The following is a 288358-nucleotide window of genomic DNA, read 5'->3' as shown; positions in this document are numbered from 1 at the left end:
ATGTTCGAGTTGTCCACCAGGACCCAAGTCGTCTTCTGTGGTTGCTTCTCATCCAATCAGCACCTAGGCTGTACTGCTGCATGGTGTTACTCCATCCCAGGTGCAGGACATCACATTTGAACTTCATGAGGTTTCACCTGACTAATGTCATAGGCCTGCTGAGGTCCCCCTGAACAGCACCCCTGCTCTACAGAGCATCAGCCATTTCTCCCAGCTTGCTACTACCCACAAACTTGCCCAGAGTACACTTCTGTTCCATCATCCAGGTTGTTAATAGAAATGTTAAACTGAATTGGTACCAATATCAGTCCCCAAGGGACACCACTAGTATCAGGATGCCAGCTGGACTTTGAGCTCAACAGCCCAGGCAATTGCAGACCCCCCCTAACAGGCTCATTATCAAGTCCACATCTCGCAGCTTTGGCTATACTGTAGGACATCACACCAAAGGTTTACTAAAACCAAGATAAACAACAATTGTTGCACGTCACTTGGCCACACAGACAGGCATCTTTTAGAAAGCAATCAGGTCAGCTGGGTGTGATATTGCCTTGGAAAATTCAGGTCTTGTTCCCAGACTTGAATTGTTTTTCATGTGCTTGGAAGTTTTGGAAGAGGATTTGTTCACTCACATTGTCACAGACAGATAAACCAAATGGCCTGTATTTCCCCAGATCCACTTTCTTGCCCGTCTTATGAAAGCACAAAGGAAGGGCACCCAAAGTCACAGATGAGTTAAAATTTATTGAGGAAAATTCAGTCAGGGACAGGAGTAGACAGTGAAACTTAGGATACCCAAACAGTATCTCTGTTTCCTATAATTCACTATCTAAACAAAGGGGTTTAGTGAGCCTTTCTTTCTGTCCCTTTTCTAGCTCTTGCAGAATTGCAGCAACAAGGTATTTTCCAGTCTCACAGGATCGAGCTCTCACTGCAAAAGCTTCTGCAGACAAACCAGTTTGTTTTCAGGAAAAATGCCACTCAGTAATACCTAGCATCTCTTCCTCAGACCATATGTTTTTCACAGGCAAAAACAGAGTGAGCTCCACAGTGTTTTAAAATTCTCTTGTGTGTACCCCTTTGATGGGGCTCCAACTCCACCCATTTGGACAGGATCATGCAACTTAACCATTCTGGAACTGTGTTTCTGGCCAATAGCCGTTGTTCCCTAAGTTGAGAAGGGGCCCAGTTTAATTTGACACCCATAAATCCATTCACTGGAGGGACCCTTGAAGGGCAAGCTAATTGAAATAACTCAAACATCACCTACAAAGTGATTTATTCTTCCATCTACAGTTTCAAAACAAACATAAAAAAGGATTTTAAAAAATCAATAAAGAATAATAAATATATTGTTGACCTAATCTTTAAATCCTCTTCATGCAGCTGCCCAGTTAGCTGCCTATTTACATTGGAGGAAGCAAGCTGATCTATTGCTATTTATACGAGTCTTGAATTTCTGACAATGCATAGGCAGTCACTTACCAATGAACTACTTCTTGTTTCAAGTTTTGGAAACTAATATTCTTTGGTTTCCCCAAGAATAAGCTTGGGATGAATAAATCATTCTAGTCCAGACTGAACAAAATAGCTCCATTTCAAACAGTAGGCCTTTAGAACCATTTTTTCTCAAAAGCATTAATTATGCCATTATTTAGCTTCTTTCTTCATTTTCTCTGATTTAATGCTATCCATTCATGCAGGATACTATCACAAAGTATTTGAACTCTATCTACAGGAACAAATACCTCCTGCTTTCTGCAAAAAAAACCCACAATTTGACCGGGTTTCACAGTTTAGTTACAGAGCCTTGACATCTACATGGAAATTTATTCCAACTACTTAATCAGTATTAAAACAAAACAACAAAAAAAGAAGAAAGAAGTTACCTTTCAGATAAAGGCTACCTATTGTCATTATATGTAACTAAAAGAGACATTCCACTGTTAGACAAAAGCTTCTAAATCCTAACTTGTTAATTTGTGATTATCATATACTTTTAGCCCCTGCGTCCCCCTGTTTGTCACATACTGATAGAACATTGCTTCTGAATAGCTCACAAGTTGCAGCAATCTGATCTGTGAATCTTCCATGAAAGAAAGCAAGCAAGCCAGCAGCAAAAATCCATTTATTAAATGCCTAAGGTGTTCCCATAGTGCTGTACTTGAGATGGTGTTTCAGAAAATTCTGCTGTTTCCTTTCATGCCCTGAAGGACTGTTCTGATGACCCTGTAAAGGATATTAATCATGTATGGTTGATACTACACAGAGGAAGAATCTACTTTACTGGTAGTAAATAATTGCTCTCCTACCTTTATTTTGAGTGTTTTGCTCAAAATGTACCCCATCAGCTCATTGTTCTGCAGTTACACAGCAAGCCTTAATGAAGTACTGTATTATTAAATGCAATATATTTCTTGTAAACCTGCAATCTTTCATTCATAAGTGAGTTACCCTGTGTCTTAACTAGCCACTTCTAAGACACTGATAAGCATTTCAAAGAGGACTCTCATAGTCAATGAATTTTAGGCACAAAATGTTTCCTTGGGTATATGTTCAAGAATCCATTGTAAACTGCACCTTGAGAGTGTCTCAAATTTGTTGCTGTCCCCAGCATTTAGAAATGCAGTATAGCTTCTCTGTCTGGGAGATGATACAATACATTTGTGGAACAGGATGGTCATTTATATGTATTGGGTATCTTGTATTAAACTACAGGTGTGTGGAGATTCTCTTTAATAAAATAAATCCAGTTTGTTCCAGCAAGGAAGAAAAAAGAAAACAAACAACCAACAAAAAAAAATAAATTGTTTAATGTTCTGTTATTTAAAAGAAGAACCTAAAGTTTCCTAAACCTTTCAGAACCATCCCAGCTCACCATCTGTAATGCTTTGGGACTTGCCTATATCCTTCCAAATGTGATATCTTTAAGTCTGAATTTTCCTGAGTAAGCCTTATTTCTAATGAAAAGTCAGTTCCTGTTCAGGTAAATATTACCTCCTTTTTTCTCCTTAAATGAGGAAAAGATTGCAGAAAATGTAAGATATAGGGTTTTAATCATGTTTTTCTGCTTTAGTCATCTGTATGACACTCTCAAAAAAGCTAATAAAGTCTCAAATCAGTAAAATGTTATGCTCTTATACCTGCTTTTTCGAAAAGGTTAGAACTTCTTTTTTAGAGCAGGTTTCAGTAACATTTCAGCTCAATATTAACTGTCTAGAAGTTATATGAGCATTATTTCTTCACTAGTGTGAGCCAATGTTTGGCATGTGCCTTACTTTCGGATATTAAAAATCTTGCTTAAAAATATCTTTCTTCTTATCTTAAATTACAGCTGCTCATTTCCTGAAACTTGCTCCTTGGTCCTGCAGGAGGCAGGTGCTGCAATAAACAGAGTCCCTCTTCCTGGAAAGTTTGCAGGCCATGGTAAGATACCAGCCAGATGTCTCATCTATTTCTAGCTCTCTTTACAAGCCAAACTCCACTCACAACTGATAGAAAAATTGGAGTCCAATCATACTGCAGTGATAGATCTTAACACTAGGAACAACTGTTTTTCTTGGATGTGCTAATCAATTGCAAGATCATTCAGCATTCACTTTAATGTCATCCTTCTGAAAGGAACAGGAGAAGTCTCAGGCAAAAAGGATTTCACAGTTTGCACTGGAGTCACATTTTGAAAAAAGCAATGATTTCATCTTTTTAGATAAAAGCTTTGACTTGAGAGTTCAAAGGTAGAAAACACTACGAAAGTACGAGTTAACAAGACAGTGCAAACCAGACCAATCTGACTAAGACTGGACATGCTGAGCAAGTAAAAAGACATTATCTAGAAATGAAGTCTCGCGTATTTCATTTACGGAGAGAGTTATGCTGACCCCCAACTGTAACATCCAAGCAACAGTCACACATTTCACCTGCATCTTGCCTCAGGTCTAATAGCTCTTTTCATACATATGTGGCTTGCAAAGCCAGCTAGCTCCTCAGACCCGCATTGACCAAACATCAAAGCATGTGTCTACCAGGATCACTAAGAAAGAGGAATTTACATTCTATATAGGTTTTAAAGTAACATTTATAATCCCTTTTGACTTGGTGTTTCACGGTAAAGGAAATATCACACATTTTCTGGTGCTCTTGCTACGAAAGAGAGCATCCCTGTTTTCCATAAGCCCTTCAGAATGTGGTAGGAAGCATGTATATTTAATCTATAGTGAACCTTAGTTGATGTTCTGCATAGTTGTGCTGTACCGTGCTGTGACACTAGGCAATTACACCGTGAAGTGCTTATTAAATTAACAGCCTGTCTGTTGCAGATAAGCATGTATGTAATCATGGTGCAAAAGAAACAAACAAAAACCAACCCTGGAAGTTATAAAAAGAAGTGCAGTTAAGAGCCACAATTAAGACTAAACTTCATTTTAAATGTTATACTTTTTCTGTAGGACATTTCTGATCAGGTTTAAGAGGCATTAGACGTGCTGTCTCTTTCCCTGCAGAAATGCCACAAAGGAGGGTAGAGAATCATGAATAAACCCCAAATTATGTCACTTCATTGTATTTAGATTAATCAAGTTCTCAGTCCACTAGGATGTCTGGCACAGTACGACATAAAAGCCTCAGTTCTACAAGGTGACTTCAGGGGCCGCCATTCAGACTTTGGCACAGGTAAATCTTACAGCTTCAGGAAAAGAGGAACAGAAAAAGTCTGAAAGCTACTGGGGGGAAAATGGAGCTTGAGACTGTCATGAACTAGCCATGAAATAGGTTGTAAATGATCCATGACACATTGACAAGAAGATTTAGAGAGATAAGGTGAACTTTTCCATATAGTGGACATGGCTATGCAGCCTTTTCAAAGTCTTTAACCCATTACTAAAGTGGTTGTACTGTTTTTTGAACAGAACTTGTCACGGCAGTGGTGGAATTTCCTGAACTGTCTTGCTTTTCACTCAGGAAATACAATGACTTGAATAAGGATCAAGATGGGAAAACTGAAAGTATTGCTCATCTTTCCTTCTCTCCTTCCTTTCCAACGTAAAGATCTTCTCCACAATGCATAAAATAACAGAAACATGTGGTACATATCAACAACAACTGCTGGCTTCATAGCACAGATATTTTTAAGAATGGTAGTCAGAGACATCTGCTGTGCCATGCTCTCCATTCAAATTATCTGCCAGCCTCAGGTGTTCTTTCATTTCTAAAGTATGTGGACCTCTGCTTCATGCAGTGTTGCACGTCTGCTATAGCAAACAAAAGAAGGGTTATGTAGAAGCAGTGAATTAAATACTTGTACTTCAGAAAAATAGAAGAAAAGGGCACAAGCAGGTTTCCAAAATGAAGTCCTCACAGGCCTCTTAGGGAGGCTGAAGTGGCGAGGTGTGTGTGTGGGTTTTATATTACTTGGCATCGATTAACCCTTACAAATACATATTCATGTTATGATCTCACAATTTATTCTTAAAGACCTTGGAGGATATTTTTATAAGTGTGATTTCTCCACTTGGCAACCTTTCTTCTTTAGAAGAGAAACTATAACATTCTTTTTCTCTTCCACCTTCATCTCCTCTTATATGACAAGCATCTTCTATAAGAGGAGTGGCACCACTGCAGCAGTGGGAAACTGGTGTTAGCAAGAAGAGAATTAGCCATTGAAGAGAGCAGATGTGATAACTTCCTAGGCACGTGAACTTCTGAAACTGTTATCATTATGTGCTTCTAAATTCTATCAAAAATTCTGTATAGTGGTGTTGAGACAAATGACTCAAATGTATTAAACTCAGTTCCCTTCAGGAAAACTTTTTTTAAAAAACAGTATTTATTTTTTTTTAATCATTACATAGATTTCCAGATACAAACCATGTTAAGTCCTAATTGTACCTACAATACAATTACTCCTAAAAAGGTGTGGTGGGTTGACTTTGGCCAGCCGCTGGACCCTCACACAGCCAGTTTCATTCCCTCTGCTCAACAGGATTGGGTGAGGGTGGGGAATAAGACAAAAAGGCTCAAGAGTTGAAATAAAGATGGAGAGATCAGTTACAAATTACCTTCGAGGGCAAAAAAACCTCGAGGTAAATTAATTTAATTGATCACCAATGAAACTACATTTTGGGTAGTGAGAAACAAAGGCAAACAAAACTACGTTTCTCCTAAGCCTTTTCATCTCAGGCTCAACTTTATTCCCAGCTCCTCTTTCTCCTCCCCAACCCCAAGCAGGGCAAGAGAATGGGGAATGGAGGTTGTGGTTAGTCCATAACAGACCCTCTTTGCTGCTCCTTTCTCTTCACACTTTGCTCCAGTGAGGGTCCTTCCCATGGGCTACAGCTTCCTGCAGGATAAACACTCCAGTACAGGTCCTCTGTGTGCTGCAGTGAGGGCACGGTGTCTCCATGGACTGCAGTGCAACCCCTCGTCCTTCTCTCACCTTGGTGCTGCAGGGCTGTTTCACACACATTTTTTCCTCTCTCCTCACTGCCTAGACAGCACTTTGCCCTTTCTTAAATGCATCTGCAAGATGATGCCACCAACATCACTGAGGGGTCAGCTGTGGCTGCAGTGGGGCTGCTTCAGAGCTGCCTGGGACTGGCATGGGGCAGCCCTCAGTCTCCTCTCAGAGGTCTTTGCATCCCCCCTGATGCCAACAACCCTCCAAATGCACCCAGTGCAAAATATTTAATTTCAGTTTTGTATTACTGTACTTAAGAAAGTAAAACCATTTTAAGTTGTGGAAGTCACTCCAAAGGAACTATTTTCCCACTTTACATGGGCTATATGAGTCACCCATGCAATTGCCTTTGTTCAAATTGCTTCGTAGTTTAGACTAAATGGATTTTCAAGTCTGTTTTCCCTAATCCCTTCCATCCCACATCCATGATAATCAGTGTAAGATTATTAAATGATTATGACAGTCACACCTCTCTCAAATATGAAATATTGGTGGTATATGGTCTTCAATTAAACTGGATGTTTCTCTGGAAAAGTATTTAGTTTCTTGCATGGAAGTGTTCAGACACAAGCAGAAAAAGAATCCCAGAGAGAATACTACTGCAAGGCTTTCTCAAGCTGTTAGGAATAAACTAACATTAGCTAATTTTAGCTTTCAGGGTCAGATTCATTTGTGCTGTCTGGTTTCTTTCTTTGTTTTGTTGTATTGTGCCAGATGGGCAGCGAGCAGACTGAATGTACTGGATTTACAACTGCTGTGTATCATCAGGGTAGCTCCAAGCAGTAGGAGCTTGCGATTCACTGCTGCCTGAAACAATCCCTGGCTCACATTTTCCCCTCCTTCATGCTGTTGCCCAGTATGAGTTCACACACATCCCCAGCTCTCCCCTTCAGTTAACAAACTCAGCTGAAGTGTATTCAACTGCAGCCAGGAGATAAGAATAAGAAAAAAAAAAAACAAACAAAAAAAAAAACAAAAAAAAAAACAGTAGGCACTTGAAGGATGAGATACGATGGGAAAAAGCTCAAACAGAAAATATTTTATATTTCCACTCCAATTTTTCAGTATTTCCCACAGGGAGAAATATACATCTTGCCACATCTGTTCCATTGTCATGGAAAGACCAAAGACTTTGAATGCTTTGCTTGCCACTAAAGTCATCAGGATAAATTTTGATGTGTTTCTAAGAATGTAATGGAAAACATCTCCAGCCTGCTGTTAAACTTAGGCACTTGTCCTTGGCCTCACCTTAGCCATGTTGCAGGTATTTTTGTGCCCAGCCATCTGCTTTGTTGATCCTGACCCGCGGATTTGAACTCCCATCTCTGCCTCAGTCCTGTCTCATCACCATGGGCTTCTTTAATGACCATCAGGTAGTGGCTGGCCCCGGTCACTGCCAGGAGACCTGTTTGCTCACCTCACTCCGGTGCTCCAGAACCATGTCCCTTACTGAGCAGGGCATTGCCAACCTGGCTGTTGTCCTTGGCTCCTTTAGCCTGACGGAGCAGCCAGCTCTTGCTGCTCCCTGGCACTGCATTTCTCAAAATCAAGTGGCTGGATCCTCACATTATCTTCACTTTAAAAGTGGGGAACAGGTACTAAGAGACAGAGAGAGCTTATTCCCTATTGAAGTTCCCAATATTAGCTATGCTGGTAAAGTTTTCTATCAGAAGTATCTCTAAAATTTATGTTCCAATTCTGCGTAAGCCATTTCTCAGCAAATTGGCCTAGAAAAAGAAAATTCCAATTCTGTGGTAAATAATGCCTATATGGGAACATTTATTGACATGCTAACATCACTGTAACAGTATAGCCCTGTCAAAATACTTTTCTCCATGTAAATTAACACTATGGTAACATCATGACATGTGTGACATTACTATGTATATCACAGGCTGATGTGGATTTTGCAGATATTTTTATTAAAAAAAATACACAATCTTTGCGGCAAATATACTCATTAGAAGCAATTGATAAAGGCATGGAAAGAAAGCAAAACCAGAAAATCCCCCAAAGTGACATTTAACAAGAATCCTGCTATGGCTAAAAAGAAGAACAAGGGATTAGAGAGCAAAGTGGTTTTATGTGAGCTAAGTAAACATGGATGTGAGACATCTAGTAAGGACTAGAAGAGGACGCTCATAAGCTTAGAGTCTTTACAAAATATTTTTATTTCACAGTTACTGGATTTCTCTCTCATATCTTCTGATTTTAGGGTCACAATTAAAAGAAGTAGATAAGATAGTAAGAAGAAAACCACCTGAGGAGTACATCTTTCCTTTCTCTGTACTCAAAATGTGTTCACAAGCTCCCTGCAACTGTCATGGCCCCAGACAAGCAAATGCTGTCTCCCACTTTCTACACACCCTGACCATGCACTTCCCAGCTATGTTCTTGTCTCCATTATTTTTGTCCTGTCACATGCTGGAGTTTGGCAACTAAGTACCACTCTGGATACAACACAAAATTTGTTTAGGAATACATATTGACTGCATGATTTCAACACTCAAAAATCTGCTTGCTGGCATGTTCAATAATATATGCCTATGATGGCAAGCCAAGCTTTGTTTTAGCTTAGGTGCCTTTGCCTGGCCAGTGCTGCAATAAATGTCCCTCAGCAAGTCAGTGTGGCAGGCACATAAATTATCACTGAAAGCATTTAAAAACAAAGGAAAAATATTTTGGCATTATATACAATTTTTGTTCATTTCCCATAATGGCTGTTTGTCAATTCAGCATATTCCAGAAACAATTCTCCATTGTTTGCCTGCATTGTCAAAGTAGCTGCTGTAGCACATACAGACATGTTCCAACTTACTTCCGACTGCCTAAGGCAGCAAGAGAGCAGTGCCACCACAGCTGCCAGCAGCTCAATACACTCTAGTGACTTTTTCATTTATTCAGCTTCTTTAACGTGCTTTGCAACCAGCCCTGGGCTGCATAGGTATGTGGAGCAGCACAGCAGCAGATCAAGCTCTAGCTCAGGAAGTACATGAGCTTCTGTCAGCAAGCTAAACTTGAAGAAGAAAGATTAACAATATTTCCCCCCCAAAAAAGTTTAATAATTTGCCAGTCTTCCTTTCACATAAGCCTTGTTCCAAGATGTCTTGAAGACGACAGTGTTTTACTACAGGTTATAGCTGTTTAAGTTGCCCATGCAACAGCAAATAACAAAGTTACATCTGCTTGCTTTTGTTGCCACTTTTCTACGTATTTAAAAACATACGAATCTCTACATAAGCCTCAAATCCACTAGGATTGCTTGTATCCACTACAAGCAAAGCTCTTTATCCCAATAAAAACATTGTTATTAAATATATACTTTGCTGACAGTTGCCAGATACTCGATTAATATAAATTGTCTTACTAGCCCTAAAGCCGTATACTGAAGGATTGACATCTGCTATATAAATGTGAGCACAAACACACACACACATATATATATATATATATGGGTAAGAAGGTTGGTTTAATAGTGCCCCGGCTGTATGTAAGAATTTCACAAACAGAGCAAACACTTCACTAAAACATAAAGTCAATATACATTGCTTTTTCCAAGGCAGGTGCTTAAATGAAGAAGCTCTACCCCATTCGTCAGAGTGGTCCGTCTTGCTTACAGTTTAACTTGCTAGGAAGCAGATGGCAAACACGCACAGATTTCCCAAAAACTTAAGAAGTTTGTAACTAACTTCACTTGAGGATACCAACACACAAGATTTCATAAACATTTGGAAAAAAAACACCAAAACAACCACACACAAAACTGTGCTGCTTCACCTCTTGGAACTCCCATATGAGTCCACCTGTGTCGATAGGTAATACTGCCTTCAGCAGCCCTGTGGCACAAGTAGGTGAACCTTAGCTGGGGAAGGTAGCAAATGCGAAGCTCTTCTCTTCATAGCCTGCCAGTGTCTGCCAGGGAGTTGATTAGGCATTTGCAGGCAGCTGGGATTTACTTGCTGAAGGAAATGCACCACACTAAATTCTCTTTAATATACACTGGACTGTTATCTATGGTAAGAAAGCTTCAGGAATGGGTATAATTTGGGGGTTGCATCAATCACCCACATAAAACACAGAAGTGCAGGATGGGTGCTTATAAGAGAAAGGGAAGGCAAAAGCTACTGAAGAGTTAAAATGGGTGGATGTGGACACACAGAGACCTTTTTATCTCAAACAGGAGCTGTAACTCCAAACCACCAGAGTTCTTGGTCTTTCCTGCTCAGTTATAGGCAAATGGAACTGTCTAAGATGTATTGTCACATGCATTGCCTGAACTCCTGTGCTGCAGCAATATCACAGGAAGAAGTTGTATCTGGGGCTCTATTAAACCCACAGTTCTTAAAGGGACATCTTTTTCTGTGAAAGAGATTGAGTCAATTATATTAATTACCAGCCATTGCAATTAGAAGACTTCAGAAGCTAGTGAGAGTCCAAAACATAGCTGTGAATTATGTCCTTTGCATTGACACATTAAGGACGCCAGCCCCTTCTGAGGGCTGTGTGTTAGATATCATGAATTAATTGCTACACAAAAATGACAGAAGGACAAGGCCCATAAACTTCAGTATACATACCACACACACAAAAAAAAACAAAAAAAAACAAACAAAAAAAAAAACAAAAACAAAAAAAACCCACCCACAACTAAAAGAATGCATAAAAACCCAAAGCAACTAATTATTTCTCCACTCACAAACAAAAAAGAACAAAATAAACAGGAATATAGGAAGGATGTTTTATTCCATGAAGATTTAACTGCACCATTACTTTGACCCTTTATGGGCCAAGATAATAATCTTTTTAGGTGCCTATGTCAGGTAGAATCAATCATTAATTTATAATATGTTCTTTGTAACCTGGTTCTTTTCCTAACTATCAAGTTACCTAAATTACTTCACAACGTTAAATCTATAAATATTATATGCCATCTCTTCAGGGTTCCAGCAATGTTTTTAGCTATTAATCAAGCTGCCTCATTTCTTGATTTTAGTTGTCTGGCTCCACTCTGACTATTAATTGTTTGTTTGGCATTAGGGCGTAGGTATTACAAATCAGCAAGTGACATTGATGTCAGCAGTAATGCCCGGCTAATACTAAACATGCATATTGAAGCACAGTAGCCTTTTATTTTTGATATGAGAGAAAGAACCTACTGGTATAATTTTGGAAAGTAAGCAAATACAATTAATTGTAGAGATGGCGATTACAAAAAAAAAAAAAAAAAAAAGAGAGAATCACAGCTCAGTAATATTTCAGAAGTCTGCAGGAGTATCTATCCCCAACAAACTGGGATAGGACCTTCCTTCAGGGCTTTAAACTACAGAGACAGCAAAATATTTGCACATAACTGCATGTACACAATGTGAGTCCTCATACTGCAGGTGGAAACCTGTGAGATCTCAAGTGGCTCTGGGTTTTTCCTGCATACAGCACATCTTGACTGCTCGACACTGACAAGTCAGTCCAGGAGAAGATTGCGATGACATTTCTGGCAAGATGCATGTGACCTTATCTGGTAAGAATTTGGCTGCCATTATATCAAGAGATCTGCAAGGATCTGCTTTTCCAGTGTTCTGACAGCAGCATCCCAAATCTGTAGGAACTCAGAACACTATTCTGTTACCATTCATCACATCTTGAGTCATAAGAATGACTGTATTAGGTCAACTCAAAATTCGGTCCAGATCTCTATGCTCTTTTTGATGGCAAATGTTTAGGTTTAGCAAGCATCCTTTCCTAACCTCCAGCAATTCCTCTCTCAAATGCTTCATGAGCAAAGCTATGTATTCAGCTGCCTTTTCTGCCTCTTTCTTCAGTTAATTTGCCAAATTAGATTTTAAACACAAATTTTTGGCCACCCTAAACACCTTGTTTTCAGTACTTTTACTGTTTAAACATATTTTGTAGAAAAATACAGTTTTCGGGGGATGGGGCGTTTGTTGCTTTTCTTTGGACCTGAGACATTTCCATTAATACTTACAGTTCTTGTATAGGAGGAAACAGAAAATAAAACCCAGCACCATATTAGTTTCTTGTAACACCCAACACGGATGTCTGAGGGAGGCTGTTGATGATCTTTCTCCACTTAAAAAGCTGTCCATAGAAAGAAATTCTTTCTTTCCTACTTTTTAACCAACTGGTGGTAACCCGTGACCGTGAGCCAGCAGCGTGCCCTTGTGGCCAAGGGGCCAGTGGGATCCTGGGGGGCATTAGGAGGAGCGTGGCCAGCAGGTTGAGGGCAGTTACCCTCCCCCTCTGCTCCACCCTGGTGAGGCCACATCTGGAGTGATGTGTCCAGTGCTGGGCTCCCCAGTTCCAGAGAGACAGGGAACTGCTGGGGAAGGTCCAGCGAAGGGCTACAAAGATGAGGAGGGGGCTGGAGCATCTCCCTGATGAGGAAAGGCTGAGAGAGCTGGGGCTGTTCAGCCTGGAGAAGAGCAGACTGAGGGGATCTTATCAATGCATACAAATATCTAAGGGCAAGTGTCAAAAGGATGGGACCGGCCTCTTTTCAGTGGTGCCTAGAGACAGGACAAGGGGCAACGGGCGCAAACCTCAACACAGGCAGTTCCATCTGAATAGGAAGAAGAACTTCTTTACCTTGATGGTGACAGCCTTGGCACAGGCTGCCCGGAGAGGTTGTGCAGTCTCCTTCTCTGGAAACATTTCAAAACCTGCAAACCTGCCTGGATGCGATTCTGTGCAACCTGAACCAGGCGAACCTGCTTTAGCAGGGGGTTGGACCCAATGATCTCTAGAGGTCCCGTCTAACTGTAACCATTCTGTGATTCTGTGATGTCAGGAGCTTTTGGCTCTTACAACCAGGAGCTTTGTTTGTTGCAGAGATTTTGAGGAGGAACCCAGACAGATGAAAAGATCAGACAGTGGTACTGGATTAGATCCATCAATAATCTACCTGGTAAGGTGGCCTGTCATCAGCAATGGCCAGCAGCACATGCACAAAAGGCAAATGTGCAGCAATGCTTTCCCAGAATATTTACCTCCAGTCTCCAGCAGTCTGTAGATCAATAACTTCTTTAGTTGTTAAATCAGTCAGGTTGCATTGTCCATGCATTCAGTGAGTCCTTCACAGAAGTGCAACACGTCTCTCTAGTACAACATAGCTCTATAAAAGTCATTTAGACTATACTTTAATATTTTAGATTTACCCATGACATCAGTAATTTTTTTCTTTATTGTATAGAGGCAGAAACTTGAATTCTAGGAGACAGTCATGGCCTCACATAGTTAAAAATTAATTTCCATCCTCACTGGAGCTCCCACTTTTATTTCAACATAACAAAAAATACAGAAAAAGTCTTTAAAGTACAAACTGAAAAAAAAATCCAAAAAGAAACTCTTAGCGTTAATATGATGCCTGTTAAACTATCTCCAACAAGAAGTATTCACAGTTACCTAAGATCGCTGTTCATAAATCACTATTAAAGACCTTTAAAAAGATTATAGTAAATAACACAAAACACTCTTTCTTCCCAAACACCTGATCTTCTGTACTGTATAACATCTGTATATTTCCCCAGATACTTCCCTTTCTATTATGACATTAAAAATACCTTTTAAATGGGCATGAAATAGTGAATTGCTGAATTTTTATTTTACTTAATTTCAACAGAGCTTTGAAAGTAAAGTACCAATCATGTTTGCATGAACAACTGAAAGGCTGTGGAAATAACAAAGGTATCTTGAGAACCAATTAAACCTTCCATAAGGATATTATGCTGAAAGGAAGCATTGTTATGCACATTTTCTGCAAATTTACAAAAACTGAGGAGTGATATTGGAATGGCTTAATACCACCTGCTGAGTAACATCAATCGCAAAGCAGAATGTTGAAATGAATGTCCTAGCCATTTTCAGTAACTGTTTGATATTTCTAAAAGGGATATATTTACTTTTTTTCTAACAGAATATATGTAACAAAGTTGATAAAGTTAGAACTGAGTTGCTATTTTTACAGGAATGAAAAAACTACAAACAAAAAACTTTATGAGGCAGACACAAGTCTGGTATCTAAAACTTTCCACTTTCTATTCTCTTCTCTCTTCATGTTTGAGGCTCTCAGGAGGCACCTTTCTATTGGTCAGTAGCTTATACGCTTGTCTTGGGGGGTGAGAAGAGATTCCTGCCCACAAAGTGCATCACTTCATCTCACCTGCAACCAAGGGCCTGAATCTGGGACACCTATTGGGATTTCCTGCACTGAGGATGCTCTACTGCTACCAGTTCATCCCTGGCAGAGGTAAGGGAAGGCAGGATCCCATGCAACAGAAGTTCCTTCAGAAAACATTCCATGTTACCAGTTACTAATAGCTATTATTAATCTACTATTAATATCCTTATTAATGGTGTTTTTTCACCTCCTGCCACAAACAACATATGTAAAAGTGTGGGAAATGGGAAAATGCCTTTCTGAAGATTTCTCTCATCATCTAAATGATGGGTCCAGGTTCTTGATGGTTATTCAGAGGTATGTGTTACCGGGGGCAAAGATAGCTGACCAAAGATACTAGCATGATCCATCAGCTCTAGCTTCCAGATGCTTTTGTTCTTGGCTGGCCTCAGGGACCAGAACGGTTACTATAGACTGCAGGGAACCAGCAAGCCTCAGCAATATCCCTTTTTCCTTTTCCACCCTGAATATAATTATCATCAGCTGCTGAAGAAAGTACTGCAGTATTTCAGAGCTCTGTCCTCTCAGCTGCTGCCTTTGCACTGGCATCATTTTATTATTGCATGTCGATACCAGCCTTATAGTCTCTATCAGTGGTACCACAAAAAAATATCATAAAATATGATTCATATGCCTCCAGGGTTATCCTGGGGTTTTGTTGTTGTTTTTTTTTCATTTCTCACAGTAACTAAGTGAAAAACAGGAATCTCATGGAACTGCAGCAGAAAAGAAGCATAACACACTGGTATAGACTTTAATGGGAGTATTCTTTACTTTACTGCAGGGACAAGTGTTAATGCCAAAATGGGAATGCCTATGACTTTTGAGTCTTAGGATCCAGCTGGCATGAAGAGATAGAATGTGAATTATGAGAAAGCACCACAGCTCTAAAGGAAACTTTACAGATCAGATTAAAAATGCTCACTTGCTTACTTGTGATAATAACCCCCAGGGCAGACCTCTGCCACCTTGCTCCTTGGCAGGATAAATTGGGTCATACTAGATTCTGGGCTGCAGCACTGAGACTAATATCATGGTAGTGCCAAGCGGCTAATGAAAAGCTACCTCAGGTACCGGTACCTAGCACTGCAGTAGTACCAGCTAATCTCTCATACCTACTGGTATGACAAGTGCTTTGAAGCACCGTGCTTTAAGACATTGGCTCATCAAGGCAAGCAGCTCCGGTGCCAGCACAATCAGCAGCAGAGCACTCTCGTGCAGTGCACAGGGGTGTTTCCTGAACTGGGGAATCTCAGGGGGAGTCGAGACAACCGCCAGGAACCCACAGCTCATGCAACAGTGTCTGACAAGACCTAGACAGGGCCAGAAGCAATGACAGCCAAACCCCCCACCTACAAAAGAAGCTCTTAGAGAGTGGGAGTGACTGGAAGTTAGGCAATATGATGCCCATGTACAAGAAGGGCCAGAAAGAGGATCTGGGGAACTACAGGCCTGTCAGTCTGACCTTGGTGCTGGGGAAGGTCATGGAACAGCTCATCCTGAGTGCCATTACAGGGCATGTACAGGACACCCAGATGATCAGGCCCAGTCACCATGAGTTTACGAAAGGCAGGTCCTGCTTGACTAACCTGATCTCCCTCTATGACACAGTTACCCACCTAGCGTATGAAGGAAAGTCTGTGGATGTTGTCTACCTAAACTTCAGTAAACCATTTGATACCATTTCCCACAGCATTCTCCTGGAGAAACTGGCTGTTCATGCTTGAACAGGTGTACTGTTCACTGGGTAAAAAACTGGCTGGACAGCTGAGCCCAAAGAGTGGTGGTGAATGGGGTTACATCCAGCCGGGGGGCACCAGTCACAAGGGGTGTTCCCCAGGGCTCAGTACTGGGGCCAGTTCTGTTTAATATCTTTGTCAATGATGTGGAGAAGGGAATTGAGTGCACCCTCAGTAAGTCTGGAGACGACTCCAAGCTGGGTGGGAATGTTGATCTGCTTGAAGGTCAGAAGGCTCTGCAGAGGGATCTGGACAGGCTGGATCAATGGATCGTGGCCAATTGTATGAGGTTCCACAAGACTCAGTGCTGGATCCTGCACTTGGGTCACAACAATCCCATGCAATGCTGCAGGCTTGGGGAAGAGTGGCTGGAAAGCTGCTTGGAGGAAAAGGGCCTGGGGGTGTTGATCGACAGACAGCTGAATATAAGCCAGCAGTGTGCCCAGGTGGCCAAGAAGGCCAACAGCATCCTGGTTTGTATCAGAAATAGTGTGGCCAGCAGGACTAGGGAAGTGATTGTCTCCCTGTACTCAGGGAGTGCTCAGTTTTGTGCTCCTCACTACAAGAAAGACACTGAGGTGCTGGAGCGTGTCCAGAGAAAGGCAATGAAGCTGGTGAAGGTTCTAGAGAACAAGTCTTGTGAGGAGACGCTGAGGAAACTGGGGTTGTTTAGCCTGGAGAAAAGGAGGGTCAGGGGAGACTTCATCACTCTCTACAACTACCTGAAAGGAAGATATAGTGAGATGGGTCTCCATCTCTTTTCCCAAGTATCAAGTGATAGGATGAGAGGAAATGTCCCCAAGTTGCACCAGGGGAGGTTTAGATTGGATATTAGGAAAAGTTTCTTCACCAGAAGGCTTGTCAAGCATTGGAACAGGCTGCCCAGGGAAGTGGTGGAGTCTCCATCCCTGGAGGTATTTAAAAGGTGTGTAAACGTGGCACTTAGGGACATGGTTTACTGGTGGACTTGGCAGTGCTAGTTTAACAGTTTAACTCAATGATCGTAAAGGTCTTTTCCAATGTAAATGTTTCTATGTTTGTTGATTCATACTGAATATCACTTGAATATCACTTTTTTAAGGTATGGTCTTAGGTGTAAAAATATTCATAATATAAACCTGAAAAGTACCTTTGTTTTCTCATAAGGTCTTTGAGGAAGGGGGGCACAACCAGTAAACAAAATGCAACACCACCCACCCCAACCCCAATACCCTCAGATTACTGCTGCTTCCCGTTTTGATAGGAAAGTTCATCATCCCTGTAGAAGTTAGGATGTTAAGAACAGCTGCACATAGGACCCCTTTGACCTGAGGAGGCAACTAATGGTCTCATCCTAATCAGCAGAGAAAATGAATAATCGGATCACAACATAAGGGAATAAGTAATGCCAAGAAAGTAACATTTTAAATCTCTTTTCCATATACTAGTCAGACATACTCCATACACTAGGGTAACCATAGCAGAGGCAAAGTATGTCTCGTATAAAATACATGTGGCAAATGTTGTAGATAAATGGCTTTGTCAGCTTGCAAAATTCTGTACGATTATCTAAATTAAAATGTTAAGACAAGGTAAATTGCTGTATTAGCCTTTCATAAATACAATTTAATTATTCTCTACATGGTTTGCATTATTGCAAGCTTTTGGTCATAAATAATATGTCATTCCTCTTACCTGCTTTAAATGACACTAGGAGGTCTGATGTCTGCATGCTCATCAACACATCAGTTTATTTTTTAGAATATACTGATTTTTTAAAGTTTTTTCCATCACTGTCAATATTGTAAAAAAAGTGTAGCTGGAGTTTGCAAAGCATCACCCCTTGTAGTTACTATTGGGCACCGAATGCTTGCCAGAGCTATGTTGGGTTTGTTTTTTTTTTTATGTTTGTTTATTTGTGTTTGTTTCTTTATCAATTCAGTTGCTCTAATCTTGCTCCCATTTCAGTAAAGAGTGACTTGCATGCCAGAAAGGAACACACCTGCACTTTGATAGGTACGACAGCAGGTACGTGACATGAGGCAATCTCTCAATTACTTGTAAAATGCCTCCAGTTCTGTCTGCTACCAGTATATAGACTATATTTTCCTCTAAATCACATACTTTCTGAAGTCTGCTCATATTTTTTTATTTTTTTGGCAACACGTTTTTTTCTGTTTATATAGACAGCTTCTAGAGAATACACAAAACCACATCAAATAACATGTATGAGCAGTTAGTGAATAGAGTAAGTACAGGACTCAGAGGAGGTGTCCTTTTTTGTTGTTGGCATTTTTAGATAAGGGTATTTTCTATAATGGAGCTACAGCTACAAAAATATAGTGACCATAAAGACACAGAAAGGATAGGTCAAAAACATGTTTCCTCATTTTCATCACCTATCTATTAACAGGGCAACACTTTTCCTCTCCATTCCCTGTCCTCAAGAATTTTAATTTTACTGAGTGAAGAATCCCCAAAGACCACCTAAAATATCTATCTTACAGTTAGGTCAGTTGTACCGATATGTTATGACTTACCGTAAATGAGAAAGGTATCCCTTCGAGGATGTGATATATTGAAGTGTTGCCTTTCAGGCTTATTGTAGCCAAATACAATTCAGTAGTTTTCTCTGACTGACTGGTCTTAATCCAGCAGAATTAAAAAGCATCTTATTATAAACGTGTTAGCCCTCTGTTGAGCACATGATGCACTGTTTGGGGATATTGTCTGAGTAAAAAACTGCTGAACAAAACCCTTACATAGCTTTTACCTGTTACAGTAACTGTAATGTCAAAAGTAGCAGTCAAAGTCTGAGAAATAACCATTCAAGCTCCAAGCAAGTCAAGGTCCGAGAAAGAGCCTGCATTGGGAAGCAGCTTTAGGATGATGAGGCATTGAGACGAAGAGGTTTTCTTGTTATTCAGTGATTTACATCTGTCTATTCTAGTGAGTAAACCTAGCAACAGGTATATCTCCCCCTGCAGAAATTGTGTAGCTTTTAAATCTACTACATTGTGATTCTCCTGTCAATTGAGAACTGGTAGCAAGCCCATATATTTCTACATTTGGTCTGCCTTCAGGCAGACCTACAACTGGTCCATCATACATCAGAAAGGTGAAGGCCCTGTACACATAACTGTTTCTTCTGGCACGCAGCTGAAGGCATCAGCAGAGCAGGCTGAGCCCTATCATGCAAGCTGACAGGGAGGACAGGGGTGCCTGGGTGATAAGGATCAGACAGGGATCAGCCTGACTAGCTTCCTGTGTTTAGCAAGCTTCTCCTGTGCAGAATATTCTTCCCTTAGAGAAGCAGCAGAGAAGTCTAAACCTCTATTCCCACCACTGGAAACAACCAAAGCAAAAAGGCATTTTGTTAAGGATTGCTGCTGACCCAGCTCTGTCTGCTCCCATGAGCTCAAATTGCCCTTTCCCTTGCTCCTTCTCTCTCCAAAAGACAGCAAAAAGATAAAAGGGGGCTGTTGAGCAGGATCGTGCAGTGGTGAGCCCAAGAGCTGAATAAGTGGTAATAAGATTCAGGATGGGGAACAGATCATATCCTCTTCCCTCAGCAGATCACATTGTCCGCTCTGTAAACTCTTCTGCCTCTCTCAGTGGAAGCTGCATAGTCCTCTCCCCCGCCACCAGCTCATTCTGCCACTTCTCCTGCATTGACTTTTCTCTACTCAGGTTGCACTAGGATGAGAGATAGCTCAAGTTACTGTCTTCAAAGAATATGATTATTTAATCATGGAGTCCCCACATGTGATCTTCCTGATTAAGTCCTAACATAACAGCTTTTGAAAAGTGTTATTTCTGCAACATATGGATAGACACAAAGACTTCTATTGTTTCTGGTTCTCTGTCTTACCCCTTTCTGGTATTTGCAGTGTTTACTCATTTTCAAGAATCCATATCAAATGCATCCTCTACTGGTGCTGGGGATGTTCCCTTTTTAACAAATTTTAGAGTCCCATCTGTATTTATATTGGACATCCCCTTCCCCAACTATGTTACATATTTTTCTTGTATAAGTGTTCTGCTAAGACCCGACAATATCTGGTTATTAAATAAATTCCCATCAGACCTTTGCAGTGTGCTCCAGGAATGGTTAGTCTGACTCCAGCCCCAGAAATGGCTGGGATTAAGACCAGGAGGAAGAGTACAATTCTTTCATGGCTGACAATGACACTTGTTTTGGGGCTTCCCAGATCCTAAGTTTTCCTCTGTTCAGCATGCCAGGCTGCCTGGGGAGGTGGCACATCGCTGAGATGCCCACTGGAGGGCCAAACAATCAGGTTGAATTATACTAGCATTTCAAGATGAAAGGAAGTGCTAGGTTTAGGTGGCTCTAGCAATAATTCATAGGGTACACTGCAAAACTGCAAAACCAGTAAGGTAGGAAATGCCTTCCCCAGTATGGAGAGCACAGTGTTTTCAGGCTGGATTGCTGCAATTATTTCAGATATCAGGTATCTAAATCTGCTGTGACAAACAGCCTTGACCTGCTAACCACACTCACAAGGGGTAGCCAAAACATGCAATAACCAGAGACAGCTGACTATAACAATTATTTCTGAACTGCTGGGCATGTATGTATTGCAGTATAATTTTCAAATCTCCACACAGTAATAATATATCAGGTTAAAAATAAAAATGCTTAGCAACCCTTGCGCATTGTTGCCCTACAGTTTCAGACAAATACACAATTAAAATAAAGCCAATGTCTTTTATTTAGGTTATTTGTGAAGCAGGAAAGACTTGTCATAGCAGTCTCCCATGGTCTGACTTATTTTACCTAATGACTAGCTAGATTTGCATGTACTGTGGGTAGGCTGGTGGGTAGGTTCTGAGAGAGCTCTTTGTTTGTATTTGGGCTAATTCAGCAGACAAAGAGTTGCTGATATCTGCTAAATCTCTGAATTTGTTAAAAGACCAGATAATGCGATATTAATGAAAATTTGCAGGATTTATAAGCAGATGGTTAATATCAAACATTCAAGATACCAATAAGCAGAGTAAAAGAATATAAAGAAAAAATCCTATACCAATGCTAAGGTGAAGATAATTGGTCTTGGATACACATCTCAAAACCTAAAAAATTGTTAAAAATATTAACAGATTTTCTTTTTAACCATATGTAATAAAAATAAACCTGTACCAAACATAAAGAAAGGAAAAGGGAAAAGGAAAGGGAAAGGGAAAGGAAAAAGAAAAGGAAAAGGAAAAGGAAAAGGAAAAAAAGGAAAAGGAAAAGGAAAAAGGAAAAGGAAAAGAAAAAAGGGAAAGGAAAAAAAGGAAAAGGAAAAGGGAAAGGGAAAGGAGAAGGAAAAGGAAAAAAGAAAAGGAGCCCTTGGAATTCTGTTAGTCATAGAAAAACAGAGACTATGATGAAATGGATGGTCACTATTCTGCCATTTGGGGTAAAAGTCTTTCTATATCCTGAGATCAGAATCATCAGGTCATCAGATGTCCTGCTGCTACAATTGATTAGCTATCTTCTTTAGAAAGCAATGAAGTTGCACTTAGAACTTTTCTCAAAATTCCTTCTAGACAACTATAGAAAAAGTGTAACACACTTTTCAAACCCCTTACTTGACACATTTTAAAGTACAGTACTGTCATGAAGGAACACTTTTTCATTTCTAACATGATTTAAAATGGGTGACCAGTAATGAAAGAACACACACACGCACATATGCACATCTTTCAAATTGACAAATCTGTGTTAAAACAACCACTATTAGCAACCATTGATCAACGGAGTATTTCTTTTGTGGAAGGGCACAGCAGGCTTGACAAGGTGTCCTTAGGCTGGCACATTTTGTCATGCTTCGTATTAAACTGCAATGAGACATAATGATACCTTATGTGTAAAGTAATGTTTGTGTGGTACCTTCCTAAGCTCAAGGGATGTCCTTGAAAAAATTGATTTAACTATTTAAAGAAACCTCAATAGCTCACAGGTCTGTCCTGCTGAGATAAGACATCATCACTGAATGGAGTCTAACCTATACATTATATAGTGCTATGACACATGCCTGAACGCAAATGTAGGACTAATTCTGTCCTTCTGTGCAATTCCCAGGCTAAATGCAGTTTAAGTCTCCAGCTTGTAAAGGACAGTAATAACCTCAATATATCAACCCACTACTCAGAGGACTAAACAGACAGACATTCCTGGACTTTATAAATATAGCAGGTTCTGAGAGGCACATCAGTTTATGGTAAAAAGCTACCAAGTTTTGCATTTGATTTATTATTTGTGTGTGCGCCAGAATTTTAAGATTGTTGAAAGCCCTATTTTCAAGAACTCAGCAGCTTCCCTGATCAGTGCAACTGTCCTGTAAAAAATTCCCGGTATGCAGCAGTTCCTATGGTGACCTAAAAGGGCTAGATTCAACTTAAATAATTTGCAGAGCTGTTTTGTTATCTTACAACACAGAGTACGAACACCTAATGAGGCTGCTTCAATAGCTAGGGCTGCACAACTGCCTGTGGATTTTCTGCTGTCTAATAAGGGCTGAGGTCACATACTGCCTTTTGCTCACAAAGGTCTCTCACTTCTAGCTGTCACTGACTTTCCTGAGACTTACAGAAATTCAGTATTTTGGGGTCTGTACCCTGCTATTAGGTTTGGTTGCACTGTACCTTTGGGTCTGAAGTTAAGTCACCCCCAGTAAAGTACAGGGATCTGTGTGCTCTTGTGGCCATGCACAGCATGATCTCGCTTTCCTGGGTAGGAAGAAACCTTCTTACTGATGCTGTAAAGAACGTTCCTTTACAAACATCCTCCATGTGGGCACCCCCAGAAGTGTGCAGAGTCCTTTCAAAACACTCTTGGAGTAACCAACCTTTCCTACTGATACCAGTCCTTTAAAAATAAATCAATACATGACACTTCTTGAAATGGGAAGTCTCAGTTCTTTCTAGTCAAGCAAGAAAGTGGTGATTTCAAATTACTTAACAACAGTACTTTCCGACTCTTATTTCTCTTGTTCAAGATGAGCAAACACAGATTTACAATAACTTGTCATAACACCTCAGTCTAATGAGAAAAGAGCAATATCAGCTGAATATAAAATAGATAGCCTTATGACCCAGCTCACCTGAGTGTGGCGTGGAATAGAATTCTTTACCAATTCTTTCAAGGAAGATAAAAACATTGAACAAGAAAATATGCTTTTTATTTTCTGGAATAGCACTTTCTTTTAAACTTTTTAAACTTTGTAATATAATGAAAGTGTATTTCACTGGAGTGGAAAGTCCCCCTGCAGCAGAAGCAGCAAAGTAGATATGTGACTCAAACCTATATTTAAATATCATTGCAACTGTAATTAAACAAAGGAGTATCCAGGGAAAGAGGAAACATCTGCCCTGTAGAGAGCATTTTGCACTCTTGAGTACCTTCACTGGAAATTTACTTTTTCATCATGACGCAGGAGTAACCAGAGCTATAAAAGCATAATTTAACACTATAGTAAAAATAAATTGTAACACACTTATTCTATATCATATTTATTATGAATGTTTCTGCTCAGCAGGATAGTTAAAAATTAACATACTGTAAGTCACTGAGTGGAAGTTTAGAAGGCAAGAGGTGGATCTGTCATTTGCCAATAGATCTAATTTTTAACGGAAACCAGGCATGTTACTGTGATACATCTTTTATCTACCAGAAGCAGAAAAAAATGGAAGTGCCAAATAGCTCCAACTCCTACTGTTGAAGGCAGTGCAAAATGTTTTTCAATGCATATGTTATAGTTTTAGCTGATAGTAATAAATAAAGTTATCCTAGGAACTAACCCATCCAAATGACTTACTGGCATAGCCTTTGTTGTCTAGACTGAAGAGGACTGAGGATGTTGGATACATTCCCAAAGCCCCTAGGGTCAGTGGTGTCAGGATTTCATCCATAAGCCATACGGAGATGGAAAGAAATACAAAAACATCAAGGTCTATAACTATAGCTGGTAATGATGCAGATGGAGAGGAAGCGCAAATGGGAAATTTATTGTTTCCTCATCTCTGTATCCTAGTGTGTAGTTACTCATGTCTCAGGAATCAGCTTCTTTTGGAGGGGATTATGTATATCTTTTTCAGTCAGAACAACTGTCAACCCAACTGCTGGCTTTCCTCCTAGTTTACCAATTTCTCAGTTCTCTTCTTTGGTCAATGTGGGCCTTCATAGAAAGATTTTCACTCTCTCACATCCATGTCTAAGCTGACAACTTCTTTTGTCTTTTCACTGTAGGTCATTTCTGTACAGAAAAGAGTCGAGTCTAATTTTCTTTTGTTTCTTGCTGCTCTTTCATCTTCTGGAAAATGTAAAACGTGAATACTCTCAGTAATACTGCAGCTGCTGAAGAATCTGCATATTCCTTGGCTATCTTAAAGAAGCCTCAAGAATTAAGGTCAGTTGAGTTCATAAAGATTTCTTATACACTTTAGATGATGCTCCTGCAAAGCAATGTTTTCCCATAGTGATGCGGTACTTGTTAATGCTTCGGTGCTACAGAGAGAAATCCCTGTGAAATGAAGACTCAGGACTGTAACCAAGGGCAATGGCCCAGCATCCCACACTCTACAATAAGCTTTGTTGCTTATCTTATAACGTGTTCAGTCCGGATGGGTGAAGGCGGTCATTCTCAGAGGGCAGAGGAGCAGATGCTCACATGCACCATGGCCCCAGCAGCTGGTGCAAGCAGGGGCAGCTGGAGATAACTCCAACCCCGATTCCCAGCCCCAGCACTAGCAAGAACTGCTGGGCAGAAGCTCCAGGGAGGCAGGAGTGTTTGGCTGGGGAGGCAGTGTTTTTAGCCAAGAGCTGGCTGAATAGCCTGAAGCAGTCCCAGCTGCCATCCGCAGGTGTGCCAGGTGAAGTCCCTGATAACTAATGGCATTCAGACCATGGCTCCTTGATGCTTGCTGAGGCCAATGTGGAAGAGTTCTGTCCCAGAATCGCTTTAAATGCCATAATCATTACTGTACTATCTTTGATCCTCATGCCTAGGGTAAATAAATAAATAAAAATAATAAAAAGACTATTTCCAACTCATTGTTAGCACCAAGTTCCATTCATTTCACTCGAAATGCAAGCTTATGCCAGTTAAATGTTTGCTTAGAGCAGAACGCCAAAGGAAGTGGGGTAGTATTTTTATGAAAAAAGATTTTGATTTCCCATGAGAAAGAACAAAGTTATCTTAAATCACCATCTACAACTGTCTTTTCAGGAGGATGCCGGAGAAAATATCAATCATTTAAAAGCTAGATTGCTCAGAGCATTTAGTTTCTCCTACTTTCTTTTGACTTTTGGGAAGAAAAAATACCTTAAATTGCCTTCTATCTTTCTGTAGTTCCAGGCAGATCTTTTGTGCTTTTTCCATCTCTGCTTTTATTCATGAGTTGTCACTAAAGTAAAAAAGCAAGTAGAAAACAAAACAAAACAAAACGAAACAAAACAACGTATAGCTCAGAGAACTTGACAGTAAGTTTTGCCCCAAGGCCACCAGGTCAAACCCATCATAAATCAGCAGTAGTTCAAGTATCTGGTATCTAACAGTTGTCTGACGACCTCAGAAAAGTGTTGAGCATGTTGGTTTCATACTGCAGATCTAGGCTGTCACAGCAAGGAATTCTATGCAGAGAATGTGGAATATGCTCTCGCTGGGTAGGTGAACCTTTGGGTCAGTAATGAGGAATGTGTTACAAGGTGCAGGTTAGAAATCTTTCTATTCCTCAGCACATACACAAAAAACACTGCCTAGTGTTAGTACCAAAATGCTTTGATCAGAGCTAGACTCACCCCAAAAGAGAATAAATATATAGAAAGTGAAGTCAGAAATAAAAATATAAAAAGAACCCAAAGCACACAATTTAGTTTTCTAATTTTTTTTTTAATTACACTGAAGTACTATTGCTATAAATACCGGTTGAAATATGCTATGAGTGGGAAAGAATTAAACTCTTAATGGATACTGGATAAAAAGTTTTAAATTAATTCTTCTAACTACTCTTACAAAATAACACAAGACAGAACAGGCTAAGTAACATTCAGCAAAACATGAGGAATTAAAAAACAGATAGCCCATTTCTTCCCTTCCTTACTGCAGTTTCCTCCTCCATTACGTAAAGAAAAAAAAATATTTTTTTACTGAAACAGCCTCTATGCTTCAATCAAATCATCTTGAAAATCAGGTTTATCCTTCTTTTAAAAAATCCCACACAGAAATCATTAAACTTACTGCTATTGGCAGAGCCATTATTTCTATGGGAGTAAAGTCCAGTTTCCATGCATGTGCTCAGAGATGGGACAGGGCCACCACTTCCCTCTGCACAGGCACACACAGCCCTTGCACAACACATGTCCTGTGCTCAGTCTGTCTGGGATATTTTCTAGCTCTGGTGGAAAATGCCTCTAATCCTTGCACTGGATTGCTACAGCTCAGCAGAACTTCCCAGGCTTCTAAAGGAGATACTCCACCTCGAACAAAATTAGATGCTTGACAGAAGACTTATTCGATGGACTTTTCTGGCTGAGGTTACCTGCAGTGCAGATTAGACTGTCATAAAGGTGCTTTCTGGTCTTGAATTGCATAACAATATACAGAGCACAATTAAGGTGCTTTATTGCTGTTTTACTAGTAAGTTGATTAGCAGGGCAACATTTGTTGGTGGTGCTGTTACAAAGAGGGGATTTTTATTATAGGTTTTGCTTTAAATAAACTTATCATTTACAGTCATTAAAGAAAAACTATGTCCCCTCATTAAATCAATAGTTTTAAATGTATTTTGCTGTCAAACTCTGTTGTGGTGTACCAATAAAAGTGTATCTGATTATTAATTAACCACAGATGAACCCAGGGAGACCTGCAGATCATTTCTAATGGCTTCTTCAGAGGGCAATAGTAATCAAAGACACAAGTTAGTTATAAATCAATTAAATAACATTATCACCATCATAAGCAGAGTAGTCCTGTGGCATCACTGACACGTGAACACCTCCACATCTCTAAGGTTAGGTGTGGACATAGCATCCTTTCTCCTGGCTGTGGCAATTTATGCATCTCCTTCTAGGAACTCGGCATGAATCACACCATGGCATTTTCCATACTCCTCTCAAAGAAGGAATTTTTTAGCATATATGTCCTTTGCGTTATGAAGGGCTAATCTTTCAGTCTTCAATGCATAGAACATGCTCACAGGAACACTGCCACTGCACTAAAATAGTGTAACTGACCCCCTTTTTTCCCAGTAGTCTATTTTCCCAGTAGTTGTGTTATTAAAGCTTCAGTGTAAATTCAAACCTTATCAACTGCCAGCAAACTCACCAGGCTGCATGATTGCTTACTTTTTTGAAGTGTGGCTGGCATCTAATATGAGCTTAGGAGCCACTGAAAAAAATCATTCCTGGCAAAAAAAAAACCCAAAAACAACAAAAAAAAAAAAACCAAAAAAAAAACCCAAAACCAAAAAAAACAACACCCAAAAAACAGACATCAAGTTCATTTCCTAGTTCCTCTTCCCATACATTTCAAAATAACCACTTCGTGATGCAGTCTTTAATCATGTCAACTAGTCTAAATGACATTTAGCTTTTCTTCATATACTTGTCTTGAGAAGACATGCTCTTTACCATACTCATCTGTGAAAAGGTCCTGGGAAAGGCTGGTAGTATTCACCTTCTAACAAAATAAGACCAGTAAGCTGGGACCAAGAAGGAAAATTGGCAGTAAGTTTGCCACCTCCACATTCAGGAACATTACTACACATGATGAACAGTAGCTCTAGATAAATAAGCATGCACTCCTTTTTCCAGAATAATTGGCTTTATCTTTTGCCTACCAGCTATAAGCCCTACTTTTAATTTACTCTTTTTCTTATTCACTTTTTGATGTAACAGTTCAATGAGGGTTTAAATTCCTTTCCCCATGCAGCCCTTTTATTGTGCTTCTAATTACCTAGCCTAATTGCTCTGAACTGGTATAAGCCTGTGCATTTTTAAATTATTTCCTTTAATTACAATTCTTTACTGAAGAAAATGTCACCGAAATACTTCTTACTAAAACCACCACTGAAATACATCTTCCAGTCTCTTGAAAAGTTTAACATACTTTACCATCACTCTGAGCTTGTCCACAAAATCGTGCAGCATCACATATAAAAAAAGGGCAAAAATACACAAAACATTAAAGTAAGAAAGAAAATGAGAAAGTAAATTATAATGCAAGTATTTTAGTTGAGCATGAAGAGGGCTAAAAGGAAGGAGTGAGGTTCTCCAAATCTCAATGTCAGTGTTTTTACACCTTGAACTACAAATGCTGTCATCTCTGGAGGAACAATATCTTCATTGTGCTGAAGCATGTCTTTGAGTATGGCTAGAATCAATGGATGTTAGTTGGTTGTGAACAAAACACTTGACATTTGCAAAATCTGTCCTGTGGGTGAAAAGCAACAACTCCTTATTTTATGTATCTTACATGAGTTTAAGATATGTTTGGGGTTTCTTATCTAAGAGGTATTTTCATATTTCTGCCACTTAACTTCAGCAGTGAGAAATTCACAAATGGGGATAAGAGACCTGCAATTATAATTTACAGTGACATTATAGAAACTTTCCCATAAGACGTAGGTAACTGAGAAAAAAGAAAGTTGTTTTTTTTTTAAATGAATCTTCAAATTGAGTTTATCACATTCAATACATTGTTACAAAGAGATAACTTGTTCAAGATTTCCATAGCCATTAAACTTTTATTCTGGAAATTTGATAATGCAAAGGTGTTCATCTTTACATTTTAAAATAGAAACACTTCTAACCAAACAAAGATATTGTTTATTTAAATTTGAGGAAAACTGAGGTATTGTCTTTTTCAATACTTCAGCATACTGTCTGAGATTATTCCAATAGAAATCCCCAAAAGGGAATAACAATTTATTTGTTTAATGGTATGAGAAACAGAAACTCTGAAGACCAGTGCGCCTTTATGTACATGTATTGGCTCATTGATTGCCTTGCAAGGCTTATCTTCAACTTCTCCATTAGCCACAAGCACAACAGATAAAATAATTTCTATTGTCAAGGATATTTTTTCTGTCAGTGATCTGTATCACAGCTGCTATATGGAATATGAATGTTACCCCTCATTGATACTCCTTACAATTTAATTAATTTCTTAGTGGTATATTAATTAGGCAACAAAAGTAGCCTAGAACTCTGATACTTATAAATGAGATCAGAAATCGGTACAGCTTCCCTAACTCAGCAAAACAAAGTCATGTATGAGGGTGTTGCCTGTTTGTTATAAGAAGCATCTATTGTTTATCAGGACTGCAAAAGATAGCTCAGCAAATGACCAGCACTTGCAAAGTAGGCATGCAAGGAACATTGGCTTCTGTTTTCTCTAATGACCAGCTCACATACTATGCATTAGTGGATCTACAAACTGTTGCTAAATGAGAATAGCCACAGACGTGTTGAGAAGGAAGAGTCTAGTGACTTCAGCACCGTCATCCCTGGGAAAGAACAAAATTCAAAAGGAGAGAAATATTCCATGAAATACAAATTCAACCCAGTCCAAGCCCCTCTGTTGAGCAGAAAGACTAAAAGCTTTCACTGTCATTATCAGGGGCAATTCTTTCAAACAAATCAGTCCAGTTTTATTTTTAGAGGAGAGGCACAAAAAACAACAGGCTGAAAGAGGATTGCCATGGCCATACACCATCTGGCAACGCCTACTGCATCAGGAAGAGAGCTGCTGCAAGTAGGACCTTGAAAATCAGAATACAGCTCAGAAAGGGGCTTGAACTTGCCTTGGGCAGGGAGCAATGGTGAAAGTGAGGTGTGTTAATGTGGTCACATAAAGCCAAAAAACTTTCTAGGATTAAAGTTTTTCATTACATGGAATAGACTGTTGTCACAACAGTATGGGGTTCTGTAAAGGGCGAATGCTTACATATGCTTCTTGCTTACATAGCTGGATTAATAGAGTCTGCAGTGATAAAGGAACACAGCTCCTCTCTTTGCTCGAGACAGTCACCCCTTCAGGAAAAAATAAAAATAAAAAATCCTTCCTTCATGGAAGGGCTCATTTGGTACATCTATTCAGGAGCTGTTTCCTTGAATTTGGCTATCAGGGCTTAATGTGAGTGTCCCAATTCTTTTCTTTACTGAAGAATCTCATAGCACAAAGCTAATGTGGCTTTGTGTCTGATGTTGCAATGGTTCTTTTTAGTGTTGCATGGTAGACCAACTACAAAGCTAACAGAGAAAGATTTTAAGAGTTGTTTTCATTGCTTTAAAAAGGCTGTAAATATACATGAAGTGGTTAAACAATGGCTTCTTAAGGTCTAAGGGAAATAAGAAAGGTTACCCTCAAGTCAGGGTTTCCTCTCATCAAAGACTCTTACATGCTCCTAGTGTGTCCTGCTAAAACAATAAACAGCCCAGGGAGAAGTGGCTGAAGAGGTACCTGTTGTTCAGCTATTATCACAGAGCTGCAGAATGGCTTAGGTTGGAAGGGACCAGTGACAGAGCTTGCAGGACCTGGAAAGCAAAGCTAGTCAAACAGGAAAGCGCAATAATCACAGCTGCAAGATGAAACAGGAATAATTAGGAAATCATTCTGGTGTAGAATGATTTCCTAATTACTCCTGCTGGTTTTGTCAGATTCCCTGGAGTGCTGGAAGTCTCAAGACTGTAAAAAAAGTGAAGGAAAAGGTAGCAGTGCTCTTTCTGTTGGCGTATGTACAGTTGATGCACAGGTTATTGCCACCTGTTTTCAGCTAACAAGAAACTACTTCGGGGCTCTACTTGCCTTTAAAAGAAGCCAATGAGAATATCTGAGAATGATACATGAAGCCAAATTTTGATATCTGGGAACTACCTGAATTAGCAGAATTAGCAGAACTAGGACTAGTGATGTTAAGTGCTTTAAATGTACTAATAATGCATCAGCACTTCAGTCAGGACTTTGTTTGGCTAAGTGATATATTTTTTCAAAAAATAACAGACAAGTCAGTCCCTGTGCCCAAAATCTTGCCATTTAAGAAAAAGCATAGGTTACCATAAGGGCAAAACCATGTGGAAGAATTAGAATCCTCTATTCTCTTAGGATTTTTTGAGAATAGCAAGAAATAATGGATAAAATTAGTCAAAGTAATTTATTTGGATTTTCAAAAACCTTTGGTCAATTTCTCTAGAGAACATTAGGCTCAGCAGTCTTGCAAGAAGAGGTAAAATAGCAGAAATGAGTGATTTACTTTAATCACTGAAAAAAACAACGCTTGGGAGCTGCAAGATTTCCATACTCAGACAGAAATATATAGACTTTTTTTTTTTTTTTTTTTTTTTTTTTTACTAGGGGAGGAGCAGTAAAATAGCAAAGTTTGCCAATTATTTGGGTAAGTTTAGATGAAAGGCAACACATTAAAGCAATTCAAAGGAATCCAACAAAGCCAGGAGGTGAATGGGAGGGATACTGGCTCATTGGCAGGTACCAATATCAGAATATAGAGTCTGAGCTATTCAGACACATTCCTGATCTCTCTTCTACAAACACCACACAAAAAGAACCATGGTTTGGGTGAAGGAAGGTTAAGGTTTGTGGTTTTTTTTCTTAAAAAAGCTGAATATTGAGACAGAAAAGAAGAATCAACAGAAAAAAATCTTAACAGAATTAGAATTATCACTTAAACTGAGCTGCCTCACAAACCTAGCCACATTTCAGAGTTTTGCTTTCAAAACATTTATAAATGCGGGGTAGTGGTCAGAACCCTTACAAAAGGAGAAGTTCATATGCAAAATTCAGGTCTGAATCTAGGAGACCTACATGGCTAATTCTCAGCACCGAGTCACACTTGCCCTTGGTATTAAAAAGCGCCTTTTTACCCTGCCAGGGGGGGTTATATCTGCATTTCCTTCAGGGATGACAAACCGCTGTGGTTTTCACTGTGGTGGAAGGCTGCTCTCAGTGGGTTATCCAGGTGTCTTTTTTGTTCATCTTGCTTGCTTGTCCATTTAACTGAGGTGTCATGCTACACACTATACATTAATGGTCAATATTTTAAAACATAATTGCAGCTATTGCCTGCCTTTAAATATATCATGATAACCTTTCCACTGAAGACTCTTAATGAATAATTTGTCACATCTTCAATACTCTTGGATCTATCCCAGGGATGCATCTGTTACTAATCATATCCTTTCAAGGTTAGTGAAAGAGCAATATAAAAAGTGTCTTTTCTGCAGTGAGGGGTCAGTAATTTATCTGCACTGACCGTTGAAGGGTGTAGCCTGAGCTCATAGCAGCACAAAATCGATGGCTGCATTAGGGGGAGCACAAAAATGATCACAGTCATGTTTACAACTGGATTGATACTACACTTTGTTAAATAAAATACATTGCACCAATTACCTTAAGTTAGCAAAGCCGAGACTGATAGACAGTATCCAAACACATAGCACATATAGCACTATTAAGCCACAGCCTCCTAATATTTCTGAACAATCAAATTCCAGTACTTATCAAGGTTCAGATCTTTGTACTTTTCCATCAAAGTAGCCAGCCTTTGGCAGATGGAGATGTTTCTACATCAGAAACTCGAAAAAAATGTGTTTGCCATTCCTCTGCTGCCATCTGCCCTCAAAAATGTATATGTGCAGCAAGATTTGTCCAACCTTTAGAAAGTTTGAAAGGCATTAAGATTAAGCCAAAGACTAAAACCAATAAACAAAAGGTCCTACCAACAGCTAGCTGTTTTCACTCCCATTTTCTTAGTCATTTTTGAAAAAAAGATACAATAATAATGAACTAGAAAATAAAAGGATTACTTGAATCATTACACATTACACAAGCAAACTCCCTATATAAAAAATTATGGCAGACATTTAACTTGTATAATGGTATCTTTTTAAAAGCAGACACAGCATGTTTGATTCGGTGGGTATGCAGAGAAATTTTCATCTGATGAGTGTTGGCAGTAACAAACAGGAGATAAAAGATATGTTAATTTTCTCTATTAATTCATTGCCTTCTTCAGTTTGTAGCCTGTTTGGGTTGTGCTGAGGCTCCATGAGAAGCATTTATAAAAAATCCCGTCTCTTTTTATTTTTTGTCAAAAGAAGCATGTTGAGTTGGATCCTCTCTTGCAATGTATTTGTTTCTGTGTTTTCTACCAGGAACAAAAACTCTAGAAACTCACCACCTGCCCCCAGCATGGAAGCATGCTCTGCTCAAGCATGGAACATCTTCATTTCTGTACAGGTCTGCATCCCTACACTGCAGCTGATGGTGGGGAAGGAAAGGCAACTGTTACTCTGATACAATGGTTCTGACCAGGACTTTAGTATACCTCACTCATTCTCATTTAAGGCATAAAATCTTTCTCTTTCCTTCCCCGACACCCCCCAGCAAAAAAAAAAAGAGGGTGCAGGGATGAAAAGGAGGTATCTTTTCTTCCTATTTCTGCTTTCAGATTTTTTCAAAGTATCAATATACTTTTTCAGTGAGATGTGACCTTTGGCTTTTCATTTGTCCAAGTAGCAGCCATCTGATGGGGGCAAATAAACTGTTACGGTCTTGAGATAACTCCTAGATGTGCTCCACTCTACTCCTTTCATAGATAACCACAAAGAGGCAAGAGCAAGGTTTGCCGCTTACCCTGTCTAAGAAGCTCTTTTCTTCAACTGGAAAGACAGCACTAGGATCTTAAAATCAGACATTGCTGATTTACGTTTTCCGGTGGCAGGTGGCACTTTGTGCGATGGGGTTGGTTTATGTTCAGTTATCAGTTTTAATCCTCTCCTTATCATGAGACTTTTTGGAGCCATGTTCTAAGCCAAGATCAATGATAGAAATAAAATCAATAAAAATTCCAAAGCATTGAAAACCCAATATATGGTTAATCTTAACAGATAACTTTGTTTAGGAACAGAAAGCATCCAAGCCTTTTGAAGGGCTGTGGCACTGCCTGATGTAAAGCACAAGGTGCCACATCTGTCTTTAACATCACAAAAAAAACAGACCAAATGTTTTCTTTGGGATAGTTTTTCTTCTTTCTTGCATTCAGTTGCACTGAAATTGAAAAGGAATAATTAACAATATGTGTTTAATGCCACTTTCCTAAAGCACACAAAACCCTGAAGCAGGAAGAAGGTGTTGAGGGAAGTCAGGACTAAAGCCAAAAACCAAACATTTTTATTGCACATTTTTAACATTCCTCCTTGGTATAATTCAGTGCCAATTTTATTTAAGTATTTGTGGCCCACACTGTTTCAATTTCTTAAATGGAGGAGTCCATCCATTGCAGATGACAAGCCTTCCAGAAAGCCTTGAACATACTTGAGATGTGCGTACTCTGCAGGACACCCAGGACATGTGGGACTGAAGAGGTCCATGCAGCTCCACCTCCCCAGGCAGGATACCCACAGGCAGCGCGGGCTGAACGCCGAGCATTTGGAGGGAGGACAAACAAATGCTTACAGATGCTCCTTCCCCCAGACAGAGCAGACCCAGCTACTGTTGAGGTAGGTTAGAAGTGAACGTACTTCCTATACCAATGACAACATTTCTTTGCCCTTTGTGTGAGTGCAAGGTGCTGTTCACCGGTGTCTCTTAGTCCATACTGTTTCCTCAGTCTGACTTCAAGAAAACACCTTACAATTTTAGAAGACAAACAGATCCTACTAGTCAATGTCCAGTGGAAAAAACACTGGTCTACAGATGACCTCATCGGTTTATTTCTTTAATGTTTATTTCCTTTTTTCCATATTCCACAGAATAAGAAACACACAATATTGTTATATTGGATTAACTGAGACATCAGAAAGCAAATGTACCTTTTTTCTGGTTATATCTCTCCTCAATGAGCTCCTAACATTGCAGCATGTTGCCAAAGAAATAAGAAAGAAGATTAGATATAATTCAGTTCAAAGCTACTCTGATAAAAATCCAACAAAGGAATCTAACTTATTTCAGATATTCTGTCACTCCTTATCCACCTATTACTGCCAAGAGCTACATTGCCAAAAGATTGATGGAAGATTTAAAAAAAAAAAAAAAAAAAAAAAAAGAACAAAAAAAACCCCACCTTCTGATCCAGAAAATCCATGTCAGTGTGTTTGCACCATCTGTCATGCCGATTCAGAGATGCCCAACTGAAGACGGGCTGCTGTTGATCCATCTGTAAAACATAACCCAGACCAATTGCCTAACTTATGGTAAATTTGGAAGGCTGTTCAACAGAAGATATCTGAAACACAGCTTGGCATTTTCCACATCCCATCCAGTGTTTTCCTTTTTCTCCATTTTTTCAGAGATCCTCCATACAAATGTATTAATTTGTGACATGCTCCCATTCAGTGCATCCTAGTGTCTTGCTTACCCTTGATGGAGAAATGGGTGAAATAACTAACTGGACCAGTTTGTTTCAACTAGTCTTTCATATTTTCCTCCTGCAATTTATTTTCCACAGAAATTTGTTTTGACTTCCTTCTGATTAGGCAATTTTGTCTAATGTAATTTTACTTTATCTCGGTGGTGGGAGTGGGGAAGGAAACAGGAAGAAAGAATTTAAAATCTTCGGTGTTTAGGCTTATTAGAGAGACTTTTCAAACACCCCACTAATGAATTGCTTGAAATCACATAAGTTAAAAAATCAATTACATGTAATGATAAATTACTTTTTCAGATGGGTTGCAGGTGTCACATCTGATGCATAGTAGGGATGTACAGTGTGTATCAGCTGTTTCACTTATATTTGGATTACTTTCAGACAAAGCAATCAGAAATATCTTTGCTTTCCTTGCTCTCCTCTCTACAGTGCTAGTTAAAGGATATAATATGTGAACATTTCCATTAATAGCAAGAATACATTGATTAAACAACAAAAAAAACCCCAAACCCTTACATTTTTAGATGTCATTAAGTCACACATTTTCACAGACATCCACAAGCCTCAAGGGATTCCATTAGGAGGAAACACGAGGGGCTCAAGTAGTAGTCTAAGAACAAATTAAACTAAAAATACAAGCTGTGATCCTATTAGAAGGCTGCTCCATCAGCCGACTGACCTTACTGACTAATAACAACTTCCTTTTTTTTCTTTTTTTTTCTTTTTTTTTTTTTTTTAATCAGAATAACATACCAGATGGGGAACCCAACCAATATTCATCATCATGTGCAAACCCAGAAATGGTGTATCTATAATATGAAAAGATAACGTACCATATGTGCTCCAAAAATTAACCAAAATAAAATGCAGCTAATTCACTTCATTTTCATTTAACTGGTCTCATCCTCTGAGCTTTAATTTGCAGTCACTGAAGGTGAAACTCAAACTGCTAATCTTAATCATTGTTATGTACAAAGATTTATGATTATACAAGTTTTCATGGAAGCAAAGATGATAATTTACAAAAATATAATGAACATAGCATTAAGTATTATGCATAGGGAAATATTTCAGTTAGAACAAGGAACTGGATAGCTGAAGTCCTTGCTTCTGCCATTCATAACCTATCTGAAATGGGGTTTGGGGACAAGTACAACACATCTTTTGAAGATCTGACAGGTGTTTAATCCTGTAGCAAAGTTGTGGTTTGCAAAGGTGTAGATACCAGAGTGAAAGTAATTAATAGGGAAGTAGCCATGACTACAGTTAGAGTGAAAATTACAGCAACGGGAAGTATTAGGTTTCTGAAGACTGTTATTGTAAAGTACAGGAGTGCAACCAGAGCTGAGCTGGGGGAGTGAAGGCATGCTGGCACCCCCGCTTGCCCGAGCACCACCATAATTGACAATTTAAGGTAGGAGACCTTGGTTTTGCACTGAGACTTGTTCACATGCTCTCGTCTTCCTACTCTGGCCCAGCAGAAGAGCAATGGTGATTAAACATCCCAGCCGTTCGCTAGTGAACAGATTTCCCCTATGGTAGTTGCTTTAGATCAGACACTGAACCCACAACTGCCTCGGAGACAGAGTGGGTTTGTTAGAGGAACTTAATGGGAGAAACCTGGCCCTCCTCTACTTGCCAGCTATTTCATAAAGGTTTTCAATCATGCCTGCATGTTAGCAGGCTTCTTGGGGATTATATAAAGAGGCTATCAAGCTGACCATCTCAGACAGGCAGGGCGAGGGACTAACTGTTCTCCAATTCCAATGAGCTGTGGTTAATGCAGCATCTGCCTTGTCTGTCTTCTGCCTGCCCATGTATTAACGCACAGCTTTCTGCCATTTCGTGAGTCTCTCAAGCATATAATAAATAGAGTTCCAACTCGCTGGAACCTCCTGCAGCAGCTGATATTATAAGTTGTTTTTCTGTGACTGCTCATTTGGAAGTTCCTGGTTTTGGCAGGACAGCAGAAATAACTATGGTTGAAAACACACACTTGGAAAGTCAGTGGCGTTCGAACAAGCTCCCACTAAAGCTGATAGCAAAGCAAACTGGCTCAGGAGCAGTGTGGCATGAGCTGCACATGCATGAGTGCCTGCACACTCCTGGGGCAGGGAGGGATGCTGGGAAAGAATCTCCAGCCTGAGTAAAAAGGATGGAGGATATACACGCATGCAAAGGTTGAGGGTTATTTTTCTAGTGTTCTGTAATTTTCTGCCACTTGATAAAGTAAGACAACAAGGGAAAGCTCTTTTCTCCTCTCTTCACTGTAATCAGAGGTTGGCTTTCATTTGTCTCACGTGAAGTCATAAAGCTTATGGTGGTAATTTTTCCTTGAAATAAGAAAGTTTGTGCTGTTCTTTATCTGTAATCTTGAAATAAACTGCTCTCATCTGAGCCAGGTGGAAGCTGTAAATGACACCTTTCTGACAGCCAGGCCATTTCTAAAGCTACTCCCGCAAGTTTCTTGCTCCATTATCCAAAAAAGACTGATCTTATTCCGCATCTTCTGCTTGGCAGACAGACTAATGCATCTCATGGCTTTATTTAGCCATGTATTTCAATGAGACCTATAGGAAGGTGACTGTTTTAGTGAACTCTTATACACAGTTTATTGTGGTTGAAATTGGCCATTGGATTCAAAAAATATAGGGGGAGGAGGAGGAGAGGGAGGCAGAAGGTCTGGCAGACACACAGAGCATTCTCCCATCAGCTGTTTTGCTTAGGGCAACCAAAGCTACAAAACCAAGAAACATATCCACTGTTACGGGGGGGGGGGGGGGGGGGGGGGGAAGTGCTAGACTGTTTTTTTTAAAACTCGTTTAAAATTAGAGTACAGACATCACAATGTATGGATGTGAGATGAAACCTACAGTGTCTACCAAGTGCAAAATCAGACAAAAGTGCAAATGTGTCAGCTCCTGGATAAGAACGGGTAGTGTCACCACCTCCTCCCTGACTCTATCTTTTAAGATAAAAAGAGCAAGCCTCACCAAGTTCTTGTGGGGAAACAACATGCATGAACCCTATGCCCCATGGCCACTTCAGGGGTTTCTTCCCAGTGCACTGGTGTCTGCTGTGAGGCTGCTTCAGACTCCTGCTGTTAATTCTATGGAAAGCTCAGTCCTAGCAATCAGGACCCTAAAACCAGCTCCTGCCACTCCTGACTTTTTAGTATCAAATCCTATATGGGCTTCAGAGCCCAGAGTTCCAGCTAAAAAGGCTGCCCCATCCAATAAGCTGTCACCATGTAGCTTAGAGGGAAAAGAGATGGATATCTTCTCATATTGCTCCCAAAGCTATTAAATACAGGGAAGATCAGTTTAGCACATATCCATTTTGGAAAGTCGTCACGGACCTGCTTGTGGGGTTATTACTCTCTGTAAAACTAACTCCTGCAATCACTGCTGGTGCTGCTTCTCTTCCTCTATAGTAAGTTAAACAAATCTGCTCCCTGGGCAGTTAAACAAATACAAATGGCAATACTATTCCCCCCACACTATAATCTACCATGTTGTTTCCAGCAGCCTATGAGAGTTAAAGTAAAAATCCATAAGAGTAAATTCAGCGCAAATAAACCAAAGCTAAAAATCCATAAAAGTAAGTGTGACACCCAGAAGCCAAATGCAGTTGGCAGGCAGGAGCAGCCCTACTCTGTCATCTTAACAACCCAAGTCATTCACTCCAAATCCCTGCTCTGACAGGTAATCGCCTCTTCCACTTGCTCCTCCTCTCCTCCAGAAACAGCTACCGAGCAAAGCAGCAGAGAGTTGCTGGCAATCTTCAACATTTTTCATAATGCAATTAATGGAAATGTTCCTTCTGCAGAGTAATGCTGTCAAAAATATACTGTTCTGATTTAAAATGACATATAGGACTATGTGTTTATTCAAGTGTTTCCTGCTGACTTTACCTCTGGCTCAGTACTGGGTGACTGAGGAACGGTTTCCAGAGCCATTTATTTGGCGACCTAGCACCCACAATAAACTTGTGCATGGGAAGAGCTGCCGCTTCCCTGAGGAGTGAGCAAACCTCCCTGTGGCTGTGGATTCTTGCCTGTGGCCATATCAAAATTCACCTGGGATCCAACGTTAACATTTGACAAATATCCTCATATCAACAATCTTTGCATTGCAAATACAATATACATATAGGCATATCAAAGATCAAAGCTTCTAAAGCAGCTGTATGAATTTGAGAGCTGCTGTATTTCCTTACTTCAGGCCTTCTACAGAGGGCTTCTTGTTAAAGAATATGGTTGGGGGCTTCTTGTGCTGTTTAAAGGAAGGTGAACATCACTGAAGCCATTGCACAGTCTGTTATCTCCTCCCCAACCAGCACTATCATCACCTAAAAGCTTTTCAAGCTGAAATAAAAGTGGCTTGGAAGGAGTTGTGAGATTGCTGTGAAAAGGCAGCTTGAAAATAGATTCTAGCTGAAAGGAAAATCTGTCCTGGGAAACTTTCATCTACTGATCTCAAACAAATCCAGAGGGTTTGCTTTCAATGCCTGCTGAGATCTTAAAGGCATTGTAGTTGTTAATGATCCCTGTATCACATGAGCACGCTGACATTGCAAAATGAGCCTGGACCAGTCTCTGACTACCATCTTTTCAACAGGAAAAAAGATGACAGGTGGGGTCAGTTCCTCACTACAAATAAACCCCAGTTGCAGCTACCCAAGTGGCAAGGTGTCTTTTAATACCCTTCCCTCCTCCTCCCACCAGTCCCACAGCACAGCCAAATTTTCTGGACTTCCCAGCCCAGAATTCTTATTTACTACCCCAAAACTCCACCAAGTCCAATGTTCTTCCCTAATCTTTCCACCTTGGAGCTCCTTTTTGGGAGCTGCATTTCTTCCTTCTCACTCATTCACTCAGTACTTCATTTGTTCTTTCAGTATTGTTCTTCCCATCCCAGTCCGCTTTTCCCTTTGCTCACGTCCCTTCCCACCTAAGTCAACTACATCATCCTCCAAACTTCATCTTAAAAGCTCATTTGCTTGCTGCAATCTCAGCTGCCCTAAATCAGGTGCTGCTCCATAATGTCCCCAGTGCTGCTGCTGGCCACCAGCTGCCATCACCACTGGCCAATGCAGAGATCAGACCTGCACTGTGTCAACTGCCCGGATCTCTTCTTAAAAGCTTCAGGTGTGTCTGGAAGGCTGAAAAAGAGGTGCCATCTGCATTTTTAAAAGCTTGCAATAGCACTGATATGAGCTGCACTGACAGACAGCAGGAGCTTTTTGGGGCGCTCATGTCAGGGCAAAAGCCACCAAACTCTGGAATAGCACAGAAGTTTGAGAAAACTACTTGCTTCTCAAGAAATTTATTTCCCAATCCCTTCAAAATTATCTTGTTTCCTGTGTATTTGGCACCTCCTTTTCCTCTGCAGAAGGTGCAAAGGGTGTCAGGGGAGATAAAAGAAAAGAAACTATTTGTTCTAACTTCAGCCCTTTAAGTGTCACTTACTGCATGGAATATAATTGAAAAAGGACTGTGCCAGAAACGTAGGCATGTGATTCACTGCTCGGCTGCAGGTTTACATGTCATTGCTGCCATGTGTACAGTGCTCTTCTGCTGCTTCAGGTCATTTTGCACACTGATTCGTGCTGTGAGATTTTTTAGCACTCTCTACAAACAAGGCTCTGGGAAATACGAATGCAAAACAAGTGGCATTCAGGGCTTGCTACTCATATATTTTTTGCTAGGGAAAAAAAAAATTGTGCGTGGCTTAATTACTATTCAAGCACACAAAAAAATCTGCTTACCCACACAGGTGATTGTTTTATATCATTAGTAGTTGATCTGTGGAAATACATTGATATTTTGGTTTCCTATACAAATCCACATGGAAAAGTTAATGATTCTCTATTGGTCCAAAAGGGATGTTTTGCATTTTTCCACTCTGTGGAAAGGCTGCAATAAAACTCAATCACAGTCTGGTTTGGGCTGAACAAAACCTTTTATTCCCACCATTTTTAAACTTGTGACGGCCTGTGAGAATAAACCCAACAGCATTATAGTTTCTGTTCAATACATATGAAATCGATAACACAACTATACAGCTTCACCAGGCACAATACCATCAGCTTTACAAGAGACATGCCAAGTTCAGCCTCCAAATAAGCTGAGATTCATTAGTTAGCCCCACACTCAATGTAAGGTCATATCCAGAAATTACAGAATGAAGAGAAAAATCCCTTGAGAAAGGGTCAAGCATAACAACTGTAGCAGCTGTTGCCTGGGCAGAAAGCTGCAGGCATATGAACGAGAAGAAAAAAAAAAAAAAAAAAAGTTATAAAGAGCAGTATAGGGCTGGCACAGGTGGTTTGGGAGGACTAATGTGTCCAGCAGAAATTTATCCAGCACGATGTCAGTTGCAATATGCAGCCTTCCATTAGGCAGGGTCTCTGGTGTGATCAGCGTTCCTGTCTAGAAAGGCTTAACTAGGAAAGCTATTTAGAAAATGTTTTCCATTTAACTCCCCAAATTCTTAACTTTTTAACATGAAAAGGACAAGTTGTATCTTAACTAAAGTCAAAATTTCTTGCAGGAAAGAGATTGTTCCCATAGGACATACCTGTTAATTAAAAACCATTTTTCCCTCTAAGAAAAACCAACTGATTGGACCTTAAATTTCTTATCAGCCTTTAAAGATCTCTGCCTGTCAAGTAGCTGCTGTGAGATGCCTGCAAAAGGAGAGGGATGGGAATTTGAAATTAGATAGAAGGGAAGAATTGATAGCAGGAATTATTGTATTGTCCCTTTTCTTCCCCTCATCAGTTTGCTTTCCTTGCATGTACATGTAAACCGAACTCTGATGAAAGGGCCTCACAAGTCTTTGGATAGCAAGTGAAGATCATAGCTGCCCACAAGCTTTTTAATGAGCTCAGGAGGTCAAAACTCGCTGTGCCAGCACCTCATTGCCCATCTGTCCCTGACGGCAATGGGCAGAAGATCAGTATTGGTGTGTGGGGAGCAGCACGGCCCCAAGTTGCAGGAGCCCTGGTTGTGCAGCGCGGCCAGCCAAGGCGCTGGGTCCGCTCCCAAAGCCACCATGACCCTCTGTGGCCTGTGAGGTCTTCAGTGGAGCAGGAGGAACCATCATGCAGGCTTTTCTCCCTTTCATTTCTCTTTTTTTTTCTTTATTGTTTGTTTTAGTTTATAAAGAAAACATATCTTTCTGTAGTGATTTTAAAGTATTTATAATAACCTCACAAAGTTGGGGACCACATTTCATTTAGCTTTGAGATATAAAAAAAGGTTGTTTACTCTTTTTCATTTGAATCAAATATGCACTGTTTCTATAGCAACTCCAACACTTCATAGCTCTAACTGTTGCACAGGCAGAAAGTGTTTAACCCTTTGAAGTGTAGGGATCTGAATCCTTCAGAATCAATACCAAAATAATTACCCTTCTTCATACTGTCAGACTACATCTGACAAAGGATGGTGCAGGCTTTTTGTTTTATTTTGTGAAAAATATCCTGCCCAAGTATGTGGCTTATTAACTCATGTGAACAAGAGAAGCAAGGAGTCATTACTACACTTGAATTTATGACCAAGGTGATGCCTCAGTGGAAAAAAGTGTTTCAGCATTGAGAGCTTGCAGTGCTAAATCCCCAAATCTAAGAATTTAACTTAAAATGTGTGGAATCCTTAACAATAGGTACAAAGCCGATCAGGACAACTTTATTTTTAGAATAACTTGATATAACAGAAATCCCAGGTTGGAAGCTGCAATACATGGCAGTCCTGACATCACACTTCATTCATCGCTCTGCCAAGCATTCGTATTCTGGTAACATCTTCACAAAACAACTTTCTTTTCTTATTTCTCCTACCTCTAACCACACAGCCCCTTTTTTTCAAAGCTGAACCTCAAACAGCTTATGGCACGTTACACTTCCCTCTAGTTAAACCTCTTATATCCCCAGCTGGGTAATACAAGTGTAGATAGCATTGAAAAAGATACCTAAATGTTCTTAGCTTTTAGAGTGGTTGTGTTCTGGATTTAAATGGTGTGACTAAACAAATGACTCAAATATGCAATATCATAACATATCTGGTGATGAAAAATTCAAGGACAATCAATCTGAGACTTATGATGCTGTCTTCACCACCAGAATTACCTGCTAGAAATAAGCCTCATTACTATCCTTGATTTAAAACTGAGGGTCTGATGAGGTGGGAAATTTATAATGTTTCTGTATTTATTGCTTTATGACTTCAAGAGCAAGGGCTCCCATCTTTTCAGACTTCATTACATTGAATGAATTGTGTAATGCTTTTATGAAGCATCTCTAGAAAAATGTTTTAGTAAGAAGAACACAAAGCGGAAATAGAATGAAGAAAATAATTTTAAAATAACAAAAGCAATTAATAAGTTAAACCATGCTATTTTTAAATATAGTAGCAAAAGTGAGTCATGAAGAACCCTTTTCTTTTTGAGCTAAGATAAACGTGTGTGTGGACAGATTTGCAAATATTTTTTTCCCATAAGAGGTGTGTTTTGCAGGATACTTTTTACAAATTAGATTTTTTTTAAATCTATATGATTTAATAGATTGATAGATGATTTAATAGAATAGATGCTGTCCACGTCTATTGTATCCAAATCTAGAACTCAGAAGAGCTGATGTTACCAACAATCTAATTCAATGCATGACTACAATGTCAGACACCAGAAAAGAAAATGTCAGTTAAAACTTATGTGGATTACAAACACTGTGTCTGCATTTTCTGCTGTGTTCATAATACAGCTAGCACTGCAAGTTGCAGACCTACGTAGTTGGCATCTAGGTAGGTCCTTAGCAGTACAAACTCCTCATCATCTTCAGCACAGATTTACCAGGGACTGTTGTCACAGGCTAAAGCCCATGTTATATTGTCAACCCTGTTGATGATGCTGTCCTCTTGACAATAAAATCCTGTTGACCAGTCCCCAGGATTTGTTGGTTTAAAGCTAAACTGCATTTGGTCCATCCGGGATGCCCCAATTATCTGTTTGTCCCTGACATGCCCGTACCCCTTACGACTGCTGTACTCAGGTCTGGAAGATCATGTTGCTGCCTTCACCCATCAACAGATAATTTCAGGAGACTGGTCAAATCACAACCTGAATACAAAGAACAGGACAATGTATTTTCCTTGAAGAAAACAACACTGTGACTAAGGAGTGTCAATTTTGCTTTAGCCTCTCCCATCTTTTTACTCCCTACTTGCAGCTTCTAGGGTAAGCTGTTGTGTGTGAGAAAAAGGTTCAGAAACCAGAAAGGAAACTGTCCTTCTATACTGCCTTATAACAGGTTATGAAGGGACTAAAGCAGATTATGGATCTTTTCTATGAGGTTTGCAGAGGTTTCCATGAGACTATTTTTTTTCTATATGTCTACCAGAAGCCATAATAAAGTTTTTCCTTGTATGAGACAAACCATATGCTATTCCTAAATAATTTCAGACAAATTTCAGTGACACACTACTAAGGAAAATATCTTTCTCAAAGCAGGATAGTTTTGAACACTGGTTTGGTGAAATTATTTGCCTTCTTCAAAATCACTGTAAAAACTTCATTGCTGGGTCCAAGGAAGAAAAAAATCTGACAGTATGCACAATGGGAGCTTTGTAGTCTATCCTTTCAGCTAAATTGCTCCATTTCTTGCTCTTCAAGCTCCAAATTGGACAACTTGCAGTGTATATATTCTATATGGCAGCTGTGTGTTTTTAAATACCTTATATTTCAGATCTAAAGGAATAAAAAGGATAAGAACTGACATGCAATATTACCAAAAGGAAAAGAAAACCCTCCATGTCATAACAGCTTGAATACCTATACACCACAAATATACCAGCAGAGCATACTTTGGCTGATTAATTGGTGGACAAATCTCTCACTGGGAATCACAGCACCAGTTGCCAGATTTGCCTGAGACTTTGTTTTCTAGCGTTCAGGCTGAGAAAGTGTTGAAACATATAAATTACTCTTAGCGGTCCTAGCAGAAGGACTCAGCACATCAGTGACTGACCCTGCAGATTGTGATGCCAAGTTCGTGGCCAGGCACTGCCGCAAATGTGAGGATTCAATCAAAGTGCAGAACAGAATGATTCTGGAGTTTGATTGCAGCAGGCAGGGGTCATGATGAGAAACAGTGGTTGTTCACCCAGGAGAAATTTGAGAAGAGCATCCTGTCCATGCAATGTACCTGAAGCCATTGTATTAGCATTCACAGGAAAAGCTTGCAAGAAAAAGGGAAGAAAATGAAAGTAAAATGAATGCATAAATGGCTGCAAGGCCAAGCAATGTATGCATTTTTATGGAGAAAAGATGAAGCTACATGTGGATGTGCATATGCAGAGGTATTTGTGAAGCATTCTTCACTTTCGTTGCCAGTAAAAAATCAGTGCAAGACAAATAAAGTGTCAGAGCTATAAATAAAGAGGATATTACTACAAGGGATCCTTAAAAAAAAAAAAAAGAGCAACACCCATACAGGCAATAAAGTCACAAATTTAACACAACTGACAAGGTAAAATTAGTTGCTTCACTCAAAATATTCTTTACCGTTGTGATCCATAAGGATGATAACAGAAATATAAAAAGAAGCTGGCAAGTTGTAGTCATATTAAAGGCAAAGTGGCTTAATAGGGAACCTGTCCTTAAGTGTTTTTCTGGAGTGGAAGTTTGACTGAATCAAAGTATATGCAAAACATTAGGCATGGTGGCTCTCTAATGTGATTCTTTTAAAGTAGACTTGATTGTAAGATTTATTTCCATAAATTTTAAAGTTTAGATGGTCCTGAACAATAAACAAAGGTTTTACATTCTACCTGTGAGTCCATAAGAAAATGACATTACATCTTTTAAAAGTTGATTTTAAGAGTCAAGCCATACCGAATTTTAGCGAGGTTTTTTTTTAAAAAAAAAAAAAGTAGACAATTTAAATGAGCATTACTGCACTACAGCAACCTTTTCATTGAAACCAGACTTACTGAGCTTAACTGCCTATACACTAATTAAAGCATCTGTCATCCTGTTAGTCCTATTCAGCTTTACACTGGAAGCGTTGAATGGGGTTCACAAAGCTAAAGCAGTGATAAGTGTTAATAGTATTTTATTAGTTCTCAGGTGTAATGAAGATATTTCTTTGGCTGCAGCCAAGAGCCTCCAGGGAGAAAAAGAAATTATTAAGAATGGTGGAAACACAACATCATAGCATTGCTGCTTCACCATTTACGCTCTGAAGTGTGACCATAAAGCTTTTGACTACTCCTCATGCAATGGAAGGATGTCCACACATTCATCTAGAAGCTGCCTTTATGCATTGTGTTATCTAGAGTGGTGTACTTTGAGGGAGATGCAAGCAGCTCAGTGAATTATTGGAAGGCCACGTAAAAGAATGGGCAATGAAGTTGATTCAGTGACTGGCACTGGGGAAAAAAATGTCAGGATCACTTGGGGCAAGAATAGCATTTATGGAATGCTGTTTTCTGTAAATAAAGAGCCTTCAAAAAGAGGTGATGGTGACTTACAAGTTCTATATGAATGGCTCTGCCACTGTCAATGGAAAGGTGGCTGCCGGTGGAAACCTTCGTAACAAGGATACTCAAAGGCAGGACAGAGAAACTCAGAAGTGCAGAGCTTGGAAACGTTCCTTCTACCACCTGTGAGTTTGTACTTTCAGCAGATCTGCAATGAGACAATCGCCTCTACCCTGCGCAGGATCTGAGCTGCTGGAGGAGCCAAATGCCAGAGGACGTCACTCCCTGCTCAGCTGCTGACCTGCTGCCATCTGCGGAGAGGTTGCTTCATTTTCTCCATCTCTACTCCTCCTCTCTGTACAATGGGGCAACAAGATTCAGTCTCTATGATCTGCTGACAACAGCATTATGTAAACACTAGACATTGACTATTAATTAGGGAACTATGAATAAGAGTTACTTTTTAAAAAAAAAATGCCATCTCTTAGCAACTCAGCTTCTCCAGCTCCAAGAACTAGAATATGACAATGTCATATCATTTTCCACAATAAATTTGAAATTTGGCTTAATTAAAGCTTATGCTCTAGCTGGGTTACCAAATCAGTAACTGGCAGTTACAGTGATAAATAATTTCTGTCCATCTATGTAACTGGGTTAAAAGTCCTGCATTAATATTTCAGTAGTGCTGTGTATGAGACACAATTGGGCTCAGGCAATTGTTACCAGGTTCTGAGCACTTTCACTGCCAGGCCATTAGTGTAGTCCAGATCAGCTCCCCAGTGACTGCAAGTGAGCTGCCTGGAAGGACAGCCATTCAGAGACCAGAGCTTTATGCTGTAGAGAGATTCAAAACTGGATGCATCTTAAGAAACAACTCTTAAACGCTGCAAACCCAAACTCCTTTCAGGGCCTAACGGCATTCCTGGGATCCCCCTGGTTTTTCACTCTTCACAGTTGCCATGTTAAAATAACTTCTTGCTTGCAAACGTACACAAAGACGTATGTACACGATACACATGGAGCTGCCGCATATTCTGCAAAATCCATCAGAAGCAGTGCTCCAATATAGTTACCCAACCACAACCCAGCTCAGTGCCTTCAAAATAAAATAGCTCAGTTCAGCTGCATGAAGACCACCCTCAGGTCCCACTGCCATCATTTTTACATAAGGTGTCCATCGAGTTGCAATAGCTGGGCTTTGAAGAGGAATGAGCCAAGGCGGCTGGCAAAAATGTTCTCTGAAACTCCCCAAAATTGGACTGTCAATAGAATCCTCATCTTGGTGATATAAACAGGGGTAACTTCAAAGCCAGCACATTTCTACCCATTCACACCAGCAAAGCTGGGTACAGTTCAGTGATGCTCAGCTTCAGCGGATCCCTGAGCCTGTCGCGCTCCAGTCACACAGTTTGTTTGCTGACACGAGCCATGAATCAGAGGACTTTGCCTACCCCAGCAGTGTTACCAGCAGTTTGATGAAACCAAAAAGCCCACCATGAGCCCTCCGAGCATGCACCTGTGGTGCACAGCTACGGTCTACACCCACCCATGTTCTACCAGCCTTCAGTGCCACCGTGCACCACAGTGATTCACGTGAGATCCACAGCTGCTAGCACAGGCTCAGTACAGGCTCAATGTATACACAGGTATATGTTAGAAGTCTGGTGCAATGTAAAACCCACAGCTTTGTAACATAGCCAGAAACAGACCATGGCTTTTCCAAGCCCCAGTTGAGCACTTTACCTACCTAGTCACTATCCCACCACATCATGGGAATAAAATCCCGGTATTCCTCTCCAGATAAATATATGGTTTTATTCCCATAAAAGAAAATGAGGCAAAGGAATAACCACAGTTCTGTTGCCTATAGCATATGAAATACATTTTTAAATCCTCCCAGTTCATGGTAAAGGCTCATCATCTTTTTAAATGGTAGAAGTTATAGTTTTTGAAACCTTAAAATATTTAATTTGCATCTTTTTAAATTCAAGGCAAAGTTTGGATTGCAAGGTGCAATGAGGAAGGGGAATATTTTTGTTCTGGTAAACACTAGTGTAGCCTGTTTCTAATGAGTAGCAATCAAGAGACACTGCAGGGACACAGAACATAAAATAAAATAGCGAGAGAAACCAATATGCTGCTATTCCTGGCAGTTCTAAAAATTAATTCAAAACTGCATCCATTACAGGAGTAATGGAAAAGTAGAGTTCCATGTCTGTAAATATTAGGACCGTGGCTGATAGCTTCATTTCCTCCCCTACCTCAATTAAATATGGCAGCTTACAGCTAAATTACACAATGTGGCCACAGTTTGTAAACAAAACAATCAATGTTACAAATGTTTGTGCCTAATAGATATACTGCTGTATCAAAATTATGCCTTATGCAATAGCTGTACACTTCCAAATAGGTATATCTCTTATTAAGCATTTGATTATTAATTTCTCCATTCCCAGTGCAAAATGATACAACAGAAAGAAGCCTTCTACTGTAACATCTTTTGCAAATGACACCCAAATTCTTAATAAAGTAGCTCCCAATCTGTTTCAGATCTAATTATCCCAGACAGTTGTATGTTGTCAGCCTGACCCAGATGCTTAAAATGCATTAATGTTTATGCTTTAAACTGGAAAAAACAATCATTGAGTATGATAATCCAAGAATCAGCCTGTGCCCCATTGCACCTCGGTGGATTTGACTGCCTGATCTTTTCTCATCCTTGTGTAACCCCAGCATCCCTGGTTCATTTAATTCCTTAAGCTTTAATTAAAAAACAGCAAAGAAAGCCAGGAAGACAAAGCAGCTGAAAATTCCTTTATAGCTAGCAGAACCGCTAATATCACTTTGAGAAGAGACAACAAACACCACGTTCGAATACAAAGGTGGCCCACTGAAACTTAATCTCTCTTCTGTTGTATCCTTCTGAGGAATTCTCTACAGAGCTGGTCTTTTATTTATGTCCTTGTGTCAGGGGAAGAGGAAGCCCTAAAACTTGTGCAGGAGTTTGTGCATCACAGTCACTACTCTTTTATCTGGTTTCCTCCTCCTGTCTTCAAATGGTGAGACTGGAGCCTGCTTAACTTATGCCAGGAGAATAACAGGATATTATTAAGGATGCACATTTTTTAAAACACAAAGTCCTCACCTCAGCGGGGGGCTACAGGGGGACTTTGCCTTAAACCAGGAGTCGCTAGTTTGGTTAGGTGCTGCAAGAGGTGGAAATGGAAGAACGATATCAGAACCAAGTTTTAATGGCCGAGTGTGGTCAGTGCCAGGAGAGCCCAGCTGGCTATCACCATATGGGTGAACAAAAAATAATGTGGCTTCTGACCCAGTCTCAAAATGCTCTCCCACCACAGGATAAACAGGGGAGTCCCCAGGGGCCCAGACTGTCTCAAGAATAAGTTTTCCTGCCACCACATCAGCTTTCCAAAGTGATGTAGACTTGATGCACACATAAGCTCTGTCAGCACCAGAGACCACGCGTAGGTCACTATGTTGTCTGGAGCACATAGGATCAGCCAACATACACCACCAGCAAACCCACTGATACAGACTAAGACACGGCAGTCTGGACAATCTAGGCTGCTGAGGGCCTCAGTGCAGTGGGCTGCTTTGTCAAGCCACCGCCTGACTTGCTGTGTGACCACGAGCTATCACCAACACAAGCTGGCCACAGAGCTACAATGCTGAAAGGGAGGTTTTCATGAGAAAGAACCAACTCTCCTGTCCCTCGGCAGCTTATTGTGCTCATACTTCCCTGCCTGGACAAAGCCTTCAGCACCTGGTGGGACCAAAGCACAGCACTGGCTCTTTCAGTAACTGTCAGACTAAGGAATTTCACATGCCCATCACAAAACATCTGCCTGTTCAGTGCCAGCAACCCTGCCTGGTACAAAGAGGAGCGTCAGCACTCAGCACTGTACGCTCCAGCTCATGCACAGCTTTAGCTACAGCTCCAGGAGCTGGAGGAGAAGCTTTGCTCATGTTCTGGGTGGTTTTCACTGTTTCAGATGAAGCTATGGTCTCTGAAGGTGGCCAAGGAATGCTTTTCCCCATTTCAGGATTCTTTAGATTATTTTAGATTTTGTCTTTTCACCTAATCAGACAAATTTTTTATCATCTATAAAGTCATTTCCTGACTAACTTTAGGCCAAGGGAAAGGTTTTGTCTGAGTATGAACCTCCTTTCCTTTATTTTTTGCACATGTACTACAATTAGCTTGCATTTCAGAATGAAGTCATAAGTAAATCAATAAAATCTACAGGAATCTTTTCAGGTGTTTTCAGGTAATCCTGAAATAGAAATGAAAAAATCTATTAAGATGCTCAACAAAAACAGACTTTCTCACAAAATTTTTATTTTAACAAACTGGCATATTTAGATAATGGAAAATAAAAATAATCCTAACCAAGTTCAGTAATTTTTATAAAACAGTATTTAACATTACTCAGTGTGATTCTGCATTTCCAAAAGAAAGCTGTACTTGCTAAATCCTTTTGGCAGCCACAATCTCCTTACCCACTAGGACTGTTAGAACCAGTCCTGTCTAATACATATATTTTGCACAATTGCGTTAAAGGCCTCTGAAGGCAGAAACAAACAGGTGCAGCCATTACTGAACAGCGAATGATATTTTATGTCGCAATAACAGCCAAACAGAGCAGAAGGGCCCAATGTTTTAAACAGTCTAATGCAAGCAAAATTATGGAGCACATCAGTGAGACCCCGCTTGGAGCACTGCATCCAGCACTGGGGTCTCCAGTACAAGGAAGACACGGACTTGTTAGAGCAGGACCAGAGGAGGGCCATGAAAATGAACCAGGGGCTGGAGCACCTCTCTTATGGAGAGGGGCTGAGGAACTTGGGGTTGTTCAGCCGGGAGAAGAAAAGTCTGCAGGGAGATCTTATTGCAGCCTTTCAATATATAAAAAGAGCTTATAAGAAAAACAAAGACAGACTTTTTAGTAAGCCCTGTAGTGCCAGAATAAGGGGCAACAGTTTTAAATGGAAAGAGGTTAGGTTTAAATTAGATATAAGGAAGAAATTGTTTCCAAATAGGGTGGTGAGACACTGGAGCAGGTTGCCCAGAGAAGTTGTGGATGCCCCATCCCTGGAAGTGTCAAAGCTCAGTTTGGACAGGACTTGGAGCCACCTGATCTAGTTGGTTGTTTAGGAAGCTGATCTAGGAAGATGTCCCTTCCCATGGCACAGGAGTGGATGGGATATCTTTGAAGGTTCCTTTCAAGCCAAAACAGTCCTTGAGTCTGTGATTCTGACCTTTGACCTTCATTCAATGTAAATGTTAGTCTTTCCCAAGAATTGGCGACTATGCCTTAAATTCTCTATTTTCTGACTGGATTTTAGCTGTAATGTGCTGACATTGACGTAAAGTATACTTTTGCACTTCATTTTTATATAGTTGACTTCTTTAGTTCAGTAGTTTTATGGCTTTCAATTTGACTTTTTAAATACGAGTTTATAGCGTTTCACCTTTCTCTCAAATGGATAAGCCTGTAAGAACTTTGCTGTTTGATTAAGTTATCATGCATGAAGAACCAGAAAAATTTAAGACAATTGTTCATTTAAATGGCTGTTAATTACATCCTCCTGACATAGTTATTGTACTATAAGCACACTTTGGATAAAACTGCTGTATTATCTAATTGAACTCAAAAATATTTCTGACATTTTAATGAACACACCAATTAGTTTTATTTTACAAGACTTTCAAATGAACCACAGAGGATTAGAAAATGACATTCAAGGACTGCATATAATTAAATTGCGTATCACAGAAGGGGGGAAACTTAGTATCATGTTGTAAAAAAAAAAAAATTAGGGACACATTAGCATTCAAGATGTGTTAGAGTAAATAAGGTCTTTGTAAAACTGAAGTCATTCTTTTTTTACCACCAAGGTTCACAGCAGTCAATGGAATGACACAGCATCATTGTCACCAGCCACAGACTGTAAGCCTGGGGATTCCAGAGCAGTTACACTATTCCTTGTTAAAGAACCCATTTTGATTTCACTTTTATGGAAATTTTGCATATTTATTTGTAGAAGTCAAGTGGAACTTCACAGAGCTGGTGGAGCTACACTGCAACGAACTAAATGTGAGAAGATAAATAGTTGTCTGGACTTCAAAACAATCACAGTACATATGAGGTTTTCTACGTGAGAGATCAACCAGGTAGGAACAGAACTAAAGGCTTTTAATTCAGTTAAGTTAAACTTACAGATTTCACAGTTATCCAGTCATCTGGATGCGTTTGAATAAGACACTGAAGCAGAGGGCCAGATCACATGTATTTTCCAAGGAAATAAAGGGTTCGATGTCATTGACCTCTCTACAGCAGTAAAGTCATGTCAGAGGAAGGAGTAGATGGTCAGAGCAGCCCATTTTTCCATGATCAATATCTCTGTAAAACAATCCTAAGAGTGAAGAAAGTATAAATAAAATAGGCATACTGAAGTCTATGTACACACCTTAGTATGCAACAAATTGTGCACTCGTTAAGCTTTGGTCTCTTTAGTCATCGGTTCTTCAAACTCTTTAAGCTTTCTGATAAGCTTCCCATCTCTCTAGGTACTTTCCGTGCTCCAGACACTAACGGCAAACGCAGCATCCCAGCTGCACTGAGTATCGCGGTTTAACCCCGGCCAACAGCTACGCCCCACACAAGCTGCTGGCTCACTCCCCCCAGGTGGAATGGGGGAGAGAATCAGAAGGGTAAAAGTGAGAAAACTCGTGGGTTGAGAGTTTAATATGTAAAGGAAAAGCCACACACGTGAGCAAATCAAAACAAGGAATTCATTCACCGCTTCCCATCGGCAGGCAGGTGTTCAGCCACCTCTGGGAAAGCAGGGCTCCATCACAGCTAATGGCTACTTGGAAAGACAAATGCCATCGCTCTGAACATCCCTCCTTCCTCCTCCTTACCCAGCTTGATGTGCTGGGCGTGATGCCATGTGGTAAGGGGTATCCCGTGGGGCAGCTGGGGGCGGCTGTCCTGGCTGTTTCCCCTCACAGCTCCTTGTGTGCCCCCAGCCTCCTCGCTGGTGGGGTGGGGTGAGGGGCAGAGAAGACCCTGGCACTACGTGAGCCCTGCTCAGCAATAATGAAAACATCACTGTGGTATCAACACTTGTTTTCAGCACAGAACCAAAACACAGGCTCATACTAGCTACCATGAAGAAAGTTAACTCCACCCCAGCCAAAACCAGCATAGTAAGACAGAGACAGAAAAAAAATCATTGCTTTCCTGGTCACAGAAGCTATCCTTTGAATTTATAACAGATCGGCATTTGCTTCCTTTATACGAGGAAAACCTGGTGTGCTAATATTGAATTCCCTCACTGTATTGGTCTTGCTTTCACCTTGATGGGTAGTGACAAAATAAGCATAGTAAAGTGAAAAAGGGGAGGGAGGAAAAAGGAAATATCAGTAAACTTAGAATAACATTCAGTTATAAAAGTGGATACAAAATGCTAATAATTCAGTGCTCAATAGCATCCATCTGAATTTCATTATACTCTAAGTAGAATTTGGTATTTGTTAAAAAGGATGAATGTGCTTAAAAGATACGTTGCTCACAACCATCTCATGATAAAAAAGATGAATAAAATTAACGAGCTGGTCTCTGTATCAAAACAAAGATGAAAAGGAAAAGAGGAAAAGCAAAACTCAAGGATGAATATTTCAAACCACTCTGGAGGGGGTTGCTGCTTAGACAAATAAAGCCGCAGGATCTCGGTTTTTCTATGTAAATCAATTTACGTCAATGGAGTTACTCAGTATGTACCACGATGTATGAGCAAGTTTGGGCAACACTACATCCTGGCTGATGAGATGTAGAGAGAGAGAGTGGTAACCCTTGCTAAAGGATAGGAAACCAAATGAAATATTAAAAGAAAACACTGTTCCTAGGAGAATGTGAATCAGAGAACAGGCTTTTGCTCTATTTTTTTCTGTCAACACAGATGATATAAAACTGTTTCCAGCAGCTTTTGTTTTATTATATTATAGCAAAAGAAGTGAAGGGGGTTAAAGGAATTATTGAAACTTATTACCTCTTTGGAAATTGTGGGATTAGAAAACTGAAAACTCAAACAGGAAAATATCGCTAACTTAAAAATACCTCTCTTTACTAAGAGACAGATTTTCCAACTTTTTTCCAGTGAAAAACAGAAAGTTTTATTCTGGGAGATATTGTTTGCTTGCTTTGGACAGTGCATCTTCACTTCCATCCTCCAAAATGCAGAAGAAAGAGGGGAAAGCCATTGCTATAGTTTTAGTTAAATGTATCTGGATAGTTAGTAATGCCTCTGCAGTTTTTCAGGTTCTAGGACGGTGTCCTAGAAAAACCTTAAAATTCTCACACTCATCTGTCTTATCAAGAATTTAGACATTAATAGAAATTTCTCATTGAAGTAGTAGAGAGAATTCAGCATAAGCCAGATAAGTAAAATAAATCAATAGCTGAGTAATCTCAGAGAAACACAACTGATCCAATTTGTCCTGATATTAGGTATCTGCTATCATCTTCAATTTGCCAGATCCCATACAAACATAAAATAAAAAAGTCCCTAAAGCAATTTCACATCCTAATCTTGATAATTTTATGACACTAGAACTACTGAGTATTGTAGCATTGTTCCCAATCTCCTCCAAGAAGTGAAGAACTAGAACCTCTATTTTAAGTTACCTGTATTTACTTTCCTAAGTCATTTGTTCGTTCCCTATATGTAGAGGCAACTGTGCAAATTTAAAGCCAGATATTTACTCATTATCAATCCAAACAGTGATCAGGGCAGAAAAAATAATAGTATAAGACCCCTTACTGAGTCAGGCACTCTCACTAGATGTATCTTAACATCAAAGACTGCGAAAAAATATTTATCAACATCTAAACCAGTTCAGAACCTACTTAATAGGTATGGCTGAAGCATGGAAAACTGCATATAACATTCAAGATTCAGTAAATCAAATAAAAGGTTTTCACATCGGAAAGCTGTAGCTGCAGCCAGAAACAACAGTATTTCCAAAAGTGTTTCCTAGAATGTGTATTTTCATATTGCTTAAAAGCAGTTCTTTAAAAAACTCATTCCTCGTGCAGGATGGAGAGATCAATAGAGATTTTAAAGATAATTTGGAATTCACTGTACAGAACAAAGAGGCACTAAAGTTAGATAACGTCTTACCTGTGTCAGCATATGTATATTCCGCTTTATTTAGCTGTGCTTTGGCATATTTTGTCACTATGTATGCAACGCAAGGTTGGTTGACTAAAACGTAATGTCCCAAATATAGTTGTTCTTATTTCTCATGCCTATTTTAACATCTTCAGTGAAGACACACTGCTTCTCCACAGCAGAACATTCAGTCCGTTACCAACATACCTAAACAATATATATTCACTACACGTAGTGTGGTCTAAAAAATAGTAAAATTTCTAATCCCTTGTTATTCACCAACTAAAACATGCTTATAGCTTCCAAGAAAAAGCTGCCTACAATTATATTAGTTATCTTCTAACTTTATGTTTGCATTGTCGGAGATCTATGAATTTGATCTCTACTGTCAGTGTCATTCTCTTTACACCAAAGACAGTCTCTAAGAGCAATTCCACCCCACAAGGCTGAAGACTGCTGTCTCCATCTTTAACCTGAGAGGAAAACCATGGAAGTGCTTGTGCCATTTCACTGCTGCGGACCCCTCCCCTGCATCTGTGGCTACCTGGGCTTGGTACTTGGCAGACCTCCCTTCCCAGGTGCAGACCCTGATGGCTCATCAGAGCTCCTCTGGTCATGCACAACCAGAGCGAGAGTAAAGCTGAGGTTTCGATAGAGCTCAAATGAATCTGGAGGATCCCAGTGAAACTGGACATTCCAAAAACATCCAGGAAAATATTTAAAGTGCTTCAGCTCATGTCTGCAAGCAAAGAGGCAGGAATGATAGCTGGAAGGGAGCCATATCTCTGATAACTGCTGATTCAAGAGCACTTCGTGTGTTTAACAGCACATGCTGGGAAGGCTGACTACACTCCTCACAGTAATAAATCTGAGACTGACAGATTTTCATCAGGTTCCGTAGGGAAACAAGGCCAATTGCAAATTGCCAGAGGCTGCACAAGTATCCTGGGAAAGTGTCACTAAATGCTGTTTCTATTCTTACCTCCTTCCCCAATCACCTGCTGTTGGCACCAGTTGGAGGCAGGACACTGGGTTAATTGGATGGCTGGTTTGATTGAAGTCAGCTGTTCTTGTGAGATGATCATGTCGTGCCTTGTACCCCGATTAGTGTGTGAACTCATTGGCTGACTTGCTCAGGTTTTGATGGAGGGGTGTCAAGATGAAGTTTCCAGCCGTGTTTCATTCAGAATTAAAATAGGGATTCTGAGAGTAAGGAGGGTTGTACGATCAAAAGCCAACCAGTCTCACACAGGGCACTGGCACACACCAAGCAGACGTTTGCACAATGCTGTCAGGCTGCCACGAACAGTCAAAGGCCCTCAGCCATCACCAGCATCCTGCTCTGCGTTTTGCTGATGCCAGAGGTCAGAACTCACCAAGTCAAAATTGCCACTTGATGCCTGCACCCGACCTCCTGCCCGGGGAGCCAGGGCACCCCTGCCCCGAGCACCTTCCCTCCTTCTTGCAGGCTGGAGGGGACATGGTTATGGATGCAAACTGCTGCCCCTGCAGCCATCACCGTCAGCAAGAGTAAAAGCAGTAAATCTGATTCATGCCTCCTCCAGGCACTCTGCCATGGGCCTGGTTTTCATCTTGCATGGCAACAGCCCAAGGTTTTTGGGAAAGTGAGGAGAAGCTGGGGTGAGGAGAGGCGGTAGGAACACCACAGAGGAGAAGGCATCTATCTCATGCAGGGGCAGTGTAGGGAGGGAGATCCTGATAAAGCGACTCTGGAGAGATGGGGATTAGTAAGGTCAGGGAATGGACATCAACCATTTTCCTTCACCATAAGTGGACCTTGGACACCCCAAGCCTCACCACTTCCACTCCAGACTTTCTGTCCCAGCATTTCCCCAAGCACCACTGGCCTGTCCCAGCCCCTTTCCTCTGCTCTGATGTGACAGGACCAAAGTGATACCCCCTTCCCCAAGACCTTCTCTCCTTCTCTGCTGTGCTGCAAAAATAAATTTCAACTATACTGCCAAGCAGCCTTAAACTGCTGCTGCTAACAAGGCACAGACACATCAGAAAGAAGACTTGTCTTCTGCTGCTCATAAAGCCAAATATTTAGCAGACAGCAGGAACATAAGATGAACAACAGACAGCAGGAACGCAAGCCATGAAAAACTTTTGGATTTATTCAGTCCTCCTGGGTCAGTCTTGGAATTGTGAAGGGTTATGTCCATGTGAAGGTACCCAGCTCCAAATGCAATAAAATCCAGAGGCAGACTGCTGTGAAACTTCTATAAGGAAATGAAAATCTGACATAAAAGTAAGGCACTGAATGCACACTACTGAGTACCAAGATAGACAATACTCTAGCAGTTCCAGTGCTAAGAAAGGTTCAAAATACCCAAAAGACAATTTATGTACTCAGGCTGTCCTGGAGGGGGGATTCTAAGAGATGCAGTATCACCTGTGTGGGGGTAATTTCCCATTCCACTCCTATCCTGTGAGACAGTAAGGTACCTGATTAGCTGCTGGATGAACCTGAGTTGTGGAAGACAGCACTCATGGTGGTGAACAGAAAAGCTGGGTTTAAATAAATGATGACCAGTATCTCTGTGCTAATCCACAAAAGAAAATAATTTAGTTTTAATTTCAGGCAAAGACAATGATGGATATTAGTACCTGCACTGAGCCCACGAATGATGGGTAAAAATACAAAAATACATATAAAGAGCCACAGATGTATACCTGTCAAATACTCAAATGACTAATAGAGGAAGAATCACAAAAAGAAATTAAGCATGCAGTAGACAGTGGCATGGGGTGGGAGGATGTCTAATTCTTGTCAAACAATCACAAAAGAGAATTAAGAGCCAAAAATCTGGAGCAGGGGACTGTGATTCAATTGCAAAGGCAGTGAAGACAGCGGTTTTTGAATACAGCCTCAGAGTTTAAGAATTTGAAGTTACTGGGTTATTAAAATGCCTTAAACAGCAGGTAAACTAGCAGTTCCTTCCTTTACAGGCACCTGGTGTTCCTCACACAATAACACTCTGTTTTGACATCCCCGTTCCTTGGCACAGGCTGTCTGTCAAGAGGAGGAGCTGACAACAGAGGGATCCTGGTGTGTCTTTCACAGCTGTTGCTGTATCGACCTTAAGAAAAAAAAAAAGGCAAGCGATAGATAAGCTTTATCTTCATGGAAGTTGGCGCCTTTGCTGTGGCATCTGTGCGGGCTGTGGTTAGCACCACCCTCCAGCTCTGCTCTGAGGAGGCGGCTGTCATTCCAAGGCATGCATAGCCCAAGCTAGGTAGCTCTGAGAAACATCCACACCTGCTCCGTGAGTATCCTGGGCCTAAAATGGAAAAGCTGTCAGGGCTGTATCTTTTCACGGGGGTCAAAGAGGAGGACAGGACTTTAAGCCCTTTATCTGTGTGTGCGTGCCTTGCAGAGGATGAAACCGAGGAGTAGTGCATGGAGCAGGGACCACCTATCCTAACTGCTTCCCCACACCAAAAGAGTATTTTAAATACTAGCATGCAGAGATGCACCAATTTTTCACCTCCTCCAACAAATTGGTATGTCAAGAGACCTGGGCTTTACAAGAATGGTCTGATAGTCTCCAGCAAGTTGAACCTGCTTGTTCAGACCCTCCCTAGGATCAGGTCCTTCAAGTCAGATGCTCACATCACTACCTGAGCACTTAAAACACAGCAAAGAGATTGTCCTGTCTGTGAGTGTCTCTGTGAGTCCTTCCCAGCTCTTCAAAAGCAAAATTATATCTCAGGAATAAACTCATTAAGCCATGTGAAATAAATCGGCATAGTAGTCTTTTGCAAAAAACATTATTTACTTGTTTGGTTGTTTATTTAAAATCAATTTGTGGAAAGTGATAGGTTTCTCTAGAAACCTCTGAGCTGGATGAAACTGGATTCTCTATGAAAAGACTGTTCCATCTGAAGATGTTAATCTTACCTTTATTGTAAAGACACATAAAGGCATCTTCAGATGCTATCATATCTTACCTTTTCTAAGCATCTACCTGTGCTTTGAAATGATCACCGTACTTCAAAAGAAAAAACACCCCAAAAGTCCAACATCTAGATGCAGTTATTTTCCTTTATAGAGAAGCCTTTCACAAATGGCTTCAGGTGTACATGTCAGCTTACTCTGTGACAGCAAGTTGGGCAAAATAACCTACCATTAACGTCAGTATGTAAGTTTTCTTTTTTTCATTAGTGCTGAAAAATGCTATTATAAAATTAACAGAAGTTTTAGCAAGGGTATTTTTCAAGCAGACCTCTATTTAATTCTATTAGTCCACTACAAAAGCATGGTCAGACTGAACCGGTAAGGAATTCTGCACAGAATTGCTAACTCTCCTCTGGCACAGAAGTACCTACCTTGATAAGATAGTTCAGAAGAATTTTTGTCTGGAGACACAAACCAATAATTGCTGTAGTTAGTGGCAATACACTTTTTAAGATTTATTCTTCAAGAGGCACCTTTCAATTTAACAAATGTACTACTACGTGAGAAGTATGTTATGATGCTTGAACCTCGTCAGCATGTTCTGATCCCTGCAATGGCTGAAGGGCTGTGCAAAATGTATGATTCGAAGCCTTGAAGTATGTTATTCTCCTTTTGTTACTCAGTTGGATTCGAGTGCTAAAAACCCCCACTGCCCTAAGAAATCTGTCTGGTGAAGTGTCTGCCTTACCTTTGAATGCAGTGTTTAGCGAGGAAAAATAGAAGATGCAGTAACCTGAAAAGTTAGCTGAAAAAGTCTTTTCCAGAAAGGTTTTGTAATTTCTGCTCCAACAGTAGGATCAGGAGAGAGGTGGGGAGGGTCACCAGGAGTATTTTGTTAAAAACTGGAGCCTAGAAGTGTCAATAGATCCCCTTTTACTATTTACTTAGATTATACTACTTGTTCCTGAAAGTCAATGATTCCCTTTCCAGTTCATCACATCTAAGTTCCACTCCAAACAAGTGGTTCCTTCTTCCCTTTTCACTCATCTCTTCAGCCTCTGTTCTATCCATATTACTTCAGTTGGAAACATTCATTTTCATTTTGGTTTTTTTTGTGCAGGATAAGCATTTTGTGTTTAATGGTGATGGGGCACCCCCTGATAAAGCCTGTAGAGTGAAAAACCACAATGCCTAAAACAAGGTTCTGCACTCTGAACTGCTTTTTAGTCACTCCTCACCTAGAAATCTGGAACTGCAGAAGTGTGGGACGTGTGATGAAGATAGATCAATGAATTTTTAATGAGCAGTCCTTCAATATTTACTTGGTGAAAAGACAGTGGATACTTTATCTTGCCTGTCATAACAAATATGTTCCTCCTGGCAACTCCGTGTCTTGTGTTCAACACTACATTGACAAATGTACCTCTTCCCCTTTTTTGGAGAATGCAGGCATAATTTTAAAGGGAATAGGCCTGGTTTTTTTTCTCTGTTCTTCTTTTAGTTTTATAAATGCAGTGCTTATCCTAGAGCTAAAGACAACTCCTGCAGTTTAAGTCTAAAACTCCTATTCAAAGTCACGTCAGTACTCTCCCTGTAAATTCTTAGCTTCATGCACTGCTCAATAGCATAAGTCAATTGAAATAGAAAGGTTAATGCGAAAGTCCTGAAGTCAGATAATAAGGACCAGCTTCTCAGCCAGCCTTGCGCCAAAATTGCATTTGTCACTCTAAATATGACGACAAAGTGATACCTCCTTATACATGGAGTTTATTAAAATGATTCTTCTGTCCCTTGCCCCAGCAGCATCTTTCTTGCAGACCCCCAAAAAGAACCTGAGTGGGCTCAAAAAAAAAAAAAAAAAAAAAAAAAGAAGTCAGGATGGTAAAGAAAATAGACAACTGTCCTTCCTGCCTTCCCTACTGTTCTTCCAGCAACTTTCCCCTTGTCAGTAGTGTTTTAGATGACCTGGAGTAGCTTGGTCATACAGATGTGACTGCAGGAAATGACAGTAGAAACTGATGGTTCCCAGCTTTCTGAGACACCTCAACAGTGATGGAAGCACATCACATTTCCTGACATTATTTCCCACTATTTCATGTGGAAGTTGCCAACCAAGAGGAGAGTTAAGAGTAGATTCATTGGGCAGCGTTTCCTCCTTTCACAATCCATCTTGAGATGAAAATCCAATTTTCAGGTCAAGAAAAACTTCTTAAGTTACGGATGAGTCACGGGTGACAAGAATAATGAATACGGGAGATGGCAGAAGGAATGGATCTAGTATGGTTTGTATGGATGAGACACATAAGATATGACGGGGAAGGAGCACGGTGTGGGAGTCACAATGAAGCAGTGCAATAGTACGTTTTCTCGGGCACAGCCAGCTCTTTTACTCGCAGATCACACAAAAATGCATAGATGTTTGCTCCTCCATTCTTCTGACAGAAGCAATAATATAAAAATATATCTATGGGTATTCTCTTTTCCCCTGGTCAAAGTCCAGCCAGATTCACTATTTATCATCATTTATTCCAGTAGATAGAAGCCACACCCAGGCCAATTATCTTCCTGTCACAGCTTGTAAATGGTGTTTTGGTATCATGGGATTCCTGTTCAGGAGCTTTGTTTTGATTATGAGGCCTCTAATCTTTATCAGATATTACACACCACTCATCACTGTCAGTATCCAGAGCAACATCAGCATCTGTGGCATTACTAACAAACAGGACCGTCTTCAGCATGTGAATCATCCTGCAGCTTATCCTCCAGATTCATACTTGCCTGAAAAAAATTAACTCTGGATAATTCTTTGGATGACAGCTGTTCACCACCCTCCACAGAATATGAGGGCAGGGAACGGTTTTATGAGTAATAAAATTAACTACTTGGATGGCTTTAAAAGGCTTTCATAGCAACAACACTTGAGGGTGGCCCAGCAAGACTTTTGCCAGAGTTGATACAAAGAATGCAATTCCTGATTATTCACAAAAGAAGCAGGAGACAACACTTTCAGAAATCCTCCGTAATGAAAACTCCTACCACATATCACAGACTTAGTAGTAGGGTGGGAAGTAACTGCCACGCCTGGCAAACTGTCACTTACAAAGTTATGTTCTCCCACCCAACGCAAATGCACCAAAGGCATGGTTCTCCCTGCAAGTCTGATTGCAATGTGCGAGTCCAAAAAAACCTTCAGACACCCCACCTGAGTGAAATAACAATGTAAATGACTTCTTATCACATTTGATGCAAATACATGCCAATTTCCACACCACCTTTCTTTGCTTCTGGTCATCTGTTAGGCTTTAGTTCTGTGTCAAAATAAAACTGCTTTATTGAACAAGAGGAGGTAATTACAGCAGTGCCAAAACCTGTTGAAGCACAAAACCTGTGAGATTAAGGTGACTGGTGAAGCTGAAGGTATTATGTGTATAAAAAAAAAAATATGCTTCTGATTATAGAGAAGAATTTATAATCATTTTTCATCTTAATAATTTTATAACAGAGATATTAATGGTGTGGAAAAAAAGGCACAGCTTATTAGTGGAAAGTGTGATTTTTCTGGTTTGCTCATATTTGTAAATGAATTTCATGATAAAAGTTCCTTTTCTCCACCTCTACATTTCCCTATGAAGACCAAAAAGACAAAAAGGGAGGGATAAAAATACAAACTAATCTGGACATATCTAACTCAGCATTCTTTGGTTTTGTTTTTTATAATCCAACAACCAAACAAAAAGGACATTTTGAAATTGAATGAAAGGTTTTTATAAGCAGAAAAATGAATGACAAATGCCCTAGCTTTAAAAAAATTATAAACCCCTATTTTTAGCTTGAAAAAAATTATGAATATTATAAACCCTTGTCCTTGGTTTCTAATACCAGCTATGCCAATAGAGGTGGAAGTAGAGCCTTGAAAATTTTCCCAATAATTTTACCTGGTTTTTCAACTAGACTTTTGCTGGCGGTTGACTAAAATCAGAGGAGCAGTAGTATCAAAACAGTCCTGTAAACTTCCCTTGACATCTCATTTCCCTCCCTTTTTATGACTATCCCACTTATGAACCTTCCTCTACAGCTCAGACATCTATCAGAATACAGAATCTGGAAATATACTTATTACAGCAGATATTATTGAATATTAGTCACTTCTGCCCACCTCTTTTCTCACTACAAGAAATACCAATGGCCAGCTAAAGTCTCCAGGATGACAAATAGGCTTTAAAGCATCATCTTAAATTGACAGTGTCTTCTCTTGTTATAGGACATTAGCAACTGCAAAAGTAGCTATGAAATATACAGAAGAGAAACAGTACAGCACAGACCCCTTGGGCTTTTATTTTTCCTCTTGCTAGTGCATTGTGATTGCTTATTTTGATCCTATTATCACATGTAGAGCAGATGTGAATGCAAATTAGTGGCAATTTCATGTGACTGAAACCATATAGTGACTCAAAATGCCAGCGAGCAAAACCGAGTCTGAGATGTCTGCTATAATCAGATCAGATTGGAGGATGATATGGAGCTATATGGATCCGTATAGTGGATCCCTTTAGCTACCGCTCAGCATGGTGTGACGTTGAGGCCAGCTGCACGAGCCTGCTCTGTTGTGTGGCTCACACGACCACCCTGATCTCAGAAGCGTTGTTCCTCCTGCAGCACAGGCTGTTTTACAGGGAGCAGCTCACACTCTTTCAGCACAAAGCAGAAGGCACTGCAAAAAATTGTCAAGGTAACATTCTTAAAAAAAAAAAAATAAATTAAAGGGAGCCATCTTCCACAAGTAGGAACTCACAACCACAGGAGATTTTGGTAGGCAAAAATTTAGGTCACTCCAGAAAAAGTTTAGATAAAATCGTTAACTTAAAAGGCCTCGTGGATAACACCTACACAAGAAGCCACTGCTTGCAGGAAGGCAACAAGGTTTGCCTAGGGAAGAACGGTGCTAAGCTGGCACTGGCCACGGACAGAAAATAGCCAGGATGCTTTGGTTCCTCCCTCACTTGTCTTTTAATTTAATTCTTCTAAACATTCCTGGCTGCGAGGACCCAGGAGGGCTTGATGTAACCAATGCTGGAGCCATCAGTCTCTCAGGATAGAAACAGTCATCTTCTGCTCCTGTCAGCTTGGCCAAGGAGGATCCCTTCATCCTCCCTGCAAGAGAAAAGATCTCAAGGCACACAGCTGCGATTTATATTTCAGTCACACCAAGCTGTACATTTTCACATTAGAAATATGAACTATGGAAGAGATTTTTAGTGCTATTATTTATTAGACAAGTTCTCTGGATTTTTATCATCCATAACTCATGGCTTTGAATGGATTTGCTGCTGATTCCCCTAAGTCATGTACAGAAGGTCTTGAAGTACAGTATTTCTAAAATACCAATTTTAAAATTTCACATTTACATGCATTCCATCTGCACACCGAGAACATTAAATATCATAAATGTAGAGTTAATGTCTCATTTTTAAAAATTATGTAGATTTGTAATTACATTAAATGAGGGGGTTCTGACTTTTAGAAACTATATTCCAAGTCTCTTTCTATTGCCAAAGCAGTCAGGAATATCCTTAAATAAGTTTATGCTATAGGGACCCTTTAATGATACATCTGCTGAAACTGGAAGGAAGAGGAAAATGTAGTAGAATCATAAGAAATGAAACTTCAGTTCACCATACATTAATAAAAATCTCAGCTATTGATTATCAGCAAGACTTTAATGAAGTTTTTGAAAGTTATCTCCATTTACACTTAAGAACAGGCTTCCATTAGTTCTCTCCAATACAGAAAGAAAATTAAATACATGAACTAAAAATTTCTTACACAAGTCTATCTTTCATGACTCTTGGCTTGAAAACCATTGTAAGTATCTGAAAATGTAGTATTATTTCTATGTGAATCATTTACTTTTTCAATGTTTACCTAATCATGTTCATTTTCACGAACAGCAAGACTGCATGGATACCTGTATCTGACTAATTTTACTTTGTTTCATTTTTTTTATATTGATAAATGTATCTACAGACTTTACAGTAAACCGGTTGTGAATTGATCATCTCTTGAAGTCTTAGGGAAAGGTCTGGGAACAGTGCAGGTGTGTATGATTTAGCTAACATCTGGTTATTGGGGTTAGCGCAGGAGTAATTGGTGGAAGTCTGTGGATGACCTTACAGTCATTTAAAGGCTGGCACATACAGTCCACTTTAATGCTGCAGCATAACTCTTATGCAGAGTTTATTCTCCAGGTTAAATATAATTCAAGTTAGATAGCAACTATAGGGACTCTGTTCCTTTTAATTCTGCAGAATAACGCTTCATTCCAAGGTAAGCGATATCTCAAATTTATGGGAAGACTTATAAAGCAGTAGATTTTCCCCTGATTGCTTTTCGACTGAAATATACTCGCAGACCAAAAAGGGTTCGTGCCATTTAGCAGTGCTGCCATGACAAAAAAAACTTCTTTGAGTAAAACAAAAATGGACACATGAAGCAATGTTGGCTCGTGCCTTAGACTGCCTTACAATGTCCTGGTTTGATTTTGAGACCAAGTCTTTACATGCTTAGAAGAATGCAAGTTGAATCCTTTCAGGGATGGAGAAGATGGAAGGATAATACAGAAGGTTAATGGCCACTAGCAGCTGTCAAGCAGCCTTACTTAATTAAGCCTTACTTAATTAGGAGCAGCATGTTTCTTACATATGTGTGTACCTGTTTGTGCTTGGGTGCATGTGTGTATGTGGCACAGTGTCTGTTACCCTAAACAGACATTGCAGCTGAGCTGTATTTATTTACCAGCTATGGATGTTACATCCCTAGACATTCCCTGCTCTACCAAAGGGTTGTGTTGCAGTCGGTCTGTAGGTAGATCCCTAAAATGACCAACAAAACCGGTAACAGCCTAATCCAAATACTACCAGTGTGTTGAGCAAAATTATGGAGTTAACACTGAAAGTATTTGAACTGCATTTGGACAAAAGGCCTGGATTTCATATGCCTGAGCTAAGGAACGTCCAGTATTTAACATGCTGTAGTTAAGAACCAGGCCACAATCACTAAACTGTACATCAAAACCCAAGACAAGCCTGGAGGGGTTTGTTGTGTGTACCTTTTCCCCATCTCCACGCCACCAGCCTCACTTTTCCAACTTCTCCTTTCCCTCTTCCCTGTTTCTTAGGGCTGCTGAACAATTTCAACAGTAATCTTGCACACACAGCCAAAGAGAGAAAATATCCAAACAGGAAGATGTTGCTGTGAAAATAATGCTTCTCAGATAACAGTAGTTAAGGTAACATTGCTTGGTACCACAGTCATATGTAAAAAGCCCAATTAGAAGGCACAGAAAAAGTTTATTTTGCTGCAGAGCAAAAGAAGTGCATAAGAGCAAGAAAGGACTGGGCTTTTATGGTAAACAAAAGCAGATTCATTTATTTTTTTTTATGAAGACATTCTTGTTTAAGCTTTACAACCTCAAAAATTTTTTACATGGTGCACAAAATGGCGCACACTGAAGGTATCATTTTGCCAGGACCGTACCTGCCAATGCACTGTGCCATAATGATTGCTTTTAAAAGAGTAAAGAATTAAAAAAAAAAAAAAAAAAAAAAAAAACCAAACAAACAAACAAAAAAAAAAAAAAAACAGAGCTGCGGGGAGGAGGGAAATGACAGTTTTGGAGCCAATTTTCCAACATGTTTAGAGTCTGCAGCTCTCACTGAATTCAGAAGCAGCAGGTACCTGCCACCTACGGACAGAGAAGAACGGACTCAAAGCCCCCCACAACCAAAGGGGGCCTTTCCACCAGCTTCAATGGCCTTATATCGGGCAGGCTCCGTGAGTGCAAGCGGTTGATGATCTGTCATTGAAACTAAGGTTTGCCCCATTTTGAGATGCACCAAATATAGTGTCAGCAGTGCACTGTAGTCTTTCCAAATGGCCCCAGAGCTCAAAGGTGGGTGCAGACAAAGGAAAGCATCTTTTCTTCTCCCTTCTCCTCTGGTTTGCTATTAGGGACTGTTGCAAAAGCAGTGCCCCAGGATAGCTGGTTTGCATCTGTCTTCCCTTTTCGACCTGGCTCCCCAAAAAGTGAGGCACACACTTTCAGTGCTGCACAAAAGCCAGTGCAGGAGAGGCATTAAATCATTCATTTGCTTCATTTTTTCTGAACTGACAGAAATAAGTAGACAGCATGCTCAGGACCTGGCAAGATAAGACCTGTATTTCCCCCTAGAGCTATAGGGTGTTTTGCATATAGTTTCCAGCCACTGAGTAATAAAATAGGTCAGTTTAATCCTTTTGCTTAGTTTGCAATACATAATCACCCTAGCATCCTCTCATGATCTGATCCAGACTGACAGCAAATCAGCATATAATTATTATTCAGGTTATTTTATACTATTAATTTACCCCTTTGGTTTTGGGAGTTGGTTTGCTTCTAAGTTAAGTAGGGTTTTCTTCTAAGTTAGAAATTTTCTCTTTTTTTTTTTTGAGAAAAGAGCCTTCTTTTCCATTCTACTTCACCTGTGCAAGACTCCTCTCACAACACTACCCTAGTCTTTTTAAAACATTTGTTGATTTTAGGGTCATAAAGAGCACAAGTCATAAAACTTCCCTGAATTCATTCCTTTCATCAAATATCATAGCTGTATACTTGTGTCTAGAAAAAAAGAGAAAATATATCCACTCTTGGTATAAATATTTCCTCTTCCGTCAAACATACTGATAGCAGTAAGCTATTCCGGTGGTTAATTACCCTGCCTGTTTAAAAAACAACAAAAAACAACAAAACAAAAAACAAGGGGGTGAAGGGTGGGGAGTCCCTCCAAAAGCAGAAAACATATATATCGATATTGTACATTTGTTTAGCTTCAACTTTGGGACATCAGGTCTTGTTATCGTCACCTGTGAAACAAAATTTCTCTTTAAAATTGCTCTTACCTGTGTTGCAGGTTACAGACTCTGTCCCCTCCACAGAGAAGTGGCTTTTTGTTTCATTTCTGGTTTATAACAATAACATCTTTTACATGCTGCATCTTACTACAGCAGCTCTTTTCTAAGGCTTTTGTCAATGTCATGGCTCTTCTTTCAACTCACTCTCAGTTTGCTGCACCGCCACCTCCTCACCCTTCCCTAATTATTCCCTCTCCCCCCTCCCCCGCCAGTGCTCAGCCTGCGCAAAGTCACTGCTTCCCAGAACAGGTGTCACTTACATTTTTTATTACTAAATGAAAACCTTTCTTTTGGATGTGTCAAAATGCATATTGTTTGCAATTGTTCAGCCAACTAAAAAATTAAGGTTAAGTTTTTATCAGCTATCAGTCAACTTAAGTACATAATGCCCTTTTCCTCTTACTCTTTCTCTTAATGTGCCTTTTTTTCCCCCCTTCTACCAATCCAGTCATCTCTTCCAAGTAAGAGATAGAGGTAATAAATTGCTGTCATGGGGTGAACGTTCCCTGAAAGCATCACTGAGATACCTGAGACCTTGGCTACATTTGCTCAGCTCAAACTCATTAGCTGATTCTGGCGTGTACAGTGAAACAAAAGCACAGATAATTTTTATGGGGGAAGCCAAACCAAAAGCTCTGGACTGTGTCAGCCTTGCTCAGACGCAGGTTCAGGTAAACATCAGCAGTTTTACACCCTTCTAACACACACTGGGCAGGAGGCTGGGGGGTGATAGTGACCCAAATAACAGCCGTTAATTGGCTTTCATTAGGGAGGAAATCAAAGAGCTTGGCTCGGGTCTATGTGGGTAGTAGGGCCATTGCCTGCTTATGCCAACCAGCTGAGTTCTGAGTGACAGAGCACTAAACAGGGAGGGCAACAAGCCCCTTGTATTATTTATACACACCCACCCAATATCATGTAGGAGTCCAAGCCCACAGTGGGACCATTACACGCAGGGTTCAGGCTGCATCCCAGGGCTGGACACATCGAGCAGTGGGATGTGCATGTCCTGAGCCCATGGGGGGGCAGGGCCAGGAACGGGGAGTGTGAAATCTGTGACTGTCAGAGGATAAAAATGATACCACTGAAACCTTATCATAGAAAACACAATCCACCTGCTATAACTATCATACTTAATTTATAAAGGTAACATCCCTGAGCGGTGTGGTTCTGTTCTCAGGGCTCTCTCCCCACTAAATTCCCCTGAAACACCAACAGAGAGCACAACACATTGCATTTCGTTCCCTGCTCAGATATGGCCATTCTCCAATAAAACTGCTTTGGTTTGCTGGAGGGTATGTTGTGGGTGTTCCGCTTTCTTTTTCTTGCATGCAGCTTCTTTTTTCCAGCTGAGACTGAACAAGTAAAAAGCGAGGCAAAAAATAATCCCATAAGTATTTTCTAAGTGATTCCAAGTAGAAAGAGCTAAGTTAAAGTATCTTTCAGGATTTTGAACTTTACTCAACTATGAATAACATGCACAATGCAAAGAAATTACCCAAGTGTAAAAGACATTTATCTGAGCAAGTTAATTACAATGGCACTGAGAGCAAATCCGCCTGTGACTTCAATTGTGAAAATCCTTCCCTACTTTTCCAGAGTCCCATCATGAAAGCAGGGAAGCCAGACCCAGTTACTAATTCAGCTCAGCATGTCTTGTCTGCCCAAGCTTTTGTGGTAACTGTACACAGGATGAGATACTGGGTTGTCAATGGCCCAGAAAAGAAGAAAAAAAACCAATATATCTAAAGAAGCCATTTGCACCCTCTGTTCTCCAATGATAGGGATGATTCTGTCTCTGTTGGCATTTGTAAATCACTTCACTGGTTTCAGTGAGATAATTCAGATGTTTAGAGGCAAAAATGTGTCTAGATGTGTGACAGAGGGGCCTTCAGATTTTACTGAAACATTTTATGCTACAAGACCCACCTACATATATTAACTATAACAAGGTTGTAATTTTACGGTGTCTTCTGTCCTTGTCTTCCAGTGTAAGGATAAAAAAATAGGTGTGATATCAAATACAGAGACGTGCTACCTTTTCTTTAGATAAATGTCCATGCGTTGGCAGTGTGACCTCGCTTCCCTATATTACTCCAAGAGGAACACTTAGGAGTACTGCAAATCGAGTGCTGAGTTATCCAAGGTGTTACCTGCAGCAATTACCAAGACTTTAAGGGCAAATGCTACATAATTCTTTGAGCTGAAAAAGGTGTTTCCATGAGATAAAACGGCATGGTTCAAAATATCAGAGGTTATCGTGTAGCTAGGTGTTAAACTGCTGGAATTGTTTTTAACACCTTACACTAGCAGTACCTGGAGTCTGCGATCCAGCATTTATTGATTTAAAGCAGTGTTGTGGGGGACTAGAGAGCCTTCTAATCCTTATTTTGCCAATAACCCACTCCTGGTCCTTATACCAGCCACTTGACCTTTGTGTTTCTATTTCTTCTCAAGCATTTGGTGGAGTCATCAACTTAAAATTCATTAAGGCAAGAACTACTCACCTGTTATGTTTGTGAAGCATCTTGAACACGGTGGCCTCGGTGTCTAGGGCCTGTAGTTCCTGCGGCTATATAAATAAAGGCACAATAAGTACCAAATAGAAGCTTCTCTTCATACTAGGGCTGTTGGTTCTTTTGCTGTTGTGTTTTTTTGTTTGTTTGTCTGTTTGTTTTTTCCAGAGGAACCGTGAGGAGAGCTGCTGCAGGTACAGCTCAATCATTCTGGTCATCACAAATCCCAGTCTGAACTGGAATATTCATTTTAGAGATATTTTAACCTGCTGGTACAGTCAATTACTGTGAGTGGAGAGCATCTTAAAAACATTTATTTCCTTTGAATTGAAATAACTTTTTAAGGCAGGAAAGCCATGTGAATAGTTGTCATCTGGAGGCAGCTAACCTCCTGGAGGATACATTGAGCCATGGGTGTATGCATATAGATTATATTCGTTCTTTTTAGTCAGTGATCCTATTTTTTTGTCATTTCCCATTTGACCTGTCTTGACTGGCAGCTAAAAATTTCAATTTAAACAACTGGTTGAGATTCATTTGCTAGAACTTATAAGCAGAAATAGTGTTCTGATTAGCAATGAGGCTCTCACCCTCCAAAGAATAAAGATAAATCAGTTTTGAAAAAGCATATGAATTTGTATCCAATACCAAGGCTGTTACACAAAAACCAGATTATTGATTTAAATTACCTTTGGTTATTTACTGCACTTTTAAAAAGGCCTACAGTTTATAAGAAGAGTCAAAGCTACACGAAGCGCTGGTGCCACGCAGGCAGCATCATGACACGTACTGGGTCATGCGCTCTAGTCCCAGTTCACAGCCTTGCTGTTATATTGTTCATTTTCCCCTTCACCAGTCACGCTGCTTATGTCAAATACCGGCATTTCTGTGATGGAGATCTCACCAGTACACCTTGGTTTTATCGCCGTGGGGTCTGCAACGTAAGTGATTGAGCAGGAAAGAGGCAACCCCAGACTTCAGGGGTTACCTCTTTGTTAGGAACTCACAGCTTTTGACCACTGATATGTGATTTTGTTCCGAGCTCAAGATCCAATTTATAGTCATCTGTGATCTTCTAATTTACCAGGCATAAAAAAATATTAAAAAAAAAAAACCAAAAAAAAACAACTTTAAAAAGACAACTCAGGAGAGAAATCAAACCCAAAGCCGGGGCAGGCTGTAATGCAGTTGTTTCTTCAAGCTGAACAATTTCTCCTTCCCTTTCCCTGCAGTGACCTGTTGTTACAAATGTGCTATTCATGGCCCTACATTCCTAGCAAGTTGCTCCAATGGAAACCATTCCTCTAGCACCAAGCACTGCACTCCCTGCCTGGGTGCCTCAAACTTGTCACATTTTTTCTTGGGAATTTCCGACTTGGTTTTGCCATTAAACAACATGAAACAACTGAACTGAGTGATGTGGCTGAGCAAGGTAAATTATGGAAGGTGAAGGGAACTGAAGCCAATTGCAGCATTTTCATTATGTTCAGACTACCCAAACATACATTTTGGTTTGGAAAAAATTGTTATTCATGTTGAATTTGTATCACATGAATGTATATATTCATAGAAAAATGGTGCTGTGGTATTATATCTAAATGGTAGTACGGAATACATTTTCCCATCTGAATTTAATTTTGCACAACTAAATAACATTTATTAACGTAGACATTAAAAGGATCTAATTGAAACAGCTGACAAATGCAATCCTGTAAGATTAAGACTGACGTTGACTAAATGTTATTATGAAAACTGGTTGCATTCCCGTTTGAATTGGCAAACCTCCAACTGATTTCCAGAGTAAAGTGACCATGCATTGACCTATATGAATAAAAGAGTGCCGACTCAAGCTGTCCCAAGAACAACATTTGCATTACTCAAATCCACAATACCTAATTCAGCAGTTTTCATGCACCTTGTCCCAGCTATAAGTGTTCGTGCAAACAGCCTGTTTGCACAACTCCTTGGCCACAGACATTTACACAAATATCCGTATCCGCATGCAGACACGACTACACTTGAACAGACAATGGTTCGATACTCGTTATTTGCTATTCACTGTTTGCCATTTGTTATTTTAATTATCTTTGGCTATAATTATTTCAGCTGGCTGATCAGGGAGTAGTCAAGTCACTCATGGAGAAGATCACACGTCCTGAATGTCAAAGAGTTCAGGAAGCCAGAGACTGATGTGACCATTGTGGTGAATACTGCAAATAAATACATCCATAAGAAACCCCAAAAGCAACATTGAGAATGTGTGAGAGCTAGGCAATAAATACATTTGACTAACTAGCACGCAATAGTTAAAGCATCTAATGGTTATTCTGGGCCTAATTTAGCGAAGAAAAAAAAAAAAGTTCAGTACTTTTTCTTTTTATTTGTGAAAGTCAGACAAAAGATTAACAAGCATTTTGAAAAAATGACAGAGCCAGCTTTCCAGCTATCAGCACCATAGAAATATCTTTGATTTAACTACTTTTCCTCCCTCCCCATTTCCTACTGCTTTGAATATCTGTAAATTCTCTGTATACAAAGCAAAGAACTTTTTCTGGGTTTTTTTGCTTCTTTGGTTGGTTGGTTTTGGTTTGGTTTTTTTTGCACTGGTTCATTTCTTCTTTTTAAAAAAATATAAAAACAACAACAAAGAAACAAAACCCCATCATTTTTCACAGCACTGCTGGACTGTTGCTCCCTGGGACATACAGAGCTAGACTAATGGCTCAAACACAGCAGCTATTTTTAGTTCAGCCATAGAAGTCCAAATGACCTGAATGATTAAATCATGAAACAGGTGTCCTGAAAGAAGTTGTGACACTGTGTAAAAAAACCCAGCATTGTCACAGCCAAACAAGCCAGCACAGATCATTTTGTCTAATCTAGAAATGCAGCTTTGCCCTTGCTTTCTCCTGCAGCCTTGAGTACCACCAGCAGCAAAAGGATGGAGTAGAGCTGCCTGAAGTTCATCCTTTTCCATGCTTACAGTAAATGGCTTTCCAGTAGCTAGAAGTGCAACGTTAGGTATTGTCAGACAATTGTTTTCAATTGATTCTGTAGGTATCTCATTGTTATTAAATCTTTTTTTTTTTTTTTTACTTTTGGGAGATTAATATTAGGATTGAAGCCCGTTTGGTGCTCACACACATGTACTACCATGTAAACATCATAAATTAGACCTCCTTCTTTGAGAAACTGAAAGATAAGGGCTCACAGGTGTTTGCATATGTAATTACAGGGAAACATGAATTTATTTAAACTTAATGTCTTACAGGTAAAACTGAAAGTAAATAGCTAGATGACTTGCCTGATAAATGCATTGGTCTTCTTAATGAGCCTCTTTTTCTGAGGTATTCTGAACAACTCGTGTCTGAGCACATCATCAGTAACCTTGAAAACTAGAAGTCAATATTTGGGAAAAATCTTTGCACCGAGATGCAGGAAAACTCAAAGCTGAAAATCCCAGTGGGGACACCTGGTAGCTGATGGCCAGGCACGTTTGACATGTTGTTATTTAGATAAGATTAAGCATAAAGAGCAAATGATGGGGGGGGGTGTTTAAAATTTCCCCTAAGCAGGAAAATTCCTCACAATGTTCACATACATTTGATCATCCCGGTGCCTTGGCTGACTGCTGCAGATCAGCTCCTGCAGCCCAAATATGCTTTAACAAGACAACTCAGAGGGACAAGGGTACGGAGTTGAGTTTCATGTCACTTGGCAAAGCAACTGCAAATTGCATTCGTAGGACCATCTGCTGAGATAGCAATTCCTCTCCGTCAAAGAAAGAGAACATGGGTGGAATCACTGTTAATACATAGTGCCTTTTAAATAAATCACTTTATGCATACACAGATCATGTTGTGATATTTTTCATTTAGGATGATGTTTCTCTGAGGGCAGCAAAGTAATATAATGTTTACATCCATATGGATTTTAGGGTTGTTTGCCCCATTAATCAGCAGACGGTGCAAAGTGTATGTGCTAATAAAGCCTCCACATTGCACAGGCGAGTGCAACATTCCTGCATCTTACCTGTGCAAAAAGCAAACTGTCCTGATGATGGGGAAAAAAAACCACCAGAATGGATCTAGGGGGGAAGAAGCTGAGGCTGTAACTTGGCCTGACAGTGATGTGCTGCATGACCTCCTGAGGTTCTGCCAGCCAAGAAATTTTCCAGCTGAACAACCTTCCCTTGAAAAACAGCAATTCAGTGGAAGTACAGCATTTTGAGCATTTTGTAGGAGTGTGTCAAGTATATCAAGACATTTGACAGGATGAGGCAGAGATGGTTTTGTCTGAATCTTTTACTTCACCCGTGAAGAAAAGTCTCTGCACTCAGGGCTGAGAAGAAGGAGCTCCAGTTCCTGTGTATCTGCAGATCCGCATGCAGGGCTGAAATGTTTTTAGCATTATCCCTAGTTATTTATTTGTGGGTTGCCAGGGAAGTGGTACCGCAAATTCTGGGATCTGTTGTCCTTCAGGCACTTTAGGCCAAATTCTTCAATGGGCTCTGATTGCCCCCCTGCCTTCACAGCATGCCTGTGATAAGACTGGAGCTGGTGAAGTACCTCCCGTACCCCTGTGCCTATAAAGCCAAGGGTCTGAGTCACAGGGGCTCCAGCTGTGCATGAATCAGAGACATTATAATGTCCCAGCAAAAAAGGTCTAGCACAACTCCCTGCTCTTAGAACTGCATGCTGAAGGTACTTCCAGGTGGAAGCACCTGAGACCCCAGGGGAAACAAGGAAGTGACAAACCCCCTTTCCTTTACGGGTAGTGAGGTAAATTTTCATACTCGAAAAGAACAGTAATAAGTAGCAATGATTATTTTTTTTCATTTATAATTATACTAGTCAGATAACAAACCCCAAAATCAAATACTTGACAGACGTTACTCATCATTGGTATATTAGAGAAAGAATTAATACCATGGACAGATTGGTGCTGCTACTATAGGTATTTTTCTTTAAATAAATTTTAATTAGTGCCTTTAGTATGTTCACAGCCTAGGTGCAGGTAGAGATTTTACTCTTCTCCTTCATTGTCCCTTGCTGATATTTGACAGCTTTTGTTTATCAGCTAGTTGTATTATTACCAGCCCTAACATGCTCCAGTAGCCTCAGCGATCTGAGAGCACTGAAAAAATAAACCCTGAGAATGACAATGCTGGCAGCTTAGAGGAACAAAGAAGCCAACAAGCTATGCTTTAAAATGGCAATCAATATTAACTTGCATCAGGCTTTAGAAACAAGATAGATTTGACAAATGGTATCAAAAACCTACCTCCAATTGACTTTTGTAAAGGAATGTTTCTCATATTATCCATTTACGGTTTTAGGGGTTATTGAAGCTGTTTAATAACATTTTCATGTCATCAAAGAATTTGTTATTGCAACTGAGTATTTTATTTTTTGTGCTCAGAGAAAGAAACCTTTAATCAGTGAAAAAAAGACAAAGATACAGAAAAGATATTCCAAATAGCTCAGTAACCTATAAGTAACCAAGAGACATTAACATATTGTTTGCTGTCATCATAAGATAGCTTCTTACTGTCAGATGAAATTCACTTTATTATTTAGTCAAAACTCTTTTTCATAAAGATAGCAACATAGAAACTTACACATGATTGATTGTTCACTAAATCTGCATGTAATTATTTTATCACAGTAGTACCAATGATATAGAGTCAATACAGACAAGGCAAAAGCCCTGCTCAAAAAAATCTGAAATACAGTTTCTCCATTTTTCATAAATAGCTGGACAGATCAACTCCTATGCCCAAAAAAAAAGCCTTTCTGACAAGACCGCTGGGAATGTTATTTAAGTTAAATGATCTCTGAGCAGTTTACAAAGCACAAAGAAAAGCTACATGTCAGAATTGGGGAGAAAAAAATGCAAAAAAACATGATTTTGGAAAGTACAAAGAGGTACATATGAGTTGCAGAATAAGATGCATGGAAACACTGAAGGAGGGCTACAAAATCATTTCCCTGTGCCAGGGAGGACCAGCTGTACCTCTGCTGTATTCCTCTTGGATATAGATACCTCGGTCTTAAAAATACCCAGTGACAGAGAGTACATAACCTCCTCAAACAATCTATTCCAACACCTATTTAAAACTATTAGAAACCTTATGATAAGCCTAATTTAGCCTTATGATTAGCCTAAATCTCCCTTGCTGCCATCCAAGCCAATTAACTTTTTGCCCTGGCACACAGAAGGAACTAAGCAGTAGAGTACTGGACTATCATGCTACGATGCCTCCCTTATGCCTTTTCTCCTCAAAAGTTAACCAACACAATTAACTAAATCTTTTCTTGTGGGTCATGCTTTCTAAACCTGCACTTTTGTCCTGCGCCTCTGGACTCCCTCTGATCAGCTCTCATCTTACTTGAAATGTGGTGTTCAACTGGCACGAAATGGAGCAAAGTCTTGTTCCACTTATCTTATGAACAGTTCTCCTATTTCAACATCTACATACGATGTTTGCTTTTTTAAAAAAAGCACAATCCCACTGGAATTCAGCTTTTTTCTGAAGGACTGTTGCTAGTTAGCTAGTTCACTCCTAGCAAAGGATAGACCTTTTTCCTTACTGAAATGTTCTCAGAGACTGGCTTGACTAGAAATTTATTCCCATTAAAACAGGGCAAAATTTCACAAGGAAATTCAAGTGTGCCCATTTTAAGAAGAACATTACATTGATTCCACTCTGCAATAATCATCTCAGTTATGCAGAAAATGATCTATGATACACTGAAAAACACTATCAATAAACAAAGAAAATACATGTACTTCATTAATGGACTTGCATAAAAATTCATATTGTTTGATAATATTGGTCTAATGGACCTACTGAGCCCATTATACAGCTCAGGTTGAATCCTTCATTGCCATGCATGGCATGTAGCCATCTACATCAATGGGGAAAAAAAAATAACCAACAGAATACTATCAAATCGAAATGGCCTATAAGTCATATTGAACCAATAGAGCAGATTCCACAAGGCAGGCATCAAGGAAAAATCAGCCCTGTTCAACACTTCAAATCCAAACAGTCGACCTTGACTTTTAACAATTAGCAAAGGAAGATGCCAAAACATAAAAATATGAAGTAGCAATGTTAATCCAGCTACCAGAGCAAAGCCACAAGAAATGTTACAGCAAAAAATTTGGTTTACAGATACTCAGTCAGCCTCGAGCTAACTAAGTGCAAACCAGCTTCCAAAGAGTAGCATATTCAGACAGTGCTGTTCACAAGTCTCACACTCACTGAGGGTTTTCTTTTCCTAAGGTCAGGATCTGATCTTTAAAAATGGGCACTCAGAAGCAAATCTTGCTGAGAAAGAGGCAGGAGGCATGCAGGGGCGGTGCAGTACAGGCTGCTGGCACTGGGACAAGGTGGGTAGGTGGGAATCAGAAAGGGCAATGAACTTGTACAAATTGCAATGGTCAGAAATTGGCTGGCCTTTGCATATTTTTTGAACTCCCCCAGTGAAAGCTAACCAAATTTGCTCCTTTTGATCACAGTGCACATCAGCACAAGCCATGGTTGCCTGCTGCTCAACACAGGGACAACATGTGCATGGGCTCTGCTCGCTCCTTGGCTGGGAATGGCTTTTGCATCATGCAGACAGGCTCCAAGTGTCCTTATTTACAGACCTCCACCTGTCCCCCTCCATTTCTTGGCTCCAGCTTCAGCACGCACCTCCAACAATTTTGTCACCTGCCAGGCAGGAGCCGTGCTGCCCTAAAGTTACAGTATTAATGAGCAATCAGGCACGGCAGGTCTTAATGCTGCATACCCTATGGAGTCGAGCGCGAGTACCTCCCGTTCTGCCTGCTGCTTTCATGAGGCGCAGCCATCGTGCCAGCAAAGAGACAGGCACCAGTGGAAGGGCTTAGTTATGCAAAGAGGTGAATAGCTGGCAGACAGTCACAATATGGAGATTATTTTTTTCCTTCGGGAGACAGAGAGAAAGCTGCAGAAATAACTAGCGTGCAGTCTTTTTGTTTCTGAGCCCTACCCATCTCTCTTCTCAACATAAGCAAAAATCCTACAAAAACTGAATACAAAATATACTGTCATTGTTGTTAATATTTTATTATTATTATTATTGGTGGTGGTGGTGGTGGTGGTGTTGTACTGTAAAAGGTGGAACATGCTTTGTTCACCATGGGTGTCTATTCCATTTACTTCACTTACTTTGCTCCCCTTTTCCAGTTAAATCCTCTCTTCATCTGCAGTTCTCAGAACAGCACCTGGATTGCTTTTATCACTATTATTTTAGTCCCAAATCTTGGTTTTTTTCTTGTTAATTAAAATGTGATTTTGCTGAATTAGAATAAAATAACACTGGTGGCAACCATTACAGACAAATGTCCCTTGGGATAACTTAGCAACATTTTTCTTATGTTCTGGAGTTGTTTTTTCACTGTTCTGCTTCATCCAGGGTTGCAAAATGCACTCTAAACCCTTTAGAGAGCCATGCATGCTGAACACTGGCATAAACTTTTAAGAGTTTGATACTGACTCTTCAGACAAACCAGCCACAGCTCTGGAGCCCCATTCTGCTTCCTCTAAGGCTGCTGCAGACCTGGAGGGGAGCTGAGCTGAGCAGGGGTGTAACTGCTGGGTGAAGCTGGCAGAGACTCAGGGTTAAACAGCTGATCTAGCTTATGCATGTGAAGATCTGAATCAGGAGATAAAAGCAGGTGCAGAGACCTGCCCTTGCAAGGGATTATCCTATTTCTAACAGTAAGTATCGGGGGGATAGTGAACATCCATATGGGGTGGGAAGCGGGGGAAGATGTTTCAGCATCACCTCTAGATCACCAGTTAGCACCGAGATCTTTAGCCACCCCTTGCCTGCCCCAAAGCCCCTGGCTCATCTCATTCCGTTCGTTCTTGTACCAAATCCCACCAGACACCCTATCCCCAAAAACCTCTAACCTGTCCCAGAATGTCTCCCAAATGCTTCCTGACTCTCATTTTGCTCCAGATTTCCCCTTGTGGAAATGTGGCCCTCCAAGCCCCAAGTCCTGACCCTTCCCATCTCTCCTGGCCCTGCTCTCCTCACCCAGACCCCCGCATCTGTAAGAATATCACTACACAGGGCAGGGAGAACCACCAAAGCTTTACCATAAGACTTTGGCCAGAAAGTCCCTCACTGCACTTGCATGGACTTTCATGGACAACAAACTGGTATAAGGTTTGACATAAGCTGACATCTAATGGGTCCTTGTTAAAAATTGCATGAAATAAATTTTTATTTATGGCCATTTATCAGAAGCACAAAGCTAAAGGAATTCAGAGTCTTTTGTACAAATCAGAAAACTAGAATTCTTAGCCAACCTGATATCAATTTTCAACTGAAGCTTTTGCCATTTTCAGCTGCATGTGAAACACAAACCCCTGTGCTTCACGGATGGCACCAATGTGGGTGAATTAGCACATCTGGCTGACCGTCGTCATTCTGGGCCCACCATGTGTTCAGGGTGGGGAACCATGCATCTTATTTGCAAGTTCTTATTTCTATAAAAAGAATATTCATGCTGGGTTGTTGGCTTTTTTCTCTCAAAAAAAAAACTTTTTATTTGAGTCTTTCACAGTTTCCCAGTCTGACAAACGTGCCGCTCAAGGAATTGAGATAGGGGCATAGATCAATGCTTGGTGTTGAACTAACGCAAATGTAAAAAGGTGCTACCTGGATCATTCTGTAGCGATGAGGACTCATCAGTGCTATTTAAGAGCAATGAAACACATATAAACAGTGTTAGGTTACACCTAACCCCAGCAGTTTATATTCATCTCTTCCAAAGATGGATGACCAAGAGGGACCCTCCCTACACTTCCCATGTTCGTTATATAATTAGCTTCATATTCATCTTCATTATAATCTAAAAAAAAAAAAAAAAAAAAAGAAGAGGACTGACTTTCCCTCCTAAGGAGTCACCTTAGTGCCACCACTGGCAATGACACTTCTTCCTATAGATCCTAGCCCAAGGGCTGTGGCTGTCCCCAGGGAGTTACCCTATACATACGATGTGTTATCTGCCTGACGTGCTATCACATTTGAGCCTCTACATCATAACTGAGAGCCAAACTGCAACAGAGCACCACTATTAATGTATAGTCACAACCAAATTGGATCACAGGTCCTCTGGCTACATGAAGTTTTATCATTTTTTGTCCCTGCAGCCCCATCTCCTCTGCAGCAGTCTGCCCTGCAGACTGAAAGCGCTTACTGCCTGCGGGTAAAAGCTTATGCCGGAATTTTTAGCTCCTGCTCAGGGATTACTTGGCCCTTCTCTTTTGTTCACCTACCACCATAGGTGAGACTGGGATCCTGATTTAGAAGACGTGCTTCAACAGTGGGGTTTTGCTGTGTTTCTCACATTTAGGGGCATTTCCTTAAAGCCTAACAAGGGTTGTAAGCATGAAGGGGTTTATTTCACTGCCTGGAGCAAGCTGTTGTCCTAGTGTAGCCCTGAAGTTTTTTTAAAACAAGTTTCAGAACATGCTCAGACACTTGGGAGACTTGCTTGGGGGGATGAAGTTCAGGTCAAGGCAGTATTAGGGCCTCAAGTTGTAAGTTTCTAGGTCTCAGCCAAGAGCGGTTACTTGGTGAAACACAGAAGCAATGAAACTATTTAATTAACCTGAAATCTCCCACTGGCACAAAATTAAAGTTCTTTGCCAGAATCATTAGTAATTTGCAAGCTCTGTTCAGCAGGAGAGTAACAGATATTTGATCAAATGTGCCCTTTCCAGGAAAAGACAGCCGTTAGGATGTGGGGGGAGGCACTCCAAAATTCATCTGATCAAGTAGAGCCATTTGGAATGTGTTGGTGCTCAAAAGTCTGTTAACCCTCGCCATCATTTCACAGAACATGGTAGATGATGACGATACTGCACTGCCTCCCCACGCCCCCACACCTGACATATGGCTTGATTTAAAATGTTTTTAAATACACACATTTCGACCCTACACACAGGCAGTTGCAGGGAAGAAAAAGGAAGCAGAGCCCTTGCCACCTTCCTTGGCTTGGTCACGCCCTAAACTAGGAAAAGGCAACTGTGTATTGCATATATAATTTAAGTTGGGTTTGGGCAGTTTTCAGGAGGTACACTTCGATTTATTGATATGTACTATTAACAAATTTACGTATCAGATAATTGCACACTTCATCCATTTGAATAATCCTCATTTTAACACATTGCTGGGTAAAGGAAGGGATGCTGGCATACCCCCGTGAATGCCTGTGGGAGCCAGTGCTTTTCATCAGGCTGCGTCAAGGTTCTATATAGGAATGAGAGCAACGCTCAAAATGCAGCTGATGTGTCCTAGGGAATCTCTGCCGAGAACTATACAACAAAGGCAACAGACCATGGAGCACATGGTGTGCAGGCAGCACAGGCTGCGGGGAAGGAGCTCAGCATCTACAGACACAGCAGAGGCAGCCCTGGAAACATGACCCCAAGGAAAAAGCAAAACAAAGCAGGGCTTATCTACACGGCACTGGCTGCAGGAGACAGTCTGGTGAGCAAGAAGTAGTCTCCTGCTATTTTATTCTACCCATGTTCAAAGGCAGAACATTTTGTACCATCCTCATTAAAAAAAAACTGGGATTACATCATAGGATCGGTTATCCAAACAGCTCTTCTGCTGCTGCAGACTGGGTAACCACCCCAGTCAACAGCAGCAGCGACACTCTTCTCGTTTCACTTAAATAAATAAACGTTTGGAGGTTACCAAAGAGGAAACTTTGATAAATTCAGGCTGCATTTCTCAAGCCTTTTTATGGGAAAACGTAACATTTCCTTTTGTCTCCCTTTAAAATTGAAAACCCATTCAAAGTGCTGGCATCCTCTGCAGAATGATTTTTGTTTCTTTTTTTTTTTTTTTTTTTGGGGGGGGGGGCGGGGGGGTGGGCAGGGGCAAGATTTTTGGATTTAGGGAGCAAAAATATTTCTGGGGAAACAAGCCACAGTAGTCAGAAGACCCCTGTGATATCTCTTGCCATCTGCGCTGGTCCCACAGTTTGTTGTGCAGGGCAGCTACTTTTACAGATGAAAAGTGAATGATGGAAAGTACATAAAGCCTTCCTCTTCTGACTGTTCAGTGTTGTATGCCACAGCACAGCTTAAGAATAAGCACACACTGATAAAAGAAACGCATACATAAATTCATGTCTGCGTGCTCCTGCAGTGGTGAGCACAGCTAGGACAGGGAAGAGAGAGAAAGATCAAAAAAGTGGCAAATCTGGAAATTATTTTGATGAACTTGCCTAGAGTATCTTGAAGTAATATACAAGATAAATGAGCCTGTTTGAAACCTGTAGTTTCTTTAAGCACTTTGTCAAGACAAGGAGAGATGAGGCTGAGCTGCCAAAAGACAATATTTGTCCTGTACTTTTACACGGACCAGGAGTTTCCAGTTAACTGGAGCTAAAGATAATTGAATTAAAAACCTATATAGATGACAGATCTGTGATTTGAAGAGGAAAAAATGGGCTGAGCTAAAGATAATTCACACAGATATTTTTCCTATAATTTCACTTCGGTCATATGGACAATTTTAAGCATAAAGCCAACCATTTTCCTGTTTCTGACAACTCACTACTAGGATGGGTATTTTCACATGCATCTTTCAGCAGACTAGAGCACGTATCCCAGTGTGACTGCAACAGCTCCTGACTTCAGGACGCTCTCCCTGTCAGATCGGATCGTCACAGCAATGTGTTGATGGCTACTGGATTCACAGGTGGACCAGAACTGGGGATAGCTAATGTCTACCCATCTGTAATACCTAGGTGACACAGATAGCTGTCTGTTAGGAAGTGATTTCATAGTATTGGGCTTTTAGTCTGAAATAAATTTACACTTGATTTGCTTTTATTCTTAATTTCTTTCACCTCAAGAAATTGATGTAAATGAAAATCAGCTTCCGTCTCAGTATTCAGCCCATTTTCCTTAAGGATCACAGGATAACTCTGGCTGGAAGGGATCTCAGGAGGTTTCTGGTCCAACCTCCTGCTCAAGGCAGCAGCAGCTCTGGCATCAGACCAGGTTGCTCAGGGCTTGATCCAGTCAGGGTATGAAAATCTTGGAGGATGGAGATGGCAAAATCTCCCTGGCCAGCCTGTGACACTGCTTGAGCATCCTCATGGGGAAAAAATTTCTCCTTACATCCAGTCTGACCGTCTCCTCTCTCAGTTCTTGCCCATTGCCTCCCACCGCCCAAGGCCCGCCACTGGCCTCGCTCCAGTTTGTTGATGCTGACGTCCAAACCTGGACACAGTTTCTAGATGCGATGTAAGGAGTGCTGAGCAGAGGGGGCTAATCCCTGCCTCGACCTCCTGGCTGCACCCCTGTTCGTGCCACCCAGGACTCTGCTGCCTCTGGCGCTGTGGGCTCCCCTCCCCTCGCTGCCCCCAGGGTCTCTCCCGCGGAGCTGCCCCTGCCCGGGCAGGCACAGCCGGGATGGCTGCTGGGGCTCTGCTCGCCCGGGGCAGCGCTTTGCACCCGTGCAGGCTTCTGCTGTTCCCAGTGTGTACATGGCTTCTAATGGCTCGTGAGGTTCCCTCTTCACGGAACGAATGGCTGAAGCCCAAGTTCCTTCAGGCACAGCCTCTAACTCCTACGGGTTTCATGTGGCTGGCGTAAAGGTATTTACGCTTTGCCCCACTGCACCCAGCTGGGTACAGCAAAACACTCAAGGAGCTCATCTATACTAGATTCACTCTAAAACAAAGTCTCAGCTCGGTCTTAACGTTCTCCATAAGCAAAGAACTTAAAAACTTGACATTTGACAAACGCTTCCATGCCGGTCCATCCCTGTTATACAGAGCTTTCCTCTTCCAAAGCTGCGCTGCGGGTGTTTTGGTCCTGAGCAACAGCTAGAGAGGGAACCAGCAGTGCGGCAGGAGCCCGCGCAGATCCACGCGTTTGGCTCCATCAAGCCCATCTTCACTTCGCAGAGCAGATACAGCTTAAGTCTGGAACAGAGGAAGGTCCTGAACCAGTTTTCCCAGGGCCCTATTAATACTGTAATTATCCAATTATCTGTCCACTCAGCTTTGCTTCCTTAATATGCACCGGTGCAATGTTTCAGTTACCTTCCAAACCACCATTCAAAACAAGTAATGCCAATTCAGTTTTTATATTGACGCTTCTTTCAGACAAAAACTTGGACTTTAATTTGATAAAAGTTTCCTCAGAAAATATCTTTTAACTCTAGCATAGCTATCAGAAAATCTATTTAGCTTCAGACAGAACAAAAGAGGCAAATCTGGGTTTATGTATTTTGATCAGAAATTACATTTTCAGATATTTTTATACATGATTTTTTTCTTTAGATTTCTTCCTTCCTACTGCACGCCCTCCGTCTGGAGGCAGTCTGATAGCAATTCCACATCACCAATTTTAACCCTGCCACTTCTCGCAACGTGCTGTCCGATGTATGTGTTGGACCGAGATGACAGTCTCACGGATACACTTCCAGAAGAAAACCTCTCTTCAGCTTCTGCCCCCACCCACCCCCCCTTTCTCTCTACCCTTTGCACTTTGCAATTTCCTTGCGCTTGCAAACTGTTCGAGGCCAGGTCGGATGGGGCTTTGAGCAACCTGGTCTGGGGAAAGATGTCCCTGCTTACAGCAGGGGGCTTGAAATAGATGATCTTTAAAGGTCCCTTCCAACACAGACCATCCTATGATTATTTTCCTGTATACCAGGCAAGACACAAGGTGAGCCTCCTGAGAAAAAAAAAATCCTATACCACAGGGCTATTCTCTATAGCTTGCCCTTTACTCAAAATGTTGCTTGTTTCTGTAAAGTAGCATTAAAACTGTATTAAAAAAAAATGGAAAGTTATAAACTCTCTGTGACTTTGTAGCAGAAGGAGATAGAGATGCAGATACAGCCTCGAGGCGTGTACTGTCCTTTATCTATCCCGGAGCTGCATGTCTAGGACAGTTCCACCCTGTTATCCATTTTATTCTTAAATCATAAAAATTAAGAAGAAAAAAAACCAACAAACAAAAAAGTACTTTTCAAGTCAACTGTACAATCTACCTTTTCTCAATTGTTATTTTCTTCTTACCATGCTTTCTTCTAACACAAATATAACTTAGCACCTCTTCTTTTATCTAACTTTGTAATACCTTGCAGTCTTTATTATAAAGAAGGGATCTAAGAAAACAAAAAATACCATGCTGCTTTCTGTTTTAATGGGAAAAGATTAATATTATGTCTTATGAGAATGCTATATATGGCAATAGGAGTTATATTTATTCATTCCAATGACTTAACATGGGGACATGAAATTAGTACAAGAGATAAAAATGGATGCTTTTATGCATATGTTATGAAATTTATGTATGTACCTTTGCTCGCATTATTCCAAAGGGAAAATTTTTCACAGTAAGCATCAGTTGCTTAATTAGCACAGAATAATTAAAACTCACTGCAGGGAAAATTCCATAGCCCCACAGCAATTATATAGGGAGAGTTCTTGGCTATTGCATGTACAATTCAAAAATAACTTTTAAGTAAGTTACCAAAAAAACACCAGCTATTCAAAATTGCCTTGTAACAGAAAAATTCTTCAAGCAACTAAGAAAATTAAACCAGGGAAAAAAAAGAAGAATCTAATAGCCATCAGTAAGGTCCAATCAAGCAGTGTATTAACTATTTTCACTTCATTTTTCAGGGTCAGTTCTTTTTATTGATTTATGTAGATTCCTGAACCTTAAGAAATACATTTAGTATAATTAGACAGCAAGAGCAACTTCAGAGTTCATTAATAATCGTGAAATAGTTCATTCATTAGCAATAAGAACTCGTTTACAGTATGCTTTTTTTTAGTATTCATAAACATGTAGCTATCCAATTTCAATAGATCTTAGACTTTCAAAAAATATTTTAATACTCTTGTTTGATCTAGAAAAATTCAAAATAATCTGTATGAAAATGTTTTTACCAGCAGAATGGTGCATGGCTCTTAACAGAAAGTACCTGTCAACATCAATGGCAAATTTTAATTAGACCATTTTTGGTGAAATTTAAAAATGAGTGCCATTCATCTATTTTATTTTGTGTTTCCCATTTTATTTTGGTACCAACGCTGTGATACACGCTTTCTCTTCCATTTTGTTTTAGCCTCAGTTTTTCATTCCCTCTCCCTTGTAGTGCATCAGCCCAACACTTCCCTGTAAGTCCTTTCCTTCACATGATGCCCATTAACTCCAGTTGCTTTAGCATGGCAAATTCTTTCACACTTGAAAACTGTTCCCTTCTTATGACTGGAAATCTGGTAGATGCAGTGCCAACTGCCTCATTACTGACAAAAATACAGTACACAATTACATTGCTTGTGCAGAAGTCTGAACTGATATATCCACGTGGCTTATGCAGCTGCATGTGCCACGTGCTCCTGCATCCAGATAGGTCCTTCTCAGCAAGGTATTATCCAAGTGGGGTTTAATTCTGCATCAGACTTAGATTCAGCTTGAAGGATGGTACAGAGGTACCTGCAATTATTTAAACGACATGGACTAGTGGATTTAGCACCAGAGCTGCTATCTTGTCCATGTTACTAATACTGCTATGTCCTGTATCATGTTTAATCTGGTGGGACTCGGAAGAGGTAATTTTGTGGGGTGGGCAGAAAACCTTTTCTTCTCACTTTAGCTTTAGAAAAAAATAAGCAATCTCCCAATGTGTTTGGCCTTGATGTTCTACATGGGTCACAATGACACAATTTCTTTACAGAGTTTTTTCCAGTGAAGAAGCTACCACACATAACTGAAATTACTCTGGGCAAGCCCTCTGGAAAATGATGGGAACCTGTTTAGATATCCTGTACTGGATGTGCCCACCTAGTTCACATCTAAGTAGTGGAAGTGGCACAGAACATTTCACACTTCTTGTTTTGAGAACAAACAAATGTTTGATGAAGATAAAGGAAACACTGATTACACAGCTGAGTTGGTTCTAGATGCATGGGACAGGAGGGGAAAACCAAAGCAGAAGGAAGAGGAGGAATTAAGCAACAATCACCTGTGTGTGCTCTCCTTATGACAACCATATACAACATGTATATGTTTACCCTGTCCAACTATACCAGCAGAAGGTGGGAAAAGGTGGAGGGGAGGTTTATATAAAGCAACTAATAGATCATTCAACTCACCATCTCCCCAAAGTTGGCCCCCAAAGAACCCCAGCCCCTGCGGCCAACCCCAAACATGAACTGTGGGGTTTGTCCACCTTTCAAGAAGATGCCCCTCTGCGTCTCAAAAAAGGCAAAAAAAGCCTCACTCCACCCTCCTGTCCTTATTAAATGGTAATATTAATAAATATTAACTTAAGCCAAACACCTTAGTCATCTGCCTTTGAAACACCCCCTTAACTGTAAGTCCTTTAAGCTAGCTGTATTTTCATGAATGGGTCTTAGTTGAAAAAACACAGGAAGAAGCCCTATTTATCTCATTATTATTGACCACGACATTATAATCCCTTTGTACTGGAGTAAATTAATAACTAAAGAAGGCACAATGCAGTGGAGATTCTGCCTACTGCAAAAATAACATGGAGAATTTGCTTTATTAACTTCTGCAAAGCTTTCAGGGAATTGAAAGGGGAAACAAATCCCCTTTTCAGGTCATTTAAGTCAGTTTATAATGGACAAAATTACATCAAGACACCATAAACAGATTTGTACAGGTGTAAGCGAAGTAGAGCCTGAATTACTGTGACATTTTAAAATTCAATTAAACAACTGAAAAATTTCTTTAATATGAACCACTGTGGTTGGGTATATTACACGGTGGACCATATTTGTTGCTGTATGTAGAAGATTGCTGTGATACATAATCCATACACAGTGTGATGGATTATAGGAAGAGCCTTTTTTTCCACGGGTCTGGTTTCATTAGCTGACACGGCACTACTCCTGCTTATGGCACCGTTATTGACACTCAGGTAACACTTGAATTCTGAATATGTTCTCTTTGGGCAACTGAAGATCCTTAAGATGACTTTACTGTACCTTTTATTAAGTAGTATAGTAATGACTTGGGAGACATAGCAAAGGTAGTGACAGAGAGATTTGCAGGCACACTAAAAAGAGAAGCGAGAGCAGAGTTCAGTCAAGGAAAATGCCAAGGTGATATACAGTGAAGATAAAGAGAAGTTCTGATAGGGTAAGAAAGTTAAAGCCATCGGAATAAATCTTCCACTGTGGAGTAATGTCCCAAAGCAGGAGCTTACCTGATGAGTGAGTATGATCTCTATCCCTGAATATGTCATCAACTTCATGCCCCACAACACACCTATCTGTGTGTTATTTAGTACCACACTCATCATTTTTAAGTGGGGAAAGCCATGTTCATTTTGTCAGCTTCACTTACCTGGCATTCCTGAACCTATACCCAAATCCTTTTTTGCAGACCAGTCTATAAGCACATGGGAAGCCATTGTTAGTCACTGGTAAAATTTAATTTGCTACTCTTTGCATTACTGCAGCCACTAAAGTGTTCCAAAGAAAGCCAGACCTACCAACTCCTACAAAACAGTCAGCTCCGGTCTTGCTCTGGTAAGTCACCCATCAGATTAAATTTGCTAAGCTCATACGAGTGTGGTGATGCACATATAATTTGTCTGTAAAAGCTCTGGGAAGTTGTTCAAAGGTAAATCTCTACAAAGCACACAAATTCCCAATCTCTGTCAATGGAATGTGCCTAACTAGCATTTCTGCCTTGAAAAATCAAGTTGGTTTTGGCTCTGAAAGTATGAGATAGCAACTATAAATGAAGGTCCTATGTTTCCTATTTTTATGAAATAAATCTGTCTAAAAGGCCAGAATAAATCTGTCCTGAAAGGATAGATTGCAAGACCTGAACCTCAACACCGTTCTGGAAAAGAAGCTCTTAAGCATCTCATGTCACAGCAACACACTCCAGGCCATCTCCATCCCACGTGTCCTGGGCTTCGCTTGCCACCTGCTACAGCATACCATGGAGTCCCGTTCACTTGGGCTGAACCAGGCTGCTCAAGCACACGGTTTGATTTGCCTAAGACAGAGCAACTATTTACAAAAGTGCTTCCCAACACATTGTCTCTATTTTTTGACCATTCTGGTTTTTCCATCATATTCATATAAAGAAACAGGTATCAGTTTCAAGAGATGATTATCGGCCATGGAAGAGGAAGTAGGCTTCCCTCTTCCCCATGGCTTGCTGTGACTTTACGCTGGAAGATGTCCCACAGAGGTGCCTGTGAGAGATGCACAACTGTTAGGCTCTACCAGAAACACCTGGATAGTGGTGAGCAGATGGAACAGCACCAAACAATCAAGATTGCTACAAGAGTGACTAATTTTAATAATGCAATGACTTTTCACAAGAGGTGACCCATGTCCCTGTCAGGCTGAACTGTGCTCACCCATCCCAAAAGAGGGATCTTGAGCCCCCACATCAAGTGCTGAATGAGATCTGGTTAAGCCAGGTATAGTCCCCTAGATCCTACCCCAACAGGATCCCATAGACCAATGCAGCTCAGTGAAGTTGACTAAGCTCCCAGTACCAGGTCTTTAAGTGTACGTAATTTCAGTGATACCAGCAGCTCAATCAACTTCAACAGATATTATCCATATGCTTAAGGGTGTTACTAGATTGCAGTCCAAGCTATTAGTAGCAGTATCATTTACTGACTGAAATAGACTTTCACATTATAAATATTGTGAGATGGAAGGAGCTTGGTTTCAAGCAGGAGAAACATGTACAAGGAGCACAAGATAAATATTCCACGGTAAGTATTCTATATGGCATTATTCATAAGAAAAAACTGACATACGATACAACAACAAATGCCTAGCTGTCCCATACTGAAGCAGCTGGGTGGTTAATTAAGTTTCTATCAAATACATAAGCATACCATAAGCAATATGTAGTGGTAGGTAAACACATCATCACTCCTTCCAGCCAAATTTGCATCCCAGATCTTATTGGGGAAAATTATCACTTAACTAGTTGTACATTTTAAACTGTGAGAAAAATGCTTTTTTTTTTTTTTTTTTTTACTTGTTTGCAATAAAGAGGAGCTTCAACAAAAATTGTCAAGCAGTAAGGAGGGGAAGGGTGGACTTTGGTGTTTATTTTTTAAAATAAGTGTCTATTTCATTCTGAAATATGAAACAGTAAACTGTGGTTATTAGTTCTTAAATACCACTTCACCTAAAAATATGTCTGAATTGAAAGACAGCTGGTTAAAGGGATAAATAACGGGAGGAAAAAAACATTTCAAAGCATTTGGACTGACTAAAAATGAAACATTGTTTACTTCATTTCACTGGGAACAAAAAAAAATAATCTAGATTTTATCTGCTGAATTTCAGTGTTGTAGAAGAATCACAAATTTTGGCTCCAGGAGTGATCCTAGTTATCTTAGGTGCTTAACAGAAGTAAAGTGCCAAGTTCCCTACTAGCAGGAAATAAATCCATTTAAACACCATCCAGGCCAGAAAGAACAATTGCAATTAACTAGCAGGACTTTCTGTACAACACAAGTTTTCTGTTTTTTCTCTAGAGGATATTTTTCAGGACTTTCCTCCAACACAAAACCTGAAAGAATACCCAGTCCTCATTCAAGCCCTGACAGCAACAGGGAAAATGGCAGAACCCTTGATATGTGACTCCCCTGCTATTAAATATACATACCTGTATGTCTGGTTTGCAGTCTGAATTTATTTGGTTTAGACTGAGAAGAATTAAATGCTTTTGGTTTTGGTGCCTTTCTTAATTTCCTGTTCAACAAGAAACTGTAGTAAACACTGCTATAAAAAACAAGCAAAACATTTCCCATCAGATCTGACCTCTAAAAACTGCACTTGCACCTTAACGGAACTCAGGCATAAAGAGAACATCTTTTAAACATCCCTGTTATCTAGCAAAGGTTGTTGGAAATGTCCCCATAAAACATATGTTCAAGACTATTAATTGTATTGCAAGAAATGAAATCTCAGCAACATGACTCCATTACGCAGAAACCCCAGATGTTGTATCAGCAATACCAGTTTCACCCGTTGCTGGTTGGTATAACTACCCAAAATTGGTGAAGGCGCCTTTCTATTAAGCAGTCACTGAGGCAGGAGAGTTCACCAACTCAGCGACAGGTTAGTTTGAAGACCAGTGCAATAAGGAAGAAGGCTGCTGCAGAGCAAAGGTTTTGGTATTACAGAACAGAAAGGCACAACATCCTAAAAGGCTTCCCAAAAACCTGCAAAAGGAGGGTGCACAGTCAGCGCACACTTAAGCTTCCTTGACATGCCAAGGAATGTAAGCAGGAGTTTGAAATGAAGCTGCCCCATAAATATTTTTTTCTGAGTCAGGACATACAACCAGAGTGTATACGATTAATAACGTATATTCAGTTAGAACACATTTAAAATGAGGAAGTTATGGAGGATGCAAAGTCTTTTGATCATCTGAACTGAATTCCCTACTTGTCAATGACAACCTGTAGAGGAGACAGATGTGTAAACCGTAAGTTTAAGATTATGGGTGTACAAATGAAAGTAACTAACTGTTGGGTTGTAAGGTGATTTCTATAGTAAAAATGGAAAGTAACTACTGACCTTGAGGGTGGCTAGTGAAAAGGAACAGCAGAAAGTCAGGGTCTTCCAGAGACTGATGATGGTTGGATGAAATAAAGACAAGAGGAATGAGGAAACATCTGATTAGGTGATCGATGGGATCGGATCAGAGATCCCCAACATAAGCACAAGTTTTGTCAGATCAGTTTGGGGAAGGTTCTTCTGAAGATGCTGAGGAGACCAATCAGTGAACCCAACTGCCAATCAAGAGAGAAACAAGGACACTAATCTCACTATGTGACCAAAGCTATGTGGGTGGACTGTGGCCTGGATCAGTAAGAGAGCACCCTAGGCTCCCCCCACCATCACTGTGGGTATCTTCCATCAGTGCCTTAAGCACTCCATGAGAACACGACTTCCATGGTCTTGCCACCTTGAATTGCTGATGGTTAGAAAGGTGGTTGTTCCTTCCCAACAGGATAACTAGTCTGTGAATGAAACGGCATGGTTTGTGCTTGTATGGCTGCATATTGTCCTTCTAGGCGCAAGGTTAGAAATTGTTTTGGTCATAACTACTTAACAGTTGTCAATAATAACAACTGGAATATTTTTTTCTGTAAGAAAAAATAGCATAACTCAACCACCCAAATCAACCATTTGTGTCTGTGCAAATCTGTCTTTAGTTCCAGAGCTTTAGCTCCCCTACAACACAACCAGCATGTCTTTTAAAGACCGAGATAGTAAAACCAGTACCAGAAACATGTTGTCACTACTAGCCAGACCTGACTTGAACAAAGGAGATGTAGAAGAGCCTCACAGAGGACTAAGCAGGATGAGCTGGTTTAGGCACTAAATGTGTCCATACCGCCACCTCGCCAGAGTGTAAGTGTCACCAGAGATTATCACCTTTTTCTGCCAGACTAGGCTTGCACCCAGGGCAGATGCAGATGAATTTGACAAGAAAGCTGTGGAGCCACTTCTGCAGCACACAGGAGCAGGTGACCAACCCTTCCAGAAATAATGAAAAGTTAGTGTTGTTTCATCCACATTAGTGTCCCCTAAATCCACACCAGACACTGCTCAGCTTAGAGCTTTGTTAAGTTTAAAGATCATTGAATCTTAAACCCATGGCACACTCAGGTTTGGCACTGCAAGCAAGCCCATACGTATTTGAAAGTGGGAAGAGACAGAAGAACCAGGAAGCACAAGTACTAGAAAGGCTTGTGTAGGAAAACACACAAGGCACAGTGATCCACCACAAACAAGTACACAACGTGCTGGGAAAAGGCCACTTTTAATAACAGTGTAGGGGCAGATTAATGACTCATTGTCTGAGAAACACATTACCTGGAGAACCAGTGGGCTGTGACCAGGATCGAGAAGTGTTTCAGATAGCTGTGCCAGCCCTGTCGCTGTACTTGGTGAAAAGCTTTAAGAGGGACAGCTCAGCACCAGAGGTCGGGCGGCCGTTTTTGGCATATATACACAGTGTGTTCCACCACACAGCTAGAGGGAAGAGGAATCACCAGCAAAGACAAGGGGCAAGGCACAGGCCAGCATGTCCACAGAGCCTGAAGGCAACAAGTGTCTCGACCAAGAAGGGTTTTGTCTTTAAAAATATGGAGTAATCTCATTACATTAGTCACACTGCAAACAAGAAGTGCAAGAAAAGGGAAAGAGGGCAAGACCCCTCTGTAGCTAAAGATTAGTCAAGTGCTTAGATTATTTCATTTAACATCTAAGTCCACATGTTGGATCCTTTGCAGCTTACAGATCAACTTACATATCAGTTGAATTAGAATTTATTTATCGTATAAAATAAAATCATATTTATTTGCCTCTTCCTTGGAATTTCTGATAAACAGAGCATGAAGTTCTAAAGTGCAGAAGTGACAGAGAGTAAGTGCACTGACTTTCTGTGAACATGTGGCATTCTAATGGCAGATTTTTCCTTCTCAAATCAGAGCAAAAAAGGGCAACTGATGACTACAGCTGGACGCATATTGCAATCATTACCCTTGTTATAATGATATATTTCAATAACAACCACAATACTTGATCCCCATGGATAGGTTTATAATGACCACGGATTATGCTGAGAAAATGCTATTCTTAATTTTATTCTTAATGGAGTGTGAAAGTCTTGCTATGTGGTGGAGACTAATTGTCACTTCAATGCAATTTACATCACTCAAAGAACATGTATGCTTCATGATATTAATTAAAGGATATCACAAAAGGTTTGGTTGACAAGAAATGGTGGGTTTCTTACTTCAAGCCAAATGAAGCGGTTATCTCACTAGAAAAACTCATATTATCATTTAGCACAAAACCCACATTTTACCATAGATAGCATGTGGCCATGTGAAAGAGCATGCATGGCCCTCAGAACATTTGGTGTCTGCATAATTAAACTAACTAATCAAATGCAGAGCAGTAGTCAAAAGTCAAATCTTAATGAACTGGAAAAATGATACTTCAATTTTCTGTCTCAAATCCCCAAATTAGCATAATAACCACAACATACTTCTAATCAGTGACAAAAACAATATTTTTTTTCCTTATTCTTAGATGTTTACTGTGTATTAAAGACATTATTTGCAGCAGCTTTGTAAACCATCAGCTAGTCTAATTTAATAAAAAGAATATATATGAATTATGCAAAACTCACAAGTTCTTGTTCCTTTCTGCAGCATTTTTTGTTGAAAATGCCATTTTTGTAAAATTTTTTTTTTTGTTATAAAAATTCCATTCCCTTTATGCTGAAATACAGGCATTACATATGCAGTGCATATTTCCCAGTGGGTGGGTACCTGCTAGGAGTGGATGAGTATTTTCAGGAAATTGTTACCCCTAGAGAAGTGGCTGCAGAGCTGACTGGTGGAGGTCAGAAGTGACTTTTCATTCACTTTGCCTCCACTCTTAATGCATGGAGAGGGATTTGATGGAGATCAGCAGTGATAAACCTAACAGTGATCGATGTTATTCTCCGCGCTACAGTCATGTGTATCACTAGTCAAGATCCAGGTCCAATCCTGCATGGCTCTACTGGCATGCAAGTCCCAACCTCCGAAAGGCTGAGTGCAGCAAATGATGGAAATTGATTTTTCACCCTTATTTTACTTATCAGAAAATTAGACATATCCATTAAACATCATTCACTAAGATATAACAGAGGTCAGGGATCTAACGAGAACCTGATAGGCTTCCTGAGTCCCGCTGCCTTGTCTGAAGTTGTGAAAACATGGAAAGCAAAGCTTGAGCCAAAGCAGAATTGTTACTCCAAATCAAGGTGCTTCAGCTAAGACACTGGTAGATCCTCAATTCATGTGACATTTACAGCAGATGCCTGTTTTTTTTCTGAATTCATTCAGCCAGCTCACCAGCATGGTCTATCACCTGTATGAAATGTGCTTTAACTCAGTCACGAGAAGGTATTACCTAATGGAAGGGGTGAGGGGAAGGATCCTGAGCCAGTTTGTTGGGACAGATCAATAACGAATGGATCATCCTCCCGTCCACAAACATGTGACACCGTGAATATTACCATCAGTCCTCAACAATAAACCTAATCTGTATTGCACCGGTGCCCTGCCTCATTTTAGCACTGCAAAATAGCCAAAGCTTTAGAGAATAGATCAGCCATCTGCGCCTGCAGGTGTTTACAATACAGAATAAATTAAGAAGTGACAAGGCATTGAGAAGGTTACAGTTGAATAATTACCACAGAAAACTCAAAATCTTATGCACCATTTCAACTACTGAAGATGGAGTATCTTTCTCTGTCCTTTTAAAATCAGTTTCCACTCTTATTTAGTTTGCCCTTCTGTCTGAAGGACATCTCCCTTCTTCAAATACAGAACGCTTGCAGAAATTAAGCTATGTCAATACTTGTGCTAACAAGGGTGGGTTTTTTTCATCTTGATTTAATTGATGCAGGAAATTCAGTTACCAGTGTTGAGCACAAAGACCTGTGCTTGCCTATTTCCATCTACAACAGCCTGTTCTGTAAGAACTTCTGGCTCTAGTTGTCTTTTCTCTCTGAAAATCTCTAGAAATGTTCAGTTCAGACATTGTGAAAAGAAATACATGGAAACATGTGGGATCAGGGACATTCCCAAGCTCTTCTCCCTGAATACGATCATGTTCCATGGAAGACATTTGTATTTGCATCGAATGCTGTGAGATGAAGGTCAGCCTTGAGTTTACTTATGCCTCACACATCTTCAACACGGGAGCTGTGGATGTATGGTAGTAACAGGAACACAAAGACCTTAAAGATCATTAGAACTTGGCTGGCCTTTAAAAATTAGAAAACCATTTTTTAAAATCACCAAATTAATAAAACATCACTATTTTAGCACTGAAACACAAGAAATGATTCAATTGATGAAGTGCTTCTGATTTTGAAAATAAGAAGTTTTTTGATATTTTGCTTCTAAGTACCATATATGATAAATCCTTTATATGTTCATATATATATGAACAATGAGAAATGTTCACAGCATTTTATCACAGAAAATTTTGGAGTTTTTTAGGGCAACGGTGAGATTTCACTTTTCTAAAACTGTTCACAATTTTTAAAATAGAATTTTTTAAAAAAATAATTAGAACAGTTTAATAGGGAGATAACTATCAGAAGCTATGGCATAACATCTACTATATGGAGCCTTCTGTCTAGCCATAGCAGCAGTGGATTTAAGGATCCTTAGAGACAAGCCATGCACAAGAATAAAGAAATTAGTAATTAAGCATTCTGTGTCTTCCTCATGTGGTGCAAGCTTTTTTGGTTTTGTTTTTTTTTTGGTTGGTTTTTTTTTGCTATTCACAGAAGACTGTGAACACACATGGTCACAAATAGCTCAGATGCAAATCCATCTTTCAGGAGTTTCAGTCTAAATAACAGTGCCTGCTCCCCAAAGTAATTTTCTCTCTGTAACTGTCTGGAGAGAGGCAGAGCACGCTCCTCATGCTGCTCACCCTCGAAAGACACGAGTGAACTGGCAATAGTGTGTGTTATTGGATAGGTTGAGCAGCATTCATGCACTAAGAAGAAGGATCTCCAGAAGTGCAGAAGAAGAGTTACATCACCCACAGATGCAGTTTGGCCCGGGGCAGCAGACACATCTCCCCACAGTGTTATACCAGTCTGGAAAATGAGACTACTCAGGGATAAAAATTCAGTCATTTTCCAAGGAGGTTGTTGCAGAAGGAGTGACACACCTCACTTGCAAGAGAGAAGCAGCAATATGTTTATTGATATAAAATAGGGATTTAACAAAGTTTGATAGCAGATGTGACAGTAGTTTAACAAGATTTGATGGCAAGGTACACATGATTATCTACTGCACAGAGGACAGGCTCAGACACATCTGTCAGGGAGACCCTCCCGTTGAGTCCTGAGGTCCAGAAAGGACCCCCTTGTGTCCTGAACTCCTTCCCAGAGGGGATATTAGGTGCAGCTGCATCCAGACTTAGTCTCAGACTTGGACAACAGTTTATATCTATAGGATTATATGTGCATGATCAATCCTTTTATACCACTTAGCTAAGATTTCCAAGTTTAGCATGCTATCAATCACTTACCAAGAACCTGTTACAGCATGGAATGTCTCAGTCTCCAGGAGTTACCTCAAGAGGCATCCCTGCCCCAGGGGAGATCCTGTCCTGCAGCCCACTGCTGTGCAGGAGAGCTCAACTGGCTCTGGGCTGTCCATTGATGATGGAGTGAGATAATTGACTCACAGCTGTATTTACATACCAGCTACAGAAGCTGGTTTCTTTAAAACCTGACTGAGTCAGACCTTGCCCAGCACTGTTAGGTGGGCACATTGTTCAAATTAGCCTTTGACTATCTTGTTATTATCCATCTTCCCCAAATACACCAGAGGCATCCATCTCCACCACCACCAGTCATTGTCACCTGAGCATTGTCACAGAAACAAAGGTCAGGATGGTGGGACAGGAGGAACACACTATCACAGAGGTAAATAAAAGCCTTTGGGCTCTTAATTGCTTTTAATTTGGTAAATTGGTAGTTCTGCAATGAGGAGAAGCCTCATGTCTTTCACCTGCAGAAGAGAGAAAGGTCGGTAAAGTCAGATGTGCTTTTGCAGAGATACAGGCTCATCCCCTGGCTCTGAGGTCCTGATTTTGGAGCTACAGGGTCTCCCAGCTCCCTACTCCTTTATCCCAGACTCATTAAGTCCGTATGTTTGTCAGACATAAAAAAGGAGACAGATTTCTGTAGCACTTAAAAATGAAGCAATTAGGAGGATTCTGACTAGGACAGGGATTGTGCCTAAAACGGAAGATTTGTCTGGATTTTAGTAACACAAGGTGCATAAGCAGCAGGCTGGGTTACCTTCCATTTCAGCTAGCAAACCAAGAAAAAAATACTTAGAATTAAATATATAGCAGTATAAAAAGTAACAGCAAACCTGGACATGGGTTATCTCTGTAAAGCAGATGTTATTAATATGTCATATACTAGCTGGTGTGCAGAAGAACTAATAAAATGATTTACAGCTATAATTATTCTTATTTTATTATATGGAATGAACTATACTGAGATGCAAATCTAGTAAACCCTACTGGATTTTCCTAATAAAGGAATTTAATCTTGACCTTGAGCAAGACTGATGGGGAGGCTGGCATAAAAAAGGATACTTTTTAATATGATTTTGCATGCTCCTACCCAAAAGGGAAGCAGTCAGTTACAATAGGGGTTGCTGAACCCAGTAGCCCAGTAGACATGTGGCTTTGTGCCCCTAGGTTCATCCAGCAGCAAGGCTGAGTGTGTGTTCCCAATTGGCATGCATATATACACTCAGTATTTTTGTTTGTTTGTTTGGGGGTTTTGTTTTGCTTTTTTCCTCCTAATTAGCAACATTAATTTTTTTGGTTCAGTGTTGCACTTTGGAGGACAACTACCATGCAACAGAATCCAAAAACATGTATCGAACAGCAGACTTCATCGAATGTTGGTTTTGGTATTTTAACACAGAATTTAGCCAGTCTTACCAATAGGATATAAATCAGGTATCAGGCAGAAGTCCAAGAAAAGAAAAAGTATTTCTAATATATGTATTCTGTTCTTAGGTTTTGAAGTGAAACTTTATTTTATGGTCAAATCCAAGCAGAGCAGGTCAGCTTCTCATTTTATTATAGCTCCTCACCAAGCAATGAACTTGGGGCAGCTTCACTTTTTTGGTGTTTCCTGCCTAACCCAGTAACCTGGACCTTAACCCAGGAGCAATCCCAATAGTGGGCAGCAAAAGCCACCTTCTTCTCTTGAATCTTCATTGGTCAACGGGCATGAAAGAAGCCACAGTCAACGGCAGAAGAAAAACCTGAAGACGTACAGAGACAAGTTTTCTTTCACTTGCCCAACTGCCAAGCCAAGAGACTTACAGACCGTTTTGATGTTTGACTCAAATCTGCTTGAGCAGTCAGATCAATTATTGAGCATTTGTAGGATTATCTAATTAACATGTTAGCAGGCAAATTGGACAGCATGGAATTACTCTACAGAATGTTGCATAAGGTAATTTTTTTCCCGGTGTAATAAACCTCCTTCTCCAAAGGCAGATTGTCTTTTCATTCCATTTTCATTTTTTAAAATGCTCTTGGTATCCATCTTTGAAAACTGAAAAACAAATTTTCTCCTCAATTTCTTTTTCTCCTTCCTGCAGCATGTAGTTTTCACTAAAAATAGAGTGGGGGGAAGGAGAAAGGTGGTGTGATATGTGAGAAACCTCGCTTTTAAACTATTTTTATAGTTGCACAAAAAAACAGGAAACTAAGACAGTATAGGATACCGTGGCAGAAACTGGAACGCGTGACAGGTGAGGTGCGATAAAAGTGAATAAATGGGGACAAAGTTTTCTTGCAGGGAGCGCAGAAACAACCACAACAACCACCCTGCACAAAGCCATAAAACATTTCCAACAAGCACCCGCATCAGCAGGCTGAAACCACAAAAAGGAGGCAGGCAGGTCTTGATAAAAACAAATTCAACACCTGAGGCCACATTAGAGCCTCTGGTGTCTAGATGTGACAGACTGGCTGGCACCCAGGTGGATCTTGTGGTCTTTGACATCAGTGATAGAGAATATGTGCGAAAATTAACTCTGTCATCACATTTAATTATACCCAAGTGCTTTTTCCCTGCTGCAGAGGCGAGCTGGTTAAGAAGGCACAAATATTTGCTGGCAGTATTTTGCATGTACTTTTTAGCAATTAACCTTTTGTTTCACAGTTACTGAAAAATATTAATTGGAACAATGAAATTTTGCATCAGCATTTTAGGTTTTTTAGGTCAGCCCTCCGTTATTCCAGCAGTGTGAAACAAAGCTCACTCAGACAAGGGGGTTAAATGGAAAAGATTATTTATTTTTACCGCACAAAGGTCTGCGCTTCATGTGAAAAACAAACTACAGATTTTCATGTTTGCTGCCTCGTCGCTGTGAATGGGGAGACACAACTATCTCTGCATGAGCAAGTTTTCATATTCTCCTCGTACGCTGGTAATTTCGCCTGCCTGCTTCATCATTGCTTTAGCTTGTCTAACTCACCTCAGACCAACGGGAGCTTGAAATTATCTCAAGGTACGTTATGAAATCCATAATAGAAGTGTGAAGAAGATGCACTGAGAAATGGGGTATGGGGACAAAGCTTTTTTTACACCATGGCATGGTGCAGTCTAAATTGCGCTGTCACACATAGCAAATAAAGCAAACAAGAAACAGTATTTTTGTGCTTCCTGCCACTTCGCAATTTTTACATTTCACTTGTTTTACTGCAGCAGAAAACATACAGCTTAATCAGGCTTCGTGTCTGAAATATAACTGCAGTTTGCCGGTTTTCGCTAGTTTTACCCAAATTAAAGCATTAAATTGCAGAATCATGCATTCACGCATATTCAGATCTCAGAGGGTGGATGTGTTAGCTTTATTCATATCACATCCTGACTGGCTTCTTGCTCAAAAACAGTCTTATTCGGTGAGCTGCTGTCCAGAAGGAATAAAGATGTTGGAATTTTGCACTTAATCACTTAGCTCCTGCATCAGATCTGTGGGTTTGCTATTGACTCCCAGGGTTAACAGAACACTAGAATGAAACCTAAGCAGCCTGATGTCCATCCTCTGATCTGCCATCATCCAGAGGTGGTCACACCAGCCTCCTCCTCTCTGCTCCTTGAATACTAAGGAGAAATAAAATAATATTTACCACAGTAACTACTATAAATGCAGGAGAAAGTGGTACGCTATGCACATAATTACTGTCTTGTGATTCTAAGGCACTTTTTTTCCCAGATAGAAGAGGAATAAAAGTGTATATCCTTGCAAGAGATCAAAACCAGAGAGGTGAGAACTATGGCAGAAAAAGGAATGCACAGAAATAATTGGACTTAGCAGAAATGTGATATCTCAGACAAACAGATACAAGAAACACTTTGTGAAAAATAAATGAAATGGAAACACAAAAAGAAATGTAAGAAAAAAACACATGGCATCAATCTAACAGGCTTAGGCTTACCTAAACTTATATGCTTGTATGTATTGACTTTTAACGGGACGGCTCTCGCTGTCGTCTACATTTAAAACTGCAGGACCAGTGTGTTTTTCAGGTCATAACCTTGTAGATCCACATGGAAGTTAAAATATCCCCATAGGCACCAGATGATTTGATTACTAGGTTTAGTCTCTATCTGTAACTTGGGCATCTTTGGGTGGCTCCGAGGCCTTTTTTGAGCACAGTAATTTCATCCTGGGCTATCTCAGTACCAGAAAAGTACATAATGAAAATGAACTCAGATCTCCAAAACTTTTAGAACTTATGTGGAGGACAACACAGAGTAAGAATAGACACAGCTTAGCAAACAACTGCATAGTAACAATGGGTTATTTGTTTTATGGAAAAAAAATAATCATTGATAATACAGGCCTAGTCATAGAACTTTATAGGCGGAAAGATTAAAATCAAGCCTTTAAAATACTTTTGTAAAAAAAGTTCAGGTTTCTGTTTCCTTCTCATCCTGGGAAGAATAAAATTTTGTAAATGGTACCAGCCTCTAGACAGTTGATCTTGCAGCTTTTTTTTTTTAGGTAAAAAGTTAAAGCCAAAATATATTGAAGTGAGCTGTTAAAGGGGATGGGCTTATTCATTCCTCACACAAAACGCTGAAAAAACCAGCAATCATTCAGGTGGATTCCTCCCCTTGTGCAGATCTGTGGCACCTGCTGTCCATGCCTTGGGAAAACATTTAGTGTACTCTGGCTTTCCAAAACTTCTTTAAGCTAATCTCTTCAATGTGTGGAGGTTGCTCAAATGTCAGTGATGTAGTCCATGAAATGGCTCTGGAATGCGAAGAGATCAACCTCTTCCTCTGGCTTTGTTTCCTCTGTGTAGCAGAAAGAAGAGCCTGGCTTCACAGTCACCCTCAGCATCGAGATGACACCACAGCAAGTGTACATGGCCAGTAACGCAGCCCAAACCGTGGTGCTCCTTTGGATAGATGTTAACTTTGTCTCTGTGTATAAATGTAGTTTCCAAAGTGCTGAAGCAAGCTTTTTGCCAAAACTGGAGTTCCTCAGTCCTCTCTCACTACTATAACCAACCAAAGAGAAAAACACTGCCATGAAGACACTCCCCCTCCACCCCAGCCAAATACCCCATGGTTTTTTTTCTCTGAATGTTTCAACGAATCTCCAATTAACCAACCGTCTCCCCAGGGGGTTCGTGTATGCTCCTGTCCCCAGCCACCTTCTTCCTCATAATTTTTTGAAGCTATTTAGATGTCTTCCTGCTGTCTCTCCTTATCTATTGGACTCCGCTATACCTTCCATGCTCAAAACCTAGCTGCAGTGGCTGTCCCCGGACAACCAGCTCCTGGATGTGTCATTCGTTCAGCTTCCTACAGATATGTTTGCAGCAAACCAGTTTTGCTAATTTTCAGCTGTCTTGCTGCTTGATGAGAGCACCCTCTGGTCTGGCACAGACTACTTGCAGCCTCCGTCAAACAAATGACAGATTCTGCTTTTACACAGAAATATTCTCCAGCACAGCAGTGTTCATGATAACAACCTCATAATGTTCAGAGGCAGATGCTCTAAATTAGCTGTGCTCTACAAATGGGAATGGCAATGAGGTAGGGGGAATGGAAAGGGGATGAGAAAGACTGAAACATCTTGCCAAAGGTCACATTTCAAACAATTTAATTTAACTTAATTTTAAAAGGCTTCTGGCCACCAAACTCCACGAGATCCACAAGACTCTTTCTGCCACCCACCTCTTTTTTTTTTTTTTTTTTTTTTTTTTTGTAGCATAGCAAGAAAATGGAAACATCGGCAAATAGGTACTTTGGCTTGTCAATTTAGCTCTTCTCTCTTTTTCTTTCTTTTCAGTGAGGAAATGAAAAAAAGAAAACCCTGGAAATGAGGCAAGTCCTTTGACTTCAGCCCCGAGAACTGCTAAAACCGTTTGAAATCTACAAGCATTTGTTTAGTTCTTTTGCACAACAACAGAAAGCACCACTTCTTTCAAACCGTTTAAGTACTAGTATAATTTCACTGACAATAAATTCTTTGTATCTCCACAGTTTGCTGCCAAAGGAATTAAGGAGACAGAAGGATTTAACATACCTAAACCTCACCGTAGAAGGCATTGCCACAGGCAATAATAAGCACTTCACTGAGTTTTTAAACAAGCCTGTAAATGAACACTATGGAGGACCCAGGAAAACACACCTAAAAAGTGCTTTCTCCTCTTAGGATGGAGAAGGGAAGGCTGCACGGCAAAGAAATAACCTCAACTTATTTTCCTCCAAGGTTTTGAAATATGTCTCTCAGATTTCTATCCCTTTCCAGTTTGTATGTACTGTATCATTAACTCAGATGCCTGAACTAAAGTTCAATCTAGCCAAAAATGAAACATTATTACCTAGGAAAGACAAGAAAAGTGATTTTTCAACAATTTCAAAACTTTTTATTAAGTTTTCAATGCTAGATTAATTGAAATCAATCCTCCAAGCAATTTTTCTTTTCTGAAGCTGTTTCCTGATCGGAAAGAAATCTGAATAAATGACATCTGACTAAAAAAAATCCATCTAGTTCTAATTAGTACATTCCCAGTAAAGTGTAACAGTCTGTGTGTAGTACTAGTAAAAGAACAGGCAAAAATTCAACATACTTTTAGCTAGTGTGAGCACAGCCTTTTTAGAAAGCAGACATCACATCTATATGAAACTGGGAAACTAGGAGGTCTCTAAAATGAAAGACAGACGTATGAGAGGAGTCTGCATGAAAGGAGATAGAGAATATGCATCAAGCATGTTTAAAAAATGGTACATGGCTTGATATCAGGATGGATGTCCTGGTACGAAGAGGCAGTTAACTTTTCACTGGGATGTTATTTACTCCTAAGAGTGTCTAGTTTATAAGGAAGAGGAAGAAGTTACCTCAGCTGCATTGAAACTCATACAATAAAACACCTCTTCACTTTCAGCAAGTGTTACCGCCCTAAAGCACCACATGAACTTCATGGAACAAAAGCTTTCAAATATTACAATGGCAGCTTTGTTTTCTTGCAGTGTTTAGCATGTTTTATCCACATCTTTTGACTGCTAAGTAGAGCTGAAAGCTGCCAGGTGAAATCCTTTCAGTCACACAATATGCTGCTGATGGAAAGCAAAGCAGCTGCAAGTGAACTTCCAGCTGGTTTGGGCCTTGTACGTCTTTCTGGGTGATATATTAGTTATTTGTTACTCACTACTTCCTTTAAGAATCAGTCTTAAAAGCTAGTCAACGCTATCCCATTTTGGCTGTTCACACAATTTTATTCCACCTGAACCGATTACAAAAATGAGGATTTTTATTTAAAAACTGTAAAGGCTTCTCTCACTTAAAAATACTTCAGAAAGCTTCACTGAGAACTGAAAATCGATAGTGTTTTTCTTTTTCCTAGAAATGATTGTTATTTCACAGCAGAACTCTGGTGCTGGAGAATACAGCTGTGGGAAACGCATGCACATCCATCTCGTGGATTCATGAGGGCATTGTCTTTGGCTCCCATTTACACAGCATTAAATTCTGCTGTGTTGACTTTGAGTTTGACATGCTACTAAATCTTGAGTCCCCAAGCAGAACCCTCTCAAAATCATGGTGTTTCACTAGCTGTCTCAGACCACGAGTGTCACCTTCATTTGAAATTATCTTGTCCCAAGTGTGCTTAAGGCGTTCTCATACTTTCTGATGAGACTGGGCCGTGTTCCAAGGCTATCGCAAAGCCAAAGCCCCTGCAAGTGATTTTTTTTTTTCTTGTTGCTTTCATAAGCACCCTTTACAGGTCTGTTCAATCCCAAAGTAGGTCTGCTATTATGATAAAGCAATTTAACATGATATGAGTTATGACTGAGAGGATCCATGCAGGTGTTCATGGATTTTAATTAATGCATTCACTTCACACCTTTAATTAATTTGTGACAACATTCTCAAGTGTCACCAATGTAAAGAAAGACAACTGTGTGCTGTCCAAGGCTCAGCAGAAAGCTGTGCACCCTGAACAGCACATATATTCTGATGCAGGTAAGTTAGTAACGCTAAGCAATCGGACCAGGATGGTGTCTGGGAGCAAGAGTGACAGCATAGCTTTCTGCAGTGTAAAAATAAATACATAAATAATCATGCATGGATCAAATTAGTAAGACTGTTACCAAAAAAAGTGGTACCTAAATGTTGTCTGAAAGCAAGAACGAATCCTGCCGTACTAATGATTCACCTCTGCTAGATCTCTACAAGTTCATCTATTGAAATACGCTATTTGACTAATATGTGAAAAAGTTGGGTTTTTTTAATCAACAGGCTTATTTTAAGATTATGCATCAAAACATTTTTAATCTATTCAGCTCAGTCTACCAGTAAACTCAGAAAACTTTCTTAGCTGTGTGTCAGCATTTGTCTGCATCGCACAAGTATGTGATTTGCTGATACGGCAAATCGGAAGCTGGTTAATTGCATCAAATTTCTCACTGAAAAGGCTTTTTAACTACCCTCAAATATCGTCAAGGCTGAGACTAAGTACATATTTGAATATTTTCTTCAGTTCTCTGGTGAGAAAACTGCTGATGTAGTTGTTCTTACATCTATGATTGATCTAAAAAAAAAAAAAAAAAGAAAAAATGAAAAAAAAGAAAAGAAAAGGCAAATTTTTAATCCTAATGCAAACACACAGATGAGAGATGCTCCAAAAGCAGTGATTTTGTACAGAACTCATTTTCATAAAGATTTTCAAGCATTTCTTCTTTCATCAGTGTTTGCTTCTAAACATCAGACACTAAAGTAAATTGAGGTCTCTCTTACTGATATAATTTGACATTATTCTGGTGACTTTTGACCATCTTTTACCCTGTAATTTGTTCTCAGCTGTAAATATTTGATGAACAGTTGATCACTTTAGGTTATTTTTTGTCTGTGGCATATCAAACTTGTCTTGCTTATTAATTTACCATGATGCTTTATGCTTGCATAATTTCAGGTGGTTGTGATTATCTTTATTCACAGATCACTTGGTCCATCCTTTCCTCTTTTCAAATATTCTGATATAAGATTCCATTTTGTTGATCATGAAAGAGAAAAAAAATTTATATAGAAAAAACCCAGAACCACAGAGGTCATCAGGCTACAGTCCTCCAAGTGTGTAAATCAGAAAGTACTTAAAGCAGCCAAACTGATGGACTGTTTCTGTTGGTCTTGGCCATTTAATACAAGTTGCAATTTCTTAGACTGGGGCTTTGAGAGGATCTTAGAGACATCAGACACTCAGCCTCCGTCACCAGTGTGGGCTTCTGATTCCCTTCAGTTTCTTTTAACTTTGCAGACTTCTTTGGGTGAATAAGGCAAGGCCTGGTTTAGCATTTTACGTTGCTTGTTTCTTTTCTTCTGCCAGCATTTCCCGCTTCATCACCTGGGTTCGCAGCAGGGAAAATTTGCTTGTGAACCAGTCAACGTCATGTCCCGTAACCTTGGTGCAAAACCACATTTCAAGGTGGAAAGTGGGCTTGGAGCTGGACCACTGAAGACACTAACTAACATCTCTTTGCCCACTCTGCTATCCCCTCAATGTCCCAGACAATGTTTCCTGGTGTCCTCTGTTACTGTGACATCTGACTTGCCTAGTAACACCACAACTTTGAAATAGCAGATCTAATCGATTCCATAATCCTGTAGCTATAAGTGGGATCAAGTGTTTTGACTTGCTCACAGTTCTGAATACCTGTCCTAGTCCACAAAACCAGAGCTTTCAGTCTGTCTTGCATGGGCCAAGACATCTTCTCCCATCTTCTGCTGGAACTCAGTACACCTCATTTTATTTGCTATGCCAACAAGTAATTGAGCTTCTGCTAGAAGTAAGATCTCAACACAAAACTCATAAAAGACATCCAGAAGGGTAGGGTTGTGTTCAGGGTGATGTAGTTGGGGATGGAGAAATTATAGCAGACATGAGAGTCCAAAGGGAGAAAGATGGGTTGAAGGATGTGGGAACTTCATAAGCCAAGTCTCCATAGCAGCTAGAAAGAAAGCAGACCCAGGGTCAGAGAATGGAGAAGAGCAAGCTGAGAGCAAAGCTGAATCTTTAATTATAATATGGACTTGGACTAATGGTGATGAATCAGCTGGAACACAGAGTCAGAAATGAAATTAGAGAGTCAAAGAACGAAGATGAAAATTGAGATGGAGTAAGATAATGGGGTGTAACAAGTCACAACAGGTGAATAATCAAATAGAGACAGTGGCCAGGAGGTGGTGGAAGCTGCACAGGACTGGAAAAGAAACTACTGGAGAATATCAAGGTGCTAGTGTGAGGCGAGGAGTGGGAAATCAGAAGGGAGTCTTCAAGATGGAGGAAGATGAGACGCACAGAGTTTAGGAGACAAAGTGGAGAGAGGAACCCTGGAAAACATGTTGTGTCACTCGCATTCTTCCACTACTCTTAAACCACCAAAAACCCCTCAGTGAACACATATTTATGTGATAATTTTAACGTAATAGTCAGCCTGTAATATCATGAAGCAGTTTTAAGCTAACTCTCTTCTTTCTTTAATGTTCTTCAACACTTTTTATTTCCTTTTCCTTTTTCTTTATTTTTCTCCTGCGTTTAAAGATTTTTCTCCTTTCTTTGACCCAAAGACAAGACATTTTTGCAGTCCATCACTATTCAGCAATCCAGACTCAAGCTGGAGCACCAAAATGTGACTATTCACGTAAGTCACATGGTGGCTGTTGTTCTGTTCCCTTCATGGCTGAATGTAACTTATAATTAGTAATTGAAGCAGTCACCAGGGCTTTGAATCTCAATGGAAAAGACAGCAGAGAAGCAGGCTTGTGCTGATTTATTCTCTCTGGGAAAATCTGTTGGCTAAGGCTCATCACACATTCTCTCCATTATTAACCTTTCCAGCGTAAGCTAGCAAGGAAAGCGTTGGTGGGGAGCCTGTGCCACACAGCTTCCTAGGAAGGGAAGGAGCAAGGATGTACAGAAGAATATTTGATTATTTTTACATCTAAAGTGGACAGGGAGAGGCTGAAGCAGGTTTTACAAAAACCTTCAAGTTTTCAGGGGATATATGAATTTCCATGCTCTTGCACACTCCTCCAACATCATGATGGCTGGCATCATTCTGCACTGGAATAGGTGCAAAAGAGCTCCATCACCGGGGAGGTCATTTGCTTTAAAGATGGAAAATTTCTCTTGTGGCTTTGGGCAGGAACTGATCACTTCCTTCATCTAAATATTAGTCTTATCCTACAGAGAAAATTATGAGTACGTTCACAATTTGTTCCCTAGCTCCTTGCACACAGAAGTTGCACGTATGCATATAGCCCTTACACAATCTAAAAAATTAACCTCCTTCCTTCGCTGCAGATGCATGAGAGAGGCCTAATCTGATTTCTAATAGCAGTAACACTGATTTACTATGTCATAAAACAAGGAAAAATGAAAATGTAACCTGCATCCCACTGGTTCAGTTGTCTGTGACCCAAATTCCATTTTGGTAGTGGACACAGTGGGATTTTAAGCTATGTAAATGTATCTGAATTAATAATACACAAGATAGGAAAAATAAAAACATAGAAAAGAAATATTTCAGATGGTAGTACTTAGCAACTCACAAGAAAAATACAGCTATGTAAAGGTTTTCAAACTCTTTTAAAAGGTTTTACACCCTAAGGGAAAAAATAAAAGCAAAAAATAAGAAGACGGCAACTCAAGCATTGGCTTATTCTGAAAGGCAACTGAGAGCAACATTTCCTCATCACAGGGGGAACGAACATATTAACCCAGCCTCATTACACAGTAAATATCTACTATGTGTAATGCCGAGTACTCATGAATGATGTATATGGTGAATCCCCCCCCAGCAGAGTCTCCCTGCACACAGGTCAAGGTGCCACAGAAAAAGTGGCAGAGCAGAGGGACAGTCACAAGGTGTCCCTTTGTGTCACCAGAGAGGGAGTGACTTTTCACCCACTGAGCAGGCGAAAAAGTACTTGCTTTAGCAGATGGGCAGCTGGAAGGAAAAAGTCCCCCAATATTTTTGTTGCATGTTATCATCGAACTAGCGTAGAGGCCCTTGGGGGACAAACAAATATATAATTTTAATTAACACTAATTGTTCTTGACACCTGAAATTCTGCTAAGCTTCTCTCCTGTCAGACCCAATGTGTGAAGAATGCCTGTGCCTCACTGCATCAAGACATAGGAACGGAGAATTGCTTCCATATTCAGGACAGAACATCTTTTCCTCATTTTCTTGTGGAGAAAGCACAGCATTTTGGTTTTAAATAGTAAAATCAATAAGACAGATGACCAGATTTTCAGCCAATGAAAACAAGCAACGATTTCCATGGAAGTGAGAATTTTCTATGTAGCTAGAACAATTGAAAAGTTACATATAGAACAAATCCATTGCCGATTTTAAAAATATATATGCACCACTGTTCTCCTTTGTGGTGAGGAATTCAGCAAAAATACTAAGCCATGTTAAAAATAATATGTAAATGTAACCTTGAGATTATGGGGAAAAGCCCACATAGAATAGTAGAAAGCTTAAGGAAGGTTTAATTATATGTTCTCAGAAAGTTATAACATTAGCATTGTCCCACCTTATATTGTTCTACTTGTATCATTAGTTTTTATTAGCACACTAGATTCATCACATACTGGTTTATGACATGCTGTAATGTAAATCAATGCAGTACCTCCCAAATGACTAATATAAGCTAGCTAGCTCAACTATAAAAGAAAGACTTGACAGATGGGAAGCCAACAGAAAACTGCAGAAGGCTGTTAAACTTATTTTTTACCATATTATATCAAAGTATACAGCTGGAAATGAGAGTATTTTTGTAAGTTAAATGTCAATGAAAAAAAGCTAGAGAATGCTGCAAGTTCCCCATCACCTGGGCCCCTGCTGAGCTACTCCTGACACAAAGATCGCATCACTTTAATAATATTGCTGTCCTCAAAACACTAGTTTCCCGTGCATCTCATTGATCCAGTTATGCTGATATAAAGCGTCCTGATACCCATGTAGTTTATTCCCCAGTGGGAAGAGGATTAAAGCAACGATACCATGTCCTCTTCCTGAAGAAGGTGCTGCCCAGGTGCTTATCACTGCTTCTGTGCTAGAGGTCACTCCTGCCCAACTGGGTCAGTTGCACAAGTTATCTCACTGCCCCGGTGGAGGTGAGGTGATGTCCTCCTGCCTTCTCCTACTGAGAGGGGCTACAGCACCCTCTGGTTACCGAAGACCCTTTGCCAAAGATCTCTGGCCCCCAGAGCTGCCAGCTCATGGACTTTTCTTCCCTACTGTTTGGGTTAGCGAAAATACTTTAGCTAGCAGGGAAAACTCAGAGGTCACTAAACCTCTGCAGATCACCTACATACCAAGTCTCATGTATACCACTTGTTCAAAAGGAGAGCAAAAAGAGAGAGACAGGCAAGAGGCATAAAACAGCAGAGCTACCACAGCTTCAGCACAAGGGGCTCACGCAGGCTTTGCTTCCTCCAAGGGAAGGTGACAATGACTTTTCAGGAAAGGCAAAGTTGTGTCAGCTGTGATGGGCCAAATGTGCATACTCCTTAAAATGGCTTTGCCACCTACAACTATAGGTGGCAGCCTGAGTTTAACTTAATTATATTAATTGATTTGACAGTCTGAGAGGAAATGGTCGTTAGCAGCTTTGGAGCAGAGGGGGATGTTAGCAAGGAAAGCAGTGGTAAATTAAAATTCCCTTATGGACAGAGAATTGCAAGTAATTATCTGAGGTGTTGGCTGGCTGTGGGTAGTGCTGCAAAGCTAAATGTCTCTGCTAGGTCCACATTTTATGATTCAACAATGAGTATTTTGCTTCCCAAACTCTCCTAAAGTTATTTTACAGGGCTCAGCTTGTTCCAGTCAGAACTGCTTTGCATTAGTGTTCTCCTATCAGCTGTTTTTACTCCCTTTACTTTTTTCCAAAATGTGAATTCTTTCCAATTTAGGTATTATTTATACTTACTGTCCTTAAGAGGTTAAAAGAAAAAAAGGCACCCAAGAGATAACAGTCTGAGTTTCACCTGTGATGGGCTTGCTAACAATCCAAATGAGACTCTCAATGGCTTTTGTAATAAACAAGCAATGCCTCGATGCTGTGTAAGCCTAGTAAACAGAAATTCAGTTATTCTCCTGGGTAAAACTCAAAATGGAGAAGTGGTTCTTAGGACATACTGTCTTTTGCAGTTACCTATCACTAAATTCTGTTTAGAGACACTGGTTAAATTAGAAATAAATGGATAAACACATTGATATAACTAATTTAGTTTAAAAGGCCAGTTTCCTAAATTGGTACAATACCCTAATGTTTGGACACTTAAATTGTTATAGACCTCATTGAAATGGGTTAGCTTTGTTTCAGTGAATTACAGGCTATTACTAATGCTAAGGCACAGGCACAGGCCATCTTTGAGCAGCTAGGCTATGGGCTTCTCAAACTGTGTCATTAGCCCAACACGACTCTCTAAGATGGACCAGGCAGCAGTGCACTCAGGCCATTCGAACGTATGTGAGCTTAATAGCTAGCACCTACGAGAAGTACTTAAAGAATAAAGAACATGAAAGCTGTAGATAAAGTTATCAGGTTGACGAAGAATATGGAACATTTAAATATGCATTACTTTATCGTGGCTGCTTGTTGAGCTAGAAAATCAGCTAACTTTCTGGAAGCTGTTTTGGTCTCCTCCCATACCTAATTCACTCCCTGCAATGCTCCACATGCACAGTGAATCCGGAGCCCTGCGGGGCCTTGCCTTGTGCTGGTTATGGTGAGCCGTGATTTCATGGGTATTATGCTGCCAGCGATACGCATGACTTCGGTTGCACAGGTTTATTTAAATAAGTTAATTTTCGTACAGCAAATCTGTTTTCCCACAGGCCTGTTATTTAGATCACATATTTCTTAATGATTTTACCATCTCATTATGGTGTTGCTTTTAAAATGCACAGTCGATAAGAAAAATGGTGGGTTTTCTTAAAAGAAATCCACCTTATTTCATTCAAATACAGACATATGCAAGTCTTTAATCATCAGAGCCATCCAGACTATTGTATTTCATCAGCCCCACCTGAAGTTATAGAGCAAAAAGAAAGATATTCAACTTTAGTTGGCAGTGAATAACTGGGATATGAAAATTATCACCTTAATGGGAACAGAGACAGCAGATTTTCATTAAGAACCAGGCAAGGGTTACCCACGCTGTGTAGAAGCAATGAGGTTTTAGCTCTCTGAGGTTTTACCTGGCATGGAACTACACAAGGCATTTGTGCCTCAGCTGAAAAATACCTGGAGTCTTACCATGCAATTTAATGAAAACTAGCATCGAGTCTCAACTGGATGGAGCCTTTTCCCATGCCACACTAAGTCCTCACACGGGACAGTATTTTTCTGATCAAGAAAATGTTGAGGGCTCAGGTCTGCTGGGCTTCTCAGGGGTGGCGGCAAGAGAGAGAGAAGCTAAAAAAGAAGACAAAGTGACAAGGAAAAAATTACAGTTTCAAAAGAAATACGGCTTAGAACATCTGCTGCTGTCTTTACAGTGAAAAAAATAATATCGGGAGAGTCTGATGTTGAAGCATTATTAAACAGAGCATGGTAATAAAAAAAAATAAAATAAAAAAAGAGATAACCAGCTCTACCAGAATTTTTTTATGAGGAAAATTTATCCTGAATTGGGACATAAAGCAAAAGTTGAGGTATTTCAGACTTGATGTTCCCTCAGGTTGGATTGGATCCCCTGAAATATTTAATTTCAAAAAACTTTAAAAGATTTCATTGATATTCCGGTTTATTTTACTTTAAAATTTCCACTGAAAATTAGTTTTACATTTTGAAATAATTCGTCAATGTGGCCTTTTGTGGAACAAATCAAATAAACCCGAATCCTAGGACAGGAAATTCTTCAAACGAAGTTCATTCTTACAGTTTCAGTATTAGACAAGTTGGCATTTTCTCAGAGAAAACCAATGATCAGCTTTAAACATAAGCAACTCACCTGAGGCTGCATTGCAAGCCCGGAGTGCCTGGTCTGTGTGGCGAAGAGGCTCCAGCACCCACCTGCCCTCTGTGCAGCATCCACCGGAGGAGAATGCAGCTTCCATGCACTTCATTGTCATGGCACAATGGAGGGCAAAAAACAATCTGTAGAGTTGAAGAGGGCCCCTGGATGCCTCAGATCTATTAAAACACAGGTTGTTAAAGCTCAAATGTCTGTTTCATACAGAATCTTTCTCCGAAGGAACTAATTTTCATGCAAATGAGGAGCCTAAATTACAGCAATTCATGTGCATTTTACGACCCCTGCTAGCTAAGACTGTTTTGGTCTAATAAATCAGTGTGAGTGACACACTGCTCTGAAATGTCTTTGTTATCTCCCAGACTGAGGAAAGTAATGCTATCTCCTGGAAATCTAGGAGACGTTCTTGAGTTCTTGAAGGGATTACCTACTCCAAGTCAGAGTAAATCATCAGGAGTAGATAACCACTGCAATACATCAAAGTCTTCTGGCCCACTAGCTTCCCAAAAAGCACTGAGCTGAGGTCAGGTTCCAACCCTATCCTAAGATGCTTATAGGCACAGAGAAGTTACTCACTTCTCCCTGTGTCTGATGGCTTTGTTAACCAACCACACCGCAGTAGGAATTCCCGTTTTCACATCTCCACAGGACTTTCCCACGTGCAGAAAAGGATTTCTCACTGCTTGGTCTGTGGAACGCTCATTCCCCAGGATCATCAGCACCGTCAGCATTTCCATCTCTCATTTTTATTTTTCATGACGCAAACATGTGGAAGGTTGCTATAATATATTTAATTTGAAATTCCCACACCAAGCACAAGGAGGGGAGGAGGGGAGAGCACGAGCTGCAGGTGTCGTTGGCCCCATCGTCCCACCGAGCACACCTCTGGAAGGCACACAGTTTGGCAAGGACTGAGGCTGTCTAAAGCCTGACTATCAGAAAGCAGTGTTTATAAATAGCATTTACAACTCTACGGGAAGCAGCTTAAATGCCCAGCTGAGACAATGAGAGAGAACATGTGGAAACTTTAATAAAAGAAAAGTCAGTGAAATATCTTATTCTTTTCAATAAGTGGATTAACTTTTCTGGTAAGAAATCTGAGGTTAAGCTTGATGATTTAGGAAGAAAAAAACATCACATCCTAGGAGCTTTTATAAACACTGAAACAAAGGTTTTAATTCCATAAGCCTTTTTCTAATTCTTGCAAAATTATAACAGAAACAAAGGGGAAAATATTCACTAAAGTAGGAAAAGAATGAATGCAATGAGATAATAAAGTGGTTAGGCACCAAGCCATTCCTGTAGCTAATCAGAAATGTCTTGGAACACACCATTCCATCAATACAGCTTCTCTTCACACCCTGTCACATTCTGAAATTGTAATCTTCAGTTTCTTACATTACCTGAGTTTGCATGGACAAGTTTTACTTGGCCATTGGTTTTGGAAGCATTTGGTAAAATGCATGTGTTTTTTCAGAATATTTTATTAACGGGAAAAAAACCCCACACAATAACCAACCAAACAAATAAAAAAAAAAAACCAACAAACAAGCAACAATAACAAAAGCAGAAGAAAAGAGAAGACCACTAAAGGAATGCTTTATTTTTTCACTGCTATACTATTTTTTCTACTTTCTATAAATATACAGTATAAAGCACAAAGCAACTAGACTTATTCACTATGATTTTATTCAAAATGAATGTAATTTTGAAAATAAATGCTAAGAGGAATTCAATGATTCAAAATTCTATTTGGGAATTAAAATTTGGGTGTGGGTTTTTTGTTTTGTTTTGTTTTTTAAGCTATAGACATTACAAGTTACAGCCCTGACAATGTTATTTCATTGTCAGCTGGAATAGTTGAAGCTGGACACTGCTAAATGTTAACCTTAACATTATGCAATAAAGGCAATTATGTGCTGGCCTTCCATGATCCAAGTTACTTTTAACAGTTTGGGAACCATGAGACAAACCACTAAACAATTCACTGAAATCTAATTTCCACTGGGCTGAATGTCTTCAATGTGCAGGTCCAAGATTAGTGTTAAATGAAAATTACATTGTTCAACTAGAGCTTTAGTGATTTCAAATTACTATTCAAAACAGAGTGCATGTTCTCAGATAAAGGGTATTTTTAATTAAACATATATGTATTAAGTTATTTCCTTAATTATAGTATCTCCTTTGCCTCATATTGTTTTACTGTGTATCAAATTCAATTTCTTACATTATTACATTATTAGATCAGACTGGTAATTGTCAGGTTTTCCTTTCTTCATGCTTATCTAAGCTTGCAGCAGTAAGTGACACTTCATTTATCTTTTTTGGCAACAAAGCAGTAATGAAAGCCTTACGAAGGAACCTCAGGTCTAATCAGGGCTTCCCTCCTACACCTCAAGCTTGCAGAAACCTGGAGAGCTCCTGTCATCTTCTCAGAGCCCAAAGACACTCTGATGCAGGAGCAGAAGCCAGAACCTCCTGTTCCGGGTCTCCTGGTTTCTGCCCTGTGCTGGGCAGGACGTGGGAACAGAGAGGGGCTGAAAGCCACCGCTGAGGGGGATCCCCAGCACCTGGATGCCAGCCTGCACTTCAGGCTTCGCAATTTCATGATTATTGCCAATCTTTCTTATTTTTTTGTTTTCCTCCAAGTTTTTCCTCTTTGGAGAAGTCAAGTTTTTAATTTACAAATGAATAAACGACTTCTCCTCATTTTTTGTCAAATCACATTTGTTACGTGGAATAGAAAATCTAATCTTTGACCATCTCCACCTCAGACAAAGCCCAAGATATTAAAAAAAAAAAAAATCAGTTTCATCTGAATGAGGTATAAAATATTTAGAGAAGTAGGGAAGCTATAGTTTTATTTTTCTGAAGAGTGGCCTACTGAGATTTGTGGAGTCAGTCATTTAACTTCAGTAATAAAGTCGTCTCAACAGCCACATCCAGTGAAACCCCTTTCTCCCTTTCTTCTGTGAGGCTCCTTAGAAGCCCTCACGATCAGGAACTGGAGATTTTCCATGGGGGAACAGTAAATACAGCCTATTCAGTGTGCTGGCCTCAACCCGCACAGCCCAGCACCCTATTACACGATATGTGCAAGGCCCAAGGTACAGACTAGCCTGTCTGGAACCCTTATGGCTGTAAAAAAAAATTGCTCCCCCTGACCTAGGGAAAGCCCTGGGCCAGCTCACCAGAGATCCTCAGGTATGAGGGAGACCTTTGGCTTTCTAGGCACCTTTGTCAGGTTGGTCAGAATGACTGAGATTTTGTAAATCAGCAAAGGAAGAATTACCCCAATATTAAAGTCTACTGACCAGGAATTCTGCCACCTTACAGGAGCACAGAAGGCACAACACCATGAGATACTGGCCTCTGGTGGGGCTGTTTATTATAAAAATCAGTGAAGGAACGCAGGGTGGGACGAGCACTGGGCGATGGGCTGGGCACACGTTAACACAGGGCGAAATCCTCTGGATGAGGTGCCGTCCTTTCCCTCCCCTGGGCAGCAACACACCATACCGCAGGGCTTGCATGGAGGGATGTCTCCCAGCCGGAATACTAAACGGCAGTTAATAAACTCGGTATGAGCAATACTGTCGCATATATATAATATAATAAAATTTTTAAAAATATAAAAAATATATAATATGTATCATAAAGTCCATCTGACAATGTGTGCAGAAGTGCTGCAAGCTCTCTGACGCCACTGTTGGTGCTCCCGCTTGTCAAAGAGGTGCTGGTGGTTATTTCAAAAGCATTTGATTTCCCCGTATTGAAGGGGAGAAGGAAATACTGCATTTAGTTATAAAAGCAGAATCTGCTACATCACTGATTGATAGAACCAGAAAAACATTTTTTTCTCGTTAATTTACAAATCACCAAATTAAAGAGAAAAAATGCATTATTACCCTACCCATTTTGATAACTTCACTCTCATAAATACATGAATTTACTAGAACATTTTCCTTCTTTCTCTTTTTTTCTTTTAAGAAAAAAAAAAAAAAAAGAAAAAGGAAGGGAATGACAGAGAATCTAGAAATATGTTAATGTATTTCGTTCATCAAACAACCATGAATATACATGACCATACTATATTACTATTTCTAGCTACTTTGATTTGTGTTATGGATAACATGTTTATATAAAGCTAATCTCCACAAGAAGCAAAAGCAAAAGAAAAAAAAAAAACAACAACAGTGGGGAATCAAGTATCACCTAAATTAAACTAATCTCTAAAGTAGGCCAGGCAAAGACTGGTAAAGCATACAGGATTTCTGAGGCACTTTATTGTGACAGGGTTTTTTAATATCAAGATTTGTGAAAACATGATTTATAAAGATACACAGCCAAAAAGTTATTAAGGGTGAGCTCGTCAAACCAGAGTGAAGGTAATTAAGCTGCCCAACCTAGGAAAACTGATCCAACATCCAGTTATTGGTATTTATCACTTTTCATTTCATGTCAGTGACTCCCCATCACATACCCCCAAAATTAATTTAATCTAGAGCAAGCTGTTTTCAGCATGACAGAAGTGTAACTGAACAAATTCCTGCTCATAAAGTTTCCGTGATAAATGCTTTTTGATTGTCACAGAATTTAAGGTTTTTTGTTTGTTCTGCTTTGTGCAGTGAGACTTAATTGATCCCAGGCAGTCATTAGTACTTCGGACTTTTGGCAGGTCTACCAAAAGTTCTCCTAGGTCAAACAGTCCAAATGGTCTAAATGTTGCAGATAGAGATTTTCAGGGTGATTCGGTGCTTACTCCAGTTATGAGTGCAATCTAAAGGACACTCATCCACATGGCTCACTGATCCCATAGATAGACAATATCATTAGGACTATCTAATGAACCTTAATCCTGATAATTAGCATACACCTAATCACACCCAAGTATGCAGGCATGAAGCGTATCCGCTGTATTGTATCCATTTTAATGAGTTTTCTTCACATTTTCCTAGCCAATCTCCATTTTAAAGTGGACGTGAAGTTCTGATATGGCATAGCTAAGCCCTCTTCCAGTCTGAAATGTCAAGGTTCCCATACCTGTCTCTTCTACAGCTGATAAATAACTTCGGATAACAGAAATGGTCAGTGCAGTGAGATTATGGCTTGTCAATTCTGCACTGACCCAGACACATCTGTTCCCATGAGGACCCCTCTGCCACATGATCACTAGAGTATCTTATTATTGAAAGATGTATTTCTAGGACACCTGAGTCTGAAAACAAATCCAGTCATCTGCATGTTCTTGGAAATGGCATAACCCTCTCAGGGACTGTTATGAAAGTGGATCCTGTTTCTTGAAGACAGGTGCAACTTTTGCCTTTCCCCAGTCATAGGAACCTCTTCCACTATCTCTGCCCTTCCAGGTGCATAGATAGGTGTCTTCATCCCCCACAGGAGAAAGCCTCGAGTAGCTATCATCTCCCTTTTCTTTCTTCATACTACACACTCTTGGTTAAGGCTCAGCCAGCTCTGATGCCTCCCCTGATGGGGCATCATCTTCTCACCTGTTTCCAATGCCCTGTACCTGTAGTCCCTATGTCTAGTCTGTAATTGCAGAAACACAGAGAGAGAAGGGGATTTGTTGTTCTGGGGGAAATGCCAAATTTCCAGTCACTGCCATCTTGGAAGTTTCTCACCATTGCTTTGTTGAGGATTGTCCATCTTTCCCTGAATCACTGGTAAGACTGGTATGTGCTTCTGGAGCATGACTGTGAAGAGCTTGTTGATCTCCCATTTGTTCTCCTTGATGGCACATGGTCTGCTCACTTCATTTTGCTGGTGAGGCAGAAGCGCATGCCTTCCACAGGTGGGACCAATGCCATCCCCAGTGCTCCCTGTTCCCAAAAACCCGGACAGTCCCATCCTCCCCCAGGGGCTCTGCCTGGGTCAAGGTCTCTGGTGTGCCAAGGGCAATAGCTCCAAGCAATATCAAGCATGACACCTGTTCAGGGAACTTCTGCATTCCTGCTGCTCTTGCCTATAGGTAGTATAGCTGCTCCTAAGGGCATTGGTACCTGCACAATCAACCAGCAGTTGCAGGCAACTGGCTTGGACATCCCAAACTAGGGAATGGCCAAAGATAGCCAACTTGGAGCTGACAGAGCACAAACTCCTGAAGAGGAGCTTTGAGAAGCCATCCCTCGCTGCCAGTGCCTCATCACCAGAAAGGAGCTGACAACAGGTGAGACCTGAAGAAGCTACCTAAGACCTTCTAAAATTAGTTGTGCTTGCCATTTAAAGTACTGAATTATGCATAGCTCCATGAGGATGCCTATCGGCTCTTCAGAGTAAAAAGACTATTCAATGTTTCTGTAAGCCTGTAGCAAACAGAAACTTTGCCTTTAAACTGCCACTTAAGTGAGGCCTTGAGCTTGTCAAGATTTGTCTCCACTGTTGATATACATGCATAAAACTGTATTAAATTACAGGCAAAAAATATTGCTTGCAATTATTCACTGACAGAATCTTCACTAGACAGCTCATAATCATTTTGTGAAGATATCTACCTGTTCCTATTTTTCTGCCAAACCCTAAGTGAATCATGAAACGTAGCTTTTTTCCAGTGCAGTAGATGCCTTATTTATTCCACAGCTCTTCTGTACATATGAAATGCACACTGTTCAAAGAATTGCATTGTTATTATTGGAAATAATGATCTAAATGTATTCAGGACTTAATCTATAATTCCCTGAGTGTTTTACAATGTGCAGAAGGTAAAGCAAAAGATCTTTAAGATATTTTGGAGGAAATATATATTACCGTACCGTGTCTGTACGGATTTCTTCAGGCAGGTCTTGTTACCAAAATCCTTTCATTTACATTTCTGCTGTATTTATGTGCTCTGTTTTAATGCTGCTTCGCCTAGTTTGGATATCAGTAAGTGGAATAAGAGACATTTTTATGAGCCATACCCAGTGAAACAAAGAAAAGAAAAGTTAAAAATTGATATGCAATATTTATTAATATTTCACTGCACAAAGAAAAAAATCTGATTTCCAGAGCCCTCAGAAATGAAAGCTTTAGAAATATGGATTCAGTCCTGATGGCCATACAAAGAGAAATTTAAGTTTTATATGATTATGAGGAACTCTCAGCTCCTCCAAATAAATATACTATGGATGAGAAACTGAGTAACTACTTTACTTTGTTTTTTGAAGTAACAATATCTGATTATTATTCTCAAAATCTCTCTTTTCATGGGCTTGTAAAAGATAGTATTAAAGCAGATGGAAATCATGCCAGTTTCACAATTTCATTTATTATTAACATGAAATACATTGTGAAGGATAAACTATTGGTTTTAGAAATGTTTCATCATTTTAAGACACTTTTAGAAAGAAGACATGACCCCCTCGTGCTTTAGGTACCTGCCTTATAAAGTGGAAATAAAGCAAGGTGGCAAGTATGTTTGGGTTTTACTTGTTTTGTTTTGTTTTGGGTGCAAAATCAGTTGGTCCATACCAGTAGTATTGACCACCCTTTCCCCTGGGAAAAAGAGTCATGAGTGACAGGTCGGGGAGGAAAAGTCCCCACCTACACCAATCTGCACAAACAGTGCCACTTTCTCCTCCCAAACCTTTCAGTAAAATTGAAAACTGTGAACAATACACACTGTTAGTTCCCTCATAACATACTTTGCTGACAGCTCCGTAAAATTAAGTATAAAAGAATATTAACACTTGCAGAGTCAAGGCATAAATCCTACTTAAATAGGTAACATCAGGCCTACCCTTACTGAATAGGCTGGTTGATTGAAGTTGCTTGCTTCCTATAGCAGATATTGTAGAAAGATGAGAGAAGTGTATCCCGATTTTTTTCAAAAAAAAGATTTAAATATAAAGAAAATGTGAGAACACTCCTACCCATGTCTCTCCATGCCATGCTACTATCGAACTGTCAAGAAGTTTGCCCCAGTCTTGCATCTAGGGGCTTGCTTACCAATCTAAAAAGCCACCCAGCGACAGAACAGAATTCTATTCGGTCCAGTATTATGTGTTTATCGGTAGTTAGCTGGGGAAAGGACATTAAGAAAAGAGGAGCGTGATCCCTTCTCCATCATTCCCTCCCAGCTTTTGCCAGTTTGTGGTTCAGGGACTTCCTGAGCAGAAATTTAAGCTGCAACATCACATTTAACCGCCCTCTAAAGACCTGTCTTCCCTCAATTCTGACCCATTTATTCCCCATCCTTGCTACAGCACAGAGTAATGTCAGGATTTTTTTCCTTTTTCATTTGTTTGGTATCCACTGAGAAAGACTTCCTTTTCTTCTTCCATTGCCACTGGCTCTGGATGCATGTTTAAAATTTTATCAGCTCCAGCACTGAAGGAACTTAGCAAATGAAAACATGCTTTAGTTCACTTTTCTTCTTCTTTTTTTTTTTTCCCCATTATGTTAGGGAGGAAGAAAGCGTGCTTGTCTAGCTGACAGAAACTAAGTGTTATACCTGCTGTAGCCTGCTTCCTTATCTGCTGTTTTCTATTGTTTCCAGAAACAAACCTTTCTAATGGTGAAGGTGTTAGATAAAAAGCATAGAATAAAGATGGACTAATTTAAAAGAATTTTTTTCTGTCCCTGGATGTTAAAGCCGTGACCCTGTTTGTGAACAATGGTACATGAATGAGATGTATGGATGTTCAGTATGTCACCACAGCGCAGAGAATATCCATATCTTTTCAGATAGCCTGAGGGATAAGAGCCACAGACACACTCTCTGCATGTCTAGTCCTAAAGATAACAGAAGCTATTGAATCTTCAATTTTCATATACAAAATCCCTAACACCAATCCCGAAATCGCTTTCTTCCCCTGCCATCTCCCCCTGGATGTGGATGCAGCTTGCTCTCACCTGAACGGGTTCTCCTCTCGCGGAGAGCCTCCCCTCCCCAGGTGTGGTCTGTGAGAAAACAAAACCGTCTGCTCAGAAAGAGCACAGACTGCCAGCTGGGCAGGTTTCAGTGCCTTGTTCGCTGCAAGTGGCTCGTGCCTAGTAAAACAAAGACATGAAAGCTTGAAACAAAAGAAGCCCAAATTCAGAGTGGTATTTGGGGAAGGGAGAGGGAATGGAAATTGATCCAGAGTCCTGACAGGTACTCATTTCTGTCATTACATTATCATTTAATCTATTATATTATGTATGATATATGATTATAATACACGATATATAATAACCCTATACATATTATTATATTACCATTTATAATATCTTATATTTCACTCTTTTTTTTTTATCAATACTCCATTCCGGTAGAGTCTACAGTCAACTTCAGTACTGGCCAAAGATGTGATATCACAAATGCAGGTTTTTCGGGACCACCTGTTGACCTCAAGCACTGCCCCCAGCACATGTTGCACCAGCAGTTGCTGTGTGACTTTAATCATGGTGTGTAGACTGACACTTACAGAGCTGGCCGAGGGTCTCCAGCAGAACCCAGTCTGCCCAGCCAGCACCTCTGTGGGCAGGGGACCAAACCTCTCCCTGCCACAGTCTCCCACAAAGTTCTGTAATATTCCTTTTCCCCTCTGTATTTATTAAGTTGTCGCAATATTTTCGTACAGTGAATTTTAGGCAGCTGTTATTAACCAGCTGGTTATGATTGGGATTGGTGAGTGTAACGCACCACAGTGGTGCCAACACCTACAATGACAAATGAAACTTCAGACTGCTGGCACTGACTGCTTACATACAAATTTATTTTCTGAAATGATAATACACAAATAATAGGAGCAAAATAAAACAAAGCAAAACAAATTATGGTTCTGACTGACAGTTGCTATTGTATTTCAAAATGAAAGCATATATCACTGAAGTGATTTTGCTGTGAGGGAGCATCTTTCAAAAACAGCTATTGGAAAATAACTTTCCATGTGAAATAATAATCACATATATACCTGTGACTGAACTGACAATGAAAGAGAAGGCCTTGAGATAGTCATAAACCTGAGATAGATTAATTTGTCTAGATATGATACTGTTTTCCTACACTGCCCTTGCAAGACTGAATTATGCATCAGGTGGTTACATTTCATTTATTAAATTGCTTCCCTCCCTCTGCCATCCGCGAGCAGCATAACCACAGCAGTAGTAGCACAATGGCACATGAGCTTCTCATTGCCTAAATTGCAGTAGATTTTCAGCCTGATAGAAAATACACAATGGATTTTCTTATCATGCCACTCACTAATCTAACAAAGACTTGGTTTCCCACTCATTTCTTACCGCTTTCTTTGCTTTTCTGTTACAGCTTTGCTCTATATTTGTCTAGCTTTTTGTCATGCTAAGCAATAGACAATTGCTGCATGACAAATTTTCTCAATTGCAAATAGCAAGTCAACCATAATTATTTTTTTTTGCTAAGATTATTTTCCAGAGATGCCCCCAACTCTTATAGAAATGAGAAACTCGGGCTGCCTGGTTATGTATTTTCTAGTTGTCTTGAATGACAGGGATTCTGCTGTGCTGTGCATAAAGAAGGAAAGATACCGTCAGTGTCAACGTGCATTCGTAATACCAGGTACCTTCGTGGCTGATGAGCCCTTTCAAGACACAGGGACACAAGTATATGTCATTTCCTAATGGCAGTGCATTAGGTAGTGTTTTGAGCTTACATGAAAATAATACAGTATTTGTCTTCCCCCACCTCCAAAAACCCTCTTTGTGAACCCAAAAGAGGGTATCGTTGTAGCAAAGAGTGAAAAATAGATGTTTTTTTGAAACCATGTATCATCGAGTCCCTCTTCTGCTTTGCTCTATTGTGCTGCTGCAAACACAGTCAAGGACTGTGTAGAGAGCCTAGTAACAGCTAAGTCCCCAGTACATGGCACAGACTGGGTACTGTCACACTGGGATGACAGGAGGCACATAAGGGATGGAGAATGCATAAGTGCCGGTTTACTAAAGGCTTGACTCAAAGCATACCAACATCTTCATCAGGCTTCAGGCTAGGTCCAAGTTGCACTGATGAGGCCTGAGTATAGTAATGGTAGTTGCTGATTTTCAACATGCTTCTTTGACAAAGTCTCTGAACCCCAACCTTCAACAGTGGTATTCTTCTATGTAGTAGTGCCTGTTGAACAAAGAGCATTACTCCAAATTAGATTGCATTTTTTATGAAGTAGGCTGTAGCAAATCTATGCTTTCAATTAAAGAACATTAAAAAATTGTAATTAAAAACATATTTAAAGTCCATCTTCATCCATCTGATAGAAGAGAGATCAATGCAAGGATGTTGGTCTTTCTCTTCTCACTGGATGCCTCCTCACTGGAGCAGCAATGGGGTGCAGTCAGTGCCAGGAAAACACAGAAACCCGCCAGCAGCATCTGTCTCCTGAAAGAAAGACTTCAGTGACTCCCCTGGAATTACCATAAGGACAAAATTAACCTAATGCTTTTGGCACAGAAAATATATATTATATTCTTTAGGGATAAAAATTTCCAATGAAGAAAGACTTCAATGAATGTTTGTAGGAATTTTTAGATGTTTTCACAGCAAACACAAGGAATTATAAAAGGTACCTTCTCCCACTTTAGCATTTCCAAATATGTATCTGTTCAAAAAAACCCACAATATTACATATTCAGAATGAAAATGTTCACTGTGAGTTCATCTGTGGGATGATAATACATAAAAGTGAGCATCTTATATTTTGAAGCGTGTTATTTACACCCAGGGAAGACATGGAATGTTCTGAAATTCTGGAAAAAAAAAAAAAAAAAAAAATCCCAAAGGGGGGGGGGGGGGGCTTACTTGCAAAATTTACAACAAAAGTGGCCAAAATTTTGTACCTGAAATGCAAATTCATTGCAGAAGTATGCAACATGCTTTTCCAGGCATATCAAATATGCGAAAATATGGTTGCAAATTGAAAGTAAAGCAAAACATAAACACACCATCATTTTCATTCTGCTACCATTATGAGGAGGAAAAGGCTGAGAAGACCGCATATTTATTTTCTATATTCAGTTTGTTCACCTTTTTCTTACTACGAAAGAGACACCCATTAAAATTTTACAAGATATTTAGTAGGTGATCTAAAATGATTAAAAACAGTATGAAAAAAAAAGCATTTCCAGTGCTTGTCAGCATTGGTTTTCTTATCAAATTTAATACAAAATAGCTAATGAGGACAACTCAGCCCCACTAACACTGTTCAAAATGCAAACTTGATTTTGAGAATACTCCCCTCCATATTTAATACGGTGATGATTACAAGAAAAGCTATGCTCCAATATGTTAATTTCATCTCTGTTTTTCTGCTGATCTTACTCTTCATTTGAAGATTACTGTCAACCTCTATTCCATGGGAGATCAAAGTGAGGCATCCAGTTTGTACCAGATGCCATCATACAAAATTACATTTAAGAGATCTCCAATGTAATTAAAAACTCGATATAAACCATCTCAAAGAGAAAGACATACTGTACCAATTCTCCACTCTTTAAACAACTTCTGGGAAGGTGACAAAATGTGACTTAAAACTTATGCTAAACATGCCATCTTCTTCCTTTGAAGTCCTAATTAATTATCTTACCTGAAAATCACTATAAATAGGAGGCTGCGGGTCTGCTTTTTCATGCTGATCTGTCTGGGTTCCTCATCCCCACCGATACACAGGAAGACCACAGCAAACTCTGGTAAACAATTGGACCTTGGACAAAGAATTGCAGGTATGGAATATGTCCACGGTACTGGGTTTCTTTTGGGGACATACCCTGTCGTGGAAGGCTGCCATGTGCCGTGCAAACAGCTGAAGTCACACAACAGGTCTGGCTGCCCGGTTGTGCTGGCCTGGCTCCAGAAGGGAGTCCCAGTCAGAAGCAGGGCCTTGGTCTCCCACCGCCGTGCTGGGAATGTCTGAATGCCAAAGGCCAGAGGAGAAGGGGTATAGGTGAACCAACTCACGTCATTCCCAAAAGCCAGTCCAAAACAGAACCAAGAAGAAACCAGGATGCTAGAGAGAAAAGCTCCTGTTTCAGAACCGACTCTTGTTTAATTTAGCTTGTAATATCGGGGGGGTGGGGGGGTGGGGGTGTCTATTACTTTATTGTAGTTTTTGAACAAAATCGTTGTCTGGTACCAAAACTCAGAGGTCATGCAGAGAGCAAGAGGTGGCCCAGTACCAGCCAGGCCGTACCAATCCATACAAGATGGTGCAGGCAGGCCCAGGCCTGAGAGCCCAGCTATCACCCCTGCCTTCCCTCCCCAGAACTGCTCCAGCGTTGTCTCCCTTGGGCACCCAGGAAGCCCCAGGGAGACGCAGCTAGCCCTGAGAACCCAACAGAAACACAGCGGTTTCATGGGACATGAACGGTCATCAGCATATCGCCATGTCCTCAGTAACCATCAAGAGTTAACTACCAAGGTAAGGCTGTCTCCCGCCGACTGCTTTTATTAAACAATTCACAAAGGTATGATATTGACTCAGTACCACAACAGACACTAATTGAAATGCATCCAGCTGATGATGATGCCAAGAATATGACTATAAGCAGCTTCTACTGTTTATAGACTTGAAAAAGATAAAAACATCCAGTCTGGCATGTAAAGGGGCTGCCAAATCCATCCTGGAGAGCAAGTAATATGGTATTCATTAACCCTTCTCTATTGGCTTTTTTAATAAAATGAGATACAGCTTGGTTCAACCTACAAGCAGGATTTATTTATTTTTAAATGACAAAGAAATGGAAAATACAAGGCACTTGGCAAAGTATTTCTTTGAGTACCTTGGCAGCTTGTCATTGATAATGGATTTGTTGTCTGATCTTCAGTCATTTGCAATTTAATTTACCCACAAAATCTACCACTTCTTCTTGTACATATTTCTCCACAATGTGCCTATTTACCTCCCCAAACCAGGAAGAAATACATTAGATGATTTAAAGGGTAGATCTTAATGCAATTTAAAGCCTTGCAAATTGATTTTCCTTAATGAACTTTATATCCTAACATCCTGCCGTTTTTCCTCTAGTACATTCAATTAGGCTATAATCAGTTATTAAGGGTTAGATAATGGAAACGTGACATCATCCACACAAGACAGAAATTTTTGCAAGAGATTAATTAAAATCTCATTTTCATGAAAGAATAGACCATCTGAGCTGAAAGGTGCCTATAATAATCACACACACACAAAAAAAAAAAAATAATGGAAAAAACAATATCCCGGAAAACCCAAGATAAGCAAAGGAACAACATCCAGCTTGGGTAGATGCTGAGAGGGGAGAGAACTAAAACATGATCCTCTTGGGAGTGTAAGAGAGAGAACCTCTGTACAGTCATTTAGGAAATGAATGTGCTGTATTCATCCAAACCGCAGAAGAGCAAACATTGTGAATCGAAGAATTTCAGTCCATTACCGTAAAAGAGTCAAATACATTTCTTTGTGGATAAAAAGCAAAAGCCATTCATGCTATACTTTCAGATAGACACACACACACATTAATAGCAGTAGTAGTAGTAGTAGTAGTAATACTTAAAGCAGAGAGGCTTTTGTGTTTTTGTTAATATTAACTTCTGATAGAGAGGAGCTTTGGGCTCAAAATATGTATCTAATCTTAACTGAGAACACAGCTCAGCAATTCCATTTGCCCCATATCAAAGAAGGAAAAATGTTGTTATTCTGCCAAGAAAATTGATCTATTTATCTGATGCAACATTCTCTGTCAGCATTTCTGTACAGCTCTCCCCACTCAATATCACTGCAGGATGTCTGTAGAGGATTCACATCTTCAGAGGTCAATATGTCAGGTCCAACACAGGGTTTGTTTTTCCTGCCCTCTCTTTTTTAAAAATAGGTGTATTCTAACTATTCTTAAAACAAACTGAAATATAATGGTTATATTAACAACTAAGAACTTTGTAGTAACAGTATCCATATTGCTGCAGTAATTTTGGAGATCCTCAATAATTCAGAAATAAATAAAAAAAAGGCAACTCAATAAAAATAGCCAACAGAGTGCATAATAGTTCTTAACATTCATTAATGCTTTTGAAAACAGAATCTCCAAAGCATACCAGCTTATGAGCAATTTCGGGGACATTACCTCAAAGGGATGTGCTAGATTTAAAAAACAATGTTCAAAGCCTACAAATGCTCCTTGCTCATGTAACTAATCCTCAACTGACACACCTTGTGGTTGCCTTACTGGCCTCATCTGCTGACTGTATTGGATTTTGTCTCCATTTATGTCCAGGAAAACAAGATCCAAGCCTGAGGGTCACATTGTTCCACAAAGATCTCTTTATGGGGTCTGGGATTTGAGTAGAATCTTTTTCGGGCTTTTGACTCTTTGTTGGCTCTTTTTTGTAGGATTAAAAGTAAAACCCCAGGTTTTGTTCCTCGTTTTCACTTATTAGATGGCTTTGAATCTGCTGGATAATTCTTTTTCTCAAAACAATTTACCGAAGCTATAGCTTTCGTTCGATCTAAAAAAACCTGTGCTCAACTTCACATTTTTTTCCTTGAACTTTCTAGGTGTTCTTTTTTCCCCAGACCTTCCAAGCATCCCAGTAACCATCTATAACCACAGTCTTAATTAAGAAGAAAAGTGTTTTGAATCATTAGTTTAAGTCTGTTTAGAAAAATTGTTACAAAATTGTAACTGAGGTTTTCAATGACTGTATTTCTTCCCCAGAGATAAGGCAATTAAAGTCGTTTCACATAAAATCAACCTTCTCCCCGTTGCACCAGTGTAGGTGTGCAGAAGTAAGAACAAATCAATACAAGAATCTATTCGCAGGGAAAAAGGAACAAATATATCTTTATAATTACAATATGTAACACATTCCACAGCTGCATGCCTCTTGTGAATAGTTCTTTTCTGAATGTAAATACATGCTTTATGCTGAGAATAATTTAAAAGAGGAACTGGGAACACACACAGAATGAGCCAGTGCTTTCTATATGCTTTTAAATATATGAGCCAAGTTATTTGTATTTTCTCTGCATTCCCCTGATATACTGAAGAGCAGCCTATGTTGTAATGTATGCTGCGGCAGAAATATAAAATAAGAACCAGTTAACTGGCCAAGAACCTGCAATCTCTCCTTAAATCCATGGTCTTTATAGGCCTATCAACATTACCTAACTCATTAGGTGAGACAGAATATATCATGCAGGAAAGACATCTTGATTTAAAATGAGGTTGGTCAAAGTACTGGAGACCAAGAAGATTTCTTTACTGGCTTCGTGCTTGCCCTTACACTGAAATAAACCCACGATGAATCATTGGGGATGCTTGGGGCATGGATAATACTAGAACAAGTCTGAGAAACTTGTTCACCTTTGTTCAATATTCGGTTAGATGCACAAATGTTGCTCATGTCCATCCCCTCAAAACAGAATTCTCTCAGTCCATGGGAACACCAAATTAACAAAAGTAGTCTTTTCTGTTTCTGAGTTTCCTTGCCTAGGAATTCCACCCTTAGGAGTTTGCTTATCCTCTCCTCAACAGCTCCAAAGTCACACCACCTGGAAAATGCTAGTTCCAGAGCAGTTTATGCTTGTCAGCTGGAGGGAACATGTCCTGTGGGTGGGGTATGGCTGCTGGAGGATCATAGGTGCATGAAATATTCCCAGACTAGCTCCCAGGACATTCCATTTAATCTATGCAAAGAATATAACTATGGAAAAAATATGCAAGGCATTGAACGCTTCCAGAGAAATTGCTATTCTTCATAATTATTTTTAATTTACTTTCTACTGGATGAGAACTGAGGCCCTTGTCTCCTAGTCAGCACAAACTTTGCATTTCTTGATCTGCATCTGGGGCTTACTGAAAAATGAGCATGTTGATTACGACTCCCCTCCTCCCCTGCTCAGCCCCAGCTGCTGCTCTCCTCATGCAGTTCTAAAAACTAAAATGCAGAACCATTTACTTACTTATTTTTATTATTTATTTTGCTTCTGTGGTTTCTCTGATCTCCTTTTTAAGCTCCCTGAATATTGCTGATGGGAGCAAACAGTACAATTTTGGTTAAGTGCCCAGCTGCACTCAGGCGTGTGCAGGACCATGGGACAAAGGGACAGCTGGGGCAGCACCACCACGATCTAATGATGGTAACAAAACCCAAAGCCCCAAACTTTATAGTTCTTCAATCCCACCTCTTGCTGAGAGTAATGAAGATATTAAAATCTGAAAGAGGAGGAAACTGGGGATGGGGAAGTAATGGAAAACAAATATTTTTCTGTGCTCTCGGTGACCGTAATCCTTTGCAAAGAAAGGCCATGTTTGGTGAGACCTAATTAAAGCTGAGGGTCCCAGAGATACCCCTCTCACAGCTCTCCTAAGCGGTACACCACCTGACAGGCAGACTACTCCCATATTCTCCTTTTCCCTCAACACATTGGGATCTGCCCACTCTCCATTCACAAGAAGATGGGTTTTGAGTTCCTGCTTCCTTTCACTTATGTTCTTGAGCTACAGCTGCAGCAAAACCAAGGCAGGAACCACGTTTCCACCTTTCCTGATCTATAGGTAAGTGTTCCACCATACAAGGCTGACATAGGTTGACGAAGAACAGAAATGGCTTAAAACAAACAAACAAAAATCCAGAATGAAACCTTGCTCTTCCCTTCCCTACCCCATCCTTACACATCACTTTATTCTAATAACCTTGAAACTTTGTGACAGCATCTGGACCACAAATAAACATAAACATAGCTGAATACTACTTGATGAAGAAATCTATTTTAAATAATGTCATTGCATTTTTCCATGGAAAATTTACTTCTAGGCTGCTAGTGAGAGCAACTCCCTGCTCACAGATGATTCACCTTCAGCAAGAAAATTTTACACATCAAAATAGAGCATCAGTCAAGAGGCTTTCTTGCATGGCAAAGCTCGCTAGCGTGCTTCACTCTGTAGTGGATTCAATAAAGATGGTGCTTCAATGTTGTTATTGCCGTTCCCCTCTCCAACCCCAGAACACATCAGAAGTTCATAACCTTCAATAAAAAAAAAAAAAAAAAAAAAACAACAAACTACTCCCGCATCCGAAAGTCCTACCTGGTCTCCCATTGATCAGCTTTGCACTTGTGCAGAAGCCTTCTTTTGCTTTTTCAGTGTCATTTCTCCCCTCAGAAAAAAGTTACTTTCTACAGCATTGATCTCTGGTAGATGTTTCCATTCCAGAGATCCCCCTTTTACCCGGTGTTGTTTCAAGACTCGGCAGGATGGCTGATTTTTAATCAGCCTAGCAAGTCACTTGGGTCTCTTACTGCCTAGCAGAGATTTACTTTAGGATTTTCAGTTTTGATGAAAGCACAAGTGGGAAGGAGCAAAGCTTCTGTTCCCTTTGTAATTAATCACAGGTTGAAGTGCTATATGAATTATACAGGCCTCAAGAGAGACATCACTTTTTGAATTTTCAGCAAAGCACACAACTTAAGACATACTTTGCTTTGTGTATTTGGCTAATAGAAGCATTAGTCACTGAGCTGCAGATATTTTTTTTTCCAAAGTTTGAAAATAACCTTGATAATCTGTGGAAGATGATTTTCTGACATGAGCTCTACCTTTGTAACTTTGGTTATAGGAAAATTTGTACTATCTAAGTTTATACATCATGGCAACTGGGTAACATACAATGGTAAATTCAAATATAACTGTGTTTTTCAAACCAAGCACTTGGATTTTTTTTTTTTTTTTTTTTTTTTTTTTTTGACAGGGAGGTGGGCGGGAGAGTCACTCAGCACATTAATTTGCAGAGAAGCGTATGGGTGAGGGTAGAATTACAGCCAATTGCAGCTCTTGCAAATTTATCAACAAATATCACCACAGCTTTTAACATCCTTCCCTGCTATGACTCCAGACTCATTGTTCACACCACATTAAGAGACAATTGGTTAATACATATCACTATCATAAGCAATACTTCAAAAGGTGTTAAATCTCCCCATATGTGCCAGTTTCACAGATCCTAATGAGATTGTCTTTGTTTTGCTTCTCATGAAGTACTTTCAAATTCAAAGAAAAGTTAAGGGGGCGGGGGGGGGGGGGGGGGGCATGAACTTTGAAAGTTTAATTTCGCTTAAGTAGTAATCTATTTCATTATAAGCAATAGGAAAAAAAGAAGAACGAATCCAGTCTTAGATTATTCTCTGCTACAGCAGCAAAGCCATTGCCTACAATGATGTTACGCCATGGGCAGCATTCCCCAAAATGGGATCTGCAGGGAAACAGCTACGCCAATGCCTGAAATACCTCTGGGGAAGTAAGGAATAACTGAAATTGTCAGCGAAGGTTATCTCAGAGTTAAATAAAGCAACATATAAAATGCCAGAAAGCATCATTTTTCGTAGCTGAATAAAGTAAAAACAATCTAGCCATTTTCTGTCATCTTTACACACAGCCAAACAAAACAGCCTTGGCTTTATTTCTGTAGAGCAACAGCAGCAAAACATGTCCCTTTAGGGAATTTCAGGTGCAAAACCATATTGCCAGCAGCTCTGTGGAAAGATACACCATCAACCCTCTGACTTCTTAAAAAATGTCAATCAGAATTAATGTAAAGATTCCAACCTGCCAATTTGTTCTTTAAGTATTCAAGAGTCATTTTAGAATATCTGGTTGCTGGAGAAAAAAAAAATCTGATTATGTGACTACACATTCAAAAATACAAATGAAAAACTTCTGAGAATATAAACATTTCACAAAACTGTTCAGGGAGAGAAAAATACCCTACTATGATTCATGCATTGTGCTTCTATTAACAGTGCAAAATAACCGTCCTTGTCCTGCCTTTCTCTGCCTTATCACCAACAGCTTTTTTCTTTAATTAGACTTTCTTCTTAAATTATTTTAAAACACGGAAAAGGTACAAACACTGACAACAGTGTATTGATGGAATTTCAAACAGTAAAGCATGAAATGCCAAAATATGGAAATACTTTGTCTTTCAGTCACCTTTAACAAAATGCTGCTTTTTCTGTAAATTGATTAATGCATGGTTCACAAAATGCATTCAGGAGATAATCTTAATTCAGTAATACCAGGTCAGGTCCCATGGCTTTAAGGGTGCTTAATAAGGTTAAATAAAAAGGGATGTAAACTAGCTATGGCTACATCTGAAGTCTCTGAATAGCTCCAGACATACCTAACAGAAGAACTTGGCCCCTAGTGAATCTCAATAAATCTATTTTATTTTTAAGTAAAAAACAAGAAATACTAAAAGGACATCAATCACAATTTTCTTGACAGAATGTTATGGAGTGACAATTAAAGATGTCCCATTGCATCATAGCTTAAATCATGTTACAGAGTCTGAGTATCTGCGGTTGTTACCAACATTGTTTCTTCATTGTATTAAAATTAAGATTTCTAATAAATTTTGGTTTATACTAGTAAAATTATAGAATATTTTTATTATTTTAAAATTTATCTTTGTATTTTCTGTAAACGCTGTTAGAATAAACTAAAGTTTTCTAATAAAAAGCCACGTTTGAGATTAATTTTTAAATTTATGGAGTGATTTATATTTCCAGGTTTGACCAGTTCTATTACTTCAAAAACAACAAAAAATACCCAAAACCAATTACCCCCAAAACAAACCCTAAACAAAAAACAAAAAAACAACCCACCCCACCCCCCCAAAAAAAAAAAAAAAAAAAAAAAAAGAAAGAAAGAAGATCCAGTAAGATCAGTTTTTCCAGCAGACAGCTTTGGCTTTAAAAAAGACCCCAGCATTAACAGCAGGTACAAGAGAATTAGTCACTGCCTCCAAAATGTATTTTTGCTTCTCATATTGCTGACACCAAAACCAGTTGCATGACAACAGGACCTTCAGGTCTTAGGGGTTACAAACTTCTTGCTACTCCTATCTAATTCCCTCTCTGCCCCGAGTGAGCTGGCCTGCCACGGCGGGATCTGGCACGGGGGATCAGTTACATGATTTGTCTCCTGGGCTCAGGACAGCTGTTTTAATAACCTAAGGAATTATGTTCCCCCTCCTGGGTGCACATCATAGTGACATGTTTGGATGATATTTTTCATGCAGATTTCATGATGTAAGCGTGGGGGTGAAGGGGTGTATCTCCTTCTCACTGAAACCCATCAGAAACACAGTTCTTCAGCTTCTGACGAAAAATTAAATATTGGCCAGGTAGTTCCCTTTAGGGTGGTGCGGTTATCACAGTTCTCCAATTATTTCCTTTTTGTATAAACATGTCTACCTCATTTATCTACCTATCAATACTATCTTCCTATCCTGTGATGAGCATTTTCAGGCTCCTTTCCTGCAAGACTCTTAGAGAAAAGAGATCATTTCCAGTTCACTTCCATGCGTGGCACAGAGCTGTGTGCAAGTCAAACACCTTTGTTTCTGTTTGTCTGCTTGCTCTTCTAAAGCCTGAAACCAATCTGTGGCTTTGCACAGCCCTGAAAAGACATGAGTTTTGCAAACTACCTCCCAGAGACTCCCGCAAGGGTAGAGCAGACAGCAGATGGCACGGGAGTGCTTGCTGCTGGAGCGCAAGGGTGCAAGAGCACTGGGGTCTCCAGCTCTGGGCTGCAAAACCCAAGAAAGAGACCTTGGTGCTGGCACACGGCTGCAGGCAGCTGGAATGTGGGCTGCCCAAGGTTTCAGGAACTTTTGCAGCCTGTGGTGAGCTCTGGGCTAGCTAATTAAAAAGCAAATTGATTTAGATCTTTACGATAATACATACCACCAGACTATGTCATAGACGCACCCTCAGTTTTATTTGATGTCTAAATGTCATCTACATGAATGAAAGTTACTTTATGACTAATATTTCTGGGCCACACCTAGCTAAATGATTAATGCAAGTCGTGTTGGTCATCTTGCAAATGCAGTGACTGCATTTTACTCGCTTTATTGTGGGCAATTCTATGTACTGTTATGTTTGATGAGTCTAATTTTTCCAAAAGGAATATATGAGACATTTCTGGTTGCACCCCATCCCAAGCAGATACCAGCGAACAGCAAGGCCAGAACAATGATGTCTCAGATTCAAAACTTCAGCGACAAGCCACAGCTATTTCACCTTACAGAAGTACCCCTGGACTGAATCCAGCTCCTGTTGGTACTGCTCAGCCATCTCCCAAGAGCCATATGTGAATCATCTGTTTCCCAGCGACTGGTATAAAAAGATGCTTAGAGGCTGACTGATCTTCTAGAGAGGGAACTTGGAAAACACACGTTGTCACCTGTTTTTCCAATATATCCCATCCTTTCATCTGCCTAATATGCCCAGGAAAAAGAGATGCCTTCTGCTATGGATTTCCAACACAACAGAAAACCTGGACTTTGCACTTACCAAAGTAATGCAAATAAATGAAATTCTTAAAAGTGTGGTTTATCTTTTTAAGATGTCCAGCAAGATGTAAAAAGAGCCAAATAACCCAGCAAGTTAAAGCATCACTTGCAGTAGTTTTCCACAAGCAAGTCTGTAAAATTGTCTCTAATCTTTTTTTTAGGAGCTGCTCTTTTCCACCTGCTTCCATTTTAACGTGTCCTCAATATCAGTTATTTTTACTTCAGCTCTAAGAGGCAAATAACTAGAATGAGCAATAGCTCTTCCCTTCACAAACAAAAATATGATATTGTTAGTGGAAGAAAACATAAAAAATTGCCATAGAAATAAAATCTCAGCAAGTGTTTTCATTTGTCAAATTTGCTCAGCAAGAAGGTCCTCAGTAAAGAAAATACAATCTATAAAACCAGCGTCAATTATCACAGAGTGTAGGCACTAGGCTGCATTTGTTCTTAATTTTTGCATGTCAGGAAATTATAATTATACACACTCTGTCAACAGGGAAGTGGTGAATTCATAGAAATGGCAAGAATCCCCATCTCTTGCTGGGCATTGTGGAAGTCTGCGAAATACTGCAAACCTACTTGTAAACCTCCGAGCTGAAAGACTAAGCTGAACTGATCTATGCCACTGACTCAGTAGCGATGGAACAGCTGCTGTTTTAGGAAAACATGAGGAAGCAGGATGCCTTGTTAACTGGGCATTAGTTCTTCACAAAGATGTGTCCTTCATGACCTTCCGTCCCCTAATTGGTTCGCACTCTTAAAAGCGCACTTATCTTTGCCCTGGCCTTGAGCCTTTCAGTGCAAAGGTTGTTACTGATGCTGCTCGCAGGCTGCATGCATTCCTTCCCCTAAAATGAGTGCATCAACCAGGACAGAGAAATAAGAAACAAAAGGTGAGTTTTCAGTCCCAGATATCTGTAATTAGCTGCTTAAGGCCACATTCCTGATCTCACATCTAGGAAAACTAATTAGTAGGATGGCCAAATCCGTGATTAAAAGTCATACACAGAGTATTTGGATGCAAATTGGCAGTCTAAAATACTACTACTATACTATATGGAGTCATGCTGAACAGCTGGGATTTATTTGGAGTTCTTCAGTTCCTACTGTGGTAAACCAGCAATATTTTATTTCAACAAAGAATAAATTAAATAAAAGGAAAGGAGGAAGGAATCTGACGGCAAGGATCTAACTGAAAAAAAAGAAAACAGAAAGAGATGAGGCTAAGAGTGGTAACAAGAAGGATTAGAGACTTGTTTATATAAATTCATGGAAATTTCTAGAAAACAAAAAGAAGCCCTAAACAAAAAGAAAGGGAAAAACAGTAAATATGTAGATGGAGATCTACAAAAAATGTTAGGAAAGCCCAGAAGCTGAGTCGATTTTGAGCATTTCTTGTTTAAAATTAAACTAAAAAATCAGGAGCTTTAGCTGTACCCTGCTAGCCCTTTCAGAGCATACCTTCGTTCTCCTCTTTCTTTAAATTTGTCTTTGTGATGCTGAGCTCAACCCCTTCATTAAAATACACGCACATGGCTTCTGAATTGCCATCAAGCAAATGCTGGAAGCCAGTCTACTCACTCTAATGTAGAATAAAAATACCTGCAATAGATGGCTGGGACAATGAAAAGCAATTTGTAGTTGTTCCAAGCATCCATTCATCAATACTGGAGATGCAGAATACTATTGAAATACTAAGACTTATAGGATGCATCATATTAAATATTCCAATGACATTGTTTCCAGAAGAGGTTTACTGATGTACTAGAAATGAGCAGTATGCTCACCGCTTTCCTCAGCTGTGGTAATCCACTTCACACTGACCTACAGATCCAATTAATTTGCAGCTAATGGAATGCTATGTTCAAAGGAATTCTAAGTATTACTTGAAATTCCCAAATGACATTGTTAGCCAACTATCTTGGAAGGGTTGATAAGCAGCACAAGCACGGGGGCTACTGGTGTTGCATAATTGAGTTTTGCTTCTAACATATGCTGCTTGTATTTTGCACACAAATTATATTTTAAGCTTCTTAAAAGGGTTCAGGGTTGGGGTGTTTTTTTTTCCTTTGGTACAAAGGCCTCTGTGATACCTCTTCACATAAAACAGTCTCATGAAAGTGCATTGGCTTGACCCTGAAATGACCCTGAATACCTTAATTGCTCTAGATCTAACTCTTCTTCTGAGTTTGCTTCAGGGCTGAGAGCCAGCGGTGAGGTTGGAGGCCATTGTAAGGCAGCAAGTAGACTTCCTCAAGACTTACTTTTAGGGAAAACTTGGTGTTGTACATGTGATACTTCCTCTAGCTGCACGGTTTGGGCCAGGTTCCCGGTTTAGTCGTCTCACCTTGTGGCTGGGATCTCAAGGTAATGGTAGAAGTATCCTTTTTTTCTGGCTGAAGCTGTCAGTCCTCTTCTTGGGCTCCCTAAGAGGGGGGGTGTGATGTGCCACAGGATAACTGAGGGACATCTCCCCATCTTCACCAAATAATTGAATCTATGGGATTTAAATCATAAGGAGGAAATGAGAGTTACAGTCATGCTGTACCTGGGCATCAGGGTTGTGTCTTTGTGCACTCTCAGCACAATTGGTCATTAATTCCCTGGGTGGGTGAGGACTTCCACAGCCCAGATCTGCATAGATGAAACAGCCTCAGATGAGACAAATCTGAGTCAGTGGGTGGCACAGAGATGGGGTGATTGACTAAACTCTTAGCCAGCTTCACAGGGATGCATTTGACTGAGTGTCAGAGAACCTCTCCAGAAGGCGATTTTGGACTGTCCTGGAGATTCCCCCAGGCAGGTCCTGTTCTGCATAGACCAATCAATGTTTAAATGTCTTGATTAGTATCATAAGGGTAGACACTGTAGTACCAGCATCAACCCCAGGCAGCTGCTGCTGCAGAATCGACTGAACTGTACATAGATAAGAGACATGTAATTAGTCAGTAAAAACTCTTCCTGAAGAGTCAGAAGTGAATGGTCACACAGACCAGTCCGTTTTTATGTAGCTAAAGCAGGTCAGGGCTGGTTTGTTCCTAGTTTAAGGGAATAAATAGCAATGGATCCTGTGTTTGCTGTAGTGGTCACACAGGACCACAAGACGGGTTTGGGGTGTCTAATTGGATGCTGTTGGAGACACCACTACAAAGACCTTCACAACCAGCCCTGTCACCACCTGGAAAGTGATTGACTGTCCTGTTTGAGAGGTTTGATACCACATATAAACATTAACCTACTAAAAATATCACAGCAAAACAGTTTTTGGAGGTTTGTCTGCAGAGTATCCACAGCAGACTGGGGCGCACGGGCTTCTGCTACAATTCAGCTGCCTGTTTCCATCTCCCTGAGACCAGATCCTCTCTTTCAGCAGCAGACGGGAACAAATTGTCTCTTTAGACAAGGAAGCAGCTATGGAGCTGCACTGCAGACATAAAATAAATCTCTGGCATAACGTTAGAGAAGGTAAAGTAGAAAGATATCTATAGAAAACACTGTTCCCTGCACAGAATTGTGTCAAATGCTGGTGCTCAGGAAGATCTTCCCAAGCCACGCTGTCCATACAGCAGAGAGATGGAGCACCTCTGACAGGTCCAGTATTAACCATTCACCCTTTTTTCTTGGTGAAAGAGATGAGGTGTTTTATCTTCTAGTGTGAGATTTACCCAAAGGAAAACTTTCACTGAGTAGGAAGCATTACGGTTCTGTGCCTGCATATTTTAAACCTCATTCCTAAGTATTCAAGTCATTATAAATCCACTGACTTCAGCAGAGTTGTGCAGAGTTATGCCAGCTATGAATCTAGCTGTTCTCTGTTTAAGTACTTTCCAAGCATTAAAATCCTTTTAAAAGTAAGTCATCCAGGTGATGTTCACCCGCATATAAATCAATTAAAACATGAAAGGTTGTATGCAGGCATGGGGATTAAAGGGGAACAAGGGGGAAGAGGAAGGAATATTTCCCATTTTAATTTTCTAGGAAGTTTTTTCCCTCCACTGTGTCCCGTCTTCAGCCCACTTTGTTCTATGTGCCCAGAGCTACCCATTCTGTGTAGCGTGTCTGTGTAACGCTCACAGTGTTGTTAAAGGTTCATCAGGATTTATAGCATATATCCTTAAGGTTGTATTAATTGTATATTGCTTCATGAAATGGGAGCTTTGCAACCTGGGGTACTTAAATGATGAACAGCCTTTGTTAGGCTCTGGTAGAACTATAATTTAAAACCACCCCTCTGTAGTCTTTCTAACGAAGTGACTGGGGGGTTTGGTTGGTTTTTGTTTTGGGGTGGTTTTGTTTTTTTTCTCTGAAACAGGCTGTCAATGAAAGGTATTAGCCTTTTAAAATCCACTTTCTACATTCAGACTTCAAAAAAAAAGAAATAGAACTACTTATTCTTAGAAATCAGTGATGTCCTCCTGAATCTTCTCCAAAAAGTTTATTGTCAAGTGATCACTGAATTCTGGTTTTTTGCTTCTTCGGGCTAAACCTCAAAATTAGAACTTGCTTTGTTTTCACTGTTAATCTCAGGATCAAAGCAGCCCCATCAAATCCAAAATGTTTCTCTTTTGAAGAATTAACTCTGCTGAAAAACACACTCAGGATCATTACTATTTTTCCAGGCATCATCAAGACTCATGGCAGTTTTCAACATGAAGTACTCTTAACTGGAAATATTATACAAGATCTGAGCTGAATTGACTGACAGTGTTAACAATGTTAACAACAGGGCATATATTAGCATCCAGTTGTCTTTAACCCATGTCTAAGATGATCACACACTTCCCAGTAAAGACAGTGAAGAAAAAGGGGCAGGTTTTAAGCTCTAACTCAGACTAACATTGAAACTTTATTCCTGATGCAGTTTAAAGGATTAACACAGGTTTTTCAGCAATGCAAATAATTTAAAAAGCAGCAAAACACTCTCCAATGGTCACACAAGTCAGGGAAAACAGTGGCCAAGGTCAGCTGAGAGCCCAGATTGCTGAGCAAGTCCATAGGGACGAGGCAGCATTGCAGCACAAACCAGTAGGTTGCAACAAGGCTTTTACCATCAGTCAGATTCTACTGTCCATGCTGTCTCACCTTCCTCCAGAGCTCAGACCACATTCTCCTCCTCCATCCAAGCCCCTCTCCCACAATCTTCAGGGCTACTTAACTACTTAGCAGGAACGAGCTACAGCTGCATGTCATCCATGTCAATCAACCCGCTGCCTTCATTCCTCTACCAGGCAGGTCCAAGGTGAAGCCTTGAGGCTAGGGTCACATTGGGATCAGGGTGGTGTGTGGTCCTGTGCAGGTATAGCTGTGGCATAGCTTGGGTAAGGACCTGAGCTCAAGTCAAGCTTTGAGGAGAAGTGGAGAAACCCCACCACTTCTCCCAGATTCGTCTCACCAGTCTCATCACAGCAGTCTGATCTAAGGCTATGGTGGCTGCACTGTATCAGAGCTGGCCCCGGTAGAGGCAGCTCATCTCATTGAATGGGGATAACATTAGCTGTGGATACCACACCCCTGGAAGTGTTTAAGGCCAGGCTGGATGAGGCTTTGAACAACCTAATCTAGTGGAAGGTATCCCTGCTGATGGCAGGACAGTTGGGCTAGATGATCTTTTAAGGTCTCTTCCAAACCAAAGCATTCTATGATTGTATGATGATTCTACAAAGTTTCCTGTCCTGAGTTTGTGCAGGGTGCTCCTAGACCATGATCATATTTCTTAAGATTTGAAACAATAGGAAAACAAAAACAATTTCTTCCCAAAGGTTAGTGAGACCAACAGACCATACAAATCTCAGCTAAGATCTCTAGACATAGCAAAAGCTTTGTTCTCATCCTCTATCAAGAAGCAATTCAATACTAATAGTTCTTAAATATCCTCAAGACTTCAACAGAATGAGCTATTTACCAGTAACATATCAGTGGGTTTACTGACTTTACATAAAAAACAGAACAAATCAAAGGGTTATCTTAGGATTGTTGTTATTATTATCAACCCAAAAACAATCTTAAAGACTAACATTTCATATCTTATTAGAGTCTGAAAATGCACTGAAATGTAGGGAAAACTGGGCGCAAGAAAAAAGATGTCAGTTAGGCCTGGAGTACATACATAGAAGTTGAATAATGGGTACTAGAGTTTCATAAGAAATCAGTTTTCCTGCTAGGTAAGAACTATTCTTGACTTAGATACAAAATTAGGAAAAAAAGGATCCCAAAGTTTAATTTATAGCTAAACCTGTTTAGTTATAGGTTTTAAGATGTTCCAAACAGTGTTGAGAGCTCTGGTCTACTGCAAAGTCACCTTTACTCTCCTGGTTCTGGCAGGGGTGGAGGGATGGTTGCATGTACTACAGCATCTCACAGCAGCTGAGCTCCATCTGGCTTAGATAGTGGCACAACCAGAGGACTACTCAGGCTAATGAGAAAGGTGTTGTGAAGTGGTCATCACAAAATACACTGACTAACAATAAGACAGCTTAACAGAAGATACGTGGAAGAAAAAGTGAAAAGCAAACCATAAAACTAAACCAGAAATACTGATCAACTACAGTTAATCAAAATAGCTTTACTTGGGAATAAATATTTGCTTCATATCACATGAAGCCGGCTTATAGCTTTTTCACTGACAATGTAAGAATAAGTGAGATTTTCCATTGTTCTTTGCTTTTCATTTTACTTATCCATCATAAATTGGCTACTGAGACCATAACTCTCTTGCCTGATAATAGTACTTTTCAGTAGATACTCTGCTGAGATCATATCTAGTGAGATTATCATACACAAACACTACAAAAAAGACAAAAACCACAAACAGGTTAAATTCTATTATCTAGGGAACAACAGCACTGGGCTCAAGAAAAGCATTTAGTTAAAAGCTACAGATTTCCTTGCTGAGTTTTCAACCCTAAAATTGCACCTATTGGTTAGTGACTGAAAATTCACAGAACCTTGAAACAAATTTCAAGTTAAATTTCCCTGCTTCCTCTCCCCTGCACCTTAAAAAACATTATAGGCACCTGAGGAAAGGTGAAGAAGAATTGTAAAAGTATTTTTGTTTTAGAGACATTTATATCACAAATGAAGACTTTTTCTCAGTTATACTTTCAACCTGGTTCTGAAAAACCTGAGACATGCTAAAGGAGGGCTAGATAAAGGAAAAAACCTCTGAGGTTTCAGATTTATCTTGCAGAGAACTTACTCAACCAAAAAAAAAGAGGAATAAAATCACAGTCCTTAGCTACATGCCCTTGATATTGATTCAGCTCACACAAATCTGCTGTGAACTCCTTCGTTCCTCAGCAGCATTGGCTGTGCCAAGCACTTTTGTGACAGCTGGCTCTTAAAGCTTTAGTTTCAGGAATCTTGTGAATGTGTGAATAGATCAGTCCTGTTTTCATAAAATGGCATTGCTAACCCTGATAGCTGCAGAGAAAAGCTTCAAAATGTGACCCAAGCGGATCATAAAGTGTCCAGAATCTAATGACAAATAAAAGAGCCCACCACATTTATTACATTGCATCATTCTCCAACATTTGGGCTCAGCAATATCATAAATGTAAAAATAGCACTTACAGAGCTCATGTATAAAGAATGTAGATTATTTTATGAAAAGGTAAGGACCTTTCTAGGTTCAGCTCCCACCTCAGCTGCCTGCATATCCTTGACCGTGTCCCTTACATCTGCTCTTAGTCTAGTACTTGGTCCAATTCTGTCAATGTGAGTCTAAAACAGGCAGAGCAAGGTGTTGCCTGAAATCACAAACTGCTTTGCCCCAGTGTGCATTCCTGTTAGCGTGAGTGACCTTCGTGACGGTTATGACAGTCTCCGGACTCTTGCACTACTTTGTGAATCATGTACCAGGAAAAGTATTCATTGCCCATGCAGATTATCAAATACAGCCTTCGGTTTCCTTTGAGCTCTTTGTGCACAATAGTTTTTATTCTGCTGAGTGTAACTTGCCACTAAGGATGTCAGACTTCACATTTAAAATGCCACCTCCTTTTCCCCACTATTCATAAACTCATACTCAATAGCAATCCTACTGGCCAAGGACTGCTTGTTATTGCACCCTTAACACGTGCAATGAAGCCTGGAGTGTGGTGAGCACCTCTTCAGTGTTTTTGTAAAACAGCATAGGATTAACGCCAAGGGGGGAGCCACCATGCCCCGCAGAAACAGCATTACATCCCTGTAACAATTTGTACTTTTGTTTTATCTCTGTGTCTCCCAAATACGTCTGGGAACCTGGTGTTTCCACACCAACATGTTGGAAGAGAGGGACAGACTGTTCCCAGATCTTCTGGTCAGGATTGTACCCACCAAAGGTTTGAGTGGTTTGTAGATACCTGAAGGTGCACATGAAGTTGATTATGCTCCTCCAAAACCACAACTTGCATCTTACTAGTTGTAAAAACATAGTAACGCTACTTTAAATTCTGCCAGTGTCTCCACCCAGAATAATACTTGCTGATCTCAAAGGAGTTCTGAGAGCCATAATTATCGCAATTGTCTGTGGGCGTCTGTCTCAGGAAGCTGGAGCCCCGCAGTCTCTGCAGCACAATTTCTTGGTCAACAGCACCATCTACCTCTAACGACAGAGTGCTGGAGCAGACCGTACCTCGGCAGCGTTCCCTGGCTCTGCTTGCTGCTGCAAACCTACCGACAGTTATGTCACTGCAAAGCTTCTTCTGTACTGTATGTAAACCAAGGCTTTGAAACCTAGAGCCAAGGGTTTCAGTCTCCATAGCTCATAAAGCTGCTGGAATGGCCAGCACGGTACAGTGATCTCAGTCATTGCTGGAAACCGGCAGCACTTACCAGGCACTGCAAAAAATCACGGCTGTCTCCCAGCGTGTATGAGAGTGGAAAGCAAGTACTACTGTATAGTAGGGTCCTGATTACCTTTTTGTGTGTCAGAAGACACAAATATGTCACTTGTTAATTTTTTGGACTTTTTTATAGAATACATCTGCTCACAACAACAAGCAAGGAACATTCCCTCTGGCGAAACTACCAGGTTGACCTTTAGGGTGGAGATGCTCCAAAAAAAACGGTGGTGAGACTGCAGTGGCGTAACCACAGTAATGAAAACGGCAGTGGTATCTCTGGGTGGGGTTGAGAGCTGGTGAGACTACCAGGCACCTGGGGTGCTCACGGGGCTGTCGGGGTGTGCTGCAGCCTGAATGACTGCATGGCACACGCCGTTAGAAGAAATGCAGACAAGCTGTGCTATACACTCAGCCACACCAGACCTCCCTCCATAAGCTGGCATGGGAACCAGTGTAAACAATCATTTCTTGACGTGATCAGCTGAAAAGTGGTACAAAATACCCACAGGGAGTACTGAAAAGAAATATTGCAGGTATAATATATCCATAGTATCTCCAAAGCAGCGATAGTCATATGATGTTTAAATGTACATTGTAGAAAATCCTGCTGCTCTTTTGTGTGATTATGTGCTTACAGAGCACTTTGCAGGGCTGGAAGAACAAGAGTTCTTGTCTTTTCTCTTATTACCATCTTTTCTGAATCGTAGGGATTCTGGAGGAACCCACAGCTCCTGTGGGTTCCTCCATCACTTCAAGGATCAGTAGAACACAGGAAATCAGCATGAACAGAGATTCCTGGTGCCCTACTGAAAACTATGTCCTGAATCAATGACAAGATCCCACAGCATGGGTGGACTCTGGGCCATTGTAATGGAAAGACCAGAAAGCCTGAACAAAAGTACATGTGAGTACATCTAGCAGAGGCCTGAACTCTTGCCCAAAATTCAGTGCAGTGTCTGAAAATAAATAAATAAACACATAAAATTTGAACTCATATCAATCTTATTAACAGTCATTTATTCATACTACTTAACCACCTGGATTGCAGTTGTGGCTTAGTAGCATAATACATAAATTATGACAGAAAATACAGACCTATCCTTTGCCTTGTGTTTAGTTTTTAGACATCACTGCACCTTCTAGCCTGCAAAAAGAGTAAATGGAAAATGGACATAAACCGAAAATGTCTTCATGCTGCTACTTTCGGTTCACAGGCATGACAAGATGCTGAGTCCTGTCTAAGCTCTGAACTGCTGTCGCCCTTCTGTAATTCTACTCAGAACCAGAAAGAGGTCTTTCAACCTTAAAAGTCATATTAGAGTAAAAATTAACACAGTTAATCTGCCTTAAAATAAAAACAATTCGAATGGGACAGAAAGCAACTAAAAGGTTTGGTAGAAAACTGCCCCTCTCCCATTTCTCCCCTGTGATACTACAGGGTGAGACCTTCCCGTCAGGGTTGCCGTCAGCACTGTGACTCAGGTTCCTACAAAGCTGGGTCACATCTACCCTGCACCATCCCTCTGAGCTCCCAGGAAAAGTTATTTGTTCCTTCTTTTCTCAAGCCTGGCTTTGCATTTGCTCCTGAGTCTCTTCTGGAAAGCACAGAGAATTAAGTGCTTAAATATTCTTATTTTGAATAGTATTATTAAAAGATAGAAAAAATCTTAAGTGCTTACAGTCATTTTTGAAAAACAGACTTTGCAATATAGATTAGCATGAGCTAGACAATTCTAACACGATGAAGTACAATGTCTGAATGCCTTTAAAATATTGGACCTTGCTGTAACCAGGAACACTCAGCACCTTACAGGACTGAACTGTGTCTGTTCAAAATCATCCCCTAGCTCCTAAGGTGGTCTATCAGCACACGCACATCAAATGTCACCCACGTGTTTTAGATCGCTAAGACTATTTTTGTCTTAGTAACAGAAAGAAATTAATATGCGCTTTTTGGTTTCTTCAAAGGATGTGGTCCAGCCCCTTTTCTTCACCATGGTTATCACATATCCTAAGGAAACATTGGGAAACTTGATCAAACATACCTCAGGCCCTTCAGCACTCTGGATGCTTTAACTGCTTCAAATGAGCAAGGTGGGCTTCTCTGAATGAGGGAGCTGGGGAAACCCTAACATGCTCTTTTCACCTTCAGCTCCTACCTTGAGTTTTCCTTTCTAGCCAACACAACCTTATTTAAATCACTGCTTTCCTTCCCTTGCTATGGCCTTGGATGTCAGGGACTTTCCTGATGACCAGCCCCGAAGGAAAGGGATGGCCTCAATACTTTGTTATGGGAGGGTTTGTTCAGAGGAGACCTGCAGGAGGGAAAACCTTCTGCACCTACCTGTTGCCTCCTTACATGGACAGGTCAGGAAAAGGCACAGTCTCCTTCCTCCAGCTGATTGTTTCCGTGGTGCTGAAGCACATCACAAATTTCTGTTGCAGGTGTCCATGTTCTCCTTAATCACAACCAACTTCATTCAGTTCCCACTGTGCTCCCTGAAGAACTCAGATCTGGGAGCATCATTTTCCCATATAAAAGAGCCCCCTCATCACAAAAAAAAAAACCAAAACCCAAATCGCCACACCTGAAAGTAAATGTATTCATAATTTAAGGTCCTCATGCCCTGTAGTGAGAGAAGCCATCCATCTATTATACAGCTGCCAAAAAAATTTAATGTGGCAAAGCATTTATTGTAATGAACTGCATTCCAAATAAAACATAAGGGGAAGAAGAAAGCTAACAAGCATGCAAAGACTGGAGAAGAGGATGTACTGTTTGGGGAGTTACTTGTTTAAATTCCCAGCTGCTGAGAGACAGTTCGGAGGTGGTGAGAGCGGCAATTATTGATTCAGCACTGCCACATGCTCAGCAGTGGCAGGCGGGATGCGATGGGGAGTGGAGATGCCTGCTTTCCCACCAGACTCCATGAAATATGGTTCTTTCTTTCCCTGCAAAAAGGTTTTATTAAAGCTGTCGGCCTGCTTTAAAATAGTGACAGGTGTTGCACAAATCAGCAGACGGTTTCTTACTTAGGAAAATGCCAGAGACTGGTCTAATAGCACTAACTAAAATATAAAAAATAAAAAGAAATAACACAACAGGATGAAAATGTCCAGTCCTGTGGAAAAAAAAAAATGATTTGGTGATGTTACTAAGGCACTGGGAGACTTATGACAGCAATTTTAACATAAGAGATGTAAATACTATGGATATTTTCATTTACAGCACCCTGAGCTGGACAGCAAGAGAAATTTACATTTGCCTCATCCTTGTAAGGTATTTTAGCCCATTGTCCATAACTGGTTAGGGAAATTACAACAATTGTAGATGGATTCTAACAAAGCCCCAGAAAAATGACAAAATCTTTTCACTGAGAGGAGGAGACAGACTGCAGAGATTTTTTGGTAGTTTGCAGTCTGAAAAACAGTCAGCCAGCTACTCCGCCTTGTTGCTGTTACCTTTGCAGGCTGCTTTCACTGTTGAGTCTGGGCAGTTTTAGCACTGATAACTAGTGATTTATAAAAAATAAAGTCACATGGAGTCCTGAGAGGACTGATACAGAGTAGCTAAAACCAGCACTGAGAAATGCCTGTAGTTTGACCAGCCCCTCTGCACTGGCCTGAGATGTCTGTACACTGCACAAGCATGAGGCAACACAGTACCCTGGAACTGCAAAACCTGTCAGAAGTAAGCTGCTCATCAGCATCTGCAAAGCATATTTTAACTATAACCATGTGATTTCAAATAATACATTCATATGCTTTGAAGTCAGAACGTTCTTCAATGCCTTGCTGAATTAGGGCTTCCATGCAGTGACACGAGTAACTCTGGTCTCTGAAGGGTGTAAAAGCAGGTATATAGATGCCTATCCAGCAATTTCCAGCACACAGAGAAAATGGTACTGGCTGTAAAAACCCACCTGCTCCCTCACCAGATTTGTATGTCATGATGCATCAAGGGTAACAGAGGAAATCAGGGAGAAATAAGCAAAGCACGCAAAAGGCAGAATGGCACAGCTCACCATAGGGCTCTCGCTTGGCAGTAGATCCACATTCTGTTTCAAAGCGTTCACACGTGCCCAGCCGTACCAGATCGCTGAGCCCACTGGCTTGCCTTGGCCTCTGGGATCAGCTCCAGAAGGTGGTGCAGCACTATCAGAAATGCACCGTGCCGGGCAAGCCCCGGGGCAGTGAGTGAAGGTACCTCTTCTGCCAGCACCACCTTGCAAAGGGCACCAAGACAAGTAGCTGGAGATGTCTACAGACTGAAGCTTTATCTGTCCTCTTAAATCACCTTTTCTTCTGCTGAAGAAACAGCACTGCCAAAAGCAGGAGGGATGCCTCAGCCAACAGTACTGTGTTCCTCAGGCAAAGTCCTCAAAACCAGCACACTGTCTTTGGAACGCATTTACACTGGGTCCAGGAGAAGCTTCCTGCCTTGAACAAAACTATTTTCCCACACAGGTTTTAATTATTCTACACAAACTTATTCCATCAAAAAGTGGGGTTTAGTGCCTACTGTGCCTCATCTGAAAGGTTTTAGCTAAAAGTGTTTCACATCTTATTTTTCAGTTAAATAATTTTTTAGCAGTATTAATAGTAGTTGCTGTAAATGAGTCTGTTTTCCAATGCAAAATAACTATTCTTACCTGTTTAAAGCGTTTCAGTGAAAAACAGATGCTGAAGTGTTCCTTTGTGGCTTATTTCCTAAAACCCAAGAGTATGAGATTTCCATTATAAAAGGGTATCTCTGAAAAAAATGAAAAAAAAACCAATTTCCTTAAATTAATAGGAGCTCATTCAAACTTCTACTCAAATCAGCTGCCTTGTAAAAGAGAGGAACCCTACTGAAGTGCAAAACTTTATCTCCAAAAGTCACATGTGTGTAGGGGGAAGCCCTCTGAGCTGATTTCAGAAAATGCTATATTCTGTCTTGAACCATATACTACTGTGAGGTGTTAAAGGAAAAAATGCTCTCCCCTAATAATCCCATAAGTAACCTAGGGACAGGACTTACAGAAGTTTTTTAGTATGACAGAGGGGCAGGGAGCAAATAAAACTTTGGGACACAGTATCCAGTCCCCCTAACCTGGTAGTGTGAGTTGGAACCCTGAAACTGTTGAGCTGTCTTCTAGTTTGGGTCTCTTAGCATTGCTAAGGCAAGCCTCTTCTCAAATCTTGATGCAGACATGCTGAGAAAAACTACCAAAAATGCACTAAATATACCAAAGCTGTGAGTGCTGTTAGTGTTCTTTAATAGGCTGTGAAAAAAACTGAAATCGTTTGTCATTGCTAAAAAGTTGCAGCATAATTCACTCATCATTTACATCAGAGAGGCTACTGATGTCTTGAAAGGGCTGTGGCTGTCCCCAAAGAAAGCCCCCATGGTCGGGAGCAGCAGTCACTGAAAAACTCCTCAGATTTTCTTTAAGAAGGGCAACTCGTAAATTCAATCTCTGTCTCTCAGGGATCAATACTGGTGCCAATATTGCTCAATGAGCTTATTAAAAGACCTGGTTGAGAGGTAGAGTGCACTTACATCATTTGCCCATGATTCATAACCAGTGAGAGATGCAGATATGCTGACAGGTCTGGCCACCATTCAGAGACCTCAACAGGGTGGAAAAATGGGCCAGTACGAACCTTCTGAAATTTAATAAAGGCAATAAAGGAAAGTGCGAACTCCTGTCCCAGGGGTGAAATAATCTCGGTACAGGCTGAGGGCTGACCAGCTGGAAAGCAGCTTGGCAGAGAAGGACCTGGGGGTCCTGGTGGACACAGAATTGAACATGAACCAGCAGCATGCCCTTGCAGCAAAGAAGGCCAATGGTGTCTTGGGCTGCATTAGGAGGAGCATTGCCAGCAGGTCGAGAGGGGAAGACCTCAGCTATCTGATAGAGAAGACCAAGGCAGGCACTCCTCAGATGTGTGCAGCAAGAGCATAAGAGGCAATAGACATAAGCAGTAACAAAGGAAATTTTTATTAGATAGGTCAAAAAAAAAAAATACCATCATACTGGTAAGCTTCACAAAATATGCCCACAGGATCAAAGTCTGTGCTGATGGCCACAGAGCATTTCTAAAACTATTGCCCACATTTTTTTATACTTGGTTCTTACATGTCTTTTTAAAACCTGATTCTATTGATCTAATTTGATAAAATCCTCAAGAATGGCATTAAGGTTAAATTGATCCTTTTAGAAACAATTCTTCCTAGTCTTCTGAATAATCTTCCTTTATGACCACAGTAGGAATCTGTTCAATGCTTATCCATGTGCAATGCTTATCTAAGAAGTTTTTATCTCAATGTTTAATGGAAGGGGTAGATTTGGATATTAACTCAAAACCAAAATATTTCCCAGCTGAAGTCGATGAGTAGATCCAAATACAGAAACCCCTGCTTTACCACATTGACTTTGACCTAGATGTTCCTTGAACAGCACCTTTCTTTGTTATACACTGCGGTACGCTCTATGAGTCTCGTGACATGATGGAAATGAGCCTGAGTTTTGGAGAACAATGATATGAGGTACGTGGTAGTAAAATTAGATCAGGCAACATTCTAAGTCAGGAAGAGCAGCTGAATAACTGGAATCCAAAACCACTGACATTTTTAAGAACAGAGAAGCATATGTTTGACATAATTTTTTACTTTCTTCTCACATAAATTTTCAATATTTTGGATACATTTGCAGATTAAAAAAAAATCAGTCAAGAAATAACACAAGATTGTTCCTTTGGCATTCTAGTAATAATAGCATTGTCACTCTCATTTGTGGAGAGCCCCCCCTGTCCTTTAATATCCAGCAGTGTGAATAAAGGAGAATATGCAGAATGTGAGTTTTATACTTACAAGCAATTTACGGTGAAAAGGAAACATTTTTGTACATTTAAAATTGCACTAAAATTGTGCTTAAAAATTGGGTTCTTTATTTATGCTTCCTTTGTTTTCCTCAGGCAAGACACTCAGAAATGTAGACTGTATTAGCAGTAGGTACTCCACTGTCTGACAGAACCAGAAGCTTTTAAAATGAAAATTAAAAAAACCCGACATGAACATAGAGTTAAGCTGGTTAAAAGTAGGCATGGTTACATGCATGGTCATATTGAGTTAAATTAGTTCTGATTTAACACTGGCTTTGCACAGTCTTGACTCAAACTCAGTCAAAATATGTAGTTATGAATATTTCAGTTTAATTTTGGTTTGTCAGGTGGCAAATTGCCTGAAGAAGCCACAAGTACCTGCTCAAAAGACAAAGACTCCCTGAATGCTGCCCAGCTCTCATTATCAGTGCTCTCCGTGTTTCTCTCCTTTCAAAGCTAAGAATACCAATCAGCTTTAATGGTTGGAAAGAATTATTCAGCCTGTTTGATAAAACTGCCTTCAAGCCACATATAGGCTGTGACAAAGTTTTCTAATTAAACAGTTTCATTAAGCAGCAGAGCATATCTTTCTAAATCCCAAAGCTGCCAGCTCAGGGCCTGATCCTCCTCCCACTGAACTCCAGAGGAGCACTATCCCTGTATTTACATATCTACCTGTTCAGAAGATTTTAAGAATCAATAAGCAAAAGTTATTCTAAGTCTCAAAAAACATGCATGCTCTTTGGGATTCTCTGGGCAAATTACTTATTGATTTTTCTCAGCACATACTGCTGATTTTCATAGGTCTTAGATTGTTTGGGGTTTTTTTTGGCATCTTGTCGTGTAATCATAAAAATTTTCCTCTGATAATATGGATATAACCCAAATTTATAATGTGTTTCAGTCAATATAAGTGTAGGCTGTCTCAGAACACCAAGGGTATAAGGTTAGTGCAGCTGGAGAGCACGTATCGTTGCCAGATGCATGTCAATCACTTCAGAAGAGCTCAGACGGAGACACAAACCAACTGAGGTGGACACAGCCATAATGTAAAGGCAGGCATGGGAGGAAGGTGAGGCTCCTGTTAGTAGCATGATGAAGGCCTCCAAACGGAAGAGGCTCAAGCCCTCTGCCTCTCATAAGCCCCACCCTGGGCCTTGCTGATCCCCATGCCGTGCTCTAATTCCCACCTGCCTTCCCATATCTGCCATTTGCTTCTCTGAGTGACTCCTGCCTCCAGCCCACCTGCCGAGAAGCCAGCCCCAATGAAGGAGAAGTAGCTTAGTCTTCTCATTAAATTAAGTCCCTGCTGCTCTCATCCCTCTTCACGGTCCAGAATGGCCCGGATCAGAAGCACTGGAACGTCACGGAGGAGTGCCCACCCACAGCCTTCTTCTGACCTCAGCGGAAGCTGAAAGGATTTAAAAAAACCCACATTCTAAGAAAGCTGGCTCCTACTAAAATGTCATACTCATTCTTGCCAAGATGAAAGGCCAGAATTCTTGTGGTGTGAGTCAGGACAGGCCCAGGGCGCCCCAGATACAGCTCATGGGCAGCTCCCCACCCCTTCATGAGCAAACCCTCTGGAACCAGTTATCAGGTCATCACACCCAGTCACTCCCTTCACCTGCCTCTAACACATCTGTAGACCTGTTTGCAAGAATTTTCACCAGAATTGACAAATTGTCATTCTGTATTCAGAAGACATGCTCTGTGTGTCTCCCATCCAGTCCTTTGACAAGCCCAAGGAAAGCCCTTAGAAAGACTGTCATCAGGCAATTGCACATGAAATAATTTGGTGAAAATGAGAGTCACAATCTAGAAACCTTGAACACTCTAATTAACCTTCCAGGAGAGAGTCTCTTCTTCTCTGTATTTTTAAAATAAATGGGAACAGCACACAGGTCAATGGCAATCTCCCCGGTAGGCAGGGAAGTCTGCGTGACTCGGGGAGAATTTTAAGACTGCAAGCAAGTATATGTAATAGGCTTAAAGAAAGCATGTCTTTCCATGTCTGCCGATGCTCAGCATGAGTAAGGAGGATAGCATCTGGTTTAGCAGTGTTGCATCTTTACATCACAATCTTCTAAGTTGTGCAAAATACATATTTTAATGTTCCTTAATTTTTTCATGAGGAAAATCTACCAAGTTTTTACCAGCAAGGAAAATTCATGTTTAAGGACATTTTTTTCATCTTCCTCATCTAAGATGAAAGAAAAAGGAAATTTTTTTTCCATCACAGCATCTTTGGAGTGGCCCTCCAGCAATTGTGTGCCTACTCCCTGCAGATTGCTTTATCTAGAGAGAGCCTGTCACACAGGGAGAGCTAATGTATCAGACAGAAACGAGCTGCAGCGACCCACACACTCACGCATATAAATAATATAGAATATGAGATGTTTGTGTGAGCACAGAGATTTCTGGAGGGCACTTTAATATTTTGTTTACATCTAAAAGTAAATACAGTTCCTTAAACAGCTGCCTCATGATCCCCAGCTGTTCATAAATATAAAAAGAAAGTGACATTTGCTTCAAAACAGCTAGTAAATTATATATCTAGAACAAAAATCTAGCAAGTCTGCTTGGATTTCTACCGCAGTGAAAACTTAAGCAGAGAACTGCATTGCGCATCGGTGGAAAACATGCTGGCTCCCCCACTAACAACTGGTCTGGAGATGGAGGTAAGAAGAGGTCGGGCTGTTCTTCGCTGAGCTCTCCCAGCAGCTGACCCTTGTGAACCAGCAGCATTGCTCCTGAGCTGACACCCTGCCTGGCACCCTGCCGAGCAGCCAGCCCTGGGTGGGCACCCCCTCCCCGAGGGACCGTGGAGCCCACGGAAGCGGCCCCAGAAGTGGGCTGGGAGGCAGGGAGCAACCGTCACAGCAACTTGCCATTGCTGTGTTATCTCCAAACCCCTCAGCAAAATGCTACCGAGCTTTCCACACGACAGGCTGCTACAGGGCCCTTCACAGGGGTCTCGTGGACCCTCCTAGCCCCCTGCAGCCCCCTTTGACCTCTCCCAGCCTTACTCCAGCCACCCACTGTCAGGGATCTATTTCATCACCCTGGCAAAGCTTCAAATGTACCTGGGCTGCTGATAAGCCTTGAATTACTGCTTCTGGGTTTGAGGGTTGGGGTGAGGGGTGGGCTGGTGGTGGTGGTTGGTTTTTTTTAATTATATTCGCTGATCTGAAGGTTTATAGGTTTGCTTTTCATTCCTTGGTCCTATATGTATAAGCCTAAGAAGGGCTTACACACCTGAACAGCTAGTTTTTTTCCAGCTACAGCAATTGTTATAAAAAAAAAAAAAAAAAAAAAAAAAAAAAAAAAAGATATAAACCTTGCCTGACCTTACTTTGATGATATTAAAACAAACTCATTTTGAGTGGGCTGACTTGTCAAGCTACCTAGATTGTTCCCAAGCTTCCTCATTATTTACCACTTCACCAGCCCTCTGTCATCTCTGTGCTTTATCTGCAATGAGTTTGCACTGCTTCTAGATAAAAATATTGAATAACTTCTGCCTACTCCCAATCCATGCAGACCCTAGTTAGGGGGGGAATAAAAAAAAAGAAAAAAGTCTGACGGCTATTCCGCAGTAGCTACATCTTCAACTGTGTCAGTCAGTTTTTAATCTAATAAATGTGAACTTCCTTGATACAGTATCACTAATTCTTTTACAGAATGTAATGTAAACTAGGTTAAACACCTTACAGAAGTCTACCGGACCAGGTATACCAAGCTCATCACTTCTTTTACCATCTAAATTTTTAATCTCATCGTAATTAAACAAGTCTTGCTTGGCAAGAGCCTATTTCCATAAACCACACTATCTGGTGTTCATTCTGTTCCCATCCTCTCATTCTGTATTAATTGAATACCATATTAGATCCACAACTGATGTCATGCTAACTAAGCTGGAAATAGTCAGATACATGTGGACTTTGATGTGGAGGGTTGTTCTCTTTAAATATTCAACTGTGTTGTCATTACTGAGTCACTATTAGGGATCTCGTCATCTTCATCTACCACTGTAACACTGCAAAGGTTTCTTCTTCCAAAAGAAGAAACTTTTCTTTCTACATAAGAAAACCCTTCTGCCAGGTGTGGTTCTTTCTTAGTATTTTTAGATTCCATATCATATCACCAGCTAATTTCCTTTTTGTCTGTTTTTGCATTGGTTTTTTTATTATTATTATTTTTACTTTTTCCTTCACTTCTCCACTGAACTAGAATGGACTTTAAGCTAGAAGTGTTTCTTTTTTAACTCCCCCCCTCACCCTGCTTGCTGAATTGTGGCATTTTGGTGGGAGGGTCCTCCAAGCTCCAAACTTCATTCACATTTTACTCTTTCAAATTTTGCTTTCAACTAAGTTTTATCTTTTCACTTCTTTCACTTTAAGAAATTCACCTTTTGAAGCGTTAAGTACATATGGACTGTCTCCTGTCTACGTCAACAACAATCTAGCTGAAGTCAATGATCCTTAAGCAACCGACAACTTTCATTTCAGAGATTGATTTACCTTCATTCCTCATAAAAAGGTCCAAAATTGAGTTACATTGTGGAAGGTACAACAGCTTTTGTGTTAGAAAATTATCACTGATAGTTGTAGAAGACTGCAGGAGATAAGCAACATGTCATTCAGTATAAAGATCTTTTTGCCATGGGATAATAGTGCATCGTTCTTTAGTGCATCATGTGCTGGTATCTCTCAGGGAGAGGAAACTGAGCATAGCTGTCCACAGATCTGAACCTGAAAACACAGTGATTTCTTATATTCCATGATTTGCAGATAGACTGGGTTTTATTCATTGCATGCTCATTATCTATTTAGATAACCCACCAGATAAACCAGTAATACCTAAAAGAAGTAGAAAGGTGCTCTCACAGAAAGCAGTCATTTCCTTAAAAGACATGTCTATAATTCCACGCTCCATGCAGTCTCTTATTTCTCATCTTTAACCACGGTCTTGGGCATGCCCAGGGTTCCTGTCCTAAGCTTGACTGCTGTCGGCTCCTGAAGTCTCTGGTGGTACAGCACATCTATTCTCAGCACCATACCACTGGGCCAAACTCTTGTCAATGCATTTAGGACAATGAGGCATGACTGGGGCAGGATGTGGAAAAGCTTGGGCCATTCTGCAGCTCATCAGTACACCCCATTTCCTAAACACAGCATTTCAGCCCTAACCAAGCCAAGCTAACTGCAAGCAAAAAGAAAGGAAAAAGCATAAGCCAAGAAATCAGCATCCTGTGTCCCAGCACAGATGGGATCTATGTATCTTCAAAACCTTAGAGAAAAAAACAATTATTCATTGAGATGGCATCTCATAATTTGATATAAATTCCCAAACTCTTACTGCAGTCAACACAAAGAGAGCCTACTGTCCCATCCTGCCTCTGACAGAAAACTTCTCAAGGAACCTCGGACTGTTGGGGTAGGTCCAAAGAGCAAAGAGACTTTTGAAATAATAGGGAAAGTGCAAGGAAATATCAGAAATGTTCTGATTTTTCCTAGCATTCAGCAGTGTTTCCAGTACCATTTGTTAAATACTAAAAAGTGATGAATTTGGTGAAGCTCTGAAATGGCATTAGTCCTAGCTGTGTCATCAGCTCCAGTGAGAGCGTCACATTAGCATGGGGATTGTCTTCTTCTGGAAACTCTGGTGTTAGCACAGAGTGCATACTCCCAGAGTCAGGGTACAACCTGCTAAATGTTTGCAAGACCTGCCTCCCTTCCTGCAGTCACTAATTTCTGTAAACACAATCTCCTGAGCATCTTGCTTATTTTATTATAAATCCTATTGTCTAGCATCTGGGTAAGAGGAGTTCACACATATCTGTCCTTCACCTTCCTCTCTTCTGCTTATGATTCTGTAAGAACATCTGTGGCAGTGAGCAAGACCACCTTCCCCTAAGTTTGCTAAATTAGGCTGATATCTTGAAAATGGTTGCAAGCTTTTCCCCTTTTCTTCTTTATCTGTCACTGCAGAGACAGCCTGTGAGAACAGATTTCATTTCTGAAGCTGGCCAGCAGTAAGTTTTGTCCTGAACTATATTTATTTTTGTGTTTCCAAAAGTTTCCAGTCAGAGTATCAAGTTTAGTTCTTATCAGATAATTACACAGCACTTGCCTCCTGAGGCAATTTTAAATCAATCTCAGGAAAGGCAGTAACTATACACTGTAGATAATTATAGTCCATTAAAGTACCTTAAGATTAGATTCAGAGATCACTAATCACACAAGGTCATAAATGTACCGCACCTTTCCGTGCTCGTGTCTGAATTTTGATATGTAGCCCTTTCATAGGAAAAAAATATTTTCTAGGGGTTTTTATTGAGCAAAGTATCAGGGGTAAATAGCAAACTAATTAAAACCCTGCTAAATTATTGCCCTAAAATCTATTTCAGTTCTAACCAGCCAGTCACAGAGACAAAATCAGCACGGAGCAAGACTGTCATTTTAAAGATACTGACAAAGCATGTCATATTTTCTATTTAAAACAATGTCTAACCAAACGCCTGCCTTCCTTCAGGAAAATGGCTCCTTTAATTGCAGTGAGACGTGTGAATTGCGCTTGACAAGTATTTGATTAAATCAAGAAGCTTCCTTACGAGTCCCACTGATCAGAAATCCTCCAACTAAGTGTTTTCCCTATGGCAAAATATCATTTTTGCTCAAAACATATAAAATACATTAAGACAATAAAAGCAAATGTATCTGAGGTCAGATTATACCGAGCTGAAACACTCCCTTCCTGCTTTGATGCCGTAGTGAATTGCACCTGGGATGCACCGTAACCATTTAGTATCTTTTGCCATGGTTGTTGGTGATCACAGCGCCAGCCATGGGGGTTGTCGCTCTTCTTGTGGTGGTGTCGTGCCTGTGTCAAGGTCCCAGGTCTGCAATGCCAACAGACTCTTAGTCGGGAAGTGCCAGCCGGCTGACTTGTCCATAGAACAACCACAGCCAGGTTTGGAGAAAATTTGGACAGATTTACTGAACCCAAACCAAGTTGCACGTTTGGTCTAGCGACTTTTAGCTCTAAAGGTAAGCCACATGTGTCAGGGGAAAATGGAATGATATAAAATCCAAAAGGCTTCAACAAAGGTCACCTTGGGCATTACCAGGTCTTTATCCTTTTTGTCATGATAAGACAAAATGGCTTATGTGAGACATTTCAACCTTATCTTTGTTTTATGAGAACCCTGTCTGAAATTTTCTTTTTCCAGCCTTATCCAGATCCCCTCACACCTGGTACAACATCTCCTGCCTCAGCCTGCTCAGGGTACACAGCAGAAACTACCCAGCACCCTCAGTTTGATACTTGCAACTTCAGCTTCCATAAAGTTTTTACCTGCCGGGTTTGCCAGTAGGGCCACGTTTCATCAGCGCTTTGTATGAGTAACACACATGGACCGATGGCTGCAGCATCATGGCAGGGATGTTCACTTGTGATTCCTGCCCCTGGAGGGCAATTGAAGGTGCCTCAGCATGTGGTTAGCCATTTACCACATCACTTGTGGTAAAACGACATCGTTCCTCCATAGCTTGGTGATTAAACTATTTTAGCTCTGCCTTGTAGCAGGAATCTCCGGAAGCATTTCAGAGATACCTGCCTCTACACTGAACATCTTTTGCTGATAATCAGCAGATGAAGGCAAATACCTGACCTCCTAGGGCACTTCTGAAAGCCACCGGGGATGTCAGCCTTCTGATTCATACCTTCAGCTGCCAAAAATTCCAAGAACAAGTGTAAAAGACAATGGAAGGTAAAGATTTACCATCCAGTCAAAACCAAATCTTGACCTGATGCAATTGTAACCCAGTGTTGCGAATTCTGCAGCTATATGGTGAGTGGCTCCTCAGATCCTCACACAACTCAAATCACAGCTCAGATGAGACATCAGGCAGGCATGGGGTACTATCAGACCAAGTCAAAACAAAAAATGGTTCAGTGATTTCTAGTTGATCTTTTAAAGGCCTATTCTTTCTACAAATACTTTAAACTTTTTGTTCCAATACCAGATGAAAGCAGATATTTAAAAACAATTTACCTTGGGACAATCTGCTTTTGCATTGACCCCATTTACTAACATCACAGAAACCAAAAGTACTTCTGTATGATATGAAATACATCTTCTAGTGCCACCCAGAGCAAGTCACCCTTTCCTGGGGACTTTCAAGACCTGTATGGTTGTAGTTTCTCAGGTTTTCAATAGGCTGTTACTGCTGTCTCTGGCTCCATGAAGTAGTCTTACATTAAGAGCTACTTCTTAAGGAGAAGTTGCATGTGTTTTTCAAAGCCCCAGCCCCCTAGATGAGTTATATTTAGGGTTATCCCTTCTGTAATAGTTGATGTCAAGACAACAACATAGTGTTTGCAAACACCTTCCAGTGTTTCAGAAAACTACTCACATCCAGACCAGAAAAAGGGGTGATTATAAACATTAAAAAACTTCTCAGTATATTTACCTGCCTCACCCAGCATACCACATTCATTGAGACTAAGTCAGAATCTCTGAAATATTTTACATTCGTTTGAATCACAGTATTGAACTTCCTCATAATAGAAAAAAACTTGTTTCTGACTGTGAGTGCTCCTTTGGAAAGAAACTGTTCTCAGAGGTGGGGAGGGAGGTTCCTTTATCCATCTTGCACATCCAGAGCTGAGTCTCTCAAAGTTCCCTCGTGGCTCGTCACAAGGGTATTCGTCTCACCCAAAGCCAGGCAATTCATCTGAGCTACTTGCCTGCACTGCTGCTACAGACATTAGAGAGAAACAGGCACTCTCAGAGAGTAATCACCTAATTTTCTTAGACATCTCCTTCAGAATGAGATTAATTTGTGATACAGTAGCTTCCTAACCTCAGTCAGAATCTGTGAAGTGTACGTACAGAAATATCCGAAAACTGCTGACTTCTTTCACATGCAGAGAACTGGCTCATTAATTTTGGTTTGCACATAATTAAAAGACACTAAGAAAGGCTGAAATGACATGGCTTTCTATATTCTTACAATGAGGCAGCTAACACAAAGAACTTGACAGTATTTTCACCCAAAATGCCTGCTTTTGAGTGCTAGTATAAATTCATTGTAAGAGTATACCGCATGCAATAACTCATTCTTGTAAGGGTCAGAAATCAGAAATCTTCTATACATGGCAAAGAAGACTTGTATGCAAGATCACTAATCACTTTTCAAAACAATGGAAAGAATATGATTTCTTATATTTCATTGTAAGTCAATAACTCAACACACTTAACATTGCAAACGCGAGCAGCTCCACTCATCAGTAAAACTGCTCAACAGTATGCTCAGGTTTGCAGAGAAGTCATCACAGAATTGGGAACTGAGTTACCAGAACATCAACAGAGGAACATATAGAAATCTTTTTTTTTTTTTTTTTAAGATTTGAATTGTCTCAGAAATTGCTTAACTTTCAAAACTGGGCTTTAAGATGCTTATCTGGAACGTATCATTAATCATGCACATTTTAAATGTTATATGGTAATGACTGAAATCCCTTGGCGAAATCAGGGTTGTATTGTATTTGCTCTCTACATTTCAGTAGGAAAAAATCCCATTCCCAAGAACATTTACAGTCTTTGAGATACAAGGGAGATGAAAGGTTGAGGAGAGATAGACACAATTAAGTAATAAGTCTTTGAGTAAATAACAGGTCCATGATGAAATCAGCAGTAGAATTGAGGTCTCTCACTTCCCAAACCAATACCTTATACACAAAATCATTATATTCTAATTAAAAATCTTTATCTGTAGAAAATGAATGTAGCATGAATCTGGGATAAGTCTGGTTTCTATGAGAATACTATCTAAAAATAATATTCAGAAGAAAATTTTAAGCACAAGGAAAGTCTCCTGAGAACAAAATTTTTGTGGAACACATCGCCATTTGCTGAACGTGGAAGAAATTACCACTGTGATATAAATGAGGCTCCACTGAAGTAAGCAGGAAACCTCACTCTGAAAGCTCCTGCCTCAAGCTCTCTGCAGACTTCAGTAGGCATGGCTTTTCCATTACATTTATTGCATTACATTGCATAGTTATGGTTGAGTAACATCTGGAAGGTTGTCTCTGCAATGCTTTAACTACTTTTTTACAAATGACAGTCAAGGGGACTGAGGGATCAACAGAAAAGTCCATCACTGCAGAAACTTGCATCAATTCATATCAGAGAAACACCTGTCTCTGTACAGCTCCATGAACAAACACATTCATTTATGTGACAATGCAAATCAATTAGGGAAACAATCTACTTGGTATTGCTAATGATCCATTTGTGGTCCTATTGTTTCAAGGAATGTGTGACAGCACATAGCACGGGATTGACAAACTCCACTAGCACGGAAAACCTCAACAAAGGTCCTCACAAAATACTTTATGGTCTAAAAATACAAAAATAAATAAATAAATAAATAAATAAATAAATAAATAAAGCCAAAACCAAACCTGTATACTGAAATAGAGGCAGAAAGATAAAGGGCCAGGTCTTAGATGAGTGAAGTGTGCATCCACCACACTGAGATGCAGAATGCAGGACCCAGAGTAATACCAGGAGCACTATGAGACCTTCAGAGACTCTGGACAAAATCCAAAAAGTTTCAATGGTTCTTTATTTAGAAATAGCTAAGAAGCTGAGGACAGAAATAAACCCTCATCTTCCTCCTACACCTTTACTCATGGCTGGAGAAGTACTTCTGCCAGTGACCCTAGAAGAAAAAGAAAGAAAAAAACAAACCACAGAAAATAATGATAGACTACAGTCATTTACCCAGAGGTGGGAAAGTTCAGTTTCCTGCTTCGCTCAACTGAAATGAAGTCCATTCTACTATTGGACCAGGAAAGATGTTCTTCACTTTGTTAACACAAAACTGAAAAAAAAATTCAAGATTAGTAAACACAAAGAGAGAGCAAGGAAATAAACCAGAGCCTGGCTTCACAAAGTAGTGGCTGGTATATTCATGTGAGTCCTGCCTGGTTCCAGTCCTTGCTCCTAAGGCAAAGATTTTTACAGAAAAGAACTTTCTGTTCTTCCCCATGCCTGTCTTGCACACAGCCAGGGAACCTTGAAGACTTCTTATGTTTGGATAATAAAATTCATGTTTGCTGAGGCTGCACTAAAGGGAGATTGCTACCATGTATTGTTTATTTCAGTATAATCACTATGGAGAATTACTAACAAATGTTAGTTGTGCAACATTATATTGTTGAGGGAAAGTTAATAACTCCAAGAAGGAACTAAAGCAAAGATCTTCTTGTAAAGCTGGATCTAAACCCAGACTTGTCAAAAGAAGTTGAACTGTGGTCAAGATAAATCCATACAGGGAAAGCAAATTGAAGTTTGGTTCCCAGTCAGCTGTAACTAGAGGGTCATCTATTTCTTGAGACCCCCAGAAGACTCTGAAATACCTGTAAGGAGCATGCAGGATGCTTAACTAACATAGCACCACCTATTCTTGGAAATCAAGTGAATATGTATGATTCTTCCAAGAAATGTCATGCATAAACATATGTATGGTCTATATAACTTTTCCTAAATGTAAGATATGGCACGCACATTAGGTGGAACGATCCCCTGTGCATCCAGCGCAGCGATAAAGGAATGTCTGCTTCTTAATGCTGCATTGGTGTGAAGGAGTTTTCTTATTCCTGATTTCAGTGACAGGATCACGACCCTTGCTTCTTGCTTCCTGCACAAAGGCAGGCAGCAATTTAGCATGGACACTCTTCATTTCAAATGACATTTATTTCATGCAGAGGGTTATACAATCTCCATTTTCATAATATTTCATTTAAATACATCCTGTGTAATGGAATCTTGGTATTTTAATATCACATCGCTGGTAAACGAAACTCTCATCTCATTCAGTAAGAACAATGTTTGGGTTTGGCCTAGAGCGGAGAACAGTGATTGAAGCACTTGGGAATTCATTTCAAAGCACTCTGGAATGCATCGTCATGGCCACATCCTCCTCTTCAGAAAACACCCACAAACAGTGTCAGTCTATAGGGTGCAGGTTTTGAAAGAATGTGTTAGCAATTGTCAGAAGCTAAATAGGAGCCTAAAGGAATGATTAATTAGGAGTACAGCCAGCAAATTGACACAAATGGTGAACATGAATAACACTTGCCTCAACAAGCATTTATAATTTCCTTTCATATTGTCAGAGGCAAAGCCCAGCAAAGATGAACACAAGGCCAGTTTTCAAAGTTTTTACTCACTTTGATCGGATCATTCATACGGTTCTTGATCCCCTTTAATTCTATCAGACAGCAACATTTTCCTCTGTACAATGCAGCTGCAGAATAATTTTTAAAAATTAAGCTGGTCAAGAGAACAAGAAATGGAAGGGACATGTTACAGGCAGAAGCTGGGCAAATGTTTATCGCCTATAGCCATACTGCATCAAATTGAAGAAACAGGGAAAGGTCAGTAGTTAATGATCAGGATAGTCTTTTCCATGCTGGACAATTCACAGAAGTTAGAGTTACTCTACCTTGTAGATAAGGAAGTGCATATGATCAACAGGAATTCTCCAATCTGAACAAATCTCAAGGAGTTAATTCTTCTCATTGATATATTACAGGAAAAATAATTCTTTGCAAAGGTCTGTTATCCTCGTTTAGAAAAAGTCACTAAAGAACATCCAGATTTGTCTCACATCCATCCACCAAACTTACTTAGACGTGGCCATCTGGAGCTGTAGATGGTTGTGCCAGAGCCTTTCCTTCTTACCCAGAGTCACATCAGACATTACTTTCTTTCAAGGCCAAATGAAGGCAAATTGTTGGCATAATGTTTCTCTTAACTATTTAATACATCAAAGTAAACCAATTTTGTAGTTTTGTACTTCTGACAAGTTATATATATTAATAAAGGAGAACACCTGTCTTCTGCTTGAATACGTCGTGAGTGCCCTGGTTTTGTTGCTGAAGAATTCATTGTTATGTTTTAGCAGAGCGTGAGTTTTGGGAATAAAGCATAAAGAAGTAAATTGGGATGAGGCATGAGATTTAGTAGCACTTAAAGTGAACAGTTTTAGCTTTGAAAACAGAGGGAATCTAATCCCACTCTCTAAGTTGTAAAAAGACCTTATGAACTCGTCCAAGAGTTGGGATCAAGCTCAAGAACAGAGTCACTGAGCAGCTAAAGAAAATGAGCAATTATATAAATGAAAGATTAACATTAATACTAGTGTTTAATATCACTATTAAAGAAATAAATACTAATATTAACTTAAATTATAATAATTAAATACAACTTATTTACTCCAAAAGTGAAGGGTAGTCAATAACAGCTACCAGTATGCTTGGTGTCTAGAAATTATTGACTAGGCAACATTCACTTAACATCAGGACAAAGAAGCAAAGAATGCTCTTAATGCCCAGTTACAGTAGAAGCCATCAATGTATTTATTATATGCAAAAGATAGAGTGATATGCAGTAGATTTTTTTATATCTTTCTCAATCTAATTAACACTGTTCTTCAAATAATCTCGTAGTCTTCTTTCACAGAAAAAGTATGTTTGAAAGTTTCCAGCCCTTCCTTTCCAATGGAGGGTCTGTCTCAGGTAAGTAGCACTCAGATACACTGGAAAACACCTATTTTTAAAATATTCTAAGAATTCTTCTCAAGAAAATGCAAAATTTAAAGACTTTTATCATTATGCTATTGAGTCTTGCTTTTTGGTAACTATTTAGTTAATACCTATTACCTATTAACCTAAAGTTAATTACCTATTAATTTTTAGGACAACATAAACTTTGGCCAGTTTAGCACTGTAGTAAATAAGAAACTATTTGTTCCGAATAAATATCCAAATGTTAATATTTCCATGGTGAAAATAAATACTTCCTTTGTTAGTCTGCTAAAAGTATCTTTAGAAAGATTTATGATAAATTCTGTACACATATGTATATACATATAATAAGGCAAAAGTTTTCAGAAGTGGCAATGGATGTAAGCACACAACCTGTCATAGATAAACGGAGCAGTACAAAACGTTGCTGTCCTACTTTATTTATTGCTCTTCTCTTTGCAGATACGTTATCATGGACACTCAAGTGTTACTCATCAAAATCATTTGGGGCTTTCAGGATATTCAGGATAGTTCAGTAACCTGCACAGCTATTTCAGGTTGTAAAGCCATGGGGTGCCCTCTTGTTCGATGGGCTTTTTGTACTCTGTAGTTCTTGTCTTCAGGTCACCGGGACTGGTGCCACAATCTTTGGAACATTTGCAAAACAAAAAGGTAGATAACTAGGCAAACCAGTTTACCTGCATAATTATAGCAATTGTGATAACAACTAGCCATGATGAATGTTCCTTTTAAGGGAATCAGATTGGTTTTAAAAATAAAATGTTACACCAAAAAAAGCTTACAAGGCAAACCATGATTTAAAGGGAAGGACGAAATCTAATACCGGTGAGTTAGGTACACACTAAAGACAATCCATCCTTGCTGCTTCCCAGAGATCCCTTTTATCTCATAACCTAAAGAACACATGATGAATACAGCTAGAAAGAGAAGTACATCCAAAATATCAACAAACCATCTGAGAAAGAGAACCAAAAGAATCCTTCAAAGTGTGTTTTCACAACACAGAGAAAGGATTTCAGACTGTCTTGATTCACTTCAGGGGAAGAGTTGGGTTTGTTGAAAGGAAGGTAATAATGTCCATGTATAATATTGCTCTGCCATTTGTGGGGGCTGAAGGGTAAAGACCCTGTAGTAGCCAACTGTGAATTAAAGAGAAATGAGAAGCAATCAAACTATAGCAATGGCCTTAGATAGTGTTCTTTTATTAATTTTTTTTAATATGACTAACAATGTCTAAATGAAACATTCTTTAAAAGCTAATGATATTAATTCTTAATGAAAAAAAATTCACAGGCACTGGAAGACTTGTGCCATCTGGCTAATGCTCAGAATTTTTACAGAGATCCTAATTAGGTTTCATTACTTGAAAGAAGGCACTAGGTGACGTTTCTTTTATCTCAGAAATCATGACTCCTGCAAAGCCTGTGAAGGAAGCAGAGTGCAAAGGATCTGAGAAACATTCTCAGCTGCTATGTGAAATCCACACTGTTAAGCAAGTTGCTTACTGCTTCTCAGGTATTTAAAAAAAGAAGTTACAAAAAAAAAAGTAGTCTTATAATGAATTCTTGATAGGGTATGTATGGAGGTGTTTGGGTTGTTTGATTTTTCTGGACCTTTCATGTCTGAATTGGAAAAATCTGTAGTTAGTATAGTATTATATTTAGTTCAAAAACAATTCAGTCTACAGCCTTTGTGTCTTTCACAGTAGAAAACTGTAATCTAATTCCAAAGAATGCAATTGCTATAACCGCAGCAAGTTGAAATTGTTCCAGCGACCAGAGCTAATCCTGTAAAAAACATTGAATATCAAAAGAGCAGCCTTTCAGAGACTGATGAGGAGAAAGCCAGTGCAGAGAGGAGAACTGACCACTACTTTACATGCATTTTGTTGCAATAGCTAATATAGGGTATATGGCTTCATTTCTATACCAATACCAGCACAAATTAATCAGATCTAGAGGTTTTATGAAGTAAAATGCATTCTGTATGAAACACATCCAAAGACAGGTGTGGTTGGATGAAGACTAGTAATTTCACAGTTCACCTGACTACCCAAAGACTCATTTAGATCAAGTCTAGACACATTTTGTGAATTTTATTCACAAAAACAGGTCTGAAACCCGTTTGTGGACACTAGTCTTTAGCTATAACATACCACAACCACCTTTTGGCACATCTTTACCCCTCTTACCTTTCCACAATATTTTCCTGAAATTGTAATGGCAGGGAAATGAAAAGACAAATAATATGTATTCAAATGTTAAAAAACCTCCACTTCATTCTAAAATCCAGAAGTTTTTCTTGTACTGGAAACTGTTGTAATTGTACACACAAGTTACAGTCATGGTCTTTAAATTATGTTGCTTACATTTCACATGTATACATATTTCATAATTCCTCCATTTCTTGAAGCCCAGAAGATTATGTCAGTTGCTTTACTTTCCTTATAGAGAAATGGCACCAGCACTAGCAGTTGAATCTATAACATTGACATGATACGAAAGATGCGAAAGTATTGATCAGGCTGCAAAAAAGAGAAGACAAAGGAGAAGAGCCTTTAAAAAAAAATCACAACATTTTAAGACATGTGGGGCAGGCCTGGCTCATAGTTTTTTAATGCTTCATGTGCACAAATGCTAAGCACTTTCATACAAAAGACAAAATAAGTATCTCCCTCTGGATGGAAATATCAATGGTTTTTTTAGAAATCGTAAAAGAACAATGAATAATTTCCAAAGGAAGCACTTCTGTTTGGAAAAAGCAGAGAAAGATTCAGACTACTCTATTGGGCTTCATGAATGCAGGATTTAATAAATTCCTCCATGAAGTCTTTTATGGCCTCTTCCAAAAAGCAAATAGTTTCCATGTGACCAGTCACTTGATTCATCAGTGAAGGGATTCATTTTGCAAAACAAATTGCCTTTAGCTGCCTTATCTTCCCTATGCTGTATTATCCATCAAAAATAAATCCTCCTTGGTATAAGGTAGCTGTTCTTGTGACCTTCTTAGTGCTATACTGAGTTCTTCAGGAGAAGAGCTGGACTGAGTTACAAATGTAGGACATAGGTAGGTATCTCATGATTCTATAGGCAGGTTGCGAAATCTCCATCCTTGAAGATACTTGGAAGAAAAATGAACAAGGCTTTTAGCAAGCTAGAGTGACTTCAAAATTAGCTATGCTCTGAGTGAGGAAAAGAGCAGATGACCTCAGGAATCCCCTAAGGAGTTGGAATGAATAACATGGAAATTAGAAATACAAATAGAAATAGAATAGAAATAGAAATAGAAATAGGATTATTCGGTTTAACACAGTAATAATTAACTTATTTACTAACTAAATTGTAAGTTTAAATATAAAGTCTAAATAATTGAATAAAGTGAAATTCTATTATTTAGAAAAGCAGATATGAAATTAAGTGCTCTTTGAAGTAAAAAATTGAGCTTTACTACCGGAAAGAACTCCATTTTTCATGTAGGCCACTCATACCCTTAAGTAGTCAATGGCATATTAGATTCCCACTCACAGTAAAACTTGCTTTCCATTCTTCTGTACAGCAATAAACATTCATTTTTAAATGCTTTATTTTAAGCACATATTTAAAGCAAATTTATGTATAAATTTGAAAAGAGTGTGTCCTAATACAAAGGTTGGTTTTCGTTCTGTTTGTTTTTAAAAATCACAATACAAGGCCTGAGATGCGAGGGCACTTAAGGATGCAAAATCAGGGCATAGTTTGAAAGGCTTTAAGACCTATGTGGCTGTGAAACACAGCTGTGTAACGGCTCACCCTGAAGGACACCACCACTTGTACCCACGAGAGCCTTTAAGCTCTGCCATCATGCAAACTGCACACCCTGAGGAGCTATAAGGAAGACAACTGACTGCACAACTAACGTTTGCTAGATTGAGTCTACAGCCTCTTACTCCTTGGATAGCCCCCCATTCCCCGCCAAACCCATCACCTCATTTAACTACAGGTCACCGTGTTCACAAATATTTGTTCACTAACATGATTAACATGCTCGCGTAAAGCTATTGGATTTTACTCCTATATTTGAGACACACAGCTGAATGAAACACCATTCGTGGAAAAATGCTGCTGGGTACTTTTCAATCCTCTAAAGTAATGTTCCACCTAGAGTGAAGAAAATAACCTGAACCCTTCAAGTTACTATCTTTTCTCTGGTTTATTGAATATTTTATAAGAATTCCAAAACAAGATTGAAAATGTTTGTGCATAAAGAATCATAATATTGATTTAGTTCCCATAGTTATAAAATATAAACCAACTAACAAAGAACAGCCATTCCCAGCCTTTCAGTTGTTATATTTTGTATTCCATTTCATGTTCACAGGATGGTACAACACATTTATTTATGTTATTGGCAACAATCTTCACTGTATCATGGGAGTTCATTATGGGAGTTTTCAGCATACTGGCTATAAGAACCTGTCTCCTGGATTCATAATTCAGTAACAAAATACAAGTGATAAGTCTAATGATGATTTGTACACATTTTGCATTTTCAGTAAGTATCATTATTTATCATTTACATATGAGGAGTAACCAGCATATAGGCAGATTATCTTGGAGGCTTAGATTGTGGGGTTTTGATGCATTTTTGCTAAATTTCAAAAAGAAAAGCATTAAAAGTACTAAAAAAGCATATAAATTCAATTGGTTAAAAAAATCTGAATTCATAGGTGTTTTATATGCTAAACCCTAACTTTCATTCCTACAGAGTCAGTAAAATTACTTTTACGTAAAATTACTAAATGCGCAATGCATTTGCTTCTTGTGCTAACCAACGAATTTGGAGTACATAACATGTAACTCACAAGTTCAGTTCTGTTAGCTAATGAAATGCAGATTGGGAGCCCCAGCCCTTTGGTCCCATAGCTGTCCATCCAGCCCAGCTACAGCTGGGCAAAAGAACAGGACATGCAAGCAAAGCTACAGCAGACCAAACTCCGCAGGAGATGCCCCACCAGCTGACAGAAATGGAAACAGTTCCCCATCAATCTTCCAGTCTCACCCCGTTTTCCTCACTCTCTTCCACAGATTGCCCCCCTATCTTTTTTTTTTTAATTTTATTTTATTTTTACATATCTTCCAGGTTCCCTCTCAGTGTCCTGGGTGGCACAAGACAGCAAGCCCTGGGGCTCAAGTGAATGTAGAACTAGAAGGCTGCATGGGCAGAGAGCAGAGAAATTAAATCCCTTCCTTCCACCTTGCAGCCCCACCAATTCCATCAAACCTTTTTCTTTCACCTGAATCCTCACTGAATTATTCTGGTTTTTTCCAGCCCCAGTTTCCCCCTACATCCTTCTACCTTGTCCCCTCAGCCCTCAGCCCCCCTATCCAAGGACTTCTTTTGTTGCTCCAGCAAAGCTGAATTTTGCCTGCGTACTGAGCGCTTCTTGTCTTAGGTACACCAGGACTAGTTGATCCACAAAAAGCAAGTTGATTTTTTTGTGGATCCCCTTTGTGCAGCTAACGAAATCCTTGCTGAAAGGCTTCTAAAGCCCAGGTCCTGCCTCCTAATCATATGCACACAGTAATCACAATATATTCACAATAGACAAATGCAAAAGAAAAAGTCCTACATGATTAGACCTCTTGGTAAGAAAAGACTGTGTAATTTTTCAAAAACTGCCAAAATAAGTGTCGTTTCAAGGACATTCATAACCCTGAATCCTTTTAACAGGCAGCACCCACCAAGTAATTCCACCTCACTGAATTATTTTAGTAAAAGTAGTGAAAATGCACAGAGAGAAGAAAAAGGGGAAACTGGCATGCTGAGGGCAGCACAGAAATCCCCCCTAGAAGGCTCACTGGCTCACTGGTTCCTCCCCCTTTCAAAGCCTGTAGTCCTCATTTTCTGAGATTACCACTGAAGTTAACACCTGGATAAACTTTTACCCATGATGAACTGAGGATGTTAGTTTACTGCAGACTGAGAACGGAACAAAAGCAAAATTAAGGACAGAAAAACAAGCTATTCAGAGTCTGAATATTGTGACTGTTGCTTGGCCAATGCAATGCTTAACTCCTGTTTTATTCTACTAAGAACAAAAAAAGCATAAACTGGTACATTTTAGCAAATAAAAATAATAGCTAGTATTAAGCTAACAATTTATAGCCACTTGTGCTATATGGCATACGTTGAAGCTATGGAACAAGATGAAGGCTCAAACATATTCCAGCAAAACTGAAGCCAGTTTATAGAAATTAAGGATCTGATCCTTCAGACTGTAAAAAAAAAAAAAATGTGGCAGATTCTGATTTTCTTTGTGGAAGTTAACATCTCACTTTGGCTCCTGTGTACCTCTTAAAAAAGGAGAGATGGAAAATCATGTCAAGTCTATTATGCTTTTGTGCAGAGAAACATTGCAACCTAAAATTTCCATGCCCCCAATTGCCAAAAATGTCAGAAAACTGTCAGGTTTTATGTCTGCTTAAAAACAAAACAGTAATAATACAGCTTCTGCAAGAGATCTGATTTCCATCTGACAAGCTGATAAGGCAGGCTGAACAGAAATTAGACAGGCCTAGAAACAACAAGTGAACAGCAAGCTCCACCACGCCTGAGGTTTTCACCAGCCTACATCCCTCCTCAGAGTTATTAAGCTGTTGATTTAATTAATAGGACCAAAATACATTCTATCATTTGAAACATTTCTGTCCAGCTTGTTTCACTGATGCTGTGGTTCTTAAGAAGCCTGAAATGATGCAGCAAATGATGTTTGGCTTTCTAAATGTAATGTATTGTATTATTGTTGGTCTAATGCTTTTCATGTTAATGTTTTAATTTTTATTTTGGATACTTTAAAAATTTTTGAAATGCAATGCCTACAAGACAAGCTTCTGCTTTAGCATAATTTCACTTTTGACAGAAAAATAAAAATTGTACAAACAAATCCAAATCATATGGGTTCGGCTTCTGAGTTTAATACACCTGAGGGATGTATGATGTAGGGTCTTCCACAAATAGCAAGCCAGGTGTTGGACTCAACATCTGTACTCAGCAACACAAATGTCTTCAAAGGTGATTCTGGCCATTCCTTTGGTGGTGAATGTAGTTCTAAAATAATAGGAAGCTTTAGGACCTTCTAATTTTACACTTCCTAGGCATTGCTAACATAATCCCCAAGAGAATTTTTTCTCCAGAGAAGGATCCCAGTCCCACCCAGCTGTACACTGTCTTTGGTAATGAGCATGCTAATGAGGCCACATGTAAATATGAACTGCCTCAAGGACCTCTCCAAGCACAGCCCTGGACCTGCCACTTACTTCGAGACATCTGGCAAATTTAGGCAAATCTCAGGATTTTGGGTCTCCGTCATTTCCTTCTATAATTTTCCCTCTGATGATGGCATGTACTTAAATTGAAGGTCTGCGGCATGCAACTTCATAGCATGAGGCCTTTAAAATTAGCCTTAAAAAGATAAATATTTTAATGAAAAATCACATATAGTAATAAGAAAGAAAAGGAAGACGGGGGTTTTTTGGCAAAAGTCCTTTACAAGGATAGACAAAAATAATAGCTATTTGGTAGGTTGCGAGTGGTTTTAAAGTCTGTACCCTGAGGACAGCACAAGGAAATGCTTCCTTCACTAGGAAATGTCTTATCTGGATGAGACAGGATGCTTTACAACACCCAGCGAGCAGCACACTGAGGAGCAGGACATGCTTGGGCTGCAGATGAAAGCAGCAAAAAAGCAAGAGTCAGAGGTGCCCAAACTGCAAGCAGTCTGGGATCCAGATGTACGCTTTGACTCTCCCCAAGGGAACATCCTGGAACAACGCTCTTCCTGAACACATCCTTGATGGCAGAAATCTTCCCCAAACACCTGCAGTTATACCTCTATGCCCCTCCAAAAGCTGCATCCAAGCAGGTAGGTGCTGTCTCCCACCTTAGCCCAGGGACCAGGTAGACAAGTCACAACAGGCAACTCACCCTATCTGACCTGTCTAGAGCAAACCCAGACCTCAGACAGGGCTGAACGTTTCTCTAAATACAGGGACCCCACCCTTTTCCTACCACTTTTTGTCTGTAAGCGCAATAAAACAGTAATACATGTCCTTTACAATGAGAGCATCTGCCTCGGAGTGTGTGCGTGGATGCCCTCCTCTCCTTCCCGAAGCTGGCGGCTGACTGCTGTGCTGCATGTTGGGGTGGGGAAAGGCACTGCCCCCCTCCCGCATTAAAATCTGTGCAAGATACATAGGGCTATAGAGAGCGAGAGTATAATGCCTTGCAAGCATTTACTTGAAAGGGGTGGAAACATGCAACAGTTTCAGTCTCTGCTCTCACAACAGAACATATTATATGAAATCAATAGTTTTATTAAAAAGCAAAAATAAAACTGCCACCAAAGCATTCCCTTCCCCATTCAGGGAAATTACAAGTCATGGAAGAGGGATGTTGCCTGGTGTTTTCTTAAGCACATACTGATAATTGGTTAAATAAGAAAGAGCTAAAACTCTTTAGAAAAGGTTTTTTTTTCTCCTGATTTTAATTTTAAAGGGTAAATTGAAAGCCAATATTCACAACAAACATTTTGGTGTGTGCACAGCTTGGAAAGATTCTCAGTGGGCTACAGCATATAGGATCTGCCTTTCAGATGAGGATTTTGTAGTTGTTGGAATATATCCTTTAATAGAGTTAGAAACATTGCTTAAATTATTTGTCAGTCATGATTAGCACTGATATAACAACCATGCAATCAACAAGCTAACAAGTTCAGCATCTTCAGTGCTATATTATACTAAAACTGTTTAAGCAATAGAACTAATATCTTGCCCGAATACCTTCATTAAAGAAAAGGTGAAATAGGCAAACTTTCATTTTTATGTATTACAGACTCCATTTAACCACGCTCATTTACAAATTCAGTTGCGTTACTTCTAATATCATCAGACATAAGTTCATCTTCAGTAAAACCACTAGCCTCTGCAGCGAAGTAACTGAGGGTAGAAAAAGTGTTTTTATTCTAATCTGAAACCTTTTCCATGATTATAACAGTCCATTAAACCAATTTGGTGCCTCTTTGTCAAGAAGGATCTGAACCTAATGTTACGCAGAAGCCTGCTCCGGAAGTCAGCAAGAGCATTACTCTTTGTGTGAATCCTTACCACCCGAGCTGAATGCTTCGGTCACCTGTATAATAAATGGTAAATGAATTACTGAGAGGACCCAACCTCTTAACCATAACTACACCATATTTTCAGATAAAAATTAAATGAGAAAATAACTACTAAGATAGTACTGTGAGCAAAGAGACATCAGACTAAGTTAGTCTTCACACAGAGACACTAAGCCAAGAAGCAAGGGCAGGTGAGCTTTAGCTGGCCAGAAGAGTGTCAGGAAACCCTAAACACCACACAATGGCCGAGCTCAAGGCTGGTGGCAATACAAAGACAACACAGATTGTCAGGGTAACCGATTATATCATGTCACAGATAGAAGTGATTACAGACAGAGCTGAGATTTCAGGCCTCTTGAATATAATGATAAGAGCTAAGCAAAGTTACAAAAGCAGTAATTGCATATGATGTTCCTGCAAACGATCCAGCAAAAGCAGTGACACTGGGCTTCCTTGGACTTAAGGAACTGCAAATGTAAATGCTAACATGCTACACCAAGATCATCACAGCAGACTTTGAGCCTGTATCCCCAAGCCCAGATTTGGGGTTTCTGGAACCCAAGGGTTGCTCAGTCATTGTGCCATGACTCTGCAACATGCAGCACCCAGTGCATCTTTGGGGCACATCTGGGTTGCTGGCAGCTGCTGGCCTGAGCACCCATCAGATCCTGTGCCAGGAACAGCACCCCAAAGAGTCATCTACAGCATCCAAGGCATCTTACAAGCCATCTGCAACACTGAGCAGGTAGTTTCATCCAAGGTAAAGGGAGGTGATTGCACTTGTTAAATTATTGGCGTGGCCAGTCTAGCCACAGCTCCACATCACGTGGATTCCCACCACACAATGGTGCTCCACCTCCCAAGAGACCTGTCACAGCCAGGAGCAGCTGGGTACTCCTAGAAGCCAAGGCAAAAGTTACAGCCTGAGATTCCTTGGGTTCACCTCTGCCACAATTTCAAAAGTATTGCTAAGAAGGTTTACATACCTGCTGTTGAAGTGCTCTTTTATCCTGCAAAGCAACTTTTAAAATAACACCCAGCAGTTCTATAATTAGTGTTTTGAAGAACGAATTTGGTCAATCTACACGTAAAAGGATATTTTCTGACTGATATTATGAAAAAAGATATTTTCACACAGACCAGCAAACAGTGCATGAGCAGTGATTCGCTTTGTCTCCTCTCATTGTCAGCAAGTAGCATTGTGCAGTGCTGAAACCCTGCCTTTCAGCACACCTTTCTGTGGGTTTTTTTTTGTTTTGTCCTTATCACCTTTCTACTTCCCCTCATAGACGCAAAGACAGCATCTGGTCCTGCTCTTTTCTGACAATGTATTGCTACAAAAATAGAAAAAAGCTCCACCCCTCCAACTCCCCCACCCAAAAAAAAAGCCTTCTCAAAAAAAGAAAAAAAAAGCCTTCTCAAGAAAAGAAAAAAAAAGCCTTCTCAAAAGAAAAAAAAAAAAAGAAGAAAGGTTCTTCAGGAGGTAGTTTTTATATGATTCTGTCTAGTTTGTCTTGGTAATGAAAATACATCCAGCTGAATAGCTCAGCCCATATTCCCTTCACAAGACCAGCAACCCTAAAGCAGCAAAGTTCACCCTGTTCTGGTGTAATTTCCACACACACACACTTGCAAAGTCCCTGTTTCTCCTCATTCCTTCAAGATCCCCAAACTGATGTGACAAGTTCATTGGACCTTGCAGCACCTCGGCTTTAATTGCATCTCAGCAGGTCTGTACAGCTGGCGGTGGCCACCAGCCTTTTCAAGAGGGAGCTGGTAGATCTGCATTGCCCTTTCAAAGTCACAGCTGAATACGATTCTGAATACGATGAGACAAACACTCCAGCTCCCTTCTCTCTGCCGTTTCTGTGTCCTCCTTGAGAGTTCAAATGATGTGACGAGTTACAAAAATGCCATCTCATTTTAATCCCCAAAGAGGGTCCTGAGTGCAATTAGAAGCAAAGAAAGAGATCATTGTTTAATAGGTATGCTTCGGCTGGAATCAAATTGCCTCCGAGACCCTAAATCAAAAACTGCGGAACGCAGATAACTTTGAGAGAGCTGTTTGTTAGAGAAAGCCAGTCTCCAGGGACCTGCGCTGCATTTCAGCTGGGAGCTCTGCTCTTCGCTGCTCCTGGCAGCCCTGATGAAGGGCAATCCAAGCGAAGTGCAGCACTTAGACCTCTGCAGGCAGGCAGAGAGGAGCATCTTTGGCACCAGCCTTGAAGGACTGAGCAATCACAGCTGCTGAAGAGCCCGTTGGCTGGTGGGAGGGTTCAATGCCTCAGATGTGTTGGAAACCTACTTCCCTTCAAAGGCTACACTTGACTGTGGAGAATGGTATGCGATGTAGCCTTCAACTTGCAATAGGTTTACTTGACCACAAATGCTGCTGCAAAGTGACTGTGATGAGAATTACTCTTTAGCTACCTTCCTCAATGTGCACATACACATATTTTGGAGCACTTTGGAAAATACATTTTTATTGGCTCATCAACAGGAAAAATAAAGTTGCTGGCAGCAAGAACTTTACGTGCCCTAAAAACAAGAAATGCATTAGCATCTTTATTACAAATGTAATTGGGTTTTTTTAATTTGTGATTGGGGAAAGGGTCACCAGTTAAAATACACCACTGTAAAATTTGCAATTTAAATTTCATTTCACGCTGGAATGTAGAAACAGTTTACATAAATAGTATCCATTAATCATTAAAAAGAAAGGTTAGATGTAAATTAGGCTGCTATTATTTTTTCATGTGATTATTTATGGGTTGGTCGTGAAATTTGTTTTCACAAGGAAGAAGAATTAAGGCTTTTTGAAAGCAAAATCACATTCCTACAGAAAGTATAAACTTCAAGCAAGGAAAACAAGAGTACTTATTGATTTGACCCCCAAGGGCAACTAAAGAAATGCAGAGTTTAGTTTTGTTTACCTTTAAGGTAGAAGCCTTTCACTTCAACTAAGTTCAATGTAGCACCTTTTGTCACCTCTACTCAGACTGCCATTTTCTGGCAATCCACTTTACAAATCTCACTTTAAATTTTGGGGAGAAAAAAAGTACAAAAGAAAAGGAAATATTCTAAGGGTAGAGAGCGCTACTTCATCAGCTAGTGTAGACTGACTTAATGCCTCTGTGATTAGCATAGATAACAACAATCAGCATTTTACCCCAACCTTTCAGAACAGCCTTCTTTAAGGCATCCAGTTCCAGAAGCAGGAACAACCCTTAGTTTTTCAATGAAAATCGCTAAGAAAAAATCTGCATATTATTTCAGAAGAATATATCCAGTCAGCAAAGATGCAAGATGTTCAGCATCCTCTGCAAAATCATTCACGCAGACCGTCTTTGCACAAAACCCCAAGAAAAAGTACTTTCCCTTCAAAAATATCCATACTGTACTATGGAATACCATGTAGGGTATATCATATATGATACACCAGTGTGGGATACCATACTGTGGTATGGTGTGCTATGGGCAGGAACATGTTCTGGTTGCAGCAGAGGAGACGACTAGCAGCAGTGCATTCATGTGCCCTGAGACCATGCTTAGGGATCATAAAAGTTTAAGATTTTTTGCTAGATTTGAAGATTAGAGGAGAACCTACTGTTACACATTTAATTTTACTTTTTTAGGATACCTTAGGCCGGTTTAAATTAATTCATGTCATCACTCTTTGTACAACTGATGGATCAATAAGAATTGTTTTCCCCTGGCTGAAAGAAGAATCTTATCTGCTCCTCTGGGATGGAAAAAAAAATATGATCTTCAGATTATCTGAAACCTCTTCTTTTATAATAAAGTAACTCTTCTTTTTACAAACTACAGAGACTTAACAGATGTTGTCAGCTGCATTTCCAGGCTTTGGGGGGAAATCTCTCTTCAAATTTATGCTACATATTAGCACTTTGGTTTGCACTAAACTTAAAGCTTATAATGTATAAACCTGTTACGTAAAGATGTATTAACATTCCAGGACCTAATCTTTTAAGCTCACTCTACACAAGAACTTCCTATAAGGATCAATAAGTTGGGTCCAAGCTTCTAACATGGATAAGACATCCCAGAGAGTGAGGATCTGTCTCTAAATCCTTCTTTTTCCTCAGAGAAAAATGAAATGAGACAGACACAGGAAGAGTATGCAATGCAAGAGTACTTGAATTCTGGACCTCCATGATGGGTGAACCTGCTGCACGTCGGTAAGACATCGTCCCACAGCCAGCAGGTTCCCTCCAAATGTACCAGGAGGAAGGATGCAACAGCCTCTGGTTTCAGGGCTACAGCTTCCAGCTCTTATATGTTAGAAATTTCATATCTTGACACATTGGGATTTCACTAGCTCTGAATCCACACTCTTAATTCATCCCCGAAAGTGATGGTCCCATCCTAATTTCTCACAAATTAACTTTATGCTTCCCTGAATTAACTGCCACCACAGAAAGGCTTTTCACAAACTCTCTAAAGAATTTTGAAATAGAATTATAAATAATAAAAATTATTGTCAAAGTGACTCAGTATCATCACCTTTTTATAATATTTCTTTACTCATTAATACACAGACTGTGCTTATACACAGTTAAGGGTCAAGTCTTTAGTGGCACTCCTCTTTATGTACTATTTGATTTCTCATGGGGCCTTGGCTTGCAGCTGTAACATCATATAATTTATGATTTACTGGAGACATCCTGCTAACACTTGAAAAACAATAGAAAAATAACAATCACTGAAATTAAATAACTCCGTATTTAAAAAATAAAAAAGGGGCTTTTTTTCTTTGCAGTGTAATAGTTTCAAGGTTGGTATTTTATCAGTTCATGGAGTGCCCATAGTAATGTGATCTCAAGATACACTTCTGCCTCCCATTTGTAAAGGCTTACAATAGCACATTTTTTTCAACCCTGGTGCACTAGACGATTCCCATTTTCATCTATGTTATTACATTGATTGTCACTACTTTAATACGTGTTATTGTATAAAGGGTTTCAGCATAAAGTTTTATGAACGCATCTGTTGAGATCCCCATAGACACAACAGAGCACCCCAGGGCTCTTTAGAGTGAAGCAATTTAAACATCAGTCTTTGCTCGAGGCTGTATTCAAAACCGCAGTCAAGGCCTCTCCAGCAGAAATTTTTTGTTTCCACTGTGCGTATTGGTTATTTCACCTGAGTATTAAAATCAGCAAGAAGACAGAAAGGCTTAAGAGCTTTTGTAATCTCATTGCAAATGCATACAGAAGGAGTGCTTAAGTTGTAATATATTATTGACTAGATCATTGGCCTGAACTTCTTTCCACTTATTTTTCTTCCCCCGATTTGAAATGGAAAATAAGGTTAAACCTTATTTTATGCCCCCAGCTGAATGGGAAACCACTCATAACTTACCCCATTTACATAGGGAAAAAGTGAATAATCTAATTTAAAATTTCAGGAACAACTGTCAGACAAAACAAGTTTCTGATGTTATTCCTGAAGGACAAGCACCAGCCCTTGAACTCTGTATGCGGTCTTCATTATGGTGCCTTGGCGTAAACCCAGAACACTGTCTCCTACAGACACCTCTTTAAAAATGTATGAGGGCCTAGAGAGCACAGCGGGGCAGCAGAAACCTCCCGAATTCTACATATTAGCATATTCATTAAGCACAATCAATAATTAATATGTCACTTCAATGAAACATACGGATTAAATTATGTCTTGGCTAGGACTATTCTGAAAAGATTCATAAGTATTCAGTCCATTGTTTATTGTGCAAATGTAATCTCAAAGTAGTCATCCTGGCATTAACAGAGCAGGACTTTTCATCTTTTTTCAACTGACAATGCTAAGAACTTCCCAGGGGAAGGAGACATCCCTCAAGAGCAAAACCAAGCCTACTGGTGATAGACTTCTTTTTCTAAGGTGGCTTTTGCAGCTCCTTCAAAGGTAGCTGAGTGACCAGGGGTCTCACAGGGCAGACACCAGAGGCAGTGTAGCACTTAGGACAACATGGGGGCACAGGCAAAGATGGGGATCCATTAAGTGTGAGCCCTGCTGACTATCACCTTGACCTCCAGGAGCATAAATATATTCAGAAAATGAGAACCCATATAAAGGAAAAAAATACGTTCTGATATGTTACAAAACAACCTCTCTTCTGGCTGTGAGAGCACATTATGACTCTACTAGTGCTGAGGCAAGGAGAAGACTGCAAGCATCTCTAACAGCAGAACCTGCAAGCACTGTGGAACAACATTCAACCCGTGGTAGTGTGGCTGAGCTCAGTTCCTGTTCCTTTCAGACGTGCACACCTGAACACCTTCTTTAAAATATATATATATATAAAAAAAATCTATCTGGGTTTTGTTTTTAAACGTCCAACGTATCTTTAAAGTGGCAAGTGTTATAAACACATATTGGAACAAAAAGATCCAAAACCAGCCTCAGCCTTTCCCCTCTTAAGTAGAGTATCTCCCTTGTTCCCACCTTCTGTACAGGATGTAAGTCCTTTCTCCCTCCCTGCATCGCCATGAGCTGTCTACCACTCACAGCAGAAAAGTTAAAAGTAAATATGCATTTTCCATTTTCCATTAAATCTTCATACTGAGTGGGAAGGGTAACAGAACAGCAGATTGCACATTATTCTGTAGAAGTGTTTGGTTGCACTATTCTAAAGTAGAATAGGGGAGGGAAAGATGAGATAAAAATGTCATTGCAAAAATGAGAATTTCCTGCTCTGCATCTGTCACTTCCTTTGTGTTTGTCTCTGCTTCAATCAGATTTAAGTGATGTTCCCTTGGGTTTCTAAATCATATTATTATCACTTCAGAACCATTAAAGGACTGTGACAGTCAGAACAACGTTGTAAACTATTTCCCAACAAATTCTCATTTAAAGTATGTTATGAAATGTTAATGTATGAGATGGAGAACCCTATAGAAAGATTATATAACAAACTCAGGTTTTTCTTCTAAAAATCCATTTCCATAGAATTATTAGCTTTTCAGAGTGAAATATTTCTGAAAGATGATTTAATTTTGCCAAGAGCTATTGGTCTTTGCTTGAAATGGGATATTGGGTTCTGTCCCTGAAGATTAATTTGGGATGTGATGAATAGCATCAGATGCGGAAGTTGTACTTTGCATATATTAATAATATTAGAATTTAGGCACTTTTTCCCATTTCAAAAAAATGTTTTGACACCTAGAAAATAAGAGGAACACAAGTGCATTATCTAAAAACATGATTTATGACAAAAATAAACAAATTAAGAGTCTAGTCCTGAAACTTCTAAGAAAGACTGGGCTGTACAATACCTCTTATACTAAAACCTTTACACAGACAAACATTTTGGGCTTGGATGTTATCTTCTGCTTTTAGGTGCTTATGGTCTTCATTTATTATTAGTGAAATATTTTTAAAAGGCTAAAAGATACCTCCAGTCATCTGCCCAAATAAAATTGGATGCTAAAATATGGTATATCAATACACATGACCAGAACCATGTACTGCATTCCAAATTGCTAATTAAAAGAATAATCTTCAAATAAGGAAAATTATTGTTCAGCTAAAAATACCTTCATTTTCATTTAGCTGTAACTGACAGTGTTTAACACAGATTTTTTACCACAACACATTCATTGCCTGACCACAAATTTCTAATTAGGGATGCAACACAACCAACTTTTCTGAAATTAAAAAAAAAAAAAAAAAAAAATCGAAAGATGAAAACAATTTATTAAAAGAGTTTTCCTCTCTATACCTTCTCCAGAACAAGTTCCACCACCTAGCTCTCTTGTTCTACCTAATACACACTCTGCATATCAATAAAAAGCAAGAATCAAACAACAGATACTTCATGTCTCTGCTGGCTGTTTGATTACGGCTTACTGGCTTTAAGACCAGAGTGGACTCATTTTTGTAACCCGAATGGCACTTCATACACCTTGAAGACAACAGAATTTCCTTCAGCAATTTCCTCCCTGTAACAAAACTCCTTGTTCAACTAACATATGTATTTACATATTAGCCACATATTAAATTCTGATCTAAAGATTTCAAGTGGCAGAAATTTCACCACATCCCTAGATAAGTTGTTCCCATGGCAAACGGCCCTCATGGGTAAAATCTTGGAACTTTACTCTTAGCCTTAAATTGTCTAGCTTTACACTTGGGGTAAACAACTAATTGTCAAAAAAAAGATAATAAACTGGGTTTTTCAATCTATGTTCCACTATCTGGAGTTATCAGTTGCTGTCAGAAAAAAACAAAAGCCACAAGCATGTGGGTGAAGAGCATCTTTGTCCTGGCTTGTATCCAAAACGGTGTGGCCAGCAGGATGAGGGCAGTGATCGTTCCCCGTACTCAGCACTGGTGAGGCCGCACCTCAAATATTGTGTTCAGTTTGGGGCCCCTCACTCCAAGACAGACACTGAGGTGCTGGAGCAAGACCAAAGAAGGTCAGCAAAGCTGGGGAAGGGGCTGGAGCACAAGTCTTGTGAGGAGCAGCTGAGGGAACTGGGGCTGTTCAGTCAGGAGAGGAGGAGGCTCAGGGGGGACCTCACCACTCTCTACAAATATCTGAAAGGAGGTTGTAGGCAGCTCAGAGTCAGTCTCTTCTCCCAAATAACAAATGCTAGAACAAAAGGAAACAACCTCAGGTTGCATGAGGGGAAGCTTAAATCAGATATTAGGAAAAAATTCTTCACTGAAAGGATGGTCAAGCACTGGAACAGAATGCCCAGGGAGGTGGTGGAATCACCATCCCTGGAGGTGTTTAAACATGTAGATGCATATGAATTAGTGATGGGCTTGGCAGTGTTAGGTTTACAGTTGAACTTAATGATCTCAAAGGTCTTTTCCAACACAAACAATTCTATGATTCTATATTTTTTGGATAATAGCAAGAGCTCAGGCAGCAGCCCAAAGTTCACATGCAAGATGCAAATACCTTTGAAGGTGGTAGCATGTTGTGGAGCCAGAGGTGTGTCGCATCTGTGTGCTTCTAACTAACCCGTGTCTTTAGACATTGCATCAAACAAGGGCAGTCTTGAGTCACCTTCTTCAGAAACACCTGGAAAGAAAAAGCATACTATTTATTCCAAATATTTATACATCAATTTTTTTTCAGAACCTGTAACTGCATATTTTAAATGCCTTGTTAAAGCAGAAATTTTTAGACTTTTTCCAGGCTTCTTGTTCAAAACTCATTTCTACACGGGTTTCTATCCAGCATGCAGTACCAGAGAAGATGTTTTGCAATTCCTAAGTTTTACTTAACCGAAAACCATTGGGAAATCATGTCGGTATTATGAAATACAATCACTTGCATTTCTAGTTTGTGGAACAAGAGGTTTAATATTAAACATACATTTTTCATGGATACTCAAGACCCATTTCACTGTCTTCAGATACACTAACCTTAAATGGTTTGTCTGATTCCCATAGTATTTATATAACTGTCTCTTAGTAATGTATGAGCAAAGTCTATTGACTGTGCTATTCTGTCCATATAGGCAGATCTCCTTTTAAATTGCAGAAATGTTATTCTCATTTTCCCAGATAGAACACCTGGGAATTTTTGCTAGTGATGCAGAGATTTCAAACATTGATACTATGAAGTAATTTTGCTCTCTGTGTATTTTTTTAAATAAATATTGCAGATATTTAAAAATATAAATTAAGGAAATGCTCTTGGAATTCAATTTTAAAGTGGTAACTAAAAAAAATTATTAAATCATACCTCTGTAATTTAGTTAATAATTCCACTACATTTCTTTAACATAAACTTGATAGCTGTTTTCCAGTTATATTTTAGTCTCTCTCTCACTCTCCTTGATTAAACATTATGCAGCAATATATGGCAGTGCAAAACTCTGAGTTGTAATGATAATTATAATTCATTAAATATTGATCAAATTAAATCTAAAATTGCTTGGATGCCATATATGTCTGCTAAATATAAAACAAAATTCTATAACAAGCAAATAACTTAGTAGCTGTATACATAAACTAATAAAACAAAAATATGAGTGCATAATAATATTCTCAGTAAGAAAAAAAATACTTACATTAAAAACTAATTTGAACAAGATGATTATCCCTGATATTGCCCTTGAAAGCTTGCCATTTGACTGCTGTCACCAGCAGTTTAATTCAGAATACAGTGGTAAGTTTCTTTTTTAACAAAAACTTACATAAAGGTTTCATCTGCACTTTGGACTTAGTAACTGCATATCAAACATCTGAGTTTTGCAGGCTAGAGGCCTCCATGTACCATTACATATAGAAAACTGCCACTGTTTCGTATTTTCAAGCAATCATTGTACCTTCCTGCCAGATAAGCATTGGATCCAAGGCCCACGGAGCAAAGATGCTCCTGCTGCTTGCATTTTGACCAGGCTGTTGAGCTTCAAGCTGTACGTTTCTTACTACCCTCAGCAGCCACTGATGCTAGTAGGAAAACCTAAGCAGGAACAGAGGATTTTAGCATCGCTGTGGGCTGGACCTCCATTTCTTAGTTCTATTTAGGTTTCTACACTATTAAGATTTTAAAGGGTTGGAGGTGCTGATTAACTTAGCACCAATATAGCTGAAATGCCTCACACATAAACTGTTAGGGATGTTTTTCCTACTCCATTCCTCACTGAACTGCTTCCATGCCTCAGGCTGCTAGGGCAGTACTGGCATTCCCATGGGATTTACCAACCAGTGAGAACCCTCCAGCTTCCACCTTGACTCACAAAGAAGGTATAACCATCTACACATTGGCACTTGAGACAAGCTGGTCCAGGAGGCTGCTGAGGAGGTTTTCCTAGGGGCTGAGAAATGTTTCCACAACAGAGAAATTAATCCCATCCCATTAAACAGCAGCTGTGTGTTTATCATGCCTTCATCCACCTTGCTTGCATGTAAGTATTGGAATATTTTTCCTTTTCCCACATTTTTTTAATTACCTTGTTATCTAAAGATTATTTAGCCTCTCATAATTTAAAGCCCTAAGTGAAACCCCACTGAGATCTTAAAATTAGTGTCATGACAGAATTATGGATATAGTTGCTTAACACCCTTTATTGTAAACATTTCTACAGGCTTTCCAGATACATTTCTTACTGGCCTTAAAAAGTGATAAATAATAGAATTAATATACTGTCTAATTTGTATTACTCAGGAGTTTATGATTTTCTTTTCTTTTTTGAAAGGTTGTTCACATAAACACACATTGCTCAGAAAAAGAATGCCATGGGGAACAATTGTCTGTCATGGCAACTTTGGAAATAAGGAAATTTGAGCTGACATAATTCCATACTGTGAAAATTATATCAGGTGGTTGATGGAATTGAATGTGTTGTTGGCAGTTTGACTTTGAGGCAGTTGGAGCAAGTGAGTGGTTAAGGGTTAATTCAGGTTACATGCCTGTTAACTCAGGTATGCCCTGCTGAGCCCTTTGCTAGGCACCAGCAAATCTTCCCTTCAGAAAAGGAACTCCACAAAGGAGGAAGCACCTTCACAGGATGGATGGGCTGATAGGAAGCTAATCACGGGCAAAGAGCTCAGCAAAACTAAGGGAAAGGTAATTCCAGCAAGGGAAGATGGTAACCACCGACTCGAGAAAACCCCCAAACCCAAAAGAAGTTGACACTGAGCGTACGGACTAATTAACATGAGAAGCAAGAGACTTATTTGACAAATGGAAAACAGAGTACTAAGCAATGAAGGAGTTGGGCAACTTGTAACCAATGAAGGCTCATGTCTTTGTACTAAACTGTATATATAGTATAAAGTTCTGGCAATCAGGGAGCTATGCATTGGCAGGTTACCAGCTAGCTCCCTACTTTGCGCAGACTAGAATAAAGAAATAAGGAATGCCTTGCCTAGGTGTGTGAATTGGTGCTGCGCACTGGGTAACAAACCCACCTATGGGACAACAAAAATATCTGAGACTTTTTTGTCATAATGTCAATGCAGAACTAAAACAAAGACAGACAGGAAATTTGGGCGGTTCTTTCTTTTTCAGAAAGTGACCAAAGTTCCATGGACTACAGAAGGTTTCCATTAAGCAGGTCACCAATTCAATAAGCCACTACTTTGGACAAAAGTTAGCCAGTCACCTCTTATGAGTTATTGTTGGCAAGTTCATGAAATAAGGTCTTAAATACAGTTTTAACAGAAAAAGAAGGAAAAATACAAGAATCCAAATCTACTACTGTACAACAGGCACCGCACAAACCCAGAACATCTATGGCTGACCCATTTCATTTTTACCTGCAATGGTAGGTGCTGCATTCTATTCCCAATTTATTTCATTATAAAGGTACAACATGAAGCATGCTGATAATAGTTATATTCAGTACTTTTATCCTTATTTGCGTTCGTTCTTATTTAGGGATGTATAGCATGTTTGACTTGATGTGTGGGAAAGAACATCTTTTGTGCATTTGATGCTGATTTTAATGCTTACTGCACTCTTGGTAAATTCAGACATGGCACAAGGCCCCATATACTCTGAGTCCAGACACTTCACCCTCATGTTTTCTTCACAGGCAGTTCAAATTCACGTTCCCTGCAAGCCCTACCCAGACTTTCAGCAAGGGCTATGGCCATCTGGTCTGCCCAACATCAGATGTGTAACGCAGGACAAGTCACTCTTCACCCAGTCTCCGTGAGGTTCCAGCCGGCAGCGAGTCTGGTCTTCAGCCCCACATGGGAAGGACAAGATGTCTAATAACGTTATTTGGAAAGGAGGTTGATATATGAAAACTCTCAAACGTCCCAGAAAAAAATGTACTGGCCACTTGTCTCACTTATCTTGGCCTTATATGGTTCAACTAATTTTTAAATTTGTTCATAACCTTGAGCAAATGCTTTGTTATTTGGGGATGTTTTGGATTTGTTGTTAGGGTTTTGGTTTGTTTGTTTGTTTGGTATTTTTTTCCCTAAGTAAAGATAATTGTGAGATTTTAAGCAAAAGCAGCTCATGTCAAGGATTTTGAAGGGAGTCAGATGGGCAGGGATGCTTTGTCAGCACCTGGTATAAAGAGAGACCTCAGTAAACAAGACCCCACAGGCATGCTGTAGAGATTTCATTTACATTGCATGTTCTACATAACTGGGGCATGTCCGGTAATGATAGATAGTTTTGTAAAGCTGAGGGACTTCTTATGAATTCTAGTATTGCAGAAAGAAGGAGCAAACCAGGGAGCAGACGGGCTGGCAGGGCTGAGCAGCCAAGCACATGCAGCAGGGGTGGCTGATGAAGAACACAAATAGTAGGAAAGATCAGCAATGCGATGTGAACGGTGAACCAATTTGGTAAGACAAGCTTGACAGTGGGAACGACAAGCAGATACACAAAGACCAAGAGCTGCTGAGAGCAAAACACATAACTTTAGCAAAAGAGCAGCTCTGGTGAGATCTCCTTTCTAGCAGCCTACAGCTGTTGAAACTCAGCAATTTCCTAAACTTTGTATGTGTTTCATCGAGAAACTTAAAGAATCATTTCAGTTTATTCTCCTGCAGTTATTGTCACCAACTCTGTGTGTGCAGCAGAGCACAAACCGACTGTCAAGATCTACAAACCTTCCAGATTTGGAGACAAACTTGAGCATCCACAATCAATTTTAACACAGATTTAGCACCAGGAGACGTAATAATAGGACATCAAGAAATAAATGCTTACTTGAGAAATTATTTTAACGACTAAATCAATTGGTTATAACACAAAATTTGACAGAGGTGTGACTATGACAAACTTGTCATGTACCTTGAACAAGCCAGAGGACAAGAGGGTAACACCAACACAGAGGTAGTACACCAGATATCTGTCCAATGACTTGAGCAAGACTGTTTTATTTTTCAGATTGAAATTTATACGAAGAAGCAGCAATCCAACTTGTTTTTCAGAACAATAGTTTATCACACAACAGAAAAGTGAGTACTTATTTTCCCTAAGTAATTTCATTTCTGATAGTTAGTATGCCACAGCACTTATGGACTACTTCCACAAACCAGAGAGCAAAGTCACTGATGCTCAAAAGAGTTTGCTATGGTTAAATCAATAGATAGACCAAACATCATCAATATAGTCCTTGTGCACCAGGGTTCATTCATTTACAGCTAAGTAAGAAAAATGATTACTGACCATGTCAGCTGCATGGTCCTTAAAGTGTCTAAGAAAGAGTGGGATACTAAGAGGAAAACTGTTACACTAGTCAAAAACTAGTATTCATTTTAAAAGACTACAAATCGAGAGTAAACATCTCCAATTCGGAATTTATACCAGAAATATTGTCTGAAATCACCACCTTTCTCACATGACAACCAAAGGCTCTACAACAAGTTCAAAGGTTCACAACCTAAAGATGATGATTCCAACTCAAAATAGGTGCTCCCTTGCTGTTTAGTAGGTGTTGGTGCATCTACCAGCCTCAGGATGGCACTAAGGAAATAAAAGAAAGTTCGGAGCAACATTCATCCTGGCGGTAGTCAGTAGCATGGCAGACAGGCAGTTTTATGTTGTGCTAAATTTTCACAACTATGTTGTATTTCTTTCCTCCCTCTGTGAAATAATGACACCCATAAAAACTTGGACTGAAAGTTTATCTAAAATTACTAAAGAAAAATGTAATTTAAGAGGAAAAAATATAGTACTAGCAATGTGTAGCAAAGTGTTATGAAAACAAGCAGATGTTTTCACTGAGACTCCCAGCTTCAACATGTGCTATTATTTTTTAGAATTCATTATTTTTCCACATTCTTATTAATTTTATATATGATATCTTCGATGTAACTACTTAGAAATGTTCGGATTTATGTCATAAAGTCCTAAAAACTGTAGCTGGAGTCACTATAACAAAATGTATCTCAATGAACAATTAAATTTAATTTTATTGTTTCCAGATAAATAGGAGTTTATTATTACAAATAAGTAGTGGATTATGAATAAAATCAAGACTGCTACTTGTCTTTGTTGTTACACATTACAGTTGTTGTACAGTTATTTTTAAGTTTAATTATACACAATGGGAAATAGGATATCTAACAGAAATTGAACTTGATTAAATAAGATTTTTCAGTAGGCTAAGTTACAGAGCCTGATTCTTATTTACACCATGGTCTTCTCATTTTATACTGACAATAGATGTAATACATAGTATAACAGATGCTCAAATACTGGTATAAATTATACTTACACAAATTACAAGCCTGTTTAATATGGGGGTAAATCATCTAATAGATTGCAGAAGCTGAAAATCTCATTTGTGTTAAAAAGCCTTCAGATAATAGAGGACCAAGAAATGGCTTATAATCAGTTAAATTATTGTATGCTATATTAAGACCATGGACATATGACAAAAACTTCAGCTGGCAGGGTGTAATTAAGGCAAGATAGTATCTTTATCAGCCTTGTTTAAGAAAATGAAACAACAAATAACGATGAAATAAGTATTAGTGTAATCAGTATAAAAGCAAATAATTTCCATCAAAAATTGAGGCAAATTTTTGTTACCAAAGCTCTCCATTAAAACAGCTTGGCCTTTCCTCTTGCTGGTGGCGAACCCAATGCTGTCACCCACGACTGAGGCCACCTGCTGCCCACATGTCCCCAAGAAGAACCACAGCTTCAGAATTAGAGATGAAATAGAGCTTTTGGTTTTTTAAAATAATGAAAAATAGCCAGACTGGGATGGGAAGGCCAGCACATGTTTCAGCCCACAAAGTGGAAAGTTTGAACAGCAGTTTACAGCAAGGCTGAACTAACTTTCCCCAAGTGTCTTGAAACGGTGCATGCAAAGCTGCTACAACAGGCTTGGGAGCTGAGTGAGGATGTACTGGGAATGCATCAACGCACATAATTTAGATGATATATCAATGTGACACACAGATGGAGGAGTCCTAATTGCATGCCAATAAGGAAAGAAGGTCTGCCTATAAATTTTCATACTAGGAATAATATTCTTTTTAATTTTATATCTTACTTTGAAAACTATATAAAAACCCCTCTATTAAACTCTATTATACTGTCTTAGACATAGATTATATTTCAATGGAACCCTATTAAAGGTAATAAATTACCTTCTATAGAGTTTATTAGTTATTAATAGTTAATTTTTTCAGGTCTTTCTGAAGTGATCTTATGAAAAAAGATAATAAGTAGTTACATCAATAACACCTGTCTACTCCTACATGTCTACTAAACTTCATAACTTGAATAATTTTCAAATGCATTACCTGTATATGTTCAACCTACTCCAATGTTCACGTTCAGAATTTAAGTGCTCTAATCATATAGTAAATGCTACACTATTGTCTGTTACTTCCTTTATTGTTATACAATTGTTAGAAAATTAATAAAAAGGTTTCTTTTCTGAGGCCTCTTCAAAGGTCACCTTTATTAATAGCAGAGATTATCTCACCAGGTTATCAATGTTCAACATCTTTGTTTTGATTAAACACCACTCTAACATGCAATGACTATAAAACAAGCTTTTCCAAGTTATCTTTCTGTGGCTAACAGATATACATTCTTAAATATAGTTAATGGCAGGGTGGAACCATTTGTTTTATCCGAGTTTTCCAAAGCCACAGTATTGTGACATGTAGGGTGATAAATGGGTGCCATTGTTGTTAAGTAAGCATTTATGTCCTGGGAAAGTACTGTTTTCTGTTTTTCATTCACTGTAGTCTAAGAGTCTAATGGCAGGCAGGTAATCTAACATCCATTAAATGTGTAAATTATGTAGTCATTTACAGACATGAAACAGTAGACAAATCTGTTAAGCACTTTGGTAAGACCATAATTTGAAAGCCATGACATTATCAAACCTTTCCACAGTTCACCACAGCTAATGCATTCAAATCCAACACAGTAAATTTGTTAATGCTGTCAAATACAGTTTATTTGACACTGCTTATCTGCCAGGGGCAAATGTTTACATTATCACTCCTTCTGAGACATCCCTTTGGTTTCACTGGGAGGAGGGATGTTGGCCTTGTAGCAGGGAACAGAAATACCTGAAATTATAGCATTTTTCAAAAGAAAGAAAAAAAGGACCTTTTTTCAGTTTTAGTCTCCATTAGCAAGTTAGTTACAAATTCTGACAGAGGAAGGCTCAGTGATTTAAACAACATTTCAATCATTAATCACTCAAAATTTTATATAAGAGAGCTGAGAGTTGCATGAGAAAGAACGAGGATGGAACTGAAGCCAGTACACAAGTATGTAATGCTCTCAAGCATCTGGGGGATTGGTAACACTTCCATTTTTACATGCTTCTCCAAGTCATTGTTTTAAACTCACAGCAAGACAAATGTTTCAAGGTTTCTATTCCTTATGTAAGCTGGATAAATACAAGAATGTTTCATTTTTAAAAACCAGTTTTTAAAATTATACTACATTTTCAGCAAACTTGAAAAACCTAGAGTAGTTGTCATTCCTTCCAGTATATTACTGCAAGTCTGAATAAAAAATCAGCTATCTAATTCATCTAGTACGGGGCCTTGAGAGACAGGAAAAGATAGTTCTGTGCCAAAGTGTTATTCTCTCTGGTCAGCTTGGGCATCTCTAGCCTGTGCTAGATTTGCCATGTAAAGATACCCGTTAGTTTCAGTGCCATCTTATGACTCTCCTCCTTCCTTTCACTCAATATACAGGCTACATCCTAGCAGGTTATAATTTTCTCAGTTATCTAAAATATACAACTTTTTCCATCTGTTCAGATTAGCAGCCAAGATTGCATCCCTTATGGTAGCTAAAGCAAATTCCCACTGTCTGGTATTTCCAACACATACCTCACAAATACATTGGCATTGACTTTGTAATCCTGTTGTCTGCAAGATTGTTACAATATTTTACAATCATAGCAAATATCCATAATAAATACATCTCATCAAGCTCACAATCTCCACTTGACTTTGGTCCACATTTGAAATCAATAATCTAGGTGCTGCTTCTGCATTAGAATACTCATCCGAGTACCTCTAAGCTTATCCAAGTACCCCTATGCAATCCCAGAAGCCTATGCTGCTACCGTGACTATGATTTTTTTCTTATTTATGTGTGGGGTTTTCTGGCTTTGGGGTTGGGCATTGTTTTGCTCTTGAATGAAAGTGAATAGGGGTAAGCAAATGCAGTTTCAGAACTGAATGTGAATCAGGCTTTCAGAATTGAATTTGGATCAGGGTACAAATTTCTCCTCAGATACTCACATCAAAGGCTTCTTTTCCCAGCAAAGTATTACCTTTTGAACAAGATGTTGCACTTTTGGTGTAGAATGGTGTCAACTCCAGTTTTAGCTCCTTGCTATTCAATGCATAAAAGTATGTGTGGATCCATAAAAAAATCCCACACTCACTACAAGTTCTGGAGCCTGAGCTGCCAAAAGCATTACCAATGATGTAACCACCTCCGTAACCTTGAGCTTAGCACAGGATTGTGATGCCATGGGCCTTCCACAAAAAGTGGGCTTCTAGTGGACATGACTTAGCTACTGACTCCCAAGGACTCTAGAGAAGATCAGAGGTCCTCAGTACATTTTAGATAAAATATAAAATCACTATTCTTGATATACCAGGACATATCATGAGCTGCTTTCTCAGAATGCTCCCCAAAGATCTCACTCTATTACAAACCTGATGTTCTTCCTCATTTCTTGCCATTTGAAAGTAACTAGTATAAAAATAATTCAAAAGGACTGACTAAACATGTAAAGATCCTTCTTGTTTGCTGTCTATTAAAAAAGATCCCCAGCAGACCTACTTCAAAAGAAAAAGCAACTCTACATCATTAACCTGCACAGAAAGTGTTCTCTAGGAGAACAGAAGCTATTACATTAGTGGGCAATTAAAACCCTCAGATATGTTTCATACTATATTCCACGCACGTGCCAATATCAAGCATCTGCCAGATAGCAGGTGGTTTGTAAATCATTATCTTTTCAAATTATGTTGCTAATGGCATGTGTGAAATGACTGAAAAATTACATGTTTCCTCTTCTCCATCATTAAAATAAAATAAATTGCTGCAGTACATTATCTAAAGCTCAAAAGCCATAAAGCACTGGCAAACCTGGTTTTCCCATTTTCCACCCTACTCCGTTAGCTTTGCTTCCCCCGTTAATGGTGGACAACACAGTCTGTGATATTTGACCATTAGTACTTCCCTTTACTGCAAATAACTAAACACATCATCCAAAAGCATCAGCATCAACTAGTTCTCAAATGGTGCACAGTCTATTAATTAGGAACAATCAGCCAATTCTTTGACCAGTATTGACAGATAGGACAGTCTGGCTATAAAAATAGTGAAAGATTCCTGTAACAATGTATGGACATAAATGGCAAAACAACCCCCAAATCATTGTTGACTATCATTTTTATTTTACAGCGGAATGGCAAAGACCCTAATTATTCAAATACCAAAGGTATTGGGTTGGTGTGGCAAGGGTTTGGTAGCAGGGCCCCATCCCTGCACTGCGCAGGGGAGGAGGCAGAGGGACCGGGGGTGAAGCTGGGCCCAGGAAGCTGGGAGGGGTGGTGGGAAGGAGTTTTAAGATTTAGTTTTATTTCTCACTATCGTACTCTGATTTGACTGGTAATAAATTAAGCTGATTTCCCCAGGTCGAGTCTGTTTGGTCAGTGACAGCAACTGCTGAGTGATCTCCCTGCCCCCCCGCACCCCACCAGCCTTTCCTTACATTTTTCCCCCCCCGGCCCAGCTGAGGAGGGGGGGGATGGAGCAGGTTTGGTGGGGACCTGGCATCCAGCCTGGGTCAGGCCACCACACTAAAATACAGACAAATCTCCTGGGTTTTTTAATCATGCTTCAGTTCAGAGCTCACAGTGACTGCTCGCTCCTAGTTCTTAGTACAACCTGGCAAATTAGAAATTTACCTTCTTTTCTTCAAGCTTAGTGTAGACAGCATGTGGTGTGCAAACATTTGTCCTTCCAAGCTGCAATGACAACAGCTCAAGCTTTTGAGGATAAAGCACTTTTACCAGTCTTTGTTTTGGCTGCCCAGATGCTGAGCATGGTGGCTTTTGTTCTACTTTTCCAGACCAGCATACCCACCACAGCCTGCTGGGCAGTACAGGTATCTGAAAGCAGAAGGGATGCAATGAGGACTGTTCTGTTCCTCTTCTTCCAGAGAAAAAACATTTCTGTGGCCACAGATATCCTGGCTGAAACCAGCTGCTAGCTCAGAGGGAAAGGTCACTTTCGGCTTTACCAAGTGAGTATGATGCTTGGAAATCTGGTTTATACCCTATATAAACATATAGACAAAGGGAGAAACCTACAGCCCTTGTATCCACTCCATTCAGAAATGACCTGAAAACAAGTAATCTTTAAATAAGTGGCTTTCATAATCTCCCCATACTACAAATGAAAGTGGTAGAAAGGACACAGGCCCTATCATAAAATCAGGTAGCCAGCAGTTAAGGATTTGGATAGCAGGCTGACTTGATTTTTGTGCTGGAAAAGTCTCCTGAAATAAATTAAGCAAGACAGTTCACATTTTTGTCCATGCTGATTTTATACCACTTCTATTAAATGAATAGTTGCTTCAGAAATTCAGACTGTTTCCAGATCCTGAGTATTCTAGGTGATTCGAGACTTCCAGATATTTTACATCAAGATAACTGCCAGTTAAAATGACGGATGAGCAATGCAAACGTGTTCGTAAGTATTGAAGGATAGCTGTTAACATGCTCTAGCTCAGTAGCCTTCTGGCACAGCTAATAAAGACAAAACAATAGGGAAGATTTACTATAGAAAGTAACTGTAAACAAGGCACTAGTCAGTGAAAAAAAAAAGAGTACTGCAGTGCAGACACAAACTCAAGTACCATGCAATTCAGGGATATTTCTATTTTGCTACTAAAACAAACATATAAAAATCATAGCCAATTTAAACTAGATTTTTTTTTCATTTTAGACGAGAGGATCAGTACCTTAGAAAAGCCTTCCAGTTTCCAAGGACTTCATACAGATCTCACACTGTGAATTAAAATACCATAGCACCGTCACTGATTACTATTATATTTTGTCTGTGTCCATCCTTTATTGCCTTTCCCATATTACCTGGTAGCATCAAAAGATCTGCTTCATTTACTTTAATCAAAACTTCCCCGCAAATATCTCTAGTTAGTATTTAGTCTAAATGAAGCACCTCATCAAAATCTCTAATGATTCCACTAAACACACCCCACCCAGCTGAAAGGCAAGTAACAGCAAAACCACAAAATTAGAATAATAAATCACAGAGAACAGGATTTCTCCTAAATATTTCCAGCTTCATTAATTATGCGAGCCTTATCCAAGCCTGCTGAAGTCTTCAGTGAGTTTTAGAGTATAGCCATGTCAATGGTTCTCAGGTCACCTGCATCATTGTACATATTGAATTATTTACCTGGAAGGCACAAAAAAGTTCAATATCAGAAGTAACTTCTTTAAGAGGTTTCTGCCATGCTTGGATTGAACTTTCCTGACTATAAACTCAAGTTAACTGTGGCTAAAGACTTCTGAATTATTTTCTTCACACTGTTATAATAAAGGAGGGTGGATGACCAGTTCAGTATTTGCACCATAAACAAAACAAGTACCTGCAAATTGCAAATTTGTTTCGTTTCTACATAGCCTTTACCACAAAGGCCCAGATGAATGGTGATGAACAATGTACGTGATGATGAACAGTGTATGCACATCTGGGTTCAAGCATGGAGATACTCTGTTTTAAGCACATGTATATGATCCAGCAATACCAGAAGAGGCCATAACCCTTTCAAAACCCATGAACCAAAAAATCTGAACTGGAAATGTAAATGGAAGATTCAGGGGAAAAATAAAAATCATTAAGAGATCTTGCCAGTAAGACAGCTAACGTTGCAATGTTAATCAGTTCCTTTTAACTCTTGCTCTAGCATGCTGTTAGCAGATGTACTAATACTGTACATGCTTTGTTTAAGATGCACCCCCCCTAACCACTCTTCTTATACCCATATACAATGCTGACAGGAGCAGTGGTGTTTCCAGCACAGCTGGTGTTGTGTAGGTCGGCAATATATCAGATTTCAGCATGTTAGTTATAACCTATTCAGACAGTCTCGTCTGCATTTCTGCTGTGTACAAAATTAACCTTAATTTCCCATCTAGGGTTGTAATTTAATCTTGTTGATTACATTAAGGAGCTGTCCTTCACAGTTAATGACAGATACAAATACGTAGTATAGAATATAGATCTCAGATAAAAGATTTTAAAATTATTTAGTAGCTTTAACTCCAGGGAGATTCTTTTAAAAAGTAGATTTTGTTTTCAGAAAGCAGTAATTTCAGAGGACAAGTAGTTAAAGACCACATTTTTAGTGGCGTTTACCTAACTAAAGATGCAAAGATATTTTAAGGTAGGAACTTGTTAAGATTTTCCAGAATATCTAAATTTGCATCTTTATTCATGTAAGCACTTGTAGAATTTCCTCCTCTGTCATGTTTGAAAACGTAATTTCAACTCCTCATTTGCTCAGGCTTTCTGAAACAGGTACCTGCTGTGAAGAATGCCTGTAAAGCAGTTTAAAAGGTAGTTACATAAAATAAAATGCATAATGCTATAACAAGTACACTGAGATTGTTATTTAATCTGAAATCACTTTTGGCATTAAAATTTTAGAAATAGTTTCGCATTTCTGTGTGTTCAAGATGGAAGGTGCCTTATTAAGATTTTCCTATTCACTACAGCAAGTGAGAGTCCCTGATGGTTGTGTTAAGCATAGTGATTAACACATTTTGGTGCAACTAATGGCCACGTTGCACTTGTTTCAGGCTACAACCTTCCCTCCTGTCAATCTGAAATTTTCTTAAAAGAAGCAGAGAATGGAAAAAGAGCACAGGAATAATCTCATCAATGACCATATCTACTCCAAAGTGAGACAGTTTTCTCCAGTGGGTAGCAGAAAAGGTACAAGAGGCCAGGAGTTGTGGGGAAGCCCTTAAAACGCATCACATGAGGAAAGTGCAGTCTGTTTTCATCATACTTCACTCACATTGTACTTACTCCGCTTGCTAAAAGTTATAGAAATAACTGCAAACAGAAGTGGGCACTGCAAGCGAACCTCTGCTTCACAATTCTAAGCTGGTATCATTCTTATTACTCCAAGATCATGAACTTTACAGACGACTCCTTGCTTCTAATACTACATTTGGAGCCTTCTGCTCAGCTTGCCAGAGTTCATCCTAGATGCTCTCCAAAATGCATTCTAGGCAGAGTTTTCATTAAGGTCTACATGAAGCAGATGAAAATGAAAGACTGAAAACATATTTTTTTTTCTGAAATAGGGCAGAGTTTGATCCTTGGACTGCAGAAGGTATCAAGTTTCAGGATTAAAACATGACCCAGAAAAAAACACATTCTTTGTTACCAAAACCTAAAGAGAAGTCTTGTTGCTATAATTGAAGGGCACCTCTAGTTTGGGTTTCTTTTTTAATTTTAATCTACAAGTCCCTCATCCACCTAAAGAATGGTGTAGAACCATATTTACACATTAATAGATACCAGCAGCACCTTCATATTGCTCCACTCTTTCCAAATTAGCTAAAACTTTACTTCTTCGATTAACTCATCCACTGTAAAATGTTAATCTGAGTTCCATTTCTCCTAGTAAAAGCCAATGAAAAATTTCACCTTCTTTCACTCTGAGGAGAGCTATCTCCCATGCATCCAGCTTCTCCTCCAATCTCACTTCTGAAACTGAAGTCATGCTAGCCAAGAGCTGTATGACCAGCTTTATTCACAGGAATAAAATGATGGGCGTGGTGCAACCCTCATCTTCCCACCAATCTGCTCCAGGACAGTTACAGAGATTATCACCTTGTTACCTCATTAAGGTCAATAGGAATTAAGTTAATGGCAAGATGTGAGGGATGCACTCCACCCCTTAGCTAAACTAGCAGTAGTATGGTACAGGCTCCCAAGGAGGTAACGGCCTGAGCCATAGCCAGGCCAAGAACTCCTCTAGCAAACCCACAAAGGAGCAGAGTGACAATCAGCATTGATGCATGTGGGCTTGGAACACCAATCATGCTATTAACACATAATAGTGAGTGGCTTTTCCAAAACTCATTTATCAAGGAACAGAGAAAGTTGTCTTATGCATACCTTTCCCATTGTATGCAATTTGACTACAAGCCAACAAATATGACAAATATGAGAGCTTAATGAGCCTTCCCTGAGCTCTCCACACTAGGCAGTGTGGCTGTATGGTGATACCTCTCCTTGAGGTGGGACGCCTCTCAGGGTTGCTCCTTGTGGCAGAGAGACCTTTTACCAATGACAGATCTTTGGATGAGTACAATTTCAGTTCTCCCTAAATTGCAACTGGACTGCACGCCAGGTGACTGTACCCTTGAGCAGGGACACATCTCAAGGTTTGAGATTCCTTACCTGAGACTAAGAGATCCTTCCTTACCCAAGGTGGAGACACCCTTTACTCGCAACAGATCCTCGGTAAGTGACTGATAGCATGCTGAATCGTTAATACTGATGAAACATTACTAATCCATGTACTCAATATTAATTATTACAAACTTTGCATATATCATTCTTCATACATAAACCATTGACCAAGTCTGGCACCAAGTCTGGATCTAGCCGCACCTAGACTCCTCTCTGTGAAGGAGTTTAGAAGGCAAAGGGGTCCATTCTGAACCTCATCACTCAGTGGAAGGGTCTTGCTTACCCTTTTGCACCTGTCTCTGTGTAAATCATTCTAGCTCAACTCTAACTCGATTTCCCTCTGTATGTTTCATCCATGTAGTAAGCAATAGACTGAGCCTTGCCACTGGACTTTGTTAAGTTGCACTTTTATAAGTTCATATATAAATCCCCTTCTTCTAATACATTTGACGCTAATTCTTTGAGCGATCTGAATCACTCATTCATGACAAAAGAAGATAGCTTTATGCAGAGACATATACATTTCAAAGTGATGGCACGTTAAGAACTACAAAAGTATGTGCTGTAGATAGGAGTCCAAGAAACAGGGACACAATCTTCAGGTAATTTAAGCCCATGGGGGAAAAAAGAGGATGATATGCAAAATTTTCACCTTGTTAGCACTTCTTAGTAAGTAAGAAAACAAAGCAAACTGTAATGTATCAAGTGTTGGAGAATGATGAGTTCTCTACACCAAATATGCAACTAATCTTAGAGAAATGCAAAACTGGTAATAAAAAGAATTAACTTGAATTTAAATAAATTATTAATGCTTATATTCAATAACAGAAGTTGAAGGCAAATCTGGAGCCTCATTTTGAAACTGGACATCATTTTGCAAATCGAAATGTTGAAGATAGATTTTTTTAAGTGCCCTGTCTTGATCATCTTTAATACTGTGCATTAATTATAGATGGGTAATTTTTTTTATCATGAAAATCACTCTTAAGGAGTGATAGTGAAAGATTACATAAATAACTTCATCAGATGCAATGAGAAAATAAGTGGAAAAAACCAATTCAATACTTCATAAGCAGAATAAGGGGTTATTTTTGCAGATTTGGCTATTTCATCTGAAATAAGACCTTCTGAGGAATGGAGTACAGCAAGAAAGAGTACAATTTAAAATTTTCATTTTTTTAATAGAAAGCTAATTTATCTCAAAATCACCATATTCAATGGCTGAAATAAATGATTGTATAAGTGAATGGGAGTCTAATTATGTACCACAGGTAGTGAATGTAATGTTATGTTTCAATGATTCTATGTATAAGCTAATTTCTGTGCTATTTCCAATAGGAGTTTTACAGCTAACACTAATAAATAAAAGAAAATCTGTTCTGATTTTTAACAAAATACAGTTTCTTATCACAGCAGTTTATCTTAGTTAAAAAAGTATCTTATATCTAGGGACAAGGCTAGGGCAAAGCTTAAAAAGCAAGTTTTATTAATTTTTCTCGCCATTGCATAAATACATACTATATTTTTTAATTGCTTACCACCACTATAATTCCTTCCCATAAAGTTAATTGGCAATAAACTTTCTATGATGATAGTAAGACTAAAAAAAAAAAAAAAGAGAGAGAAAAAAAGCTCCCAATCATTTTCCAGTTCTTTTTCAGGAGTCTCCTTTCCCTAGCAGTCAACAAAACACTATTACCATACCACAAATCATGGCATGAGATCTTTTCTAATTTCTTTTTTCTTCCTATGAAGAAAGTTTTTGCCCTTTCTTCTAACTCCAGGTTACCTTCTTAAGTTGTATAAATCAATATAGTAACATTAGCTTTGACAGCTAAGCCAGTTTACAACAATTGATGATATATCCTCTTGTCTGCACACTCAATTAAATATTAATTAAAACCAAGCAAACAAACAAAATATCCTGCCAATAGAGGATTTGAAAACCTATTCAGCATTATACTATTTGAACTAACAGGACATCACAAGTGAAGGTCTAGATCTTGCAAAGAGTGAACTGTGGTAGAGGAAGGGAGTGACCTAAAATCTCTGCAACGCAGTGCCCAAAGCTTTCAAAATATCCTTCTACTCAGAGGTGTACGTCCTACGAGGGTATCTGTAAGTATAAAGTGTGCAGCAACATGCTGCCTTGTTATTGAAGTCATGCTTCTGTCCTGATTTATACCAGTCCATGGAAAATGTAGATTTATCACATTTTATAATGGTGATGGGCTCCCAAGCACGTAATCCATCTCTGGAGAGAAAGCCAAGACTGGCATGAATTTTACATTGTCTGTAGTTATTTCCAGATCTAGAAATTTAAGGTATATTTCTGTAGGGTTAAAATGTGGAAGAGAAATGTTCCATAAACCAGAGTGAACCAGGCCTGGCACTGACAGTTACTCCATAATTCAGCTCAAGGGCAGGTCTCAAATCAGCCTTTTGAAAGCAGAATCTCCTTAAAAGGGGAAAAATGGGGGGGAGGGTGCTTTTCAAATGATTATAAAAATGGTCTTTCCTAACTGCTTGCTAACTCTATAGACCTGAGTGGATGTCAGCCCATAACCGCTGTACAAGCTAATGAGCTTAATGGACCAGCTAAATTAATCAAAATTATTTGCAGTATACCACAAGAGCAGGCAATTTATAGCAGAAAGTTTTGAACACCATCATTGTCACCAGTACAGTTATAAGCATCATAAATCCAGATATGATGGATGACTCTTTCCTTTTGCTGATAAAGGGAACTGCCACCGTTTTCTATATGCTCAAGGTTAAAATCAGTGCTTTACCTGTTAAAATATCTGTTTGCAAGCTTCTCCAGGACAGATTTAGAGGTCATTTATTTGCCTGGCTACAAAGACAGAAAGAAGGTGAACAGCCTAAGCTTGTGCCAGCCAAATTTCAATCTGAGCCATTACGATAAAAACAAGTGAAAGGTGATTTGTTAAGAAGATGTGTATATTCAGATTAAAAGTTACAATAAGACTTAAATTTTAAATTTTATTTCAAATTAACTATTGCAGAATCTGAATTTCTGAATATATATCATTACTGATTATTTATCATTAAACGTAGAGCTTCGTAAGTATAGGGCTTGGGTCTAGCTTTGATAACACCCTCACGTCAACTTTTCCACTTCTACCCAAAAACTGCTGATAAAGTTTTGTCCCTAAAATAGATTTTCAGACATACCTAGGGATCAATGGTGTCTTTATTCCGGTATTGAGATAAAGAAGGATACAGATCTGGGCTACCTGAAGACGCAAATGGGGAAAGAGGGTTCTTATCCACAGTAGTTTTAATGCTATGACTGCTAATATTTACCTTCTTTACTGTGTTTATTCTAAAACTCACATGCAAATGTGGAAACATATTTGTCACAGGTTTTATTCCTGTGATTCCTAGAAGACAGTAGGCATGGCTGCCTTGAATTCCAGATGATAAAGGACATATTATTGCACTGGTGGGACGTGCAATTTCTTTCTTCTTCTTTCTTCTTCTTCTTCTTCTTTCTTCTTTTTCTTAAAAGGAGGTTTCATTTCTTTCCACAAAACATCTAGGACCAACAAACCCTTTCCAATGCAGAACCCACAGACATTTGATTTATTTTCCTCTGGTATTAAGGATTCGGTTTAACCATAGTGCTGAGAAACTTTCCCCCTCTTCAATATCCATCATGTGCCAGGAAAAATATCTTTCCAACAAGTGATTCACAAGTGATAGCATAGTTCAAATATCCTTCACAGATTCTTAAGGATAAGAATGTGAATAAGATGGATATCCCAGTACATATCAGAAAGCAATTAGACAAATGGAAGTTCATCTAAACATATTCTGTATCTTCTCTAATAAAATGATACCTTGAAAATGTCAAAATATAAAAATGCAATACTGGGAACCTAGATTGATGGACAGCTGAAATCTAATCCATTAGTATAAAGAACAGACAAGAAACAACTTGAATCAGTCTGCATATGGTTAAAATTAAGAAAGGAATTGCTTTTTGTAGAGAAAAGAGTCAGAAGGAAACACCATTAAACATGTATTTTTAGTGAACAAAGATAAGAATAATTTAGGTGTTTTTAAAGAAAGTAAAAAAAAATATATATGAAATGTATTTGTCTATCTCAGCAATTCAGGGCTGCAAAGATTAAATGTAGAAAGGAAACATGGTTCCCAGAGGGAAAGAAAAGAATTACTAAACATTAGGAAAACTCGTGACAGTTCTCTGAAGGGCATTAGCATTATTACAACTTCTAAAGCCATGATGGATATTAAATCTTATTTATTATGATTACTTGCTTTTGCACAGTCACAGTGAGAAGGTTTTGTTGAGTTTTTTTAATACTGTTCCATGAAGTATAGAGGACACTGCAACTGTGGTACAGGTGGTACACCTAAGTGCTTCAGGATTTCAGAACATCTGCTTCTCATCAACATCAAGATATAAAGACATTCCTTGATTTTAAATGAATTATCTATAGCCCATTAGTTTTAACACTGACTTTTCTTTTGGAAGGACAGTTGTGGCAAAGGAAGAGTTTCATGTGAAACTTCTATAATGAAGTTTACAAGAAGAAATGTGTAGGATGTTTCTCTTTTGGAAAAAAAATGCAAGTTAAGGAGATTTGCTGACCTAATCACTCCCATTTTCTCTAAACTGCCCATTACTGGAAACTATTTACCAGGTTAACCAACAATTCTGGTCACCTGGGACTTTCAGAAAGTTGGCCTCAATCTGTTCCTAGCAAAGAGAACAAAGCACATTTAAGGTTACAAGGAAAGGTTTAAAAATCCTATTTTGTACAAATAAGCTTTTTCTTTCTTGACTGTTGCTTATATTCTGAAATTTCACTGGCTACAAAGAAAAAGAATGTACAGTCCTAATGCAGACCACAGCACAAGCATGTGCACTGGTCTCAGGACCCCTGCCTCCTGCTTAATCCTGTCATTATTGGAACTAACGAAGCATATCCACGATAAGCTTCATGAGAATATGAGATTCTCATGTTATGAAATTTATGATGTGAAACATACGTTTCATATGATATAACAAAACAGTTTTCTGCCAGGTGGCAGTATCCCATGCAGACTTTCACCTTTCAGTCTGGTAGTAAGCAATATTCATGCCTTCAGAGCACTTTATTATGGGAGTTTTTTAAACATCTCCTTAATCACAGCACGTATCTCAAGCCTGTCTTTTTCATAGCTGGTGCCTCAGAGTTATTTTCCACAGTTAATTATGTATTCTGTGCAAGTAGCATATAAAACTCTAAGCTCATCATTGTCAGTAAAAGTCTCATGCATGTAAACAAGGGCTGAACTTGCCTGTTATTTGAGAACAGAGCTCAAGTGTCTTTTTTGATCCAAGCCCATGCTGCTCTTACAGTTTCTGAAGGTTGACAGAAGTCTGTTCTTAAAAAAAAAAAAGATGACACACAAAACCAAATTCTTATTGTATCTGGTCTCTAAATCAGCAATTTAATTTAGCTGCTTTTTGTAAATGTCCTACTCATGCCATGTTACACAATAATGTCCTTGCATAATGAATATCAGGTCATATAAAAATGAAAAGACAAAAGTAAAAAAGAAAATTGAAAAAAAAACCCAAAACCCCAACCAAAAAATGCATGTCAAACCACTACATTTATTCTGCTGTTATAACCTTCCTCCTTTCATTCAAGCTGAAATCCATCTGAGTTTTACATAGGCCATTAAAACTTGAGATTTTCTCATGAGAAAATCATGATTAATAAACAATGCAAAAAGAACAAACGCAGCTGTGTTTGACCCCCTCTGGCAGTTCATCCGTGTCAGCTGCAGACTTAAAGCAGCTGTTCCTAGGAGCAGTTTATGAGTTTCTTCCATTTCCCCGTTTTTGTCACTACACACTCAGTGAAACTGTCATCAAATTGTTGAAAGCAATTTCCACTGCTTAGGAGTACTAAAGCACTTGCTCAAACCACAGGTACAAGGAGCTGAGTTTCTGTACTGAGGTACAGACTTCTTATGTCCCCGCCAACACACACCTCCGTGTTGTGCAACTGTGCTTCACCTGCCTTCCAGAGCACCCAAGGGTAGCCATGGCATGTCCACACAAAAAAAGATCTTACGGAAGCCAAATGATAGCTAGTCCTCCACAAATAATGTTCCCCAAGGTCTTCGTACACATAAAATGAAGTTTCAAAACAGGGTTGTACTGTAAGAGAGTTTGAGGTTGAGATTTTTGTAGAGGTTTGAAACTGGGCTGTGTTCCTCCTCCTCCACCCATCAGCGCTACAGCCTTAGCAGACATGAGGTGGCCAAACACCAGGGAAGTTAAGTTGAAGTGTGGTCTCCTCTGTCATTGCTGTTGAGGCCACATCCGGACCTGAGTTCAATTTTAAAGAGCGGAAAGTTAAAAATATTTAGTATACCTGAAGGCATTTCACAAGTCAGGATGGAAGAAAGTAGCACCAAGTTACGTACCCATAAACATGGTTGTGGGTGCAGGAAGGGAACTGCAAATTTCTGACTCTTGACGTGGCTTTGATATGTATTTCATTAGGGAGAGTTTTTTTTTCACTAGCACTTGGAGATTGGATCAGGCTCTCAAGCTTTAAATATGGAAAGACAGACATACTCTTTCTATTATTTCCTAATTTAATAACAAAGATCAGCATATATAAAAAACTTGCATTTCACCTGTAGTCAAACCTTTCTCCTGCTTATAAACAGTATCCCTGCAGGACAGGTGAAAATAACCAAATATATTATTCAGGAATATAGTAAGAAATGGTTGTTTAAATTTAAAGATCTAATTAGATTGCCTATGTATGAAGCTGTATTGGGCTTGCATGGCAAGGTTTTGGTAGCAGGGCAAGGGGGGAGGGCACAACATGTGTAGCTTCTGAGAGAAGATTCCAGAAGCTTCCCCCGTGTCCAGTGGAGCCCATGCCGGCTGGCTCCCAGACGGACCCGCTGCTGGCCCAGGCCGAGCCCCTCGGTGCCAGCGGCAGCGCCTCAGGGGAGGGGGATTAAGAAGGGGGGAAAAAAGTGACAATGGCTGATTGGGGCAGAGAGTGACAACAGCTGAGAGCAGCAGCGCTGGCACCCGGGTCGGGGCAGGGGGAGGCCGGGGGGCTCCAGGCCCGGAGCAGAGATTCCTCGGAAGCCCACGGTGAAGCCCCCAGCCCATGGGGGTCCATGGGGAGGCAGATCCCCCCCGCAGCCCGTGGGAAAGGCCCACGTTGGAGAAGGTCATGGAGAACAGTCTCCTGTGGGAGGGACCCCACGCTGGAGCAGGGGCAGAGTGTGAGGGGGAAGGAGCAGCAGAGACCCCCATTCCCCGTCCCCTGGCACCACTTGGGGGGAGGAGGCAGAGGGACCGGGGGTGAAGCTGAGACCAGGAAGCTGGGAGGGGTGGTGGGAAGGAGTTTTAAGATTTAGTTTTATTTCTCACTATCGTACTCTGATTTGACTGGTAATAAATTAAGCTGATTTCCCCAAGTCAAGTCTGTTTGGTCGGTGACAGCAACTGCTGAGTGATCTCCCTGCCCCCCCGCACCCCACCACCCTTTCCTTACATTTTCTCCCCCCCGGCCCAGCTGAGGAGGGGGGGGATGGAGCAGGTTTGGCATCTGACGTCCAGCCTGGGTCACCCCACCACAGAAGCAAAGCAAGGTACTGATTTACACGGCATGTGTCTAAAATGACATTTTCAAAACTGCTTGCAAGAACAAAGGTACCATTGTGTTACACAATTTAAATTATAAATTGAATCCAAGGTAAAGCATTATTATTGTATTAACAAATATTTTGCAATTTCCACAGCAGTTCTCAGCATCTTACAGCTGTCTCAAACCTGTAAGTACATAAGTATTGCAGCACTGATGAAATGGCTTTCCAGCTAATATATTCACAATGTAGGTGGCTGTAGGGTTTTAAAAAAGAAATAATAAAAAAAAAAGAATAAAAGGTCACCTACATCTTTTTAACATTAATCCATGACTGAGCGTATGAAAAATTGTTCGGTCATCAAGGTTAAAAGTAGATGTGTTCGACTGAACTGAAAGCAAACTTCCCAGTGCAGTATTAATTAGAGCAGGCATGTGAACAGCCAATAAAAACCATGACTTTTTATGTCTTTGTTCTAAAATATCTTCATGCCATAATTAGGAGTCTACTCTGCAACTGTAGGAGCAGAGACATTGCTTTATCCCACTGCAGCCACTGACAGTTTCTTTACCAGGTTCTTGCTAGTAAGTGGGCCAGGAGGAAAAGTATATTTAAATTAAAACACCTGTGAGGGAATGGAAAGAAAAAAAATCTGATCTTGTTTATGAAGTGGTTTTTGAAAGCCAAGAAGGCTGACAAACCTTACACAAAGTGTAAGCACCTTAGTGACTGCCGTTACCTGTGTGAACAGAAACCATGTGATAGCCAGTTTCCCACAGCAGCAGCTCAACTTAGAATTAAGAGCAAATTTAAGCACTTGTCTGAATATGAACATACTTAAGTATATCCTTAAATTCCATACGCATGCTTAAATGATTGACTAGATTGTGGCCTAAAGAAGGAAGGACTCTATAAAACATAGATGATCCAGTAAAAGCACCAAAATTGGAGTGGAACCATGCATCATACGCTACAGGAACTTGGATATTCTTACAAGATTTGTTACAAATTATGGTGTTCTTCTTCCATATTATGCAGTAAGTAGTGGACAGAAACACTCATGCTATTTCACTAGTTCCGAGGGAGCTGTATCATTGCACATGAAAGCAGAAGTTGCCCTGTAGGCAATTGTAAACAATTTCAGGCAGATACCTGCCCTCAACCCTGATCCTCTCTCCATCAGTGGAAACTTTTCATGCCGATATCTTGGGGCATAGAGATGATCTTTTTGTTCTGTCTTTGTTCAGTGACAAGCACAATGCTCTGTGATTTGTGATTTCAGAAGGACCCAAATGCTCCTTTTCCCTACATTTTCTCAAGAAATCTGAGACCTTCTAGCTCTTAGATCAGTTTATTATCCCCTCAAACAGAAGACATTAAAAATCTGACATTTTAAATTGTAACCTAATTAAAATGATACATATTTCAAGACTGTTTGTGATATTTTGTACGAAACCACTTGTATTATAAAATATCATGTTAGAAAGTTTCTTTATGGATGTTGATGACTATTTTAATAAAGCATGTAATTTAATGAAGCATTTACTCTCTTTTTCATGGAAGACTAATTGAAAGGTTAATTCAAACCAGATCTGACAGATCCAAAACCTGACTAATTGAATGTAAACAAAGACAATAAGGAGTAGTAGTATGCCAAGTTGACATCTTCTGCTGTAACAAGGGAATTGTGGCTATCATTCATATTCTTTAATATTTTCCTAAATGATTTGGAAGAGTGAGAAATAATGATATTAATAAAACTAGCAAACGATTCTATTTTGGGAGACATGGTTAACAGCAGAAAGGCAGAGTGGAAAAATGGGCAGTGGTAAAAACAAAAGACTTAATTAGGACACCTCTGAGGTCTTGACATCTTTGCTAAATACAGATGGTGGAAAATAATCCAAATTCTATATCCTTTCAATGAAGGAGAAACAAGGGGAGAAACAATCAACTGGCAGCGACAAAGACCCAACTAGAGAGAGATGAAAAAACACAGCTGAGCATACACGTGTGTAGAGTAACATGTCCACATAGGAACCGTGCTCCCTCTCAGTAGAGTTACTGCAGCAGGAACAGCTTTCTCCAAAAAGCTTTCTGGAGTCAACATCCAGGAGCAGTCTGGAGGAACCGCAGTCAACGAGAAAATGGGAGAACATGGAAGATGGGTCAGATTAAATGTTTGCATGCGTAAAGGTAATCATACGCTAAAGCGCCTTGTTAAAAGGGGCCTCAAGGACCAAAATACAAGCAGCCAGGGTGAAAAGAGATAAGAATTAGTCTACACCAGTCCGTGTATATTTTTTTTATATTAGTCAACAGCTGAACTTCCCTTAGTCCTTTATTCCAATCCAAGGCGGGTACTACTACAAAATGGTGTTACAAAAATGGACTGAAGTGATCGTATGAAGTACATGACCTGGATCTCTGAAAATAAAATGAGTGATTCAACATGGTGAGCTGAACCATAGTATTATTGCATAAAGAGAAAAAAAATATTCAGAGATTAATGGACTGAACACCTATAAAACTTGCATAAAAGTCTTCTCAAGGAATATTGGAAGCTTAAAGGAGGATTAAAGAGGTGCTGGGAAATAGATAGTCCTTTTAATCAGAGTTGGGGTAGCTTACATATCAAATCTGCCTTCCATCTATAAATTATAACTCTATATTAAATAATTTGAAAAGGAAATTCAAATATCTTCCCCTGTTTTTCTGTATGTAAGTGGCATCTCAATCAACAAATGTGATTACATATTTTAAAGACCATTATAAATCATTCTCCTCTCTAACTGTAGTTTTCAGCAAAAGTATCATTTTATGCTCCTGATTTTTGCAGCTGATGTTATTAGCATCATACATTATGTCTAAAACAATTGAAGGAAATAGAATTGATAAAACAGAAATAGAAAGTGTCCAGAAATGAAAAAGTAAAACAATAACACACTCTGAAACATTCATCAAAGCATATTAGCAATAAATGTTAATCAACAGTATGTCACTTCCCATTGAGTGAAAACAGAGATGCTATGCTATTCCTACTTACTGACATAATATAACCAGCGTCACAGAAAAATTGGTTATCAGGTGAACTTTCAACTTAGATCAGAGGAAAGTAGCAGCATAAAATAAAATTGAAATTGAGAAAATCAATGCAGAAGAGTGTAGAAGACTTACATGTCCAAGAAGCAAGCTGTTCAGAGAAGATATAGCTGCAAAAGGTGTATTAAAGGCCTGAAACAAAAGTCCATCCCTATCAAGTCAATGGAAGTTTTTCCAGCACATCGTCTGTCCCTGAGTGATTTGCAAGGAGCCAGGCACAGGCTGAGTGCGCAGTACATATCTAATTTGCTTTTGCAAGGCTTACTGCAAATGTGAGTATGCAGTGAACCAGGAGAAGGGAAACATCCTGAAGACATACCCAGGTCAACATTAACCTTCCCACCTGGGTACCTCCTGTCGAACTTTGTCCGTAGCTTAAAAATCCATCCCAAAAGAGAGCCATGACCACAGGATCACTCACACCCAGACTCCCCAGCTGAAAACCACCACTGAATTCTACCAGCCCAGGATCTGTCTCCTCAAATCACCCTTTATTATTCTAGTGATATAGGAAAACTATTTGAATAATGTTCAAAATACAATTAATAATCTTCTTTCTCAGCCTTGGGGAGAGAATTCCATTTGCATCTTATCAATCAGGAGCCAGATCACCAGCCCACACAGTGCAGTCTTAGACAGTAATGTGTCTAACAATTAATAATCACAAGATGAAGAAATTACCAGTGATACTAGTATTAAACTCAATTGCAATTTAGGGTTACAAAAATAATCTATAAAAGAATACGGATTCATCTGCAGAATGCTGCTAGCCTGTGGTAGGATTTAGTTGAAGTACTGCCATTTAGACTTAGGGAGAAGACTAGCTACACACGCGCACAGTCAAGCAAAGAGTAGTTTGCCCTGTCCCACCTAAAGCTAGTATTTTAGGGATGATAACTGGACAGAACATATATTACAGCACAGTCTCCATATTCTCAGCAGAAATAAATAGTTTTTCACAAGTCCATTTTCTGCCATTTAAGGAACTGAAACATTTAATTTTAAATTTGGTCAAGTTTTGACTCCTACAACATGACTTTGAGAGTCAAAGTATCTGGATGCAAGAGATTTACACCTAGGAGAAATGCTTATTATCCTTCACCCTACCATTCCTATGAAATGTTATACAATCTGTCCGTAAGGTATGTTCTGCCATAATCTAACTTTATGAGCAAATGTAGAGGAGGTTTGAATTACATCTGTATAGTCAAGTCAGATATCATGTAAAATCAAATATTCACATTTCTAAATCCATTCTCTTTTTGAAGGGTACACTTCTAGTATTCACACAATAAATCATTCACATGTTCAAAAATATATAGCCCAAACTAATTATTTTATTAAAATTATACACTCATAAGTACAAAACAGTTTATGTGGTCTAGTACCTTACTGTCATTTAACAACTTTATTCTCTGTCCTAGAGTGATAATGCTTTACCAATTAAAAGAAATTAACTGTCCACTTTGGATTGTGTTACAATCTTAACATCAAAACCTAGAAATCTAATGGAGAGTGACACATTTTTATTTTGCTGAAAGAGGGTATCCTTTTCTTTGTCAGACTTCATCATATACTCTTTGCATTCTTCCCTCTACCTGTTTGACCATATAGCTATAATTTTTCATTAATGAAAGAAGTGAAAAGAAAAGTTCATAATAGCATTCTGAAACTACTAATTAAAAACTGAAGTATCCCTCCCTGGATTGAATATCTCACTATATTTCTAAAGGCAAATAATGATACTGAGATCCAAAGTAATCCATCCTCAATGACTACCACTCCTTGTCATTTGATTGCCTCGATACAGCAGATAAATTCAAATGGTTTCAGTCCAATTTGAGGCATAAGAGTGTGAAGAGCACAGTAATAATAAAACCAATTGACTTAAAATGGCTCTGCATGTGGAAGTGACTACAACTGATATCTCTTCTTCTGCTGTTAATACAGGCAAGTAGATTACATTTTTGCATCAAGGTCTGTAATTATAAAAGTATTAAAAATAATCTACAGATAGCTAGATATAGAGCTTAATATCAGGACTAGGTATATAAATGCCAAATATATATGCTATAAGATGATTAGCCATGGGCTTCCCTGAAAGGCAATTTAAATCAAGGGGAGCATCCTCAGTGGTAGAAAGGAGCTTTCAGACACACTTACTTTCATGTTCCTTAAATAACTTCATCTTTCTAAACAAGTTGCCACAATTTGCTCTTGCTTAGACTTGAATAAAATATACTATTTTTATATATATATGAAAAATATATCTAAAAATATAACAGAAATGAATGTAAACCAAAACCAATGACAAATGGTAGAGGGGACAAGAAAATGCAGGTATTTGCCAGCAAGCAATACAAAAGAAGAGAGTACAAATGATGCAAAACAAAAGCAGGTAAACCAACTTATTAAAAGAATCACCCCCAAACAAAGGTTAACAAGCAGTGAAAAGCTTTTATATTCACCCTATGTTGAAATCAACTTTAAAACGCTTCTTGCAAAAGAAAGAACTGCAGCTGTGGCAACCCTACTCCACATTAAACTGTCTCTTTTTGAAATTCTCTGCTCCCCAAGGTAACTGATCCCGAGGGAGGCAATCTCAAATTATGGCTAACATAAAAGTCAATGGATTTGGAGGGGACATTCTCTTTTCCTCAGGATAAATCAAAGATATAGTCTCAAAGGAGAAAAAAAAATATCTGACCCACTGCATATGAAAAGGCCTCATGCATATTCAAGCATGTGCTGCATCACAACTGACACTGTCCTGGTCCTGCCAGCTCTTCCCAACCTGCCTGTTACATGTGTTTGGAACAGCTGTGATTCCTGCTGTATTTCAGTCTTTTCATAGACCCATGACTCCAAGCTAAATTGAGACTGACCAGAAATTATTCCTATAGCTTCTCAGCTGAGGATGCTTTAACTTCAAATAAGGCTTTTGGCATCAAAACAAGGGTTACTGTGTTTTCAGAGCCATAAACAGATCCTGTGGTTCCACAGACGTTCACAGAGATATGGGTTTGGACCACCTGGGAGAGACCAGCTACTCCAAGTTCAGATCTGTAAGTAAAAGTCAGAGGAGAGTTTCCTCTAGATCCACCATAGGGAAACTGTATGGAAACCTTGGGGCATGCAAAGTCAACATTACTCCGCTTAAAAGCTTGAAAACTTTTAAATTCTGTATTGTTGGGATATTAGCTCTAAGCCTGTGGAATACAATGTGGATTTCAAAACCCTGATGAGGTTTCATGGTATTAGCTTCAGTACCCTAATGTAAATTTTATCTCAGATATACGTACTCTCCCTCTCCACATCTCTACAGTGGAAGCTGAACACAAGATTTCCATTCACTTTTGGTCATAATCTACTGTGAATCACTTTTTCCTACCATACTCCCTCCACCACATTCCACTTTCAGAAGGCTACAAATTAATTTGGGATTAAAGCTATTATAAATCCAGTATTGCTGCATAAACCCACAACCTACTGAATAGACAGCTGGTTTTTAAATTATTAATCATCATTTTCAGTCTCCTTGGAGCAGGAAACAAGGTCATTTTATGGGCAGAAGTTCCTATTTATTCGCCTTTAATTTTTCTTCCCGTTAGCTAAGCTCTCTAATTGAAAGCCTAAAACAAGATTTTTACCCGCTCTGATGCTCTGATATATCACCATCCTGGGGTGAGAAGTTCTACCAAGCCTGATAAATGAATTTATTCCATCATCTTGCTTTTTTGCTATGCAGGCTGAGCGCTGAAATGAGTTTGGACAACATGTCCACTTATGGCACTGCAGAGAAGTGCACTTCAACAGGAGGAGAGAAGAAAGGTCAGATGCCATGATGAAACTCTGCACACCTGTCCACTGGGTCAGCTTGAGCTTCCCCCCTTATATACACAAACCTCTTTTTAAATCTCCTCTTGCTTCAGCTGAAATGGATAGAGAGCAAGTGCCTCCCCAGATGTCACCAGCAGGGCGACTTGCCATGGTTGCCCAGTCAAGAAGTGTCAAGCCTCTTCCCTCCAGTGGAAAGGCATCAGGTGCCCAGCTGAGTTAGCCCACAGACACACCAAGTTAATTCTTCCATTTATTAGCCTTATAAATATGTCTGAATACTGCCACTCCTTGCATGTAGCTTTACTGCCCACGGGAATACAATGAGCTCTCCATTAAGCCCTGAATTTCCTTAACTTTCATGGTGGGACAACCACCACACTTGCCACAGTTCCTCTAGCTGTTTTAGGAAAATATTTAAGCCTTTGCAATGCAGTTTCATGGGAATGACACTGAGAGTTTGGTTACTTGTTAAACTTGATCTCAGTCACTCATTAGTCCGTGTGCATTTTCATTTAAAAAACAGAGAACCATATCAGACATACAGAGATAAGGAAAAAATCCTTAAACTCTAAGGGGGGGGGGGGGGGAGGTGTGGGGTGGGGTGTGTATGTAGGGGGCGGGGGGGGTGTGTGTGCGTGCCTGTGTGTGTGTGTATGTGTAGCACTGCTTAATTAAGTTACCCAAAGAAACCCAAGGTGCACTATATGGGAACGATGACGAACAACACCAGCAATGATCAAACTTGGTATGAATGAATCATGTCACTTGAAGTAATTATGCCAGATGCTAACCAGAAGGGCATCACACACAAGAAATGTTAATTATTTTTTTACTTAGTAATTAACATTACCTACTCCCTTTTCCTTTTCACTGTTGCCCAGTGTCGATGGAAGGCTGCTCATTTCATAGAATCATGGAATATTTTGGGTTGGAAGGCAACTTTAGAGGCCATCTAGTCCAACCCTCCTGCAATGAGCAGGAACATCTCCAACCACGTCAGGTTCCTCAGAGCCCCCAGTCCAACCTGACCTTGAATGTTTCTAGGGACGGGGCATCTGCCACCTCTCTGGGCAACCTGTACCAGCATTTCATCACCCTCATCATTAAAAATGTCTTCCTAATATCGTGTCTAAACCTACCTGCTCTTAGTTTAAAATCATTACCCTCTGACCTATTACACAGGCCCTACTAAAACATCTGTGCCCATTTCACTTCCAGACTCTCACCCTTACCTATGCTCCTTCCCCAAGAGCTCCAAAACCCTGCCTGGTCGGTTTAACGCTATCTCCGCACTGGCGGTGCAGCTCTTTCATCATTTTGTTACTCAACAGGGACAATCCAAAAGCACTGACCTACAAATTCAGAGTGAGTCTTAATCGATAGGCTCAAAAATGTCACAAAACAAAATGTGAAACTGCAGCCTGACCTATTCTGCTGCTTCCATGAGCCAAGATTTCACTTCTCGACTCAGCTGAGAAAGTGACAGCGCTTCGGTGGTATAGGAATTAACCCGTCTGTCTCCAGCGTTCCCACAGAAATAACTTACTGGGCTTACACAAAGTGCTGCGCAACTCTACAATCTTCCATTCAGGAGCTAAGTACAAAAATACCATTTAAAAGCTTAGAGTGAGAATAATAACAAATTTAATTTCTGTTGTCTTTGCCTCTGAAATAAAATACCCTGAGGCCAGAAAATGACAAATAAAACATTTCCTTTCAGTTCGTACACTTTTGGGGTTTCTTGTAAGGGAAAAAAATGGAAATGAAGAGTTAGGGGCAGATTCCCAGACCTGCAGGGGAAGGAAGAGAGAACTGGCCAAACTTTTATCTGTCCCATAGAGGTAAAAAAGTTAGTCTGAATGTCTTCCTCTGCCCAGGTGTGAACCTTGTCTCCTCTAAATGCTTGAACCCTTTGGCATAGTCTCAAATGCATTTTTGTGCAAGGAGGCTACTGCTAACACTGCTTAACTTCACATAAATAAATAAACATCTATTCCAGGAAGGAACTAGCATACGGGAAAGTATTCCTCCTCTAGGCAAGAAAATCAGCATTTCAGCTACTTTTTTAGTATGTCTTCAAGCCTTCAAAATGGAAATGTTTAATTTTTCACAGTTGTGGAGCTGGGATGAGGCATCCTTCTTTAGCTCTACCTCTTCCCATCTCACCTGAGAGCACAACGGGACCTTGCTGTTCTATCCTGATCAGAAACTGGGCAAAACTTCATGAAGATAAAAAAGGTAATTAGAAAGTGTTATTGCCCTTTGCATTATTTTCACAGCTGACACATATTAAACCAACAGTTAGGAATTTAATTTACTCGCAAAAAGAGTAATCTCTTCTTTTTGTCAGAAAACTCACCGATCTTGCTGAAAGTCTTATTTCCACTCAACTACAAATTTGCCATCAACTTCCCTGGGATCTGGAGTTCTTCTCTGCTTTTATGGAAACTGAAAACGGTCATTACCAAGCAGAGCAAGGGGGTATTTTGAATGAATAAATTACAGCAAATGCCACATTTATTTTGATGGATGAAAAGGAAGTATTACTGTAGGAGTGAAATATTCATCTATGCATAGTTTTAATGTAAAAATACATAGGTTTTGAGATAAATTTGGTAGGAAACAAGTCTGGTAGGAAAAATGAGCTAATCTTAATATTACCACAGGGCTAATCTTCAGAAATGCGTGTGCATATATGGGAGCAGGGCAGACTGGGAAGACTGAGTACCTTAGAAAACTCTTCTGTAATATGCTGAAATTGTATATGAGGTAGAGGCTGGAAGAAAGAACACAAAATAAGGTTTTAGCTTTCAAGTAACTCTGGGAATTGTGGCTGCAATAAAGAATAAATATATTTTTTTTCTTTTGTCCAATCTAGGTAAGACTATCTGAAGCAGTTGACCACAGTCATGCTGTAGATTTCTCCGAGCTCCAGACCCGAGGCAGGTCCCAACTTAAGGTTCAGTTTTACCCCTTACAAAGAGAATGTGCAAAAAAGAAATCATAGGTTATAACCAGCTCTATGAAAACTACATTATTCAATGCCCTTTGATAAAAATTTGGTGAGGCTCAAAGGTGAGCACTGAGAGAGTAAGAGAGAGATCTGTATAGAGAGATTTGGGATAACCATGAAATTACATCAAAAGACAAGAAGAACAATAAATGCAGCTTATACACCTTTGCAGTGTATGTGAAAATTACCTTACACTTGAGGAGGGTTGATTCAAAAACTCAGGTTTACTCAGGTTTATTCTTTAGCAGGATGCTGTCAGTAGAAAGCCTGTGATTTAATTTGTGTCTGTGCCTGTGCAATTTGCAGGTAGTTTATAATGCTGGAAACAGGCTTCCAGGTATGTTTTCAAGGAAGATCACATCCCGTCCAGGAGTTTGAAACTGCTGAGTGCAAATTTTGGCAATTCAGAACCTCAGAGCAGGATGGCTGCTGAGCCTGGGAAGAGCCCTTACCTGTTCTTCACACCAGCCAAGGGCCAAACATCTAAAGGCTCCTTCAGGAATTTACTTGAATATTCCATACCTTATCTCCCATAGCAGAACTGAAGATGTCTAGGGAAAAAATAAAAATAATAAAGAAAAAGAACACATAAAGAAAAAAGAAAGACAGACAGGCAATCAGACAGACAGTAAAAAATCATGCATCGTTAACTAGGAGTTGCTAATTTAGAAGTAATGAATTTGCTACATTTCTGTCTTTCTGAAAGTTTTGCAGTCTTATTATGTTCAAAGAGTCCAATTCTCTGATGTTACTTACATGCAATAAAACAAAGAGAGGATTTTTTGGTTTTGTTAAACACATGATTTTGGGGGTTTTTTGGCTTTAATTTTTCCTTTCTTTTTATCACTGTCCACTCTCAGAGTGCTTCACAAGCTAAAAAAAATAGTCAACAAACAATTTCCAAAAGGACAGGTATACTCTTTAGCATATATTTTTGCCCAAATCGGAGATTTTATCTAAGACAAAGGCAAGATAAATTGTGCTATATTTCCTTTTCCATTTGAAAAAGGGTTTCTGCAGATCCCAGATCCTGCAGTTCTTTATACATCTTCCTATTTCCCAAGAAATCTCTTGCTCTGTATTTCCTTGGAATTGGTTCTTCTCTTTCTTCCCCTTCCAAACACCTCCCCTTATATGCTCTCCACAATAAATGGAGCATAGCTGAAAATTCAGGTCATACATTTGAAGCAAAACCTTTTGTATGAATTCTAAACTTTTTGACTAACATTCCACAATATCTATATCTATAGCTACAAGTAGTAATGGGGGTCAGGGGGAACCTCTCTAACTATCTACTCCAAGCCCTAAAAGCCTCCCTTATGCCAAAAGAGCAGCAATTCAAACATTTTCCTGCCCTTTCCCTGCAAGTCTTTCATTTCTTTTCCTTAGTGTATCACACAGTGATTAGAGAAGCTACAGCAGCTGATGCCCTTCAGTGGTCTGTGTCTTCTCCACACTTGTTAGATGGGCTCTCCTTCATGTCAGTCGGCTGTGTCAGATTAGCAACTAATAAGAGCATCACCACCAGGAAGCCAAGCTCCCTGCCAGGAGTGATGGCTCTCCAAGTGTGTTGCTTTCATACGTAGCTGAAAAAGTGTCTGCTAGGCTTGACCTTGTCTCTGCTTTTGCATTTTATTCCTTCTTCATAGCATCCTGCATCACAAAAAAATACATCTTCCCCTACCTTTCCACCCACAGTGGAAAGGCAGGTTCTCTATTTTTTCAAAAGCTTGTTACAAATACATTCTGGGAAAATTTTACACACTTGGCTAGCAAAGGGTTACATTTGACTCTGCATCCTGTGCTACTGATTATTCGCTTCTTTGTTTCTTGATAATATGCTGATGTTGGATGATTGCAATGTCAGGGGCTAATTCTCACTCCATTTGGTTCAGCTGTCCCTCTGTCAATCCACACTGCAGCTTTCACTTCAAACCTGCCTCCGTGTATTTCTCACTTCTGCACACCCCTTAACTTTTGGAGTCCTTTTCTGGAATCCATGATCCTCTTCCCATCTCAACCCATATTTTGCAACACCACATTAGGAGAACTTTCTTATTCAGAAAAGCCCTGGAACATCTTCAATTTTACCACAAGGGTGTTGTTTTGGGTTGTTTGGGGTTTTTTTCTACAGGTTCTTTTCAACCACAGCCTCTATTTAATCCACTTAGTTTTGTTATTGATGAGTTCCACTGCTCACAGGCTCAAGTCAGCAAACCGTTTATGCATATTTAACTTCTATTGACTCCCATGGATTGCTCAGGATTAAGCACATGCTTAGATGCTTCTCTAAATTGCAGCCATGACTTTTTTTTATTTCCACAGGGGCACAGCAGTAGAGCTATGAACCTAATTCCTCAGAGTCTAAAGAGGAACGGACTGGTTTCCAGTTAAACCACTTTATCAGGTAGGCCAAGTCTTAAAAGATTCAATGACACCACTAACCAGGTTCACAAATACAAAACCAACATCACTGCTTTGCTCTACATTCCATAGATAAGAACAAGACGTGAAGTTATACTAAGAGACAGGCCATTTGAAATGGCCACAGAGCACAAATGTGGAACCAGACTGTGGGTAAGTCTTGTCCATTATTTTTTCCACTTGACATCATCTTCCTATACTTCGTTAGAGGCATTTATGTTAAATGTCCTTCTGAAATTATATTTTTCTTCTTCATATAATTAATAAGAATTTAGAATACTTATTGGTTTTGAGGTACAACATAAACTTTTACATCAATTTCCTTTTGGTATTACTCAAAAAATAAAACCCTGGAATTAGAGAGACAAATGTTATTATCATTCTTAAGCAGATTAATGAGCTTATACCAACAGCCACCTTTTCTGCAAAGTGGAAAGATTTATTTTGTGTAGGAATTTCACATTTACATGCAACTACTTTGAATTAAATGCTGATCACTTTATACCCATAAGCAAAACCTGCTCACTGGGATTGCAGAAAACAAGGCTTTTCAGGGGAAACTCCTTAAGCATGCATGGTAAAGAAAAGCACACAAAAAACCAGCTATGGCATTGTTATAGGAGTGCCCAGTTAAATAAAAACTTGTCCATCCCATGTTACCCAGACTGGAAAAAACACATAGGCACTTAGTGCTAAGCATCTCGGTAAACTCAGTAAAACCCAGAGGAATTCTTACATTCTTCAAGATTTTTACACAATAAAAAACTCCATGTCTAAAATGTATTATTTTCAGTAAATGGATCATATTAGAACTAGTGATTTAGAAATCTGAAGGTTTATAGTGCTTTATGAACTAGTTCCCTTCACTCCACAATTGTTCTTCATTATCCTTCAGTTCCTGCGGTATTGACTAACAACCATGCTTCCTATAAAACAAACTACTTCCACGCTATCAGAAGTGCTCTGGAAATAGCACTTCAGACTTTCTAAAACGTCTCCCATAAATGATCTGCTGTGCTAAAGTCATTGCTCAGATAGCTTGGGAAGGTTATTCTCTCGTCAGCACCTCGCATAATCACCTTAATAGGAAATACAGTAAAAGAAGTAAGCAATGAGAGGTTTTACTCCAAGCATTTGCACCTGAAGTAGGCAGACTGGCTTTGAATGCAGTGTTAAATAGCATTTTTGACACCCAACTGTAAATGACGTGTCAGATTTTATCAGGTCAGTACTCTAGGTCTGTAGCAGGGATTATTTACTGGTCCCTTACCCACGATGAGAAAGTCAGGAGCTGCCCTTCATTTCAGCCCATATTTCACCTTTTGCTCTCTTTCTGCTCACGTGGAGAAGATGAGTGAGAAGAGATCTGGCATGCAGGGAGACCACAGAAAGAGTCTGATTTCAGAGAAAGAACAGTAATGACAGCGGTTTGCTGCTTTGTGTCATACAAGTTCAAGGCTGCTGCAAGGACAGAACCAGCACCCCAAAGGAGAGAGTGGCTTTTGCTAAACAGTGGCCTCTAATGCGCTGGGTTTACCCTTAGTCCTCATATATCATTTAACCAGGGAACTGCACAAGGACGGTTTGACTTAGCCAAATACTTTGACCCTTTCTCTGGTTACCTTCATTTAGGCATCTGAAATCTCCCCACTGTTCACACTGCTTTCTTGTTTCTGTCTCTGCTGTTTGTACATTTTCTTCACCCGCATCATGAGCTGAAGGAAGACAGTCATTGAAATACTTTGCTCCTGAATATCACCCTCCTACTGCATATAACTCGTGAGAAGGAGGTTGTGAAACTGCGATGGTACTCATGTCAAGAAGCAGCCACCGAACTGGACAGCACTTGCAGGTTTTCCACTGCTTCCCCAGAAGGGATATAAAAAAACACTGAGGGAGACTATAATCAAGAGTAGTCAGGAAAGGAGAATGTAACATACATAGGAAAATAATGCTGGTGCTAAAGACAATGTGCAAAAAACTATTTTTGTGATTTTATTTTTTTTTAATTCTAAGGAAAATTATATACTGCATTTACTTGAAGCAATAAAATACAAGATGGAACTGTCAAACACAACTATTACAGAGTTTATGGGGCCTTAATTGATCCTCACTGTATGATCTGTGATGATGACGCAGCAGTGCTTCCTCACTGAAAGTTACTGAAACCTCAACCAAAAAACCCCCACCTTATTAATTTTTAAAACTACAAACAATTTATTTCTCATTCCAATGTTTCACAGAAACCTATGCCAAGGCCAGCTAGACCCATAACAAAACAAGGAGCTGGCTTGAGTTCAGAGATTTTGTTGTCAACTCAAAGCTCAATTCAGATGTTCTCAGGAGTTTATAGTTCATCTGTGAAGAGCCTGACTGCACTACCAAAGTTTCCTATTTGAGACTCCCAAGAACTGTTTTATATTCTTTGCCAAACTTCTGATAAAATAGCAGACAGTAGGTAGTTATTGGCATGTTCACCAGACATCTAATCTGTCCCCATCCCGCAGCAGTGTAAGTTGAAGTTAATTTTGGAAGCCATATAAGAAATCCAAGCAAGTCATAAGATGTGGAAATCCTGTGTAGGTTACCCCCTTGCCCCACTACCTTTCCACAGGGTATCTCCATATCTGAGGACCACAAAAAACCTGACTCAATGGCTTTGCTATTAAGAACTGCAAGAAGTCACCTATTTTGATTATTCTTTACTTAAAGACACAGGAAAAGAAATCCAAATCAGAAAATGGTGCAGCACAAAGGTCACAACACTGTCATCCTTCCACTAAAATTTACATGGAATATTAACGAAAAATTTTGATAATTTAAGCTTGTGATACAGGTTGTAACAAGAAAAAGAAAGGGAAGAAACTAATTCTTCATATGGGAAACAGTAAAAGTATAATTCATTGTGATCACTGCTTTAGATTTTCATTTACTGATTCCCTTGGGCTCCACAGTAGGAGAAACTCAAGGACCCACAGAAGGAATAAAAAAAAATTATATCAGAGAAAAAAATTAACTCATAAATAGTTATAGATCATATGATAACTTCTCAGCAGACCTGTTAAAACCAAAACAGGAAGCCTTATCTAGTTTGTCCCTTCAATTAAAAATCTGATAAGTACATAATGGGAAACTTATATTGTTTGCAGTAAACAAAATTGTGGGAAGAGCTAACGGAAAACAACATGCTAACCAAAAAACTCTTCTTCCTTCAATCTATTTTACTCTCCAATTTTACCTGGTTTTGAGTTGGTCTTTAGCTAAACATGGAAATAGAAAGCATCACCAACCCACCATTAGCCTAGAAAGTGCAGTACGTCATGGGAAATCTGGCTTTGCCACCACAAGACAGGGATGCAGCCCTACCAATGCCCAGCAGTGGCAGCACAGAAAGCTTATATATCCCACCCTTGTTTCCAAAAATGTGGTTCACAATTGACAACAGAGACCACAGAGCTGGGAAGCTGTTTGAACTTGACACGGGCTATTAGGGCAGTGTTTAAATGTGCACGGGTCTCACTTGGTCTGCAACTGATGGATGTGAGTGAAGGGAAGGGGGTGAAAAGAAATCAGTGAGACAACACCCAACACCCAGACTGCGACAGCAGCTTTAAAATCCTAAAAGTCAGAAAGCCACAGCTTTTTTTTCACTCTCTTCTCCACCCTCCCCCCCTCCCCCCCCCCCCCAAAAAAAAAAAAAAAACAATCAAAACAACTCCAAAACTATTTATTTGACAAAATTCCCTTTCCTAAACACAGTCTGCAATTTTCATGTCAAATGGAGCACTACTCACTGTAAGGAGTGCACCTTCCACGTGCAGGGCTGTCTTTCAAAGAGCATTTTGGCAGTATCCCAGAGAAATTCAGAGTAGACATGTCTCACTACAGGGCACATCCCACAAGTGCTCTGCCATGAAATGCTGCTTTGCCCACTTCTCAGGGGGCTTGATTTCATCAGAAAGCAGAAGTAAGACAAACGAACAAAACAACAAAGCCAAAAAGTCCCCAAAACCTAATAATAACTGACAAATGCAGAAGTTCTGTTTTATTCTTATAAGGAACAGGATTCATTAGCACTTTTAACAAGAAATCATTTTATTTTAGTGCAAATTCATTCAGTTTATCTATTCATTAGCAAAACACAGAGATTAGATACCTACTCAGTCTTGAAGAAAAACGTAGAAGCTACTTGGCCAGAAAGGTCTGGCATCTCTGAGTAAAGCAATGCCAATGAGATGGGAGATGCTCACCTTCTGAGAGACGAGCACTCTCAAAAGGCTTCTAACCCTAAACTGCCTTGGACATTTCTCTCTCGGCCTCCAGTACCAAAAGAGTTACGTGACGTGGAAGGAGAGTAGCCTTCACCGCAGGCACTATCGGCCTTGGAGAAGAAATGGTTGCCCTCAGGAAGGAAGGGAGTCTCTTAAACAGTGAGAGCATTGTATATATCAAGATGAGGGGGAGCAGCACCCAAATACTTCTTATTCTAAGAAAGTCACAGGACAAGTCAAATTTGCAATTAACAGTCTACATAATGTATTCCTATCGTGCAACTGCAAATCTCACTGAAGATAACAGGACTCTTGACCTCCATTCAGTTTGGAACAGTCATGAAAACAAGGCAATACTGGGGGATAGCGAGTGCTTCTTTCACAGGATGCTACAAGACAGGTTTAACAACACCTCTGCCATTTCAAAGCTGCACATACCCAACCCCATTACGAACAGCGCGAGCTATCGCTCCCACCATAGGAGCAGCTGAAAGGAAAAATGCATTCTTAAGCACTAGGATGCAGGAAAGCTTCCTCTTCTCCTTGTCCTTTTCATTGCAGTCCATCTGAGTCTGTCTCTGGCTGTGAGACAGACACCTATTGCACCCATGGTACTGGCTGATGAAAACAAACCCATTCAGAAGCACTGGAGCGCTTGAGAAAATATATAAAAGTGTTTTATTTCTTACACAAAGAGAATGAAGAGGTTTGGTGGGAGGGCAGATTCCTGGATAAAAATGTGTTTTTCTCTCTCACGCTCGAGCTAGCTGGGAAAATGGAAAAAGAGAATAATTTAGATCTACCTTTACTGAATTTTTTTTGGTTTTGCCTGAGGTTCTTGATCGTGCCTTGCTCGGTCTCTTGTTTTCTGCATGTCTTTCTAATAAACCAGGATAGTTTACGTTGTCTGTATTTTTTGTGAGTGTTGGATAAACCCATAGTTCATGACGTTTCAAACTACCTCATGCAGCTGAACACATGTTTCTATACTTTATTCTACAGCATCTTAGCGCTGTGGATAGCTAAATCAGGTGTGTTTCCCGTGCCTCACCCCAGGCGTAGCAGGGCTAAGCAGAACAAACGGGGTCTGGCCACAGCAGTTCCCTGCAGCCTTCTCTGCCTCTCCAAGAAAATTCAGAGCTCTGTTCCCTCTCCCTACAACAACTGCAGCAAATCAAAATTCGCCGCCAGAGTCCAGCTGAAAAATATGCATTCTGCAAGGCAGTTTCATTTAAAAGATACGAAGAATCAATCGTAAGTATAACAGAATAAAGAAAGGACACCGATATAAAGCTAAGAAAGTAAATCCACACCCTTTTCCAAAATATTTATCTCACATTGTACCATTATGGTCAGTTCTTCACCTGCAAAATTGTCTCTTCCCCAGCTGCAAAGTACACGTTACCTGGGAAGCTGTAGGCAGGGTCTTTTATTTTTATTTTACTTTTTATTCCAGAGACGATGGTTTGTATTCAGCTGTGGACTTCTAGATACTTCATCCTTGAGGTTAAATACGAGTGTCAAAGAAAAGAATGAAACTGATACACAAGACTGTATGCCTTCTTGTAAGAATTGGCCTGATTAGCTTATTACTGACTACTGCATGTAGGAACATTGGAATTATTTTCTGAAATACTTTACAATAAAAAAAAAAAGTTCTTTTTCATGTTTCAATTTGCACTGATGTAAGAATACATCTTTTGTAAAAAAAAACTTTAAAGTATTTTCCTACTTCAAATAAATCCTTTTATCTAAGGGTGAGACCAGGTTGCTACTTGAGATTGTTTGCATAAAATCTCATTAGCCTATTGATTCTGCTTCTAACACCTTAGGTAGCCCTTCATTACAATGCAAATAAAGACAGACTTTTTACATGTAGCTTAATGCAGGACTGATTATTCCTTTTTACATAGCAGGACAACAAAGCACTATAAATGAAAGTCATCAATAATTGTTCAACAGGTGAAAAAGATTAGAATCAAACAGAGCCTTTCTTATCAGCAGGAGCCTCCTTTTCCCCTCCAAAACACAAATTTGGTTGACTACCACCCTCAGGAAACTGCAGGACACCGAGTTTCATCCTTTTCTCCCACAGATGGGACACACTGTGCTAGCAGAGTGAAATATTCTAAAATTCACAAAGTGAAATCCAGACCCCAGTGAAAGCAGTGGGGTTTTCGGCGCTGGCTTGCTCCCCCAAATCCCAGCCCTGTGCCTTCCAGGTCATTCTAGTGATGGCTCTGAAATGCACACCACCTCTGCTTTTAATTTTAAACACCTCGGATGTGAAAGGTCACTGTTTTAATGTGGCCCACAGTTTGTGAGAAAGAATAACATGTCCTGTGAACTTGCACTGACTCTATGATTTAGAATATAATAATAATTGTAATAATAATAGCCACCTAGTCTATTGCTACGCAGATTTTAAGAGTAAGTCCTCATAAATAAAATTGCCATGCTGTTCAGAGGGGATAGCATGCCCAGAGGAACAAGAAGAGGCTATTTCAGATAGCCTGCTAGAAATCTTATTTCATATAGGAAGTCCTCAGATACCTTAGAAGTAACACCTTAAATAAGGTTGTATATTCACTCTTTTTGCTCTAGTGGCTCCAGGTGATAAATGCTGAGAAGGCAAACCTGTAACAGATTGCTTCTCTTCTGAGAGGAGCAGGAAGGAAGGTGCAAAATAGGGAAGTTTTAGGAGTTTTAACCACTGAAACCTGCATGTGCATGAAGGTAAATGGGAACTGGTTTAAATAGCATAGGCCCTGGCAGAGATCTCGCACTGCCCTCATCCTGTAAAGTGGCGTTCGCAGTATTATCCAAAAATTCACAGTATTCCAAAGCTAATTTGAGTTTAACCATGGCTGCCCTCAGGGATGTGCCCTTGGGACAGAGACTGCAATGCAGAAGCTCCAGCAGGGAATGTGCTGGCCAAACAGCCTCTGTCGGGCTAAGGAAGGTGCAAGCAGGTTTGCCCAAAGCAACTGGCTTCCTTCAGAAGGCCTTCAGCGCAGACTCAGCAAGGAGCAGGAAAGAAGCCAGACAAAAGGAAAGGGAAAACCACAAAATATCCCCAAAGCAGATTTGAAAGGCAGCAAAACACAACTGGGTTCACTGGAGCAAAAATGTCTTGACAGGAAACCCAGCATGAAGCATGTAACCTGCTAAGCCTGATTGAGTGGTGATTTTATTGCTTTCCCTTTTGTGTGATCGCACACATGAGAAGCATGCTGCCATTTCAGACACCACAGGCATGATTAATAGGGGCAGGCATGATTAGTGGGGTGAAATTTGCGTAAAGCCTCATTGAAACCAAAAATCTCATCTTCTTCATCTCACGATCTGCATAAAGGAATTGAGGGTAGCTGGCTACAAAATCCTGCTGGGCTGATAATGCAAAAACTACACATGAACAAGCTCAACCAGAAGCAGAGGTACGCAAAGAAGAAAACCGGGAATGCAATAAAAATGCTAGAAGTAGCTTCCAGCACTTTTTCCATAACGTGCAAATACAGGCACAAAGCAGCAGATAGAAAGCGGCAGAAGCGGCACTGGAAACGTGGCTGTGAGACACAGCCCTTTTTGCGCAGAGTGCTACCTGGGAAAAAAAAGAAAAAATAAAAAAAGACCTTTTTTTCGAGTGAAGAAAACAGTCCTTATCTGTTTTTTGTAATGTTAAGAGCAATGGGCTTCCCGTATAAGCAGACAGCTCGGCTATAAATTTCTGCTGCAAAAGAGAGCCTGCAAGGAAGTAAGTATCAAGCAACTGACCAAATCAAAAAGAGAAAACAATTTTGGTCTCATAGTAAAAAGTACATGCACTGGTTATTTGGTCATTTTTTTTCCCCTAAGAGCTCTAATGAGTTGAAGTCATTCTTCACTCTGTCTGCATCCTGTTGGCAGTGGAAATACAAGGAAGAGCAGCAAGATGCCTGTGCCTATTGTATTTAGTGGTGTTCTCACCTCGTTCTTCTGCAATCTTCTGCAGCCCAGCAGAAATTCTAGTAATTGCCTGAGTTTCAGGTTGAGTTTTTCCCTTAATTAAGGATAAGAGATACACAGTATTTTGGGAACATGTTTATGAAAAAAAGGAAGGAAATTTCAATTACATGTGCATACAGTACATAATGAATTGGGCCCAATTTCTGTAGCAATTGCTAGCTGAAAGCCAGAACTTTGCTATAATTCAGTTTGATTACCACTGTTGATTTCCTTTTCATTACTTTTCCAAAAGAGGCAGCTTCTATTTAGAAGCAGTAGGAATAGCTAAGAATCTATTATCAAAAAGTACAGCAAGGGGAGAAGGAGGACTGAATACATGAAATACCAAAAATATAGGTGTTCTGAGCAGAATCGCCTGCTTAGAAGAAAAGGATTTTGCTGCACAGGCAAATGTTGCTTAATTGCCAAGAAATAACAAACAAAAGCATAAAAAATAAATAGGTAAGAGATTCTGTTCTGTTTTGTTAAAAGCAAACCAAACCAATTGTGTAAGTATACATAAAATACTAATGATATTATACAACTCAAGCAAAAACAGCTAATGAATCCCACTGACTAAAAATGCCTGGTTCAGTTATTAACATTCCAGTCACAACTGCCACAATTTCCACTTCTGCTGTCAGAAGACAGAGAAGGCATAAAAAGAAAAGCAAAACTCTTAGAAATCCATGTATAATATTTACTAATCACTACTAATTCAGAAAGATTTAAGAATTCATATGCCTTGTACTGCCAAATACCATCTGAAATGTTGTAATACTCTCTAAGACCCTTATTGTCCTTTCACTTGCAAATTTTATAGACAGGATTACATTTTCCTGTTGTTTTTTTTTTTTACAAAAATTGTACTCTGTGCAAGTAAGCAGCATTATACTATTAACACAGACAAGAAAGAAACAACAATGTTAGTACTGCAAAAGCAGCACTGGAGTCGTATGTGAGACAGGAAAGAAATGCTATAGCCCTGGCACTATGAAGCAGATGGTTCCAACTCCTCAGTACACATCATACACAACACGTCAGTCAGAAAACATGATGTCTTTAACAGAAAAGATACCAATGCTTTTGTCATTAAGAGGTCCCGGCACAAGATCATCCTAATTTGCTCCACTGCTAATTCAGACAGATGCTGCTATTGATCTCAGACAACTCTCTCCATGCTCTCTTCTTCCATGCTCTTCCAAAAATAAGAAAAATTAAGCAAGCTGACAAAAAAAATGCTGTCCCAGAGCTTACCCAAACAGGTGTGGGGCTTTTGTTCATTTAAAATTTGTTTTCTGGGTTTTAAGACCTACAACACACATATAGAGATTTGTATTTGATTAACCAAACCATATGTTGAGAATATAGTTAGCAAAGGACCTTTCTGATGGGAAGGAAGGAAGCAGCAGCCCATCGTCTCTGAAAGGGTCGTTATTGGACAGGGACAGTGTTAATAAATGTAAATGCTACCTGGTTCGCCCTTGATACTGAGCCAGTATACGTTAATATGCAACTAGGTATATGGCTAGGTGAGTTGTTTCTATTAGAATTCACTTCGAAGCTATTAGGTTAAATTGGACTCTTGCAAATTGTCTCGCAATTTGCATTCCTGTTTAAAAATCTATAGTCTGAGTAAATCGCCCTCAAAGCTTCATCTCAGTTAAACTAGAATATAAGACTCAATATTAAAGAGCAAAACATACCTGTTGGCAGTAGTGATGGGCTATCGTTGCCTAAAAGACATTGCTTAATTAAAAACAAATGGAGTCAACATGAATTAAAGCTACTAGCTCAAGTGCAATCAACAGTCAAGTCAATCTAAGGGTGGTGTGACCTTTAAAGGAGCATGTTTTCACTTGATAAATACATTGCTGATTTGCTGGAAAGAAATATGAAGTTTAGAAAAAGATAAGGGGGTGTTAATAGGCTATGAGAAAAGAATCTAAAGAATAGCAATCTTACATCTTGCTCTTCTGTGGCAAGTAAGGCGAAGACCTATATTTTTAATGGATACTTTCTGTACACTTTCATTTATCTGCTCGCTATTGTTCTCCCTAACTGCCTACAGTTAAATCAAAAGAGATACTCACTAAGGAAAAATAACCCAAATGAGCTTAACAACAACAAAAAGTACTATTATCCACAGGAATAACACAACTTCCAAGAAAAAAAGAAAATCAGGGAGCCGTTAATTAGAAAATTAGTTCCAACCAAGCTAGCAAGGTTTATTTTTATGTGTAAAATGGGAATGCTGCTGCTTACATCTCTCAGAGGCTTGTTGTGATACCAACTGCGAAGAAAGTTAGAAAGTCTCAAAGATAAAGGATTTTCCACACTTCGAGGCTCAGTGGCAGAAGAATCAACAAATGACCTCTGGTTTTCTCCACCCGCAAGTAAATGACTTGGCAGGGCCAAGCTGCCGTTCCTGAAACCAGGAGGTGTAAGAGCATCCTGCAGACCAGCACTGGCACCTGCCACCACTGGAGGGGTCGGGGCTCCTTCCCTGGCAGGCTCCCGGCGAGGTGGAGGTAATTGGAAACAGGCCAGCAAGCACGAACCCCGTTCAGAGGTGTGGGGCTGCTCCTTTTTTATTTTATTTCATTTGTAAGCCATGGTAAGTAGGCAGAAGTGGTAAAGTATCGTGAGTTTTCACATCATTTCATCTGATGTCTGTTTTGAATTGGCAACATATCAAATTGTTTTTCTTCAAATTGAGTCTGTTTTGCCCTTAAGGATAACTGGCAAGTGTCTTTATGGGGTTTTTTACATCTAATTTTCTCCCCATGACCTGTTGAAGAGCAGGGAGTGAGAGGGCAGCTGGATGGGCATCTGGCAGCCAGCCAGGGTCACCCCAACCCACTGTTTACCCACCAGAGATTCCTAAATGCTTGGGAAAGTGTTATATCCCTCCCTTATGAAAATTACTAATGAAAGAGTCTTTGGAGGATGCCATACTGCCAGCAAAGCCCCGGTCCTGCCCATCTGGGAATTTCTGTTAGGACAGAAACACAGGCCCATGAAGAACTTCCCACACAATGAATGAGATTATATGTTATATAGCAGAGTTACCCGCAGAAAAGTGATTTTGTCTTTTACAACTTGCTTGATTGCCTTTTCCGTTATTATTGGAAAGTCATTCCAGAACCTCATTTCCTCTATCTGTGAGAAAACTTCTGAAGTCCAGCCTGAATTTATGAGCAGACTATTTGAAACCACTCATTCTTATGCTAACATTTTCCTATAACTTTCTCCATTGATTACTTTTCTCTCTCAAGCGCTTCTAAAGAGAAAGTCTATCACCTGTCAACCTTAATTTCACAAGGTATCATCATATAAAATAGATCTCTATTTCTTTGGTCAATCTAATCATTTTAGAAAAATATGAGACATTTTGTAAGATAAATGTTAGAGAGTTAGGATTTAACGTGACTAATAGGACTTTGACTCAGAGAGAGCCTTGAGGAAGGAGGCCTTTCTGTTCTCCATCCTTCCCGCTCCCTTCTTTAAAGTGACACCTCCAAAAGATGCTTGAATGAGTCTGAACTATGCAATAAAACTTCACAAATACTTGTCATCTACAAATAAAATAATCTAGGAATTGTCCTCAGTAACGCAGTAATTTTCAGGGACTGAAGTATACAATTCTTTCCTTTCTTTCCAAAGCAAGGGTGTATGCACATATTTCTCTTGTCATCTACAAATAAAATAATCTAGGAATTGTCCTCAGTAACGCAGTAATTTTCAGGGACTGAAGTATACAATTCTTTCCTTTCTTTCCAAAGCAAGGGTGTATGCACATATTTCTTTTCTCAGTTAAAAATCAATTTAAGGCTCTCTTCCAAGGAATATAAATGGCTACAAGAGACTAACGGTCTTGCAATTCATTTTCTCATGAAAGCTCCCAAAGTCCCAGACTGAAGATTAAATGAGCTAGATCAGGTTGATCATGCAAGGTTCCCAAAGCCAGGAGAAGAACAAGCATCAGGAGTGCTCTGTCCGCGTGCTGTAGAAAGAAAATACGGAGTCCATCATTTACTTCAGGAAAGAAACATGTAAAAAGAAGTTTCCATTACACAAAGGATTCTGGGAACAATTGTGGACTCCAAAATACCAAGCAGTTTTAGACAAGTTACAGATTTTTTGTCTTTTTTCTGTGTCTATTCTACGTGTGGTTTCCATGGACCACATTTTTAAAAAAGAAACCATAGTTTGTTAGGTGTTTTCAGGATCCGGACTTGGGGTCCTGGAACACGCTGAGATGAGCGCACCCACCCACGCACCCCAGCGAGGGGAGCGCACCGAGGCCTAGGGGTATGATGGCATTGCGGGATGAGCGGGAACAGTAAGAAGGGCAACACCACAAGATCTGACCTGCTTTGGAAAACTACAAATGCTTCAACTAAAGCTAAACTACCCAAAAATACATTTCATGAGTGGTTTAGAGCTGCTATAAAACAGGGGAAGACAAAAGATAGAATAATTTAGTGATTCGTAAAAGGTTGCACAAGGTTTGTGACAGACAAGAACATAATCCATTTCTTCCACATCACAAACACGAGGCCATTCTTTCCTTTCCCAGATCAAGGTTATTTGCCTGCCCATGTCTTCATTTGTAGATAGAGATCATGGACTTCCATTCTTTTTTTTCCAAAATCAGATAAAATCTGGAAAAAGAGGCTGCATAATGCATCCCCTCAGAGGTACACTATGATATGCAATGTCATTCAAAGTCTCCCTGATGCGAGTAGCTCAAATTCATTTACTGTCTTGTCTGGTGACGAATTACAAACAGCAGCATTTACTATGACCCGAGATACTCTACTTTCCCTTTCCTTTTCCAGACATGTTTTAATAAGTTTCAGAGAAATGCAGAAGACAGACACTAAGTGACAAGAATAATTTACTGCAACTGAGAGATTCATATCCCTCTTGATTTGAACACAACGGCAGCTTTCACTCCCTTTAAAAAGAAAACCGAGGAGCTCGGCACTCTGCAACAGCTGGGTTTAAAACTCTCTCCAGGCACTTCCAGTTTCTCTGAAGTAGGTACGTGAGGAGAAAACAAGAGACCGTGCCGAGTCAGGAGCGCCACACTCAGTGCCAGGACCAGGAACCGTGGATTTAACACCAACTACCAACAGGGCTATATGAGCCCCAAACACCCCTGCCCGGAGTCAGAGGTGACATATGGAATGTTAGAGAAGTGTTTGGTGCCGACAGGATCCGCAGACCTGGCAGAGCAGCTTTGCTCTACCTGGGGCTCAGGTGGACTTTAGGGAGACAAGAAGAAAGTCCAAGCTTTTAAAGCCAAACTGTCCATCTCTGCGCCGAACCCTTCCTCCCACAAGTGTTTTGAGAGCATTTACTTCACTGAGGATGGCTGGCTCTGAACTGCCAGCCAGCTAACCCTTTCCCACAGCTTTGGGAGCGCTTTGGCAGTTTTTAAGAGTATTTCTATAGCTAACCCAGGAGCTCATTAACCTTCTCCCTGTCAGGAGGAGAGGAGGAAAGCAAGCCACCTTTGAGGGTGATCTTCAGTACAGTTGTCTTGTTATGCCTGGCAAGATGGGAGAGGAGATCCCACCCTCACACAGAGAGGGCTGAGGATGATCATCCTTTGAACCCACTGGAGGGATGTTTTGCAAGTCAGACGTACGCTATGAGCCCTGCTGAGGGCTGCTGGTGTCACTCCTGTAACACTTTCTGAACAAAGAAAATGTTACAGATTTACTGGCATTATTGCTTTTGACCTGAGCACTGATAAAAAAGTTGGTTTGCACAAAGCAGCAGTAAATGTAAAAAAAAAAAAAAAAAAGCTGATTTTTTTTTTTAATATTTTTATCATCATTGCTGCTGTTATTTCAGAAGGAAGTCAGGAGAGGGATTTCCCGTGAAACACCACTTTTCTCAAAGACCTACTAATATCAGATTGAAACGACATCCAGTCATCACCACTATGGGAGTAAAAAGAAAGGAAAGGGTATAAGGAAATTGCAGCACTCAAGGACACTTCAATTTTATCACCAGTCGGAAGGGAAATGCCTGGTTTTCTGGTAGCAGCTCTCTCAACATGATGAGAGTGCAGGCGAGACTCACCCACTGCCCGCCCTACAAGCATGCCTTTTCACTCCCCCTTTCTAGCTACTAGCACATCTTTAGGGAGTATGGACTGCTGCCCATAGCCCACCAAGATGGTGACCTGCTGCTTCTGCCTAATGCCAGACTAGCTGCAACTCTGGGGCACCAAAACATTCTGGGAGCGTTAGATGTCTAGGATATTATTGGAACCAAAAAAATGCTTTAGAGTTAGCACCTTGTCTATCATATCACATTACTTTTTCCTTTAGCAACGTTTAAAGTCCAGTAGCTTGTTCTGATGCTGGAAGAATATGTACCTGACACCTCAGCTCTGCCAATCTGCGTTTCAGTATGATAGCTTAATTTATCAGTAATACCAAAGTGTATACAGCCAGGGCACAAATGCCAATTCCCTCCGGCCGCTCAATAACAGAGCGAATGAAACTGATTAAAGGGGTACAGTGGACAGCTAAACAGTAAAACCTTAAGTCTGTTACACCAAGAGGTCTTGAAGCCCTCCTTAATGCAAACCTCTTCCAAAAATATCCCGCACAGGAGAAAAATACAATAGAATTTCAAATAAGAGGGGGAAACACTGAGTTTAAAGCACACTAATGCATTGGTAACAGGGTTTTGTGATGGAGTAGCCATAGCAACATAATGTACTAGTGGCTTTAAAAGAAAAACAACATGAAATCCCACACAGGTCTAGGTAAAGTCTGGCACTCTTACAAAACTAGGCTGTCAAGGGGCTCTGGATTCACTTACCGAATATATCCCATTTGAAAAGCCCAGACATACAGATATGCGCCTGCTCAAATGCATATTTTACTTCCTAGTTTAAGTACTCAAAAATAGTTTGATCTAATTGGTTGCAAACATGCAAGTACCAATTTAATGCATGTAAAGCAATTAAAATTCGACTCACCAGCCTGTACATAGACTAAGCATAATCCTTCTCACACACGGCGCAAATAGTTGACAAGCTGCTTCCTTTCTGTAAGAAATAACATTTATCATAGTGCTTCCCAAATCAATACTAGGAAACTGTAGCCAAATTAGAGGCCTCTGATACTTGTACATTATAAATTTACCACTCAGGATGTAATTACTAATAGTGCAGATATAATTAATATTAGCTTGCCTCAAATCCAGAAATAAGCGTACTAAGCTAGTTAGTGGTATAGATGTATTTTTGTAACGCTGTGGTCAAGCACAGTGCACAAGTATGCAAACAAAGTGACCGCCAAAAGGGCAAAGACAGCTGTGTGTAGCTGCACGCAGGATGCATCCAACAAAACTTGTCATAAAAAAGACAAGAGAAGCACAGGGGACCACTTATAGACTGCCAAATACACAGCAAAGATGGCTGGCAAACCAAAGGAAAAAGGGATAAAAAACCAGGCGTCAGCAAGGAAAATGGGAGAAGACAGACAACACACTTCAGTTTGGGCTTTTCTCATTGATGAGTTCTCAACCTTGTTCACCTGAACCTCAGCCTCTGGGACCACCAGGAGCCACAGCCACCAGCACGAGGTGGCATTGCCTCCCTTGTCCTGTGTACTCACAGCTAATTTAGAAAATTAGTGGTAAAGAATAAAGGCTTTATATAAATAGCACTGATGATTAATACTGTGTGAGAACTGACTGCTTGCCAAGAGTGTGTTAATGAATGAGTTTAGTACTGTCCTGCTTTTTCAGCCTTTGAAACCCCATCACAGCAATTTCCAATTCCCTGATTTATACGTATATACACATATATTCAGTTCACACAAAAGCTGTTGATCTTTTTGTTCAAATATTGTACTTGGGCAACTTGACCTCCGTTTTGAAGCCGATCTCTCCAGAGATTTGTCATGTCACTCAGTCCATCCCTACCTCCACTGCAACACAAACAGAGAATAAAGAAGCTACATTTTCCCACTTCTTGTACATCTCATCCATTTTGATTTAAATGCTCCCTCACAAGCTATATAGTTCATTCTCTATATACCAAAACTTGCAAATTAACAAGGCTATCCCACAGGAACACAGATGGGTGTCCCCTCTCTCTCTACATCATTCAAGGTAACAGATATTTTTCCGAGGGTGTTATGTGATGGAGCTGCAGAGCTCCTGCTCCCATCTCCAAACACATTCCTGTGCACCCACAGTACTCTCAAGCTGGATATTCAAAAGCCCCAAACTGAAACAGGAGCCCGTTATAATTTCAGTATAGCACTGAAATCAGAGCTAACAGACGGTAGGAACCTTCTTCAGGCATCTTTGAAACTCCCTCTAAGGAAAGACAATGGGATATTGTGAATATATTATCCCTTAGTAAAGATCAAAGTTGGAGTCGTGCTGTGGTTATGATAAAAACTTTCTCTCTTTTAGTTTCTGATGTTCTGCATTTTCTAAAAAGGAAGTTTCCAACAGCTTGTCATTTCTCCATGAATATCTTCTTCAGTCTCCTCTCCAAGTTCTATTTATCTAAATTTTATCAGAGGGAGCCATGGATGAAATTTCTACGTGCCTAGCAATATTTCTGGATTTGTGCTGCCAGATAAATGAACACATAAATGCGTTCTCACTGGAGGTACAGCTACAGCAGTATTTGGGAACGAGAAAGGAGCTGGCAGCCCATCTGCACAAACAGTGACATCTTCCCTGAAGACAAGCAAAGGTTGTTTCTAAATATCCATGTTGACAGCTTTTTGAGGAAAAGTTTGATTGAAACAAGCACAATAAAATGAACATTCTTTATTTCAAGACTAAATAAAACATAGTACTTAGATATCCAGTCAGCTGAGGGATGTAGACCCACGTCTTCTGTTTCTTTCAATGACAAAAGATATATTTGCCAGCATAATCTGAAAATCTATAGTAGCGTGACACCAGTGTACTATAGGAATATATATCTAGAAACATTCATAATCCAGAAGTCTATCCATTAAATGGATGCCAATTTCCATAAACAATATGCAAATTTCAAAAGCCCTCCTAGAGAAAACGGTTGAGATACCATGTCTGAAGGCCACCAGATGTCTCACACCAAAACTCTGAAATCCTACCTGCCTTGACAGCATATTTATTTTGGCTGCAGTGCCCCACTCTCCAATTCTCTCTGTGTGGCCTGGTGGAGAACGTCCTTCCCGTACAAGGCAGAGAAAGCTCAAATGAACTCCTGTATATAAAGTTATGCTTATAATGACATTTTTTTAAGGATCTGGAAGTTTGAGGAATAGATTCTGGTCAAAGATGAACTCTCTTGACAAGATCAGGTGATTTGTGAAGAGAAAATTGTTGCCTGTGTAAATGCAATTAGGTTGGACTAAAGAGAAGCTGCCAAAGTCACAGCACCCTCCACTGGGGTAAGCCGGAGTAATTAAAGCAGTGTTAATGCCTATTTACACCAGCAGAGAATCTGGCTCTAACACTGGCTGTCAAAAAACAGAGGTGGTGAAATGGCATAATTTCACAAAAAGGTATTGCTAAATAGTGAGATGCCGGTACTGAAATACCTAATTATCCATCGGTATATTAACCTCTTTGCTCACAGATGTCAGAGTGCTGAACAGACGCGGTGCATTTGGCACAGACACATGTTCCCCAAGCTCCTACCAACGTGTAAAACCACGAGCCACTGCCAGCAGATGAGTTAATTTGCTGTGAAGGTTCAGCTCATGTATTCTGCTTTGCAAAACCCCCAAAAAGGGTTAGCCAAAGCTTTCTGCAGAAAAAATATACTGACAGAAAGCTTTTGGAGCAAGGGAAAAGCAGAAAGAACTTTGACAGCTCGAGCACAAGCTGGATAACCCAAAACACACATTGCCCAGGCTGCTGAGTCGAGGAAGCTCCACCTCAGCTCTGCTGTCCCATCTCCAGACTATAATATTCTTGATCTTACGCACTGTTTCTCTTCCTGTATTTCCTGCGAAAGAATTTGCAGTTAAGATATAAATACCATCCATGGGAATCTAAGAGAACCTTAATGGGTGAAGATTTAATAATTTCTTGAATATTACCAGTGTTTCCATAATTCCCATATGTTTCTGAGATTTGAGGGACAGGGGTTGTTTTGCCTTTTTTGTTGTTTTTAATTAAACAAAGCAGACAATCTGTCCTTGCTATGTAATTTTCCCCTCGCCAACAGAAGACCTTTGAACAGCAACCGCTTCTTCCAGTTCTCTCCGTTTTCCCTACAAACTCGAAGCTGACTTTGCTCTGCTGCTGACAAAGTGAACTTGAGCAGTGGGAAGCCAGTAAATCTCAAACAGCAGCGATGCTTTATGTACCTTAAGTACTGTAAGATTAAAAATGTGGTTTTATCACAGTGTGATACCAACGTTAATAACTAGTCTGGAGCAAGAATTCAAAGCTTTCAGTATTCTATAATTGAAAGTAGCCCAGTTGCACATGGACTCATGTAGCAACAGAGGAGCTCAGATCATCTTAGTCAGTATTTTACTCAAATAGGAAAGCCTGAGAAGGGCAGTGAGGCATCGCTCAGTCATGGATTATCAACAGTGGTGCACCAAACGCAGGGTTTCCATTAGCAAATGAAGCTACATGCAAGTAACCATTTGATGCCCTCTGATTACCAAGAAGGTCAGGCATGCATCAAAATGTATTTGTGGCATTTGGTGAAAGCAGAGCAAACATTAAAATTTTAGATTTTCAGCCCAAGATGTGCAAATTAACATTACATATTAAAAAGCCATTTTTCAAGCTTTGTCCTGGATTAACCCATATTACCATCCCAGATATCAAGTCTCCCACAGATATATGATAACATCCTGTGTACATACCTGCTAAATCTCCTGGTGTGGCATGCATATGGCTTTGCCCACCTGCCTTGGCTGTACACTTGTTTTCACGAACCTTTGGGCTTTGTCACTGTGTTCTCATGCCAGGTCTGACACAGCACTTTGACTATCTCCACTCAAAGACCGGTCATGATAGCCTGCATCACCCTTTCTGCAAATAAGGGCACATCCGTTTGAGACATACATGCTTAATCTTAAATTTTAAGTGAAGATATTTCTTCAGCCTTGTAAATAAATATTGCATCATCAATAAATGCGTTCCCTCTTGTATCTGCTTTCCAGTGAGCTCTATTAGTAGGGTGGGGAGGACAAGCCTACTCAGGTTGCTAAGCAGAACAAACATTTGAATTCCAGTAATTCCTTTAAAACCTCTACACTGCATATAACCCCCTTGAGAATATGGAGATGCACGACAGGAAAAGAGTAGGAGAAGCCAAGCACCAGCAAGGGCAATCTGAAAACCACACAGAGTTCAGTTGCTCTTTTCAGCACACCTCGTGTGTTGTGCTCCAGCGGCAGGCAATGCATCCCGCTGCCCATGCCTACTGCTCCAAACACACCATCTCACTCTAACACATGGTTCTTCCCCAGACTTTTCTGGGATTCACACTGCTGTGGCACACTTTGCTGCTTCCTTGTTCTCTAGGTCTTGCACTGTGTCAGATGTGCGTCTCTTCTAACTTGTAAGGATTAACTAAAACATAAACCAATAGGAAATGTAAACGTTGCTCTTTCACAGCTGCAACCAGCTGGAATTTGTTGATTCTGTTCATGAAGACCACGTGTCAGTGGTTGCCTGGTACTGACAGCAGCTGATTTTCTCTATTAGAAGGCATCAGAAAGAAGAACGGCAATGATCTGTGAATAATATGATATTATATACAATGCACTAATTCTCAGGAGTAATGGACATATTTGGATCTAATAAAAATGTCAGAATGTCATTTTAACAGCTTTCGGTTATTATTTCGTCTCCCCTTCTCACACTACACACATCTGCACCTGACCTTAAAAGATAATAAAAATGTCAAGGACACGAAAGTGCTCTGTCTGTGTGTTCACATGTGTGGGTCTAAATCAACTCTACAGCTACAATTACTTCTGAACCACAACAACAAAAGTCTCTCGGCACAAACTGTCCCCATTTTTATTTTTTAAATCAGCTTCAATACAATTGAATATGTAGGACTCAATACTACCTATAAGCCTGTGCAAATGGCGCTCTGTGCATATACATTGCTCATTTCCCGCATGGATTTTCCGGTACTCCATTTCATTTGTGCAAAGCAGACCAAGCACGTGTTTCTGTTCCAGATCAGGCTGCAGAGGAGCAGAATGCAGTGAGGAAAGCTTCAGCACACAGGAAAAAAGAGCAGTTCACGCCTCCCTCATAAATCATAATGAAACTAAGTAGGTATAACACTACATAAATTCAGGCAAATTCCAACATTTCTGGTGAAAGAAACCTAAAGGTATCAACCAGAAACTTGCCTGACACCCACAGTAATTAAAAAATAATAATCGACATATGTAGTTACACTTTTTTTAAAAGTAAGAAGATTTAAATATGTATAAATGTGCTAAGGTGGAACTGCAGGACTATTATTCAGCCATAATTCCATTCCAAAAGTCTAATAACACTTCTTGATTTAAATTCTACACATCATTCTGCTTTTGTTTTCCAGTTGCTGAAAACGCCATCATAAGAAAATACTACACATTATTTATAGTAGTGAATGTTCATGGTTTATGGTTTCTTTGTCCGAACGAATTGCCATATATGTAAAGAAAATCAATCTTTTCAATTCCCAAACTGTTTAAGAATTTATGTTCATTTTCTATTATAAGCATTTGACTTGGTTTATGAAAAGTCAGATAGAAAAGTTTCAACCCTTTACAGGCGGGAAAAAAAATGCTCTTGAGTCTTTTTAGGTTCTGCAATATAGAAGTTCTAAAGCCTGAGATATCCCTTCATATTTTCTTTTCTGATGCTTAATATCTTTTCTGTTGCCCATTTGTGATAGCAATTCCTGTGGGGGATAATGAGGAAAAGCAAACATTTGTTCCGCACAGATTCTTTCTTCCATTAATAACCCTGACAAGGATATAGATGTCAAAGGCAGTTTCTGTGCATTCGACACAGACCTGATATGGAACTGTAGAAGCATTTTTAGTTGTATTTGTCACTGGATGTTACATTTAAAGATCAACATGTTTGCAAAGTAAACAAAACAGAAATAACAAGCACAGCCACACCTGCAGAAATTAAGTAAAAAGGGAGGTGTAAAACTGTCACCTCCTGAACCTTGTCAGCTTGGCTTGACACACAAGTTTGCAGGAAAATATAGGCATGTGATGTATTTTCGAATTTAGGTCAAATGTAGCAATTAGCCGTTTTGCTAAATACATACGACTTCTGCTCTTAGTGTAGGTCAGGAATCTGGAAAAGCTGTGAGCCACTACCACAGAACAGCTCAGTGTGTACCGCTTTATCACTTGGCATCCTTAAAAGCGCAGAAACTTCCAGACTGTCTGCCTTTTCATCTTCCCGTTCAAAAACGCAACTTTAAGTAAAACCTTGCGTTGAAGTAATAACCAAGCCACAAACAATCATGTTGCCAAAATTTTCAAAAATAGCTCATCATTTTTTGTTCCATTTAGCTTGTGACCGAGCTGGGGGTTGCATACCTGCTGACAGTAAGGGATCTGGAGATCCTGAAACTGTTATTATTTTCCCTCTTTTCAAATAAAAGAAGTACAGCAACCACATCCAGGAAGCTGCTGACACCATTTAACAACCAAAGCAATGTGATGAAAAACCACATGAAAAATCCAGCTGGAATTTTTGTTTGCCTGTTAGAATAAGTAGGCACACTATCAAAATTAAAGATCAGGCTCATAAATAAAAGATGCTTAAAACTCCATCCCAGCTGCGAGGAGCACTGTCATGTCACAACTCAGCATGGCAGGAAAAGACTGAAATAAGATGAGCCTAACTCAGCGCATCCTTAAACACCCCCGCCGGGCTGGCATGGCTGGGGGGGGTACCACCTTTTGCTTCCCCTCCCCCCCCCCCCCCCCCCCCCCCCCCATCAGCCCCCCACAGGTGCCCAACAAACATCTTTTACCCGCAGGGTTCCCACTACAGAGGATGGCAATGGACAAGTTCCCACCTTGAGAATAAGGTCGGAAAGTCACTTCCAACAGTTTAAACCACTAACTCGAAAATCAAGGGTAAAACCAAAGGATGCATGGCACAATTTGGGATTGGTCTGCTGGTATGAAGGTCCTGCCCACACAGTCGGGAAGGAGGACTGTCCCCAAAATGCCGACGGATGAAAGAATATGGAAGAATTCTTTGTTCCATAAATGATTTCCCTGGTTTTTCGGTCAGCACCGAGACTCTACACCGGTTCCTGGCCATCATAAATAAGAACTGGGCAGAGAAACAGGAACCTCAGTGCAGTGGGTGAGAGGGGAGGAGTACTCCCCCAAGGTTATGTTGTAAACTGCTTTAAATTTAGTGCATTCTGGTAAAATTGAAAAGTAAAATATATGCTTGGAGAAGCATTTTATGAACCTGAAGGATCTGCTGTTTGACAGAAACAGCAGCTATGTGGGGAGGGAGATGAAGTGGCAGAGTGAATATATTATACCGACACTTTCTTCTCTAGTTTTTGACAGCAGAATTCTTAGAGGACATAGGGAAAACTTAAATCCATAGTAATTCAGAGAGCCTGCAGGCTCTGCCAACAAGCGACAGTTATATTCTTCAGTATTATGGGGAAACTTTTGTCTTTTTGGAAACCCGTAACTTAGTAGGATTTCAAAAAATCTGTTGCATCTAAACTCATGGCTGAAGTGAGATACTCATGGGTTACAGCATGCTCACTGAAAATCCTCCTTTGCTGGAAAATATTATGATTTGTAGTACTTCCTCCCCCTTTCCCTCAGGCAGGGTGCTCAGCACATGCATACCCACCTCACCATTTTTGCACATTCAAAGGTTATGGCTTAAATATACTGGGGAAGGAGACAAGAACATTCCACCACTGAATTACCTGGCAAGTTTTTGCTTACTTGCAGGCTGGCAGAATTCTTGTGAGTTTCTTTATTAATGAAACTGGGGAACCTTCGTATTTTATTCCTTGCTTTCTGTCTCTGTTACCACTGCCTAACCATACTTTCAGCACTGTCACCAGCAAAATACATCTCCCAATGTTAAACCACTGTCATTTGATGATGATTCTAGAAGATGTCAAGATTTTAAAGGCTAAATCTAACAATGTAAATTGAAGTAAATATGCAAATATGGTTAAGCAAAAAGTCTCGTTTGTCTCTTTACCCTACTTACATTTTCTGTGTTGTTTCAATTATTTTAATTTTTTTAAATGGAAAGACAGTCACAGGAATTGTAATATAACTGCAAAATTTAAAGGTTACTATGGAAGTATATTTTCATTTATCCTATTTAGCTCTGAAATACACCACTAAGCTGCTAATATCTAATAATCCATTTATAGAAGCTGAATGTTATCTGTAAAAATTAAATTGTTTACATCCACAATGTCGCATAGTAAATATAAATGCTCATTCATTATTTAAAATGTGTGTCTCTTTGCAGCACATTTACATCATAGCAAATTTTAGGTTTTCCCTGCTTAGTTTTGGCTAACCAACTCCAGATACGTTAGCACCATCTTTTGGCTAAACTGTATCCTGACCTCTATTTATATCTTTTTCTTAGAAAACCTCTTACAAATAGGGTTGTTTTAAGGGGGCAGCAGGCAGGGTAGAAGATGCATTCAAACTCATATTGCTGCCATAAGCGTTCAGGCAGAGTTGTGGAAAGCTTTGGAAGCAGAGAGCTGTGTGGTTGGCTACCTGCTCTCTCTCCAAATGGAGGATTTAGATTGGGACTAAGGTGGACGACAGCCATCCAAAAACCACCTCTGACATCTCCCTGGGGGATGTCTTCCGAACATGAAGAATGGCCCAAATGGGTATTGAAGCTCAGGCTCTGGATGATAACCCAACTAAGAGAACCCTACTAGTCCCAATTTATTTTTACACTGAGGAGCCTTTTACAATGTTGTAGCCCTAAAATTATTTTTTTATAATTACTTTGTTGTCCTAGAATTGTGTAAAAGTGATTTTGTGTATAGATGCATACCAGGTCCACTAATTATTAATAATCTATGGATGCCTGTTGGCACCATTTCGTTTTCATAAAACATAAAATGTGGGCTTGCTGGAGGGACTTGCTGCTACTTTGCCATTCACTTTTACTTTGCACTTTATGTTACCTTGTGTAAAAAGCTCTTAATCCAGACTGAAGCTGATTTGTAAAAAGTATTTTTCCCTCTCTATTTTTATGTTGCGTTTCTTAGTTTTTATTAACATCAGTTAAAAAGGAGGATGAAAATGCTGGTTCTTACTTAGGCAGAAACCTCCACTCCCTTCTGTAACGTCATCCTTTTGTCAACTGACGTCACATCAGGAAAAAAAATCTTACCTACCCACCTAGTAATGGACCCTCAACTGGATCATGTAAGAGCCCAGATGGCTATTTGTGCATGCACCAGGATGGAGGGAATGTACCCCAAATAAGGCACAAATCAAGGACTTCAAGAGACTGTAAAAGCTAGACTGCTAGAATTTGCTGCATTCTTGACAATACTCCAAAAGAGAGAAAAGAACTATCTTAATTTTTTTTTTTTCTTTTCTGGATCTGGACAGATTCCGGCTAAGCATTTATTTCCCTAACTTCAAAAATTAGGACTTGTGGAGCACAAATGACCTCATAAAATGTGGAGTTGCCTTGCTGCCACAGAGGCAGAGGGCCCTCCTGGTCCAGTCTTTACCCAAGTGAGGTGTCACATTCTGCTTCTGCTGAGGTCTCTGGAGTTGTCAGTCACCTCAGTGAAAACACGCATAGGGTAACCTGAACTTACAAGGCGCACTGGGATGACTAAGATCCTTAACTACTTAATTTGCCTTTAAGAGCTGTGTTTGTTGTCTCTATGTAGATCAAAGCATATCCATGTCAGTGTATCACCACGTACAGGCAATGGGGTGCACCACCCTCTGTATGAAGGAAGTTCCATTTTAGAGCAAGACAAACACAGTAAACTGCAAACACAGGTGATACCTCATCGAACAAGGAAAGAACCTGGCATATCGTGCTGTTGAATTCATGTCATCAGTAGAGCTATGAATCCCACCAGCATCCCCTCTACCTCACCTGTAAAAAAAAAAAACATTCTCTCAGGGCCAAACATGAAGCATTATGTCTTTTTAGTGTGATGCTTTATATTCCAACTACTACGATGTGTAATCAATTTGACATTCTGCTTTGCAAAGCAGTCATCATTCATTGCCACCCTGATCTATGAGTGTAGATACATCATGATTTGCCCATGGCATCGAATATTTCAGCTTTGTTAATCTACAGCAGAAAGATAATTTACTGCATGACAGCAGCAAATATCAGTGCAAAACTTAACATAAAAGAGAAGAAATAACACGAGAGAGAAATACGTGCTATGTGTATATGTAATATGGGCATATCAGAAATACAGATTTGCTAGTAACAATTACTGGAGCAGGGTCAGATTCTAGCAGCAGTATTGCTTCAGATTAGTACCTTAGCTCAGAAAACTAGACTTTTTAGACTGGAATTTTCATGCCAAATTATTGTGATTAAATTGTTCCTTGTATATTGCTAATTTCAAGTTAGTCTGTAGTCTTGGTAACCTAGCAGTTCTGCTGTGGTTTGCAATGGGATTATATTTACTATTTACTTCTATGCAAGAAGTGCCATCTTGCATAGAACTGTGGAATCGGAAGGTACTTTTACTTTCTTCAAGTTAATTATTTGGATTTATTTAGAGACGATAAGCAAAACTGGTAATAATTAGCTAAATTACAACGTAAGTCTAAAGCCATGCAGTTAAAAAAACCTCCTTTACCCCTTTGGTAGGTTTATATGTACTCTTGGAGACAGAGGTGCAAGACAGCTGCTGTAACGGAGCACACCAGGATGGACAGGAAGCATGTGAAAGTGAAATGTATTTAAATAAAGGCATCTAATAAGTACTGTTAACATTGCTATAACCAGATATCTGTTAAGGTGTGAATGACAAGTACTGACAAAGGTATTAAGTGTGTAATTTAATATAAATCTATGTAGTCTGTATCTATGTAATATACATACCTATACCAAAGGATCCAATTTGATCTCTGCTTATGTAATTTTAATTTTCAGGGTTAAGAAATCTGGAAATCCTGAAAAATGTATGTATGAACAAAAACGTTTTAAGTCTATGTGGAACCAGATCTGGAAATAGGAGGAAGACAATCACGTCTTAAAAGAATATTGACATGTATCTGAAGAAAATTATACCAAAATGGACAGTCAAAAGAGAAACAGGTTAATTAAGAAGAGACACTGATGGATAGCAACTGTAATGGACAGGCTATTGAAAAAAGAGAGGAACCTTCTGTTGCAAAACAATTAACCTTGAGTAAGGAATCACATAATTCATCCATGCATAAAAGTTGACTGTACAAACAGCAAAGGTGGAGCTACCTCTGGACTGGATATTTAAAACTATAACAAGCTGCGCGTAGTTGTTTCTTTGGCATTGGAGGGGCAGGACAGACCCCACTGCTGCCCCACATATGTACCGCTACACAGGTACGTACTGTCTTGTTCCCATCAAAGGGGAGCATACCTTAGTATTTCATCTACATGCGTGCAGGCTGTTGGATTGTTCTGGTCACCTACCCCTTTCCAGGGGGGGTTAAATGTCCAGTCTTCCCAAGCCTGCCTCTGGGACTGGTCTTCCGATATTCAAAAAGCCGTGTGAATTACTGTGTTGGTGGATGTGATGCCAGGAGCGAAGCAGAAGCAGACAAAGCAAGCAAAAAAGCAAGAAAGTACAATAGTTTGTCTTACTCTAGCTAGCGACAATTACCCTAACCAGGAACCGTACGATACCAGAACTGGAGATTTATAGGCTGAAAAAACACACAGCTTGAAGTTTCAAAAACGTGGGGGAGGTTTCTGTTCCCATTATTCGGTAAATAACTGAGGGGAAATGGTTACAGAGCTACACTGCTTACAGGCTTACACTGCTCATATTTTACTAGCAAAGGAAAATCTTCAAGGAACTAGCAGGTTTCTGCTTGCCGTCTAAATAGCCAGCGTGTTGTAAGTTTGCATCATTGACTGAAAGTACAGTGTTCATAAAATGGCTATCGAGGGACCCAGCCTGGCTGAATCTCATTCCAGTTGCTTCCAACCACATCTAGTGGAAAAGCTACCCTGACAACACACACAAATAACAAAATCTACTACTGCAAAATTTAATGCAGGCAAAAAGGAAGGAAAACGTTGATCATTATGCAGACAACACAGACGCAAAAACTGTACTCACCTAAAGCAATTTGAAACTGCTAGAACTGAAAAATTAAGAAAAAAATGTTTTTCCTTGAATTTTGGAAGTCTAAAAAGTCTCATGGCATACCTATTTACATGAGAAAGTTTAAGGTCAAGGAGCTATTTTGGACACTAAAGCCTGCATGTTCCTTCAAAGGTAATACCCCAAGATTTTGCAATTAGTTTAAATCGATTCAGAAAGAATTTAAACTACACCAAAAAGAATTTCTAAATGAAAATATGCTGAAATAAGTGGAAGGGAGGGATTGTAAACTTGCAGGAGGGATTTTTCTCCCTGTTGCACTGACTGCACTGATTCTTTTTAAAAAATCTGTAAGGCTTCTGAATCTGTAGTTCATCCTTGTGAAAAATTTTAAGTGTGGAAGCTTTGAATTTTAAGCCAGAAGGATACAAAACATACGAGGCTTTTTTTGACCTTTCTAGTTAATGTTTGATAATTGGCTATGAAAGCACTTATTTGAACAGAATCCAGACAATCTCAAGTACTTTGGGTACCTATCGTTAAAAATAGTATTATGCAACTTACAAATGGCAATTTTCCCATGCCAACCACGAATTATTTTTAACACTCATTTGGCACAGTATGTGTCTGTTGTATCATTATCATGGTAAATGTTTTGTTTATTGAAAACCCACTCTCTGTGAACAACTAAGCCAACCAACATTAGGTATTAAATAGCACCCTGCACATGGGTCCCTGAGAAAATGCTGTTGCGCTGATGTATTCAACTGCATTATTGTGAGCAGCAGAATATTAGCTACTGCCAAACACTTAAATATTCTTTTTTAAACCAAGTATGAACATCTTAAGGAAACTGGCTCATTTGAGACATTTGGTGTCCCTGTTGACGGAGGTGAGATGGCATCGCCATCACCTCCTTGTGCGCAGCGAAGTACAGCATAGGGAGACAGAAAGCAAACAGCATGTCGTGGAGCATCCCAGCTCCCAAAGGATCCAGCACTGGTTCAGCTGAGGGGCGTGTGGACAGAGGATGGATTTTGCCATCCTGATCCCCACCATCCTTCCAAGAAACATCAGCAGGGAGAAGAATGGGAGAGGGAGCTGTCAGGGACATGATCTTTCTGAAGAAGAGGGAGAGAATAACCAACTTTTCTTGTGCATTGAGGGACAGCTGGGAAAAACAGATTGTCTCTCTACTATATTGTCCTCCATAAAAAAAAAACACAACCAAAACCCACAGAACACAAGCCATACTGGAAGACAGTTAAAAAATAAAACAACAAAAACCAACTAAACAAACAACAAACAAACCACAGAGCAGTTGTCATCTCGGATGATCCATCCGCTTCTGTAAACACTGTAAACACTGCTTCCCTTTTGGCAGGAAAGGATAATTTTAAACATCGCTAACAGCCATGCTTCGCTGCGCAGCACTCAGGTTCTTTTACCATATGAAACCATCCATCACAAGTCAGTGAAGACCCAGGAAGAGAGGAAATACTAATCAGGCTAGGCTCTCTCCTAATCAACCTAAACATGAAAAAAAGGTATCAAACCTCTCATGAGCATTACACTTCATAGGCTAAACCATAAAGTCAGCCTTTGAAACTTTTCATTTAGCTCTATGAAGATAAACAGTAGATCAGCATTTTCATTAAAAAGAAATGTCATGGTTCATTCCTTTCTGTGATTGAAGAGGAAGTAGCAACAACTTTTAAAACTCAGGAGAAAAAACATATGCTTGCAATAAAAAATAAATAAAAATGTGATTGTTGTTCCATTAAATGTTTTAGTCTGTGATTATAGTAACTTCCTGATTGGGAAGAATTCCAGTGTTAAAACCCCTATGTAATGATAGCTAAAGCAGATCAAAACAGAAATGGTGAAGCTCACTGGGTCAGCCAGGTGTTGCTTCCCTAGACAAGGTGCAGGGGAGGAAACCTAACTGCGTTCATACCTTCTGTGTTTCATTATAATTGTGCAGCTGAAGAAATTTTCATCCCCAAATACTGCTCTATTCTCTCCAACCCTTATAATTTAGCAAAGACCTGGGACCAAACTACTTAAACAGCTTAAGTTACAGCAGATTTTGATTGAGGCACGTCAGAAAGTCCTGACACAGTTGGTGTGTCAGTTTCAGGCAAGAGCAGAAAACACCAGTAATCTTCACAGAGCATCTTTCTGCAAGAATCTAAGCCCAAATTTACAAACCAAAGTGAAGGCCTGAAAGAGTTTTGGATGTTTATACAGGATTGTTCTCCAGCTTTTTAGTACCATAATGTAGTATACTAGTAATTTAACATAAATATATAACTGTACATAAAAAGTATATACAAAGCCACTCAAAAAAAGCATCCAGAAAACCTACAGACAAGGAGTTGGAAACCTTCAGCATTGATCATGACTACTTCCTTTGTGTTAACTTTAAAATAGTAATGATTTTCTTTTATCTTAAATATACGAGCAATGAAGTAAAACAATGTCAAGTCAGATGACAAAATCCTATGTCACTTCAAACAATTGAGATCTGATATGTACTGTAAGTACAGTTCTGCTTTCAACAGATTAAAGTACTCTCAGATCTATTTTTTGTTCTAGTCAAAGGCAGACACGTTGCATAAAACATCAGGGGGCTTTCTTTGATCAGATGCATATCTTTACATTTCTTGTTAAACAGTTATAAAAATAAAAAAGCCTTATAAGAGATAAACTCAGGGGATATTTATACTTTCCAAATGACAGCTCAATTGGGGTCTTGAATTTAGTACCACTTTTGAGGTGTAAAAATAATTATTTGTGCAGTAAGTTTTTGAGTTATAGCTCTAGAGGAAACCAAGGAATAATCCTCAGCTCTGTGCAAAACAAGTCCCGCTTGGAGAGTGCTGTTACCTTCATTGAAACGGAGCTCTGCTGAATATTGCCGGATTAGAACAGCGAGAGTTTCTGAGCATTAATAGGGCCTTTCTGTGCCACTCTGGAAGTCCACAGGAATGATAAAACTGTCTTAATTAAGGCTAAAGATTTTCTCAGCATAAAAGATTATCCCTCTGAGAAACAGCCAGAGCAGTTCTTTGTCTTCAAGAATTAGATCAGATCGGAGGTACGAATGGCAAAGCCCAGAACAGGATTTTCTAAAAATAAAGCACGGCAAGGACGAAGAGGTGTTCAGCCTCAACCTATAGCATTGTTTATCGTGGTTTTTTTAAGGCTTTTTCCAAAAATAAATCTGAATATGAGCTATCAAGTTTTTATATTGATTTTCCTCTGTGTCATGAAAAAAGAATGTTAATCAGCTGCTAAGAAATTAACCATAGAAATGAACTTGTAATACAAAGGAAAATGGGGTGTTAAGACCCTCGTCCTCGGGTGAGATAAAAGCCACACTGGAGTAGAAGGTTCGTTTCTCCATCTCCTTTTTATATTGCAGCTCTGCAGACGTTAGCACCCAGCAAAACAAAGCTAACCGTGCCGTGAAGTGCTGCTTTTCCTTGGACCACATTTGTTTGTCAGATCACCAAGTCGCACTGAGCACCAGGGATGCATGGTAACAGCTTCCCTTTTCTGTGTTACCTAGGCAACCTAGTTTTAACAGTCGGAGCAAAAGAGAAGGAATTCTTCATAAAACATGAAGAAATCAAATAGCATTCTGGCAGATTAAAGGAGTTTTATCCTCGTTTATCTAAACTACCCATCAAAACACCGAAACTCAAGAGATGTAGGTCAGCTGTTCTGTCCTTTCTTAAGTCATATCTGAAATCCTGACAGGACAAACACTTTGAACAGTGCCTTCCCAGTGTCTGCTTGCCAGTCCCACCCCTCATCTCAGAAATTATAACTTTCAGCATCCAAGACATCTAGGGACTTTTCAGGGTGGCCCTGCTTTGTGTTTTGAAAGTGCATTTTTCTCTCATGACAGCAATGTGTCAAGTACCAGGCAGCATTTCTAAAGCCCTGGCCTTTAAAGAAAAATGCTTGCTGGTTGTGCAAATAAAGGCCAGCTCAACAATTTATGTTTTGAGTTAATCAACACAGAGCAACATATTTATAAAAACAATTTTATCAGATTGTGGAAAGCTATTTCATCCTGATTTGCAAGACAATGGCTGAGAGCTCTGTAGCTCCATTCCTTTAGTGGGCCGCTCTCCGCACAATCCCTGTATCTGTTTTACAATATATTTAAATGCATGATACTAGACCAATACATAATTAAGTTCCAACTCTACACGTGTTAAAAGTACATATATGTACCTATGCTGTATACCTGTCAATACATTATTTATTCTCCTTCCAAAAACTCGAGTAGATTGTGAGAATTTTCTGAAGCACCTCCACATGCGCACTGCACTATCTATGTAGCGCAGTTAAAGCAAGGCTGGCATTTTTATGTTTTCTGAAACCAAGTGCGACTTTAATACCTGAGGTAGGCTTTCCATTAAACTGATGTAAGAGGTGAGGAATTATGCCAAACTGGCTGTACTAGACCATCAGTCTTCGTTTCTTTGTAGGACTGGAATCTGTATGAACTACCAACATTTATAGAAATAATTTATAGCAATAGAAAGATATTTTGTCTGTAGCTTTGATATTCTCAGACAAGACTGTTGGTGAGATGGTCAATTCATGTCATCCTTTGCAGGATTTTTTTCATCTCTCTGAGATGAGAATCTGTCCACTAGGAAATCTACTGAGACTTTCGTTTCATCTTTCAACTGCATATCCAGCATTAAAGAGAAACATCTTCCTGGTAAACAAATACCTTTGTAACACAGCTAGGGAAAAACAGCTCCATCGTGGCAATTTCCAATATTAGACATTCTCTCCTGTCCATATTTGTGCAAAATAATTTACAAATACCAGATACAACAGGATAGGGGTGAATGCTGAGAAAAACTCTTTTTTGCATTCATAGGTTTCAGTGTACTCTTTCCAAGTAGTTCAACATGGTTACGTGTTAAAATGCTAATGCCAACCATTTGCATAGTCTCCTCTGAATAATGAATAGCAGAGACTTACTGAATAAGAATCACAGAGTGAATTCCATGTCTACAGAGACACACCTTACAGACTCTTTTACCAGTTTCAGGACATTTTCTTGTTTCACTTCCCTGGGAAACCTCAAGCGACATTTTTCTTTCATTTTAATGTTTATATTCACTATGATTTCTCTTTTGTTGAACTGATCCTCACTGTGTGTGCTTCTCCATGCCTAAGAAAACCTCTCACCACCCTCCATGATTTGGTTTTCACATTGGTTTTGACACTTCTCTCCCATATCTGCAATAAAATCCTAGATTCCAAGTAGCAATAATTGTCCAAAGAAGAAATTCTGTTCATAGAAGCAAATGACCACTGGAAGGCATTTGGAAGAAATGCCATCCATCTTACAGGACACTGCACCCACTTGTAGGTGACAAATGGCAGCATGTTGGCAAACCAACATTATTTGGACACAACAGCATTTTAGCCAACCGTGGTCTTTGTCAGCTGGCTTTTGGGGCCTTTTGTCTGTGACAGGGTGGCTACTGTATCATGCAAATAATGTATTTAATTCTTCATTAAAATTATGCAAAAACAAATCTACACAGAAAATAAAGCTTCCCTCTGGCTCTTAATTTTGCTATCAGAGAATTTTTCTAAGCCAAAAATGCAACATGAGGCCATGGTGGAGACAGTCAACCTAACTTCATTGGGGGAGGGGGATAAGGGTAAAAAAATCACCTCTAGATTGATTAAAAAGCTATAGTTCTCTGTCTCTTTCAAAAAAATTATATATGAGGGGATACAAAGCAAGCACACAAGAAAAGCCGTTTCCAAAGCATTTGATTTTCCTGAAGTTACTGCCAGGACCCAGGCTCCGTACCTGCGCCATAGACATGCATTTAGCCTTGCACACGAGTAGCCCGGCTGCTGCATGGGCACGATGGAGGTGGCTCCTCAGAGGACATGGCTGAAGGACACATTGTTTTGCAAGATGGAGCTTCTAACTGTGGAGAACAAGGTTTCGTGAATGTATTTTTGGTAAGTGTCAGAGTATGATGCCTCAACCAGATGCAAATTTGGGTCTGAACAAGAAGGACCTCAGCTGCAGCCACATAGCATAGCCCAAGTCCAGTTTAATTGTACTATTTCCAGCTAATGAAGCGGTGCAGATGAAAACCTCTTAGACAACTGTTACACATATACACACACACCCGTCGCTAAATCTTTGCAAAAAGGCTGAAACCTGGTCATAAAGTCAACAGCACACATTTCATAGATGTGAGCAACCAGGACGTTGTTCTGAATCTCTGAATTTTCACATTAAAAAAAATATTGCAAACTAAAATCTACGTTGTGCCTCAATACCGTAGAAAGTGTTGCTGCTCTGTAGGTTTTCGGGGGGAGGGGGTGAGACGACAACAGAGATGCTGTTCATTTTCTAAAGACAGTTCATGTGTATGTCAGCCAGGTCAGAGGAACATGTGGCCTCTAACCCAGGGTCATCAGCCTTCATTTCTCTAATTACTGATCAGAGAGTACAAGAAAGCACAAATAAGAGCCTTAAACGGAAAAACTTTACTTAAACAGAAAAAGTGCAGAATTAAAGAATGAATACACTAAACTTCAGGGGTGTTCACAGAACCACAGAATGCTTGAGGTTGTCTGGGGCCTCTGGAGACCATCTGACCTAACCCACCTGCTCAAGCAGAGCCACCAAGAGCCAGCTTCCCAGGACTTCCCAGACAGCTTTTGCATGCATCAAAGGACAGAGACTCCACATCTCTGGCCAACCTGTGCCAGTGTTTGGCCAACCTCACCGTAAAACAGTGTTTCCTGACATTCAGATGGAACCTCCTGTTTCAGTTTGTGCCCTTTGCCACTGAAAAGAGCCTGGCTCTGTCTTCTTTGCACCCTCCCTTCAGGTATTTACGTACACTGTTGAGTTCCCTTCTGAGCCTTCCCTGCTCCAGGCGGAACAGCCCCAGGTCTCCCAGCCTTTCCTTACAGGAGACATGCTCCAGTCCCTTCATCATCTTTGTATCCCTTGTCTGGACTTGCTGAAGTATGTCCATGCCTCTTTTGTACTAGACACAGGTTCCATTATTAAGCAGGAGGATCTTGGTTTTAAGAGGGAAACTAGACTGAAACAAGAGGAGGGGGGTTCTGTGTTCTCCCAGGCAGAATTCCCATGACTTCAGGCAGCTCAGCCTCAGCTCCCTCTGTATTGCGACTGATGGAGCAATATCCACGTGTCCCACAGCAGTGCTGGAAAATGTATCTGTAACTGATGTGTTCATGCATTTCCCTTATCAGAAAGTTCTGATTAAGTATCACAGGTGGTTTCATAGTGTGACGGGCACTACAAAGGAACCACCATGGCAGCTGCTGCATAGCTACTTGGTGCCTCCTGGAATACCACTGTAAAGCAGAGAGAACATGGAACTGGATGGGAATATTTTCCGCGGGATCCCACAAGGATTAATTACTATTTTTCATGGTTTTATTAGTGATATGAGGAAGCAAAACTTTCCATCATACCCTCACTAAGATTTGCAGGGGAGACAAAGAACAAGGCAGCGGAAAACATGAAAGAAGAGTCATCACTGATAAAGACTTACATTAATCTTCAGGAGACCAGGTAAAGCAAGCAGCACTCCTCTAAATGTGGAGAAACAAGAGTTGTACATCTCTAGGTGTATGGCAGAGCTAACAAACAGCAACCCCCATCTTGTCTTGTTACATATAGTTCAAAAAGCCTACTGATAAATCAGAGATTTGGGAGGTTACTTCACATGGAAAGAGTCTAAGACATGAGTCTTCTTCATTTGAATAAAAGAGAAGTCAGAAGACAACTTAATCATGATCTACAAAAACTGATATCAGCAATTTATCTGTGGCATTGAACTCTTCCAATTTAGTCAATAAATCTATAACAAGTCCCAAAGATAAAGAAACAGCTATCAAATAAAGCAGAAGACAGAATTAATATATTTTAATAATTCCGGTGGTGGCACTTTCAAATGATCACAGAGATTTTTATATCTAAATTTTTTTTTAAAAGCTTTTTTTTTTTTAACAAATATGTTCTATCTCCTCTTTTTACTGAAACTTAAACTAAGTGGTCAGAATATTTCCTCATAGACTTGTCTCTTCATTTATTAAGTGAAACTTGTTATTTTATACCAGATTTAGGAATATTTGTTAGCATAGGCTTTTAAACAAAACACAGGGTTCAGAAACTTTCCATTATTGTCACTGAGGCCAACTGTCAGCGATTATTATCTGCCATGGGATAAACCTTGTTGTAAGAAATTCTGTTCTTCCATACCAAAAATGTGGCATAGCTAACCTGAAGTTTGAAAATCTACTACCGTCACCACCTAAAATAAACTCCAGTGAGGTGCCAAGACTGATTTGCCCTTGATTTGGAAAGCACTACACATTTTACCATGGTACAATGCTAGAAAAACATAAGACCAATCACAGCTCCTTTATTTAAAGATTTTTCAAAGGGCTACATAATCACTTGAACACGTTTAGTCATAAGTCAATAACATGATGATTTCCTGGAAGCTCCGGGTTGCTCTCCCTTACCCTCACAGCATGCAGATATGCTTCCTGTGCACATTCAAGGGAATTTAATTATTCTCCAACTTTCCCTTTAATTCATGAGGAGGGAACAGCAAGCTAGCCAAGGCCATCAAGATACTTCATGGCTTCTAAATAACAGAGCCAAGAGTTGCTGAAGTTTGCAGTCAAGGCTTTTAAATTAGGATGATCCTAAGGAGAGGTACCAGTAAATACGTTCATTTCAGGTGGAAAGTGAGCTGTTACAAAAGGACAGACAAAGAAAGGTTAATAAAGCCTTGACTGACATTCAGGTTGAACCCTAGTTAACTTATATGCAGAGCTATTCCCTTTCAGAGAAAATAAAAGGTAGTGCTGACATTGATGCATCAGAGCCAAAGCTGCACAAGTCCCAGAACTGATGCTTGATATCACCCGAGTGAGGGAACCGGAATTACAGATGGCCAACACCTGCTACATTACTGATTTGGATCCTCTTCTTTTAAGCCTGTGGGCATAATTTGAAATTTCTGTTTCATTTGTACTAGACCAAAGTTTTCTGTCAAGGCACCATCTGTAGCAATGAAATTCCCATCCAATTCCAATTCCTGACAAAAACCGAACCAACCCAAACAAAAATTATACCTGCAAAACAGCCACACGAAAGTACACAACTTCAAAATATCAAAGACCTTACTTATCATATCATATTTACACTCCGTATAAAATGCCCTCTGACATGATTTGGAACAGCCACATCCAGTAAAAGCAGTAGAACTGCTCAGTAAAAGCAGTTTATTGCGAAACTCAGTAAAAGCAAAAGAACAGCAATCTGAAAAAGGCTCATAGGTCTGCATCCCCAAGGCACTGTCTCCAAAATCACTCAGTTTGCTCTTTTGGGAACAATTGGGACCGTACGGGCCAGCTCCGCCACCGCAGGTACGCTGGTCTCAGTGTGTACACACGACCATGTGTGCTGTGCCATCAGACACAGGTGGGACAAGCAGTTAGGAGGAGAGAGGGGAATTATTTCTGTTATAAAAGAGCATCTCTGAATTGCTCTATGTTATTTTATTTCGTGATCCTCTGAAGGAAGTAAATGACTGGTGATGGGAAGAGATCAGCAGTTTTGTATAGGTTTTTCCGCGGGAGCATTCAGAAGAGAATTGGATTCTCACCCAGGTAACAAAACCAGGGATTAATGTCTTACAAGGGAAGAAACTGAAGCTGGGACTGAGCACACCACAAAGTGTTGCCTAGACACCACATGTAAGCAGAGAAAGTTGTCCACATTCTTGGTTCATGCTGAATTGCGGTAGAGAGGAAGGGAAGGTGTTGTAACATGTTCCTGAGCTCATGCCAGAGCCATTGTACAACTCATGACTACAGGGTGGAATCAGGAAGAGCTCTGACCAGTAGGGTTGTGCTCAGCACTTCTCTCATCTCAGCAAATATTATTTATTTTGGGCTGGTAACCCATCAGAACTGTTTAGCATGTGCCTTTTTTTCTGTCCTTTAGAAAAGAAATTAAGAAATTGAATGCCTTTGATACCACCGTGGTGGTGACCATGAGCTAATACTCATATTAAGGTTACCACAAAGAAGTTAAGCTTCTGGGCAGCAGAAGAGAAAAACAACCTGTTGGTGAAGGTTCTCTTCTTGGAGGCATGAGTTGAAACCCTTTTAGATAGAAAAGAAAAGCTGTACCAAGTTTTTATGCGCCATGGATGGCCATGAGCCCTACCTCTTTTCTTCTGGATAGCTTTCATGGGAAAGAGATCCCACAGGCATCAAATTTCAAAAGGCAGTTCAGCATCATGATCCTGCTGTGACCCTTCTCTGCCAGCCACGAAAGGTCTCAGGCAGAGCCAACAAAGCCCACGCTGGGGCAAGGCAAGCGCTCCCAAGGCTGCTCTGCTGGTCCACCTCCATCACAGCCTCCACAGCCAAGGACCAATCTGCCAAATCCCATCTGCCCGTGACTTCTCTCCTAGTGCTACCAGACATTAAATAGTCTCTTCAAGAGGTACGATTGGCTTGGTCAAGCCAATCTGTTGAGCTGTTACTACAGACAAAGTTTATGGACAACTTCAGTTTAATGAGATGGTGTATAAACATTTTAAAACAGCGCCTACAGAAATAACTAGAATAACCAGGAGATAAAGCTGCCGCAATTTGCTTTGAGAAAGTTGCATTTTTCTTCTGCAAGCATGTACATGTGACCACAGGCTTTACACCACACATATGTAGTCATGGCTACTGAGGGAGAGGGTTTGTGGCTTTTCTCGGAAGTTGCTTAACAGCTTTAAAACAACCACTGTCCTCCGAGGAGCTGGCTGAAGGGTTTGGTGTACGTGCCTTTTCTGGCGTCTGAAAAGAACACTCAAAATTGCACCCTACCAGCTCTTCCACAGCATAAGTAAGTTGTATATTATTAATTAACACTTGTGTCACACCTAGCCGAGCCTACAAGCCCTTTTCCCCGGTCACTGCACACACTGATAACGAAGGGAAGACTGGTGCAGTCATCAAAACGTGAGACTGCAGAGGCAAGACAAGGCTGAGGCCGCTCAGCAAGTCCCTGATACAGAAATGCAATCTGGGTTTTAAACAGCTTAATCCTGCTAAGGCCAGTATCTCCCTGGGCGCCGAGTCCCTGAACAACCCGGGAAGCTGCCGGTGTTCCCTAATGCTTTAGTTGCAGAAATAGCCATTGATTTGTGATTTAAGGATAACCAGTGCAGCATCACCTCTTTGAACCTGCAGAGAGCCTGAAACAATTTTGGGGCCATTCAGCGGGATATATGGATGGTTTACCCTCCCTAAATTCCCCAGGGTGGTAGTACATTGGAAGCCTACTCACGACTTTGTGCACCAGCCTGTTTTACTGAAGGCGTCCTAATCAGGTGGAAGGAAACAGGGTAGAAGTCTGCGAGATAAAACTCAGGAGTTTTCAACAAATTAGGGCTGAGCCTATCTAGCGGGTCAACAGCACCAAAATCAATAGACTCACTCCTTCCCACCTCACACCAGGAGCTGGTTCCTTCTGTCCCCAGCCGACAGCTGGAGCTCCTTAAATCCCAGTGGAGAACAAAACCCCCAAGGAGATGAAGGATGGGATCCTGTCCCCCACCTCTTAGTGGCTGTCTACCACAACGCTCACTTCTTCAGCAGGAACATTTGCAGGTTTTTTTCTGTATTTGCAAGTTTTTTCTGTGCAGGTTTTCTGTTGGATTAATGATGGCACAAGGAAAGTGCTGAAGCTGGTGCCACAGAAGCCACAACCATGTGTGACAGGAACGAGGCAAGCAGGTAGGCTTGCGCTAGCCCTCCTCATTTGACTGTATCCTTAAATCAGGGGAAAGAGGGAGGACCAACAGGACAGAAGAGAGGCAAAGACACAACAATTCTCTTTAAAAATAAATATTCCTAAGTGGTACTGTAACGAAACAGTGACCAAAAAAAAAAAATTAAGTTGAAAATATAAGAAACCAAAATTAGAATTAATGATAAAATTAAAATTCACGACATATTCCTTTATTCCCCATACTAATAGTAGAGAATGTAAAGCTCTGTAGAAATTCTTTGCAGGACTGAACCCATAAGCTCACCAGAGAGTTAAAAAGGATAGCCTTACTTTTTGCTGTTTTGCTCTATAAAGTGTTGCCATATACTGGATGCATTTAATGTGCTTAGAAAAAGGGCAGGAGAGGTCTCTGCAACTAGGAGATTTAGAAGGAAATTGTCACTTTCTACTCTTAAGTGACAATTTTGTAAATTCTAGATGTGACAGTAAGAATCGAAACAGTAAATTATGGTGCTGGGGAGGAGGTTGGTGGTGGTGGGGCAAGGTTTGACACAGAAAGAGCTCCACAGGCTCAGCTACAGAGGTTTGGTCAGGAATGTGCTGTAGCTGCTATAATGCGCTTCTACAGAGCAACACTAACATCTAGTGGATCTGGGAGAAACTTCCACAGCCGGACCTCGTGGCTCTGCATTCCCCATGAGGAATGGAAACAGCCTTAAGGAGAAAATAAGGGTATGCCCTTATGTCCTGTGCCCCCCACTTTTTTAAGTACATGCATACACCTACTAAAACAGCCCTAGCCAAATCTCACCGCCTCTTTGCCAAATTTAAATGCCACACTTTGCCACTTCTGCTGGCAAGAGAGGTAAATTAACTACCCCCACGCCAAAAAAACCCAAACCACAAAGCCCACAGCAGCTGGGGGAGGCTGGTGGGCTGCAGGAAGGGAGAGCCTGGGGATGCTGAAGTCAGCCCAGGTGCACCCAGCTGCTGCACCAGACGGAGCAGCTCCCTGAGTCCACAGTCCCAGCACGGTCCGTCCCGTCCCGCACACTGTACAGGCAGCGCAATGCAACATTTTTATCTTAACGCTTCCCTAGAGCGAGCACTATACTCTCCTATGATTTACTGCTGTATTATTTGTTACAAAGATTCTGATTATGATGATGATTAGAACTGACACCATGCACAGCTATGCAAGCAGAATGACCAGGATTTTGCCGAGCTGCTGTGGTTAGATAGCACCAGACAAATACACCCCACCCCACCTCCTCAAAATCCATAGGAAAAGGCAATAAGCACACCGAGTGGAGAGGGGGGAGCAGCCACAAACCGCACAGGACTTCCTAGAAGGGCTGAAAGCAGCAATGCAGATTTCTGCCTTACTCAACCAGCTTGACAGAGCGTTGGGCAGTTCGGGGCCCAAAGACCATGCCCGAGCTGGGGAGGGGGCACGGAGGTCAGTGCATCTTTGGCAAGATGCGTTTCCCCAAGGGAGCAGCAGCTGAACTGCAAACTCATGGTCTTCCTAAGAGGAAGCCAACTTTATTAATTGCCAGCTTACACATCAGTCTGAACCTTGGAGGCCCAGGGAAGGGAAGCAAGGTAAATTTTATTCCTCCGTTCTCATGGAGTCAACAGTTAGCAATGGGAGAGACACTGCTCACCTGTCTCAGCTCCCTGTTGAAGTCTCACCTCTGATGAGAAAAGATGGAAAAAATACCAATTCATAACAAAATATCTGAAAATTAACATTTGAAACAGGAAATTAAGAAATGGATATTGGGAAGGTTTTAATATTTTAGCAAGTATGAAATCATTAAGTTTGGATATTTTCATTAATCATTTTTTTAAATGATCAGAAAGTTGGGGGGGTTGTTTCATTTGTTTTTTGGGGTTTTTTTAAGATGCTTTGGTTTGTTACTTCAGAAATAGCTTTCAGATCAGAGTCAATTTTCACTAAAACTCAATGATGAGCCCGGCTGTACAGTACAACCTGTGTCTTTCTGAATGGGAAGAACAATTTCCTATTGCCTGAAAACAAACAAATTTAACTGGATCTTTCTTGCAGCACAAACAAACTAGTAAGCTGTAACAAGGCTTTTACCATCCGTCAGATTCTGCTGTTTCTCCTTCCTCCAGACGCCAGACCACACCACTCCTCCAGAGTCCAACCACACACACACCCACCCACCCTCCCCCCCAGGCTATTTAACCACTTAGCAGGAACGAGCTACACCTGCACATCGTCCATGTCAATCAACCTGCTGCCTTCGAGGCAAGGCCACAGCTGCTGCATGTTATCAATGCTAATCAACACACTGCCTTCATTCCTCTATAGATCTTCAACCTCGTTTGAATGTCACCCTGCTAGAAGGCGGCATCCAGTGCAAGCGTTGGGAGGTCATCTACTCCTCCTTTCTTAGTTTCTTATGCATTTACTAAAACTCAGAGCCCACTCTTCCCTGTGGCTCCCTTTTGAGAACAAGCATCCAGATGTTTCAGATTCACAAGGACTTCAGCAGCAAAAAACGCGCCAGCACCCTTATGCTGGGCAGATATCAAGCAGTCCTGATCTCTTCCCTTACTGAAAGCCTGCCTAAACATGCAGCTGTTACCACAACTTCTGCCCAGAGAGGACCACATATCCACTGAAAGCCAGTTGCCTCCAGCCCTTTTGCTTCACCTTGGCTACACGTTTTAAAGGAATTTTCTACAGCTGGGCTTGCAGTATCTTTGTTGAAAGTGGTGCAACAGCAGTCAGCTGGAACGATGCTCAGTCCATTTCAATTTCATTCAGACCAGCTAAAAGGTTTTCTACTATCCATATTCCATTTTTCCACAGTTGCTGAAAGATATATATAGTCCTCAACACTGTCATGAATATTCATGTGTAGCTCAGTTTTAACCCCCTACTATCCAACAGCTTTAGCAGATCAGATCACTCAAGATGTGAAGGCTCTGGGATCTGTTCCCCCTCAGCCTTTCAGCACTGTCAGCACATACCCAAGAGACAAACACCCATTACAGCTGACTACCCAAACTTTCACAACTCTTTTATCTTCCAATTTTGTTCTTTACAGGCAAGTAGCTGCCTGTTGGCTGGCCTGGATGACAGTCTTCACTAGGTGTTTCATCCTGGCTAGCCTTGTCATTATGCCCTTTTAGAAGAATGGGTCACAAATGTTAAGAATAATGTCTTTTAAGTATTTTATTAGTGGTGAAATACCTAGCTTTAACAAACCCCTTGTACCACTTCATCTGTTTGTTCTAGAAGACCACAAAAAGGCCCTTTCTCCATCACACGTATCGTTGTATTCAGATTTTACAACCACCTTCAAGGACAGGCAACCTTACCGACACCCTACCTGACCTATCTGAGCCAAAGGAACACACTTGATATGCAGGGCCAAGAATTTATTGATAGTTTAATTAAAGTCTTGACAGTCTAATCCAAGAATTATTGTAAATCCAATTACAATGATACGGACATTTATAGTCCAACACATCCAATTATAACAGCCCTTTTGCAATGATGATATAATTAAAATCCTTATATGCAAAACTTTCTCACAGCTACCCATTTTTCTGGTGTTACGCCCACCCTTCACTGAGTGTTGTTACAGCAGCAGCATCCCACACTCCTCACCGGCTGGATTATAACTTTGATAATGGGATTTCTTCCTCTTCACTCTTGAGTCTGCAAGAGTTATTTTTCCGATTTGCTTAACAGTTTGCTTACTTGCTTTCTCCTCGTTGGTGCGTAAAATCCATGTTATATGACGTTTTACTGTATATGGTACAGTTACTGTATGTTAAGTTGTTCTTTGTTCTCCTTGTTATACCTAAAATCAGCTTTATCTAATGTCCGTGGTTACATGCTTTCAGGACCAGTAATGACCACTCATGGTACGTGTTTACAAGTAGTTATCATCCCGTGTCCCACATTCTCCAGGCCCCTGTAGCACCTCATGCTTGTATTTTGGGGGCCCTCTGCTATGATCTTCTGGGGTTTGTGTGCTAATAAGTTATCAGTGCAGGCTACTGGCACATTCATCCTTGTTCCAGAGTCACTGGATGGTGCACTCTAAAAATAGCAGTCTGTTAGAAGGTACACAAACACATAGACATACACGGGCACACTGTTCTGCTCTCCATTTACTAACAGCACCATAATACCTACACCAATTTCACTGGTATACCATCAAGACTGCTCTACACCATATTGGACTCCCACATTACTTAGGGAGCTTATAGCAGGAAGCTTCCTTTCTGCTGGTACGTCCTGGTGAAGAACTAGAAGGAAAGCCACAAGCTCTAGAGGAAATACTACATTTCTCTTATTTACACATGAAACTGAACATCACTAAATTACTGTACTACCAGCAGCTCTTGATAGTTTCTGTCGATCTTTTGGCAATTTAAGATATCCTTTCTACTCGCTCCAGACCACTCTCCAAACCTCCCAACTAACCGTAATTAATGGTTACTTGAAATTTTAAGTAAATATCCAAAGAACTAAATATAAATAACTCAGCTCACCCTCTCTAGGGTAAATTTTGCAGGACCATCAGATTTGGGTTCATTTGGTCTTCTTCTTAGATGTTTGTTATTGCTTGTTTTAGGTTTTACTCTAGCTCCTCTTGTGAAGTTTCCAGCTGTGATAAAGGAAGCATCCAGAAAGACTGGTACCTGCTCCATATGTGTTTTAAGATGATTAACAGCTTCTCCTGACAACTGGATCCCATCTATGGTGGTCTTATGCTAACTCTTAAGTACATCAAGAATTGTGAGATGATTTGGCCAGGAGTCAAATTGATGGTGGAATTTCTGTCTTCTTGATAGTTCCTTGTTGTTGGAGAAGTCAGACCACCACAGTCTGCTTTCTTCCACCAGCTCGTAACACGTTAGGTGGCTTCCCCTTCCCTCTACTCTTCTCCTATCATCCCTGAAAATATATTAGACTAGCTGTGAATAAGCGATTACTTTTTTTTTTTTTTTTTTTTTTTTTAATTTCCCAGAGGTAAGAAAAACCTCATTAAGTTTGCCACAAAAAATTTTACCACCGGGAATCAACTGGAAGTGGCACTCAGAAATAGAAATGAGCTACGCCAGGCAGTGGGGCCCCCTGAGACAGAGCAGCTCGTACCTCAATGTAATGGACCTGCTCAGGCAGGGGTGCCCGGGGACCCGCTGCACAAGTGTCCTGGGCCTGGGGAACTCCTGAGGACCAAGCTACCAAGAGAAAGAGGTCAATAACAGCACTGAAGTGAAAAGCAACCTGGAGGGAGAGACACTGGGAAAAGCCTGTGTGCTCTTTTAGTTTCAAAAGAAAAGAAAAAAAAAAGTTTGCACACTACACTATGCTAACCAAGGAAATTGCAAGTGACTATATTCCTGCAGACAGTTCCTCTACCACCCATCCACTGGGAAAGCAATAAAGCTTTATATCACCTTGGAGGCAGCCTCTGGTACTTCATGCAAATCGGGGCCTGACTAACGATACAGCCTTGGAAGCAAAATTCCCAGACACTCTGGTTTAGGACCATCCGACTTAATATTCAGGGTTCTTCAGCTGAAATGCTTTGAAGCCCTGAGGGGCAACAGTATGTCACGTTTTACTCCTCTAGCTTTAAAGATAGATACGATATCTACAAGAGGCTAAATTCCCTTTTACTATAAGACCAATTTAGCGACATAAATGTGCAAATGAGAATGTATCCAGCGGCATCTATACCCCAGTGTTCAGTGCAGGCTTGCTAGAGCCCAGAGTGACACATTAGCATCATTCCCATCTCAGTCTCTGACTCCCTCCCCTCAAAGAAATAAAAATGTAATTTTGTACAAGACATTAGGAGCTGACATTATTGATAAAAGCTAAATTTCTTAAGAGTAATTCAGTTTGTTACTTACTGCTTGCTTGGACTACAGATTTCTTCTTTCAATGCCAATCTATCTTTCCTCATTTATTGTTTGTATTAAAACACATGGTCAAAACTGAGGTTAAAATTAGAAAGGGAAACTCAGAGCATTTTGTCCATACCAACACATACATATTGACTTCTTGGGATACTTCCATCAAAAATTCAGCTTTGCAAGATCACATCAAAGCACTAACCAGTTAAACTGTCCTTTGAGCCACTTCCAGTTTTCCCTGACTTACCCCTTATGGGAATAAATCAGTGGAATAAAACCTCAGTCTGTATTCAGCCTAGAATATACACCCAGACTTTCAAAATCCCGTGTTAGCCACCAGATTTCCTCAGCCTGTGCCTTGACTTTCATTTGCTTACCACAGCCACTATGTATTTGCTAAATTTATCTGAAATTTATATTTCAAATTAAATTTTTGCATTCATGTAGCTTTTAAATCTCCAGATTAAACAGTTATAATTAGTGATTTTATTTCAGCTCGTTCCCAGGCTCCTACCAAATGGGAAAGAAAATAGAAAACACTTTTTTGTTTGTTTGTTTTTAACAAACTCAGTTTCTACCTGGTTTTCTTTTTTCCCTTGTCTTTTCCTCCACACCCCCACCCCAGGAGAACCCGGTCACTTTCTAGTCAAGGAAAAAAACAAGGAGATTTGATGGAGTAATTCCAATTTTACTGCTTACCACACAGGAGCTAGAGGAGAATAAAATCAAATCCTCAGAAACAAGATACTGCAGTGGTAGAAGTCTTATGAGTATCTGGGCGGGTAGACACAAAAACACCTCTCAGCCTTCCAACTTTTGCACATACCAGCCAGCCAAGGAGGATACAGCTCCCTGGGATATACCGTAGCGAAAATGGGCAGTGCTACATGTCTAAGGCCATCATAAGGGGTAGCCCATGGGACCAGGTTGGTTCATCACGAATGTTTTACTCTCTAGTAACAGAAACTAAATCAGAATAGACTCTCTGACGCCTTTGGTACCTAGCTGAGATTACAAAAGTAGAGAACTTACATTACCCAAGGTGAGTAATAATACCCGCTTCTTTCTGTTGGCGATAACTAGGCTGCAATTCATGCCTCAGAATCGACTCCAAGCATAACCCATTCACAACAATTTTACTTTTATGGAACAAAGCTGGTCCCTTGAATTATGACTGGGGCAGCAGAAAACAGTAAAAGATATTTTGTAGAGTTGACACTCATCATTATGCACTTGAAATAAAGCCCTTTATTTGGCTGGGGGGGGACGACACATAGATCATCCCATTTTCATCATTTTAGGAAAAAAAATAATTACAGAAATATCCAAACCAGCATTTCATTCCCCAGTGCTTTGCTCCTGCCATGCTGGTATTGCTGTCCTAGTTAATTCAAGCTGTAAGGAGAGTAACTGACAGACCAGTTAGAGATGTACCAATTTCCAATTCCTTTCCTTCTTAATGATTGTGCAGACTCTGGGCACAACTGAGCAGAGGGATGCTAAATATCTTCCAAAAAAGGAAAAAAAAAACCCACAAAAAAAAAAGCAACGCTGTCACTGCAAACTGCGCCAAGAGGAAAGCATGGGCTTACTGAGTCTTCTTCAGAGCATGGACCTGACCTCCCCCACCCCAGGGTGCAGGCGCCCTGTGACGAAAGGCAGCCACAGGCTTTGTGGAGCTGAACACGATTCCACCTCTGGTTGTAAAGTCCAGGACTGTTCTCAGACAGGATGGATGCTCCAGTCAAACCTGTGAGAGGAATGAAGACTGCAGGGTGTTGGGGCCAGTGAGGGAAACATTTACACTAGATTTTCACTAGTGCAGCTTAGTCTTGTTACTTTTTCTTTTGTCTTTACTACCTGCACTTTCCAGCCTACTCTTCAAATATCTGTAGGCCTTCCTCCATTCCTTTAAAACTTTCTCTTGCCTCCTTCAGTGATTCCTGAACACCTGATTAAGATAGACTAACACGAAGGAATATCCTCATGCTTTTCCAAACCATCCCACAGCCCTATAAACTCATGTTATTATTAGTTATGCTACTCTCTGTCTACCTCCTGGCAATTAATGTTGTCTCCCTCAGCTACAGTCAAACTGCAAATACAGACTAACATAAAAATGTCAAATTCCCATCCATTACAAAAGGCAGAGGTTGGCACCCCTTGTTGCTGGAATTTACAGACTGCTTTATAGTTTTATCATTTTATCTTCCTTTAATGGCAAAATCAGTTAATCCTGGGTGGCATCATAAAACTTGCAAACAGAGGCAGACCCTAAGCCAGCAAGTCATTCCTAGAGCTTTGCTGCACAAATCCCTGCTGTAAAAAGCAGCAGCACTTAACGCCTTCCACTTCTGCTCCTCTTTCAAGGACTCGAGGCAGCTGCAAACCTGCTATTTATCTAATTAGCACCACTAATAGCGCTGCAATTCCTGCCCTTTAAAGGTAGAAAGTGGCCCGGAGGCACAAGTCTCTTAATTAGTCAGCGAAGTACATTTAGTTTGAGAGCGGGGAAGTGAACCTTTTCGAGGAGAAGGTTCCGAGGCTGATGACGTCGGAGGGCTCAGGTGCTGCGGTCGTTTGGGTACCGCGGGCGCAGGGCGGGCAGGTTCATCCCAAGCCAAAGGGCTAACCCGGCCCCCCTCCGCGGTTTGCCATCCCTCAGGGAACACCCAGGAGTCACTCAGCACTAAGGAGATAACGACTGAGACTTTCATCCCAATGGTAACGCAGGATCCCAAGGGAAAGCCAGCACCATCTGCTCAGCCTTCCCTCCGCACGCACGGGGGCTGGCGGACCGGCATGGAAAACCCTGCAGCAGGCACAGGGCTGGGGAAGCCAGCTTTCCCGGGGGTGGGGGTGAAGGGGCCGAAATGCCTTGACTTCATCCGTTAGTGAAACTTTAATCGGGTATGCAAGAATTTGGGCGAATGAAAAGGCAACAGAGAGCTGCACTTGGGCTCCTCCGAGTCAAAGGCCCGCGACTGAACATCACCCTTTGATGTTTTCCTATCACACTGCTTTCTCCCTACAGGGCACAGTGGAATTCTTAGAAAGACCTGGCACCAACGAGTCTTAGGATCTAAAATCCCCTACAAAAATAACATAAATAAACAAAATAAAACAAAACAAACAAACAAAAAAAGCTAGACAAACCTGATCTGATCCAAAACATTAGGTTTTGTTTCTGCTCACCAATATGTGGTTCGCAGAGGAAGTTTGGGAACTAGTTTCATAGATGTGGCTTTTCCCCATGTCCTCAGGATGGTGTTACTAATCTCCCAGCGGGTGCTGCAGGGATGTGCTTGTGTTCTGGTGTTCAGGGAGCAGCGTCCATCCAGCGCAGGACACGTCCCTCAGCGCCGCGCTGGGTACCGCGCGCCCCAGGTCTCAGCATCCTAGAGAGACGCTCAAGAGCAGGATGGGGAAAACGCACCGAGATCCCCCAGCCGCGACCCAGCTGTCACTGCCACCTGCACAGCCGCTGCTGCTGTGGCAGGGGACAAGCTACCGAGGCGGCGCTGTGAAGCCCCGCTGTGCCCTGCCTCTGCTGCCCACCGCACGGGCAGCACCGCACCGCGAGGTTCCCACCTGCCTCACAGTTACCGCAGCGGGGTTTGCTGGGCAGCCCGTCGTGCCACGGACAGCGAATGTCGAGCGAGAACGCGACAAGCCCGGCAGGGGGGGACCCGTCCCCGGCCACCGGGAGGTGGCGCCCAGAAACCAGCAGATGCTGCCTGTGGTTCCGGGGGGACTGGGGGGACCTGAACGCTGCTCACATCAGGGTCATCGCGGCAGGTGGAAAACAGCTGTCAGGACCTGGCAGGTCTGGGGGGCAGTGTATGAAGAGAGGCACAGCCCTTTCCAGCCGCGGCTGGGCAGCTCCCCCGACCCCCACAGCCCCCGAGCCCCCGCAGCATCTTGCTCCTTCCCCGCACCTTCGGCGATGGGTTTAGCCAAGACGCCCTTGGCTGCTTCTACTGGCCCCAGCTTCAGTCTTACACACCCCTTAGAAGAACGTTTGAACGCAGGAAACGTGGAAACCCACAGCAAAAATTCCTGCAGGCTTTTTCAGTCCCCTTTCCAACTTAATTAAGGCTAGAAGTGAACACCCAATATTCACATTTTAAGCACAAAAATACATTTATACATAGTCCAGTTTGGAGACAAACAGCCAACAGGAGCATTCAAGAATAAAATAAATGCAGATGCACAAAATACATTGGCAAAAAGAAAGACTTTTCAAGATAATGTCAGAAAATAGAGTTCAGCATTTAGAACTTGTTAGTAACAGCGTGGAAAACGTTAAACATAGAACAGCACAACCTGGGCTCTGCCGCCAGCCAGCCACGGGGAAAGCTCTGTCGCCACGTGCCTTGCGGCGAATGAAGAGACGGGACGCAGCTTGATGCAAGCCAATGTCAATTTATTGTACAGAAGCACGAGGGTTTATAGACTTTCAGAAGCTGCGCGTTTTAAACAGATTGGTTCTTGAAGCTAAGCCTTGCATACTAGGCAATCCCCGATTGGTGGTTAACTACCAGCAATTAACAGCAAGGTGTTACCTTTCCTTGGCGCCATCCGTCTCCCACTCCCCTGTGCTCTGCAAACGTGCCTCATCATGTTAATTGTTGTCTAGACAAGCTCGAACAAATTCCCCTCAGCTAACTGATTGCCATGCATGGTCCTAGTTTGCAGACCGCTCCTGCATCTCCCCCTTCCTGTCGCACAAAAGAACCTTTGAAACCGAACGAGTAAAAACAAGGTATAAGTAATAGAACAAATAAAAAACCAACTGATACATATTATCAATGTCAAAATAACCCACTGTCTCTGTTCCGTGCAATTTTACAATTTCCCCTTTTTGTTTTTGAACAGCTAGTACCAGGTTTGCCATGTTCTGCAGGGCCCTTGCAAACATGACAGCAACCAAGGTAATAGCAAACAACCAATACTGCCAATTGAGTGAATGGATGCCAAAAAGGCTGAAATTTTCTCAGATTTTGATAACATGTTGCTGCAATGGGGCACCTAAAATCCACGCAGCACATACCATCAAAATCCTCACAGCCACGTCCTTGAACCAACAACAAAAAGCAGTGGCAATTTTGACTCACATTCTTAACTGCCTACCAAACAAGGTGATTTAACTCTTTAATGGTTTCCCTGCTGTTACTCCGGATAAGAGAAGAACCGCTGCAATACGTTCCCATCATAGCCTCCTACTACATTAGCATCTACAGAAAGACAATGATCGACATTCAAAGTGTAAACAGTATCATCTTCTTTTGGATTAACATTATACATAGGTGGAAGGGCACACCAAACAAGAACTGGTTCAGTCAAAAACTTCGAAACATAGCATGCCTTCTCTGAACATACCTCTGGGGTCATTCCCTTCATTCCCTCTCTTTTTTATGCAGAGAAACACTTTACCATAACAGAGAAGCCCCTATTTACATCTCTGAGCCCGGACACAAACCGCAGCTGTATGCTCCACCAGGCTCAGGGCAGAAATCATTCATACAGTTACACAGCTATATATCTCTACAAGCATGCAGACACCTATTAAACATTAGATAACCATGTTTATCTTTCCTCCTCTCCTTCACAATACCTAGCTGTTCTCTCATCTTTTGTTAGGTCAGCCATTCCCCATTTTCCTCTCCTGTATATCTCTTCAGACATTCTCTATCCTCCCCTTTTTCGCTTGTTAATTGTGATGAGGCAAAGGGGGTGTGTAGCTGGGTGACCATGACCTGATTTATGTTACAATCAACTAAACACTGAATACAGGAAAAAAAAAGCATGGGAGACATAAGGCAAACATCAATAAGGTGGTTAAAGGTAATTATAATAAATCCTGTAATACTTTTGAGTCATGGCCCAAAGTTTCCCAGCCGTGAGAAGAGACCAAAGGCATCCCGTCCCTGGCTCTGTTGCAGATCTTTGTTTTAAGGCTTGTGAGTTTTGTATACTTTTGCAAATTAATTCACAGTGGTCACTCAGATTCATGTAACACATCCTATCAAAGTTTTCACACTTGTGTCCCTGTGCTAATAATAAAAATCAATAGCAACTCGGTTCTGTAGCAACATATGATGGACAGAATCAACATCTGTTAATAAGCCAGAAAAAAAAATATTATTTGTAGTATTGCTTTGTTTAGCAAGCTAGCAGCCTAATTTACTAAGCAAGTTAAAAGCGTGTACTGTTCTTACAGAAGAGATTAGAGAAGCAAAAATCTGTTATGCTGCATTCCAGAACTCAGCCTGAGAATTACAGTCTGCTCCGAGTTCTGCGTTACAATCATTTGACACATGTTGGGGTTGCGATTGTGAAAGTTGCCCATTTACAATTTTCATTGACATTATCACAGCTAGTTGTTTTAAAAGCAACCCTTGAGCTTCCTCCTGCTCGACTTGTTGCAAAATATTCTGAAGCCAAAAGTTAGTATTACAGTTAGTGACTCTCTAGGACCCCGCAACACTGTGGCAAGACTCCCGCATCCGGACTGCCTTAATAGCCATCTCATTCATTTGCAAACAGTTGTCCCTGGGATACCTTGCCTGAGTCACAGAATCGGCACAATTAATTGCTCCAGCCAACTGCTCATAGTTAACAGCAATTCCCCGATTAAGGTTTTCAATCAAGGCCACTATACATAGCTCACAAAAATCAAATAACCACATCATATACTGTATCAGTTAGTACCATACAAAGCAATAACTTCCAATCATGCAGTGTGAGCGTATAAGGCTCTGCCATCACTTCAAGAAGGGACATAGCAAATGTATTATGAATCCTCCCTTCCCGCACTGCTTTGCTTAACTCTTTAACAGCCTCGTATTGCACAGGCTGCCACTCTGCAGGTTGATTTGTCTGACAAAACACTGAACATGCCATAGCGACTCCCAAAACCCATCACTTAAGTGTTTCCCACTTGCATTCCTGTCACCAATCCCTCAGATCCCCTTTCACCCTCCCCAAAAATACAATCAATGCATCAGGAGAGACAAGGGGGTGGGGGAAAGGTCTGGCTCCTTTTCCAGATCTATAGGACCTGGATCAAAAGGTTTATCAGTGTCAATAAAATCATTGTCCGAGTTGCCCTGTTCCCGTGCTTGGTCCTGTGTTGTAAGGGTCGCTGCAATCAGTGACAGAAGCTTTGGGGGCAGAGGAGGCGTGGACAGAATCGCCATCGCTGACGGTGTCTTGAGAAGAGTCGCGCTGTCGGTGGAATTTACAGCTTCCTCTGGTTTAGCACCGTTAGTAGAATTAGTCCACACTTGGCAAAGAGTAGTCAGAATTTGCCACCAAGATGCTAAATGCATTCCCGACACGGAGCTCCCCTCCGCGGCAGCATCATACAATCGGCTGCTGTATGTACACACTTTCATTCTTTCAAAGTCTCTAAAGTTTCTTGGCTGCTCACCTGCCTCGATGAATACAGGTGTTATCCTCGGGGTTTAGGTTGTCCGCCTGGTCCAGACAGCAAGACGATCGTTCAGCCAAGCTGTCTCCTCCGGAACGCAGCCCTCTTCCACGAGCTGTCTTTTTTCCGTCCTTATTCTTCCAAGGCTTCGGAACACCACCATAGGGGTCACCATTAGAGGAAACTGAGGCACGGACTCCCTGATCTGACTAGAAGACCCTTCATGAGTCCATATACGTCTCTTTCTGGAGACGAAGCCTGATTCCCCATTACGGATTTCCCACAGCTCACCTCTCAACTCCGGAGGGATTTCTGCCGGCTCCTGCTTCCTTTCAGCAGATCATTCAAAGTTCTGTGGGATTCGCTGCATGTCGCTCAGACAGGCGATTCGAGAGCCCTTCACGTTAGATCCTTAAACGCATCACGTCGGGGTCACCAATTTGCGGTGAATGAAGAGACGGGACGCAGCTTGATGCAAGCCAATGTCAATTTATTGTACAGAAGCACGAGGTTTTATACACTTTCAGAAGCTGCGCGTTTTAAACAGATTGGTTCTTGAAGCTAAGCCTTGCATACTAGAGACAATCCCCGATTGGTGGTTAACTACCAGCAATTAACAGCAAGGTGTTACCTTTCCTTGGCGCCATCCGTCTCCCACTCCCCTGTGCTCTGCAAACGTGCCTCATCATGTTAATTGTCGTCTAGACAAGCTCGAACAAATTCCCCTCAGCTAACTGATTGCCGCGCATGGTCCTAGTTTGCAGACCGCTCCTGCAGTGCCTCGGTTTTCTTGAAGAGCAGAGGTGAAGGGAACAGCAACTGGCCTGGCTTGCAGCTTCAGTGTATTCCTGGATGGAGAAAAATGAACCATTTAGTGCAGAAATGAATAAAGACAAACAAATTGAAGTGCAAGTTATCGCTTTGATTTTTCATGCTATGAACCCAAGCGGGTGATCAGCAATACACCAAAAGAGAAAAAAGAAGAGAGTAGGGGGAGGGTCTGCTTAGAATTTACCTATGACATTCACTGTCAAGAGATTTCACTGAGGCCAAGACATTATAAGCATTTAAAAAATAGATTTTTATACAAATAAACTAAATGTTTGCAGGATTTTGTGGGACTGATAAACCAGTACTTCAGATTACCCAGTCACTGAGTAAGAGTTACAACTATTATGGGTTGATTTTTCTATAGCTGCTTGTATTAAAGCTTTTCTGAACATGAAGGAAGGACATACCAAGCTTAACCACAATTAGCAGCAAGGAATACATTCCATAAATCCACTCCATGATTTTATCAAGCGAAAGGAGCTGAAGGTGAAGCAATCTTTTAACAACTTTATTAAATGGGATTTGTCTGGGTTCATAGCAGTCTTCCTCACAGCTGTGGCTTGCCAAAAAAAAAAAAAAAAAAAAAAAAGAACCCCCCTAGGTGGGCTCCCAGTATTTGAACATGCTTTGGAGAAAACCTTGAGGTTTCATTTTGCACTGAACCCAGCGGACCCTCTTCTGTCTCTTGAAGAGGGAAAAAGAGCTCTGGAGGATTTATGCTGCAGGCTTCACACTGTATACACCTGCTTTAAAGCTGTGTTCCATCTGGAGTGCTGTAAGTGTTTTAATTAATCTATTTTCATGGCATAATAGCAAGACAACAGAGCAGTAAAGTCAAACACAGCCACATGGTTTTCTTTCCTTCACGCAGTAATTCCTGCAAGGTCTATGGGTTGATTTTCATCTTGTGGCTTTGGCTTTGCATCTGCCTGCATGGTGTACAATTTTTTTCTTCTGTTTCCCCTTCGATTGCTCTCCACCTAACAGTGGGATGACAACAGAATCAAAAGCCATTAGTGCCACGGCCAATCTTGATGTGACAACGGTAAAAACCAACACAGACAGAAGTAGCTAGTTTGCCAGCAACGTGCTGATTTAACTGGAAATGCTGCAAATGGGAGAATGTATTTATTCTCCTCATGAAGCTTAACAATACGGTTGAATTATTGCACTTAAAAAGGGAGTCTTTCATGCATATATTAATGCGGCAAAAGCCTACTATATTCTTCCATTCCTTATAGCATACTTTTTTTGACTTATGTCTAAAGTCACCTCCAGCTGCCTTTGCAATTTGCTTGATCTGCCTACTAGCAAGCAATCAGTGGAAAACTCTACTGCTTTTTGTGCTTTCTATGTTTTCCTTCTAAGCATAAACTACTTTAGAAGAGCACTCTCTGTCTTCACTATGAGATTTTTCAAGCATGGGAAAATTAACCTCTTACCCAACATAGTGCGTGGTTTGTGTTTATTTACACCATTTATTGTGAGTGCCGAGCAGTGCAACAGATAAACAAATTTCTTCAAATTACTCACAGAAACAACATTTGACTTTAAACACTTCACCTACAAGAAAGAAAAGTCTTTAGGGTGCCTGGAATGACATATTTCCCCCCCTGCCCCATCCTTTTATTACGGGCTCTGCCTTACCTGTTCTGTTGTTCTGATTTGGATGACAACACACAGAGGACAGCTGGACACTTTCGGAAGGTCAGCTGGAGAGACCTTTAAAGCAACTGAAGTATGGCTGAATCACTTTGTTAGAGGACAAGGAATAAAATTTGAGCATTGCTGCAAATGCGGGGTCTACAAGAACTTATAAAGGCGAAACAGTGAAAAAATATTGGACTTCTGGGCCACTACATAGATTTTATGTCTGCACTGATGGACTAACCCAGGTAGGGGTTTATATATGGCCCGGGTGGCATTTGTATTAGTACCAGTCACCCCATGCAGCCTGAAAGAGCTGTTTGGGTTTTTTTGTTTTGGGGCTCGGCTAGGCACCAAAGCAGCAGCTCTCAGCATATGAGAAACCAGGCACAGCCCCAACCCTGCTGTGCGCCTGGCCCTACTGCTCTCATGCTCCATCCTCAACAGCGATGACCAATGGCGCACCACCCCCCAGGCAGTGCAGTGACTTCTTTGCCAACCAGGATCATATCCAGCTCCCCTTGGAACAACCCCGATCCTGCAGCCAGATGCCAAACAGTCAACAGCCAGCGCTGGCTTAGTGATGGGAGGAGCGGCTCTCAGCTGGGAAGTGGTCTTCTCTGGAGCACCACACACCCAGCCGGGCCCCCACAGGCAACCGACACCCACAGAGATGCTGCTCGGTCTCCACTCTACAGGGTGGAGGCAGGACCAGGCTTAACTGACAGATTCACATTCACATCCATTTTAGAGCTAAAACTGACCTCAATGGACGCCTTCGCTGCCGTAACGAAGCAGTCCGCGCAGGTGAACTAGACTCATCTTGGAGCCAAGGATCGGTAAAAGTAACTCAGGGAAAAGTTTCATCCGTGTATATTCCTTCCATGGCCATCCCTGTGGGAAGTGTTTGCAGAGCCTTAACCAGGTGGGATTTCGGCAGCTTTACCCTCACCTGCCGAATCGGTTCAAACTGTTACCCAGTCACATTGTACGGAATTAAGACTGTTCAGAAATAGAATTTGAAATTAACCTGTTTCCACTGACAAAACTTTCTCTGGACTCTCTTTTCTTTTTACATCAAATAAAATTATCCTGTATTAATTCTAAAACAAAGAACTGTTAAAGTTCTTAACAATTGTTAAGATTTCTCAGCCTTACAAAATCCATGACCTTTAGAGACATTGCTGGTAGTTTTTACACAATACTGAAATATTCCTTAAACTCTGAAACAACTTTCATTATGGACTTACTTGATGAGTTCCAGAACAAATCTAGCTATTAATTTGAGAGAGATTGGTTTAGATCAAAATACAGATCCTAGTGCAACTGCACTGAAGCAGAAATCCAGATGACTATGAGCTACAGTTTGACACAATATTTTAATAGTCTTTCAGCCTCGGGATTTTGTAATTCACTGTCAGGAAGAGAAAACTAAACAGGTAGCTATTACAAGACAACCTGTGAAATACCCATAGCCTTATTTGCACAGGTAAATATTAACCAAGAAGGAACTAAAAGTTTGTTTAGTTCTGGGTTAGAGGCTTAAAACAATGCTGTACACACCTGGGAAAAACATGACAGCTAACTGGTATTCCTGTTTGGCTGAAGAACTGGGGAGTTTGAAAGTGTTACTAGCTAGCAAGGTGGAAAAAATGGCAAGATGACTTTCAGTAGTCTATTGATGTGTGTCCACGATGCGTGTCTGCAGCTATGTGTTTGTGTTTGTCTGTGGCTATGAAATTTATTCTCCCTTGCTTAGTCACCCTCTGCTCCTCTTGCTCTGCCCCCATCCCCGCACCTGTGTGACTCCCGTCACCACGAAATTCTGAGGAAGTATAAATTTAATCAGAGATTTTCACCTACTGCTTACAAAACGCAAAATTTCTCAGAGGTCACGAGGTGGTCTATTCAGCCCTTATAGCCCTCCTAGGATCAGAAGCAGGGGGAAATAAAGATGGGAGCAAAGAGCAAGCAAGTTAAGGAAACAGCGGCAGCAATTTTTACTACTGGTAAGAAAAGGGTTTGAGATCAAACCTCCTGTCATATTATCAGTGCATGTAAATTACCTACACTGCATCTGAATCAACATCTGCTTTTTTAAACAGCTAACCAAAAGATTTTACATATGTAAATACGGTATGTCAGTGACGGCAGCGGCAGTTGTGGCAGCCTGGAGCAGAGCACACCCGAAGGCATTGCCCAAGACACAACCCAAAGTCCACAAAAAGCTGGGGGTTCCTCCATCACTACATCCAACACGTTTTGAACGTTATGTCAGATCTGTCACTTCTAAGGAACAGCTGCTATAAATACATGTATCTATCTATTTATCTATCTATCTATCTACATACAAATTTCTTATGTGTCAAAATTAAGTCCAACTACAGAGTCTCATTTGCTTTCTTGCCTACTCAGACCAGAGTGATACATTATAATGTATCAGTGATCTCTCTCTTGGGTCTTTACAGCTGAAAATACCTAAAGGCAAGAAAAACAATAAGGCATAGAGCAAAATATTAGCGAGCCTGTGAAGGAAACCCTGTTCCCTGTGGATTTACCTTCCATTCCCAAGACCAAATCCTCAGCAGGGATTGATCGCAGGAGTTGACTCACTCAGTGTACAGATGTCCTAATTTTTCTTTATTTTTTTATGCCTGTGGCTAAATTCACCCCAAACTACTCTCAATCCAGTCGTAACACAACAGTGACATGGGAGTTATTATCAAATGTAAAACTTACACAGAAGCGCAGAGGGGACAGCCGTCCTTCAGCCGCCTACACGCATGTGCGGCAGGAGCTTCGAGCACGCGTGCCCCGGCGTTGCCGGCGGAGGGGCGCGCAGGGGCCATGTGGCCGTTATCAGCATGGCCAAGGGCACTGACTCAGTGTGGTTCCTACCAGATAAGAGAAAGGGCCAGCAGCTCTTCTGGGATTTGTCACCACCACAAAAACATTGGAAATCTGATTTTTCCTATTTTTAGAACATATTTATTTTCTCTTTATTTTTACACGCAGTTGTCCCTGTTCATAACACAAGTTGCAGGTTGGAAAGGATTTTAATAGCCACAGAGTGCTATGAAGCAGGTGGGCTGATATGCAAGTTACTTTTAGCAAATAACCATACTTTAATTAAAAAGCTAAGAGTCCTGAACAGCGCCTACCAGGTGGAGCGAACCAGGCTGAGCTCAGGGACTCAGCCCATGGAGGCACTGACAACGGCTTCTCCATGTCTTCCCTAAACTTAACTGCAGAATCCACAAAATGCATAGCTGTTCAACAGTCCCTTCATGAACGTCTCATCTGTAGACATTCTACTGAAAAAAAAATAATTAGTAGACTTACAATTACTTTTACTGCAATTACCACCGAGAAGTAGAAAACATTTTGGGATAAGATTGTTGGAAAAAGCCTTATGACAAATTGGCAGACATGGCTTACCATAAGGAAAGAGTGAAACCCCTTCAGTTTTACACTAAAATTATTTCTATTCCAAGGTTAATTAGCTCTTTTTGCAGCTTGATGGACTGATTCTGTGGTGGCCCGTCCTTGAGTCACGGGAAGGACTCATTCAGCTCTAGCAGGTTACGTCCTCACCTGACGGGGACCAGACCGCTCAGAGGCACTGAGCCTTAATGTCCTGCAGGAAGGGTGTTTGTGCATCCAAGAGAAAACTCATGAATCATTAAACCCCCATTTTCTGAGCTCACACATCACAGCGTTTAGCGCCTTGTGCTACCCTGGGGAAGGCCCCTATCCCCTCTGCAGGCTGAGCAAGGCTGCAGCTTGCCCAGGCTTTCTGGGGAGCAGCGCATCACTCACCGGCACTGCCCCTACTGCGCTGGGTTGTACCGCTCTGCTAAAACCATCAGCCTCCAGCAGCGAGGAGAGAGGGAACAGTGGTGATGCAAACGCTGAAGTAGCCGAAGTTGGCACTAGGGAGGCACTGGAGCACCGTTTCCTCCTTCTACCGGGGATAAAGGCTGAATTTTAATATTTTTTTTTTTTTGTTATTTTTCCTAAACAACCTGTGTTTACTTAGAAGGCAAAAGACCGTCACTTGGGTACTACCTGTAGATTCATAAAACAAAGCTTTGGGTTTTGCAAGAGTTGTCCACAGTGTCCTGCCACGCAGGGAACTAGGAAAATACTAGCAAAGGCTGTTTTGCACTGTGATGGCTTGCCATCAGAAAACCGTGATTCAATTGCATCCATTAAGTCAACACATTTTTTGCTAAGTGCATCTTACAACATCACAGGCAATTATAAAAAGACATTTCAATTAAGTCGAATTTTTCAATCTGACATTTATTAAATTACACAACGTAGCAAAAAGGTTGGCTTTCATCACACTGCAGAACATAAATGTTGAAATTTTACGTTGGAGAGAAATGTTAAAACTTGATCAAAGCGAACTGTTTAGAAGTGGTGCAGCTACAGGACTCTTGACTGCTCATTTTGATTTGAAAGGAAACCAGATTTAAAACAGCAAATTCCTTTCGGGTCTATTTGCCAGGGTCAAGTTACCAACCTTTCCGTGCATAGCTCTCTGTGCAGGTTTTTCCAGCTTAGCCGCCACGATACATGTCTGCAAGAAGTGCTGTGGCCTCACCCCCCCTGCCCCCCCCCCCCCCCCCTCACGGAAGGAGCCACAGGGTTTACATCTGGCCGTTTTTTGCATTCCTTCCTTCCTGTTAACTTCTGTTTGAGAAATAAGACAATGTCTGGAGGATGTTGTTTAGATGACACATGTGTTCCTTGACCAGATTACAGTGGCTGGCCAACGAAGGGAACCCACCACCTGTGGCTGAAGCTCCCAGCAGCCTTCACGTACCCCATCCACACATCACAATTCTGGCTGCAGCACGAAGCACTGTGCTCCTGGGCTTATTTTATTCCCATCAGCTCCACCAACATTAGCTGACCTGTTTTCTCCTCTGTACATCAGCCATGACATTAGTCCAGTCTAAATCTCTCCTGGTAAATCCTTTTAAGTCACTGCACCAAAACGTGCTTTAAAAACAAAGCATTAAATAAAAGGAGAAAAAAGAAAAAAACCCACCATTGATTAAAGACCCCTTGCTGCCCAGGCTATGCCGTGTCAGGGAGGGTCAGAACTGCCTTGGTTTGGCAGGAGGGGAACTCACGGCAGAAGAAAGAATGGCTGGGTTTGGTGTACAACAGAACCGTAGACCAAAGTCTGTGCCTTTGAAATTTCATTGATTAAAATTTGGCTGATGTCGTGGGCAGCTAGTTATCATTGCTCATAAGAACATCTATGTTAGTGTGTGCTGTATGGAACACAGGAGGCTGCAGCCCTGAAGACAGAGAGCAGCTGTCTACCAATGTTAGCCTGTAAAGTACGTACCAGCCAGACCAGTGTCCCTCCTAAGTTTAGTAAATATATTTTTTATAGTTATATAAAAATATAAACATTTATATTATAAATGCTACAGTAAACACTATACCAGTGCTTACCTATTTTTCATGTCTCCCAGTTTTTAGCCATTTTATTAAACCTAGACGGTCCCTTTCATCACATTTCACTGCATGCGCAGCTCACCCTTCTCACTACTGGTACCAAATCACTTACCAGCAAAAAGACAAACCCCGACCCTGGCACTCTGCTGCCTTTACTGACACACAAACTAAACATCAGGGCAATAACCCTTTTTACTCCTAATGTTTCCTCTAGCTGGAAATGTACACTGGCCTACAGGGATGAGAAGAAAAGTAGGTTTGGTTTTCTCCCGAGCAATGGCAGTTCATAGGTTGAACACAAATTCTAGATATATGTATATAACTGCATAAATATCTGTGTTCTTCACCTAGAAGACTGAATTTCCTGTATTTCAAGCAGTTGGTAGAGAACTTTTAAAACTGTTTCAAACACCTGAACAGCTTCTTGCTTCATGGCAGCTGGATGTAAGGGGAAGATTTCTGTCTTTGTGAAGCAGCTTGAAAGTCAGAAGTGGGTGGGGAAGAGGCAGGATTTGCAAAAAAGACAATTATCTCATTTCCCCGGCATACTTGCACTTGACGAATACAAAATCTAAAGTGAATGATATATTACAGTCTCCTATGTTTTTGTGGAGTATGAGTGCAAACAAATCATCTGAAGCACCCTGCAAATGGCAGCTTTTATCTACGATGGGTAAGAGGAGTGGAGCCTTTTCATGCCCAGCCCTGCCTCCAGCTCCTTGCACCCTGGAGACGTTGGGGACAGCTATTTACACGTATTCCACTGAAACACCTTGGGTTTGATGATCTGGTGCAGAGAAGGACCAGAGAAGTGCCACATTCGAGCCCTGGCTGGGCCAGGGCTGCAGTGTGAGAGCAGCATCCGAAGGGGATGGATGAGGGCAGGGGATGCCATGGCTCCAGCAGCTCCTCAGGGGAGCTGGAAACAGCAACAAAACTCCTGGGTATGGCTGCTCCCAGGGTGACCACAGGGCCAGCGTGCTGGCCAGGCGCTTCGCTTCTTTAGTGTTTTCCATACTGAAAGCAAGTTGCAAAACATAAACATTTCCAGTGAACCAGAAACCTTTTTTTTGTTGGTTGTTGGAGGGTTTTTTGCTATGGCCACATCCAGAGCTGCTTAGCTACCATGTAGCTGCCTGATGCTCCATCACCCCACCCCATCCCCCGCCGCTGGGTCTTCTGGCTAGCCCAGCTCACAGCTGAATTTTAAGCCATTCCCCTGTGGGATAAAGAAAAATAGCTCTGACCTTTTGCTATCGCTATTAATCGCATTTGATAATGTGACCCACGTTTTGCACAAACTCCTCTACTGCCGGATACAACTATTACCCATTTGTGACTTAATGAAGCCTACTAATTATAGGCACTTTGATAACCTAGTTGTTTGTATCTTGTCTCAGAAGTGCCACGGAAGAATGTGATAACCTAGTTGTTGTTTCTGTATCTTGTCTCAGAAGCGCCACGGAAGAATGATAAGGAAAATAGAGCAAAGACGTTCCTCTTGGGGAACTAAGAACATACAACACCGGTGAGCAGGTTCTGCACCTTGCTGCCAGAGCCTGCGGAGGCACAGTCCTCCCACGACACATGTGCCACCATTGCACCTGGTGTCACCGCCTGCTTGCCGGCAAACGGCGCGTCCCTGGCATAGTGTGTCAGACTGAGGAAGGAACGGTCCAGGCCCAAAAAGAAAATAAAAATAAAGGAAGATAAGGAAGCAACCGGTAAAGACAGTGAGGATTTCCGATGCCAAACGATTATATCTCACTTATCAAAATGGCAGGCTGGCAAGCACTTGTCCCACACATCCTGAAGAAAGAGAAAGACCCACAGGCATGGGATAACGGTAGATAAGGTCTACGGTCTGGTGGGTTATTGAAACCTGCTCTAAACTGGCTTGAAACAGATTTGTCTACCTAAAAATGGAGGGGGAAATGTGGCTTTAAACAAGACATTAAAAGAGACTTGAAGCTGAGGGAGGAATGGCAAATGGGAGTTAATCAGCACTGCTGAATGTTGGACCTCTGCAAGGTCAAACAAGCACCAGTTCAAAACAAGGAGAGGTTACGGGAGGCAAAACTACTTAATTGGTGTTTTTCAACAGCTATATTAGGCAAAGGGGAAAATTCTAAACACGATGCAGGCTGCCGGCCTGCTGCTCCTCCCAGCCTTCGTCAGCTGCAACAGTTCAGCAAAACCAACCCCCAAATCCACCCACGGCACGCAGCCCAGCACGCAGCCCAGCCCACAGCCCACGGCATGCAGCCCAGCACGCAGCCCACGGCACCGGTGGGATTTCTGCCCACTGCTCCAGCCTTTGCTCCCATCGGCTCATCCTGTGCCGCGATCCATGGGCAAACACGGTCACGGCTCCTCCACAGCCATCACCCGCGGCGTCCCAGATGAAAGCGGGAGCCCTGGGGCCGCAGGTAAACAGACAGACTTTCACACCCACAGCAGCCAGCGCACAGATCCCATCGGCTGTTCAGGCCGTGTCTATTTCTGTTGACAGCTAGCACGGATTAGTTAGTGTCATAAACAGTGTTCAACCATAACACAAAAATGTCCTCTAGCAAATCCCCAGGGTTTAGCAAAATGGGACCAGAAGGAAGGATCTGTAAAATCCACAGCTGCAAATTATCAGTGTTTCTACCTCCCCAAAACGCTGACAAAATACTTGCCTCAATGTCTTTTAATATCATCACGTTAATTCCATTTCATATTTTCCAGAACACACCCTAAACAACATTTGGCAACAAAATGTCTATAACTTGTTTAGCCCAAGCTGGATGTGGAACGTGCCTCCTACATTAACCTCCTCATCTTAAGCACTTGACCTGCCTTACAGAAGATGTGAGTTTCCACCTCCCACGCAGAGCAAGTGCTGGCCCCATCCATCCATCCCGGTGACACTGTCCAGAAAATTGGGCAATGAGCATATATGAAGCTAAATTAGAAAATGGTTACCAAAAAAAGCCTGTAACGTTTTACCTATGTAGCTTGTTCTGCAGTGGCAGAAGTTACGGTTTCACACTGGAGTAAAAACAGAGCTACCTATTTTTCCCTGCTCCTTTTTGACTTGCCTAAAAAAATTTACCTGGCTGAGAATTAGAGGGAAACACAAAGGCCAGAACCATCCCAAAGCACTCAGGTTTCTACTTCTAGCTCAGCCATGGGCTTCAAGGAGGAGGCACTGGAACAGCATCGTTCTGAATAGAGGCAAAGTATTTTTTAGGTATAAAGTTGGGTCAACGTTAAATTCCCTGAGGTTTTTTGGACACGTCTCGGAAAGACCTCACAAATGGGACTGATGACCCCAGGCGCTGATGGAGCTGTGGGGAAGCCCAAAGCGCCAGCAGCATGTTTCCCCTCTGCAGACATCAGACATCCAACATCCCTCCCACCCAGCCCTTGCACCAGCGCCCGGTGGCCCCGTTGCAGCTGGGCTTTCCCTTTCAGCACCCCGTTTCCCCCCCCCCTATTTCCCAGACCCACCTGTATTTGTGCCACACTGGGGGTCCGGGTGTCTCCTTCCACGCTGGGGTCCCCCCTAGCTCATGGCTGCCTGCTTTGGGACTTCTATTCCCACACATGTCCTGGCAAAACCTCACCAGACCAGAAGCCCTTTGGCTCGCCCTTTGGTCCCCGATTTCTGCTCGAGCCAAGTTTGCACGGCTTGGCTCCCAAGGGCTCCATGGCCACACCAGGAATTCCTGTTCCTGTTGGAACAAATACTGCACCAAGTCGCTATGTCAACTCGGTTACCACACTGCCCCAGTTCTTCGTTCTTCACATGCAAAACAGTCTCATGTTTTTGTTGTCATGGGGAATTCCTTGCCCGTGAACTATGAGAGTCTTCACTTTTCACCTAGCGTGAGAAGGGCCGGTGTATATAACTTAACTGGATGAGTCACATCAGTACACAAACCCAGCCCACACGTGAAGCGCAAAAGCAGTAAGAGTGATGGGTGAAGTTACAGCTTCAGGGAGATGTCTACATGCTTTTGCTGGGAGCGAGCACCAGAGCATGTGTTACGTAAATGCACGCGGCTGCGCAACTCACTCCCCTGCCTCCCGTTTCTGTGTGCAGCGGATGAACAGCTCTCCTCCAAAAGCAGCTTGGAAGTGCTCTAAAAGCAGAGATCTGTGGGTGATCCAGGCTGTGTTACAGAGAACGCCACGGCCCGTTTGCAGCGACTTCTCAAGTTCCATCCCACAGACAAAACACGCTGGCTCAAACCAGAAAGTGCGTTCATTGCAGCCCTGTTTCCCTGCCAAATTTTCTTCTTGCTGATGCAAACATTCTGGAGGTCACCGCTCTTGCGCTCTCATGCTTCCCAGGTCAATCGGATTTTATTCTGAGTGTTCGCTTCCACTGCTGATGAGAAAAGGCAAGCAGAGACCTCAGGTGCCGGTCCCAGCAGCTGGGGACGCCGGCAGGTCCTGCAGACCAGAGCCCCAGGACCAGCTTTGGGGACGGGTGTCCCTGGTGCAGGACAGGGGACAATCCGGTGCGCTTCCCGGGGGCTGCACTCACCTGCAAGGCTGAGCTGCTTGCAGTCACTCCAGGTTAGCACGATGGCACTTCCATACCCTGCAGGCATCACTGAAATAATTCCCGACATCTGAAATAACTCATCCCTTAAACCCACCTTTTACTGCCTCCTAGGTATAACACGCATTTGGTTGGAAAAAAAATATTGCAGGCATAAATTAGATGAGCCAGGGGTTGAAGGAAGGGAAAAGGAGTAACAGAAGACATATTTTTTATGCTAAAGAAAAAATGTGTATGTTTGGTTTCACATCAGAAGTGAAAGGGTTTTTTTCCTGCACTATTATTCTCCTTTGATGCAATTTTTAACATAATGTGTGATAAGACTGTAAGTCCAAGTATTCTGCTCTGCAGCTGAACTGAAATAAGGTTTCAATTTCTAAGTTTCCAATCATAACTAAGATGGATTTTTTTCCATTTGAAGTTTATGGACACAGAATTAAGAGTGGCTTTTTTTCGAGGCTGTAGTGAAATCACAGTTATGAAATTACCAACGAACTTCTGGAGAGCCCAAGACACTTCAAATGATTGAACAAGTTAGAGCTAGGGGGGCTTCTTTACGACAAATTTGATTTCAGCAGAGGAAGAGTGACTCCAGCCCTGGCCAACAGACACTCTGCTCCAGAATGGGAAAACCTGCACCTGGACCTGCAGCACCGCACGGTCCCAGCAGCGTCGGCTCAAGTTTGGTGCACGTCCACTTGTTGCTCCCGCCACAGACGTTCCAGACCACGAGCTTTTGATGATTCCAGCATTTTCCTCTTAGATCTACTGGTCATAGCTGACTCTTAGTCTTACTCACCATACAGTAATGGGAGAAAAATATTCGCACATTTTCTCTCAGAATGACGCCCTTCCATTCCGAATTCCCTACAAATGACAGACCGCTTCTGGTTTTCAGCAAGCAGCAGGAAGAGGCCAGCAGCTACCTGATCTGAACAGGTGTGGAGGAACTTCCCTCCTTCACCTGCTTGTTAAGAAATATGAGATGAAAGGCAGCAAAGACACACACACACACACACACACACACACACCCCCATACTGTAGTTAGCCGTGGTGGCTCTTAATGGGACAGCACAAAAAATCTGGCAAAAAGCTGAGAGCAAAATGTATCAGCAGGAATAAAAATGGATTGATGTGCCGGCCCCATGCACTGAGCTGCCCAAAAATGTTGTAGCTTTGACATCCAAACTAAAAAGAGTAACAAGCAAAACCGTGACTTTCCTGCTTGAGAGCTGTCCCACCACATTCCACATACTATCGAGCTGTTCCACCATCTCTTCACAACAGAAGTGAAAATACCATGTAAATGATCAAAATAAACTGTCTGAAAACAGTAGGTGCCAAATATAGTTTTATTTTTTATTGTCTGATAATACTGTGATAATATAAACTGTATAAAGCATGATAAAACACTTCCATAAAACAGAGTAAATACATATTATAAAATAAAATTTAAAAATATTATGTTAACAGAAGGAAAAATAAACATTAAAAGAAAATATTACAGTAAAATAATGGTACCAGTTTGCTGCTGTATTCCAAAATTTATTGAAAATTATTAAATTATACAGCACTAAGATAACTTATTTTCTCTCTTGATTTTAAACATGCACTAACTCAAACAGAAATAAAATCTGTGGATCAATACAGAAAATGGTACTAATCACATAACTTTGCATGTAGATTTAAGGAGGGATGAATCAATGGCTGTTAAAAGAAATGCATTATAATTACTTCCCTTTGCACGGGCTTACAGATTTTAGCAATTAAAATAGCTCAGTAACTCACAATAAAAGGAACAGCCACTGAATTAGCAATAAACTCTGGTAAATGAGCAGTTATTGTAAAAATTGTCAGAAAACTATCAAACAAAAGATCAACTATGCTTCAGTCTCTGCGCAAAGTGATGGCATTCATTGCGACCACGGTCTTTGGGTTTGCTAGGGTCCTGGCAGCCCAACCAGAAACAGGGGATGACATCTGAACCCTATTAACGGCAACAGAAACCTTGAGACTGACATTCCACTTACAGACCTTGAAGAGAAACACACGTACCTTCCGACCACGACACTGCAAATGAGCCTCCTTAAAACATGCTGCGCTTTCACCACGATGATAATCTCAGTGCAAGGAGCACTTTTCTTCTCCACCTGCTGTGGAGCGTTGGACAAGGGACCTGTAGGGCAGCTGGGGATGTGTTTTTCCCCGCTCACCTCAGCAAACACCTCCATCTGCTCTTTTGCATTAACTCCCAGAGGCGGCAATCTCACCTTGAACTAAACTATTTGGCCCCCACTATCTTCTTCAAACTCAGAGCAAGCTGCTAACTAAAGGAACAACTGCCAGGACTGCTAGATGCGTTCACGAAGGGTTAATCCCACAAACTTTACAAAAATTAAACAAGCCAGCCAAGTGCCCCAACAATGCGTGACTCCTGGATCCTGCACACTTACCAACTACATCATTTCAAAGGAGGCTAGAAGTTTTCGGAGGCACGACTGCATTTTTCAATGCATTTACAGAGTTATCTCAATCCTTGTTGAGATGGTACTAAAATAATTATGTCTGTGCACGGTCTTTAATTATTCAATGTACTAAAAATACATTTATTTAAAAATAGCCCTTAAGACATGAACTACTTCATATTCTTACCTAGGAACATTTTATCTATCCCCAGTAAACATTGCCACTGCCCCTTTGCAGAAATGTGATGCTTTTAATCATGATCAAATGCAAAATCACTTTTAATTTCTCTATAAACATTCTGGTCAGAAACACATGAATTAACTATAATTTAACACATGGGTGATACTAGCTCAGGAATTCAAGCAATGTAATTTTGTGGAATA

At 40.3% G+C, this 288358-nt stretch overlaps 1 long non-coding RNA gene across 7 annotated transcripts; it reads right to left on the bottom strand.

Moving 5' to 3' along the window:
- Positions 1-124690: 124690 nt before the first annotated feature.
- Positions 124691-232180, bottom strand: LOC308071283. Of its 7 annotated transcripts, XR_013931063.1 has the most exons (7): positions 224018-232180; positions 221846-221938; positions 218252-218350; positions 195634-206387; positions 184694-184816; positions 139560-169834; positions 124691-127666 (listed from the first exon to the last, which is right to left on the bottom strand). It is a non-coding gene; the product is annotated as an uncharacterized lncRNA (long non-coding RNA). The 7 variants fall into 7 exon arrangements; XR_013931060.1 differs by having other exon boundaries at positions 205517-205603; positions 206218-206387; positions 218252-232180; XR_013931061.1 differs by having other exon boundaries at positions 205517-205598; positions 206218-206387; positions 218252-232180.
- Between the last annotated feature and the right edge of the window lie 56178 nt (positions 232181-288358).

This window comes from Falco punctatus, assembly GCF_963210335.1.
Source record: "Falco punctatus genome assembly, chromosome: 11".
NCBI classification, from domain to species: Eukaryota; Metazoa; Chordata; class Aves; order Falconiformes; family Falconidae; genus Falco; species Falco punctatus.
This window is presented reverse-complemented; position numbering and strand designations above follow the sequence as displayed.